The sequence below is a fragment of the Geotrypetes seraphini genome, chromosome 2 (assembly GCF_902459505.1).
Source record: "Geotrypetes seraphini chromosome 2, aGeoSer1.1, whole genome shotgun sequence".
NCBI classification, from domain to species: Eukaryota; Metazoa; Chordata; class Amphibia; order Gymnophiona; family Dermophiidae; genus Geotrypetes; species Geotrypetes seraphini.
This window is the reverse complement of record NC_047085.1, coordinates 370,071,399-370,359,756: the sequence shown is the minus strand read 5'-3', so window position 1 is coordinate 370,359,756 and position 288,358 is coordinate 370,071,399. Positions and strand designations below refer to the sequence as shown.

General features: G+C 41.6%; 1 protein-coding gene across 4 annotated transcripts; it reads right to left on the bottom strand.

The window, feature by feature from the left end:
* Positions 1-51,839: 51,839 nt before the first annotated feature.
* Positions 51,840-275,729, bottom strand: VSTM2A (V-set and transmembrane domain containing 2A). 4 transcript variants are annotated; one of them, XM_033934164.1, is made up of 6 exons: positions 275,619-275,729; positions 230,113-230,143; positions 110,067-110,233; positions 108,247-108,297; positions 76,861-77,197; positions 51,840-52,824 (listed from the first exon to the last, which is right to left on the bottom strand). In XM_033934164.1, exons 3-6 carry the CDS (start codon positions 110,175-110,177, stop codon positions 52,736-52,738), a joined length of 588 nt encoding a protein of 195 aa, XP_033790055.1. In that variant the 5' UTR covers positions 110,178-110,233; positions 230,113-230,143; positions 275,619-275,729; the 3' UTR covers positions 51,840-52,735. The 4 variants fall into 4 exon arrangements, with proteins under 4 accessions (XP_033790055.1, XP_033790053.1, XP_033790054.1 ...); XM_033934162.1 differs by lacking the exons at positions 230,113-230,143; positions 275,619-275,729 and adding an exon at positions 112,024-112,504 and having other exon boundaries at positions 51,840-52,946; XM_033934163.1 differs by lacking the exons at positions 230,113-230,143; positions 275,619-275,729 and adding an exon at positions 112,024-112,503 and having other exon boundaries at positions 51,840-53,086.
* Between the last annotated feature and the right edge of the window lie 12,629 nt (positions 275,730-288,358).

The following is a 288,358-nucleotide window of genomic DNA, read 5'->3' as shown; positions in this document are numbered from 1 at the left end:
TGCTTGTTTATATTTTATATTTGTTTTATGATTATATGAGGGATCTTCAAAAGGTTCCCATGCTTATTTTTTAAACACCATTTATTAAATATCTTAAAAGCAAATTACATCACTTTTCCCCATAATCACCCTGTTTTGCAATACATTTTCCCAGTGTCCTACTAACTAACGCTCCCTTACCACGTCTCCCACCCCAACCATTTTCCACAAAATTATGAAAGTGCGGAAACCTTTCGAAGAACCCTCATTTAGGCGGTTTTTTACTCGGCCTTGCATAAAAGTGGGTTATAAATAATAACCTATAAACTATAAAACTAGGCATCAAAGGAGCAGGTGAAATCCTGGTGGCAACACAAGCTTAATATGTCTTTTTTTGCCTAGAATCTGGAGGCTGCTGTAGATTGGGATCCTGGTGGCTGAACATTCCTAAAATTACCCAGAGAATTTAGATGGCTTACTGAAATAGGATTAAGAAAATAACCCAGAAGGAAGACAAGTCATCCCCAATCAAGATTTTCATTATTATGGGATTTTCTGTACTAGGTATCAAACAGTGGAAGGATAGACCAGCTTCTAGTACTTCAACCTTATCACCAACAAGTGCTTCAGTTGGCTCATAGCCATTTGCTAGATGGCCCTTTGCCAGAAGGAAAAGCCAGTGAGCAAATACTAACTTTGTTCTATTGACCAAGGTTATACAGACACATACAATTTCATTGCCAGTCTGTACCATCATGCCAACTAAGTAAGTTTGCTAAGGATCATCCTGCTCTTTTGGTGTCCATACCAGTCATGGAGGTGTCCTTGGAGAGTTGCTGTGGACTTGGTAGGGCCACTAGAAAGATTCAACCAAGGTAATAAATATATTCTGTGATTCTTGACTGTGCTGCTTAGCCCCCTGGAACAATAATACTATAAAATATGATGACTCCACAGTAACAGATGCCCAATAGAAGTCTTCTCATGAGTGGGACTACCATTTGTGTCATGAGTCATGAAGCAAGAGTATACCTTACTGCCTTACTGAATGTGGAAACCCTCCACATCTCAATATATCACCCCTAAAATTATGATTTTGTAAAATGTTTCAAAATAAGCACTCAAACAGATGCTGGGAGAGTTTGTCACTGATGATGGCAAAAACGGGGAAGCTTTACTGCTGTATGCTTTGTTCAGCAACTAAGAAGTACCACACAGCTCAATGGGGTTTTTCCCCACTCCTATTTGAACTGCTTTATGGAAGAAAGTGGAGGGGAATCCTGGATGCGCTCCAGAAAACCAGGGGAGAAGAGTCAAACCTAAATCAAAACCTGGTAGAATATGTTCTACAGATGCAAAATCAGCTGAAGAAAGTTGAACAGGCTACCAAGTTCTGTATAGAGAAGGCTCAAGCCAAAGAAAATCACTCTATGGTCTTGAGAGTCTTCCAACTTGGAGATAGAGTATTGGTGCTGTTACTAGTGTTAGAGGGTATGGTAGTATGCAAGCAGAAGAATCCTTATGAAATCATTGAGAAGATGGGGGTCTGTGGACTATAAAATAGTTCAAAGTGACAAATGGAAGAAATTTCATATTTCTCATGCATAGAATGCCCATGTGAATTTATTGAAAAAGTGGATCCCTTCAAACTCAGTCTAGGCCAGGTGGTTAACTTTGGGCTGGAGTTTCCCATTGAAGTCTAAGATACACTCATTCCATTCAAGAATCTACTCTTAGCAACCCAGAAGGCTACACTAGAGTCTTACAAAGGACTCATCTTGCTTGTTCAAATATCGCTACAGAACCAGAAGTTTTTATTTGGTAGTAACTACATACCCTATTAGGGGGCTTGAATGATAATCTGTGATTAGCTTTGCATAAAGCAGGGGTATCAAAGTCCCTCCTCAAGGGCCGCAATCCAGTCAGTTTTTCAGGATTTCCCCAATAAATATGCATGAGATCTATTAGCATACAATGAAATATCCCCTTAAGGGATATTAATCATTAAATATGGAAGGTGTGGTAATATCTGCTTTTATTTTCAACAGGGGTTGATATCTTGAAAAAGCCGTTCAGGCGAAACATGTCGATGTGACAAACCCCGATTTGATCCTATTAAGGAAAAGCTAAGTGAACTTTTTTACAAACATATATTTATTGAGAAACACTTTCAAAAAAAAGGTTAAAAAATATTTAAAATAACACAAAAATTATTTATAGAATATACGGGCAAATGAAGAAGCCACAGCCATAGCCAAATATTAAAAAATGTTTGGTTGTATCGCAAAAATAATAGCGAACAACGATTGGCATATCTGTTGCAAATAGATCTCATGCATATTCATTGGGGGAATCCTGAAAACCCAACTGGATTGCAGCCTTCGAGGAGGGATTTTGACACCCCTGATATAAAGGAAGGTAGACAACTACTTTACAGAGTATTTGTCAATCAGGTGCCTTCTTGGTGCCTATATAAAGACATACTTATAGAATCACCACTTATAGAATCACCACATATGTTATTAATAATAATAATAACAATTTATATTCCGCAGGACCATGAAGTTCTATGCGGTTTACAATGATTAAAGATATTACAGATTGAGTGGAATAAACAAAGTACAGACTTAGTGATTAACAGTTCTAGAGATCGTTTATTGAGGACTAAGATTGTATAGGTTGGTTTCCTAAGTATTTCAGGAACAGATGTGTTTTTAGGCGTTTCCTGAATTCCCTATAAGTAGTAGGCACGAGTCATTGTTCTACATCTTTACCCCATAGTGCTGCTTGATGTGAGAAAAGATGTTGCTGATGACTTTTAAATTTACAACCTCTAACCAGTGGAGAAACAAAGTTCGGGTGTAAGCTTCGCCTATGTCTGTTGGTTGTGAAAGAGAAAAGGTCTGTTATATATTTAGGGACTAAGCCAAAATCTGCATGTTAAAATCACATATGTGTGATGCACACGGGAATATGCCCCCAAATTTATTACCAGTTGTTTGCATGTACACCAGGTACCAATGCATTTGTTCAAATGCTATTTCTTGCCTCTATTCTATTGTACACTTTTGCCATTTTCCACTCCCTCCAATAATATATGCATTGTAAACTAGAACCTGCTGTTGCTATTAGTGATATATGCAGAGTGGTGAAAACAATTGGATGAGCCTGGGGGATTTGAATGAGAGGAAAGTGTTTGATTGATGAACAGTTTGGAAGTGCTGTCTTGCATTTATTGTTTATGTGACTGATTTCCTTCATTTTGGTTGTAGAGCGTTACAAGGTGACAAAAATCCCACCCGTCCCCACCAGAATCCTGCCCGTCCCCATCTAGCCCTGCCAGAATTCTGCTCATCCCTGTCAGAATCTCCTCTGTCCCCACTCTTCCCCACGAGGAATCCCCACCCCTGTAAAAATAACCTGTCCCCATAAAAAAATAGCAATTACTTCTGTCAGTTTTGATTTTAGTTTTAATTGAGTTTTACAGAAAATTTTAAAAAAGTCAGACATCTGCTAGAACAGGCATAGAACCAATTTCCCTTCTGCCTCCCTTTCCCCAGTCAGGTGGGATTGGCATATCAACAAAATGCTATCCCAAAGAAGTAGATTTAAGGCAGAATTTGATAAACAGAAAGAAGATGCCTGGTGCAGCAATTCGCTCCCCCTCTGCTCTTTTTTATTTTTTTTTTAAGTTACATATTTAATTGCGGTACCCACTGGGCTGAAGCAGTTTAATGCAGGGTAGTCTGACACCGGAGCTGCACAGTTTTGCTGCCCAGTCTCTCCCACACTCCTCTGCACAGCCACAATGTGAAGTGGCAGGCTTGAGCCAATGAGATTCTTGATGGGAGGTTTCACACCAAGGCTAATTACTGGGAGAGCTCTGCATATCCACCAATCTGGGAGAAAGAGCTGGAGCTTGATGGGCAATCAAGAGCACTTCTACAAGGAAATACAGAGCTCTCCTATGTGAGTGGCAATCAGCAACTGGTACACTGAAGGATCAAAGAAGTTCAGAGGGAACATTGGAACAAAGGTGTCAGCATAGCTATCGCTAGCAATCAGCATTTTCAGTTGGCATAACTTATGTCAGCAAAGGCCTATGGGAAATTATATCAATCTGACTTTGGCATGTGAATATAGATAGTCCCTGAGTGTAGGCAGACTGTTTCATATAACCCAAAAAGAGACTGTTTTAAGTAGCCCTGATTAAATCATGATTAGCTAAAAGGTGTTAATGTCTGATTAAAAGGGTACTTAGGACAATGGGTCCAGGTGCACAGATAACTAAAGTTAATCAGAAACTATTGTCAGAGACAGACTGGAAATATATATATGACTACAGCCTATTTTTCTCCTGTCTACGAAGGAGGGGGAAGATTTAACTTCTATTGAAGCTCAATAGATTCTGGTTTTTAGAATAAGTTTCCAAACTATAAAAGCCCCCTCGCAGCATCACCCCCCTCTCTTGGCTCTTGGCACTCTGGTCCTCTCTTGTTTCTCTTGAGCTCTCTCTTTCTCTGTCTATCCTTCTCTTTATCTATGGAACACGAAGCTTGGACCATCACCCCATCACCCTTTTCTCTCTCTCTCTGCCTTTCCCTGGAACTTCAGGCTTCTATGTCTCTCTTTTCCTCTGAACTCTGTAAGGCAGGGAAGCTGTGTTGCTCTCTCATTAATTGTAATGCTTAATTGTAATGCTTATAAATATTGCTTTTCTGTAAGCCTATTTCTATAATATATTCTTTATGCAATCACCTCTGGCTGTGCCTTTTTGATTCTACTTCCTGGTGAATCTTCAGTGAGGGAACTGAACCTGGGACCTGGCGTTTGTAAGGGCGCCTCTCAAGTGACCCCACCAATCATACATTGTGGGGGCCACTAACAATCCTTACAAAAGGTAGGATGGCATTTCTGTGGGAACCCCGAAGAACCAGCATCCATCCCCGTGGGAGTCTCGTGGATCTGGGGGGATGATCTCTGCTGGTGTTCCATGGACCTGGGGAATCCTTGCGGGAGTCTCATGGACCTGGGGTGGATCCTCATGGGAGTCCGCGGGACCCATTCCCATGATCCCCGTTCCCGTGCAGACCACTATTTGGTTATTGTTTTTTTGGGTGGGTTTCCTGTGTACTTGAGGGTGTGTCTATTGATTTCAGTTTGTCTCAAATTTTAATGGTTTATCTATTAGGCTTTGAAAAGTGCGGATCATGAAAGGAACAGCAAACACTTTGGATTGATTGGTGAAAATCTGTTCAAGAGTACAAATGGTGAGCAGAAGGTGACAAGAATGGGAGATGATTGCCTGGAAGATCAATTAAGTGAAGATGATAACAGGGAGAGAGAGATATGAGTGAAGGGGAGAATATCTAAATTGTGGATGTAGAGGAGAGAGGGAAAGACCACTTGTTAAAGCCAACTAGGCACAGGGAGGAAAAATAAAAGAAAGTGCAAGAGCAGAAAAGAAGGAAGGAGAGAAAGATTTGGAAAGTAAAGGGAAAGGAGAGGGTCTGACAGCATTAACCTGAAATACAAATAGAGCATAAGGAAGATAACAAGACAAGACTGAATGCCAATGGCACAAATCCAAGGGCATGCTTGCTGATGCTCAAATACAGCCAAGAGGAAAGCAAGATCCTGGAATACATTCAAGACAATTACAGCAGCATGTTTGGCAAAGGTTCAGCATGGGAGCTTGTGTCTTTGAAGCATTGAATTTAAAACAAAAACAAAAACACAAAAAATCCCTCTCCTGACACAAGTCAGCCATGACCATCAAACAAATTATACTGTATATCAATACAAATACAATAGGGAAAAGGCAGTAGGACCCAGAAACATTTAAACAAGTCATGATGCAATGTTGCTTATCATTACCTTTTGAATGTACTGGAGGGCAGGATCTTTGGCATCATGGAACTAGAACCCATCTCTTGCTTCTCAGAGCTGTTGGCTATTAGTATTGCAGTGGACAAGAAGACTATACTAAATCAAATTTCAGTGTTCAAATGAGATAGTTTATTGTTTTATGCTCATATTAAAAACAGATTTCATATGTTCCAAAGTAGGAAAGTATTTTCAACAGACAGATTTTGCATCAGCTTTCAAAGTAAAAGTATACAAATAATTTTTTTTTTTTTTTTTTTAATGACTAAGGGAAGATAGCTATGGACACTTTTCCAACTAAAACATCAATAGTATTGAAATACAGAAGTACACATATTGCAGTTCCTAACTTAATGCATTCCCCTTTAATGATTCCACTCAATGTTGGTAAAAATGCACATGGTGAACAATTTTCAAATAAACCATTTATACTTGTTGGAAGCTTGGGGGATTGGCCCTGGGTTAAGTTGAGTTGAATCCAGTACTCAAGAAAGGAGGCAATTTTGGAAGTAGGTGGTAAATGTGAATGGAATATTTGGGATGCATACGGTTTACCAACAACACTTCCCTGCTTCTTCTTGCTTTAATATATGTTACCACTGTGCAAAGCACATTCAATTCCATCCACACAAAATATTATGCAGTACAAATACACATTTTTCCTAAGGAATCAGAGGTGGACATCAAGTCTTTGATTCAGTACTCTTACCCATAAAGTCCGTATTCAGCTACACCTGGAGATTGCAGATAGCTTTTACATAACAGTTGTCAGAAGAATTCTTGCCATCAGACATAATCCACACTCAGCTCTCTTGATTAAGAATTATTTTAGGCAGATTCATACTACAGACATACTCACATCCTTTTCCCCTGCTGGTTACCCAGTGGCTCATAGATAGGAGCAATTGAACAACAAAGTTTGCAAAGGCTTTTAAGAAATAAGGATCTAATCTCCTACCTTTGAGAGTTATGCTCATAAATTGGCCGTTTTGAAAATTCACTAGTACTGAATGCATAAGTTTATACTCAAAAGGACTGATAATTCAAAGCGATTTAACTGGCCAGAAATGGCTCCTGGTCAGTTAAATTGCTTGTTTGGGGTTAACCATTAATTTTCAGTAGCACTTAACCAGTTAGGTTTGATTCTATGAAAGACACCTAAAGTTAGGCGCCTACCCTATCTTAATTTTTTCATTAGGTCAATCAGGGCTTCTGAATGAAAAGCATCATTAAAAAGTAATTAAAATTATTTAAAACATTAATTATCTGGTAGGTGCCTACCACTTTGAGGTAGGTGTCGACCCTGAGGCACATACCAGAAAGTAGGCATAGTTAGAGTTAGACATTGGGTGTTCTTTGAATTAGGCACACTCATTTAGGTCATGAAAACCCTGGACTAAATGGCAGTACACCTAAGGTTTCAATGCCTACTGGCACCTAAGAATACTTAGGCACTGCTAGGCATGATTCTTTAAAAGATGCCTAGAAGATGATCGACAATTGCACCCAATGGCGCCTACGAGTTGGGTGCCATTTTTAGAATCAGAGCCTTAGTGCCACTGAAAATAACCAACTGGGCCTCTTCTCCCTTGAACAGAGGAGATTGAGAGGGGACATGATCAAAACATTTAAGGTCCTGAAGGGGGTAGACTTAGTAGATAAAGACAGGTTGTTCACCCTCTCCAAGGTAGGGAGAACGAGAGGGCACTCTCTAAAGCTGAAAGGCGATAGATTCCGTACGAACATAAGGAAGTTCTTCTTCACCCAGAGAGTGGTAGAAAACTGGAATGCGCTTCCCGAGTCTGTCATAGGGGAAAACACCCTCCAGGGATTCAAGACAAAGTTAGGCAAGTTCCTGGTGAACAAGAGCATACGCAGGTAGGGCTAGTCTCAATTAGGGTGCTGGTCTTTGACCATAGGGCCACCGTGTGAGTGGACTGCTGGGCATGATGGACCACTGGTCTGACCCAGCAGCGGCAATTCTTATGTTCTTATGTAACAGGCTGTTTTGGGGATGTTCCAAGGATGGTTAAGTGCTGATATTCAGCACTTAACCAGACAAGTTAATTGCATAAATAGGTCTGCATAAAGTCAGTGTGTCTTTATGCTGCAACCCATAGCTGCTTAAGTGCTGGATATCACAATTAATTGGCGATGCATTAGCCGGCTCTGGAAACCGGGAAATTCAATGCTAAAGCTTGGACATGGCCCTTTATTGAACTTCTGGGTTCAACGCCGATGGCGGTCAGCAAAATGCTGATAGCCATCAGTGAATATTGGACCCAGTATTTTACTAAGATAAATTTAAGAGCACAATAAGTGGATGGCAACAGAAGATTTAGTGTGTGTGTGTGGGGGGGTGGGAGTTCAGATGCTTTTCAACATTAGATTAATAAATTAGGCTCATAAATCTATGCAAATGAATGGCTGCTCTTAATTTATAACCATAACCTTTAAACTTCTATATTACGCTCGATTTTCAGCTGAAATTGTATGCTTCTAAGTTTAGCTGAAAATAGGGCATACGTTTAGGTGTCTAATTTAGGAACTCAGCTTTTTTTTAAAAAATGTTGGTTTTTCAACATGTTTATGGATCATTTGGATGCACGTACTGAAGTCCACTGATAACACCAAAGATGGACTTAAATAATTAGTCTGATTGAAGGCATTGGTTCATGGAAAGAAGGACAACAGCCATCTTCAACTGCAGTGTCCTCCAGCTGATTTTGATAGTTTTCTAACAACAACCCCCCTTTTAATATTTCACTCAGCCCATCTTATCAGAAAGCAGCAAACCAGAGGAGGAAGGCCTGGAATTATCCATTCATTCTGTAAGAAAGAAAAGTTCCCAAATACACTCTTGTCCCTAAATGGTGAGTGGATCACAAGGCCATAGCGAGTTAAGTGTGGGAAGTGTGGCTGCACAGGATGCAGGGGAGGTGGGGGCTCCAAAATTGTGTCCTATCCATTGTCCCTGCTTGGCTGCAACTCAGTGGGCAGGATTGGAGCACTAACAGGGCCGGTGCTAGACATGATGGGGCCCACAGCACACACTAAGGAAGGAGCCCCAAAGATTGCTTGCAGGCTCTCTCTATTTCAACTTCAGGCAGGTTGGGGCCCTCTAACGGGAGGCTCAAGGCAATTGTCCTATTTGTCCACTCCTAATGCCGGCGCTGAGCACTAGAGGGTGTATCACACAGGATGTGTTTCTGGCTTGGGACAATGAGCATGAGAGTAGGTCATGATACATAACAGCTGGAGATTTACATCATTAACTTTTCCTAACTGGATTCTATAAAAGGTGCCTAGTGACTGTCAATCAACCAATATGCACTATTTATAGAATCATGCCTAGCGGCACTTAAGTGGACTTAGGCATCACTAGGCATCCTAGACATAGATGCTGCTTCATTAGACCAGCTTTTCATTTGCCTAATTTGGCGGCATCTATATTGGATAGCTAACAACGTCTAACTCAACCACGCCTATACTCTGCCCATAACCACACCTACTGTTTGAGATAGGTGTTAGGCATGGGAGGGTGCATCCATTTAGTTATCACCAGGCATCCTAAGAGTTTGGTGCCAAATTCTTAAAGTGTTTAGTCTTTTTTTAAATTTTTTGATTGGCTAAAAACTGGCGCGGTCAATTACCATGCCAATAAAGCCAATTAAAAATAAAACTTCAGTGTGAATCTCAAACTTAGGCTAGGTGGTCCCAGTTAGGGTGCCTAGCCATACCTAATGTAGGCATCCTTTATAGAATATGGCCCCACATGTCTACAACTTACAGGGACTACCAATATCCCAAATTCCATCTATACTGTATCATATTGCATATGAAAATGGTAATTATATTCTGTTACCATTTACATATTCTATTTCATCTTTTTACTGCTGCTTTTGTGCTTTCTATAATACATGCATTAGCATTCATCATCTTTTGCATATTTTGCTTTCCCGTCCTGTCTTCTCCCTAACCTTCCAATTTAGAAAAAAACAATGAGTAGAAAATGATTGTTTTGTTCTCCAGCTTATAATTAATCAAATACAGCCTGATAATCAATGTGAGTTATAAGTTTGTCAGGAGGTGGTGAGCACATTACTCACTTCAGGGGTATTATCAGCCTTTCTAGAGATAAAAAATGGGCCATGTAACTCGTTAAAGAGGCAAGTTTTATCCATATAAGAAAAGGCCAAGTCGGGGAGGGGAATGGTAGAGCCAGTGCTTATAATTTAGCAGCAATATTCAGACACTAACCTCATTCTATGACAGGGCATTTTAATTTAGGCACAAAGGGCCAGATTCTATAAATGGCGCCTAACTCAGTAGGTGCCTAGCTAAACAGCATCTACTGCTTGTCAATCAAAGTTAGGCACTGTTTGTAGAATTGTGTATACCGGTTTCTAAATTGACCTAAGCACCAGCAAGCATGTACAACTTAGGCAGCAGTAGCCAGGGTTTTCTTGGCCTAATATACCAGCGTCTAACTGAATACTCACCAGTGGTGTAGTAAGGGAGGTTTGTGGGGAGGGGGCAGTCTGCCCCGGGCACAGTCATGGTAGGGGGCGCTAGCACCCATCCTCCTCTCTGCCTCCACTGCTTTCTGAACCTCCCCCCCACCTCCCGCCGTGTGCGTGCGCACCTTCCCTCATAACTCTTTGATTTTCCCTACGTGAGCAGCATTACAAACTCGCTGCCCGCATGGGTGTTGCCTCTTTCTGACGTCACTTCTGGGCCCTGCACGACACAGGCAGAAGGTTCGTGAGGTTGCTTGAGCCTGGAAAGTTAAAAAGGTGCGGGGAAGGGAAGGGGGCACACGCTGCGAGGGGGGGAAGGAGCGGGCGGAGAAGGGAGAGGGGTGCCACCACCCCAGGTGCCCCTCACCCTCGCTACATCACTGATACCCAAACTCGATCCCAAATTATACCTATTTGCCAATAGGCACCTCGGTTACATACCTCGTACATCAAAGTGGTGGCACCTACCAGATAATTATTTTTAATCATTTTTGTTTGTTTTTTAATGGCGCTTTCAATTATTAGCGCAAATTAATTTTAAAAAGTTAAGTTAGGCACCTAGATCAGCTTTTATAGAATCAGGGCCCAATTGCACATGCAAATTATAGAAACCTAGCAGTTATGTGCATGAGTGTTACAATTATATGTATAAGTGTGGCTGAGTGAATATCAGTATTCTATCATTTTACCCTCAGATTCTATATACCAGAATTGAAGTTGTGCATGTAAATCTGTGTGGCATACCAATTTGTGTGCACAACTTAGTTAACAAGCCAATCCGTGCTGATAATTGCCAATTAACAAGCAATTATTGTCATAAATTAGAATTTACATGCACAACTTTCTAAACATATTCTATAAAGTGGTGTGCATAAATTCTACTGCGTGGATCTGAAAAAGGGGTGTGGTCAGGGGAGGGGCTTGAGATGGTTGTGGGCAGTCCTAAAGGTTAGAGGCACTGTTATAGAATATGCCTGATCTGTGCATAATTTAGCCTCAGGCATTTATGCCAGGTTGTCATTAGTGTAAATAGCCACAACTACATTTTAGCCACAGAGATGATGAGCATTATGCATGTTCTATAAACTACACCTATGTCTAGATGCGGTTTATAGGATAAGCATGGATTTTTCAGTGCCATTTTTTTAGGCAATGTAAATAGAATCTGGACCTCTGTACACAACTTGCTCAGTGTACAAATGCAAGAGGTGGGGGTGCTTACAGAGGGAAGTACATGGGCAGGGCATGGGTGTGCCCACTATTTGCATATGTAACATACAGGAAAGAAGGGAAAGGGACTTGATATAGCGCCTTCTGTGGTCTAACATTGCATGCCCAATACAAACCCCCCTAAAAACGACAGATCTAGATGTGTTAGAAAGTAATTTTTCACAAAGCACCTAATTATGTTTTTTCAGGTTTCAGATTTTGATTAGATTTGCTTATCTGCTTAAGGGACATAAAGTCCATACAAGCAGAGTACAATTCAAAAACAAAAATTAAAAAGGCAGAAAAGAATAGCACATTAGCAAATAGAAAAGACTAACAATTTGTGTCTCCTGAATGATTCCCAGGTCCCCAGATCACAGATACCCCTCCACACCAATTAATCAATTAACAACCAACTTGGAGAATGTTTTCCTAAATAGGTATGCCTTTAACTGAGCTTTAAAGGGAGATGGGGGGCTCTATTAAATGCCGCGGTTCTTTCTGCTTCTCTGGGACCCATATTTGCGCTCCTTGACTTATACTCAACACCCTTGCTTAATTGTTGGGTGTACCTTAGTTTGTTCTGCATCTTCATATCTCTCTGCTCTGGAGGGGGGGGGGGGTGATGGGGAAGAGGGGCTTGTCTTTTGGAAGGGGTGCCCAGAACTGATGAGTGCCCTAGGGTCATCAGAGTCCAGGCCCTGAGGGGAGCATGTTTCTTTTCCTTTTTTGTAGGACTGGCTTGTCTGGTTCTTCCTTGGGCTTTCTATGCTCAGGGGGTCCTCGGACTCCCGTGCGCTACAGAGAATCCATTGCAACCCCCTCCATGCTTGGAAGGTAAAAGGGAGTGGGGAAGGGGGGATTGGCAGGGATTTCTGGGATTCCTGTGATTAGTGGGTGGATATAAATGACACATAACTTTGTACTGTTATGCCTTGTTCTAGCGAATTTCCCTCCTCTGTTCACTGTCTTTTATATTTTGCTGATTTCTTATGGTTCCACCTTTTTTTCAGTCAATAAAAATAGTTTACAATCTGAGCTTTAAGCATAGACAAATTGGAATAAAAAAAAATTACTTTAAGAATACATAGTAATGAAGAGACAGGTAAATTTGTGTCACAAATAAAAAATCGATAATGGTCTGAAAACTGGCATATGTTGAGGAAAAAAAACAAAGTTTGGATTTTGTCAAATTTAGTTTTAAACGATTCACACATAGCCAATCTGGATATCAGCCGCATAAATAAACGGAATCATTACTGATAATGGTGCTAGGAAAATTCTAAACATGGTGGAGGATACACTGAAGAATAATTTACATCCCAAAACACTTGAATCCAAATAAGAAGCTAGCCAGGTCAGGACTTTATCTGTGACGTTTATCTGACATAATCTATTCAAAATAAGTCCATTACACATAGTAGCATAAAGACCACGAACAATCAAATAAAGCTGCCCAGAACTAGGAGCCTGAACAATAAGAATAATAGCACTTCTTTGAGTGATAAATAGCATGATTATAAGTATTTGCTTTTGAACGATATGCAACTTTTTACTCATTTGAGTTCCTTTTCCTTCATTTCTGCAACCGATGTTGCAATTGTGACTTCAGAAGATGTAAATGATCTGAATAGCATTACTCCCTCTGGGGCCCAGCACCAGTGGAACTTGGTAATTGTGTTAAAGGAGCTATGGTATCATAGATGCTCTGCATTGCCAAATTGCAAGAATCAGCATGATCAGTCAAATCAAGGGAAGCAAAATGCGGTGAAGAAATATCCAAGTTCTGAATGATGAATTGGGCTGTCAAATTAGCAAAAGGATGGGTGTATTTAATTACTTGAGAGGAGCAATAGAATCCCATGATTTTCATTGACATGGTTCAATCAATGAACTGAAACAATGTCAAAACAGAGCATTGCAATTCTGCAAATTGGCACTTTGCAAAATAAAATAACACTTTTCAGCTACAGTGGCAAAATAATGTTTAGCATTTAGGATTGGAGACATCAGATGTTTCTATTGCTTCTCCGGCAACACTTTTACTGATGGTAGCTCTTCTACCGGATAAAGAATGGATTTTGAAAATGTTCTTTAAAAATAGATCTAAGGAATTTTTGGGATTTAAAATCCAAATATTTCTGGATGTTTCGAGAAAAACACAAAAAAGGAGACACCAATTTCTTGATTTTGAGACCAGCAGTAACGGACATAGAAGGTGTTTTCTATTTGGGATTTCCTTGCAAGTGTGTGATAAGATATCAGTCCTTAAAGTATGTTTTCCTAGAACCTTCACAGTTGTCCAGTTTCGTATCTCTTAAATGTCTTGAGAAAGGAATGGAACATCGTGATATCTGAAAGTGTAAAGATCCCCTTACTCATTAGTTAACTGTAATTTCCTGATAAGTTTGATACTTTTTGTTTTCTTTTGTAATCACTCTGAAGTAATCTTGAATCTCCAATTTGAGGACTTGAGCTAGATAAGCATATTGTTTGTTTCCTGTATTTACTTTATGATGTAATTCAAGATACTTGTTTAATCTTTTTTTCTATACAAGTGTTTAATGCTTGAACATTATTTTGAAAAGTATAAATAAAAAGAATTTAAAAAAAAGAATTTAGGAAGTTGGCTGGGCTGAGAACTTTTCAGCAGACCCTCATAAGCTATTACAACTACGATCTACTTTTTTTGAATATGCCTGGTACTTAAAATCTCAATTGGCCACTGTTAGCCCAGGATACAGGGTGCAAAGAACCTTGTACTAATTTAGCAGGACTTTTCTTGTGTTCTTGCATTTCCAAATGCTTGCAGGACCATCTGAATATCAGATCATAGTATAACTGGGCGAAAAAAAAAAAAAAAGCAGGAAAGAAATCTAGGGCAAGCTGTACTTGTACTAGGTCCCTCATTAAGAGCAACTGTAACAGCAGCTGTGATCTCTAGTGAATTAAATATCACTGCTGTGTGAAGTGAGTCACTGTACATAAGTGAAAAACAAAGAATTGTGGAAGCTGAGGCCTTGAATGGAATGGAAGCTGAGCCTGATAATTAAACAAATTATCTTTACCTCACTTCCTTTAAGATTTATTTAAGAATATACGATTTGCAACACTGGATCAAACCAAAGGTCTCTTAAGCCCAGTATCCCCTGTCAAGCCAGGTCACAAGTATCTGGCAGAATCCCAAAAGGTAGCAAGATTCCAAGCTACCTACCTCCAGGGGGAAGCAGTGGCTTTCCACTGGTCTAAATGGTGCTTGGATTTTGCTTCCAGGTATTTGTCCAAAACTACTGTAAATCTAGCTGTGTTAACTGCTTTGCCCACATCTCTGACAATAAGTTCCAGATCTCAACTATGCATTGAGTGAAAAAAAAATCTCTTATTTATTTTAAGTGCATTACTATGTAACACAGGAAAAGTTATCAATGTGGGCTACTGCTAAGTCAGGTTAGTTTAGCACAGTCTCTCATTGCATAAAATTGTACCCTTTGCTAAACTAACCTAATATAACACTGGCCAATATTGATTAATTCCTGCTTCATGGAGTGTCCTCTAGTCTTTGTACAGTTTGAAAGATTAAACCATCGATTTATTCTATTCTACTCCACTCAGTATTTTATTAATAATAATAATAATAACTTTATTCTTCTATATCGCCATAGCCAGATGACTTCTAGGCGGTTCACATCGAAGAGGGCTGGACAATCAGTGAATTACAGAATGCAAGAAGTGAGGGTACAACTTATTACACAAGAAATAGACAGAGGGAAATTAAAACTTAGGAAGTTTAGTGAGGCAGTGGCGTACCTAGGGTATGTGGCACCCGGGGCCCATCATTTTTTGACACCCCCCCATGTAAAAAAATATTTTTTGTAATGACCATGAAACGGAATAAATGGTCAGAATAGAAACAGGCAGTGAAAATTTTCTTATATTCCAAACATAACATAACATAAATTATGTCTGAATTGTCGTGACATCAGAAGTACATATGGAGTAGTTGCAGGTGATGCTTGGGACAGTTCTGATTGTGTTAATTCAGTTTTATGTGTTTTTTGAATAGAAGGGTTTTTATTTCTTTTTGAAGGTTTTGCAGTCTGTGGTCGATGTCAATTGGTTGTAGAGTTGGGGGTCGAGTGTTGCAGCTCGAATGGCTAGGAGGTTGTCGAACAGTTTTTTTCTTTTGACGTTTTTGGTTCGAGGGTGTGTGAATGGTGCGTGAGTTCTCCTATGTCTGTTTGAAGTGGATTGAATTATTTAGCTGAAGAAATTAGTTACCCCCTCATCCCACACACATTAATTCTCTTCCATTTTTGTTCCCATTATAAAAAACACTGATAAGTTCCCAGAAAAAAAATACATTAAAATAAGAAGTGAAAACAAAGGCCCCTACATAACATAAGAATAGCCTAACTAGGTCAGACCAATGGTCCATCATGCCCAGTAGCCCATTCTCATGGTAGCCAATCCAGGACACTAATGCCTGGTCAAAACCCAAAGAGTAGCAACATTCCATGCTACCGATCCAGGGCAAGCAGATACTTACCCCATGTCTTAATAACAGATTATGGATTTTTCCTCCAGGAATTTGTCCAAATCTTTCTTAAAACCAGCTACACTATCTGCTTTTACCATAACTTCTAGTCACTTCATTTTTAAGTTTAGATCTTTCCTTTCAAACAGAGACCTTGCTAGTTGTCAAATATAGCACAAGGTAACTTCACATGGACTTAGCTGTGCAGGAAATGTGAATCTCCTCATATACCCACCATATAGTGCAAAAATGTGCAAAGGTCTGTTTTTTTCTTTCGATCACTACATAGCCTAATGCCACACAAGCAGCGCTGTTACAAACATATTCTGTAGGTCAATGCTAAGAATAACAAAGTTTCCTTCCTTGGACCAGAAGGAGATACTGATAAACCACTGGAAGAGATCCCAAAACAACACCCAAAGACCCACTCAGTGTGTGAACCAGTTGAGTAGAGTGGACTAACTGGGGGGTGGAAATGGGCCCGGAGTTTGCTCAGCAGAATTTCCCAGACCACCTCTTCCTCTCAACACATTGACACGCTGCCACTACCACTACTAGGAACACCTCACTGGGTAGGCCAGCTATGCTATAAACTTTATAAAACACATTATTATATTTTCTTATAAAGCACATATTTTAACTGAACTCTCTGACATCCTCAGCCTTTCCATTCACAAAAATAGAAGGAAGAAAAGTTCCCATTTCCTGCTGTCTCATGTCCCCGGCCTATACAATATTTTTTTTCTGCAGACCCTTCAAAAGTCTGACCAAATCCTCATTTCACTTGCATTATAAAGTACTGAGGATGCCATCTCTCCCCAATCCCAGGTCCTAAAGTCTAAGACAGCAGCGCAAACTAATGCTGCCAGATTCAGGAAAAAATATTTCTATTCGATTCAGCCTATTGAATTGGTTTTTCAATTCGATTTTCCTGCCCAGTTGGGTGATTTTTTTCAAAGCTCCTGGTGGGTTTTATAGCTTTTTCACCCCCTTTGGCTTCTCCTAACCACACTGGCGCTGTGGTGTAAATAAAATAAAGAAACAAAAAGGACTTTTCCTCTCTCTGTTAAATCCTAGCTCACGTTTGCAGTCCAACACCAGCTCTGGCAGGATACACATTTCAAATCTGACATATTATAATCACAAAACAGAAAATAAAATTAATTTTTCTACCTTTTGTTGTCTGGTTATATTTCAAATCTTGTTGGTCCAAGGCTCTGGTTTTCTTCTGATAACTTGCTTGCCAGGGTCTCCTTCTTTCTTCATGCTAACCATCCATCTGTCAACTCTGTCCTCCCTTTCCATTTCCCTCCCCTCCCCAGGAAGTCTGGTATCTTTCCTTTTTTTTCATCTCCCTCCACAGATCCACCTTTTCTTAACTACCCTTTCATCCGGCATCTCTCCCTCCTTCCCCACCACCCCAGAGTCCACCGTCTATCCCTTTCTTTTCCCAATTACCCTCCTATCCAGTATCTCTATCCCTCCTCCACACCATCCCTTGTGTCCAATTTCTCTCCCTTTCTGTTCCTTCCCTCCCTAAATCCCATGGTCCATCATCTCTCCCCCTCTCCTCTATTTTCAGACCCATTATTTCTTCCCCCCCCCCAAATTTCGCATGTGCACGTCTCTTTGAACACCCCTTCCTTCCGTGTACTTCTAAACCAGGGTCCCCCCCAAAGGCCTGTCCCCCCTTAAAGGTCTGCCTGTCCCCCCTTGAAGGCTTACACCCCCCTTGAAGGCCTGTCCCACTCCCTTGTAGGCCTGTCCCCCCTTGAAGGCCTGCCTGCCTGTCCCCCCCTTGAAGGCCTGTCCTCCCCCCTTGAAGGCCTGTCCCACCCCCTTGTAGGCCTGTCCCCCCCCTTTAAGGCCTGCCTGCCTGTCCCCCCCTTGAAGGCCTGTCCCTCCCCCTTAAAGGCCTGCACCCCTTGAAGATCTGCACACACCCCCAAAGGCCTGTCCCCCCCCCTTGAAGGCCTGCCTGTCCCCCCCTTGAAGGCCTGTCCCCCCTTGAAGGCCTGCCTGCCTGCCTGTCACCCCCCCTCCCCCTTGAAAGCCTGCCTGCCTGCCCGCCCGCCCCACCCTGAAGGCCTTATGCCCCGACCCACCCCGAAGGACCGCCCCACCCCTGGCCTCCCCGCACCACCTATGAAGCAGCCGCAGCAGGATCACGACGTCAGCGATCCCTGCGCTGCTTCCTGTGCCGCAGTCCCGCCCCTCCTCTGACATCAGAGGAGGGGCGGGACCGCGACGCAGGAAGCAGCGCCCAAGCAGCTCAGGGATCGCTGACGTCGCGATCCTGCTGCGGGCTGCTTCACAGGTGGTGCAGGAAGGTCAGTGGGGCGAGCGGTCCTTCGGGGGTGGGGGGGACTGAATGGCAAGGCCGGGAGCACCCCCTCAGGGCTGGCACCCGGGGCGGACCGCACCCCCCGCTCCCCCCCCTTGGTACGCCACTGTAGTGAGGCTTCTGTTTAGGAGATGAATCTGTCAAACAGTACAGTTTCAATTTCTCTCCGAAAGACACCGTAGGTAGATTTCTTTTATTCTCCTGCTCAGCTATCTCTTCTACAAGTTGAAGAACCCTAACTTCTTTAGCCTTTCCTTATATCATATTTGTTTTTTGCTTATATTATATGAGTTATTTTAGCCCCTTAACCATTTTGGTCAACTTTCTTTGTACCTTTTCCAATTCCGGTATAAATTTTCAGAGATATAGCAGCCAGAATTGTACACAATGTTCAAGGTATGGTTGTACCCTGGAGAAATATGAAGGCATTATAATATTTTATTTTATCCTCTATTATTTTCCTAATAATTCTCTAACATTGTTTGATTTTTTTTGGTGCCACCAAACACTATTGTCCACAATGACGCCTAGATCTTTTTCGTGTACAGTATCTATAATGGGCATCATTTGCACTTGTTCATATTGAATTTCATCTGTCATTTGGATACCCAATTTTCCAGTCTTGTAAAGTCCTCCTGCAATCTCTCACACTCTTCATGGAATTTAATAACTTTGAACAATTTTGTGTCACTTGACATTCCCATCACCAAATGTTAAAAATCACTGGTTCCAGTATAGATCCCTTTAGCACTACAGCATTCACCCTCCTCCACCCTACTTTTCCTAGCAAACAGTTCCCATTTCACAACAAAATACAGTGGTACCTCGGTTTACGAGTGCACCGGTTTGCGAGTGTTTTGCAAGACGAGCAAAACATTCCCAAAATCGGCGCCTCATAGAGAGCATGAACTCGCAGGCCTTGAGCATGCACAGATGCTCAAGGCCCAGCAAAGAAGAGGAGGCAGATCTTCGGGAACCGGCACCAATGCACAGGACATGCCGGTGCCGGTAGCCAGATGGAAGTAAGAAGCCTGTTCGGGTGGGTCTGGGCGATTTCAGATCGCGGCCGGGGGGGGGAGTGTGCCGGATTGTGGCAGGGGGGTGCCGGATCGTGGGGGGAGGGTGCCGGATCGTGGGGGGGAGGGTGCGGGATAACATGGGGGGGCCTTCGGGAGGAGCAATGTTGGTTCTCGGGGGGGGGGGTAGAGCAGCACCGCTGGCCTCGGGGGGTGGGGGTGGGTGGGAACGTATCAAACGAGTTTCCCTTAGTTCTTATGGGGAAACTCGCTTTGATATACGAGTATTTTAGTTTACGAGCATGCTTCTGGAACGAATTATGCTCGTAAACCAAGGTACCACTGTATTGCCTCCTATCCCTTGGCTTTTGAATTTCCTCAGGAGTCTCTCATAAGGGACTTTGTGAAAAGCTTTCTGAAAATCTAGATATGCTCAGGGCTTAATTTGTAGGGAAATGGCCTGGAAAATACATAGTTCAACCACTTTTTTTTCAGACTCAAGAGAAGCAAGCCCCTCCCAAACAGCCTGCAGAGAGGAGAAGGGTAGGTCGTGAGCCTGGAGCAGAGCAGAGAACAGTTACTATAATCCAGGTTTGGGAAACGAGGGCCACAATCCAGTCGGATTTTCAGGGTTTCCCCTATTAATATAGAGGCAGTGCATGCAAATAGATCTCATGCATATTTGTTGGTGAAATCCTGAAAACTCGACTAGATTGTAGCCCTCGTTCCCCACCACTGTTATAGCCCCAAATTCATCCCTTCTTCTCCTGTTACTCTTTCTCATGGTCCACCCAAGCCCTTCCAGGCTCCAGAGTTCCATTTCCTTTGTAGCAGCAAATTAAACCCATTTGGTATATGTTATACTTTTATTTTAAATTTGTTTCTCACCGAACTGTAATAAATTGTTAGGGTGAATCATTTTCTGATGAAAATATCTTGTAGTAACAAATTTCCTCTTGTTCTCTTAGTTGGGTAATTGACTATAAATTAAGAGATGTGCCTGGAATGGGTGGGAGGTGGGGATAATGGGTGAAGATATTGACTAAGACAGACCTGCTGCATATCTAATACCTCCTTCATACTGCTCTAGGCCTCTACCAATGAAATTTAGAATGTTTTTGTTGAAATTAGCAAACCGACAAATTCTCTTCTCTTCCAAACTGTACATCACCAGATCTTGCAGCAAAATAATATTTACTTACTCAGCAAGGCTTCCTCCGAAAATGAGGTTGTTAGGAGCTTTTGCAATTTTTCATCATGTGCTTTACAACTATACTGTACAGTGTTTTGTAATTCTGTAGTATTTTGAAAATAGATTGTATTTTAAGGTTACTATCATAGGTTAAAACAGTTTTACCAGTGGAAATGGGCTATTTTAAAATTATTTACCCAGGTCCAATATTGGTCGCCATACCTTAAGAAGGATATGGCGTTACTCGAGAGGGTTCAGAGGGGAGCGACACGTCTGATAAAAGGGATGGAAAACCTTTCATACGCTGAGAGATTGCAGAAACTGGGTCTCTTTTCCCTGGAGAAGAGGAGACTTAGAGGGGATATGATAGAGACTTATAAGATCATGAGGGGCATAGAGAGAGTAGAGAGGGACAGATTCTTCAAACTTTCAAAAAAAATATAAGAACAAGAGGGCATTCGGGAAAACTGAAAGGGGACAGATTCAAAACAAATGCTAAGAAGTTCTTCTTTACCTAGCGTGTGGTGGACACCTGGAATGTGCTTCCAGAGGACGTAATAGGGCAGAGTACGGTATTGGGGTTTAAGAAAGGACTGGACAATTTCCTGCTGGAAAAGGGGATCGAGGGGTATAGATAGAGGATTACTGTACAGATCCTGGACCTGTTGGGCCACTGCGTGAGCAGACTGCTGGGCACGATGGACCTCAGGTCTGACCCAGCAGAGGCATTGCTTATGTTCTTATGTATTCTATAAACAGGGTCTAACTCCTAGGCATCGTTCAGCGCAATTGTTAATAAACTGCTAGGTGCCACTTATAGAATCATGCCTAGCGCTGCCTAAGCATTCTTAAGCACCGCTAGGCATTGAATCCTTAAGTGTACTTCCATTTAAGTCAGGATTTTCTTGGCCTAAATGAGGGTACCTGAGTCATCAATAAAGCACAAACTGCTCTACTCTCATTCAAGGACATCAAAATCACTGCCTGACAAATCTTCAAAAAAAGTGGGGAAAAAGATCTCAGTTAACACAGCACTCCACTCAGTTCAAGTTATTGCCAAGTAGTCGAGCAAGCTCACACTAATCCAGTGGTCTCAAACTCAAACCCTTTTCAGGGCCACATTTTGGATTTGTAGGTACTTGGAGGGCCTCAGAAAAAAAATAGTTAATGTCTTATTACAGAAATGACAATTTTGCATGAGGTAAAACTCTTTATAGTTTATAAATCTTTCCTTTTGGCTAAGTCTTTATAATAATATTGTAATTTATAGCTAAAGAGACATATGATCAAGAAACTTTTATTTTACTTTTGAGATTATAATAAACATACTGAGAGCCTCAAAATAGTATCTGGTGGGCCACATGTGGCCCCTGGGCTGCGGTTTGAGACCACTGCACTAATCATAGGCCAAAAAACTCCACTCAAAAGTAATACACACAGTGATTTTAATGAACAGTGGGAAAAGTATATAAAGATTCATGTCTCTCAAAAAAATCCACAAAATGCGGGCAGAAATAAATATGCAAAACAAGCATAGACCCTTATTTATAGAACTCAGAACGCTCCAGAGAGCCACAAGTTTTCAGAATTTAAATGTGTGGTTTTGGAAGAGATCCCTATGAGTGAACGCAGGGGTGACATCGGAACTCTGTTCAGGAGAGAGCAGCACAGGATATCAGGTTACAAACATTAGTACCGAAAGGTCGGAATCTTTCGATTGAATGGAAGGCATTTCTTTAAGCACCGTGTCTGCGTCTCTGAACCACATTGGCTGGGAAGTACTGAATTCAGCTGACGTCATTGTTCAGGGTAATGAAAGAGCGGCGTCTAATTCACAAACCCTTGAAGACGCATTAAGCAAAACGGGGTATGCCTGTCGGGAGTCGTGGGCGGGAGAAGTTTTGGCTACTGTGTAAGAAGGAGTTCAATATAGACCAAGAAGACTGTGGTGGAGCATATTCTAAAAATTGCTGAAAGTACGGGACGCTGTGACAAGGAAGGACCTGTTGGAAATTCTTCAGTGGCTGGGTGTCTTGTGAAGAAAACTGAAGACACTTCTGAACTACATATTTTGGATTATTGGTGAACTGTTTTGGGGAGTATGTGTTTGCAAGATTCCTGGGACTTTGATAATGGAACTGTCTTATTATGAACAATAGTTGAATTGAGCATTGCGTATGCGTTTATTGTTTGCTCATAAAAAAGGAGTATATTTTTTGCTCACAAAGGAGTATACTTTCTGCTCAAAAAGAACAGTCTATCTGGAGCATTTAACCGAGTTATATAAATAAGTGTCTGCTTGTTTTGAAAATTTTTTTCTACCCATAAATTGTGGATTTTTTGAGAGATTTATAAATCTTTACACACTTTTCGTTAAAATTGCTGTGTGTATTAACTTTTGAGTGGAGTTTTTTGGCCTATGATTAGTGTGCCCCCCCCCCCCCCATTCCCTTCCCTCATAACTTTTTAATTTTCCAAGTGAGAGCAATAGCACAAATTTTCTGCCTGTGTTGTGTTGGTTAACCCTCTGATGTCACTTCCTAGGCTTGGTGCCTATAAGCTTGGTAGGGGGTTGGGAAGGAGAAGGGTTGGAGGGGAGGACAGGTACCTACACCCCTACAAAGACCGCACCTAGGGTGGATGCCCCCCCCCCACACATACACACACACCGCTTACTATGCCACTGCTCCTTGTCATCCCAGCTGTGTTTTCTCTTCCCTTTCTCCTTCTCTTTTCTGCTCTGTTGTCTTTGGTTCATCTTTTCTCCTTGCATTCTGATGCATTTCCTGGTGCATCAGCCTCTACACACTGCCTGCGGTAAACAGGTGGCTGTTATTGAATGTAAAAGCAGTGTCTGTATTGTACTTCAGAGTGGTCGATAAATATTGGACAATAGCATGTTCTTGCTAATTAATGTATGGTTTACTAAGTAGGTCAATATTTGTGTAAGCTCATTATGCTTCCATTTTACAATTCATTTAGTTCATTTGAATATGCTTTGTGATTTATTCTGTTTGCATGTGACTAACTCAAGCTTAATTGAGTACCTCTGTATGCATAATAAGTTTTGGTGTTGTTTTTTTTTTTAAAATGAATGCATTACTACTTACCATGCATACCCGATTTGGTTTTGTATGCGTTATGCTAGTGATCTCCACTTAATCATTACAGTATCGTGGAGCGGCATTTTAGGAAGGATATTTAACTTGGAGATCAGATGTTGAAATCGGCATGTCTAAAGTTCTATTTTAGAACAGGATCTGATGACATAGGGCCTGTTCTAAAATATATGGTGAAAGGAACGTCCATTTAAGAAAAAAAAAAAAACCCTCAAAATATGGACGGCCAACAATAAGGCATATAGATGTCCCTTTCACAACACATGAGCATCTACGTTGTGAAATACCAACACAGATGTTCATAATAGCACAAGCTGTCTCCCAACTATGCCTCCCCACCATCACTAAGAGTTCCTCCAACCAACACTTCTCATCGCCTTCTGAATCCCCCACCCCTCCTAGTTCTGATTACCCTTCTGATCCCTACAGTCCTGATTGTCCTCTTCCTCCCCATTCAGTCCTGATCCCCTACACAAAATCCTGGCATGGACAAAACAGGAGTGGCATCCTTGAGCACCACCTTCACTTACATTACATTCTTCCTTCCAGCTACCCCTATTATGTTCTTATTCAGAAATAACTCTGTATATATATACCAGCACACAATTAGTACATATGCAATCACTAAGGGCTCCTTTTACTAAGCTACGCTAGCGGTTTTAGCACGCGCGCTATACGTTAACCACCATTGAGCTGGTGTTAGTTTTTGGCACATAGCGCAGGGTTAGCACACGCAGCAATGTAGCGCGCGCTAAAAACACAAGCGTATCTTAGTAAAAGGAGCCCTAAGTAATTAGAAAATATGAATAATTATCACACAATATATAATTCCTTACAAAAATGATTTCTGATAAGTATAAGCAGCAAATCTTATGATTAGCTTGGCACTAACCAAGAGTCCCAAATGAACCTATCCAGTCAGAATAAGATTCTATCCTAACCCAGCAAGACTAAGGGCTAGATTCACTAACCTTCACTCCGTGTCCAATCTGTGGGCGATTGGAGGCAGGCCGACAAATTCACTAAAGGCCAGCATACAAATGGGGGCGATCAGAGGAATGCCCCCCACCGACCCACGGATCACAAGTAAGTAATCCTGAAGCATGCGCAGACTATCTTCTTTGTCTGTAGATGGTCTGTGCATACTTACAATAGCTACGAGCTGCTTTTTTTTCTGTTTTTTTACTTTTTTAATATTTTGTGAGCCCACTTTAAGCCCACGGGGTAAAACCACGTGTTCGCATTGCAGGGGAAGGGCAGGAGAGTCAGGGTGGCGAGTCGGGGAAGAGAGCAGGGTAGCGAGAGGAGAGTCGGGGGCTGAAAGGCAGGAGAAGTCGAGCGGCAAGGTAGGAGAAGTCGGGGCTGAAAGGCAGGAGAAGTCAGGCGGTAAGGCAGAAGAAGTTGGGCGGCAAGGCAGGAGAAGTCGGCAGAGAGCAGGAAAGGTTGTAAGCAACTGGTTTCCACCAGGCACTTCTTTTTGGATCGGCCAGCCCAGTCAGTGTTCCTGGAAAAGTTTAGTGAATCGCGTCCTTCCTACTTTGCACACCGTTTACCCTCATTTGCATGCACGGATCGGAATCGAATCGGGTCGAGGTCGCAAAGGGGTCACAAACTGATCGGTACACAATCGGTTTGCTTAGTGAATCTAGCCCTAAGAAATAATTCCTGCCTCACCTTTGGATGCAGTGGCAGTCAGCTGATCCCAATGATGGAATAATCTTCTTCAGGCTACAAGTGTGCAGCGAGTCTTAGGAAAGTCCTGCAGTTGGAGATTCTTCATACTGTCAGCACAAGGTTGCTTTCCTCCGGTACAGCCAAAGCAAATGATTGCCAGTCCTTGTGTGTTGCAAACCAGAGAAAGTTTAGTAATTCCCAAAAAGAACAGTTCTGCTGCTCTAGCTCTCAGCCGAGAGCAAGGGCATGCAAGGGAAATTCTTCTTATCAGTTCCTATTGTCCTCTGCAGTACAAAGCAGCTGCACAACTATAGGTCTGAGCTTCCCCAGAACCCCAAATTGTCTAACTCAGGATAGAACACAGATTCTTAAGTGACCTATAGAGGACCAATCAGACCCAGACCCAGGCTTTTTGGTCATGCAGAGGAATAATGAATAGTGTTCTTGTGAAAGGTCCTCGGTAGACAGCAAGATGTGCCAAGATGATAACAACATAAGGGCACTGTTCATAGCCAAAGATGAGAAACTTACTCTTCTCCACATTCACATGGCAATGAACATCCAGAAATGGTAAATGTCCTTGGCTGTACACACACAGATCTTGTAAATACATCCAGAATGCTTCAGGACAGCAAAGATGGTCCTTAGCCTAAGTTTCAGGTCTGCAGAGTACCAATAGGTAAAGCAGGAATCACCCCTACAGGCCAGTTCATTACAGGAATGGCCCCTCCCATGACCAAATGGTCTTGTTCTGGATGTCTGGAACTTGGATGAAATTTTGGTCAAAAATGTGTATAAAGATAGATGTCCTGGAGGTCTGGGCGTACCAATGGCCTGAACGTCCAGATAGAGTATTTTTCCCCAAAAATTATTTCTAGATATATGGTGGTTTGCTTTTCGAAATAGGCATTTTCTTACTGATGACTTTGGACATCTAGCACCATATGTCCAAATCAGACCCCTGTATATAGAAGACCCCTTCACACGAACAAAGGACCATTTTCTCTCAGGCATTTAGAGAGAAAAGGTGATTCATTGGCAGATGCTTTTAATACATTTTACATTTTGCTTTGTGAAAGTGCCAAAAGTATTAAAAATTGAAAATGAAATCATCCAAAGAACTTTCAGAAGCACAAAATGATTCTTAAAACTATTTTATGTCTGGTTGTAGGGCTCACTGTCTATGTCTTTCAAGCTGTCACTAGTGGTCAGTCAGACCGCAACAGTAATAGAGATATAAAGGAGTCTGTGACTCAGACAGTCTTATATACATCATTCTCAGCAACAGAGAGAAATGAATTGTATCAATATTTTACCTTGGTTCTACAGAAAAGAAAGCCAAAGAATAAAAACACACAGAAAACAGAGACAGAAACCCAGCTGCCACTTTGTTGTTTCCACTGGGTTGCCCTCCCCTGGATTATAATCACCCAGCGGCAGCTCTTCCATAATAAATAAAAAGGTTGCAGTTAGGGTTACTATAATTCTTCTGTTTAGTTATTGAATTGTCAGGTGAGGATTACTGGTTTGGGAGTTAATTGAAGGGACTATAATGCTGCAAGTTTGCCTAGAGTGATTAAGGTGCTCATTACCAAATGGCCAAAAAAATATCCATCTGCCAAAAACATCCACATTACTATTTTTTAAAGGCATAATATGAACATTATCTGCTGCAGTTTGTCAAGTTTCAAGTTTTTTTCAAGTTTTATTAGGATTTTATATACCGCCTATCAAGGTTATCTAAGCGGTTTTACAATCAGGTACTCAAGCATTTTCCCTATCTGTCCCGGTGTGCTCACAATCTATCTAACGTACCTGGGGCTATGGAGGATTAAGTGACTTGCCCAGGGTGACAAGGCGCAGCGTGGGGTTTGAACCCACAACCCCAGATAACAAGGTTGTGTGTGTGTGTTGGAGGTGTGTTTTGGGCAGGACTATAGTGCACTGTTTCTCAACTTGGTCCTGGAGTACCCCCTTGCCAGTCAGGTTTTCAGGATATGCACAATGAAAAAAAGAAAGAAGACATGAAGAGGCAATGATCTGCGAATACTCTCACAAGTAGAAACACAGAGCAGACTAGTGGTATCGAAAATGCTGCAATTTATTAAATAAACATTTTTGCATACCTCTTGTCGGCTCTGTGTTTCTGCTTGTGAGAGCATCCACAATGAATATGCATGAAGGAAATGTGCATATAATGGAAGCAATGCATGCAAATCATGTTTATGCATATTCATTGTGGATATCCTGAAAACCTGACTGTCAAGGGGGTACTCCAGGATCGAGTTGAGAAACACTGCTATAGTGGCCCCAAAATTGGGATATTTTTCAGTGATAATGGAAAAAATGTCCAGTGCAAAATAGATCATTTTTATATACCAAAAGATGTCCTAATTAAGCAAATGACTACTAGGGAGATGAAGGCATGAGCCTTTCTTTATTTCCCAGTGGTTATTGACCCCCGTCCCACCCCTCTAAGAAGTGAAAGTGACAGTTCTTACCAGGATCTATGGCAGCTTTCAGGTATGGCCATTCCAAACAGATCATCAAGTAAGTGTAAGGAGTAGCCTAGTGGTTAGTGCAGTGGACTTTAAATAACAGGACCCAGATGTAACTCCCACTTTAAACTCTTTTATTTGTGTACACATATGTGAGCTGACCTGGAACAGGATCCCAACAATTCATAGGAAGACAATTGGCAAAATAATAATTGGTAGGCTGACAATTTGTAGGGTGCAACAATTTGTAGAGTGACAATTTGTAGGATCGTCTTACCAATTGTCATCTACCAATTGCCTCCAAGACCAGACACTGGAAAAAACTGGTGCTTCAACTCCCCCACAATGACTCGACGAGATGCCCCCCAAAGTTCTCCAACCCGGGAACCTGATGCTGGAAAAAATTGGTGCTTTACCTCCCCCACAATGTCATTTCGGTCATGAATGTTCATCTCCCCCTCCTCCCCCCAATTCTATAAAAAGTGCCAAAAATTGTGCATGCAATTTTGGTTGCATTCCCAAATTGCATGCACTATTTAATCGAATAGCAAGCTAATTAGCACTAGCAATTGGAATTTTAACAAGCAATTATTGGCATTAGGTAATTAGAATCAATTAAGGGTTATGCACATAAATTTAGACACAGGATTCATGCCTAAATTTTAATGCTTGAGTCTTAAAAGGGGGGTTATGTAAATGGATGGGGAATGGCAGGATCGGGAGCATTCCTTTATATTATGCACGTACTTACAGTTTTAGGGCCTCCATGCCTAAATGTAGGCACAGGCATTTGCACCACGTTTTTGTTGGTGCAAATGGCTGCACCTAAATTTAGTCACATTTCCCAGCATAAGGACTATTCTATAAACCAAGCCTAACTTTAAGCATAGCTTTAGAATAGCACGCTTTTCAGTGCCAAATTTTTGGGTGCCATTTGCAGAATTTAGCCCTTTATGACTTACTGATATTCATACATCATCAAAGGTCAACATTATGGGCTCTGAGTGATAATAAGAATTAAATGGATGTTGATGGACTACACTCTATGGAGTGAATGATGATGCAAAGCGAGCCAAATTTAAGTGTCAGCAGGCTGGGTTTGAGCTGTGGGCCATGATATGCCCGCCAGTGCTTTAAAAATAAAAGTTTGGTTCTTCACTCTAAAAATGCCTTTAAAGAAAACAGTGTAATGATGTACAGTGTAAGACATTACATTACACTGTTCTCAAATATTTTGTAGGTTTTCTCTATGCTTAGAGAAAATTGTTTAAGCTGAGATTTTTTTGTGTGGGTTTTTTTTCGTATCCTTGAAGATGCAGTAAGAAGAACATAAGAATTGCCATACCGGGTCAGACAAAAGTTCTATCTAGCCAAGTATCCTGTTTGAACAGTGACCAGTCTAGGTTAAAAGTACCCTGTATTCTAGAGCTTAGTAATTTACATTGATGTGTATACTGAATAGGCCATCACTTTCTATATTTTTATGATTCTTTGAAAGTCAGGCCGTGTGTGTGTGTGTGTATGTGTGAGTATTTGGGGGGTAATTCTATAACCGTGCATCCATGAATATGTGCCCAGAGGGTGTCTGATAAGTGCATAGGGTTACATGCATTTATGAGTTAGCACTTATGCCTGTCATAGAGCTGTCATAACTACCGTATATGTTCCTGATTGCCAGTGATACATGTACTGTATATGGGTGTGTATACCTTGATAACTCTCCACTCCCATACACACTTCCCTGTAGTGTTTCTGCTGTCTTTATAATGCACAGAATGTAGTGAAAATTTGACCTTCTCCCTGAGCAGAGAACTGTGATTGCTGCACTAATCCACTTTGTTGTTGACTTTTATTTCCAATTTATTCAGAAGAAGTATTGAAAGTTTGAAATGGGCAGTTATAGCCTTTCTACTACCAGCATTCCTGATATTTCCTAACTTATTCTTTGTAGCCCTCCCTCAAGATTATCTAAGTGTGATAATTGGTCAAAAGTACATTGTAAAAAGAGCATCATAGCCTCATTGCACACAATCAAGCTTACAACTATTGTCACCCCTAGGCGCCTAACTCCCTTGGTCTGGGCGCTTTGACAAACAATACTCCCAGCGTGACCCTTGTATAAAGAAGACCCCTTCAGGAGTTGGACTGGGACTAGGCACTTGCCTAATGGTGTGAAAACCTAATTTGGCCAGTGGCCTTAATAAACCTTTATTTTTGTTCAGCCATTCTGATGTGTGGCGTGGTCATTGTTTGGGGAAACCCATACTTACCAGTAAATGCACTGTGTTAATGTTCCTGACACACAGCACTGATAATTCGCTTGAATCTTGCAAAAACAGTTCAACAGAAAGAAAACTTGACAAGCTGTCCCAGTTGGCTTCACTGGGCAATTCAGATATAAAAACAAAAACAAAAGAATAATAATCCAAAATAAAAGCTTTATCAAAATCAATGTGATCTGGTTTGTAAGTCCTAACCTGAGACTGTTGCTGAGCTGATTTACACCAAAACGTGATTCAGGCTGACTCTGCCAGCTCTTCTCATTAGCACCTCCCCCACACTCAGCACAGAGAAATAGGAGGGTTTAAGGCTTTAGTCACAGTTCTTATTTTCAGTAACATGCAGACAGTATGTTTCTCAGTAGTGCTATAGTATTCATACAGTTCTTAAGCAGTCCTAAACACCACATAGAACTTCAGTAGTTTGCAGGAAAGGGTACAGCTCACAGCTTGCAGATCTCAGTCTGCTCCTGGTCTCCATGATAACCTCACTGAGCAACCACAGCTGAATGGAGTACATTAATCAGCACAGACGGGAAAAGCAAACTGCTACAAACATGAGCCAAATTCAAAACTCCTTCCCTTCAGTTAATAGAAAAAGCACTATGCTGCCACAAAACACAAAATCACTTCTCAATGAGCAGGTAAGTAGAGAGAGAGAGAGAGAGAAAAAAAAAACACCTCACAGATTCAATTCACTTGCATAGCTTCAACAGCTTCAGGGATTAAAGGCATGGCTGCCCCAACTTCCATAAACTCAGTAACTGAGCTAGGAGGAATTTCACCCGCCTCCTGCATATCCCAGTCTAAAGGTTCAGCACTGGTAGTGTAACCAGGGTTAAAAGTTTAAAAGTTACTTGAGTGTGAAAAACAGGATTTAAAGAAGATTTTGAAGGGTTTAAAGAAGCAGAGAGGGTCTGGAAGGAAAGAATTGTGTTTTTTTCCTAATTTGAGAGATTTGGTTTGTGTATTGTTTGTATTGGTGCAGTTTTGGGGTTTTCTGTCGCTGATCTCTGGCACAAGTCTGCTGTCCTCATGCAGAGATCAGCATCAACTGGATGAACATTCTAACTGTTAGATTTGACAGTTGGGAGGGTGACTTGTTTCTGTGAGGAGGTGTTTTGGCTTATGTGGCTCTTGTGAAGGTAATTATAGTTGATTTTATTGAATTTTGAATAAGAATTGTAGGTTTTGGTTGAAGTTGAAGTTTGATTCATAGATTCTGGTATTTATCCACGGTTGAAACATTTCGTTCTGGAGGATGTGAGGAATTGTTTTATCTGTGAGACTATTAGAAATAGTCTGTGAGATTTCTATGTAATGTTGTGAGGGAATATTGATGAAGAAAAGTTGATAAACTGTTTTGGAAATTTTAAATTGGTAATATCTCCTGTAAAGTTTATTGAGAATTGGGTTTTATTTGTTCTGGGGAGGGAAAAAGTATAGGGAATATCAATTATCTGTTTTTTTTTCTAACTTAGGAAGTATTTTAGGGTTTGTCACATTATCTCAATATGCTTGAAAAATTTTGTTGCTCAGATATTGTATTACACACATATTATGATATCACATCTACTTTGTTTAAAACCATATTTGATTTGTTCATGTGGACTAAGCTCTCCAGCCTTGATCCCCACCTTTAAACCTCCTGATCTTGTTAGTTATCCACCTTCCAGGATCTAGTTTTGCTGGATCATCTTTATCTAATTAATATTTATGGAGGTAATGAATATTTTTTAACTACTAAGATTTTAGTTTACTGTTATTGCCTTGAACTTTTCTCTCAGAAACTGTGAGGGGCTGCTAAAATGTTCTCAGCCCAGCCAAGAAGAGAATGATGTGAATCCCTACAGTGGGCTCTGTCTCTGGTAGTATTTAAGTCCAAGTTTGAGACTTCTTTCAACTCCTAACTCCTCTTACCTTGGATTCAGCATCCCCAACCCTATATGTCATGTCTATCTGTCCAATTTAGACTGTAAGCTCTTCCTAGAAGGAACCATCTATTAAATGTCAAATGCACAGCGCTGCAAATGCCTCTCAGCGCTATAGAAGTGATAAATAGTGTCAAAAAAAGTGTGGAATAACTTGTAAGTGTCATGGTTCTACATCATTCTCTTCTTGGTTGTGGTAAGAGCGGATAGCGTAGCTGGTTTTAAGAAAGGTTTGGACAATTTCCTAAAGGAAAAGTCCATAGTCTGTTATTGAGAAAGACATGGGGGAAGCCACTGCTTGCTCTGGATCGGTAGCATGGAATATTGCTATTATATGGGTTTTGGCCAGGTATTAGTGACCTGAATTGGCGAACGTGAAAATGGCCAGCGTGAGAATGGGTTACTGGTCTGACCCAGTAAGGCTATTCTTATGTTATGTTCTTATAGTTGGGCCGAGAACTTTTCAGCACCCTTGCTGAAAGAGAATTTTAGAGTTAAAGCAGGTGATAATAGAAAGGGAATGTGAAATGGAGAGCATTTCTATTCTTTCTTTTCTGGCACATAAACCTTTCTCAGTGTGGGAGACATGTTTCAGTTTATCAGGCCTGTGGTCTAAATTTAGAATGAATGTTAAAAAGAAAATAAAATTCCTTAGAGTTGGATCTGCTCCAGGTGGTGATGGATTCACTGTGGAGTTTTATAAATCATTCCAAATTACATTATCAAGTTTCGAGTTTATTTAAAATTTCTTATACCGCCCAATCAGCCTTCTAGAAGGTGTACAAATTTGTAAAAACAAAGGACAAACTTTAAATAAAATAAAAGTTTGAAGTGACAATACGTCACCAAACTCTAACTATAAAAACTTTTAAAAACTATTGAAAACACAGACAAACAAGAACATAAGGTAAAAGGCAAGAACTACATAAGGCAAAGTAAAAGAAAACAATTAAGGAAAAAACAAGAGGGAGGGCTGCTGTAAGCTCAGTAGTATTTTCACTCAATTGCCCTTAAAAGGACAGTTAGGCTTCAAAGGCATCAAGGAAGAGAAATTTCTTTAGCTTCGTCTTAAAGTTATTAAGATTTGATTCTTCGTGTAAATAATTTGGAATACTATTCCAAAGAGAGGGGGCAGTGACAGAGAAGATGATAGATCTCATTGTGTATATAAACTTCAGTGACGGTATAGAGAAGAGGTTATTAGTTGTTGATCTTAGGGACCTAGAAGGAATATAAGGGGTAAGAAGATTATTTATAAATTCCGGTTGATTGTTTTGTCTAGTCTTAAATGTGAACAGAAGAATTTTGTAAGTGCGGATCACCGGACTTGATGGACCGAAGGTCTGATCCAGAGATCGCAGTTCTTATGTTCTTATGTTGTATTTTGGGTACTATGGCAGAATCTTTAACTATTGTTTTACCAAAGCCAAATAAAGATCCCATGTTGGTTTCAAATTACAGGCCTATTTCTTTGATTAATGTTGATGGAAAACTACTGGCTAAGTTATTGGCTTTACACTTAGCCAAGGCTCTCCCTTATATTATCGGTATGCACCAAACAGGTTTCATTGCTCTAAGACGTTCTTCAAATAACACCAGACTGGCTTTCCATATGTTAAATTTAACAAAAACCATGGAAGATCCGGCCTTCTCTGTGCTCCTGGTCCATGTGGAATGGACCTTTATGTATCAAGCAATGGATTGGTTTGGTGTAGGATCCGGATTTATTCAAACGATTCAAACCTTGTATAGTTCCCCTTCTGTCAGATTATATATTCATAATTCTTTTTCAGAATGTTTTAGTCTGGAGAGGGGAGTTAGGCAAGGGTGTCCATTATCCCCTTTGCTCTTTGACATTGTTCTGGAACCCTTGTTATTGGTTATTCAACAGGCAAAGGAGATACAGGGTATTCCTTATGCAGGTCGGGAATATAAGGTCTCTGCTTATGCAGATGATATTTTGCTTCATTTAAAGAATCCTGACTATACCATTCCGCATTTACTAAATTTGATTGACATATTTGGCAAATTTTCTGGGTACAAAATAAATTGGAGTAAATCAGAAGTTCTTCCATTAAATGTACATTGTGTAAAAGGATTATTTGACTCATACCCTTTTCTTTGGAAAGAAGAGGGTATAAAATATTTAGGTATTTGGATTCAAAAAATGCTGGAAGATACAATGCGAGTAAATGAAAAATCTTTATTGCTGAAGGTTACGGAAATGTGTGAGCAATGGAACCCATTACATCTTTCTTGGTGGGGGAGAGTCCAAACTGTCAAGATGATGATTTGACCTGTAATTTGTTACCAAATGAGTATGTTGCCAGTTTATTTGCAGGGGTCCTTTTATAAGAAATTGAATAGTATTTTTTTAATGTATTTGGATGGGTAAAACTGCTAGAATTGCTTTAGTATCTTTACAATTGCGGCGGGTGGTGTAAATTTCCCAAATTTTTATAGGTATCATCAGGCCTATACCGGTATACTGTGTCAGGGTATGTATTGGATCTTTCCTGAGCTCATGGAACATCTCCCTGATTGGCTTTACTTAGAATGGCAACTTATGTCCCCATTAAGATTATCAATCAGTAAGAGGCACTCAGGCCCTGATTCTCTAAAAGTGCGTCCCGATTTTAGGCAGCTGTAGACATCCTACAGCTGTCTAATCAGCCAATCGGGATGCACGTTTTAAAAAAAAAAAATGCTCCCCAGGCAGGCCTGAAGGCGCCTCCGGGAGCCTAGGGAGACCCGCAAGATGCCTAAGCTCGTCTAAGGGCCTTAGGCGGGCCTTAGGCTGAACCTAGGCGGCCCTACGCGTCTCCCTAGTAGATGAGAAGCTTAAAAATGTAGGCCAGCAAAATGCTGGTCTACATTGTAAGTAGACGCGGCCGCTATACTTATCGCGGCAAGGGATCTCTCTGCCGCCATAAGTATAGTGGGCCGTGGCCCCTGACCGATCACTGGCAGGAGGGTGCCCAAACCCTCCTGCCCGAAGACGCACCCCCCTCCCCGACACTACCGACCGCCCCCCCCGACACTACCGACCGCCCCCCCCGACATTACCGATCCCCCCCGACAATATCGTTCGCTGGCAGGAGGGTGCCCAATCCCTCCTGCCCGAAGACGCACCCCCCCCGGCGCTAACAACCCCCACTCCACCAAACCTGTTCTTACAGATGGGTCTTGCACGTCGAGCAAGCAGGCACGCCTCGTCGAAATGAGGTGGGCCCGCCCCTTCCCGGCCCATCCCGCCGAAGCCTAAGGCCTGATTGGCCCAGGCTCTAGAAGCCTGGACCAATCAGGCCTTAGGAATAGCAGGTCCGCCCATCCCCACTTAATCTAAGGCCTGATTGGCCAATCAGACCTTAGACTTAGTAGGGATGGGCGGACCCGCTATTCCTAAGGCCTGATTGGTCCAGGCTTCTAGAGCCTGGGCCAATCAGGCCTTAGGCTTCGGCGAGATGGGCTGGGAAGGGGCGGGCCCGCCTCATTTCGACGAGGCGTGCCTGCTTGCTCGATGTGCAAGACCCATCTGTAAGAACAGGTTTGGTGGAGTGGGGGTTGTTAGCGCCGGGGGGGGTGTCTTCGGGCAGGAAGGATTGGGCACCCTCCTGCCAGCGACCGATATTGTCGGGGGGGGGGGGGCGATCGGTAGTGGCGGGGGGGGGCGGTCGGTAGTGTCGTGGAGGGGGGTGCGTCTTCGGGCAGGAGGGTTTGGGCACCCTCCTGCCAGTGATCGGTCAGGGGGCCACGGCCCGCTATACTTATAGCGGCAGAGAGATCCCTTGCCGCAATAAATGTAGCGGGCTGTGTCTAATCTAACCCGATTCTCTAACCCGCGTCTGTAACATGGACGCCGGTTACAGAATCGGGGTTTAGTTTAGGCCGATTCTGAATAGGACGCCTCTCCCGGCGTCCTATACAGAATCAGGGCCTAGGTGTCTTGCGGGCCTCGCCTTCAATATAGGCGGCTTGCCTGGGGAGCATTTTTTTTAAAAAAACATGCATCCCGATTGGCTGATTAGACAGCTGTAGGACGCCTACAGCTGCCTAAAATCGGGACGCACTTTTAGAGAATCAGGGCCTCAGTGTTCATATAGTATTCAATTCCAATACATATAACAATGATAGATTCAGATCTACAAATCCACCTTACAGAAATACTATAATGATCCTCAGTTGCACCACTCCACATTCAAACTTTATCACCACGTTAAGCTTGATGTGCAAAATCTTCCCTGGTGGTCATATCTGATGGCATTGCTAAACTAGGGACCCAGCCTTGAAAAAGCGTTTCTAACGCGAAACATGTCGGCACAAGAAGTCCCTATGCTGACCACAAATTCAAGATAAGTCTACTTTAAATTATTCAATATATTTAAAAATATTTAACATTTAAAAATGGCATAATATAAAAGAAATAATTAAATAAGATTGATCCAGGGAAGATTTTGCACATCAAGCTTAACGTGGTGATAAAATTTGAACGTGGAGTGGTGCATCTGAGGATCATTATAGTATTTTTTTAAGGTGGATTTGTAGATCTGAATCTATCATTGTTATACCCATTAAGATTATGTCATATGGTAAGTATCAAGTTGTCCAGAATTTATAAGGACAATAGTATCTTATTTGCCACATGGAACACCTTAAAATTTCTTAATAACTTAACAGGTGTTCCAGTAGGAAAATCCACGTGTCAATCCTTATGGCTGAACTCCAAGATTCAAATCGGCGAGTCTAAGATCCTCTGGAAGCACTGGATGCAGGCGAGCATACGTACGCTAGATGATGTGTTATCCAATGAGAAAATGCTTGATTTTTCACAACTGCAATGATCATTTGGCATTGCAAAATCTCAAGCATATAAGTGGTTGCAGTTGAAGCAGGCCATTCAGAAGGGGTTCCCTGACTGGCAAGATTTAAATAATCAGTATAGCTTGCCGGCCCTATGCTTCCAGACAGATTTCCTAGGACATCAGGCTGCCAAGTGGTTTAAATTAATATTGGAATATTTTAATAAGAAACCCAAAATAGGCTTGAGAGATATTTGGAGCATTGAGATTAAGCAGCAGATTTCTGCAACTCAATGGCCACAGATTTGGACTTGGAGGATGAGATGTATAGCGTCAGCATCTATGAGGCAAACATGTTTTTTTTTGTTGCATAGAAGTTTTTTGACCCCTGTTAGATTACAAAAGTTAGATAGTTCAAAATCTAATAGATGCTGGCACTGTCATCTAGACGTAGGGACACTGGATCATTTGTTGTTCTATTGTCCTTTGATACTTAACTTCTGGAGATCTATATGGGTACATATTACTCTGATTCTGGAAACTGCGGATCCGCTATCATATGAAGCGGTAATATGTGGGATGTTATCTTTTACATCTCCAGTAGACAGACATAAAAACAGGTTATTGTGTATAATGACTGGGGTAGCCATCCAAATGATTACAAAAAATTGGAAGAATTGTGACCGATTAAATTTCACTTTTTGGTGGAATTTGTTATGCATGTGTTATAGATACGAGAAAATGATTTTAGAGCAAAGGGGTAATAAATTGTTTAATCTGACGTGGGGCCCATTGACCAATTTTATTGATTCTAATTAAATGATTTTTCCCTTTACTTCTGGTTATAATTTGCACATCCAGGGGAGGGGGGTGGGTGGGAGAAAGAAGGATAGTGTAAAGGGACTGGTTTATTAATGATTTGTAAATGCTATTGTATGGTTATCTTGAATACATTGAAATCAGGGGGGAGGGGGTGAAAATTATTGTTAAGTATTTTATTGTTGGATGTAAGTGCTGTTTTTCAAATAACTTGAAAATGAGTTCTTGCATGTACTGTTTTTAGTTTGAAAATGAATAAAGATATATATATATATATATATATATATAAGAAAATAAAATGAAGGTTAATAGTAAAGCAGCAGCTATTACAGAAAAGCATTTGTACTGCATTGCACAGAACACCCTTGCCAAGCTTCCTTTCCAGCACAGGTTATTTGTTCTGTATGCTCACAGCAGCATGTCTTTCTGAAGTCTTCATATCTTCATGTGCAGCCCCATTTTAGACAGGCCTAAGAAGTAGGAATTCAGAAGATATGTTTTCTTCGGCAGACTGGATGACCCAATTAAATCAGATAGGATTAAACACATTATATGGGCCAATTAAATCTTTTATCTGCTGTCATCTATATTCATAGCCCATTAAAGGCATAGACTTACAGAAAGCTTATCTGAATGGCAAGTGCAGGAAGTAAGAGCACTTGAAATGCTAATTGTTTTGGGGTGGTACTTGATAAGAAGGAAGAGCCAGTTAGTTGAAATGTTAAGGGATCCTGTGGTATTCTAGAAAGTGTTTTGGTGGTGATGGTGGTGCTGCAGATGACTGACATGAAGGAAAATAAGAGAGCACCAGAATGAATACATACATACTGAGTTCTTATAAAAGCTGTTTAGCAATCACTCTTGTGAAACTATTTCGGCTGGCAGGACACTGAAGCCACACCATGATCACCCAAATTTCTAATCTTGGTTTATATTGAAGTCAACCTCCCCCCCCCCCCCGCCCCCTCCTGTTTTTATTTGGATCGGTTTATGTTCAGATATATATGGTATTCCTTATTCTTAACTTTGCATTCAGTGGTGAGAATGGGAATGAATTACACAGCCATGGTAGCACTGGTAATATAATAGCAGGTGTTTACCCAAACTGCTCAGTTGCTTCCATTATCTATAATATTTTAGTTAAGAATGCCTCGTAATTGTTCTCTCTAAACCTCTAACTACCTACACTGCTCTAGCTATGAGTATTGCTCAGCTGTCCTGACTTGCTATAGGAGCATGACTTTCATTGGGGGTAATTTTCAAGCCATCCATACTTGAAGAAAGCTCATCAGAACTTCTAACCTTTGAACTTTGCACCAGTTTTCAATGTGAAGTGCGAAGGTATTGTCTTACCTCATTGTGCTGAGCCTCCACCAGATGAATAGAATCAGACTACTGGTTATTGCCAAATATTAACTATTGTTAATAGGGTTTATTTAGTGGTTTACCGTGGCCTATTTTGCAAAGTAATTCCCAATATTTTCTAAACCAAAAGAATCTATATATCTATCTATTGACTTTATTTTCTCTTCCTCCCATGATAAACCAGTGGATTCAGGATATGTGTCTTTTCTTTCAATTGATCATATTATATCAAGGAAATCATTACAGAGATGCAATATTACTCTTTTTTAAAATTATTTCTCACCATTTTAAAAAGGCACTGTCACATTAGCAGCATTGAAGCATTTTGATGTTGAAGAGTCATTCAAAGGTTACAGCTCTAATCCAGCACTTAAATTCTGCACCTTGGGGATGATAATTTAGAGCAGTAAATCTCAAACCCCTCCTGGAGAAGCAGCAACTAACCAGGTTTTCAAGATATCTGTAATGAATATGCACGACAGAGATTTGCATATAATGAAGGTAACAGGCATGCAAATCTCTCAGGCATATTCATTAGAGGTGTCTTGAAAACCCGACTAGCTGGTGGTCCCCTAAGACAGGTTTGAGAACTACTTCTTTAGAGTCCGTGAATTGATGAATTATTGTTTTGCTGATGCCATCTTCTGAAATAATCCTTTTTTTAATTTTTATTTCACACATGACAGACCTAAGCAGTTTACAGTCTAAAATTAATAAAACAAAAAAACAAAGGAACTAAGGTAATACTTTTTTTTTATTGGACTAACTAAATGCATTTTATGATGAGCTTTCAAAGTAAGCCTTCTTCTTTAGATCAGAAATAAACAAATGTTGACAAATATCAGTATATCTAAGGAAAACATGAAAGCATTTCAGGACTAGGAAGAGGGAGGGGTGGGTGGGTAGGCAGGAGACAGAGAGCTGACAGAGCAGTTTTAAATGTCTTTGTAGTGGGAAAAGAAGCCAAGATCTTTGTTATGTCCTGATCTGAAGAAGAAGGGTTACCTTCAAAAGCTTATCATAAAATGCATTTAGTCCAATAAAATAATATTACCTTGGAAAGTGGACTAACACAGCCACCACACCATTTCAGTCTAAAACTGAAAGAAGGAAAGGAACACCAGCACATAGATAGAAAAGCCGGTCACACAAAACACAGGATAAAGTACAAGAAAGAGGACAGAGGGCAATGTATCTACAAGAGTGACCTAATTGCACTCGGACTCCACACCTTCACAGTAAGCCAGTGGTTCTCAACTCTGTCCTAGGGGACCCCCAGCCAGTCGGGTTTTCAAGATATCCCTAATGAATATGCATAAGACATATTTGCATGCCTATCTCCTCCATTATATGCAAATCTCTCTCATGCATATTCATTAGAGATATCTTGAAAATATAATAATCTGTAGTTGCTTTGGTATGAATATAGATACACTCGAAGAAATGTTTGGATGATGATGGTGGGTAGGGTTTAATTTGTTAAATTGTAATTTCCTGTATAATATTTCCATTGCTTACTTCCCACTGATGTGAACTATGATTTCTTTATATTTCATTGTGTGTGAAATATGTACTGTATACTACAAATGCAAATAAAAAAATACCCAAACGAATCACAAACTTTTTAACTCTCTAACTGCCCTGATGGACTTTTTTTTTTTTTTAAAGAACACACCAATGCTCCCTATATTAGTATATGCTTGATACTGTGGAGATGAAGTATCCCTGGTCAGTGCTGGGATCAATGAGTAGGCTCCAGAAAATGAGTAGGTTGGAGTATGGCTCCAGAAAAAGGAATCAGCCAGAAAAATATATAATCTTTTTCTTGTTTCTAGAATAGAGGAACAACAGAAGAGCCCAACGTGGTGCACCAAATTAAACCAAAGAACATTACATTTTTGTGTATAAAGGGAGGGTCCTCAGTCTTCAAAACTCTTAGTCGGGAGAACCAAGTAAACATCCCTCCAATTAAAAAAAGTTGTTACTTTATCAAACCTATGTGAATGAATGGGTGACTAATAGAATGGATGACTAATAATAAGTTGTTGCTAGATGTAACTAAATCACAAAAACCCAAATAAGAAAGAATAGAAAAATCTCTGGAATGAAAGAATTCTTCCTACGTTATATAGTATATTAGGAGATTTATATTCATTATTTTGCCATTTCAAATATAGCTCCAGTGATCTCCTAATATACTATATAACGTAGGAAGAATTCTTTCATTCCAGCTAAATGTAACTAGGCATGTGGCAATACCAATGGAATTATCCTTGGGAATACCTTTTGGACTGTTAATGGTTAAGTCTGCCATAAGAAATTTGGGATGTATGATTGATGCTCGTTGTCCTTCCAGATGCAAATTGATAAAGTAGTTTGGTCTTGTTTTATTATCTAAGATTGATAATGAAATTGAAGTCAGTGCAAAAAATATCTGATTTCAGAACTGTTGTCCTATGTTTTGTCCTAATAAAGCTTGATTTTTGTAATTTTAGAATCTCATACACTAGACTACCCTACAACTAGTACAAAATGCAGTAGCAAGAGTTGTATAAAGTATTAAGTGTGATAAGAGTTTGTTCTGTGATATGCCGAAATAGTTCAAAAGTATTGTGTGATTCTATGCTTCACAGAGAGCATTGTGGGTTAATACTAAAAAACATGTACTAGAGCCAGACATGCATCCAATATCTCATGCTATAACCATTCCAGTTCATTTTCAATTGTTGGACCACGACTGTGGCATGCCCTGCCTAGTACATTGCAATCTTGTACTTCAACAGTTTAAAAAAAAACATCTGAACAACTATCTTTTTATGAAAGCCTTCTTGATTACTTAAGAGAAACTTTCTGAATTTGTTGCAGTAGAACCCTCAGTGAAGGATCCTGATGCGATGCTCTATGAAAATATTTTATTGCTAAGGATGTTTGTTTTATAATATTGTGTATGTAAATTATGTAAGCTGCTTTGTTTCAGGCAGGGTATAAATGAATAAAATAAATAAAATAATTTGAGGGTTACCATATTGAATCCAGACCAAAAGTCCATAGAGCCCAGTGTTATTCTTCTAACAGTGGCCAATTCAGGATATAAGTACCTGCAGAATTCTAAAAAAAAAGTAGCAACATTCCATGCTACTTACTGCCAGAGATAAGTAGTGTCTGTCTTCTGGTCTACCTTGATAATAGTTTATGGACGTTACCTCCAGGAACTTGTCCAAATCCTTTTGAAACCCAGCTACACTAAGAGCTCCTTTTACAAAGGTGCGCTAAAATGCCACGCGCGCTAGCCGCTACCGCCTCCTCTTGAGCAGGCGGTAGTTTTTCGGGTAGCGCGCGCTATAACACACACTAATCCGGTGCACGCGCTAAAAACACTGGCGCACCTTTGGCAAAGGAGCCCTAAATGCTATCACCACATATTTTTGGCAATGAGTTTCAGAGTTTAACTAAGGGCTCCTTTGACTAAGGTGCGCTAGCATTTTTAGCGCGCGCAGGATTTTAGCGCATGCTAAACCCGCACTACGCAGCTAGAACTAACGCCAGCTCAATGCTGGCGTTAGCATCTAGCGCATGAGGCATTGTAGCGCGCGCTATTCCGCGCGTTAGTGCCCTAACACAGCTTAGTAAAAGGAGCCCTAAGTGTTTTGAGTGAAAAAAAATATATTTTCCTTTTTGTTTATAAAGTACTAATATATAACATCATGCCATGTTCTCTAGTATTTGTACTTTTTGAAAGAATAATCAATCAATTTGTGTATATCTTGTATTCTACTCCGTTCAAGATTTTATAAACCTCTAACATATCTCCCCTCAGGCAAATCTCCAAAATGAAGATCCCTACCTTCTGTAGCCTTTGCTCTTATGACCACCAGTTAATGACTTTGGTTACTCTTCTTTGTACATTTTCAATTCCTGCTAGATCTTTTGCAGTGACTAGAATCGCACACGATACTAAAGCTTCAATCTAATATTTGGTTCACTCTTTTGGCCGAAGAAGCATACTGAGCAGATTGCAGCAGATTGTCCACAGTGGCACCTACATCCTTTTCCTGGATCGTGACTTCTATATGGAAATTAGCATCATATAGCAATGATTTGTGCTATTCTTCCCAATATGCCTCACTTGAACCTGTCTACATTAAATCTCATCTACCATTTGGATGGCCATTTTTCCAATCTTGTAAGATCCTCCTGCAATTTTTCATAATTCTCATGAGATTGTAATCTTTTCTGGGTTTCTGAATAGAAGTGATGTATAAACTGGCATAAATTAAATATAACATGAGTACAACAATATTTCATGTCATCCAGTTAGTAATGCCTAGTTAAGCCTGGTTTGAGTGAGTACCTGTCCTTTAGTCACTTCTTTTTCTTTAAACTGACAGAGCTCTGGAACAACTTGCCACTCTCACTTAGAAGTTTAGGTCCCTTCTTATCTTTTAGAAAAGCCCTGAAGACTGATCTATTCACCAAACATTTTTTAAATTAACTTTTCCTACTTCTCCCAAACCAGTGTCTTCTCTGTTTTATTCCTCTGTATTGTTATTTGATCTTAATGTTAACTGAGTCGAGCTCCATATTGGTTGATGACCCGGATTATAACACTAAATTTTTAGTTTAGTTTAAGTTAACTGAATAACTTGATCTTGAATAATTTTTACTAAGGCTTGGATTCTCAAACCAATGCCAAATTTCTAGGCACCGGCAGGAGCCCATACCTCCATTAAAAATGTTGTCCAAGGGGGTGCACAGCCGGCCGGATCCAGAACCTCCCGCGCTGCTTCAACCGGCACTTCAGCGCGGCTGCCGTACTTAGAGCAGAGCCGTCAGCTGCGCTGAAGTGAAGAAGGTCCCGCGATGACTGCGCCATTTCCCTCCTCTGTTTCGGAAGAGGTAAGTGACGTCGGGGGGGGGGGGACCTGCAGCCGCAGTCATCGCGGGATCTTGCCGCAACTAACTGCGGCTGCTGGCCCAGCCCCCTCCGACGTCATTTACCTCTTCCATCGGAGCAGAAGCAGTCATCGTGGGATGGAGACAGAAAGGAGGTCAGGGTGGCATGAAAGGGTGTGGAGGGTGACAAAGGGGGCTCAGGGTGCTATGGAGTCAAGCTGAAGGATGACAAAGGGGGGTCAGGGTGCTATGGAATCATGCTGAAGGGTGACAAAGGAGGGTCAGGGTGGTAGGGAATCATGCTGAAGAGTGACAAAGGGGGTCAGGGTGGTATGAAATAATGGTGAAGGGTGAGAAAGGGGGGTCAGGGTGGTATGGAATCATGGTGAAGGGTGAGAAAGGGGGGTCAGGGTGGTATGGAATTATGGTGGGTGAAGGGTGAGAAAGGGGGTCATGGTGGTATGGAAGCATGGTGGAAGGAGAGAAAGGAGCAGATGCTGATGGAATTGCAGGGAAAGAGACATAAGGGGGAACGATACTGCTTGGAATTGGGTTGTAGGGAGAGAAAGGGGGAAGATGCTGATGGAAGTGGTGGGAAAGAGAGAGAAGGGGCAGATGATGGAAGTGAGGAGACAGAAGAGGGCAGATGATGGAAGGAGGGGGAAGAGAGAAGGGGCAGATGATGGAAGTGGAGAGAAGGGGGAGAGAGAGAGGGCAGATGATGGAAGTGGGGGAAAGAGAGAGAAGGGGAAGATGATGGAAGTGGGGAGAAGGGGCAATGATGGAAGTGGGGAGAGTGAAGAGGGCAGATGATGGAAGTGGGGAGAGAGAAGAGGGCAGATGATGGAAGGAGGGGATAAATAAAAGGAGGGCACAGAATGGGGGAAAGTATTGAGTTAGGGAAATACTGGAGGGGGTGAGAGAAAGAGATGGGGAGCTGTAGGTAGACAGTAAAAAAGGAAATTGATGAGAGGGTATTAAGAACATAATCTAGATGAATGCAGAAAATAAATTGAAAAAGGAAAATGAGGGAAGAAAGGGACTGCAGAAGAGAGGTGTGGGAGAGGGAAGGAGAAGAGAAAGATGCCAGACCAATGGGGGTGAAAGGAGAGATGGAAGGGGGAGACATACAGTTTCTGGAAGGGGCATCGAAGGAGAGAAGATGCCATATAGGAGCAGAGAGATGGCAGACAGTGGATGGAAGGAAGAGAGTAACAAGAAGATGAGGAAAGCAGAAACCAGAAAAGACAAAGGTAGAAAAAATTTTCTATTTATTTATTGTTTTAGGAGACATGTGTCACTGTTCCTGTGATGTTGCATTGTATGCAGAGTCCAGCTTCTTGCTGGTTCAATTTAATCTTTGTCTATGTATTTCTATTTTATCCCCCCTTTTACAAAACTGTGGAGCGTTTTTGGCGCCAGCCGGTGTGGTAGCAGCTCTTATGCTCAGAATTCTATGAGCGTCAGAGCTGTTACCACCCTGGCTAAAATCCACACTACAGTTTTGTAAAAGGGGGAGGGGTTAGTTTGTGATGACATATTCAAATTAGGCAAAGGTGTTTTCTGTGTTCTGTGTGTTCGAAAGACATGGTTTTCTGTTAGGATTGACAGTGTAGGATTGATCTGTACTAGTCTGGCTTGTTTAGTTTTACAATGGGTGTATTGATGTACTGCTCACTGCTGTATGTAAGATGCTGCCTTTTCCTAGGTACTCATGTGTGACTTGTGGCTTGTTACTAAAAATCATGTTTTTCGTACAGATTGGGGGCGGTGCCAAAAAATGATGGGCCCCGGGTGTTACATATGCTAGGTACGCCACTGCCCCCAATCATATTGCTGCTTATGCTCCCTCCCTCCCTCCTCCTGTGGGTTCAGTATCTCCTTACACTCCCCCACCCCGAATCCAGTCTCTTTTCCTCTGCTCTGTCCCCTTCCCGTGGATCTAGAATTGATCCTTCATTTTTCTTGCTTCCTTTAAAGTTTGTTGGTCGCCAGTGGTAGCAGCATGACAGGCTGCCTTTGACCCATCCCCGGCTTTTCTCTCCATTTCATCCCACCCACAGGAAATTGCAGCAGAGGAGACAGGACATGGCAGAGAGAAGAGCCAGGTACTGGCCAAAGGTATCCTCTCATGCTACTGCTGCCTGCCTCCTGCAACCAATATAAATTTCACAGGACTTTGGGGGACTGAGAAAGATAAGGGAGCAGTGCCAGACCTTCAGGGAGCGAGAAGATAAAAGGGGGAGAGACTAGATCTGGAAAGGGTGGGAGAAGGAAAGTCTTAACTTCTAGACTAGGTGAGGTCAGATGCTGGTTATTTTGGCACTCTTAATCACTAGTACTCTGGGTCAGAGCCTCACTTGGTCCAGTGGTTAAGCTGGCCCTGCTGCTGCATATCAATATTTAACTGGCAAGGTATCAACTTTACCCCTGGAGCACCCCCAAAATAGGCAGCTTTCATTTAGGCGCTAACCGCTCATTTCTAGCAGCACTAACTAGTTAAGTGTTACTGAAAATCAGCGGATAGCCCCAAACAAGTGATTTAACTGGTCAGCAGCCATTTCTGACCAGTTAAATTGTTTTGACTATCAGCTAGATGATGAATAAAAATGCCAACTCTGCCCATTGACTAGAGCAAGCATTATAATTGGGGAGATCTACTGTTTAGTAATGTGAAAGTTAAAAATGGAGATTCTTACCCCAAAACAGAATTAAAACTGTCATTGATTTCAGGAGCTAGGAAAATTCTGGTTTTATATGTTACCAAATAGGGCATAAGAAGCATAGGGCAGCCATATCTGTATTGTCTGTGATAAATAAAGTGATCCATACTGTGTTTATGATGATTTGCCTTTACTCAAGAAGAGTGTATAGAAATGGCATATTGCAGTAGTTCTTAAATCTTGTCCTGGAGGACCTCCAGCCAGTCGGGTTTTCAATATATCCCTATTGAATATGCATGAGGCAGATTTGCATATAATAGAGGTGACAGGTATGTAAATCTGCCTCATGCATATTCATTGTTATATCGTATACATGCAAAAAAAAAGGTACTTATTAATTCATTCACTTTATCATAAATACTTTAACAATTAATAGATAATTCTCACATTCCTCACACAATAATTTCTCATATACATACAAAGCCACCCCACTCCAGAGGCTGTTATAGGGGGAAACACCCTCCAGGGATTCAAGACAAAGTTAGACAAGTTCCTGCTGAACCAGAACGTACGCAGGTAAGGCTAGACTCGGTTAGGGCACTGGTCTTTGACCTAAGGGCCGCCACATGAGCGAACTACTGGCATGATGGACCACTGGTCTGACCCGGCAGTGGCAATTCTTATGTTATTATATAAATGCTAAAATAGTTCATCTTTAAAATTTCACCCAACGTCCGGGTATAGCAGCAACCAAATACTATAATTAACAAATGCCAGCCCTAAATATGCTTGGACTTAATGCTCTCATAGAAAAAAGTTCATGAATCACTTCATTTGCATACGTGCAGTTGATCTCTCAATGGTAAATAGTGTCCACTTCACATACAAATAGCATGCTCATCCAGCTCGACACAAAGCGGACACTATTTACCATTGAGATATCAACTGCACGTATGCAAATGGAGTGATTCATGAACTTTTTTATAGGAGAGCATTAAGGGCTCCTTTTACAAAGGTGTGATAGCGGTTTTAGCATGCGCTAGCCTCTACCACCTCCTTTTAAGCAGGCGGTAATTTTTCGGCTAGAGTGTGCTATAGCACGCGCTAATCTTGTGCAAAACGCTAGCGCACCTTAGTAAAAGGAGCCCTAAGTCCAAGCATATTTAAGGCTGGCTTTTGCTATTTATAGTATTTGGTTGCTGCTATACCCGGATGTTGGATGAAATTTTAAAGATGAACTACTGTATTTTAGCATTTATATGAACTAGGGTGGCTTTGTATGTACAGTGGTTCCTTGGTTTACGAGTGCACTGGTTTGCGAGTGTTTTGCAAGACGAGCAAAACATTTGCAAAATCGGTGCCTCGGAAACTGAGCATGGCTCGATTTACGATCGCCCCCCGCAATCCGGCACCCTCCCCCTGTGATCCGGTACCCCCCTCCCCGATGTGATCCAGCACCCCCCCGACGTGATTGGGCAGCCCCCCGCCACGATCCGGCACCCCCCCCCCCCCCCCCCGCAGCTTCTTACCCTCATTTGGGCACCGGCACCGGCATGTCCTGTGCTTGGTGCCGGTTCCCGAAGATCGGCCTCCTCTTCTGCTAGGTCTTGAGCATCTGAAGGGGGCCTTCGGGGGGAGCAATGCCGGTTCTCGGGGGGGAGGGGGAACGCATCAAAGCGAGTTTCCATTATTTCCTATGGGGAAACTCGCTTTGATAAACGAGCATTTTGGATTACGAGCATGCTCCTGGAACGGATTATGCTCGTAATCCAAGGTACCACTGTATATGAGAAATTATTGTGTGAGGGATGTGAGAATTATATATGAATTGTTAAATAAAGTATTTAATTGGTATGATCATATTTATGATATAGTGAATGAATTAATAAGTATCTAGCTTTTTTGTGTGTATACGATATAAGAAGGATAAGCTATTTAAAGTTTATGATAAGCTCTGTTGGTATTTTTTATGCATATTCATTGGGGATAGCTTGAAAACCTGAATGGCTGGGGGTCCCCAGGACAGGCTTAAGAACCACAGGCATATTGCAGTCTGGTGTTATAAAATCTCAGTAGCTGAGAAATGATAGACATAAACTTCTGTTCCACTTTGATGGGCGTGCAGGAAATAGTACTGTTTTAACAAGGGAAATTCCAGAGAGAGGCACCTAAAGACAATTGTGTAATTGGGTTTGTGAAGTTAAATATGCCTTGTTTGAATAAGTTCACAGAAAAATGCCACTTACATACAAAAGTGCACTGTTCTATAAGACAGTGTGTACGAGTAAGCGCTATAGTGCATACAAGTGGGCAGAAAATGGGATGGAGCACGAGCAGTTCTCTAACTTATCTGCACAACTTATAAAATACTATTGTATAAGTTAGGTGAGGTCCATAGTGCACTTAGGTGCACCCATTGACACCTGCTATTGACCTGTCATAAACGGTCAGGCCTAAATTTAGGCACAATGAAATAGATCTCCACTAGTATTCTATAATAGAATGAATAAACCCAGATGCCATTATAAAATAGGAGCTAAGGCAGCTAAATAGAGGCATTGTGTTATAGAATTACTCCTAAGAGGGCGCCTATGTGTACTCTATAAGGCAAAACAGGTGCCTACATTTCTTTATAGAATACTAACGTAACTGGGTATATCCATAAGTGGTCAGGCACGAGCACTTATACCAATGTCTAGATTACAGAGATACACACAAAACATATATACTGTACTATTCTTGAAGTAATGCATCTCCCATCTGCTCATCCTCAGTCTAGACCCTGCCTATGTGAAAGCGCACCTGCAAACTGTGTGCTATCCAAAATAAGCATATCTTCGCAGACCCCTCAATTCGACATGTAGCTCCCAAACAACTGGCATCAACTAGAACGGCGCTTAGCGTGATTCTACAAGATGCAGATACCTTTCATAGAATTGCGCTCAGCGCCTGTGTGTGTGTCACATAGCTTAGGTGCACCCATTTAGGCAAATTAAAACCAGGCCTAAATGCTTGCACCTAAGTTGGACACAGATCAGGAATATTCCATACCAATCTGCATATCTTTTAGGAATGACCACGATCCACCCCGGCCATGCCTCATTTTCAAATTTGTACACTGCAACTGGCACATACTTTTTATAGAATCGTACTTTCCCAGTTGTATATGTAACTTTACCCCCCTCCTTTTACAAAACCATAGAACAGATTTTAGTGCCAACCATGGCGGTAACAACTCTGACACTCAGAATTCCTATGAGTGTCGGAGCTGTTACTGCTGTGGCCAGTGCTAAAAAAACACACTACTTTTTTGTTAAAGGGGGGGGGGGGTTAATTAGTGCCAATTAGTGTCAATTATGAGGTGTTAATTGCCAATTATCTGTGTCAATTAGGCCAATTAAGCAATTAAATTGTGCACACCAGTTTGAATGCATGACTTAAGGCACCACATATAGAATTTGGGGGAGAATGCATGCACTTCAGTGGTATCAAACCAAAATATTTTTAATTGTAGGGTAAAAATTTCAAATTCAACTCACACAACACCCCGAATTACCAAATTTTTTTTCAAAATGGATCATCAGATAAAAAGCTCAGTATCAAAGACAAGCTGGATTTCGGAACATGCATAGTACTGAGACAATGTTAGCAGGTTTCCTAAGTGAGGTACATTCTATCTTAGATAGTAGAAATTTTGCTATGGTGGTATCATTAGATTTAAATTCTACCTTTGATTTGGTTGACCATAAATTTTATTGAATATTTTACAAGAAATTGGCTTAAAAGGAATTGTTCTGGATTGGTTTTCATCTTTTTTTCAAGGATGTACTTTTTAGGTAGTTTCTGGTGGATTAACATCCCGGAAAAGATCATTAGAGTGTGGGGTACCACAAAGTTCAGCCTTATCACCGATTTTGTTCAACATATTTCTAAGTCTTCTTGCAAGATTAATTCAGGAAATGGGAATTAGCCTGTATATTTATGCAGACAACATTTTATTGGTCTATAGCAGGGGTAGGAAACTCCGTATTCCAGTCGGGTTTTCAGGATTTCCCCAATGAATATGCATTAGATCTATTTGCATGCACTGCTTTCAATGCATATTTATAGGGGAAATCCTGAAAACCCTACTGCCCTGATTTACTCTGGCACATCCCTGATGACATCATCAGAGACGCGGCAGAGCAAATCAGGGCAGTAGAAGGCCCCGAAGCAGCGTGTGTAGAGTGCTGCATATGCTGCTGGAATCAACAGGTTTGTAGTCAGGACTGGGGAAGGGAAGGGGGGGGGGCAGTAAGGGAGCCATGTCTGTCTCGCAGCGGGCTTGCCGGCTCCGGCCAGCCAAAGTTCATTTTTTAGTTCAAAGCCGACACTGCGTCTCCTTTCTCGATCCCCGCCAGAGTCAGAAGTCTTCTCCGACTCTGGTGAGGTTCGATAGAGGAGCCGCGGCGGGGGCTTTGAACAAAAAAATGAACTTTGTCTGGCCAGAGCCGGCAAGTCCGCTGCGAGACAGAGAGATGCGTGGTAAGCACGCATGTGCACTCTGCCGGCCACGGAACTACAAATCAGGCAACACGGCGTTAAGAGTGCGCATGAGCGCTTAGCGTTTTATTATTATAGATTATATTAAGTATTTTGTATTACAGATGTATAGTATTCAGTTTATTTTTGTTTTGTCTTTCCTATTTTTAAATGGAGTTCTTTTCATTACTTTGATTGAATTATGTTGTTTACTGCTTTGATCCTTGGTAATTAATATCTTTGTGCTATGTACAAAATAATTCATTTTAATCTAGTCAGTGCAACATGTGAATATCTACTGTAATTTTTTACTTTGAAAACAATTCTTTGATTAGGAATAGTGAAACAAAAAAAAAATTATACTAGCCAAAAGAAAACCCATTCTTCTATGAGCCAGGTACAGGGGGAAAAAAATCATTTTCAGTCCACTGTCATGCCTCTGATTGAAGGTCCTGTATGAGCCAAACCAGCATATTCCCATAACATTTTGTTGGCACAGTAATGCTCTGCAGAATTGAAATATACGTGTTTGAAGTTGCTCCCATAAACTGATGTCAACTTTAATCAACACAAGCTTTACACCTAAAAGAATTCATTCTTCAGAGACCATAACAAATTTTAATGTGCATCCTAAAGAGTAAACAGAAGGCTGCAATGCAAACCACAGGGGTCAAACTGGGTGATGTGAACATCAATACGAATCAGAAAGTAAAAACTAAAGCTTGGTCAGAACACAAATCAAAAGAGAGAGAGTTGGTAGTACAATACATATATACTGTAATATTAAAAAACTGGCTTGCATGAGGACCACGTTATGTCTACTTTGAAGGTATATCACACATAAGCAATTTACAGGATTTCAAATTGCATATACAGGAGTTGCAAACTTAGATAAAACACAGTGAAATAGAGAATATACACAAAAATGTATTTATAAGCCTCCACACAGGTGATTGGAGATTGGCCTGAATCGATGCATGCCATCTCGGGACAAGAAACAAAGCTAAACACCAACAAAATAATAGTCATAAAAAATAAAAAGAACAAGGTTTTCTTGCTGCTTCCAAAAATGCTGCAGTGATATACTGTCCCATCTGTTCTCCAAAAATGTTGAAATGTATATTTCCATCAGAGGAAAAAAAAAAAAAAAAGAGGACTTTTGGTAGAAGTTTGTATTTGTTCTTTTACCTCTGTTTGCCACCACTATTAAAATACATTTTCCAAGCAGAAGATCATCACCCACTCGCGCTAAAGGCTTATTAAACGTGACTTGTTGGCCAACCCCTGAGCCAACAATGATATGGAACTTCTGCTTGTGGAGAGAAAAACAAAATGGATCCTGTTTATGAAACATCCCAGGTCGTCACATTGATCTTCTTGAACTCAAAGCTCAGTGGTATATCAAAGAAATTAGCATCAATAAAACCTGTGGCATCCTTTCCTCATCTTTTTAAAGTTTGTACTTCCCAAAGAAGGTGCTCCTTGTGTTGAGAATTACAGTGCACTGGGTGCAGAGTGGAGGTTGGAGGTTAGGGTCAACTTTGCTGTCCGCTCCGTGAGTTTTACAGGCGATTTGCTCTTGGCTTTAAGAAGAGAAAGTGATATTGGAAAAAAGTCAACACTTTAGATCAAAGCAAAGCACCCTTCACAAAGCCACAAACAAGAAGCAGGACAGATAGTCCATGGCTTGTAGCTATCCTCGCACCTGCGGAAGAAGTTATAAAATATTCGCTCATCTTGCAGATTTCCAATGCTCCTTTATAAGGCTGTTTTTACACACATACATTTATATATTTAATTAGTTCGCCAGCTTGGCTCTGGTGCCCATGAATGTCTTGGCATGCACTGCAAATAACAACACATACAAAGTATTTCAGTCCCTTGGTGGGTTTCTTTTTTCCTTGTTTGTTTGTAAACAGTAGAATCCAATACCAAGAGGGGGAAAAAAAATTGCAAGATATTCACTGCCAACTACACTTCACACTAATATATCATTTTTGATTACAGCATAGGATGTTTTTTTTAAAAAATGGTGTTTTAGCTGGCAAAAACACATTACTAATTGACCTTGAAGAAAGCAGAGCCTTGAATGGATAACTGCACAACATGCAAAGAAGAAATTTTAATGAATAAATACTTGTCAATGTACTATATTTAACATGTTAATAAATAAAAATTATTGGTTAGTGAATGTGAATTTGGTGCTGGAAGATACCTTGTGGTATAGTAACATTTCCCTTTTCTACAAATATCTATCTATCTATTTTAGTATAGTTTTTAGAACAGGGGTAGGGAACTCCGATCCTCGAGAGCCATATTCCAGTCGGGTTTTAGGATTTCCCCAATGAATATGCATGAGATCTATGTGCATGCACTGTTTTCAATGCATATTCATTGGGGAAATCCTGAAAACCCGACTGGAATATGGCTCTCGAGGACCGGAGTTCCCTACCCCTGTTTTAGAATAAGAAACATAATTGCTCTAATAGCCTGCAAGAACATCTATATGTCAAACATGATTTGAAGAAAACCCAGCAGCTCCACAGTGAATGGAGGAACCCAAACAAAGGAAACTGTGGAAAGGATGTTCGTGATGCAGGCGTTTTTATTGAGTCTGTGTTAAAAATACAGAAATAACCCACACATGCAAAAAGGTGAACTGGTCCCAACACGGTCCGTGTTTCAATGAGCACGTCTTCCTCGGGGCCCCAATGTTTGCTCATGGATCAGAAAAGGCAAATGTGGTTGTCGAGAAATCAACATGAACCAAATATATAGAATGTACTGCACAATTTGTGCTCCGATAAAACGTGTTCGTCGAAACACAGACCGTGTTGGGTCCAGTTCACCTTTCGCATATGTGGATTGTTTCCGTATTTTTAACACAGACTGAATAAAAAGGCCTGCATCAAGAACGTCCTTTCCACAGTTTCTTTCGTTTTTGAAATATGTTTTGAAATCACATACTCTTGTGGAGGAGTAGCTCAGTGGCTTGAATGCTAGGTTTGATGACAAGAGGTACCTCGTTCAAATCCTTCTGTTGATCTTTGTTGGGCAAATCATATAAGCCTCCAGTGCCTCAGGAACTACATGAGATCTTGAGCCCCCAGGAATAGAGAAATACCTAGGGCTCCTTTTACTAAGGTGCGCTAGCGTTTTTAGCGCACACAGGAAATTACCACGCGCTACGCTTCTAGAACTAACACCAGCTCAATGCTGGTGTTAAGGTCTAGGGCGCGGAGCAATGTAGCGTGCACTATTTTGTATGTTAAAGCCCTAATGCGGCTTAGTAAAAGGAGTCCCTAGTGTACCTGAAAGTAATTCACCACAGAGCCCTATTTCAGTTACAGCCTTCTTATCTCTCTAACTTGGTGCTATTTTACGCTCCAAGGCGTTTATTATGATCTTTGAACGACAATAGGGTAGTCATTCCTCACATCTCGAAGGCACATCTTGCGTCAACTAGAGATTGTGCTTTCTTTTATTTAGTTTCGCGGTTATGGAATAACTTGCCCATAGACTTGAGAAATGAAGAATCATATATACATTTTAAAAGACATTTAAAAGCACTTTATTTTTTTTTTTCAATTGGCTTTCTCAAATTAGAATAGAGCTTGGGATTGTGATCTGTGTCTATGTAATGATTAATTTTGTAATGAATTTTTTTTAGCTGTATGTATTAATTATGGTTCATTGAGGTTTGATTGTTTTATTGTTTTATCATTAGAATTGTTATTATTGAGATGTTGCTTGTTATATAATATTTTCTAAAAAAATATTAACTTTTGTTCTTAATCTTTCCTTTTCTACTTTTAAATGGAGTTCTTTTCTTGATGAATGTGAACTATACGTTGTAAACTGCTTGGATCCTTAATAAACATAAACATACTGAAAAAGTGTAGGAAAAATCCAAACAAAATATCGCATTAGCCATGCCCATAGTGGCGTTAGTTTCCTCTGGAGGTGCGATTTTGGCACCTTTAGTTTAGGCACCAGCATGTACTTTAAATTTATTGTTAATTGCTGTTTCAAACAGCATTTCTCAATTAAATTAAGCACTGGTAGGAACTGCTTATGGAAATTCCCTCTAAGTATAAAGCCCTCGATGGAGACTGCCCCAACTTTGTTGGTTGGGCTCAGAACTTCTCAGTGGCCCCTCATATCAGAGGTGTATAAGTCATTCCTTGATAGCTTAAGAGTAATAAGTTCCAATGTTACCTGAACAGGAGCATTAGAAATATGTGAATGGAAATTTAATTCAATTCAATTGAATTCAGTTTGGATTAAACACTCCTATTTAGGAGGCACTAAGGCCTAGATTCGATAAATGACGCCTGAAGTAAGGTGGCTTGATTGTGGGGATAGAAAAAAGTTATTATATACAATATTGATTGATTGTTAATCATTGATACATACAATATTGATACTCACTATTTTAGAAGCTATAGAAACATGGATGAAGGATTTCAGGCTAAAACCTAATCCCGACAAAAGAAACTTTTCCCTGACTTCTCCTTCAAATAATATCAAGGAGGATTCCATAAATTAAATGGGACAACATATTCCATTCAACCAGTTATTAAAATTTGGCAATCTACTTTGATCATAATTTATCATTTGATATTCACATTAACACTCTTGTTAGAAAATGTTATTTTCTGTAATGGAAGCTTCAAACAATTAGGCCATATTATGATGAAGTTTTGGCCAGTTACTGGGTGACCTGGATTGGCTACCATGAGAAGGAGTTACTAGACTTATTAGACCGTTGGGTCTGACCTAGTAAGGCTATTCTTATATTCTTATGTTCTTAACAATTACAAAGAGACTAAGGAACACTCAATGGAAGTTACAGGAAAATACTTTTAAAACCAATAGGAGGAAATATTTTTCACTCAGAATAGTTAGAGCTCTGGAAAGAACTGCCAGAGGTTGTGGTTAACATAGCTGGTTTTAAGAAGGTTTGAACAATTTCCTGGAAGAAAAGTCCATAGTCTGCTATTGAGACAGACATGGGGGAAGCCACATGCTTGCCCAGGATCAGTAGCATGGAATTTTGCTACCATTTGGTTTTTTTCCAGATACTAGTGACCCTGGATTGGCCACCATGAGGGAATGTACTACTGGGGTCGGTAGAATAGAAATGTTGCTACTTTTTGGGGTTTATGCCAAGTACTAATGACCTGGAGTGGTCACCTTGAGAATGGGCTACTGGGCTAGATGGACCACTGGTCTGACCCAGTAAGGCTTTTATTATGTTCTTATGACTGGCGCAGACAGAGTGGTAATTCATTCCAAAATTTGGGACCTTGGAATTCAAAGGTGGATCAAAATTTTTTTACAGAGAACTTGTTGGGGAGATGAAAAGACCAGTTTGTAGTGTAAAAGAACATATATTCTTTATATCATGCACAATTTTAAACATGGAGTAATTTTATAAATGGCATTTGAATCATGAAATGTCTTTGCAAAATGACCCCCACTAGGCATCTCAGAAACCTGGTGGAATATGGTAAACCCAATCTGAGACAGAGATACAAGAGTTACAAAAATACAGAAATGACTTAGACAATAGATGTGCTGCACGGCATGTTGAAGATTTATATAATTGTATTACCAGCTCAAAATACTTTGTATAATTTTATCCAGCAGAATTTTAGAATTTACTTAATTTTACAATTATAGCTATTTCTATACTGTCTATACATTTATGTGTCATAATCATTTAATAAGTGTCTCAATTTTTGCTCCAACTCTAAATCTTTTTGCTTATTTTTCACAATTCAGTGATGAACCAAGGTGTGCTTTTGTCTAATGGAAATCATCTCTTTTGTTCCGAGGCAATCATGTTAATTGCCTGGCTTCTAATAGCATACCAATTATCCATTCATTAGCTAAAAGTAGCTACATAGAATGCACCCTGATCTTGTGCTTCCAAAAAGCATGGAACAAAAAAATCATGTCACCCTACATTTGGATCAACTAATCCAGTGTATCTCAAATTGTGTACCAAGGCACACTAGTGTGCCTTCTGAGGATTTCAGGTGTGCCACCATGGTACACTGGGGAGGAGGAGAGCGCCAGCTGACTGCCTACAAGACGTGCCTCTCATGGCAAGAAGCACATCCCGTAGACAATCAGTGGGCGCCAGCACCTTTCCTTCTCTCTGGCCCTCTTCCCTTCTGGCACCCCCCACTGGCATCTCAGGGCCCGCCTGGAGGGCCTTCAAATACACGTGGACATCGACATGATGATGTCATGCATGTGCGTGATGTCATCACAGCAGTATCCACACACTTCCAGGTGCCTTGGCCAAGGCCACTAACTTTAGTGATGCCGCGGCTCGGAGAAAATTTGCAGGGCACTGAACTAATTCTAAAGTCAATTACAACCTTATCTGACCGATGATGCAGTCACAGAGACTAAACAGGGGAATGAGAGACAAAAACTCTGGAAGCATGCAGTGTCACAACAATAATTGAAAAGGGGGAGAGTGTGTTTTATGCATAATGTGTCACTGGGGGGGGGAATGGTAGGACTATACTGAGCTATAGTTGCATACACCAGCACTCTTCCTCACCCATTTCACCACTGCTAATCAGATGAGATGCTGGGTCATTCCTGTTCTTGCCAGTGCTGGGTTCAACCTAACCCCAGAGATGCCTAGTTGTAGTCTTGCAGTCCTATCTCTAGGAGTCAAGCTGCTGTACAAGGGGCAATGACAGCTTGACTTCTAGTGGTGGTACCATAAAACTACCATTATGAGTGACCTAGTACTGTTTTTGAATACCAAATAGGTAGTTTGTCATATTCATAGAACATGATAGTAACATAGTAAAATGACGGGCAGATAAAGACCCAAATTGTCCATCCAGCCTGCCCATCCACAGTAACCATTATCGTCTTCCTCTCTCTAAGAGATCCCACGTGCCTATTCCAGGCTTTCTTGAATTCAGACACACTCTCTGTCTCTACAACCTCTTCCGGGAGACTGTTCCATACATCTACTACCCTTTCACCTCTTAATTTCATCCTATGCCCTCTCATTCCAGAGCTTCCTTTCAAATGAAAGAGGATCAACTCATGAACATTTACATAATGTAGGTATATAAACATCTCTTACATATCTCCCCTCTCCTGCCTTTCCTCTAAAGTACACAGATTGAGATCTTTATGTCTGTTCCCATACACCTTATAATGAAGACCACACACCATTTTAGTAGCATTCCTCTGGATCGACTCCATCCTTTTTATATCTTTTGAAGGTTGCGGCCTCCAGAATTGAACACAATGTTCTAAATGAGGTTTCACCAAAGTCTTATACAGGGGCATCAATACCTCTTTTTTCCTACTAACCATACCTCTCCTACGCAACCTAGCATCCTTGCTTTTGCCATCACCTTTTCAACCTGTTTGACCACCTTAAGATCATCACAAACAATCACACCCAAGTCCCGTTCTTCTGCTGTGCACATAAGTTCTTCACCCCCTAAACTGTACCGTTTCCTCAAATGCATGACATTGTATTTCTTAGCATTAAATTTTAGCTGCCAAATTTCAGACTGTTCTTCAAGATTCACCAGGTCTTTCTTCATGTTATTCACACCATCCTGAGTATCTACTCTATTGCAGATTTTTGTATCATCCGCAAAGGAAATTCATACTGACAGCCCTTCAGTAATATCATTTATAAAAATGTTAAAACCTTGAGGCACACCATTGGTAACATCCCTTTCCTCAGAGTGATCTCCATTGATCACTAACCTCTGTTGCCTTCCACTCAACCAGTTCTTGACCCAGCCCGTCACTTTGGGACCCATCCCGAGGGCACTCAATTTATTTATTAGACGTCTGTGTGGAACACTGTCAAAGGCTTTGCTAAAATCGAAATATACTACTTCTAGCACACTCTCTCTATCAAATTCTCTGGTCACCCAGTCAAAGAAATTGCTCAGATTTATCTGACAAGATCTACTCTAGTGAATCCATGTTGCCACCAGTCCTGTAATTCATTGGATTCCAGAAACTTCACCATTCTCTGTTTTAAAAGCGTTTCCATTAATTTGCTTACCACAGAAGTAAGACTTTTGGCCTGTAATTCCCTACTTCTTTACTTCCACTTTGTGAAGAGGGACCACATCCACCCTTCTCCAGTCCTCCAGTACCACTGCCGACTCTAGAGACTCATTGAAAAGGTCAGTCAGTGGAACCAACAGAACTTCCTAAGTTCCTTCAGCACCCTCGGGATGTACAACCATCTGGCCCCATTGCTTTGTCTACCTTTATTTTCGCTAGCTCCTCACAAATGCAACCCATCTGAAAATAGATCAGGGGGTCTACCACTATTCCATCCCTATTCATATTTGTCTTCTGCGGTCCCACTCCTTACGCTTCAGCCGTGAACACAGAACAGAAATATTTGGTTTAAGCAATTCAGGCCTTTTCTTTATTAGCTTCTACATATTTCTCCCCCTTCACCTTTGAGTCAAACAATGCCACTTTTGCACTTCTTCCTATCACTAATATATCTAAAAAATGTCTTGTCTTCCCATTTTACTGTGTCAGTTATTTTTTCTTCCATTTGCATTTTTGCTTCCCTGACTACATGACCAGCTTCTCTTAACTTTTCCAGATATTTTTGCCTGTGTTTCCTCTTCTTCTGCGATCTTTTGTAGTTTATGAAAAGCTAACCTCTTATTCCTTACTTTCTCAGCTACTACTTTTGAGAACCAAAGCAGCTTTCTTTTTCTCTTACTTGTACTCCCTCACTAAAAGGTTTGTCGCTCTTACAATTACTCCTTTCAGTTTTGCCTACTGCATTTCCACTCCTTCCAGATATTCCCATCCAGACAACAATTTCTTAAGGTAATCCCGCATCCAAAGTTAGTTTTTTTTTAAAGTCTAGAACCTTTGCTTTTGAAGAGCCCTCTCTATACCCATCTTAATATTAAACCATATCATGCAGTGATCACTGGATGCCAGATGATCACCCACGGTAACATTAGAAACACTTTCCTATTTGTAAGTGCTAAATCCCATATGACCCCATCCCAGGTGGATTCCCATTACCAGCTGCTGTAGGAGAATCCAGTATCTCCCTACTTCTAGAAGACCCTGCAATAGGGATACCCCAATCAACATCCGGCATGTTAAAATCACCTATTAGTAAAACTTCCCCTTTTTTAGATATACATTCTGAATGTTTACTATTAAATCTCTGTTCACTTCTTCCATCTGTGAAGGAAGCCTGTATATTATACCAATGTAAATATATTCACCATTCCCTCTTTCCAAATTGATCCACAGTGCCTTTTCCTTGCCCTGCAGATCCTGCAATTGTGTGGCGTTAATATGATCTTTAACATATAATGTTACTTCCCCCTCCTTTTCTTTCTACCCTGTCTTTCTTGAACAGATTATAGCCTGGTATAACTACAATCCCAGTCAAGGCTTTGAGGAATCAACCTATTGTTCCTGACATCGTAACTCTGGGCAAGTCCATGGGTTTGGAAGTCAGTGAAGAGGATGTCAAATGAGTTAGTGGACGATCACATAGGACAGAGCTGACAATGAAAGAGCTTCAGCACCTCAACCAGCAGCAGAAAGAAGTAGTAGAATAAATTTTTTCAGGGGAGGAAGAGGGAGACGCTGGTAACCATTCTCACTGCTGAAATCAAGGAGCTGCTCAGCATTTGGTCAAAAACACAGGCAGTCGTTGTGAAGTGGCACCCCAATAAAGCCCTTAACAGGTGTGTTAACTTGTTCAGTGATAACATCATTGAACATTTTAGAAAAGTTCAAAAACGTCGCCATCATCAGGACCACTTTGTAATGTTGGTTCTCAAAAGACACCATGAGCAGAAATGCAGACATCTGAACCACCTGATGCTAACAGGGAAGTGACCCCAAAGCCATCTACAAGTGGTACCTTGGCAAAGAGCATAAAAAGTGGAAAGAATACAGACACCTGAACCACCTGATGCTAATATGGAAAGTGACTTGCCTTCCAAACAATAATCTCCCTCCTCCTACTCCAGCTTCCACATCATCATTCATTATCAAAGGTTACTTTGAGAGTGTTATGAATAAAGAATTTTTAAAAATCCAGTGTATTTACTGTTAAAATTATTTGAAAAATCTGGGTTTGTGGGACCAAGGAATGGATTTATCCAGTTTCTATTATTTTAAAGGGGAACAATTGTCTTAGAACTCAAATGTTTTGGAACTGAACGGGATTCTGGAATGGATTATGTTCGGATTCCAAGATATCACTGTACTCCCGCCTCTCCTTCCCAGCCCTCAGGGCATTTAACCCCACATCTCCATCTTATTTCCGCTCCCCAGACAATACTCCCCTCTCATACACATACCCCTCCCCCATACACATATATCTAGCTTGTTTCAGAGATCCCCACCACTCCAGTTTTTTCAAACAACCCCCAGTGTGCTCAAGCAACCCCACACCCCATGACGCACACCCTTTCCTTGCTCCAGCAACCCCTACCCCATACACACACAATCCATGCTTGCTTCAGTGATCAACCCTTTCTTCTTGCCCCTTGCCGTCATGCTCTAGCCATTTCTAATCTTGTGGCATATTTCTCCTTGTTTGTTCAAGCTACCTTCCCCCTAATTGCTCCCTACCTACATCTGCAGCTCCTTCCCACTCCAATCAAAGCAGCAAAGACAAATATGGCTGTGAATTGGGCTGCACTCTGTTGCCCTATCCTCCTAGGTCTCACTTTTCATGTGGGCTCTATAGTGTGGCCTAGTCTAGGCTGTTACAATTTCTGGGGAGAGGGGGAATGAGGAAAGGAACTCTGCACAAATTCTGTATTGTGCTATTGTGTAGAATTTTCTCAGCACTAACAGAATCTATGCTTATAAATTTGGGTTTATATATATATATTGGATAATTTTATGAGGCCATTTTTGCACATAAAACATTATTTTTTCCATCAGGAATGACATTTCAAATTTAGTCTTTTGCAAGCAATTTTTTTTTTTCCTAACTTCATTTTGTATTTGAAATCTTTATGTAATTTCCATTCACTATTATTTTGTTCCAAAGCACTCATGATTTTATAAACTCTTATTATATCCATTCAGTCATCTTTCCTCTAGGATGACAATCTCTGAGCCTGTATAAATTTCTTCAAAAGGGAGGTGTCTATTATCTATTATTGCTGCCTCCTTTGTACCTTTTCTATTTCTAAGCCTTCACATTTCTTTAGAAATGGAACAAATACACTACAAATTCTCAGAATACATATATTGCAGTCGCACCCATAGATCTCTACAGAAGCATTATGATGTCCAAATGTCTCCTCAGATTGTATTTGCCCGTTTTGATTGTTGCAGTACATTGAGTTCAAGATGTTAATATACTGTGAAGAACACCTCTACATGGTTGATGCTTTTTTTTTCCTGAGTGGTAATGTGTAATGTGAACAGTAGCATTGTGATCATATACTCAAATAATACTCAGATTTTGGGGGCCCAAATATGGGGGTCTCTCCGTTTATACAGTATTTGAATCCACCCAATGGCCAATGCTTTTGTCCTCCCCTTCCAATGACCAGCTCTCCTTCACTATACTCCTCCCCCCTATAAGAACTAGTGCTGGCTCTCCTGCACTCTCATCACCCCCTGATAACTATTACTATTCTCCTGCAACTGCTCCAGTGACCATCGCTTTCCCCACCCCTGATGACCGTTGCTACATCCTCATACCCCCCAACATTGATCCTTACTGTTCTGGGACTCAAATAAGCTGATGCTGATACTCTGTTCTAAGTCAGTACAGGGTCTTGAGCATCTGCACATGCTCAAGGCTTGCCAGCTCCGAGAACCCTACAGAAGGTGGGAGCCGGAAAGATTTGAGTATGCGCGGATGCTCTAGGCCCCTCATCAGCCCAGAATCATTGTCATCAACTTATTTGAGTACCAGAATGGTAGGGATTATACCAAGGTGGAGGGGGATGGAGGATTGTACCGTGAAGCATGGAGTAACTTTCTCCAGTTTGGAATAACATGTCCAAAAGGTTAAGCTGGGTCTTGAGCAGCACATTAAGGTTAAAAGTAATACATGGCCTGTATCCAAGCAAGAGCATGTTAGCAGGTTTACTGTCTCTGCTTTATATATTTGTCATTCATATATCTGTCTGTACACGTCTCTATCCAGCATCTGATTGGTTCTCTGTCTACCAGTGCATTCAGAGCCTTGTTTGGAGCAGCTGGATGTGTTTAGAAATATTTATATTCCACTTACGTGTATCTCTCTACTGATCCTTGGGTGGATTCCATAAAATTAAAAAAAAATTACATGACATTACATATGTTGCCCAATCTATGTAAAATCTATGTAAAACTCAAGAAGATGGAGTGGATGGAGGATAGTAGCAGACAGTAAGGCAGTTTCTTTGCTCTGTCCTGGCGGTTTCTTTCTATTAAAAATTTCCATTGAAATGTATAATTTTTCCATGTTCCAAATACGTATTTTGGGGCCCTTCTCATTTATATTCCTTTTTTGACTATCAGAAGAATCTTCGGGATGGCTTTACTTGGGACACAAATGGGGTTGATTAGTTAAATTTCTCTCCTTAATCAGTCTGTGTCTTGTTTTTCATTTTGTTGTTGTATTTACTGTTTCCTTGTCTCCCCTACAATATTGCACCTCCTGAATATTTGGAACTTAAACAAGGTTGATATATGTATGAATACTTTCTTATCTGGCGTTTTCTTATACAGTCAAAACCCTGAGCCCTGAGCCCTGAGGTATGCCAACCTTCTAACCTTTCCTCACATGGAAGTTGTTCCATCGCATTTATCATTTTGATCACCCTTCTCTCTGTATTTTCTAATTCTGGTGATAAAAGTTTTGACCCACACACAAATTTATAACATTTTTGAGACATCATGATAATACTCAATGTGTGATCACACCATGGATCAAAACAGATATATTATGATTCTCTCTGTCCAATTTTCCATGTTTTGCCACATCAGGTCAGGTAGAACTAACATTTCAGCCATCATGCTGTGGCTTTCTTCAGGGTATGCTCTGAGTTTGTCCTCAAAACCCAATTGTTTGGGGCTTGAGGTGAATGAAGCAGTAAAGTCTATTAGTCACCAATTTGAATTTTAGTGGAGAAATCAGTTGATCTCTTTTCCCATGGAATGGAAAGTTTTCTGGTGAGTTTAAAGATGTTCTCCCCATTAAGTTGGGTTATATGCTCTCTTAAGCTTCTGTGGCTGGCATCATGCTTGTTGCAGTTTTCCAGATTTTGCTGCATCTGGTCAGGTAGAATTAATGTTTCAGCCATCATGCTGAATAGATGCTGTGAAACCCGGAAAACTGCAAGAAGCATGATGCCAGCTATAGAAGCCTCAAAGAGCAACAAAGTGAGCAAGTTATGGTCAGTAGATGGAACATACCCTTAGCTATGTGTGCCTCGGCACTGAAAATCAGCTGGGAACTACATAACTATTTAAAAGATACTGTATATGGAGCTCTGAGAACCTCTTCCTGGCCCCTCAAAAAGCTACCTGCCTTCCCTTCCCCCTCCCCCAGCCTGCATCATTCAGAACCCTCTTCCCTCAGAATATCCTCTCAACCCCCAACCTCGCCCCGGTCTAGCTAGGCCCTCCTCAGATCTACTTTAGCTCTCTGGTGGTCCAGTTGGGGCAATGGGTTTAGGAGTAAAGTCCACTCACTCCTGTCCTTTTCAGCTGCATGAAGAAAATGGATGCAGAAAATGCATTCACCCCTGCCCATTGTGGCTGCCTGAAGAAAATGGATATAGTAAATGGCCTATCCAGACCCCGGTGGGGAAAGTGGTAGGGAGGGCCGTTCCATGGGAAGAAGGGTTTCCAAATGGTGCTAATTGGAAGGAGGGGGAAGGGAAGGAGAGGAACTTTTGGTAGGCTAGGAGGTGGCTCACAGGCTCCATATATGTTAAGAGTAGAGGAGTGGGCCTAGTGATTAGAGCAGTTGCCTCAGCCCTGAGGTTATGAGTTCGATTCTCATTGCAGTTCTGGTCAAGTCACTTAACAGTTCATTGCCCAAGGTACAAAATAAATACCTGTCTAAAATCTATAAATCACTTTGTGTAACCAGACAGAAAAAGCCATATATCAAGTCCCATCACCTTTGCCCTTTAAAATAGTTATGTGGGCCCCAGTCAACATTAGTTGGGGGCCTGCATAACTGTATTTTGAGGGCCTTGATTGACATATTGATTTAAATACCATTTATTGAATCATGCCCAAGATGTCTGTTATATTTCTAAAATTGGTTTAAAATAGGTACCTTCTTACCTTAGTAAGCTAGGCACCCTGTTATAATTACTCATATTAGGAGTAATTTTATATCTGCACCTCTTTAAATTCTATTAACACCTTTATTTTATGCCTGTTTTATAAAGGAAATATAGGATCCTTTAATAGTCTCCAGTAGCACATAAAAATTTTACACCTCCTCTGAGGTAAGTTTGGTTATAAAGTAAGTAAAACAATAGTCTCTATCGAGGCTATACACGTGGAGGGGCATAATCAAAAGAAACGTCTAAGTCTGTTTTGGGACTAAGTCGCAAGTCGCCAAAGTCGGACAAAAGTCAAACATGGGAAAAGGTCCATTTCGAAAAATACATCCAAGCATTTTTTTTTGAAATTGTCTAACTCTACGTCCAGCTGTCTGATCATCCAGACTGCTAAGGTCGTACATCTTTATACCCCATTTTCATCCATAAATTCATCCAAGTCAAAAACGCCTAGAAAAAGACCTTTTGGGCACAGGAGGGGCCAGAAAAATGATGGACTGGCCACCTAGACATGGCACCAGAGTAGTGGGGTACCTTACAGGGCACTGCTGAAGAACTTCACAAAAAAGGGGTCCCACATAAACATCTCACTACAGCTCCTTATAGGTCATGATGAGCTCTCCAAAACACCCCCAGAATCTACTAAGGATCCACTTATCTACCACTGACCAATAGCCCTTATAGCTGCAGGAGCAGTTATATGACTTTTTTTTTTTTTTTGGGGGGGTGCACAATCACCATGAATGCAGTGATTAGAGGTGGCTTATGGGCCTGGATCCTCCTCTCCATGCTCACTAACCCACCCCCAAGACCACTTAAAGCCACCTCTATGCAGCTTACTAGGCTTTCCTATGCCAGCTAACCAGGTGCTGATGTTCTGGAGGCAGATATGTAAAGTTTTTATTATGATTTTAAGGGGGGGGGCAGTGGTTGGGGGTCTGTACTTTGTGTCTGCAGTGCTTCTCATGATCACTTTGGATAACTTCTTGTGACTTAGAACCTGGTTTAGATGGCCTAAGTCACAACATCCAGGTTCCTTCTAGGCAGTGTTGTAAAACTTTCGGTTATACATGTAGTACAACTAGGTCTAGGACGGACCCATGTCCTGCCCAAATCCCACCCTTGACAACCCCTCCTGACACGCCCTTTTTAGCTCCTGATCGTTCAGCAGTACTGTGAAGGCCTAGGTCGTTTTTAAAATATGTCTAAAACCCGATTCGATTATGGCACTTGATTGACTTGTCTTTTAGATCATCCAAGTGCCGATTTAGGCCGGTTTTTAGACGTTTTTCTGTTTCGATTATGAGCCCCTTAGTCCAGCAAATTTCTATTTTTAGCTTAGAAAAAAACTGGAAACTCACTGGACTAAGTGTATAGCCCTCGATGGAGACTATGTTGTTTTACTTGCTTTTTAACCAAACTTTTCTAACCACCCTAGTATGTGTATGGACTCTCTGGAGGTGAATTTATAACATAGTTCCATAGTGGAACCGATATTCAGTCAGCGGTAGGTAGTGTTTTTGCTTTTCACCACCAGCATTAAACCTGGATATTCAGTCATGGGCTATATCCAGGCGCAAGCATTGAATATCCAGATTATTTTTAGATACTAAAAAGTTAACCGGTTAAGCCAATATTCAACTCTGCCCAGTTTCGTTGTTAGCTGTTAAAAATAAGACTGCTATTTTTCTGGTCAGACTTAAGCACTGATATTCATGCCTAACTGGATGCCATGTGACATAGCCAGTTTAACAGTAGGCACTAATGACAAATATTCAGCGGGAAACAATTGGATATCTCTCGCAGAATATTTGTGGTTAGCCACATAAATGTTAACCAGTTAGTGGCCATTTCTGACTGGTTAACTAGTGCTACTTAATGGGGGATGGGATGTTTTTAGATATATTAACAGGTGTGGTTATAAAATTACTCTTAATATGAGAAATTACAATTATTGTGTCCTTCACCATCTTATAAGGTCTTTTATTTGCAGATTTTTCAAGTTCTCTTTCAATGTTAAGAGTCCAAAGATATGGCCCCTTATTCTATATATAGTGTTAAACATTATGCACACAAATTTGGTCATGTGCCCAATTTGCATGTGCAATTTAATTGCACATTGAGCCAATTAGCACTGTTAATTTTGGGCACTAACAATCAATTATCATCATTAATTGACAATAATTATAATTTATACATGCTCTTTTAGTTACTATTTTATAAAGATGTACACATAAATTATTTCGTGCTGATCCAAAAAAGGGGACGAGGTCATTGGAGTGACATGGGTGCATCAGGGGCATTCCTGGAATTTGTGTGAAGTGTTACAAAATTAGGCAGATCTGTGCCAAATTTAGGTATGAGGATTTACACCAGGTATTAGTTGATGTAAATCTTCACACCCAAAATTTGTAAAAGTAACTGCCTGCATTCCAGATCCCAACATCAAATATATTCTATGAACAGCGCCCAACTCAGAGTGCCATTTATAAAACAGTGCTTATTCTTTTTTTTTTTTCAGTGCCGATTTTTCGATGCCATATATAGAATTTAGTCTTAGTTCTAAATCTAGAAATCAATGTGGAGTCTTTACAGATGACATATTTAGATACATTACTTGTTATCTTCCCAAAGAAAGGCAATTAATTAAATTTTAATAAACCATAATAAACTAGGGCTGTAAGCTAATTGCAGTTAACTCTGTGTTTAATGCATTATTAATCGCAATTTAAAAAAATTAATCATGATTAAGAAAATCAATCATGTTGCTGCATCTCCTGTCTCTTCCAGACATCTCTTTTGATCTCATCCATTCCTAACCCCTCTGCTTGGTATGATCCATCAACGTTCCTCTCAGCTGCCATTCAATGTTGCCAACCCCTTATGCCAGTCTACCATAAAGATGGTCTTCTGTTGCTCCATGGCTGTAGCAGCAGAGATAATAGGAGGGGCCAGAGGGAAAGCTTTGGAGCAGGCCACAGGCATCATATGTGCAACACTGCCACTGTTGGGGATCAGAAGATCACCTTTAAGATAGACCATGGGTAGAGAAAGGGCAGTGACTGTAGACTTATTAGCAGACCTGGAAGGGCCACACAGTAAAATCTAGTGACATAGCCAGGGGGCCTTGGGAACCTGGGCCCCTTCAGATTGGGCTCAAGCCCCCTTCAAAGTTGTAGCAACCATTGCAGGGGCTGACTGCTGCCCTTTCCTATCCATTCTCCCATTATTTACCCTGTTCAATATCACTTTCCCTTTCTTCCTTCTTTCCTTTCTCCCTTCCTACCACATGGATCCGATGTACCTTTCTGACACCCCTCCCCCTGTGGTTCTCCAGAGTTCTGGCAGGTGACCAGCACAGGCAGTATAACAGACTTCTTTGACTGGTCTGCTGAGGCTTTTCCTCTGTCACATCTGTCCACAGGAGATTACATAACAGGAGGTACAGTGCGACAGAGGAAAGGCTCTAACAGGACCGCCGGCAAAAGTCTATTTCATTGCCTATGCCGGTTGTCTGTTAGGACTTTGAAAGATCGCTGGGGGGGGGGAGGGTAGAGAGATATGCTGGACCTGCACAGGTCAAAGGAGAGAAAACTGCAGATGATTTATAATGCAGCAACAGGGGTGGAGGGAAAAGAAGAAATTAATGGGTCCCTTCTAAAAAAAAAACCCTGACTGTTGGCTATGTCCCTAGTAGAATCTGTGGCTGAGGGGGTGATCTGAAGGTGGGAGGGAGGGAAATTATCAGCATTTTATGGAAAGGAAGGAGGATTGGATTTGATATATCACTTTTCTGTGACTACAGTCAAAGCAGTTTATACAGTATATTACTGTACTAGTCTTTAAGCCCGTTACATTAACGGGTGCTAGAATATATGTCTGTCTGTCTTTCTTTCTACCTGCCCCTGTCTTTCTTTCTGTCCTTTGTCTATCTGTCTCTCTCCCTGCCCCTTTTCCACTTCCCTGTGCAGCAGCATTTCCCTCCCCCCCCCCAACTTTCCTGTGCAGCAACAGTAGCGGTATTTTGCTTTTCCTCCAAATCCCTGTGCAGCAGCAGGATCATTTCCCCCTACCCACCCTTTCCCTTCCCACGGTCTGGCCAGCTCCCTGCCGCCCCCCCCCCTTCCCTTGCCGCGATATAGCATGTAGGATTAGTTTTAGTCTCTAGCCTCCCTGCTCTCCACCTCGATCGTATGAAAAATGGCCCTACCGGCCGAAGTTTATTTTTAAGTTTAAATGTGCCATGGCGGCCCCTCTCATGATCGTCGCCTGTGTCGGAAGACTTCTCCGACTAAGTTGCGGCTCATGAGAGGAGCCGCCACAGCGGCTTTTAACTTATAAGTAAACTTCGGCCAGTAGGGTCATTTTGGTGATGGAAGGCTGGGAAAACCACCGGGGCCACCATTGCTGCTGCTGCCGCCGAGATAAGGGGAATTGGGGGAGCGGTACCACTTACAAAGGCCGAGAAGAGTCCATTGGAGGAAGGCGGACCTCAGTGGAAAGAAGACGGCACGTAAGGTGGGCGGCTACACGGATCGATCATCGGGGACTGCTAGAGCTGGAGCTGCCGGAGGGGGTGGCGGCGGGTGTGCTGTGGCGCTGTTGTCGGTGTCAGAGCTCGCAGCCTTCTTCGACCGTTACCGGGCCCTTTCAAAGCAGCGCTAGGTGGAGAGCAGGGAGGCTGTTGTGAGGTAATACTCGCGCATGCGCAGTCGTGCGGCCACATCCCGACAGAAAAGGGATCAGGGAACACGTTTTGCTACTGCGCATGCGCGGGCTAGCATTTTATTATTTAAGATATACAGGTACTTATTTTGTACCTAGGGCACTGGAGGGTTAAGTTACTTGTTCAGTCACAAGGGACTGCAGTGGGAAATAAATAAAATACCTGCACTTGTACAATTCAATGAAATGCAGCTCTATAATAAGCCACATGTCAGTTTTACATAATTTAGTTAAAATGATCTTGTATTGCTGACCTTGCTTAATCAAATCAATGCAAATATTATATTTATATAATGCAAAGCCTTTGTTAAGCAGAGTTGCATTATGGCCTCCCAGTCTAGGTGTTGTGATTACTTTTCCCCAATCACACTTGGCTAGAATAAAACCCAATTTGAATGCATCGCATTACAGAAGACATTTCCCATATTGTTCTCAGGTTTGTTTTTCAAATGCTAACAAGATGATTCCCTTTTAATGGTACAAAAGACGCACACAGGCTTTTTTATACCAGCTAAAATTCCTCAACTTAATAGAATCTGCCAGGTTGTGATACACATGGGGATTGTTTATTCTCACTGTAGAGGGATTAAATGCTGCTTCATCACAGCCTACTGTACTTATGTTGCTGCCAAGTCTGATTCTCTAATTTACTGCTTCCATATTTTTTCAAGTCAGCACAAACTGGTTATTAGCCTGACAGAGAGCAATGCAGCTGCTCCTAACTATACATTAAGACAAAAAAAAAAACAACAACACGGAGATTATCCTCCAACCCACACCATTCCAAGGCAAAGTTCTGACATCGCTAGCCTTTACATGTATATAAAAATGCATTTGCAAGAAAAAATCTTCATGGAATAGAGCTGAGGATCACCTGTCTTAAACACTATTCCCAAATCTTCCAAAAAGACTTCCATTGAGTGAAGCATAATCTACAGTATATATTGCTTCAAAATAAAACTTGGGAATCTGGAGTATGGGGATCTTTCAGTTAATGTGAATTATGTAAAAGCCCCCATATCAATAATGCATCTAATTAACAATATATGAGGGGATGCTGAAAAGTTCTCAGCCCAATCAACTTCTTAAGGCCCCCCCTTATATGAAGTGTTAGAGCTTTTACCATCGTGGCCAGCGATAAAATAGCCTAACGCGGCTTCATTATAAAGGGGTGGGGTAAATTCTGATCATTATTTTGCCACTGTAGCCGGAAACAGTGTTATTTTATTTTGCAAAGTTCCAATTTGTAGAATTGTAATGCTATGTTTTGACATTGTTTCAGATCATTGATTGAGCCATGTCAACGAAAAGTATGGAATTTTTAATTGTGTTACTCCAAGCCATCATATGAAGATCCTATTCCTGCAGAAGAAAACTCTAAAGGAAAGCCATTAATGTATGATGCAAACGGTTCATAGACAACCCCGCGAAAGACAAAGGCGCGCGCCGACAACTGAGCGCAAGACGGAGGCACGTGCCAAAGAAAATTACAGTTTTTAGGGGATCCGACGGGGGGTTTTGTTGGGGAGCACCCCCCCCCCCAGTTTACTTAATAGAGATCGCGCCAGCGTTATGGGGGGTTGTAACCGTCCACATTTTACTGTAAACTTAACTTTTTCCCTAAAAACAGGGAAAAAGTGAAGTTTTCAGTAAAATGTGGGGGGTTACAACCTCCCAAACCCCCCACAACGCCCCCACAATGCGGCGCAATCTCTTTTAAGTAAAGTGGGGGGGTTCCCCCCCACGCCCCCCCCCGTCGGAGCCCTAAAAACAGTAATTTTGTGCGGCACGCACCCCAGCGCTGCGCTCAATTGTCTGGGCGCGCCTTTGTCCCGGCGCGCTTTTGACCTGACACCGATGCAAACATTGCCCATCATACTCCACAGTGAAGAAGTGATGTGCAAACTTTCAATGTGGAAATTATGAGACCAAAGATGCAGCCAGGTCTGGCAGGACTCAGGGTCAACTCCTGAAATTGTTGACCATGTCCATGACCTGATTTTGGCAGATCAGCAAATATCAGCTAAAATAATTGCTGAGATACTACAGATATCCAGGGAATGTGTTGGGTATATAATCCATGAGCAGTTGGGTATGCGGAAGCTGTCAGCTAAGTGGGTGCCCAAATGTTTGAATGCTGATGAGAAATGACACTGAGTGGACACTTCCAAGTTGATTTTGCAGCATTTTCAGTGAGCTAGTGCCAACATTGTGGAACGGCTAGTTACTGTTGATGAAACATGGTTACACCACTATGATCCTGAGACAGAACAGCAGTCCATGCAATGGCAGCACTCAAGTTCTCCAAGGCCAAGGAATTTCAAGACACAAAAGTCAGCAGGAAAGGCTGCTTCCTTTTATGAAACTGCGATAGCAGTTTCAAGCGCGGATAGCCGCGCTGAAAGGTCTGTGCTGCTCCCATTGCAATGATTGACTATCTTCCAAGGGGCCAAACAATTAATGCAGAATGCTACTATAACTTGCTGTGCCGATTACCCCCCCCCCCCCCCGCTTTTTTATAAAACTGTGCAAGAGTTATTTTAGTGCCAGCTGGCATGCAACAGCGCACAGCATTCAATACATTGGCCGGCACTAAAAAACACTTGTGTGGTTTTGCAAAAGGGGGAATAAAGGAGGCATTGAAAGAACAAAAATAGAGGGAAGCAGCGGAAATGATGTGCTCCATGCAACTGCTCACAAGGCTGGCAAAACGATGGATGTTTTTGACGCAGTTGTGGTTTCAGTGCAATAGACCAATCACCCTACTCAGCAGACAGATCTTGCTCCATCTATTTTCTGTTTTCAAACCTTAGAAAGAATTTGAAAGGATGACAATTTTTGAGTGATTCAGAGGCAATTGCAGCAGCGGAACTATATTTCAGTGACCAGACATCAGAGTATTTTTGGGAAGGGTTACAGAAACCGCAGACACGATGTGCCAAGTGTGTTGAACTTAGGGAATAACATGTAAATTTCATGGTTCCACATCATTCCCTACTTGGTTTCGCTAAGAACTTTTCAGCACCCCATTGTAACAAAAGAGGAACTCCAACAAAGCTTCACTGTAGAATGTTTTTGTTTAGTCTGCAAGTTTTATGGCTTTTTACAAATGGTTCCGCACAATTACAGTACCTAGATATGGGATGGAATTGGATATACTGCCGCCTGTGGTTACCATGAAAGCAGTTTACATCCTATATAATAAAACGCTAGCCGCGCATGCGCACTCTTGCCAGCGTGTTCCATGATCTGTATGTCCGTGGCCAGCAAGAGTGCACATGCAAGCTTACAACGCCCGCACTCACGGTCTGGTTGGCTCCCTAAAGTTTTTTGCGGTGACGGCTCATCTGCCCCGCCTTCCTCTTCCTGCCAGTCTCACTCCTCCCCTCTTTCCTCCCCCCTGGCAGCCCTGAACCTGTTCTCCGTTCCCCGCCAGTCTCCTCCTCCAGCGGCTAATCCACCATCGCCTCCGTCAGTGCTTGGCACTCCCAAGATGGCGGGATTGCTGGTGGAGAGCGACGGGCCGGTGAGTGGCGTAGCGGGGGCAATGCAGGTGGAGACTGTCGGCCGCAGCGGCTCTTGGTGGCTCTTGGCAGCTGTCGGCGGCGGGGGCAATGCAGGTCGAGACTGTCACTCTTGGCGGCTCTTGGCAGCTGCAGGCTGCGGCGGCTGTCCAGAGGACAGATGCGAGGTAAAGGGTGCTGCTGGACAGTGGAACAGACGGGGGGGGGGGGAAGAAAAAGGAAGAGAGGCCTACTGCTGGACAGGGGGACAGGAAAGAGGTGCTGATGGACAGGGGGGAGATAAAAAAGGGAGAAGGGCTGCTGCTGGATAAGGGGAGCAGTGAAGGGGTAGTGGTGGACACAGGGAAGGTAAAAGGAAGGGAGAATGGGTGGACAGCCGAGGAAAAAGAAAGACAGAAAGAAAGACAGAAATACAGAAAGCGGCTAAGGACAGAGAGAGAGAAATAAATAAACAGACACACAAACAAATATTCTAGCACCCGTTAATGTAACGGGCTATAAGATTAGTATTATATATAGGCACTTATTAAACCTAGGTCAATAGAGGGTTAAGTGACTTAGCCACAATCACAAGGAGCTGCTGTGGGAATCAAATCTTTTCTCTTGGCTCTTAGGCTACTGAATTAATCATTAGGCTACTCCTATGGGAAAACCCACTCTCCACCCATAACACATTTCACAAAATCAGGTGATGCACAGGTTTATAGGCACAAATAGGCAAATTATCTAAGAGTTAGTGCAGTGGCCTGATTGCTATTTGTGATAAGGCACATTATTTAGAGCAGCATATGTGAAAAATGTGTCTTTTACCAATGGTGTGTGCCCTTTAAAGAATCGGGCTCAGTGCTGCTTTTTTACCAGAGCCCTTTTCTGAGGGTGATTTATGGAATCCAGCCAAGTTTATTCTATAAAGAAAACTAGGTGTCTAGTTTTCTTCATAGAATACTAGTGCAACAGGTCAAATACAAGTACGTGCTTACTTATTTTTTTCACTTTTACTATACTGCTCTAACTGTATAGGGCAGACCTAAGCAGTTTACAGTCTAAAACAGAAAGTAAAGGAACCGATAGGAAAGAAAAGTACCAGGTGCACACACACAGAAGGGATCATACAGGGAAGTGAAGGTACAGTATCTTTCCATGAGTAGACCTACCACATCAAAGCAATAAATTATATGGAGGAGAAAGCTTGGGAAAACAGCCGTGTCATAACAGCTACTTTGAATTCTGTGAGCAAGGATATACTATGGATGGTGAGAAGAAGAGAGTAAAACAAGGAGAAAAGGGTGGTCCCAACCTAAACTGCAGTAGAAAACCAACCGAAAGCAAACAAAACAAAACTGCAGATCTGTGCAAGACGTAGGCAAAATTTATTGTGACAAAATAATTATATGCAAACCCTTTTACCAATCAAGGGACCCGACATGGTCCGTGTTTCGGACAAACCTTCGTCAGGGGTCCATGGTAAAAATGGGATAACAGAAAAAAGGCACAAAAAATTGTGGAGTAGCAGCAAAGGATTGGCCACGTCGATATTCACCAACTGCAATGAACCATCGGGTCCCTTGATTGGTAAAAGGGTTTGCATATAATTATTTGGTCACAATAAATTTTGCCTACGTCTTGTACAGATCTGCAGTTTTGTTTTGTTTGCTTTCGAGAAGAAGGGAGATCCAGGTAAAAGGTGCTATGAAGTAGAAAGCTCAATGCCTTGTAAACTATAGCTGAGCTTGACGGAGCCCCAGCAGAACATGGTGGGAATTGTTCAGGGAATAGGCTGGACAATGGGAGATTGTTAATGAATCTAAGTAAGCTGGTAGCCCAAAATAGTAAGTTTTGAAGGTCAAAAGTAGTGTTTTGTAAATAATTCTTTGACTGGAAGCTAGTGATGGGATTTTATCTTATATTTTAGGCATGACCTCTTTCCCCAGCCATAGAGCTACTGTAATCATACTCAGATTGCTAACAACTGTGCATAAATTATTGTATTTTATATGTGCATAATTATGTGTCCTGTCTGGACTCAACTTGTGTAGGTTCAACGTCAAACTGCACACCATCACTTTTAGGATCCAAAATATAGATTAGCATGTGGCAAGAATATGCACATATATGATGGTATTAAGGTCATTTATGTGCATTCTTGGCACCTATGCAACATGTGCACTCTTAAAGAATTAACTCCCTTAATGTATACGTCAGAAATTTTTGGTGGATACCGAATCACAATACGCTGGAATTGCGGTAGCTGATTCTTCTCTTAATGCTTCAATTGAGCCATTAAGTTATCATTTTAGGTTTTGGATTTTTTAGTGCGCCATTTCATCACATCATTTATCCTGCTCAGCCACCTTTCAGACTCCTGATGCAGTTCCAATAGCCGAAACACATCATGTTGAGTCAAGGGAAGATTTATAATAAAGATTGTTGAGCTTTGTCAACTCCACTATTTTTTTGCCTTTGGGACATATTGTGGAGTTCCTTTCTTCTGTGTCATCTTTGGAGTAAGAGGAAACACCTAAATGTTATGCACATTGATACAGAATTACACTAGTATTCTTTGAGTCCTAAGTATCTAAATACCATTGTAAAATAGGGTCCACAAACAGCCTCAGGGAACCTAAATCACCCCCTAAGTGCATCCACATTATGTTCAGAGGGCCTCTACTCCATCCTCATCCTCCTTGATCTATCCACGGCATTTAACACTGTAGCTCACTGCCTACTCATAGATACACTGTCCTCACTGGGATTTCAGGGCTCTGGTATCACTCATGGTGTTCTTCAAATCTTTCCCATCACACTTTTAAGTGGAAAATCATGCACAAAATGTTAGTAGTGTCTACAGTTGCAAACTTTATAATAGCTCTTCTGTAGCCTATAAGATTTCTTGGCTAACTTTTACAATAGATTAAATATTTTCAACAAGTAGAATCCACCAGCACCAATATTTCACTAACCACATCTGATGAGCATCCCTATATTTGAGACTTTTAGAAAACAGTGGAAACAAAATAATAACGAAAAAAAAACAAAAACATGCCCATACCTGATTGTGGACTTTGTTTTGGAATTTTGGCTTCTGTTTGAGGGCTGGAGGTGGAACGTATACGTTGATTGGCAGAGCTGTGGATATTACTGAGAACGGCTGCTGAGACATTTTTGCGAGGTTTCGAATCTTGCAGCCACATAGGAGATGCCTCAAAAGCCTGCATTCTTCGAGAGTGGCTATTGCCATTGACTTTCAGAAATGCCTGGGCCTTATATTCTTGAAGGTCACCATAATTAGCATCTGTTACCCGGCACTCATATAGTCCTTCATCTTTTTTCCTCACTTTTGAAATTTGTAGCTTGTGAGAGATGTCATTCCCTTGAACTTTGACTGTCTGTAATGTCATGAAAAAAATGTTGTATCAGATACTAATGTACAATTGTTTCCTTTCAGAGTACAATATGCTGGGACATTGAAAAATGGCTCTGAAAATAAACTTGTTGCATGAAGGACTTTACATTTTATTCATTAGCCTTCAATAGCCTTTTATTTATACCAGTTACTTCTATTTCTATTCTTTTTATTCATTTTTAGGATGTTAAGAGGCTCATTTTCAAAAACATAGATGTCTCAAAGACGGCATAGTCACTTGATCCATCTTACTAGTCAAAACAACCAAGTGGGCATTTTTGAAATTGGCATTTTAGACATCTTCTGGTTGTTTTGGGACAGATTCTGTAATTGGCGCCTAAAGAAGATAGGCACCTAAAGTTAAGTACATATTGCATTTCAGTCATACTTAGGTGCTCATTACAGAATCACACTTAGCAGCATCAAACTTAAAACTTAGGCGCCTGTAATGTAGGCCGGTATTTTAAAAGCCTACATTATAGGTATCTAAGTCTTTTAGAGAATTGCGCCTAAGTCTCTTGCTACCCATAAACACGCCTACTTTGGTGTCAGACACCGAAAAGCACCATGCAATAGGTGCCTAGATTTTGTAGAATTGTGTCTAAGAAGATAGGCACCTCTCTCCCAATTACATTTTTTTTCCAATTACCGTATTTTTCGCTCTATAAAACCCACTTTTTCCACCCAAATAAGTGGGTGGAAAAAAGGGTGCGTCTTATGGAGTGAATCCCCCAATCCCCCACCCTTTACCTTATTTAGGCTGCTGCCACTGCTCGCCCCTCACCCGCCGCCGCTGCTGCTGGTTGCTCACTGCAGCCGAAAGTAGAGGAAGGGAAAGGCCAGGCAGATGCAGCAATTGCACGCTACCAGTCCAAAAGCCTTACTCCCAATATCAATTCTGACGTTGGCGAGAAGGTCTGGCCCGGACCTTCTCGCTGACGTCAGAATTGACATCGGAAGTACGGCTTCTGGGTAGGCGGCGTGCAATCACTGCACCTGCCTGGCCCTTCCTAGCAACTGCTTCCGTTCTGGGTGCCACGCTGAGCCAGAAGTCCCACCCCACCCGCTGCTGCTGCTTCTTCATCGACGTCGGGGGTAAGGCTTCTGGGTTGGCGGTGTGCAATCACTGCACCCGCCTGGCCCTTTCCAGCAATTTTTCATCCCTTGCTCTCGGGCCGCTCTCAGTGCTTTAGACAGGAGTTCCGTCCCCGTCCCCCCCCCCCCCCCCGCTGCTGCTTCGTGGACATGTTCTCACAGCGGCAGCAGCGGGAGGCAATTAAAACCAGCGCGTGGGCAGGCGGGCAGACTTGGAGGGGCGGAAGAGAGAAGGCTGGAAGGCAGTGAGGGGAATATAGGAGGGAGGGAGGGACAATTGTGGGCCTGAGTTGGGGGGGGGGGAAGATGACCAAGGCAATGAGGGGAACATAGGAGGGAGGGAAAAAGGGACAACTGATGGGCCTGAGGAAGAAAGAAAGAAAGACAAAGGTACGAAAATGATTTTATTTTCAATTTAGTGATCAAAATGTGTCACTTTGGAGAATTTATTTATGCTGTCTATATTTTGCCCTATATTTGTCTATTTTTCTATAGTTATTACTGAGGTGACAGTGCATATTTTAAAAATTCATCTGCCTTGACATCTGTGCCCTGTCCTTGCCCCAGCCTACCACTAGACCACCAGAGGGGGGACAGGGTACAGAGCTAAGCAGGGAGGGGAGATAGGGTGTAGAGCCTGGCAATGAGTCTGGGGTTGGGTGCAGAGCCTGGCAGGAAGAATTTGGTTCAGAATGTTTTTTTTCTTGTTTTCCTCCTCTAAATTTAGGGTGCGTCTTATAGTCAGGTGCATCTTATGGAGCGAAAAATATGGTATGAACTTGTTAGGGCTTATTATTGAAGCCAATTTATTAATTAACCCCCTCCTTTACAAAGCTACACTAGCATTTTTAGCGCCATCCGTGGTGGTAACAGCTCGGATGCTCATAGGAATTCTATGAGCATCGGAGCTGTTACCACGGCGGTTGGCGCTAAAAACACTAATGAGGCTTTGTAATGGAGGTGGTAAATTAAGTGCCTTTTATATAATTTTTCTCTTTGTCTCCAGTGTGTCTAAATCTTAAGGGTGTGTGTTAGGTGTGTTTTGGGCAGGATTAGGGTGAACTTAGCACTTGAATGTTTTACAGCGATAATCAAACATGTTACAAAACTTCCAGGGCATAATTTGCACGTCTTGGGTTAGACCTGTTTTCAGAATGAATAAGGACCAAAAAGGTACCCAAACTGACCAGTGTCACCACCTGTACTCTGACCGAGCGGTTTTTGGTAGCCAGGTAGTGACTCACAACTGACACTCTGGCATGAGCCCCTTTGAAGTAGGGTTACCTTGCAAGCTGGATATCCCTGGAACAACTGAAGTGTGCTTTAGTACAAACAGTCCAGTAGTCAGAATGGTTTAAATGAAAAGCTGAGAACTTTATTTAGGCACACAGCCTCAGCAACACACAATAACACTGCTTCAGTGGTGGCAAAAAGGTTGCACAAAACAAAGATTCTTCATAAATCAAAATATAATGTTCCCTGCTCTGAGTTTTATTCAAATGCCACATAGTCCCCAGCATTTCTCTTCACCAGAGCTTGTTCTTAAAACAGGCATTCTGCCCTCAAAGTCCAAGACACTTTCAATGCAAATAGTGTTGCTAAAGATAGTTATAGGTCGTAATTCTTTAGGTTAGCAGTGCAGGTAACCAGCATAGCAAACAGCACAGTCCTTAAGCTAACTTTACCCAGCTCCTAAGGCACACAGAGATAATGGGGCTTCACAGTTTGCTTAAGGAGATTAATCAATAGTTGCAAGCAGGTATGGAGGTTTGTAATAGGACACCAGAGTCTTCCAGCTGTCTCCTCACTCAGAGCTTGAATGAGCCGAGCTACGGCTGGAGCCACATACATAAACTGTTATGCTATACACAGGCATACAATCAGGAATTAACTTCTGTCCTACCAATTCACAGTTCCTAACATAAGGTAGAACAGGTAAGTTGGAAAGATACCTTCTTATCACACTTTCCAAGGCTAGGAAATCTCCATTCCTTCAGGTTGGAATTCAGTGAGATTATCACTGTCCTCTATCACCATAGGTTCAGGCATACACAGATCTATTGGAAGGTTCCTAGCCTGGTCCTCTTCCATGATCCAGTCATTTCCTGCCAGTGGTTCTGACTGCTCTCCAGTCAGCACAGACTCCCACAGGGCTGCTTCCTCCGTCCTGGGGCTCCTCCCCGATCTGGTTTCCGTTCCTCTGCTGCCTCTCCTCCTCTCTTAGCTCATTACAGAGTCTCCGTTTAAGCTGAGGGAAGAAACCACTCCCCTTTTGCTGCGGGGGAGGAAGTTTTCTTCCCTTGGCTTGAACTGTTCTCAATGCACCCTGCTGTGCTGCCATCTGTTTCACAGAATCTGCAAACCAATAAGGCCAATCTTTACTGTTTGACCTCAGGACATTATCAGAGCAGTCCCAGCTTTCTGGACCTGCTTCCCTTTCTCCCTCTGAGTCCACCGAATAGTCAGCTGACTTAATCCCCCGGGCTCTGACTTGGTTTGCCCTCCTGCATCTGGGCTTGTAACTCTTACCAAATCTCTCTGTGACAAGCCTCAGGGTTGCAGGATTGTCACACCAGATGACCACTGGAGGGATGAAAATATGATCCCCACACTCTCCCCCAGTGTGTTATAGAATACAGTAGTGTTATAGAATACTGGGGTACCATGCCATAATGTAACCATGGGTTACAAAAATATGTTTGAAATATGTTATAGTTTATAGGGCAGAAGATCTGATAGAAGTTTTTATTTTGAAGTGAAAAGTTTTGTTTGTTAGCTGGGTAATTTAATGCTGTATTTGCCTGCCTGAGAGTGAGAATTCTGGAATGTGTTATGTCTGCATCAGGTCTGATGAGATCACGTAGCAGTGAGCAGGGCAGGTCAGGATTCTATAACGGCCAGAGAGAGAGAGAAATAAAAAAAAAGAGTTCAGTTTTGAAAGACAGGTTGGTCTGGGGTTTGTTTGAGAATAGTTTACAATACATCAGGGTTGGAAAAGTTAGGGAATTTAAATTATATTTTTCTTTCCTATGGGTAGTTAGAGAAAATTAAAGCAACAAACATATTTTTCAGGGCGTTAGGGTTTTGCTCCTTTTGATTTCTTTAAGTTAGGAAGTAGGTTTGCTGTTGATCAAAACTGAATCTCAAAAGAAGAAAAAAAGAAGCGCTGGTACCCTACGGCTGTGTGAAATAAACAACAGAATCCTGTGAGAAAATTTACATTTGAAATCTGTGAGAAAAATCTTTTGAAAGGACTAAATTCTATGAGGAAAAGTTTATTTGGATATATATATCTTTTAGAATTGTAATAATAAAATAACAAAAACTCTTATTTCTTGTAAATTCTTTTTAAAAAGGTAATTTTAGATTTTATGTTTAGCTTTTCCCTCTTAAGAGACTGAAAATAGGGAGTTTTAAAAGAGGGAGGGGTTACAATAATTTTACACTTGATACTACCAATCACAGTTTTTAGTTAAATAAATACTTATTTTTAATATAGTGAAAACTCAGACCCTGAACCCATAAATTAGTGATCACACCAACAAAGGTTCAACAATAATTTTACCATAAGTCCTTGTGCCCAAAGCTGGGCTTGTGATATGGTGTTAAGTGCAATTCTTGACTTGGAAAGCCATTTGTAGAATAGTATGGCTCTAGTATGGCTTTAATATGACTCGTTCCAGGGCCTAAATTTGGGAACAATTTACTAAATCTAGTCCATAGATTCATGCTTTGGAAATGATTTCCTACATAGAACAATTAAAGAAAAACAACGACAACAGAGATAAAAAAAAAAAAAAAGATGGTACAATTTTTATTGGACTAGCAGTACATTTTTGGTTTAGCTTTCAAAACCAATGCCATCTTCTTCAGGTCAGAAATGAGTACATGAAGTAATAATAATAATAGCTTTATTTATATCCCTTCATACCTTTTCAGTTCAAGACGGTTTACAACAAGAGAGGCTATAAGGTAAACAGCAAGGTTACATCAATTAGTTTTGGGAGGGGTGTATAGGCAGTTATGTAGAGGGATAATAAAGGGGGTAGGAGGAAGGAACGTGTAAGAAGAGGTAAGTGTTGGATAGGTTTGGTATTTTAACTTCCATAATGCTCACCATGTAACCAAAAATGCACAGAACCTTTTTGTTAGAAAGACCACAAATAGGGTCACGCTCCTAAATGTGCCTCTCTTGGTCATACACAGCACTCAAAGTAGAAGATATTGCCTTTGAAAGGTAATCAAGAAATATATTATTAGCTCAATACAAATGGTAGCATCTTAGTTTTTTTGTTTTACCGTATTTTTCGCTCCATAAGACACACTTTTTCCCCCCAAAAAGTGGGTGTAAATAAGGGTGCGTCTTATGGAGCGAATACCCAACTTTATTTTAATTCCTTCAGTGGTCCAGCGCTCCTGCAGACAGGCAGGGCCCCCATACCCCCTCCATGTCCCCTTTTCTCTTCTCCTTTCGCCCGTTCTTGATTTTGCTGTGGAGCACTAAGGTGAAAGACGGATCTCTTTCTTCCTCACTGAGCCAGGGCAAGTGCTCACTGTTCCCTTTCAATGCTTCTGGAGAAGACAGCGTCAGTGCAAATATGCAAATATGAATTGTCACCGCAGTGATGCAGAGGCAGCGGCGGGAGAGCGCAGGGAGTATCAAGCTCAAAATCCTGTTCTTTTTAGTACGGCGCCACCAGAGCTGAAACTTTTTAGGCTGTCAGCTGTGGCGGTTTGACGCTACCCTCCCCTAAAAGTGCCAAAACAGAGCCCTGAGAGGAGGGAGCTGCAGAAAAATGCTTTTCCACTATCTTCTTCATGCTGGCTTGATGAACTGTCGAGGGTAAGGTTTGAGACATAGCTGATATCTTCACGGTCCTAACGGTCGCTGTGGAAAAAAGCTGGTTTGACGCTGTCCAGAAATTGGCAAGGAAAACTAACAGCCAAGTTCTGTTTTGAACTTCTGTTTTTTTGTCTTTTTTTTATTTTTTTAAATACTTGCATTTTGAAGTAGCGGTTCTAAGCTAAGCTCCAGCTTGTCAATTAATAACCTAATGGTACTATCTTTAATGCCGGGGAGGGTGGGGGCAGGGAAAGATCGGGTGCTGACTAGTATCTGGAGAGATAGCAGGGGTAGAGAATAATGAGCCTTGGGTTGTTCCGGAAGGATAAAGCTTATACCTGCAAGCAAAATCCGATCAACAATAGAGACATACGCTGATTCTTGAAGGTACTGTGTAAACTTTACTGTATCAGGACAGAGGCTTTTATTGTTTGATGTCTGGTTCTGTGGCATGTCATGTGAGAACTCCCAGTGTTGATTGGCAGATTGTATTGAGAAACTTGATGTAAAAAAAGGGATATGATTTAACCTCACCTTAACAACATGGAAATGGAGGAGTAGAGCACACAAATTTATATGCATTTTCGAATGAGGAAAGCCTGTTCTGTAAATATCAGTGAAGACAGCGAACATTTTAATCGAAACACCTAGAAAATCATAGGTTGCACTCAACCTAGTCTAGGGGTAGGCAATTCCGGTCCTCGAGAGCTGGAGCCAGGTCAGGTTTTCAGGATCTCCACCATGAATATGTATGAGGTGGATTTGCAAATTTCATACATATTTATGGTGGATATCCTGAAAACCTGACCTGGCTCCAGCTCTTGAGGACTGGAATTGCCTACCCCTGACCTAATCCATCTCTGTCTCCTTCCAAAAGGACAATCAATCTATATCAGGAAGGAAGGAACCTCCCCCTTATGAAAGTGAAACTTCCCAAATTCATTATAGCGCCCTTCTCCAACCTGCTTGCCTTGGGGTGGGGGGCCCTGCCTGCCTGCCTTGAGCTCTGTCCCTTCCTTCCCTGTCCTGGCCTACCACTAGACCACCAGAGGGGGGACAGGGTACAGAGCCTGGCAGGGAGGGGAGACAGAGTGCAGAGTGTGGGGTTGGGTGCAGAGCCTGGCAGGGAGAATTTGGTTCAGAATGGTTTCTTTCTTGTTTTCCTCCTCTAAATCTAGGGTGTGTCTTATGGTCAGGTGCGTCTTATGGAGCGAAAAATATGATATTTTATTTCATTGTAAAAGTGGACTTACATGACTACCACACCCCTTTATTCTATGCAGAATAGAATAGAACAATGATTATGGTTGTTGCTAGTGTAAATGACCAAATAGATAAGAGTAGGTATAAATTTTAATTGCAGATGTTCTTTGATCTCTGGTAAGCTTTCATAATGTGTTTTACTTTTATTTCTTCCCTTAACTATATAAAGTAAGGTCTATTATTTTGTCTATTGTTTTATTTTCGCTCATTTATAATTAGCCCATTCATCTTATCTTTTCAGTTTGTTTTTGTTGAGGTATGTAGTGAGAGCTTTCAAATTAGGGTGTGTTGAATTCTATTTCTCCATTTGCATCCCATGCATTTGCATCTCTCTTTTTTTCTGTGCCCACAGTTCACTGCTTTAATTTCCTGCTTGTGTAAAATACACTACCATCACCATATGTAACACTTGCACTACACTTAGTTGTATATTATTCATTATATCACTCATGGTTGTCATACTCTGGTCTGCAGTTTTTTCTTTGTTTGTTTTGACTATTATTTTTGGCAGCACCTAACACCACTGTAGGCATGGCTAATGCCGGAAGTGGCATTAGGAGCCATAAAGTGCCTATGGAGGCGTGATTCACGTCAAAGGTAGGTGCCAGAAAATGTAGGCTTTGAAAATACTGGCTTATATTTCCGTAGCCTTCTTTTGCCAGAGGCACAATTCTCTAAATGGTGCCATTGTGTGATTGACATGCGATCAGCGGCTCCTGACAATGGCTCTTTTTAGAGAATCTGGGCCTAAGGCCTTGATTCTATAAAGTCTGTCTAAAGTTAGGTGACAATATCAGTGCCTGCTTTGAGCAATAGGCTTAATTAATGCCTATATTGGCACTCAACACTTCACAATCAGCTTTAATTAGACGTAATTGAAAGTTAGGCATCTAACTCAAAAAATTCAATAAAAAGTAGCCAGTGCCTGGTTAGGGGGCATGGTTAGGGGGCAGATTATGGACTTGTTTTCAAGTTAGGAACCTGTTTGTGAATCAAGTGGCCTTTGATATTGGTACCTAACTTTAGGCATACAAAACCCTGGTATAAATTGGGAAAGCCTAAATGTTAGGATGCTGAGCACCATCTAAGCATGTTTAGGCAGCACTGAATGTGATTCTATAATTTTTTATAGAATCAGTGCCCATATGAACGTCTAACCATAGACAGACTTTATAGAATCAGGGCTTAATTTTTCAAAAGCAATTGCATGCAAACATCATTATAGAATAGAGTGCAAGTTGGTAGGCACATGCTTCTAGCTTTAGTTGTGAGCACATACACTATGCCAAAGACTGGTGTAAATGGTTTGGCCTAAATTGGCAATCGCCTACATAAATAATATTCTATAACTTATGCATGCAAATGCAAGATACTTCCATGATCAAGTTCAAGTTCAATTTCAGTTTATTTAATATACCACAAATATAAAACCAGAAGGCAAATCTAAGCGGTTTACAATAAAAAGTTAAAATGGAAAAAAAAAACCCCACCAAAAAACAAATTAAATAGGGTAAGAACAAAAGGAAGACAAAACATAAAGAAAACCAATTGAGAATATGGGGAAAGAGGGAATCAGGGATTACAATAAAAATAAAAAGGTCGGGGAAAAGGATGAACAATGTGGTAAGGGAAAAAACGAAGTATTTATTTCTGCCCACACAAAAGAAAAGTAGACATCAGGAAGAAGTAAATTAACAGCTAAAGGCCAAAGAGAAGTAGTATGCCTTTAATTGTACTTTGAAGGTTACAAATGATTTCTCTGAATGAAGGTAAAAAGGCAAAGAATTCCAGAGAGTAGGAGCCATAACACAGAATGAAGAATTCCTATGGAAATCCAGGAAAAGTTGTCTAAATGAGGGAATGACTAATAACTGCTGTTGTGAGGAGTGTAAGGTTCTTTGAGGCAAGTATGGGGCCAGAAGACTATATAAAAACGAGGGAAGACCACTCGATAGAATCTTGCAAGAAAGGGTATTATATGCCCCCTTTGTAGTTGTGTGGTATAGATTTTAGGCATTATGGGGCAAATTCTAAAAATGGTACCACGATTTTAGGTGGTTTACTGCTAAAATCTAACCACCAACAGGGACACGTGTTTAAAAAAAAAATCATCCAGGGCAGGACGCAGATGGATCTTGAGAAACTGAAATACTAGGCATCCAGATGGCAGATGAAATTTAATGTGAACAAGTCTAAAATCATGCACACTAGGCTGAATTGCTTAAATTAAAGCTATAAAACTAGTTTCCACATTAGGAATCACTACCCAGGAACAGAAACTAGTGTCATCATGGACAATTCACTGACATCTTTTCAACATGTGGTAGCAGCCAGAATATTAGGAATTATTAGGAAAAGTATAGAGACTAAAGCATAAAACACCATAATGTCTCTAAGTGTGTGCAATTTTGTTCACTGAATCTCAAAAATGATATAGTGAAATTAGAAATGCTACAAGATGAGCAAGCAAAATCATAAATCTGATGAGGAAGCACTAAAGAGGTTCAGGCTCTTCATAAATTGATGATGATTGTTATTGATTATGACTCCTTATACTAGGAGGCATGCCATTAGAATTATATTTAAAACACATGGGAAAATATTTTTTTACTCAAACACATGATGGTTTGGACAAATTTCCAGAAGTAAAATCCATAAACCAATAATATGGTAAACATGGGGAAAGCCATTGCTTCTATCTGGGTTCAAATAACATGGAATCTTGCTAATTTTTTGGATTCTACCAGATATGTGTGACCCGGATTGGACAATATTAGAAATATTGTAGAAGTCTATGTTTCTTTAAAGAGCACAAATATTTTTTTTATTTATTTATCAATTTTTCTATACCGTTCTCCCAGGAGAGCTCAGAACGGTTTACATGAATTTATCCAGGTACTCAAGCATTTTTCCCTGTCTGTCCCGGTGGGCTCACAATCTGTCGAATGTACCTGGGGCAATGGGGGGATTAAGTGACTTGCCCAGGGTCACAAGGAGCAGCGTGGGTTTGAACCCACAACCCCAGGGTGCTGAGGCTATAGCTTTAACCATTGCGCCACACTCTCCTCCACTCTTCTCCAAATATAATCATGTACCTAATGTTTAGGCACTCACACTGACTCCAGCCATAGAGTGTCACAGCCGGGCACATCTGGGTAACGTGACAGGTTTTGCTGTGCACCAGGTTTCAGGAGACTAGGAAGTTCAAAGTTTTAAAACACCCACACGCCAACAATGTTTCTGGAGCTTTACTAGGACCACACTTTATTATGGCTTGATTCCAAGTAGCCAGAAAGAGTTCATCACAAAAATATAGTTCAAACATTACAAAGACTAGGGGACACTTGACTCGATGAAGTTACAGGGAAATATTTTTAAAACCAATAGGAGGAAATTTTTTTTCACTCAGAGAATAGTTAAGCTCTGGAATGCATTGCCAGAGGTTGTGGTAAGAGCGGATAGCGTAGCTGGTTTCAAGAAGGGTTTGGACAATTTTCTGGAGGAAAAGTCCATAGTCTGTTATTGAGAAAGACATGGATCAGTAGCATGGAATGTTACTACTCTCTAGGTTTTGGTCAGGTACTAGTGACCTGGATTGGCCATAGTGAGAATGGGCTATTGGGCTTGATGGACCTTTGGTCTGACCCAATAAGGCTAGTCTTACGTTCTTAATAATCAAACAGTTTTTAATGTCAGAATGCTCCTTACACTGGTTCTCAGTAATAGTCCTTTCACATTAAAAATAAAACAAAACAGTATCTGTGGGCTTCTCAAAGCCCCAAAGGATTGTTGCCATGCTTTGCTCAGCTTTTGTGCACAGCAAATGCAAATCAGGGGGAAAAACCCCCACAAAACAGGTAAGTTCCTTAATGAAAAATCTTGGTTTCAGAGTCTCTCTTGAACAGTACCAAAAACAGTTCAACAGAAACAAAATCTTTTTCAAACATGCTCAGGTTTTGTGTGCTTCATGCCACAGCTTGTACCAGTGCAAAGCCCTGGTTCACCAACTTGTCTTACTACTGGTTGAAGAGTCATGCTTTGTGTGTTGAAAATTTGCTTTACAGAAAAACCCACTTTCCCACTTTTGTAGACACCTCCCCCAAATGCCCAACAAGGAGAAAACCAAAAGTCAGTAGAAAGGGGGGGGGGGGGGGGAACCCTTCAATAGCTTCAAAATAAAATTCTGGCAGCAATTCAGCCTTTAGTTGCAAAACAGTTCCTTGTGACAAACAGTTTCATGCACAGGTTATCAGCAGCAAACAAAAAAGAAAAAGTTTCTTCAACTTCAACCCAAAACTTTAACTGTGTTCTCAGGTAAGGTAGTAACTTTCAGTTGCCTTAGTACAGGGGTGACAAATGTCGGTCCTCGAGGGCCATAATCCAGTCAGGTTTTCTGGATTTCCCCAATGAATATGCATGACATCTATTTTCATGCACTGCTTTCATTGTATGCTATTAGATCTCATGCATATTTATTGGGGAAATCCAGAAAACCTGACTGGATTGCGGCCCTCAAGGACTGACATTTGACACCCCTGTCTTAGTGTATTAGCAAACATCCATTTCCTGCTGCAGGTCTGAGAGAAGCTCAGTATCCATTGGCTGACTTGGCAGGCTTTCTAGGTGTGTGGCCTTGGGCCCAGCCTCCTCCAGCTCCATAGGAGTAGGTTGCTCAGTGCCAGCCTGACCTCCCAGCCCTGAGAGCTCCCTGTTCTGCTATAACTCTCATGCTTGTAGCTGACCTCCTTTCCTTTCTAATGCTTCAGCTTTAGCATTTAAGAGTCTGCAGCCATGCCCCCAAGTTCCAGGTGTGGGAGCTTTTCTGAGAACCCTGCAGCTCCCTGCCAGGTTATTAAAGGCATAGGCCCTAGGTGACCATGTGTTTTGAGCTACATGCAGACATGTATTCTTGCTCCCTCTAGTGTTTTTGGAGGGAACGGCATAATATCCGTTTTTAAGGGAGGGAAAAGATTCCTGTCAGCTTCCAGTGGCTCTGCTACTACTGGTATACTACTAGCAGACATAGGCTGCTCTCTACAAGAGCTGGTATGAGTACCTAAGTGCAGCAAATACAGGTATAACTAGTGTTCCATAAATCACATATGCAAATGGGAAACCTACCTGTGCCCCACCTTGTTCCACTGGTGTATACTCCCTCTTGCAAATACACACAATATAAGTTAATTATTTGCAAAACAGCATGTAGGCACCACACTAATACTTATTAGCAGAGGCGGTCCACCCCAGGCACCATCTTGGTGGGGGCGCCGGCACTCATCCTCCTCTCCGCTCTTTCCCCACCCCAGCACTACTGAACATGTGGGCCTCTTCCCTTTCCCTTTCCCTCAACGTACCCGGCGCAAGCAGCAACCCCATCCTGCTGCTCACACCAGCATCAGCTCTTCCTCTGACATCACTTCTGGGACCCATGCCTAGGACGAGGAAGAAAGAGCCGAAGCTGGCGTGAGTGGCAGACTGAGGTTGTTGCTCATGCTGGGAGTGTTAAATAGTGGGGGGAAGGGAGGGGGGCGTACATATGCATGTGACAGGAGGGGGCAAGAAAGGAGTGGATGGGGATGGGGGGCAGGGTGGGGGAGGGGTTCCACCATCCTGGGTGTCTCTCACCCTCGCTACACCACTGCTTATTAGTGTATGTGCCCACATGCATATGTAAATGATTTCATTCTAATTATTTAAATATGCATGTAACTCGCATGTATATGCAAGCTCCTAGGTCAGGGCTGCCCAAGTCCGGTCTTCGAGATCTACAGGCAGGCCAGGTTTTCAGGATATCCTCAATGAATATGCTTGAGAGATTTGCCTGCACTGCCTTCTTGGTATGCAAATCGCTCTCATGCATGTTCATTGTGGATATCCTGAAAACCTGGCCAGCCAGGAGATCTTGAGGACCGGACTTGGGCAGCCCATTCCTAGGTTATAGCATTGCCCCTTTGTGTGCTTTTGAGTGATTTGAGACATCAGGCTTTACCTTGAACTACAACTAAAAACTTACTATTTTTACCCATTTCGCTTTATTCAAAATTGCTTAGGCCTCTGTCATGCTTAGGCCTCTGCAGATGCTTGTTTTCCAAGATGAAGAGCCTGAATCTTTTTAATGTTTCCTCATTAGAGAAGAGTTAAATCCCAAAATCCCTTCCCTTCCCCTTTTCAAGGTACCGATGCTAGGCGTGAGATCATCTACAGTGGGCTGACATCATATTCTGCTAATCTGTTTCTATCTTGCATCCATTTATGCTCACTAAACTTACCTAGCACAATCTTCTTCTTATCCTTTTCACCCTTGTATCCTTCAGAGCTTATGCACTTCTGCGTCTGGACTCTTCTGCTGAATGTCTGAGATGAAATGGGACTGGTATGGAAGTGCCATTAATCAGCCTGTCTGCTCCTTTCTTTGGTTGTTTTTGTTCCTTTCCTTGCTTGTTCTCATAAACCTGACCCTGACCTGTTTTATCTATGTTGTTATGGCCATATGCTTATGGTTCATTCCTTTTATTTCATATTTCAATGCAAATTGTTTAGAAGTACTATGGTGGTATAAACAAATAAAGCTGAAACCTTGCAATCTTGGAGGCATTTGGGGGTCGAGGGGGTCCCAGAAGGAGTGACTGAGTATCCCTCCTGCCGGTAGTCCTCACGGGGGAGGGGGGTGTCCCTGCTGCAGCCGCTAAACTCATCGCGGCAAGGAGGTTCCCTTGCCAATCAGTTCAGCGGCTGTGTTTACTTCAAGGCGCCACATATGTAGGCCAGCATTTTGCTGACCTACATTTCTGGCGCATTCCACTGGCCTAGGGAGGTGCCTAGACTCACCTAAGGCCACTTCCAGGTGAAACCATGCCCATGCCTAGCCTTAGACATGGTTAGGCGGCCCTTCGCAATCACTAGGTTCCTGGAGGCGCCTACAATGCAGGTGGCCTGCCTTGGGAGTTTGTTTTCAAAAACGTGCAACCCGATCGGACTTTAGGCCACCTAAAATCAGGACGCCATTTATAGAATTTGCTCCTCAGAACCTTCTCAGAAAAACCTGCTAATCAAAAACAAACTCTTGAATATAAGCAACACAGTTTTAATGAATAAATAAATCTGTTTCCATACTCAAAGTCCTCTTCCTGACATTTAACTTAAATGTACTTGCATCCCATAGAGACTGTCCACTATTCATTCTGGCTCAACTTCCAAGTCCCCTTCCTGACCAGAGTGGATTACAAATGTTTGTACTTGGAAGTTGAGCCAGAACAAACAGTAGACAATCTCTGTTAGGATGCAACTACCTTTAAAATAAGTATATTTATGATAAGCATGTTGGATATGTGTCTGACAATCCACATGATTAAGCAAGCTAGCATTAAATCTCCATAGAAGTATTTTTTGAGATATTAAATCGTCTTGCAATGTTAGTGAAATTGTGGCATGGTCAGACAGAGATATGTGCCTTATGTCAGATGCTAAAACTTTAGGAATTAACATATTGCTCATAAGAAAGTAATCAATGTGCAAATATGACATATGTGGGGCAGAAAAGAGAGTAAAATCCTTTTTAGAAAGATGCATAGTTCTCCAAATGTCACAGTTTTAATTGAGTAATAATATCCTGTAAAGTCTTCCAAGCCTTGTTTTTTTTAGAATGGGAAGGTGAATTTTCTATCAAGTTTTAATGATAATTTGATATATCGCCTATTGTAATACTAAGTGAGATTACAAATGTTATAAAATTAAGAGAAAATTCATGGTGGATTCTATGATGGTGAGCTGGCCAGGTCCTGCTGCAGCAAATCATCCCCAAACCATGATACTTCCACCTCCATGCTTCACAGTTCATAAGAGGTTCTTTACCTGGATGCTGTACGCCAAACATGTCCTCTTTCCTGGTGTCCAAATAATTAAATTTTAGACTCATCTGTCCATAGAACACTATTCCAGAATTCCTGGTGTTTGTCAACGTTCTCCCTGGCAAACTTCAGTCTGGCCTTGAGGTTTCTCTTAGAGAGCAAAGGTTTCCTCCTTGCACACCTCTCAAGCAAATTTAATTTGTGCAGTCTCTTTCTGATTGTAGAGGCATGCACTTTCACATCAACAGTAGCAGGAACCTGCTGTAGGTCCCGTGATGATATTTTAGGGTTTTGGGAGACTTCTTTTAGCACCTTGTGGTCAACTTGCTTGGACAGCCAGACCTGAGCATGTTGGTAGTTGTTTGGAAAGTCCTCCACTTGTATACTATTTTCTGGACCGTGGAATGGCTAATATCAAATTCTTTCAAGATCTTTTAAAATCTCATACCAGACTTATAAACTGCAGTCATGACTACACCAAACTAAATGAGGTTTAAGTAGGGCAAATCTCCTTCAAAATGCTGAGTAACAATGTTCTAATCATGTGCACCTGATGTGATACACCTGTGTGTGATTTGAACCACTTTAAGTGGGAGGATATGTGGGGATGTCCTAATTTATTCCTACATTAGAATACACATTTTTGTGGACAACTTTTGTTTCATGAGTAAATCGAGGAAAATATTTGTTGTTTACCTGCAATTGCATCACTTTCTTTTCCAGGGATATATAAAAAAAGATTTGACATCGATAGGTGAACATTTCTTAAGAAAGAACAGAATATTTCATGGGGTGTCCTAATTTTTTCACATACCTAAGAATTACAATCAAAGGAATACTCTTGATTAACAATAATACTATGCTGATAAAACAATAAGCATAATGTAAAATCCATGGGTTGCTGAGCACTGAAAAGCAGCAGCTACAGATCTAACTCCTATGGTTAATGACTACAATATTCTTATAACACCAACAACTCTACAAGTAAATTAGTCCAATGCCAACAAATAAATTAGTTGATTCTTCCTAATTATGACATATATCTCATGAACTCATCAAGAAAAAGCATTCAACAATAAACACTCATCGCTCATTTGAGAATGGCTAGATAGTGGGCTGAAGGAGAGTAGAAAACCATGGAAAGGATTTCAACTTACTCAATCACAGAAACTTTCATTCCTTCTCAAGATTAACCAACTTTATCAATTGTGCTGGGAGCGATTTCCTCAAGATAGACAGCAAGATTATTTGGGTCTAAAAAATCTCTGGTGCTGTTAAAGGTAACATGCAGGGTATAACAAACCAAATCTAGCATTAATTTCTTTCCATTTCAGTCAGTAGGCTTGCAAATTTTTATAATATTTTTATTTAAATCAGGCAAGAATTGGAGCGTGTTATCTTCATTTTTGATCAGTGCTCAAAATTATGCTTTACCCATGATTTCTATCACTTGATTATATCAAGCACTTTTAATACAATAGGCCTTGGTCATTTAGAGTGTGCCATATGATATGAAGGTGCATGGTGTGCTCTCTCAATTTTAAAGTCTTTTTCAAAGTTCGAATCCAATAATTTCAGTATGAACCCTTCCAGTTTGCCCATCAATGCCTTCTGACAAGGAAGCTATTCTAATATTGTTCAGTCTTTCAACTTCAGTTCCAACTTATTTCCATTTTTACTTCCAAACTTCATAAATTATTCTTTTAGACACAGATTATCCAATACTCCTCAAAGAACAAGGGGGTCCTTTTACAAAGCCGCTCTAGCGGGGTTATGTGCGCGACTTTTCATCACGCGCTAACCCCTGCTCAAGAGGAGGTGGTAGCGGCTAGTGCGTCCGGTGGTTTAGCGTGTGCTATTATGCGCGTTAAACCGCTAGCGTGGTGAGTAGTGGCTCGTGGCTGGTTATGGGACGGAAATGGGAATGGATGTCAGACCATGATAGTGCAGTATTTTTTTGTGAAGTTTTTCTACAAAAGGCCAGTTTTTCGTATGATTCTGGGTAATTCTAGTTAGACAAACATCTGTGTTAGTTAAGGACCGCGCCCAAATAGAAGCGTACGGAAAAACAGGTGATTAAAAATCTGAATATAGATGTAGCCAAGGCCAGAAAAACACACTATAGATAAATATTAAGAAAAAGAATAATAATATTCTCTTTATGTACTTTGCTATTAAGCCAGATCATAGAGGAAATTAGGTAAAGCGTAACATACATGCATAGAGATATTAAGAACTCCATCTTGGTTCCCTGCTGTTCTTTGTCCTCTCTGGTTCTTTGTTCAGCTTCCCGCCTTTATCCTCGTGATTCTAATTGATAACAGATGTGCTTAGGCCAGTTAGGAAGAGCATATTAGACTCCATATTCCAAACTGAGATATAACGTGTATTAAGTATGAATGTAATATATTGTGTTGTGTGTGAAAGGGGCCCCGAACGAATGAATGATGTATGAAAGATACGTGAAAGAATGGTGTGTACTTAATTTCCAATATTTTATATAGTTTAAACCTGAAGAAACACTAAGGAAAATCCTGAGGCAACATCTGGGAGTAATTAGAGTCAGAGACTGTTGCTTCAGTCTCCAGAATAGGAAGGGGGGCATTGGAAGCCCATGCTTATCACTGTGTGTAACATGAAGCTGTCAGCTTTCCTCTTCCAGACTAAAGTTACTGTCAATTTAAGGAGAGGTTGAGAATTTCTCAGCACCCTGTTAATAATTGTAGAATTCTTTTGAATATGTTAATGTTAATTCAGAAATCAAAAGTAATTTTCTGAAAACTTTGTATAACTTTTAAACATGGAAGAATGTTTCTTTGTCTAAACTTTAAGACCACCCATAGAAATGTTATTGGTCGTCAACCTTGATGATGTCACTAAACCAAAAGTTATATAATAGAATGAAATGAGATATGAAAACGAGACCGTTAGGAGAAGGCCAGCCTTTGGCACCTCTAATGATCTCCCATTAGCGCAACGTTAAGCAATGATGCTGTTCTTTTGATCTAATAATGGAAAAATAGAATCAATAATTCAATAAATATTGGTTATAATTTTCAAAACCTTGCGCTGGTGTCATTTTGCATGTATTATTGTTTTCAAACCTGAAGCTTTCACAAAGACGTTGATGTCCCTTGCTCAGTGGCTTTGTAAAAAGAGCACAAAGAGTTTTCATCAACATAACACATGACATAACATAACAATGTGCTTATTAACCGCGTAATCATAAGTTCAACGCGGTGTACAAAAGATTATTAACAGTGAACATAAAATCTAGGAAATTGAATAGATTAGTTAACCCAGATATTAGAAAAGAGAGAAGTCTTCAACTGTGTTCTAAAATGTGAATAAAATGGGCTGTAAAATGATCAAAATTATTATTTTTAAAATTTTGTTTATCTTTCAGCCATTTAGAATTTTTTTCCTAATCATTCTCTATTCAAATTAGTTTGTCTCTCCTGGTTCAATAGAATGCCTTTGTTTCCTATTATTGTAATCATATTTCCTTCATTTATTCCATTTTCCTATAATCTTTCTTTCCTTGTATTTTAGCAAAATCTCATTCCTTTCAGTTCTCAATTTTTTCCCCTATTCCTTCCTCTCTTCTTCCCTTTCAGTTTCCTTGCCAGATTCTCTTACTATGTATTAAACAAATAAACATCATGTTCTGGTAAAATATTAGCTGTTGTAACTTCTTTTTCTTTTTCACCCTTTTATGGAAACAAGTCATATTTTAACCACTTTCTGGGAATCTGTGATGATACAGTTAAATGACTGTTAAACTAAACTAAACTAAACCTTAAGTTTATATACCACATCATCTCCACAATCGTAGAGCTTGGCACGGTTTACAGGAACTCAGTAGGAAGAAGGAACTCCATAGTAAGGGTTACAGGAGCTTACTATAAAGAAGGTTTAAAGGAACTTAGTATAAAGAGGGAACACCGTAGTAAGGGTTAGAGGAGGAATTTAGAGGGAAGAAAGTGTTATATTTTGAGAATAGTCAAGTTTTCAGATGTTTTCAGAATAGTTGGAAGGAGCCCAGATTCCGAAGTGGGGTAGTAAGATTATTTCAAAGCTCTGTGGGGTGGGAGGGGTCGGTTACCACTGGGGTAGTGTGTGTGTGGGGGGGGGGTCTGTTGTATGTGTTTTCAGTGCATGTCTGGTGAGTTTAGGTGGCTTTTTGTGACTTAGACCATGTTTCAAATGGTCTAAGTCACAACGTCCAAGTTCCGTCGATCGTGGGCTGTATCACTTTTGGTTATACATGCTGTACAACTAAGTCTAAGCCGGCCCACGTCCCGCCCAACTCCCGCCCTCGACACGCCTTCCAAAACGCCCCGTTTTGCTTTGGACGTTGAGCAGCACTATGAGGGCCTAAGTCGTTTAGAAATACGTTCAAAACCCAGTTTGATTATCAGCGCTTGGACGATTTTGAGAAATGTTCGTCCAAGTGCTGACTTAGGCCGGTTTTTGGATGTTTTTCTCTTTCGATTATGAGCCCCTTAAGGTTTAGTTTAGATGCAATAGTTAATTAATGGTTCCTACATACTGTATAGTCTGAGGATGGTGTATTGCGCTTGAAATGTGACACCATTGGAAATCTGGAGCAAAATCCAGAGCAAAGACTGCTTGTAAAAGGTATCATTGATTTCTTCCAAGACAGACTATGCTCTGAAATTATATTTGAAATTTTGATGACCTTTTCTAGCAGGAACTATAAATCTGTTGTTTTTACTGGAAATGTTTGTCCAAGGCAATATAGAAACAGGTTTACAACGTAATATACTTAATATACAGATGGAATAGTAAACTTGGAGATAACCTAATCAAATTATAGCAAAAGCAATAATATCATACCATGTCAGTATTATAGTCTTTCTATAATACATAGAAGAACATTGGATTATGATAGATAGATAGATAGATAGATAGATAGATAGATAGATAGATAGATAGATAGAAGCATGAAGGCACATAAGGCAATAGATAATAGATAAATTAGTTTTGGATAAAGTTTATTAATAGCTTATTATGGACAATGATTTTTAATTATTATGGGAAGATTACTTTATAGAAAGTTGATATTATTGAATTTCATATTCTGGGTGTAGTAAGCCATAATAAATGCAACTCAGACACTGCAAATTGGTAAATGGTTTATACGTTAAACAATGGAGTTTTTCACATTCTGATCCACCTTCTTTTGAAAATAATGCCTGTGTTTTCAGTTTAATTGGCAATGATTTACCTCTGTAAAACCAACTCACATAATGAAGAATATAAGTAGGCCAGGTTAACTAAACAACTAGACACCTGCTTAAGGCAGCATATCTTGGGGTGTGACAAACAGATGCTACAGCCATAGCTAAACAACTGGTTCTGAGAACCACAGAAACCATAGAAACTTAACTTTAAAAAACAAAGCAAAACAAAAAAACAACAATGTTTAAAGTTAACTGAGGGAGATTGCAGGCAAAAATCCTGTCTGGGGCAGAGTTTCTCAACTTCTTCAAGCCAAGTACCCCCTAAGTCTAACAAAAATCAATCGATTATCCCTGCCCAAGCTCCACCCCAGATCGACCCAAGCTCCGCCACAATCCCACCCCAGACCCCACCCCCATAATAATAGTACTAATTGTAATGCAATTTCTTCTATTCATTTTTCATATACCCACAATATAATCTTATTAAATACATAATGGTAACCACAAAATTATTAAAAAAACACAAATCATACTGTATGCAGAGAAAATGTTAATTATCATTTATATTCAGGTTTTTGTGTTTTTTTTAAAAAAGAGGTCAAATCAGAAGACTTTAAAATATCCAATGTCACCACAGTAACAACTATAGAAATATAGCAGAAATAAATTCTCAAAACTGACACATTTCAGTCATTAAATTGAAAATAAAATCATTTTTCCTACCTTTGTTGTCTGGTGATTTCATGAGTTTCTGGTTGCACTTCCTTCTGACTGTGCATCCAATATTTCTTTCTTTCTGCCTCCTGCACACTTTCTCTCCTCCATACCTCATTCCTTTCCCCAACCAATAACTCTCTCTGTCCCTCCATGAGTCCAACTTTTCTTCCTCTCTCCTCCACCCCTATTGGTAACACTTTTTCCTCTCTCTCACTATTCATCTGTTTTTCACTCAAAGGGAGTGGGAAGAGAGAGAAAAAGAGAGAGATCCAGGGTGCATCTGTCCCACCTCCTCTACTGCCACTTCCAACATTTCTCTCTCTCTCATCCCCTGGATCATGTGCAGCATTTTTCACCACTGCCCACCAGCCCCATGCCCATTTCTCCTTCTATCATCCCTCTCCAGTACAATGCCACATCTCTCCCTCCATCATTATGTTCAACATTTGTCCTCCTTGCATCCCATTCAATCTGTCCCTCTGTTACCTCTCCACCACCATATCCAACATTTCTCCCTCTCATCCTTCTATTCCCCATGCATCTCCACCTCCCTCCCTCCTTCTCTCTCTCTCTCTCTCTCTCTCTCTATATATATATATATATATATACACACACTCAATATTCCTCTTTCTTCCTTTCCTCATGTGCACCATCTCTTTCCCTCTCATTTATACACTTATGACCAATTCTCCCTTTCTATTCCCTCCCTCCTATGTCACAAGTTAGTGCCCCTTTCCTCCTCTATTGTGTCCTAAATTCATGCCCCCTCCCTTCCTTTTGTGTCTCAAGTTTGTGCCCCCCTCACTGCCTTCCAGCCTTTGTCCCAAATTCATGCCCCTCCCATGTCTCAATTCGCTCCTTCCCCCTTTTGTCCCACTATCATGTCTCCTCTCTCCCTTACTTGCTCGCTCCAGGACCACACTTGCTTCCTTCAGGGCTGTCCAGCTGGGCTGCTCCTTCTGGCCTTCAGATGCTCAAGGACTTGGGCAGTGGCTCTTACACGCTGCACATGGCTGACCTACAAGCCTTCCCTATGACGTCAGCTCTGATAGTGGAGAAGGCTTCTGGGTCAGCCACATGCAGTGGGTAAGAGCCCCTGTCCGTGTCCCTGTGCAGCTGAAGACCGGAAGGAGCAGCTCAGCTGGACGGCCCTGAAGGAGGTAACTAGGATCCCCCTGCTGACCCGGAAGGCTTCCCTCCGATGTCAGCTCTGACATCGGAGGGAAGTCTTCCGGGTCGGATTCGGCGGTGGGGGGAATGAAGGAAGGAGGGCATGGGATCCCCTGTGGTAGTGGTGGCCATTAAGAAGGAAGGGGGCGTGAGACCCACACAGTGCCATGTACCCCCAACAAGCAGCTCACGTACCATATGTTGAGAAACTATGGTCTAGGGTACTGAATACTATTGCACTGTCCTTAGTGAATGTGGCTAAAACTGCAGGTATATGGAAAACCACAGATATCAGAGAACACATTCACATATAGGGCAAATCTCTCATCAATTCCTCATTTGTCTGTGATGAAAAATAGAATGTACTGAAACCCCATAATGACCAGTACAATAGCACTAAGGTGAACAGGAGACACAATCATAAGACTGTAATTCATAGTTACTAGAGACACAGAGACAATGTTTGTCCTCATCCCCACCCCATCCCAGCAAGCTCTGTCCCCGTACCCTCCCGCGAGCTTTGTCTGATCCCATCCGCACAAACCTCAAAATAGTTATGATTTTATATTGAAATTATTTTATTAAAGTATAAAAAGAAGGAATATTCTGTACATCTGTCACTTGATAAATCACAAATACAGAACAAGAATCAACAAAACTCCCATCTCCCCTCCCCTCACAAATCTGAACAAGCCAAATTACTACAAAATGCTGCATAGAAAATTCAAGCTAACAGAATACTTTGGTCACACACACAGAACACAAATGCCAAATCCATAATAGCTGATCAAAAATGAAAAACATAAATTAAACCAAAATCCCAAGAAGCCACACCTTACATGCTGTACATAACCAAAGAAATTGAAATAGGTATTTCCTCCTATATTGTGCAAAGCATAAATATCACACATGACAGGGATAGTGTTCAGGAAGTGCAACTAGAGCTCTAAACCTGCTGGAAGCTGAAGAAGGCAGGGTCTGGTAGTGGGTTTTGTAGTCCCCAGCTATATCTAACACCAGCTCTGGCAGGGCACACATTTCAAATCTGATATATTCTAATCACAAAATATAAAATAAAAGGGTTTTTTTTTAGGGGGGTCACCTTTTGTCTGGTCATTTTATTTTTCAAATTATGTTGGTCTCAGACTCTGGTTTCTATTTCCTTCTGTCTTAACTTACTCGCTAGAGTCTCCTGTCCCTTCTCTCCCTATATTTCCTTTTCTAGTATTTCCCCTATGGCCATCTCCCTGCCTTCATCATCATCATCACCAACATTCTATGTTCCCAACCCATCCCCCCTGTTCCAGCATCACTGCCTCCCCAGCCCCCCAGGTCCAGCATTTTCCTTCTGTGTTCCTACTCTTCTCATATCTACCCATCTTCCCTGTGTGTCCATATACCCTCCCATGTCTAGCATTGCCCCTCTGTGTCCATTTACTACCCACATGCAGTATTCCCCTTTGTGTCCCTATGTTGAGGGCAGGATTAATCTTTGAGGGCCCCTAGGCACACAAGTACACTAAGACCCCTTGGCCCTGCCCCTCCCATGCCCCACACATGCCCTGCTCCCATTTATCTGTTTTCTTATTTACTTCTTTATTTCCACTTATATTTCTTTCTTTTTTAAAATTCAAAACAAAGATTAGCATGCCAGTGCACAGTTTTTCTTCTATGCAACCCCAATACATCTCTGAACAATCCTTCCTTCCTTTCCCACCTACTTACCCAGGACTTTAACTCTGAACCCTTTCCATACATATATAAAAGTGTTCAAATATATTGTAAAGCAGTAATACTATCCGAAATAATGTATAAGTTTCAAGTTTATTCGTTATTTGATTAATCGCCTATCACAGTTACTAAGCGATGTACATAAACTATAAATATAAGGTAAACAATAACAAGAATATATAAAAAATATAAAAATCTTTTAAAAATAGACCAATTACAGCAGGAAACACTAGGATAGAAGGGAGCGAAATACATTTTATGATAGGTAAGGAAGAACATTTAAGGGTAATATACAAAGGGAAAGGGAAAACAAAATAGTTTATTGGGAGTAAAATACACAATTGAACAAAATGAACGGCAGTTATAAAGAGCAATTGGCATTTCAATTAGATATTGAAAGCGAAAAGAAAGCTCTTAAGTTGGCTTTTAAATTTATCAAAATTTTTCTCCTGTCTTAAGTAAAGTGGGAGAGAGTTCCAAGTTTGTGGTGCTGTAACGGTAAAAATATATTGCCTTCGTGTATTAATCATTTTAAGGGTAGGAATAACCAATAAAAGTTGTTCATTCGATCTTAAAGTTTTTTGAGAAGAATATGGAATTAAAACTTTGTAAATAAATGATGGAGTTTTGTATAGCAATGATTTAAAGGTGAGTAAAGATAATTTATAAAGAATGCGGGGTGCCACAGGGAGCCAATGTGCCTTTTGAAGTAACGGGGTGACATGATCAAACTTTTTGGCCCCCATAATTAATTTGATGGAAGTGTTTTGGATAATTTGTAATCTTCTAATTTCTTTTTGGGCCATTCCTTTGAATAAAGCATTACAGTAGTCAATTTTTGAAATAATCAATGAATGAATTAATGTATTTAAAGATTTGGGACAGAGGAATTTTGAAATAGAGCGGATTTGACGTAACCTGTAGAAAGTATTCTTGACCACGTAGCTAATGTGGTCATGATAAGTAAGATTTTCATCTAAAATGATACCTAGTATCCGGATTTTATTTACTTGTTTGAGCATAACTCCTTGTATATTAATAGAAACCGCTATTTTATGATTTTCTTTTCAGGGAAAGAGTAAAGTGTTGGTTTTATTAATGTTTAAGGACAATCTGTTTTGGTCCAGCCATAGATGAATCTGTTGATTCATAGATGAATAAGTCTATATTAATAACCAAGTTTACAATGCCTCTCAACTGCCTCACTCTATGTCAACCAATTGTAACCCATATGTACGGATAAACAACCAAATTTGTAACTCCTCTAGTATGTTACACCCCATGTATGTTAACTTGTAACGAAACAACAAAGCAAGCAGTCCATCAAAGAATCCAACATGAAACAAAATAAGATTGGCCGAAAATAAGGAGATTCAAATCAGGTTTATTCAAGGTGCTCCTAAGAACCATGCTTGATGCATTTTGCCAAACAAGGCTAGTCAACACTAACAGAAAACCATGTCTTTCATAAACACAGAAACAGATACATCCTCACCCAGTATGGAATAAGTAATCACAAACTAAAAATTGAAATATATAGATAAAGGTTAAACTGAACCGCCAAGAAGTCAAACTGCATACAGTGAAACACCACAGAAACAATGGCATATAGCCCCCCTAATACTCTGCAAAATATAAATATAGCAGATGTAAATTTGAAGAAACTGACAAACAATCACCACTTTACAAATTAACAAATAGAAATAACACAAAAATTGAAAATAAGAATATACCATTTTATTTGACTAATCCATTTTTCAATTAACTTTCAGAGGCCATAGCCTCCTTCAGGTCAATATAGTATACTGCTCTTACATTTTACTGTCCTGACCTGAGAATGGGGGTTTTGGTCTCTAAAAGTTAGTAAAAAAAATTTATTAAAATTAGTCCAATAAAAATATTACCTTATTTTCTATTATAAAAGTTTTATCAATACAACTTCAATACTATTTTATACTAAAGCAACAAAAAATCTTTTTTCTACCTTTTGTCGTTTCTGCTTTAATCATCTTGTCTTCACTCTCTTCTTTCTAGCCAGCTCTGTCCTCTCCCTGTCTTCCATGCAGCATCAGCTCCTTTCATCCACTGTCTACCCTCTCTCTCTGCCCCTTCTATCCACTGTCCACCCTCTCCCCATTCCATATGGAATCTTCCCTCTTTCTATGCTCCTTCCATAAACTGTCTTATTGTGTGCCCTTCTCTCCTTTATGCATGATTCATTTTAGCTTCACACTCTCTCCATTTTTCTGTCTCCACCCCCTCCCTTATGCTGTTGGTATCTATCTCTTCTCCTTTCCTTCCTTCCCACTCCACCCCATGGTCTGGCATCTCTATCTCCTTCCCTTCCCTCCCCCATGCCCTGGCATCTCTCTCCTCTCCTTCTAACTCCCCCTCCATTATCTGGCATTTCCTCTCCTTCCTTTCTCTCCCTCACTCCTTCCTTCCTTTCTCCTGGTCTAGCATCTGTCTCCTTCCCTTCCCCTTGCCCTGACATCTCTCCCTCCCCATCCATGGTCTGGTATCTCCTTTTTTCCCTCCCTCCCATGGACTTGGCATCTCTCATTCCTCTCCCTTTTCCTTCTCCCTCCTTCCCTCTCTCTCCCAGTTGGGTGCAGCAGCATTTCTCTCCCCCTTCCCTGTGCAGCAGCAGCATTTCTCCCCCTACCTGTGCAGCAGCAGCATTTCTCCCCCTTCCCCCTTCCCTGTGTAGCAGCATTAGTATTTCTTCTGCACCTCCCTCCAGTGCGTGCTTCGTTTCTGGCTGGCTCTCTTGCTGCCTGTTCAAAGCCACGGGCATCAACTCCTCTTGCGATCCACGGCTGCGTCGGAATCCTTCTCTCTGATGCCATGACATCAGAGGGAATGCTTCCGACGCAGCCGCAGATCACAAGAGGAGCCAACACCCGCGGGTTTGAACAGGCAGCAAAGGAGCCAGCCAGAAACGAAGCATGCGCCGGAGGGAGGCACAGAAGAAAGGAAGGGATAAGGCCGTGTTTCAGGAAGCACAAGCTGGGCTGCAGGTTGGACACTTGATTTAAAGGTTTGCTGCCGCTGCTGCTGGTTAAGAAAAGTAGCAGTGGCAGAATAGGGAGGGTGGTTCTGGTGGCAGGCCCCCCTGACCATTTCAGGCCCTAGGCTCGTGCCTACTTGGCCTACACTTTAATATGGCCCTGCCCATGTTCCCATCCATGCCCACCATTTCTCCTTTTTTTCATATATTTCCCTATGTCCAGCTTCTCCCCTCTCTTACTCCCTTACACCAATGCGTCTCTCACACTCTTTCTTTCCTCCAACCCTTTGATATGTTCAGTTAAGTATTTCACTTCCTCTTCCTTCATTCCCTTGGTTCAGCAATGTATCTCTCTGTCCCTTCCCTTCTCTCTCCTCCTCCTTGCAGGTCCAATATTTCTCTCCCTTTCCTCTAGCCCCCCCTCCCCCATGGGTCCAGCACCTCTCCCCTAGAAAATGACACAGAGTCAAAGTTTGTCCCTGTCCCTGCCCCATCTATTTTGATAAAAAGGATATGGGGATATGTACAAAGAGCAAACATTTTTAGTTCATTTGGGCTTCATTTCATCCTTTTTGCAGTTCATTTCACACATTCGCTTGAATTAAAATCATGTTTAATCTGCCTTTAATCATATATATTTTCACCTTCATGCGATTTTCTGCTTGACTCGCCTTTAGCCATTACTTTGGTGTTTAAAAGAGATCTTACAGTAAAATTTGGACAAATGGATTCATACACCTATGGTTTTATCAATTAACATCAAGACTCCTGAGGCAGGCCTTTTGAGGCCGAAACACGATTGTGTCGAGTCTGGTTTATTAATAAATGGATTGAGCACCATCTGGTCTCCTTCATTGTTTTCATGTCTCTCACTCTTGTGAAGGCAGTTTATCCTGGTTGTCTCTTGAAGGCATGCTAAAACTGAATTCATCTAACAAATGTGTGTCCCTATCAGGCTCTTTTACAAGTTTCATCAGGTGATTTTAATGCATTTTAGGGGCCAATAAGCACTTTCCAAACATTATGAACTTGTTTGACTCATTGTAACCAGGAAAAGGAAGTGGTCTTATTCCTGCCTTATCCAAAAGCAGATGCTGACAGTGTGTCAAAGCAGGTTCTCTGAATAAGGGGGAAAAATCCCTACAGAAAAACAAGTTAAATAAACAAGTAATAATAATTTAATCAGATAACTTTCTTTGACAAGCTTTCAAGAGGTATTACCTTATTTTCTTTAACTCATTATCTATTAAAATTTCATCTGGTAGGGGCATGCATTTAAAGCAAGTACTAGAAAGGTTTATTTTTAAGTATCTGGCTGCTTATATTTGGAAGAATTTCCCTTTGAATATCAAACAGCAACCATCTTATCCTTCTTTCTGTAATTAAGGCCCTCCTTTACAAAGCTGCACAGCGATGCGCATAGAATTCCTATGAGCATCCGAGCTGTTACCGCCATGACTGGCGCTAAAAACGCTAGTACGGCTTTCTAAAGGAGGGGGTAAAACATTTATTTAATACGTGGTTCAGAAACATTCTTAAACTGTAAACTCAGTTTGTTAATTAATGTATTATTTTGTCTTAGTTATATTTACTCACTTCTATCCATCTTGCACCTACTCTGGGAGTGAGCAAACTAGAAATGTCTGAAATTAAATTATATTAGCTTGTTAACTGTGCATTTGAGTCGAGTAACGTGGCAATCATATTATTTTATCCTAGAAAAAAAAAGATAACATAAAACCCCCTGGATCAGAGCTTGGATACATGCCTCTCTTTGTGTAGGACGGGTTGTACCAGAAGTATGCAGTTTCAGAGTTTTCTGGCAGCATTACTAGCCTGCCGGCTGTGTGGCCATAATGTGAGTTTGATGGTGATCACCCCAGGGACGGGCAGTTCTGTCACACTCAAGAATCAGCAGCACAGAATCCACCACTCGCAAGTCCAACAGGCCCCTCCTCCCCTGCGAGTCCAGCAGCCACTCCCGCAGTTACACATCAGCAGCGGTGGTAACTCCCCCCACATGCATCTCTATGCCTTCTTCCCAACTCCCCTCACGCTTATTTTACCTACAGGAGCAGGAGCCTCAGTCACACCATGAAGAAGAATCTTCACAGGCCTACACCGAAACCCTCCTTCTGCCAACAAGGCCCTCCATCATGTAATTTCCAGTTCCGCAAAAACTGCTTGCCCTGGATCAGTAGCATGGAATGCTGCTACTATTTGGGTTTTTGCTGGGTACTTGCGACTTGGATTGGCCTCCCTGAAGACAGAATAGTGGGCTAGATGGACCAATGGTCTGACCCAATAAGGCTATTCTTATGTTCTAATGTTCTTATCAAGGAGGGACTCGTCAGCAGAAGGAAAGCTTTGCTACAGGCCTCTGAATATTCTTCTTCATGGCGTGGCTGAGGTTCCAGCTCCTAAAGATAAAATAGATGTGAGGGAAATTGGGGAAGAGATGCCCACCCAGGTGCAATTTTTTTTTTTTTTTTACTACGGGAGCAAGGCATTGCTCCCGTTCCCATGGTAAACCAGCTACAAGTTTTCCTGTTCCCATGGATTTCCTGTGGTTTGCCTCAGGAACCCATTCCCAAGCTCTAATTATTATCCTCATGCTTTATTCACTTCTAAGAGGATAAATGCACCTAAACGTTAATAAATCTCATCTTGTTTACCCAGTCCTATTGTGTCCTGAATATAGGCACCAAAGGCCCGATTTTATATACAGTATGGCACCCAAAAGATTAGCCCTGACTAGAACGGCACTTAGTACAAATCTACTAGGTGCATGCACCTTTTATAGAATCACATTAAGCACCGTTGCATCATATAACATTTAAGTGCACTCATTTAGGCCAGCTAAAACCAAGCCAAATTCCTTTGCCTAAGCTATACACAGATCAGGCCTATAACAATTTGTATAACTTTTAGGAATGCCCCCAATTCACCCATGCCCTTCTTGGCCACGCCCCCTTTTTAAATTCACCTACTAGAACAGGCGCAATTTTTTTTTTTTAATAGAATCACGCTTTCCAAGTTGTACACGTAGCTTTTAATTTGTACCAATTAGCGTCAATTATGAGTTAATTGCTAAATTATTGGTGTCAATTAGGCTTTTTAAACAATTAAGTTACGTGTGTAAATCAGCTGGAATTGCCTTATGAATGACTGTGTTAGGTCTTTCCTGTTTATATGCATGGAGTTCCTTTCTTTTATACCATCTGTCTATTGTACATCATTGAAAACTGTCATAAGCTTTGGCGGCATATCAGATTTTATTAAACAAAGATATACAGAATTTGGAGGCAATGGTACACACTAATTTCTGGAAAGGTGCACTTATGAACGTGAATAATATCACAAATTAGCATTCACGCATGAATATACGAGGCATTATTCTATAAAACCAGCATGTTACTCATGCGACACATAAAAGCAAATGGGCTGTATCAGTGGACGAAGCAAGGGCATGTCATGGGCGTTTCACCCAGTACCGTGCACACCTTAAAAAAAAGCATCAAATGTGGCATTTAAAGGCTCGTGTAAGCACAACGCCTTAGGCCTGCCACCAAGCTGGTGCAAGCTGCTGCCCCATAAATTCCAGCACGCCAAATCAGCTTCGCACTATTATTCTGTACTAGCTTAGTCGTGCCTTTAATGCCCTTTCGAATTGGCGCCACGCATGCCTCATTGTCGTGCCTACATTTAGGTGCCGCTGTTATACTGCCCCTATACCCAAGAAAAAGCAATCAAAAAATGATCTCGGGGAAATAGGTTTACAACACATGCAAAGTAGTTATAGCAAGAAATCAATGTGTTTTTTTTCATCTGGTAGTGATATAGAAATAATAAGTAGTAGTAGTAGTATTAGAAGCCAATTTAAAAATGCGCAGTATTAAAAAATGTAAAACAATAGGACAAATTTAGAGCACTGGTCTTTGACCTGGGGGCCACCGTGTGAGCGGACTGCTGGGCACGGTGGACCACTGGTCCTACCCAGCAACGGCAATTCTTATGTTCTTAAAATAGAGAGGGAGGGAGAGAGAGAGATGGAGGAATAAATCAAGAACAGGCAAGATGATACTTTGAAGGAATATAGCTAAGACATCTGCTTTAATATTTGTATGTATGTGTATATACTTTACTTACACTTATCTTTGTCCCATCATTGTCTACGTCTCTCTCTGGTAATAGCTCCACCTGTTGAAACAATAGTATTCACTAAAAGATTCATCTGGCATTGGGTTACCAAGTTTGTGTCAACCTTAGGGAGGGAGGGAGGGGGGCGGAGCCATTTGCCACAGGCACAACATGAGAATATATGAGAATAATATCCTGAATAATATAATCCCTTAAAATCATCATCTTAGAAAGAATGATATTTTCCAGTTGGTGGGTTTTTTCATATACAGACATGTAGGAAAAGTGTGCTCAGTGTGCCATCTATAGGCAGCAAAAAAAAAAAAAAATTTCACCAGCTGTGAAAATCTTTTCACTGCCAACAATCAAAACACTGCACCAATTTGTTTAAAAATATGTGTAATGAATTTTAATACACCTAAAATAATACGTCTACATTTCTCAGTGAAAATAAAAATGCCCAGCATGTTTTCTTTATTTTAAAATATAGATTATCCCATACTGCAAACTGACCCAGCACTGTCTAACATTTTCTTATCTTAAAATATGTTTCTGTAACTATGTTAAATGTGTACAATTTCATACATTTTTTGATGTAATGCTGTGGAAATGTTAATGTTTGCAACATATTTTTAAATAGAATTTTGGTGCAAAGGTTAGGAAGTTTTCATTATGCAAATTTCGAATATAAATTTGATTTTAAACAGTATCAGAAAACATATATTGCAAAAGAGGTTAATATGAAATGCTCCTCCTGGAGTTGATTTGTGAACTGATCACATTTGTAGAATTTTACAGATCTATTTTTGTTAATAAGATCATAGGGTTTTAATGTATGCACAGCTCTCTTATCAGTACCAAAAGTGGAACAGTCAGATGTTCTATTGCAGTGTTTCTCATCTCAGTCCTGGAGTACCCACTTACCAGTTAGGTTTTCAGGATATCCACAATGAATATGCATGAAAGAAATTTGCATATAATGGAGGAAGTGTATGCAAATCAAGTTTATGAATATTCACTGTGGATATCCTGAAAAACCTGACCGGCAAGGGGGTACTCCAGTCTGAGTTGAAAAACAATGCTCTGTTTCACCTGATCTGAAACTAATGGTCACTGGCATCTGATTTACTATGACTGGCTCTTCTTTCCATCCTTGGGAAACTTCTTGGTTTCAATACACTTCTCCCTCCATATCCACGGGGGTTAGGGGCAGAGCCGGCCTGTGAATATTAAAAAAAACGTGAATAATATTCGGACCGGTTCTGCCCGCTTCCCCCCGGCTACTGTAAGCCCTGTAAGCCCCCTCCCCCCTTAAGCCATACCTGGTGGTCTAGTGGGTTTTCGGGGCAGGAGCGATCTTCTCACGCTCCTGCCCCGTGCAGATCGCTCATAGGAAATGGCTACCTTGAGCTCCCGTTGTAGTCTCTCGAGACTACAATGGGAGCTCATGGCAGCTATTTCCTATGAGCGATCTACAAGGGGCAGGAGCGTGGGAAGATCGCTCCTGCCCTGAAAACCCACTAGACCACCAGGTAAGGCTTAAGGGGGGGCTTACAGGGCTTAAAATAACCCAAAAAATTAAATTGTTTTTTTTTGTTTAAAAATCGCGAATAACCGAATCCGCGGATGCTAAAACTGCGGATTCGGAGGGAGAAGTGTAGTGAAGAAAGGGCAAACAACAGAGACCAGTATAAAATGGGCATGGAAGATTAACCTAGACCAACTGCCCCACAATAGAATCTGCTTTTTTTTTTAACCCTTAATTTCCCTGAAGGGTTTGGAAGAACAGCAAAGGTTTTGGGACAGATTGGATGGGCATCACGCAGTACCTGAGTGCCAGTGATCTCGGCTACACTTTCTTGATCCTCGGCTGCCCTCAGAAACCACCACTGAATCTCCAGGTACACCGAGGCTGAACCACTCTGGAAAGCACATGACATTTCCACATTTTGCCCTTCTGTAGCTGTGATGTTTCGGGGTAGCTCGGTAAATTTTGCTGGAAAATAAATGTACAGTTCATTGGTATTCTCTTGCACTTTTTTTTCTCTCATTCCTTATATTATATATATATATATTATCTACCTCACTCATCACTCCCAATAGGTCCTGCACTGTTCTAGTGATGTTCCTTTTGGATTGTTTATAATTCTCCATTATTCTTCCACCATAAGTTCTTAATAAAGGTTGTATTGATGTTGATTTTTTTTTCTCTCTCTCTTTGTTTCAGATACAGTATTGGAACAGGATGATGACCTCTTTGGACTCAATCCCTGGATTTCTTCAAGCTGCTTACCTTTTAAATTCATGACAAACTTAAGGCAAAAAACATTTAAAAATTTGCCTCACATATTTATTCTCTTCTTCTGATTGATGAATGCTTTTCACATTTGGAAATATCACATTGACTAATAAAAATGAGATTTCCTATATCTCAATTATGGTAAGAGTTGGATTGCCTATGATGATGCTTATGATGAGAGTAAAGTCGTGTTTGAGCAGTGGTCCGGGAAGCCTGTTGGGCTCATATTCTTTAAAAGAGAAAAAAGTTGTGCCTCGAAATGCTAAAATGCTATGACGGCAATTTATGATATTGTTGTGTCTCGGGTTACGTCATCAGATTGGGTATGAATTTATATTCTTCCGAGGGGCTGCCTCAGTGTTTTGTAGACAGCCAAGCAGATGGCCAGGTTAACTCTATTCTGTAATCAATGTTTGTACAATCCAACAACATTTGTGACCGATTTGAAAACAGCATTATACAGTAAATGCTTTATATAATTATAATGCTATTATAATCTATATATAAGCAAACCAACTGATCATAACCTGTATTTCTTTGCAATGGTGCCTTAACCACATTCGAGGATACCTTCAAGGGTAAAAACACTGAACCCAGTTAGATTTTCAAATTGTTCTCTATGCTGTTGAAAGTTGACTATCAAATAATACAAATGGACATGAGCTAATTAAACTTGAGTGAAGTATGTCAAGCTTCTCACAGTTTTAGAATGCCTTAACAGAAAACGCAGAGACTATAAATCTGTAAATTTGAGGGGAAAGTTTTTCTTTACCTTTCTTTGCAAATAATGACAATTATAATGCAACACACCGATCAGATATTCCTAATCACATGCTCATAGTAACAAGAATGCGTGAACGCAGTGCTTTCTTAATCTAAACGGCTTGCTAACTGCAGTCTTTAAATGCAGCACTCAGCAGGTCTCGTCTGGTGAGATTTGTCCATCGTGCTGAAATGATCACTGCAGACTTTAAAGTCCTAAACAACTGGATTCTGCAGCGCTGCTGCTGCTTGTAATTCAAGTCTCGCCTTTAATCGGGTCTTCAAAGAAGCAAATTTCTTTAACAAAATACTAAATCATGTAGACAACAGTGGGGGAAAATGCTATTACAAAAGACAACCAAAGCGATCCAAGCAACAGTGCTAGAATATTCATTAATGCATGCATATCTGCACTCCTATGTATAGCTGCATTTACGGAGACTGTTTATTTCTCACGTGTGTTTATATAAAACACCTGAATGTGAAATAATGGTAATATTAAAGTCTGTTTGATGGATTAATAGGTGACTATTATGCCTGCGTGTACAGTGATTTATCTTCTTCTACCTAAGATTACCCTTTATTTTTCGCATTCAGGAACTTCTTACATTTAGCCAATGCTTTCTAAATCTATGCAGCGATTGCTAGCAATCTTTGACCATTTATTGTCTCTTTAGCCTTACTTCCAACATGCACGACGGTATTTCCCACACAGCAAATCTTACCTTGAGAAGAAAGTCCTTGCTGAATACAAAAAATCGTAAAGAAAAAGACTCCAAAATGAGCAAAACAGGTTCCCATCATTCCAGAGAGAGACAGTAGTCACATCAGTGTAACAAAACAACAACAAAAATAATTGCCCTGTAAGAAGCAAATATAATTTATAAAATTGCTTTGTGGTGTAGCCTGGGATGCGACACTGCAATCATACTGATACTCTGCAGATTTTCTTTTCTTTTTTTTTTTTTTTTGGAAGAGGGTTTAACACCGCACCAGCGCTCCAGTGAGCTGACTTGGGTGCTCTGACACCAGATCCAGACGGAAAATGTTAAAAAAGCAGATTTCTCGGCAGCCTTCTCTCCTTCTTCCAAGATATCTGACAGGCAACTCGCCCAACCTCAGCCTGCTGCTCAGAATTGCATGATTACTGCCCTCCCTACACAGTGAACCAGCACAGCAAGTGGGGAAAGGGGGGAGGGGTTCTGCTCTGCCATCCTAGAATTGCATCAACTTGTCTTCCTAATGGCTGCTATGATGCCTTTAACTCTTCAGGCACTGCTTGCCCCACGCGGCTACTTTTGACTGGGGACATTAACATTTTAAAAGAAATGTGCACAGACTGTACAGAAAAAAAACATATTTTGGGGAGAGTTCATCATTTTACTTAAAGTTTTGCTGCTCTTAGTTTGGGCTACTGCATAATTTGGGTTCTATTTCAATACCTGTTGCTTTTGTCCTGATGTTAGGGTTATCATTAGTAGAAAAGAAAACAATCAAATGCTAGACAAAACGGGAGGGGGGGGGGGGAGCATTTAAAGGGTATCATGGTTTCCCTACCCTGTTGTTCAGTTTTAACTGGTGTGCTCTAATCGGCGTTTCGCAACACATCATGCATAATAAATCCAAGGGAACCTGAACTTTCAGATTCCATTCTATCAAATACTATGCCCATTTTCCTAGGAGAGAGTCTTATCATCTGTAGCAGTTTTATCAAACACTTTAATTGCTTGTAATGAATGCATGATTCAAAGACAGTTCTTACCTCTGGCTATAAATGTTTACATTTTTTTTTTCTTTAGTTTTGACTCATCGTTCAAGAAAACCAGAAAATTGGTGGTTGTGCTTTACTGGTATGTCTGTTTTCAATATGCTACATTCTAATATGTAAACATTTTTGTTTTTACAGTGTCTCTAGAGGTCAGCAGAAATGGATTACTTGGTCCACTCAGGCTCTTCATTTGTGCCTGTCTACTTACTGTTGAATCACTATTGAATCACTCCATCCCAGGAACAGCTGTTAGGTGATATGGGTTGCTTCCCATCACACCCCCAGGATTGCCTAATCAAATGGTTAGGGACCAGGAGAAAACAAAAAAAAAGTGTCAAGGATCCCGCAGTCTTAGACATCTAAAGACCTGGAGAAACACGATATGAAAAATATGCTGTCTGGGATTTCCAGATGCCGATAGCTGACTAATGATAGGAGTGATGGAATTCCATGCTGTGTGACTAGCTGAGGTTGCTTTGTGCACTGAAGTCTACCTGAAGTACTAACTGCTCTGCCTGCTGTGGATGTAGAAAGGAGATAGAAATTGGGGGTAAATATGGACCCTAGGGTTCATGGAGGAGTGAGTAGTGGAGTGTGTGAAAGGAAAGAAAATATGATGTGAATGAGTATACAAAGAAGATGGAGGAGCATGTGGAAGTTTCTAGGGTGAGAGCCCTGTCTGAAGCCCCAACCTTAACGGGGGCAGTGCCATTCAATTGGCTAAATGCCTGGTGCTACTAGTGTGGGAAGGGGGGGGGGAGGCTGAGCTAAGGGGCTGCTCTGTTGTTCATTGGGTTACATTGCAGCATGCAGGTTTTGACAACTTGATGCATCACCTGAACAAATTTCTATTCATGGGGCCTATGGACAGCAATGCTTGTGCAAATCTGCATTCCTTCATGGCAATGGCTGATGTCTTTGGTATTCCATTAGCTAAGGAAAAGACTGGATCCTGTCCAAACCCTGACTTTCTTGGGCATAGAGATCAACTCCATGGCTATAGTCACTGGTTTACCTGCAGATAAAGTCATCCAGCTCCATGCCTTAGTTGCTCAGGTACATTGTGTGCCTAAATGCACCCTAAAACCTATTCAGACTTTGGAAGATTAAACCTTGTGTGTAGGGTGATACGTATGGGCAGGGCCTTCACTAAGTGTTTGGTTGTTTCCACAGCCAACATCAAGAAGACCGCATCACTTCAGCAGGTTGTCAGCAAGGATCTGGATGGATCTCAACATTCAGTCAGCTTTTCTTGAGTGTTTCAATGATATACACCCACTACAAAGTAAAGATATTTCTAATGTAGACTTGCAGCTCTACTCGGATGCTGCAGAGAGAATTGGTTTTGCTCTTTACCGTCAGGGGTCCTGGAGTGCAGCTGGATGGTTTTCTGATTGTATAGAATCTGGAGTGACCAATAACATCATCTTCTTGGAACTGTTCCTGCTGCCTGTTGCTTGAAAAATTTGTCCTGAGCGGCTTCGTGATACAAGGGTTATATTTTGGTGTGAAATCCATGGTGTTAAGATGGTGAACAAGTAGGCAGCCAGATGCTTACTAGTTAACTCATTGGAGAGAAATTGGTTTTAGTTTGCCTCAGATTGAATATCTACTTTAGGGTATGTCATGTTCCTGGTACAGTCACTCTTGTCCCATTATAAGCTCCAGGAGTTACATTTTTGGAATTTACAACTGTTAATAATAAAAAAAATATATAAATCCTTATAGAATCAACAACAGTACTTAAAATTACATGTTACAGAAAATCTTTTGATAGCCCTTGAAGCTTTCTCATGTCCATTTTGCAGCCCTTTACAAAAGGCTGGAGAACGCATGTTTAGGGTAAACCCACCAATGGCTTTCTTGTCAAGCAATTCCATTTGAACCAATCAATTGTCCTGCCAACATTCTTTTCTCAAATCTTATGCATATCCTGGCAAAAGAACACTGTATACCTTGGACTGCAAGTGAGCATCGGTCTTTTACAATGAGCGGTTGAGGCTCTACAGACAGTCCACTCAGCTTCTTTTTTCTTTTGACCACAACAGGATGGGGGTTGCTATCAATAAATGCACAACTTCCAATTGGCTGGTAGATAATATCTCTGGAGGGTCATGTTAAGGCTTATAATTAGAGAATGACACAGTGACAAAATTCATCACCGTTCCTGTCCCCGCGGATAACCGCGGGAAACTATCTTCATGTCATTCTTTAAAGAGAGAGGGAAGAATCAGAGTATGAATAGCCACAACCACTGACCCACAAGCTTTGCTTTGAAGAATGCTGGTGCAGAAGGACCGAGGTTGAAAGAGACACTAGAAAATGACATGGGATTATTTCCCACGGTTATCCACGGGGACGGGAACGGTGATGAATTTTGTCACCGTGTCATTCTCTACTTATAATGTCACAGCCATGGCTGCGTTAGCAGCCCACCTCAAGTCAACTTTATTTGAAGAGATATGCAAGGCTGCAAAGTCCACTCATTCACATTTCACTATTGTCCTGAACAAGACATCTGACGCAACAGCTGGTTTGGTCAAACAGTCCTGCAGTTTATTCGAAGTCTAGAATCTAACTCTATCCCCTAGTCCAATTTTAATCTGTACCAGGCTGCACTTCCATAAGTGTATATATGTTTAAGGTTACTTGATCTTTGAATTAAAGAGCTATATGGGAACGGGGCTGTCAGGAATCCTGCAGAGTCTGAGGATATCCTGGGGGAATCCCCTCTAGCCTTGTGGGGATCCTGTGGAGATCCCCTCCAGACTCATGGAGATCCTGCGGAGATGGAAGAAGTTCCACTGGGGCTCCCATGGGATCCTTCTTATCCGCCTGTCTCCTCCTGAGCTCTTCTCTCCAGCCTTCAACAGGCCGCTGACAGCAGCTCCTCCTATATGCTGCCATTAGATGTCCTGGAAGGCTTCCCTCTGATGTATTTTGCATCAGAAGGAAGCCTTCCCTGTCAGCTCCATCAGCGTGTAGGAGGAACCAATGCCAGTGGGAAACAGAGTTGCTACAGCTGGCTTGGGGTGGGTGGGAAGGAGGGAAACAGAGATCCCGCAACAGACTTGGGGGTAGGAGGGAGGAAATCAGAGATTCTGCAGTGGGCTTAGGGGGGTGGGAGGAAAGGAAACAGAGATGCTGCAACAGGTGTGGGGGACGGGAGAGAGAAAAACAGAGATGCAACAGACATGGTGGTTGAGTGGGTGGGAGAGATGGAAAAAGAGATGATGCACAGGCTGGGGGGTAGGAGGGAAACAGAGATGCTGCACGGGCTGGGTTGGGCGTGTGCCCAATGGAGAGATGCTACACAGGATGGAAAGGTGGGAAGGGAAGGAAAGAGAGGTACTGTATGGGCTGGAGGGTAGGGAAAGAGATGCTGCTGGTGGGGGAGGGAATAATGGTTGGGCATGGGTACATGGAGCAGGAGGGAAAAAGATGGTGGGGAGGAAAGGACAAAAAGAGAGAGAATTGTTGGACATGGTGGTGGAGAGGAGGGAAGGAGAAATATTGGATGCTGTAATGGAGAGAGAAGGGTAGGACAGATAGAAAGGGATGCAAGAGGGAGGAATGCTGGATATGGTGGTGGAAGAATAGAGGGAGAGATGTGGCATGGTGCTGGAGAGGGGTGATAAAGGGAGAAATGTTGGGCATGGCAGTAAAGGGGTGTGAGAGAGGTACCCTGGATCTCTCTCTCTCTCTCTCTCTTTACCCATTCCATTTGCAGCAAGGGAGGGAATGAGAGAGATAGTGGACAGATGGTGGACAGAGAGAGAGATGGTGGACAGTAAGAGATGGAGACATGTTGCATATGAAGGTGGAGAAAAGAGGAAGAAATGTTGTGCAGGGGTCAGGAGGGGGGGAAGAGGGAGGTGGTTCCGGGACAGAAGGGAGTGAGGATGCTGTACAATGGGAGGGAGGGAAGAGAGAGGGAGACATGTTGGACCATGGTAGGAGGGACCAATGGACAGCACCCACTTGAAGAAGAATTTGCAGAAGACAGTAGGAAAACAGAAAAAAGAGAAACCAAAACCAACTTGATGGAAAAATAAATTTCTAGACAACAAAAAGGAATTTATTGACTTAAATATGTTAGTTTAGGGAAATGTATATAGCAGATGTCTTTGTATTAGGTTGAACAGAAAAGGAAATGCATATCTTTTCCAGTGCTGAAGTACATATTTGCTGACCCTTGCTGTAGCTGGTGGGGATCCCCAAGCACTGCCAACTGAAGACTTCCTCCAAAGGTGGCCAAAACTCCCTTCTACCAAGTGTAGCAGTCACTGGAGGCATCCTTGAACCACATCTGTGGCGTAGGGATGCTGCTGCTGCCTGTCAATTGTGGTAAAAGGGATTTTGGCCACCTTCAGAGGAAGTCTTTGCTTGACATAACATGAGGGTCCTCATTACCTGGAACATTTACATTTTATATTTACATTAGAGGCTTTGGCAGAGACCCATTTACAAAGTATGTATTCTTTCCAATTAATATTTCTGAATTAATTGTCTTTGATTATTTGTAAATGGGTCTCTACCAAAGCTTCTAATTCAGTAGAATAATTAAATGAAATAACTACTTTATTTTTCGCTCCATAAGACACATTTTTTTCACCAAAAAAGTGAGTGGCAATAAGGATGCATCTTATGGTGTGAATACACAACATCTCCCCCACCCCCACCCCGGTTACCTTATTTTAATTCTGGTGCCCTCCATCACTGGAAGCGTCTGCCTCTCTAGTGGTAGATTGGTGCACAAGGCTGCCTGCCTGGTTGGCTGACGCGGCTGCCTCCTCTTCTCTTCTCTAGTGGCAGAGCGGCGTAGAAGGCTGCCTGCCTGGTCCCATGCTGCTTCCCGTGAGAACTGAGTTCTCATGGGAAGTGGCATAGGACCAGACAGGCAGCCTTGTATGCCACTCTGCTGCTCTTGCCGCAAGAAAAGAGAAGAGGAGGCAGCCGCATCAGCTGATCAGGCTGACAGCCTTGTGCGCCGCTCTGCCACTAGAGAGGCAGCTGCATCCAGAGAGGGAGAGTACCAGAATTAAAATAAGGTAATGGAGGGGCTGGGGCCTGGGCTGGCCAAATTAAAAATAGGTATGGGGGAGAAAGGCCGGGGGCGAGAGGCCAGGGCCCGTCTGCCTGCCCTGCCAAATTAAAAATAGGGAGGGAGGAGAGAAAGGCTGGGGCCTGCCTGCCTGCCTAGGGGGAGGCCTGGGGGAGGCGGAAGCCTGCCTTCCTTCCCTTACACCTGTCTACTGTCCCTACCTTGGAGGAGGCTTGGGGGGAGGCCTTCCTGCCCACCTGCCTGCCCTGACCCTACCTTCCTGCCAGCCACTAGGCCTGCCTGCCCTGTGCCATGTCCCTGCCTGCTCTGTGCCCTGTCCTTACCTGCCTGCCAGCCACTAGACCACCAGAGGGGAACAGGGTGCAGAGCTTGGAAAGGAGTGTGGGGTTGAGTGCAGAGCCTGGAAGGGAGAATTCGGTTCAGAATGTTTTTTTGTTCTTGTTTCCCTTCTCTAAATCTAGGGTGCATCTTATGGCCAGGTGCGTCTTATGGAGTGAAAAATACTGTACTTCTGAAGTTTATGGGAAGGGGCATGGATGGAAGAGATTACTTGAGGAGATGGATTTGATTCCAGCGGGGATGGGCAGGGATAGATTCAATTCAAGCAGGGCCAGGCGGGGATGGGTTTGGTTCCTGTGGGGACGGGTGGGGATAAGTTTGATTTCTGTCCCCATGCAACTCTCTAATTCAGTGAACACAGAAATTCCCTTCCTCACACTCTCCCTCTGCCACAATTGAATGGGTCCGCAGTCCAGTGTTCCCTCTAAGCGGGCGGGTGTTGTGAGCAAACTTTTTTCACTGTGAGCTAAAAATATCGGGCGCCAGCAAGTTATGAGCCAAATAAATATGTTGCTTTCTACCACAGAACTTCCTTACGTTTGTATGGAATCTATCCCCTTTCAACTTTAGAGAGTGCCCTCTCGTTCTCCCTGCCTTAGCTACTAAGTCTATTCCCTTCAGTACCTTGAATGTTTCTATCATGTCCCCTCTCAATCTCCTCTGCTCAAGGGAGAAGAGGCCCAGTCTCTCTAATCTTTCGCTGTACGGCAACTCCTCCAGCCCCTTAACCATTTTAGTTGCTCTTCTCTGGATCCTTTCGAGTAGTACCGTGTCCTTCTTAAAGTACCAGTGCTGGACGCAGTACTCCAGGTGAGGGCGTACCATGGCCCGGTACAGCAGCATGATAACCTTCTCTGTCTCTTCAGTCCAGCATCTGCCCCTTCCATTCACTGTCTGTCTTTCCCTGCCATCTCTCCTCCTGCCCCCCCCCACCCCCCAATTTGGTCTAGCATCCATCATCTTCCTTCTGTTCCCCTCATGGTCTGGCATCTCTATCCTTCCCTCCCCCCTGTGGTTTTTAGCATATCTCTCTTCTCATTTCCTCCACTCAGATCTGATCATTCTCTGCTCTCTCTTCCCTTTTCTTCTCTGGTCTTCCTTCTCTATTTTCTGCCTCCATCTAAATTAAATTCTTTCTTACTATTTAGTCCCGTTTCCCTCTTTTCACTGTGTCTACACACAGCTTGTCACCCCTTTCCCTCACCCCTCCATTATCTTACTATTTTCTTCCCCCTTTATTTATCTCCTCCTTCCATCCAGTATGTGTTCTTTCCCCACTTCCATTCAGCATCTGCTCTCCCTTCTCAACTGACATCCATCTGCCTTCTGCTCTCTCTCCCTTCTTCTCACTTCCATCATCTGTCCCCTTCTCTCTCTCTCTCATCTCCTCCATTCCATCATCTGCCCCTTCTCTCTCTCTCTCTCTCTCCCCCCCCCAACTTCCATCATCTGCCCCCCTTCCCCTCACCTTTGTGGGTCACTTTCTTTCCCCTGAGGGTGGCTCATGTCACAGGGGAAGCTTTGGCCGAGCAGAACCGCTTGATTGACAGTGGAACTTACTTGATTGATGTCGATGCTGGGGCCCGTTGCCGTTTGAAGGAAAAAAAAAGGTGGAAAAAAGGAACCTGTAAAGGCGAGAGGAAGGGAAACCTCCAGGACAGCTGCTTTTTGCCCTCCTTCAGCGGCCCAAGAGTTCAGACCAGCAGCGGCAGCTCTGTATGCTTTTAACTTCGGCACAGAGCTGCCCCTAATCAATAGTTTAGCGCGGTTTCATGAGGCAGCCTCGGGGCCTTTGATAGCCGGCCCGCTTCGATGATGCGATGTGGGCCGGCCTAGCAAAGGCCCCGAGGCTGCCTTATGAAACCGCGCTAAACTATTGATTAGGGGCAGCTCTGTGCCGAAGTTAAAAGCATACACAGCTGCCGCTGCTGGTCTGGAGGTGCGGAGACAAGGCAGGAGGCAAACGCGGTGGAAGGCAGGAGTCCCGGCGAAGGCAGGAGTCCCGGCACAGCGACTGCAACAGGAAGTTGCAAGTCAGCTGACGCCGGCCTTTCGTTGCGGCGGGGACCGAATCCTTCGCGGACCGGCAAGATTTTGTTTGCGGAGCGGCGGTTGAAGAACTGTGCTCTACACTGTGTGCGCTGTGACGAGAAACTTGTGCGCTGCGAGGTAATATTTTGAGCGCCAGCGCACCCCAGCGCAGCTTAGCGGGAACACTGGCTCCACATCCACCTGTAAGGCAAGTGTGGTTAGCACAATTGCTATCTAATACAATGGAGTAATCCTGATTAGCTAGTTGAACATATTTACTCAGGTATTAAAGACCTGTCAACCAGCAATAACAGTCTTTGCAGAGATTTATATTAGAGAGTTGTGAGGGGACAGAAATCCCACCTGTCCCCACGCGTCCCCGCCAAAATCACACCCGTCCTCACCCATCCCTATGAGGAATCCCTCCGTCCCCATCCGTTCCCGCGAGGAATCCCTCTGTCCCCGCCCATCCCCACGAGGAATCCCTCCATCCCCGCCCTTCCCTATAAACTTCAGAAACAATTATTTCATTTAATCATGCTACTGAATTAAAGGCTCTGTTAGAGACCCATTTACAAATAAGCAAAGACACTTTATTTGGAAATATTAATTGGGAAGAATACATACTTTGTAAATGGGTTTCTACCAGAGCCTCTAACGTATATATAAAATAGAAATACTCAGCTGATGAGGACCCCCAAGCTTTCAGTTGAGGACTTCCTCTGCAGTAGGCCAGGGGTCCCTTTTATCAAGCTTGGCAGGCAGCAGTAGCGTCTCTGAGTCACAGATGCTGGCACTTCAGTGGCTCATGGATGCTGCCAGTGACTGCTGCGCTTAGTGGAGGGGAGTTCTTGCTATCTCTGGAGGTGGTCCTCTGCTGGTGGTGCTTGGGGATCCCTACCAGCCACATCAAGGGTCAGCAAGTACAACACTGTAGAAATAAAACCAGAAATGCATTTCCTTTTCTTTTGAACACAATACAAAGACATCTGCTATATACATTTCCCAAAGCTGACATATTTTAGTCAATAAATTCAGTTTTTCTGTTCTATCACCCCTCTACAGCACCATGCCACATCTCTCCCTCCATTTCCTTCACCACTATGTCCAACATTCCTCCCTCTCACATCCCTTTCAATCTGTCCCACTATTCCTTTTCTACCACATTTCTCACTCTCATCTTTCTCTTCCCTATCATCTGTACCTCCCTCCCTACCTATGACCAAAAATTATCCTCTTTTTTCCATTCCTCGTGTGTACACAACCATCTCTCTTTCCCGCTCACTGGCACACCCACACCCAATTCTCCCTTTCTATTCCCTCCTCTACCTCAGCATCTCTTCCCCTCCCTTCCTCTCTCCCCAGTTCATGCCTTCTGTGTCCAAAAATGCATTCCCTCCCTAATTCAGCATCTTTTTCCCTCCCTTCCTCCATCCTCTCTTCTAAGTTCATGCCTTCTGTGTCCAAAAATGCACTCCCTCCCACCCCTAAATTCGAGTCCAGCAGGGGTTGGAGGCAGCCTGCAGCACGCCGTATGTAACCGTCCCAGAAGTCTTCCCCCGAAGTCAGAGTTGACGTCGAAGGAAAGGCTTCACATCAGTCTGGCGGCGGCTGAGGTGTCAGGTGGGAGGGAGTAGATACTGGATGTAGGATGTGAGAGGAGACAGACTGTAGATAGAAATGGGGAGGGATCAGACACTGGATGAAAGGGGAAAGATAACAGACAAGCTGGAATGCCTGGGGAGAGAAAAAAAGACAGATAATGGATGTAAAGAAAAGGCGAGGGGAGGAAGACATTGAATGAAAGGGAGGAAGAGAAAGATGGGGAGAGAAAGAGAAATGAAGCAGATGCTGGGCTGAAAGGGGGGAGAGAAAGATGAGCAGATGATGGATGGAAGGGGAAAAGAGAAGGGTGAATGATGGATGGGGTGACAAAGGGTGCAGAAAGGAGGAATAGAGGAGACAGATCAGATGCTGGGCAGAATCAGGAAAGAGAGGGGCAGATGCTGGATGGAAAGAGGGGGAGGGGCAGATGCTGGATGGAAAGGAGAAAGAGAGAGAGCGAGAGGGCTGATGCTGGATGGAAATGCAGGAGAGGGAAGATGCTGGCGAGAAAAGAGAGAGAAAGGACAAATGCTGGATAGAAGGGGAGCAGAGAGAGAGGGGGAAATGCTGAATGATGGGAGAGAAAGATGATAGAATTAGTGACAGGCTAGGAAATAAGAAGAAGTGGAATAAGAGAGCCAGAGTGAAGGAAAGAAATGGCAAGTTTTGGTTGTCAGAGCAAACCATCCAAGGTCATGGGGCTTCAGAAAAGTGGATCATTCTGGTAGCGGCAGTGCAGTTTTCATCCTCACTTGCTGTAAAGATCCCGGGTCGCAGCTCTTCGCTGGGTTTTTGAACTTTGGCTCAACAGCCCTCGGCGTCCACTGACAGATCCCCACTCAGCTGTGAGCCACAGATTGCGGCTCGTGCAGCAGAACTGGCCCGGGCGAAGTTAGCGCATTTTTGGTTTGTTCTTGGGGGGGAGGAGGATGACTCTGTCCACCAGCTCTAGCCTGCACGTGACACCTCCCCACGAATCAGCAACAGTCTCTGTCACATAGGCATGGAGCTCAGCACATAGGCACACAGAGTCTGTGTGCCTATGTGCTGAGATCACTGCCTACGTGACAGAGACTGTTGCTGCTGATTCGTCGGGACTCGGGAACTCAGCTCGGCGCCAGACCAGAAATTAGGTAGGTCTCAAGATAGGAACTCTGGGTCCACCCCCGTGGGAGTCCCGTCAGCCTTGGAGGGGTCCCTGTGGGAGTCCCGTGGGCCTGGGAGGGGAACCCGTGGAAGTCCTGTCGACTTAGAGGGATCCCCACGGGATTCCCATGGGACCCGTGGGATTCCCAAGATCCCCGTTCCCATGCAGACTTCTAATTTATATAGACTGTTTAAAAGGGGTATCCTATTCATCATAAACAAGTTTTGTGGCAGGCCTATGAGTCCTGTCTGACCTGTGTACCACTACAGTATCATCAGCATGCTTACCAGATGCAGGCATAGTTTCATTATCAGCTGTATTTTCCTCAGTTACTCCAATTAATGTCTGCCAATGTTCCCTTGTAAGGACTGTGGAAGGGCTTTTGACTTTGAGGATCATGAAAGACTGTGGAGAACTCTTGTGCAAATGGGAATACCCAATTACATAGCTCAGCTGATAGGGAACCGCTATGAAGGTCAGGAAGCTGCAGTGAGAGTAGAATGTGGTGACACTGATGGGTTTCCAATGAAACGTGATGGCAGACAAGGATATATCTTGTCACCTTAGTTGTTCAGCCTTTGAGGCAAAGCCATCTTCAGAAAAGCAAATTTGGAAGAGGAGAGTATTTGTTTTGAAGTTGGTAGCCGAAATATAAACAGCCTATGCATTGCAAATGATACAAAGATAATTGTCAGTGGCAAAGAGGACATGCTGTATCTGCTAGAAAGGGTTGGGGTTGAGGGTCATGATATGGGATTGGAACTGAGCATGGACAGAACGAAGATCATGAACACAGAAAATGATGAATATTTTGAGCTTGAAGGTGATGGAATAGAAGTTGAAAAGTATTTCAATCTCCTGGGCTCTTTTGTAAACAAAGCAGTAACTGGCAGGGAAGAAATGCTCTACAAAATAGCACTTGGTTGCTCTTCAATGAAAGCTCATGATAAATTATTCAAAGGCAAGAAAATAACGCTCCAAACAAAGATCAAACTTGTCCATGCACTCATTTTCTCAGTGGTCAATTGCAGATGTGAGGGCTGGACACTGCGGAAATGAGACAGAAAGATTGACTCAATTGAGTTTCGGGGCTCGAGAAGGATTTTATGCATGCCATGGACCACCAGAAGAACTAGCAAATCGATTCTGGAAGAGATCAAACTGGCTATGTCACTCGAAGCCCAAATGATGAAGTTACGACTGTCTTATTTTGGTCATGCTGTCAAAAGAGAAGGATCATTGTAGAAGGACATCATGTTGGGAGGATCAGGGGAGTCAGGCGAAGAGGGTGACCTGCAATTGGATGGATGAATGCATTGAAAACAACCGTGGGGATGATGTTGGAGGACCTTACAGGACTAACACTCAATCAATTTCCTTTTAGATCCATAGTCTCATCAGTTTGCCTACATTTATTCCTCTTTTTCATTTATTACATTAAAAAAGTAAAAAAACAAAATCAAGAATCAGACTTGGAAAAGAAAAGGCCCACAGCCATCAGGAACATTACATCAATTAAACTGAAGCAAGAATAACTAATCAACCCCCACACTGTAAGAAAGAAAAACGTATAGACTTGTGTATAACTTCCCTTCTCTATCAAAGATCATTGAATACATAGTGACATCTCAGTCTAGAGAAATATAATAGCTTTTACTAATGAGAATTGGGCTTTAGAGCAGGTTTCAATAGAGATCCTATTAGTGTCAGGAAGTGCAGTCATTGTTAAAGATGTTAATTCTGTTAAATCTTTTCTCTATTTTGGGCTAGTACATTAAACCAAATGGAAACTGTAATGATAAAGGGAGCTATTAAGAAGTGGCTACACCCTTTCCTAATGGACAGGACATATCAAATAAAAATAGGAGAAAATTAATCCAAGGCATACAATAGGGGTTGTCTATAATCTCTTACAGGGTGGCTTTCTTAGACCCTATGTAATCTTATGCAGCAATACAGACTCTCTTTTTATGTTTATAAGGATTATATTAAATCACTATCCCCCCTCCCCTTTTACTCAGCCGTGGTAGAAGCTTCTACCACAGCCCGGAGCGCTAAATGCTCCAATGCTCGTAGAATTCCTATGAACATCAGAGCATGTCGGAGCATTTAGCACTCTGGACCACAGTAGAAACCTCTAGTAAAACAGTAGAAACAGCTTAGTAAAAGAGGACCTAGAAAATAATCACACCAGTACTGTAGTGGCTCCAAATAATTGTTTTTCAATTTTAATATTTTACTGAAATTTTTTTTAAAACTGGTACTGCCTTTACCGAGATAACAAAATGGATGACAAAAAGCTAAGTCCAACTAGGACTAAGGTTCTTTGGTTAAGAACTCATCAATAATTTGGTGCCTCCTTCATTGGGTGGATGGACACTAAGGAAACTACTTTGATTCATTTTCAGATTTTTCTGGTGTTTTTATGATTTTTTGGATGGTTTTTCAGTTCATGTCATCTGTTTATTTTAACAAAAATTTATTAATGTGAATTAAGACATTTTAATGTGTGCAGATTAATTTTGCATGTATTAATTAATAAATTAAGGTGCATCAGCTCACTCCCTCTTTTGTGCGCTAAATCCGTGCTAAAACACTTAGCGCGCCTTTGTAAAAAAGGGTCTCAATTTGGGCATACTCTCAGCTAGTTACTTATTTGTGCTGCTGCATTAGTGCAGGATACTGAAGTTAATGCACGTTGGGGTCCTTTTACTAAGGTGCACTAGCCAATTTAGCACACGCTAAATGCTAACGCGTCCATTATATTCTATGTATGTGTTAGCATTTAGAGCGTGCTAAATTAGCTAGCACGCCTTAGTAAAAGAGGGGGGTTAATTTGTAACTAGGTCCATTGCATAAAATGGGACATGAGGAGCTGGATTTTAAAAAGGATGTATTAATGGGACTTGAGATGTCCAAGTCAGGACAGTTCCACTAGAACCTTAAAACAGGATCTGCTGATGTAGAGCCTGTTCTAATATACAAGGGAAATGAACATTTATGCACTGCTTACCTGCAGCATGAGTATCCATTTAAAAATAAAAGGAACGGGGGGAGGGGGGAGCGCTAGTGATCTTCAAGAGAAATGGCAGCTTGAATTTGAGCTCCGGCAAAGCACTACATTAAAATTGAGAATACGCTTCCTCAAAATAGACATCTCTTCCTCCAAGGTAATAGCAGCGTGTGCTGGACACACTTCCTTTTGTTGGATAAAAGATGTCAGTGTCCAAGGGCGGTAAACGAACAAAAATCGATCCTACCTCAAAACCACAGGCCTCGAAATCGGAGGACGTTCTGATGACTACACTGATAGAGGAGATTCGTGCTTTAAATGACATGATTTCCGAAACCAACACTAACATCGAGGATATCAAACAAGATGTGTCTATCATGAAAATAGATCTCCTCCATTTTCGCACCTGTGTGGAATCGCTTGAGACTAAACAGCGCGCCATGGATGAGAAAGTTAAGGATTTGCAGCGCCATCTTAAACGCATGGTGCAACTTGAAAAAGACCTGGATGAAGCAAATAACAGGGCCCGCAAGAGGAATGTCTGCATTCTTGGTCTACCGGAGGGATGCGAAGGCCAAAATTTAATTAAATTTTTACAAGATATCATCCCTACCTTGCTCAACATTACATTCGCTCAACCCTTTGAGATTGAATCCGCTCACCACATCAACTCCCAGCGTACGCCTCGTGAGAATTTCCCGAGACCGATCATATTGAGCCTTCGTTTTAATCAAACTATCGAGATTATGCAGAAAGCTAAACTAAAGGCACCATTAAAGTTTGAAGGACGGAATCTGATGTTTGTTCCTGATTTAAGTAAGACATCTGCATGCCTGCGGAAACAATTGCTGGAATATAGACCTCGACTGAAAGCTCTTAATGCTCGCTTCAGGATGTTTTACCCAGCTCACTTGAGGGTCACCATACAGAACCGCACTAAGGACTTTACAGACCCAAACCTGCTCTATGATTAGCTGGAATCCATCTCTTCTAGCACTATTGATGCTACTTGAATGTCGCTGTGCTGTTTCTAGACCTCGTTTACCTAGCTGTTAGTGAGCCTACTCAGTTCTGATATTTTCTCCTTTATATCTTATCCTTGCTGAATCTCTTTTTATCCTCTTTATATCCTATAGTTTCTGTCAATATTGGTAAGGCAGTATCTCCCCTCTTTTCTTAACTGTAATCTTTCTTGACTCTGCTCACCTCCACTCATTAAGGACTACTTTCCATATATTTCTTCCCTTTCAAATACTGCCTTTTCTAACCTCGATCCTTTCTTACAATATATATTACTTCATCAATGCTTTCCTGCTCTTTGACATGCCAAATCTGACCTTTCCCTTTTTTTTCACTCGTAGACACTACTATTTGTACCCTTTTCTATCATTTATTTCCTCCCTTTAGGGATTTTCTTTTCATTGCTCATGTATACCATTACTGCCTTATGTATTCTTACCTAGATGTGTATTCATTATAACTGCACTGTTATTTGCCATGCTTTGCTGGTGTTCTTTCATGCTTGTTATTTTTCTTCACTCACTGACCAGTTGGTCTACTCTTTATGCCACATGGTTGTAATTTTGCATAAAGAGTTCACATTATATGGAAGTGCTGCTTTTGTATTGATCGTGTGTACAGTATATGCTTTTAATATGTTTTTCTGTTATAATGCCTCTCAAATGTATCTCACTTAATGTAAAAGGCTTGAATAACCCACTGAAAAAGGTTAAAATATCTCAGTATATATCCCAGTTCCACCCGGACGTTGTCCTTCTGCAAGAAACGCATCTTGATGCACCGGAAGCTTCCAAATTTACTTGTAACTGGGCTCTACCCCCCTTTTTTTTCTTGCTTATCAGGAAACATCCTGACCTTATAGTCACTGATCAAGCTTGTGACACTTAGGGCAGATGGGTGAGAGTCACTCTCTCCTTTCAACACTCTTCTTTTGCCATATTTAACATATATGCTCCTAATAAAGAAAGCCCAGACTTTTTCCACGACCTGGCAAACTCTATTACTGCTATGGGTGCAGTTCCATCAATTATTGGAAGAGACTTTAATCTTGCTCTGGATCCTGTGTCAGATAGGAAATCATCTGCTCCCCACAAGTCTACTAAGGCTTGGATGGCTTTATTAGATATAACTCATCCGACTACAAACAAATTCACTTTTGTTTCTTCACTACATTCTTCCTTCTCAAAAATCAACTTCTTTCTGATATCTGCATCCTTACTGCCCTGGGTTTCAAAAACAGATATCCATCCCATCGCTGTGTCCGACCATGCCCTGATCAGCATGGACTTTACTAACTTTGGTCCATCACCGCTGAAACCTTGTTGAAGATTTGACTCCACCCTTCTAGATGATCCTGAATTTGTGGATCTCGTCAATTATAGCATTGAAGAATTTTTTCTATTCAACATTGTAGATCAAACTAACTGGACTACCTTATGGGACATGCTCAAGGCTTACTTGTGAGGCATAATTATATCCTATAAATCCAGGAAAAACAAAATTGCTGCACAACTTGAGTCAGCAGTAGTTAACATCTCTCAAGCATGGTCCTGACCCCTGCTCAGATTCAGGTTCTGGACATGGGGCTTTCTTTTGTCCCTACCACCGCCTTTGATCATTTTACCACCTGCAGGGATATTGCTAGGCTTACAAGAGCCTTACAAATTAAGGTGTTTTTTTGCTGACAAGGAACCCATTAGGGATGATTCTTTTTTTCACTCCAAATCCCATTGGGTTCCCCCTGGGTTATTGGATCCCCATGTCAGGGTGTTCCGGGATTTGGTGCTAAGGATCATTGCCCAACTTAACATGTCCTGTAATACCAATAACTATTCTAACTTGACCCGGGCCCAACATACTGCTCTGAATTCCTTACGGGGTGATTCTAATCTCGTCATTAACATTAAACCGGCTGATAAGGGCAGAGCGGTAGTGGTTCAATCCAAAGCTCAGTATCTTGCACAAATTCAGTCTCATATCTCCAATACTGCCTGGTATACTAAACTTGATCATGACCCTTCTCCCCAACTATAAGCCACCATCGTGCAGGTTGTTAAATCTGCTTGTGAGGACAACATTATTACTAAAGGAGAGGCAAAATTTTTGACCCAAACCCCCAGTCATACTCCGTCATTTTACACTGTTCCCAAAATACACAAAACTCTCTCCAATCCCCCGGGAAGACTCATTGTTTCCCTTAGGGGCATCATCTTGGAACCTTTGTCTAAAATGCAGGACCACTTTTTGAAACCTCAGGTTGCTAAGGCCAAGTCTTTTGTTTTGGACACCACTCATTTTCTCAATCTTATTGAACCTTTAGTGGTCTCTCAAACTGATTTATTGATCACCATGGATCTTGAGGCTTTGTACAGTAACATCCCGCAATTGGAAGCTTTGAGGATTGTAGATGCCACTCTATCAACATTAACTGATGACATCCGTATAACTAAATTTTTTTTAATGGTATTATCTGCTTTGGTTTTGCAACAAAACTTTTTTGAAGTTCAAGGTGATTTTTATCTTCAAACATACGAGGTTGCAATGGGTACAGCAATGGCACCCAGTGTTGCTAATTTATATGTGACTGACTTTGAGGAGAAGCATCTCTATCCTTCGGCCTGGATGGCGAGTATTGTGATCTGGTTACGCTATAAAGATGACGTTTTCCTTATTTGGACTGATTCTTTTGGAAGCTTTCATGAGTTTTTACAGTAGCTCAACTCTTTGGATATCCATTTAAAGTTCTTGGCTACAGCGGATGTTTCAACCGTCACTTACCTTGACACCGTGGTAACAAAATCCTCCTGTAAGCTGGTGACCACAGTCTTCAGAAAATCCACTGATCGCAATACTTAATTGCATTATTCTAGTTGTCATCCTGCCCTGCTCAAGCAATCTCTCCCCATAGGTCACATACGACGCATATGTTCCACAGTCGCTGAATTTAAAATTCAAGCCAAAACTCTTATGCAGCGATTCAAGACTAGGGGTTATCCTGAGTAGACCATCAGATGTGCTTACCTCAGAGCCTGCTATGCTAATCCCCAGCTGCTTCGCACTACGACATCTAATAAAACTTCAAATCAAGCCCATTAAGTCACCAAGATCATCAATAAACACTGGCATATTCTGGATTGTCATACCTCACTTAAGGAGCCTCCCCGTATTGCTTTCTCCCATCCCAAGAACTTGAGCAATCTACTAACCTCTGTGACTCCCCATCCTAGTACCGGTTTGGGTAGCCACAGGGCATGTGGACACTGCAATATGTGTCAGAATACGCTCTCCATCACCAGCTGGCAACATCCTCAAATGCAGCGAGTTTATAATTTGAGATATCATACCACTTGTGACTCGCAATGTGTCATTTATGTCATCATCTGCCCATGTAATCTTATTTACGTGGGGCGCACCAGTAGGAAAATCAGGACTAGATTGACAGAACATAAAAGAAGACTTAACACTAACACCCTGTCTGCTCCCCTAGTCCCTCATTGCCTGGATAAGTGCCTTGAATTTGATGACCTTACCTGGTTCGTTCTTGTGGGAAGCAGAAACCCAAGATACAACTATACGATGGGAGGGATGTTATTAAATGAGAGTACCCAAGAAAGGGACTTGGGAATAATGGTGGACATGACAATGAAGCCGATGGCACAGTGCGCAGCGGCCGCTAAGAAAGCAAATAGAATGCTAGGTATAATCAAGAAGGGTATTACAACCAGGACAAAAGAAGTTACCCTGCCGTTGTATCGGGCGATGGTGTGCCCGCATCTGGAATACTGCGTCCAATATTGGTCGCCGTACCTCAAGAAGGATATGGCGTTACTCGAGATGGTTCAGAGGAGAGCGACACGTCTGATAAAAGGGATGGAAAACTTTTCATACGCTGAGAGATTGGAGAAACTGGGTCTCTTTTCCCTGGAGAAGAGGAGACTTAGAGGGGATATGATAGAGACTTATAAGATCATGAAGGGCATAGAGAGAGTAGAGAGGGACAGATTCTTCAAACTTTCTAAAAATAAAAGAACAAGAGGGCACTCGGAAAAGTTGAAAGGGGACAGATTCAAAACGAATGCTAGGAAATTCTTCTTTACCCAACGAGTGGTGGATAACTGGAATGCGCTTCCAGAGGGCATAATAGGGCAGAGTACAGTACTGGGGTTTAAGAAAGGATTGGACAATTTCCTGCTGGAAAAGGGGATAGAAGGGTATAAATAGAGGATTACTGCACAGGTCCTGGACCTGTTGGACCGCCGCGTGAGCGGACTTCTGGGCATGATGGACCTCAGGTCTGACCCAGGAGAGGCATTGCTTATGTTCTTATGTTCTTATGAACAAGTTTTTGCCAGTTATAAGGGTGACAAAATGTCTCGCATTCAACTGAGAGAACAATTTTGGATTTTCCACTTACGATCTGTACAACCCGATGGATTGAATGACAGTATCAAGTGGAACACTATTCTGTAGGGTGTTTTTCTCTTTTTTTCTGCATTTTCATTGGCTCTCCCCTGTTTTATGTATTTCCTGTTTAGCTTTTAAGCTCTGTGTGCGTTCCCCTCCTGTAGCTCTGCCCTCCTTCCAGCCAGCTTGGATTGTTCTTCATGTTTTTGATGCTTTCAGCTCTTCAATTCTAATGGGTTCCTGACGAAGGGACACCTTGCCACCGAATCCGGGCTTGGTTGAACCCTGCCTGAAGAATAATTTTTTGAATCAGTCATTCCTTGGATTTTCCGCTATTGGGAGGATTTTGTCCACTCTTCAATCCAAGCTAAATTGAGTTTCTTTACTTTGGGAGTTGGTTGGGGGGTTTTCAGAGTGGTATTTTAGCTTTAATTGACTTATTTGTGTGATTTATTAATTGCTTACTGCACTATTTTTCACCAGTTTTGGTTAGGCACACATGAGATATCCAATGATGGTGTGCAGGTAGGGGCTTTCTGCCTCTGCCCTAGTGTGTTAAGTGCTGGAGGTTTCCCTCCCCTCGCTAATCCTTCACACTGAGGATATCCCATTTTACAATTATAATATTTGATTTATATATATATATTCATTGAGGGTTTGTTACCTTGTTCACACATAGCAAATAGAATGCTAGGCATAATCAAGAAGGGTATTACAACAAGGACAAAAGAAGTTATCCTGCCATTGTATCGGGCGATGGTGCGCCCGCATCTGGAATACTGCATCCAATATTGGTCTCCGTACCTTAGGAAGGATATGGCGTTACTCGAGAGGGTTCAGAGGAGAGCGACACGCTTGATAAAAGGGATGGAAAACCTCTCATACGCTGAGAGATTGGAGAAACTGGGTCTCTTTTCCCTGGAGAAGAGGAGACTTAGAGGGGATATGATAGAGACTTATAAGATCATGAAGGGCATAGAGAGAGTAGAGAAGGACAGATTCTTCAAACTTTCGAAAAATAAAAGAACAAGAGGACACTTGGAAAAGTTGAAAGGGGACAGATTTAAAACGAATGCTAGGAAGTTCTTCTTTACCCAACGAGTGGTGGACACCTGGAATGCGCTTCCAGAGGGAGTAATAGGGCAGAGTACAGTACAGGGGTTTAAGAAAGGATTGGACAATTTCCTGCTGGAAAAGGGGATAGAGGGGTATAAATAGAGGATTACTGCACAGGTCCTGGACCTGTTGGGCCGCCGCGTGAGCGGACTGCTGGGCATGATGGACCTCAGGTCTGACCCAGCAGAGGCATTGCTTATGTTCTTATGTTCTTATGTACATCTCTTTACCAGAATACCACTCTCAGAACTTGTTGACTTGACTGCCTTTAGTTTGTCTCTTTTGCAAGTTCCTCTGGCAGTTCTTTTTTTGGAGTTTTATTCTGTTCTTAGTGTCGAATAAACAAATGCCACTTCTACAGCAGCCACATACTTTAATCTAGACATAGGCAGGACTGTAATTTATGTAGTCCTATTTGTCTAATTAACTTTCGTGGATAAGTGCTGGATAGTGCTGCCCGATTCACGATTCAAATTGATTCACCAATTCATTTCGGGTGAATTGGTTCGAATCGATTCAAAAACTAAAAAAATTGGCCTCCCAATTCGGTGATTGACCCTTTCACCTCACCCCCTAAACCAGGATCTTGCTGGCCGGCTGCTGCCGCTCCTGTTTTAGAGGGCGAGTGGGGAGTGTCAGTCGGGAAGTGCTTCTTTCCTGAATCGAACAGCACTAGTGCTGGATATCAGCACATAACTGTGTAAGTGCTGACTGCTCCCAGACTGCCCATAATATCGCTGCTGTTGGTTAAGTGACGCTGAGTATCTGCAGATTTGAAGCCATATGCACCTTCAATTTCATTGAAAAACAGTTTAACGGCACTTAGCTTTAGCGTTTCTAAAGTTAAGTAGATATTTCTAGTTTAGTGCATTGCTGCTGTATTAATACAGCACACATACCTTCATAAAAGCTAATATTCCCTAAATATTTACACATGGGATTGGTGCATAAATGCAGGAACCTAGATTTTAGAATTGTTCTTATAATGACTTTATAAATAGGACACTGCAAGAACTTCAAAACAAACCAAAATTATGGCGACTATCTATTTTAGATCAAGCCCAAGGGACCTGCTAAGATTTTTTTTTTTAAATGTGTCACTCATTTTCCTGTGTAACTATATATTCTTCTCTGCTCCCTTCAATTTTCTTGTCTTTAAGTGATCTCATTATTACCCTCATCCTTTCATTTCTCAATTCTTTATGAGAGGTCATGTGATGGACTGAGCAAAGAAGACTGCACTTTTACCCATGCTCTCAAAATCACCTCAATACTGTGACCCCATCCATCTTTTATACAGCTCAGATCACTCCAGATAATCATCCATCAGGTGTCTAGGTGGTACATGGACAGATATTTAACTAAATGATCCTGATATATTACATCAAAGCTGAGTAAGAAAAAAAAAAAGATTGAATATGGCCAGGTTAGAACAAAATAGTGAACTATCCAGGAGACAAAAGCTTCTAGTAAGTGACTTCCATTACACAATTTACAGCCTAAAAAAAAATATCTGTGGGCAGCTAACCTCAGTTTCACAAACTGTCATAGATTATGTGAACAATCAACTCAAAGAAAAATCTCACTCTATCTTATGAATATCAATAATCTTTATAAAATTAGTGTGAAGTGCTCAGTACAAAATACACTAGTAAGGCCAGAAAAGGTGTAAAGGAATATCATCACACTTATAACCCTCCTGGCCAACACCTAAGAAGAACCAGCAATGAACAAATATGGCAAAAGTACTTATCTCAGCCAGCTGAAGACGATAAGTTCTTCCTTGAGTAGTTCAAAATTGATAACGCCATAGTTAGACTTAACTGCAATCCCCAAGTGAACAAATGAAAAAAATGTGAAAAAATCTCCCACGATGAAACAAAAAATCCATGTGATCAGTGACAAATAACTCTAGAACTTCAGAACTGTTCCTCTTCCTCTACACAATTTCGTGTTTCACTAATGGCTTCTTCAGGAGGAAGAAAATTTCTCGCTTAGAGGGGATCCACAGCCGACTTCTCTCCAACCAACGAGCTGAATGTGAAGTCATGCCAAAATGGTAGAGCAGTGCATAGAATAAGGTCAAGGAAATGCAAAGGCAGCATTCATACAGCAAAATGAATTGTAAATCAAAGTAGTGACCTATGAAGAAAAAGCATAAAGATTTTTTTAGAGCTTCTGGAATCACTGTTATACACAGAGCTTGGCTTTCTCAAGCACCAGCTCACAGATATGCTACTAATAGAGAATGACACGGGGAAAAAATCTGTCCCCGTCACTGCCCCGTCACCGGCCCACCATCCTCTGCACCGCCCCGTCACCGCCGATCCCTTCACCGCCCCGTCACCGTCACCGCCATCCCTTTCACCGCCCCGTCACCGCCACTGCCATCCCATTCACCGCCCCGTCACCGTCCCCACTGCATCCATATAAGCCTTTTTCCTTTCACTCCCTCCTTCCAATTTGAGCCGGGAACACTAGCGATCGCACGGTCCCCGCGGCCACTACCTGCCTGCCCGGTCGATCCTGGTGTTTGGCCGGCTCTCTCCCTTCTCCTCACCTTGGTTTGTGGGTTTTCTTTTTCGGCAACCTGCGCGCTTTCCCAGGGAGCCGCACACGCGCGGCTGCTCAGTGTTCGATCTTCTACTCTGCTGCAACTTCCTGTTTCCGGTTGCGTCAGAGCAGAAGATCGAGGCTGAGCAGCGGCGGGTGTGCGCGGCTCTCTGGTAGCGTGCGGGTCGCCGAGGAGGAGGATCTGCGGACTGGGGTGAGGAGAGGGGAGAGAGCTGGCTGGACACTGGAATCGATTGGGCGGGCGGGTGTGAGCTGCGGGGACCGCGCGATCCTTCATGCCTCACTGCGGGGTACAAGACCATTCACCGCCCCGCGGGCGGTGAATGGCCTTGTCCCCGTCGCCGCAGCGACTGCTAGTTTTCTTCCCCGTTTTCGGCGGGTGACCCGCGGCTAAAATGCGGTGGCCGCGGGTAAACCGCCACCGTGTCATTCTCTAGCTACTAACTGACCAGAAATGGGGAGAAACGAGGATAGAAAAAGACCAAGGAGGGTGATAGCAAAATTCCACTGTCATATTGGTTGCTTTGAGAAAAAGGGCAGAGAAATCAGAATTATGTGGTACATTATCCAATTAGAACTAGGGGCTAGGTTCACTAAAAATAGTGACTCAATTTCTGTTGGCCAATTGTCCAACAGCGATTGAGTCACTATTAAGTTTGCATGCAAACGATTTGCACGGAGGTGCAAATCATTTGAATGCAAATCCAACCGATTTACTCGCTCAGTAAGTGAGTGAGACATGCGCCCAGCCTTAACAGCAGTGATAAGGAAAGCAGCCTCCTGCCACTGCTATAAGGGTTTCTGTGTCATGCCATGACATGCCCCACCTGTACTGGCACCACTGAGCCACTGCCACCCTCCCTGAACCAAAAAAAAATATGGCAGGAGGGATGCCCACTCCCTCCTACCACCAGAGACCCCCCTCCCCCTCCAGGCTCCTGTATCTTGACGGGAGTAGGAGGTAATGAAAACACCTCCTGCTCCTGTTCCTCCGTGATGACACTGGGCTTTAGGCCCTTCCCTGGTGCATCATGTGATTTACGGGAGGGGCCTAAGACCCTGATTGGCTCGGATGCCTTGGGCTCCTCCCTTGGGTACATGATCAGTTTGCTTTGTGAATCTAGCCCATTGTTAGCATGTACTAAGCTTTAGATAAAAGGGCCCTTAAGAAAAGAAGTGAAAACATTGGTTGATAACTATTTGGATCCAAATAAGTTCATTTGTTGTCCTTTAAAATGAGTTGAATACTCACCCTTTTAAACAAATTCATAACTTAATATGCAACATGGACAGATTATGGTTTAAAAAACTGATGTAGAAAAAAGATTCAATGCACTGGAAGAATTGTTTAAGGCAAAAATACTGTTCTGTATATGTTAGCAAAGTTGCCCTATTTTGCATTGACTAGTTTACTATCACAAGAAACTGACATTATCATGATGAGATAGATTAGCGCATATGTTATTCCTATTTTGAAATGCATCAGCAAAATTCTAGCATCAGTTAGGATTTTGCTTCATTGAAGATCTAATATCATAGTCTAATATCATTGTACTAAATAATGTATTAGAGCCAGAGACAACAGCTTGTATTTTACTATTAAAATATGCTTTTCTAGCAGAAACTCTTAAATCTTGATATCTATTCAAATTATTAAGATAGGCTGGCTTCAGAGTTGGGTTAGGAAATATACTCCATTGTCTATCAATCTCAAGTTCTGCTTCAACTTGCAAGATAACCATATTACACAAGACATCTTTCTAATTCTTTATAGGAATAATTAAATCAAATGATTTTTTTTCAATGCATTGTGGAAAAGATTAACTACACTAGACAGATCCAAGGAAAGCAACATCTGAAATTTAGGGTCCTGTTTACTAAAATACAGTAAGTTTTTGTACTTAAGTGCAAAACTTAAGATGCAGATAAGTGCAAAGCCTATAAAGAAGGTACCGATATTTAGACATTAAATTATGTATAAATGAGCAACATACAGTAATGTATGTGTGCACTGTAGTTCTCTGGGATTAGAGTTTGCATGTTGGTCCTGCTTAAGTGACTGCAATGTTAATCTAATCCTTCGTTTTATATACTGCATCATTCCTGCAAAAGAGGGCTCAATATGGTTTATATTAAGACTTTGCTCAGTATATTAAAAAAATTTGTGTGAATTATACTATTAAAAACTAATCAAAAATATTGGGAGTTTATTGAAGGCCATCTTCACCATTTTGCTTGAGGCCTATGAGAGAAGGCCTGTGTTAAGCCATAGACTAGATTTTGAGGACTGTGAAAATTGAAGCCTGCTTCAAGAGCAGGGGAATGGCAGTAGGATTAGAAACTGTGTAATTCCTGCCCAGAGAGACATAAGCTGTGGCATAGTAAAGCTATTTCCTAAAGAAGCTAATCACTTTGTTTTTTCTTCTATTTTGGTTCCCGGTTGAGTTGTTGGGGCAAGTGCCCAAAAAGAACTGGATGCTTGAAGCTGAAAATCAGAGGAACCAGGTCTAGTGGTGGGGAATTGAGAATAAAGCCCTCAAAAGAAGATAAAAAAAAGCTTTTCTAGTGAAAATAACTGCTGTTTCCTACAAACATATGATTTACAGTTCGCAATAAAAATAATTCTTTATTCTAAGCAGAAGTGGATAGAACTCTTTTTTTCTTTTCTTGTACACGCCAGGGTTACCCTCCCCTAGCCACTAAGACTAACCGTTCAGTCTGATTTACCTGTGGTCAAACTCTAGGTTGGGCAGTTGCTTGGCCTGTACCCAGGCACAATATATAACTGTACTTGGTTTATTACATGCCTGTGGCTCAATATTGTATGAGCATTTATTCTGCTGGATTAATTAATAAAGAATTTTTAAATATTTTCAATAACACTTTACATTTTTTAAAATTTGTCTTAGCCCAAATTTCTTTAGGTAATGCATTCCACGTAGTTGGGGCTAACCAACAGAATGCTTTTAAATGAGTTGACACCCATCCAGCTCTTGATACACATGGAAACACAAGTCTATTATACTGTAAGGATTTCAAAATACATATGGGAGTGCACAGAATCACTAAATCACCAACATCATAAAAAGACTTATGTACTAAAATCTGTACTAAAAATTGAATCCTATAAAATACAGGTAACCAATTAAATTTCAAATATAAAGAAGTAATATGATCAAACTTTTTCATGTTACCCAACAATCTCAAAACAGCCTTCTGCATTATCTGTAGTCACCTAATATTGCCCTTTAACAAACCTACATAGACAATATTACAGTAGTCAATTTGGGAGACAAACAGCGCATGTATTAAATAATGCCAAGTTTTTCCATCAAAATATTGCACAATTGATTTTACTTGCCTTAAATAATAAAATCCCTTCTTAATCAGAACAAAAATCCATTCTGCTTGTAGCAGTCCTCACAGTTTCTGCATCAGTTCCGCTTCCTATCACCTGGCCCAGACTCAACATTCAATTAGTCTTTATCTTCTTTACTTAAGGAATATTTCCTATTAGCATATATGAGCCACAAGCTGCACAACACATAATCAATAATAATCAAAAGAAGCTCTGGAAGCCTAAATTCCTCCCTACCTCCTATTGGTTGCAAAGATCAAGTCCTTAAAAATATGGTTGTAATCCAGCCACAGTCTCTACCGTCTGTGAATGTCTTAAAGCAATCGTTCAGAAGAGTGGTAAATCACTGCTTTACCTCGACCTGGTTTAAACCTTACAAGAAAGCATTCATGAACAGTCTCTTTGCAAAGTCACAAATCACTCTTATACCCACACAGGGGCATTTTCAACAGGATGTCTAAGTATGAGTTTGGGAAAGTCGTCCAGAAATCAAGTAGAGAAAATGTTCATTTCCCAAACTGAAAGATATATATCTTTTTTGATTGAAAATAAGTTATCTAGACGTTTGGGCCCTTAGTATGTCTATCTTTTTTGGCCATTCTTGAACTTAAAGACATTCACATGAAAAACGTACAATAGCAAGTTTTACTGATGTCCAAGCAGCCAGCATTCTTAGCAAATTGTCACAGACAGCTGAGCAATCCTGAGTACAGCAGAGAGTCCCGGGTACAGATGTCACAATAACTTGCTTATATTGTATGATGAGCCCTCCAAAACCCACCTAAAACTAACTGTACCCACCTTTACACCACAACAATAGCCCTTATACCTGCAAGTGTTATGTAGGTATAGTAGATTTTGGAGACCAGTGGCATCTATACCATTTTTGACAAAGATTATGGAAGGACTTGTTAATCAGTTAATAACATATTTAAATCAGTTTAAAAAATATATATATATATCATATTTAGATAAGTTCAAAATTTTACATTCTTCTCAATCTGGATTCCGAGTGAGTTATAGTACAGTCAGTCTTATGAAGTAGGTACAATGATGGATAATGTAAAATGTCAAGTATCAAGGGGGAATAGAATTCTGATTTTACAGTCTGATCTTTCTAGTCTATTTGATCTGGTTGATCATACATTACTATTAAGCTTGTTAGATTATATTGGAATTATGGGGGATGTTGAAGTAATTAAGATTTTGAGTGTTCAGTTTGATAGTAATCTATCATTGGAACCTTATGTTAATTTTTTTTTTTTTTTTTAATCTTTGGACTGTTCTGAAAGTTGAGGAGAGTTAGAAAGTATTTTGATCACTATAAGAAGATAAGAATAGCCTTACTGGGTCAGACCAATGGTCCTTCAAGCCCAGTGGCCCATTCTCACAGTGGCCAATCCAGGTCACTAGTACCTGGCCAAAACCCAAAGAGTAACAACATTCCATGCTACCAATCCAGGGCAAGAAATGGCTTGCCACATGTCTTTCTCAATAACACAATGTGGACTTTTCCTCAAGGAAATTGTCCAAACTCTTCTTAAAACCAGCTATGATATACACTCTTACCACAACCTCTGTCAATGCGTTCCAGAGCTTAACTATTCTCTGAGTGAAAAAATATTTCTTCCTATTGTCCCCTAGTCTTTGTAATTTTTGACGGAGTGAAAAATTGATCCATTTTATACCTGTTCTACTCCACTCATGATTTTGTAGACTTCAATCATATCTCCCCTCAGCCATCTCTTTTTGAAGCTGAAGAGCCCTAACCTTATTTAGTATTTCCTCAATCTTCAGGTACTACAGACGATTTTAGCGACAGGTTACAGATTACTAACAGCAGGTTAGCAATTTCATGTTTGAGTTCTTTTAGTACCCTGGGATATATACCATCCAGTCCAGATGATTTATCACTTTTTAACTTGTCAATTTGGTTTAGTACTTCTTCCAGATTCATCGAGATTTCTTTCAGTTCCTCTGCATCATCACCCTTAAAAACCATTTCCAGTTCAGGTAGATCTCTTACATCTTCTTCCATAAAGTCCAAAGCAAAGAATTCATTCAGTCTCTCCATTATGGCCTTATCTTCCCTGAGCACTCTTTATGCTTCTTGATCATCCAACGGTCCCATGGATTCCCTCACCAGTTTTCTGTTATGAGTTTTTGTAAGTTTCTCTTCATATTCTTTCTTAACTTTCTTTATCAATACTTTGCATCTAACTTGCTAGTGCTTGTGTCTCTTCTGCTAAATGCTTCTGCCAGTGCTTGTGTCTTTCTTCATTCAAATCCTTTTTCCATGTTTTAGAGGATATTTTCTTGGCTCTAATAGCTTCTTTCATTTCACCTTTTAACCATGCCGGCTCTTGTTTCCTCTTATTTCCACCTTTACTGATACATGGAATACATCTGGTCTAGGTTTCCACAATGGTATTTTTAAATAACATCCATGCCTGGTTTACAGTCCTAAACTTTGTAACTGATCCTTTAAGCTTCTTTTTAACCATTTTCCTCATTTTATCATAGTCATCCTTTTGAAAATTAAATGACTACAGTAGATTTCTTTTGCAATGTCACTCCTGGTATCAGTTACAATTTGATCACATTATGATCACTGTTTCCCAGCGTACCCAACACAGTTAACTCCTGTACTATGCCTTGCATTCTACTAAAGACCAAATTTAAAATGGCTCCCCCTTTTGTCAGTTCCCGGACCAGTTGCTCCAAGAAGCAGTCATTTATGACATCTAGGAATTTTTCCTCCCTAGCACTCTCCAATGTAACATTTAACCAGTTGGGGTGATTGAACTTACTAACTTATTACTAATCTCTTACTGAAAATAACAAACAGAAGTCTGTATAGCCAACCAGAGTGTACTGCTATATCTTTGAAGTATTAGAAGAAAAATCCACTGGGTGGATTGGTGGTTGAAACTTACTCTTTCTCCTAAGTATAAGGGAGTAATTGAAATCACACACTCACTAAAGAAAAGGACATATATAATCACTCCTACTAATAACTATGTCCCAAATGGAAACACAGAGGACCTCAAAGACACAGCAAGGATGCACACCCCATTCCTACACACACAGGCTCATGCATACACAACCCGAGCACTCAAAAACAGAAAAAAAAAGTGAAGAAAAAGCCTCAGTTCAGCTTCATTTGGCAAAAAAGCTCCACTTTCTAGAAAACACCCAAAGGTGGAAATACTTGCACACATGTGATGGTAATTATAGGTGGAAAAGCCAGTACTATAGCAGCCCTCAGAGGAACCACCCACATAGAAAGGCATGCCAAAATCAAAAAACAAACTGTGTGACCAAGATCTGTACAATAACAAAAAATCACCAACTTCAGAAAAAGACAGAGAAACTTAGCTGCAAAAAAGGTCTGAGTAGTCCACAGAGCCCATGAGTGAGTAGTTCACTCGGTACTCCACCCTTCAGACACTGCAGTCAATAAACCCGATGGGGAAATCTCTGTTTCGCACTGCTGCTTCAGGGGTTAAAGTCTTTCTGCCATCCAGATAAGGAGTCGGGACCGTCTGTTCAGACCACACAACAAACACAGAAGAATTCTGGTACACAGAGAATACTGACAATTGCAGCCATTAAGCTCTAAGAGACTCCTTCCCTTCAGGACAGAGCAGCCAATCAGCCATCTTCTTCAGCCAGTAGGGAAGCCAATAGTCAACCACAGCAGCCATCTTCTTCAGCCACAGAATGCTGCCCACTCAGTCTGCCCATTCAGACCAGCTGGGTGAACAAAACCTAAAGTAAAAATCCAGCGCTGTTCATGTTGTCTCAGCTGACCCACAGAGCCCCAAAGTCATGCTTCACTTCCACACAATGTGCCACTAAAGGCTATTCCATGTGTAAAGTATTCAGAAAGGACTTATGTTCCAATAGCCTTGTCTTGAGACGGCGCAAAGTCTGCCCCACATAGAGCAAAGAGCAGGGACACTTCACAATGTATATAACCCCCTCTGACACACAGGAGGTGGAACTCCACAGGTTAAAGATCTGTTCAGTCACAGAGGGGTTATCCACCATCTGTTATGTCAAGAGCAGCTAAGAAGAAGGTTTTCTATAATCATAGGGAGTCTCTACTGGAATACCGGGACAGTCAGATGTCTTGGAAAGTGCAGAAAATTGTAAGAAGACATGCTAACATCTTGCAGATCTATCCCTGCTTTCAAGAAATGCGGGTGCTGTTCTCCTATGGCTGAAATCGGGACTCAGCTGACATATTGAGCACCAGTGTTTTGGCACCAGTGCACACTTGAAAAGATCTTCTTGGTTAGGCTGAGAACTTTTCAGCGGCCCCTCGTACAACTCTCCCTGACATCCAACATGGAATAATGATATCTATAAAATGTTCTTCATACACATGCAGACTACTGTAAACACAGTGTCCCACATGTGTTGAAATAAACAGCTCTGCTGCTAGGTACATGCTTCAGCGAGTCTCCCTGTTAAGCAGCACGGCATTTGTTCCTAACACTGTACAAGTGCTCAAAGTACTCCTTATACACACTCACATGTACAGTATACTGTGATTCACTTGTATTCACTCTAGCATACTGCCTTTTATAATATAGCTTTTTCTTTTCCGTATTAAAATCTGGCCAGACCCCAGTCTGCCTGTGTCCTGTAGTATCTCCAGCAGCTCTCATCAGTTTCAGCTGCTTCACATGGCCAAATTTGGGCTCCTCAGCCCTCCTCCCCAGATGTTGCTCAGCAACAAACACAGTTGCCCTGAGCCTCTTTCTTCTCCCTTATATCGTGCCAGAGCCTCAGTTTGGCCAAGTCTAGCAGGAACCCTCCAGCAGAGCTTCATAGCGCCACTTCATGTCAGCTGTAGCTCTTACCCTGTCACATGGCACTAAAGGGTGTTATGAGCTCCAGATCTCCAGGCCCTCTCCCAAGCAGTACATGAAGCTTCCCATCAGAGTCTCACATAGCCATGTGTATATCTGGGTTACAGGTGTGTGACTCCATTTCCTTCTAGCCAGGACTCCAGGCTTACCCAAAGGCTCCTTCTCAGGTGCCCTGAACACCCTGGATCCCTCAGCACTGAATTATCATGTCACCGGTGCCCCTAACCATGACCCCAGCATTGAAGCCACCTACAGGGTAGCATTGGCTGACCTCGAGACCGGAATCTCCATACCAGGTGAGGATTTTTTTTTTTTTTTTTACTATAGTCTACATAGGGAACCCATATTTCTTCTCATGATATTCAGCAGAAGAAAGGAGTCTATAAAATTGGTTTGGTCTTTGAGAGGATTTTCTGTCATTTTGTGTAGCTTTATTTTAAAAAAGGAAGAATTTGTTTTGGTGAGACTGGCAAATAATTTGAGCATGTTAAATGAAGCAGATTTCTAGCAGAACTTCTTTGAAAAATTAAAATGAAATAATGAGTTTCCTTTGGCAGTACAATGAGTTGTTTACAGCCAAGGTCTCTAGCTTGAGGGGCATTACATTATTGAAAGGTGATCATCACTGCCAAATGCATATGTGTCACTCAAATGTCTACCAGCCTCCAGGGTAGCATTTAGTAAATTACAAGTTGAGCAATTCTCCATCAATGGCTGCTTTTCTGCAATTCATTTTGTTTCTTTAGGTTAATTCCACTCAACATGGGAAGGACAACTTTACCCAGAATCCCTTACTTTAGTCATATACTGTATGCCTAGCATGGGCAGACCTTTTGTGTAATATACTGTACACTGAGAGCTCACAAACTAGAAACAGAAATATTGGGAAAAAATCTGCCAACAATTGAATATAAGACCTCCACAAGATGACAAACTCACAAACACAGTAGAGATGACTACCAGGTGCAGAGAAAATCTTTAATAGGACAATCTCAAAAAGACTCGACAGGGCCTCTTGACCTACATCAGGAGTCTACTTAAAAAAAAAAAAAAAGAAATATATAAGACAAATAATAAAGCACAAACATATACAATATATAATATTAAAAATATATCCCTAAACATTAAAAAAATCTGAAAATGAAAATTCTGAGAAGTCTGACTATCAACTGAGCAGTGAAACCAAAACAATAGACAAAACTGCAGATCAATGTACAAGACGCAGGCAATGTTTATTTTAATAAACAATTTGTTGCGCACAAATGAACCACCTTAAATGTGTAACGGGACCCGACACGGTCCGTGTTTCGATCAACACGCCTTCATCAGGGGGTCCCATTGATGGTGGTCAAAACTATAAACGCAACAATTTTTCCTTGATCGATGAGCTGCGATATTTAACGAGGCGTGTCACTGCTGAAAAAGCTGCACATCACAGCTCATCGATTAGGCAAAAACTGTTGCGTTTATATTTTTTTACCAACCATCAATGGGGCCCCCTGATGAAGACGTGTTGACCGAAACACGGACCGTGTCGGCTCCTGTTACACATTTAAGGTGGTTCATTTGTGCGCAACAAATTGTTTATTAAAATAAACATTGCCTGCGTCTTGTACATTGATCTGCAGTTTCATCTTTTCTTTTGGTTTCACTGTTTCATTACTGCAGACTTGTTGGATATTGGGGGGGGGGGGGGGGTTGTCAGAGATATGAACCGAACAGTGCAGCACTGGAGAATAAAGAAGTGCATTTTTACCCACACTAAACAATATACAAAAGTGTAAGAAAGAAGAAGAAGAAAGGGACTGGTATGCTGCCTTTTTGTAGTTTTACAACCACACTTAAAGCGATTTACATACAGGTACTTCAAGCATTTTCCCTATCTGTCATGGTGGGCTCCCAATCTATCTAATGTACCTGGGGCAGTGGAGGATTAAGTGACTTGCCCAGGGTCACAGCATGCGGTTTAAACCCACAACCTCAGGGTGCTGAGACTGTAGTTCTAACCACTGCGCCACACTCTAAAAGCTGAAAATACATTCATTTCTTTTCATTGCCTGTTGTCTCAATATTTTATGTATTTTTTTAAAAATTAAGGTGGTCCTTGTCATTTTCAGTCTTCTACTAAGTTCAAAGGATTTCCTTTCCACTTTACATGTCTTCTCTCTCCTCCTATATTCCTTTCTGTTTCTTACTCTCTACCCTTGGGGTTCTTAACCTTTTTTGTTCCCACATCCCTTTAACCCTTTCAGGACCATAAGGATCGTAGGCCAATTTTTGTGGTTTTGACGACATTTTTATGGTAAAAAGGGCTTGCAGATGCCAAAAAATTGATTTTTTTTGTGAAATATCATTATTTTTATTTAAAAAAATCACACTTCTGGCTTATGGACAGTGTGGCAAGTGAATCTTCTCGTCAATCTAGCAACGACGCTAATGAATGAATGTCGGAACCAGTTTGTTTACATAAAGGCAGTATCATATGGAATCCGTACATATCAAATTTAGAACTGTAGACTATCCCAATCAAAATTTATAGGATTTTAAAGTTATGGGACAAATATGTCCCTTGGTCCTGAAAGGGTTAAGTGATCAATGAGACCTTGCACCCCTTTTTAAAATCACGTCCACTAGTGAGACAGCTACACATGCCATTAACTGTTAAGCCCCTAATGTTTCACTAAAATGAGTAGTACAGGTCCAAGATCCTTTAGCTGAAATCCTTGGGACCAAGCAAATTTTTGTTTTTGGAAGGTTTCAGTTTTCAGAAAAGTAACATTAAGTCAGAAAAGACAGACCATAAGACCATAAAATTGCCATCAAATCTTTCTTTTTTCTTTTTTTTCCCAAAATACGGTAAAGCAAATATTAAACATTTCAAACACTTGAAACACAAACTTGTTCACTAAAGAGCCTTCAGTCTGTCATATGCCTGCACTAGCTGACATGTCCCCTGCCTCAATTTTTCATGCACATCCCAACAATTTTCATAGTCTTTTATTTTCCACGTTGTTTATGAAAAGAGTGTACACTGAGAAAAGAATCACTCTATGGAAAGGAAAGAGTCACCCTATCCTTAAAGGATCCCTTTTACAAAGTCGTTACCACTTTGGGAAGAGTCTCAAACATTAAACACTTGAAGCACTTCAAACACAAACTTGTTCCAAATAGAGGGCTCTTTTTACAAAGCTGCGGCACAGGTTTCTACCGTGGGCCGGCGAGGTAAATGCTCCAACGCTCATAAGAATTCTATGAGCATTGGAGCATTTACCTCACCGGTCCTTGGTAGAAACCTCTACTATGTCTTTGTAAACATGAGTATTATTGTTAGCCTTTGGCACTAGTTTAACAAACTTAGATGAAGAACTATCAAATAGCTATCAGTCAAAAATTGTCAGAACTAATCTAACATTTGTGTAGCACTTCATTCATCATAATACAAGCTGTCTTATTGATCCTCAGCGGGCCACCAGGCACTCACATTTCTTTCATAGTGCCGGGCTTTATGCTCCCAATCGACATTGGATCATCGGGTTCTATTAAATTATTTAAATACTTGCTGCACAAATCTTAGATTAGTTCTGACATTTTTTGACTGTTTGTAAACATGAGAACATAAGAATTGCCGCTGCTGGGTCAGACCAGTGGTCCGTCGTGTCCAGCAGTCCGCTCGTGCGGCGGCCCTTAGTCTGATGTGGAGGGCCATTTTCAATAGGACATCTAAGTCTGAATTTGGATGTTTACCACAAGGCATTCAGAATCAGAAGCTGAGAAACATCCATTTTCAAATGAGATGTCTAAATCATTTTTCAAAATTGCCTATTTGGGTGTCTTGGCTGTCAAAACGTCTAGACCGCAAAGATGTCTAATTTTGTTCGCCATTTTCGATCACAACACAAGTTTCAAGTTTTATTAAAAATTTGATAAAACGCTAGTATGAAATTTTTAAGCGATTTAACAGTAAAAAAAATTAATATATTGTTACATTCGGATAATAAATATAGACAATGGCCAAACTTGAGAGGAAGAATAGAAGGGTAGAATAAAAGTTTCAATTCTTTTCTTATGGGCACAGATACTTGACTGAGTCAATCAGGGCCTTAGCTTCCTCCCTTTGTATCTTGGGATACAGAGGGAGGAGCCTAAGGCCCTGATTGGAGAGATTTAAAGGAGCCCTTAAGAGCTTTTTGTATAGTGACGCTTTTGACTAATAAAAGGTTCAATTCTGACAGACTGATCCAATCTCTGCAACATCTGCCCTGCCTCCTCCAAACTCAATGGTAACGTAGGCAGCATTAATCCCTCTCTAACATTTAAGCCCTTTTCTTGAAGCTCTTAAGGGCTCCTTTAAATCTCTCCAATCAGGGCCTTAGGCTCCTCCCTCTGTATCCCAGGATACAAAGGGAGGAAGCTAAGGCCCTGATTGACTCAGTCTATGCCCATATAAAAAATAAAAATAAAAAGGATTCCTGCCCTGAAAAGCTGAGTGGCAGGAGGTTGCTTTGGGGCTTCCCCTACCTCTCAGCTGTTCAGGCTTCCCCTGCCGGCTCTGCACATGTGTGAGAATCGCTCTCACAGCGATCAATTGGATGAGAGAGACGGTGATTGCAACGAACCTCCACGCAAATTACGTACATGCAACATTTTTAGTGCATCAATAGCTCTTTTAGAATCAGCCAAAAATCGGAGCGGACCCATGCGGTCATACCAATCCTGTTTAGCGCATCTGGCTTTAGGGCAGCACGCTTTGTTTGCGTAAGACAGGCTTCCCTGCGGGCTCCAGAGCCAAAGAAGCAAGCCAATGCTAATTACACATTGTAAAGAACAGTGGGCAATAAGCAGCTACCTGCTGTGTTCATGCTGAGACAGGGAAAGGACTGCTATAGAAGAAAAAACAAGCTCTCTTTAATTTTGTTGCCCAGGCAGGAAAGTGTTTATTGAATGCTGAAGCACAGGAGTGAGCGTCTTTCACTCTGTCCTTGAGGAAGGACTGAAATAAAATGTTTTGTCAGACAGAGAGTTTGGCTCACACAATCTGGAGATAAGTTCTTTGCTTTCACAAAACATCTCTTTATATCATCATTAACTTTGTACTCGGCCCTGAAGAAATGTGAATTTTATTGAATTCTTCTGTGAACATTTGTTCCACACTTATGGCTGCTCTTGGATATATTTAGTTTAAAATATTTGGGAAGTGGCTACATAATTATACAGTATATATTGATTTAGATCACAGTTTAATATATTATATAGGGGAAGTGTTAAATGATGTAACAGGTGGTCCGGTGGCGCATGTTAACTTTAATTAGCCACTTACAACACTGTTGGGAATTTATTTTCGCAGCTTGGCGGAGGCCTGTGACTGACTCCACTTCCCCTACATTCACATATTTAGATTTATTTATATACACTTCTACTTATTATATCATTGTGTGCCACTTCCCAATTTACCTCCTGAGGATTCTTTTTGGTATATAATTTATACTAACAGTATTTTCTTCTCATTTTCTATGAGAATTTGTAAAAGGGCTAGTTTTGTTTTGGGTTTTGTTTTTTTTAAAATGAGGCTGCCTTTACTCTCAAAATTACTGTGTTTGAGGTGTCTTACGAGTCAACAGTGGCATATCCTAAGTGGAAATTTTGTAAAAAGTAAGACAGGTGAGCTCCTGAGAATTTGAAGCTTGCATTAAGAAAACAGAAATTTTCTGGCAGTGTCTTGATAATATCCTGGCTCCTGTTCTCATGGCAGACAAGGATGCTGGGAGAATGTGTACACTCAGGGCTGCCATTAGAAATTTCTGGGCCACTTACTGAGCAATCCTATTGGGCCCCCCACGCACCCCTTCCCCCCCCCCCCCCGACGCCCCCCCTTCTTCCATGGGCCGAATACACACATACTTTTCTGCTAATGCTCCACTTAAGCCAGTCCCGTAAAATCTTCTCACGTCCATTGGGTGATTTGGCATAGAGGAGATATTCATAAAAAGAACGTCCGTCAAGATCTTTACTCATAGACTGTGCCATTTGCTTTAAATCATCTTCCATCATTAATCCAAACTGTACAATTCTTTCTCTGTCTTTGTCCTGAATGGCATCTGGCCACATTGCTGGATCCTTCCAGTCGACAAATTTATGAGCAGGCGCGGAGAACGCATTTTTAAACAAATGTAGTTTATCCTTGTACTCCTTATGTAATTTTAATCATCTATGGATATGTTTGTATGTTTATTGTTCAAATGGTTTTATTTATTTCCCCAAATTTATTTTTGTTATACGCATTGAAAATATTTGATATTGCGTTTAAATCAAAATCTCAATAAACTTGAAACTTGAAACGAGTGCCCATGAGATTGTGGGAGGGTTAAATACTCAAAACTTAGAAGAATAACAATTTACTTAAAGTTTTTGCTACGCCAGCTTTCTGGTATCTTTACATACAGTGGCGTACGTAGCATATGTAACACCCGGGGCCCATCATTTTTTGGCACCCCCCCCATCTGTAAGAAAAACATGATTTTTAGTAACAAACCACACGTCACACATGAGTACCTAGGAAAAGGCAGCATCTTACATATTGCAGTGAGCAGTACATCAATACACCCATTGTAAAACTAAACAAGTCAGACCAGCACAGATCAATCCTACACCGTCAATCCTAACAGAAAACCATGTCTTTCGAACACACAGAACACAGAAAACACCTTCGCCTAGTATGGAATATGTCATCACAAACTAACCCCTCACTCTTTTACAAAACTGTAGTGTGGATTTTAGCCACAGTGGTAACAGCCCTGACGCTCATAGAATTCTGAGCATCAGATCTGCCACTACCACGGCTGGCGCTAAAAAACGCTCCACAGTTTTGTAAAAGGGGGGATAAAATAGAAATACACAACGCTCTAGCTCAGAGGTGCCCAAACTTTTTGAGCTTGTGAGCTACTTTAAAATGACCAAGTCAAAATGATCTACCAACAATAAAATTTAAAAACACAAAGCACACTATACGCTGAGAAAATGTTAATTATCATTCCTATTCTGGGTTTTTTTCAAAGAGGTCTATGCATTGTCACCTCAGTAACAACCATACAAAAATAGACAAATATACCTTCCATCCTTTTTATTAAACCACAATAGCAGTTTTTAGCGCAGGGAGCTGCGCTGAATGCTGCTCTTGACGCTTATAGGCTCCCTGCGCTAAAAAACACTATTGCGGTTTAGTAAAAGGGGACCATATTGTAAAATATAGACAGCAGATATAAATTCAGAACTGTGCATAGTAAGTGAAGGGAAGTTTTCATCTCTGGGAATTTACCCAGTTAACTATTAAGTTATTTGGGCAAATTCCTTTGAAAACTGTGGTAATACTGCCTCCACTTTGCTAAATTTAAAATAAAATCATTTTTCCTACCTTGTCTGGTGATTTCATGAGTCTCTGGTTGCACTTTCTTCTTCTGACTGTGCATCCAATCTTTCTTCCCTTCTATCAGCCTGTATACTTTCTCTCCTCAACACCTCATTCCCTCCCCCAACTTTTTCTTCCTCTCTCCCTGACCTTTCTTTCTTTTTTTCTGTTTCTCTTCTTTCCTTCTGTTTCCCTGCCTGCCCCCTTTCTTTCTTTCTTTCTCCCTGACGTTCCCCAAGCCACTGCCGCTGCCATCAGGGAACAGGACCCACCAATGGATAACAGGCCCCAAAGCCGACGCTGACGCCGACGCATGCTCTCCCTGCTTCGGGCCGATCAGTCTTCCTCTCCCCGACGTCAATTCTGCCGTCGGAGAGGAAGTTCCGCCCAGCCAGGCAGCGATTGGCTGGCCCGAACTTTCTCTCCGACTGCAGAATTGACGTCGGGGAGAGGAAGACTGATCGGCCCGATAGATTAGATCACCAAGACAAAGTGAGTCCTGGGTGATCGACTCACTTTGCCTTGGCGAGCTACTGGCGCCCCTGTCTTAGAACACTGCCTAGGACCCTGGGGGAGCCCGGGCCCCCTGTCAGCTCCGGGCCCCTGAATGCAGGACTGGTAGTACTGCCCTGATGGCGGCCTTGTGTACACTGGATGGCATCATTACAAGGAAAAGCAACTTTTGTAGTTCATCTAAAGATCTTTAGGAAAGAGGAAATGAGCAATGCAGTCATCTAGATTAGAATGTGATAGAACTAGGACAAAGGAAAAAAAAAAGAGCAGTAAAAAAGAAATAAGTCCCCTGTTGTTATACAAACCCTCACATTTATCAGTACAATTCATTCAAAAATACCTTTACCCTTAAAGTGTTCCTCTGGATTAGAAAAACATAGCTCATGAAATGTAAAATTACTGGTTGCAAGTTGTGAGAAATATAATCTTTGAAAGAAATTTGTAATGGCAGCAATTTGCTAGTCACAATTCCAGATGATACTGCAAACATCATTAGAAAAGGGGGGAAAAAAACCCTATTCATATGCACCCAGATTTTACTGCTCTCGCCTGTGACCACAGGTTGCTGACTACTGACTTTCTGCGATGGTGCACTACACTCATCCAGAAAGGAAAATTAAAGTTCATCTGAACTAAATTTCAAATGCAAAAAGCAAATAGAGCTGAGCATATTATAACAACTCATTTTCTTCTTTTATTGAACACTCACTTTAGAATACAGAGTTTTGGAACACAGATATGAATTTCCCTCATCCTTCTCCCCTGGGGTCTTTGAGCTAGAGATTTTTCCTCAAACTTTAATACCATTTCTTATTAACCTAACTTGCAGCAGTGGTGTAGCGAGGGTAAATGGTGCTGGGGTTGGTGGTGCCCCTCACCCACTCTCTTCTCTTCCCTCCCGCTCCTTCCTGATCCCCCCCCCCCCGCCATGCGCACACCCCCTTCCCTTCCACCGTATCTTTTTAATTTTCCAGGTGAGAGCAACAGCATGAACTATGTGCCCGTGTTGTGTCGGCTATCCCTCTGACATCACTTCCTAGGTACAGGACCCGGAAGTGACATCAGAGAGAGGCGACACCAACGCATGAATTGGTGAGGGAGATAATGGTACTGGGGCCACTTCATAACAGTGATCATAACATGTTCAGATTTAATATAATCCCTGGAATAAGTTTACGCAGTAAATCCAATACAACAGCACTTAACTAAAAAAGGAGACTATGATAACATGAGGAGAATGGTAAAAACAAACAAACTTAAAATAATAATAATAACTTTATTTTTGTATACCACCATACCCAGGGAGTTCTAGGCGGTTCACATCAATTAATCAGATTTACAAGCAACGAAGTCGTTAAGTTGAGCATGAAAGGAATGTACAAGTCCTTGGAGTTAACAGGTTGGGAATGAATAATAAGAAGAAGTAAGAGGAGAGGTTAGATCATTGATGGAAGGGGTGAGAGAAGTGGAAGAAAGGGATTAGGGGCTCTGTCTGTGGAATAAATGAGTTTTGAGTAGTTTTCTGAAGTCGAGGTAGGTGGGGGCCTTGAGCACAATTTGGGCTAGCCATGGATTCTGTTTGGCCGCCTGGAAGGCGAAGGTTTTGTCGAGGAAACTTTTGAGGTGGCATAGTTTTAGGGAGGGGTAGGCGAATAGATGGATTCTGCGGGAGATCTTATTGTAGCAATTCAGGTTGAAGTGAGGGTCGAGGTAGCTCGGAGATAAACCAAATACAATTTTGTAGCAGAAGCATGCAAATTTGAATAGGACTCTGTGTGTGTGAATTCCTTGCCTGCTTTCACTGTGGTTATTTTGCTTGCTGTTTTCACCCTAGGGTGATGCCTAGGGCGCCTGAAGGATTCCCTAGTTGGAGGGAACGTGCTAGGAATAGTATCAGTCGCTGTGACCCAGGCTCACTGCACGTTTCAGGAGCTCATGGGTTGCGACAGCGCACTAAGTGCACGCTAAAACCACTAGCACACCTTAGTAAAAGGAGCCCTAAGAGTTTGAACTATTGCAACACCCTGTATCTGGGCCTAAAAAAGTTCACTATTAAGGCATTTCAGATTGTTCAAAATATAGTGATACAGTTTTTATATCTGACGGTTCTCACATTCAGCACATCAGTCCAGTGTTTTTTTTTTTTTTTTGTTTTTTTTTTTGAAGTTTAAAATTTTTATTAAACAAAATGAAAACAGTACACAGGCAGTATGCCAACAGCAAAAATACATTGCCCATATGATACAACAGAACCCCCCCCCCCCCCCCTACCGAGTGATACATTGTAAGCCTAAAACAAAGGAAGATGCAGAAGAAAATTAAGAAAAGTTTCAAAGTAGACCTCGCCAGGAGCTATAACGAGACCACTGTCGATGAAACGTTCCACAGGAATCATTATTTAAAGCAGTCAATTTGGACATCAAGTAAATTTGGTCAATCTTATGTAACAGTTCAGTACGAGAAGGCAAAGAGTCCCGCTTCCAATATGTAGCCACTAAAAGTCTGGCTGCCGTAGCAACCAGGGCCACAAAATGATTCTGATCTACATCCAAACTTCCCAAAGGATAGTTAAGTAAAAATGTTTCCATACGCAATAGGACGGGTAAGCGTAACACATCAATCAGCAGTCGTTGAACCATCTTCCAAAAAGGTACAATCCTAATACAATCCCACCACACATGCCCAAAGGAGCCCAGAGACCCACAATTGCGCCAACAGTGCCCGTTCCCACAGTGATAGAAACGATGCACCTTTTCTGGCGTGAGGTACCACTGGAATAGCATTTTATACCCCTGCTCCACTAAGGGAGACGCCAAGGAGACTCTCAGCAGTGTACCATAAAGACAGTCCCATTGTCGATAATCCAAAGCCCTCCCCAGCAAGAGTTCCCAACGATGTTCATATGTGTGGGCCTGTGGTCGAGTGTATAAAAGGGCCCTATAAAGACGGGAAATAAGGCCCACCCCAGATCCCATCCTAAAAACTTGTAAGAAAGCAGAGTCTGCCCCTTCCCACTCTGGGATCACCCTCTTCACCATAAAATCTCGAAGTTGGACATAGGCGAAAAAATCAGTCGGGGGGAGATCATACATAGATTGTAAGGCAGCAAAGGGCACCAGTTGTCCACCCACTACCAGCTGACCTAGGACCCTAAGACCCTCCATTTCCCAACGCCGAAAAATCCCAGTATCTTTAGCAGGCAGAAAATCAGGGGCAAATCTAATGGGAGTAGCATAAAAATAGCGCTGACGTGGGAACCAAGCTCGTCGGACCCGGCTCCACGCATTCAAAGTACATTCCATCCCATAAGATGTCTCAGTCTGCAGATCCCGAAGGATATCAAAAGACAGCCAGGGCACTGCTGCCAAAGGGTAAGTAGGTTGTAAGGCCTGTTCTAGTGAGACCCAGCGCTGGGAGGGATATGCCCAATGAAACAGTCCCTGTAGTTGGGATGCATAGTAATATGTAGAAAAATCAGGAACACCCATTCCCCCATGTAATCTGTCCCAATACATACGTTCCCTCCGCACCCTAGGGGGCTTACGTGTCCAGATATAAGCAAAGGCCCGCCTTTGTAGCCTAAGCAAGAACCGTTTAGGAATTGAGAGAGGTAGGCAGGAGAACAAATACAAAAAGCGAGGCAACACATTCATACGCAAAGCACTAATCCTACCCATCCAAGACAATCTCAATCCCTCCCATCGGTCCAGATCAGCAAATACAGTTCTTAGCAACGGAGGGTAATTTAGTTCAAAAAGGTCAGTAAGTCTTCGAGATATACGCACACCAAGGTATTTAATGGATTTAGCCGCCCAACGAAACGAAAACCTAGCACGTAAGTCCGTCACCAACAAGTCCGGAAGGGAAACATTAAGCAATTCAGATTTTTCGATGTTAATTTTAAAGCCAGCCACCACACCAAATGTAGTCAAAACACGAAGCGCCTCCGTCAGAGAACGAAGGGGGTGGGTCAAGGTAAACAAAATATCATCAGCATACAATAAAATTTTATGCTCTTCACCACCCACCTCAATTCCCTGAATGTCAGCATTCGCACGTATAGAGGCTGCTAGAGGTTCCATGACCAGCGCGAAAATCAGTGGTGATAAAGGGCACCCTTGCCTAGTTCCTCTACGAATCATAAAATTAGCAGTATATCTTCCATTAACTCTTAAACAAGCCTCCGGGGCCGCATATAATAAAGTCACCCAGTGTAGAAAAGCACCCGAAATGCCCATTTTCTTTAAGGCCGCTAACATAAACGGCCAATAAACCCTATCAAAGGCTTTTTCAGCGTCAACTGATAACAGGACTGCCTGAACAGAATTTTGATGGGCCACTCCAATGAGATCTAACACTCTTCGGATATTATCACCAGGTTGCCTCCCTGAAATAAAGCCACATTGATCTCCATGAACTAGGTAAGGCAGAAAACGTTGCAACCGGACTGCCAAAATACGGGTAAACAGCTTATAGTCAACTCCTAACAATGAGATAGGGCGGTAAGACCCACAAAGGAGGGGATCCTTCCCAGGTTTAAGCAGAAGGGAGACCGCTGCCTGACGAAACGAATACGGCAGACAATCCCCCTCCAGAAAAGAATTAAACAATCTAGTCAGAGGATTGACTATATGGGCCTCCATTTTCTTATAAAACAGGGGGGAAAAGCCATCAACACCCGGTGCCTTGGAAGCAGCCAGATGACGTATAGCCGCTACCACCTCAGCGGGTTGAATAGGGGAAGATAGCCACTCCGCATCAACTTCCGCCAAACAAGGCAAGGTGACATTAGATAGAAAAGCATCTATCTCCCCCTCCGTGGCTTCAATTTCCGGAGTGTACAGAGTCTGATAAAAGGATAAAAAAGCCTGATGGATGTCCCCATCATCCGCACAAAGCTGACCCGAATCATTACGAATTCGAGTTATGGAATGTTGTGCTTGAGTTTGCTTGATCTGTGCAGCTAACAAGCGACCTGCCCTACCACCCCATTCAAAAAACCGTTGTTTCCGCCTCTGCAGGGCCCAGGCCATGCCCTCTAAATCAAGTTCTTGTAAATCTCTCCGGCACTCCGTCAACGCAACCCCCCCAGCCACCGACGGGGCTATCTTATGAGCATTCTCAAGGCGTCGAAGGCGAGACACTAATTCTAATCTGCGTGCCACTCGACACTGATTTCTGTACGACCCCCTCGAGATACAACAACCCCTAAGGGTAGCTTTAAAGCTTTCCCAAAGAATCGCAACATTAATGCCAGCTATGTCATTGAATGCAAAAAATTCCTCGACGTCAGTCTCTAATAGAGTCAAGGTATTGGGATCTTTTAACAAAGAGTCATTCATACGCCACAAGCGACGGCCGCCTCTAACCTGTCCTATCTGTAACTCCAGAGTCAAAGGAGCATGATCTGACCACACCCGGGGCTCAATACTGGAGGCCAGGACTCGAGGCAAAGCAATGCGAGGTAGCATCCACATATCAATTCTAGTATATGAATTATGTTTCGATGAATAAAATGTGTAGTCTCGCGTGCCTGGATGTAAATAACGCCATACATCTATCAAATCATGCCTACGCAGGAAGCGCAGCAAAGCTCTTCTGTCGCTTCTAGCGTAGCGGATGGAAGAATTTGAATTATCCTCCTGAGGATAGCAAGTAAGGTTAAAATCTCCACCCACTAGGAGAGTACCTTCTACATGATCCAACAGTACACGTTCTAGCAGGGTAAAGAAGGCCCCCTGACCAGCGTTTGGGGCATAGACATTCAGCAAACTATACAAGGTTCCATCCAGCTCAGCCTTGACCAATATGTAGCGGCCCTCAACATCCCGCACCACCTCTCTCAATACCACCTGGACACGTTTATGTATTAAGATGCCCACCCCCTGGGTCTTTTTCCGGACCTTATTAGAAGAAAGGAAAACGTGTGGGTAGTTGTGGTGTGTAAGCAATTTCTCATAATGAGATTGAAAATGGGTCTCCTGAATAAATCCAACCGCACTATTCAGGCGGCTCATTTCTTTAAACAACAAGCGTCTTTTTTGCGGAGAATTCAGTCCATGTACATTATAAGATAGCAAAGTGAGTTTATCCATTTGTACCAGAAAAGAAAAAGCATAACATTACCAAATCAACCATTAGTTCCAAAGCAGCCAAATCAACCAACCCCTGCAATCGTAACCTTAAGAGAAGCAGTATACAAACACTCTTCCCTACAATCATACAAGAAAGCACTCGGTCACTAGTTCCCCCGGCACCAACACCCCCCCCTCCCCCCAACCCCCCAACAATACCCCACATGGTCCAGCCACCAAAGCACCTGGTAACCATGGTACAGGAAGTGTAGAGAAACAGTTCACAAAGGGACCCCCAGAACAAGCCCTATAAACAATCTTCGCAACAGATGCCGCTCAGCAAAGAGAAGAAAAAACAGTCACAGCACAAAATTTCTTAATCACAGTGCACAAATACAAATGTTCAAGTGGGTGAGGTTGTAGCCGCCTCCAAAGGGCGACGAGCTGCAGCCGATCTAGCCACTCTCTGCCATCCCAGCCCTCTTCCTGATTTGGGCACAGGGGACCTCTGAGGAAGTGGAGCCATTTCTGAAGCTGTCATCAAACCTGCTTCCACCATTCGAGCCTGAACATCCGCCACAGTTATTGCAGTGTAGGTCTTGCCTGCATGTGTAAAAGCCAGTCCGATGGGATAAATCCATCTATATCGAACACTGCGCTCCTGCAGTATACGGGTGCAGTCTCTATACGTGCGACGGCGGGCCAGGGTTGCTGGAGCTATATCAGGATAGACATCAATGTCCGCTTCTTCCCATTTAACGGTTCCCCCCGAGCGCCTCACCGCCTTAAGCACATGCTCCTTATCCATATAGCGATGGAAACAAGCCACAACATCACGAGGACGATTCACATCACGAGGGCCAGGGATGTGGTGTGCCCTATCCAGCAATGGTTTACCCACTTCCACAGGCAGGCCAGCAGTCTCTAGTGCCTGTATACATATATGATCAATCACCTCCATAAAGCGAGGGTCAGAAACAGTGTCTGGCACACCCCGAAAGCGAAGGTTGCACCGTCTGGAGCGATTCTCCAGGTCCTCCAGCTTAAGGGTGCTCACATCAGCCTTTTCTTCCAGCGCTGCAATCCTGCCTCTCAGCTGTGTTATTTCAGAGCCATGTGCTTCCACTGCAACCTCCGTCTCTCCCACCCGATTCCCGATGTCACCCACCTCTCGTTTTAGCTCAGCAACAACAGCATGGATATCAGCTCGAACTGCAGAGATTTCAGATTTCAGTTCCTGGAACCATCCACGCATCTCCAGCTGCAGAGTCGGCAGCGTTGCATCAGCAGATGGGCCCTCCGCAGCCGCGGCCGGATCGGGCGCCATTTTAGAGCCAGGTTTAAGAGGCCCATTCGGGATCGGTGAGGAGAACGCTTTAATATCCGTTTGTTTTTTTCGCGTCGCCATCGAGACGCAGCAATGCAGCTTCACAAACAAGCTGAGGGAGGCAGACAGCGCAGGCACGCGAAATCGCGCGAAGATCGCCAAAAACAGCACGGGGGTCCGCGGAGCTATCGCTCTAGGCTGCCATCAGCCACGATGACGTCCCACATCAGTCCAGTGTTGAAGGAATCTCATTGGTTGCCTGTAGAGAATAGAATTCATTTTAAAATATTGCTTTTAATTCATAAGGCATTGAAACAAGATTCTGATTTTTATTTGGGAACAGTTTAAAAAAATTATCAGCCTAACAAGAGATTTTGGGTCAGAAGAACTTTGCTGCTTATTTATTCCAGGATTGATAAAAATTTGTTATGAAGAGATTAGGCAAGAACACTTTCACGTAGGACAATGAATGAGACCAGTTATTTATTTATTTATCTAAAAAATTTGTATATCGCCTTATTTCTAAGCGGTTTCCAAGCAGTAAACATTCATAAAATTAAATAACTTTCAACAATCTTATCCACATACACCATACAGGATTTTCTGCAACTTATACAGTATACAAGCAATAACAAACAGCTTATGTAATAAAGTTTCCAAGAACTAAAACCTGTGAAACTTAATGCAATCTCTACATATAGGTATCAAAGAACAACTGAGTTTTTAATAATTTCTTAAACTTAGGGCAGTCTGTGCATAGCCTTAATTGTCCAATCAGAGTGTTCCGTAAATTCACTCCAGCTACCGAAAACATGGCCACATAGCATTCTCCTCTTCCATGGTAGCTATTAATTTCATGGTTCCCACTGATCTCGAAGCTCTTCCAAGTTTGTAAACCTCCCACAGTAATAGAAACCAAACAGGGGCAATCCCATATAACACCTGGTGAACTAATGATAACACCTTGTATTGCATTCATTGTTTTATGGGTAGCCAATGTAATTGTTTTAGAATTGGAGTAATGTGAGCTGTTCTTGGGGTACCACTGATTAATCTAGCTGCTGAATTCATCAGCAGTTGTAATGACTTAATCTTTCAGTTTGTCATGCCCAAATAGAGGGAATTACAGTAGTCTAATTTGAACAAAATAAGGCTCTGCACAGTTTATATAGAATGCACAATTGTGCATATTCCCCTGGATGGTTTTCAGGATCTGTTTTCCCATTGTAAGGGCTGAGTCAAGGCAAATTTATACTGTAAAACTGCTAAAAACTCATCTATTTTGTGAATCATTTTAAAGAATTAAGGCTTTGACCTATGAAAGCTATTTCCAGTTTGCTATTTTCTGCTCGAGTTGTTTATTGTTCTAGTCTTGTAACTCTGGCTGGATTCATGATTATGTATTTACTAAACTTGGTAAACACTAGTGCATGCTTACTGCACAATAAAAAGAACATAACATAAGAACATCAGCATTGCCTCTGCCGGGTCAGACCAGGGGTCCATCGTGCCCAGCAGTCTGCTCCCACGGCGGCCCCCCAGGTCCATGACCTGTAAATTCTCCACCACCTAAATTGTTTATACCCTAATCCTGAAGTACCCTGTATATTAACCCTCTGTCTATACCCTGTAATCCCTTTCTCCTTCAGGAAGTCATCCAATCCCTTTTTGAAACCCAATATTGTACTCTGTCCTATCACCTCTCCTGGAAGCGCATTCCAGATGTCCACCACCCTCTGAGTAAAGAAGAACTTCCTAGCATTCGTCTTGAATCTGTCTCCTTTCAGTTTTACTGAATGCCTTCTTGTTTTTGATGTCCCCGCTAGTCTGAAGAATCTGTCCCTCTCCACCATCTCTATGCCTTTCATGATTTTATAAGTCTCTATCATGTCCCCTCTAAGTCTCCGCTTTTCCAGGGTAAAGAGCCTCTGCTTCTCTAGCCTTTCAGTATATGAAAGGTTTTCCATGCCCTTTATCATCTTTGTTGCTCTTCTCTGGACCCTCTCAAGTATCGCCATATCCTTCTTAAGGTGTGGCGACCAGTATTGGATGCAGTACTCCAGATGCGGGCACACCATCGCTCGATACAGCGACAGGATAACTTCCTTCGTTCTGGTAGTGATATCTTTTTTGATAATGCCCAACATTCTGTTCGCCTTCTTTGAGGCCGCTGCACATTGTGCCACTGGCTTCATCGTTGTATCCACCAATACCCCCAAGTCTTTTTCTAGGTTGCCTTCCCCCAGTACCCTCTCTCCCATCATATAGCTATACATCGGGTTCCCTTTCCCTATGTGCAAGACTTTACATTTCTCTACATTGAAGCTCATCTGCCATCTTTTTGCCCACTCACCCAGCTTGTTCAGGTCACTTTGTAGTTCTTTGAATTCTCAACAGTTCTGACTCTACTGGAGAGTTTTGTTTCGTCTGCGAATTTTATAACTTTGCACTTCATCCTTGTTTCCAGGTCATTAATGAATATATTGATAAGCAATGGTCCTAGCACTGACCCCTGTGGGACACCCACTCGTGACCCCTTTCCAGTCAGAGTAGTGTTCCTTTCTCCTACCCTCTGCTTCCAGTTCGCCAGCCAATTTTGACCCATCTGTGCACGTCCCCTTCCACCCTGTGACTCCACAGCTTCTTTAGTAGGCACTCGTGGGGTACCTTGTCGAAGGCTTTTTGGAAATCCAGATATACGATGTCTATAGGGTCACCTTTGTCCAGTTGTTCACTTATCCCCTCAAGAAATGCAGTAGGTTCGTTTGGCATGATCTTCCTTTACAGAAACCATGCTGGCTTGTTCTCAACAGATTATTTTTTTCTATGTGCTCACTGATACTTTCCTTGATCAATGATTCGGCCATCTTCCCCGGAACTGAGGTTAAGTTCACCAGTCTGTAGTTCCCTGGGTCGCCTCTCAATCCTTTTTTGAAGATAGGTGTAACATTTGCTATCCTCCAGTCCTCCAGGATTACCCCTGTTCTCAAGGATAGATTACAAATCTGACGCAGTAATTCCGCTGTTTCGTCTCTGAGCTCTTTCAGTATTCTCGGGTGGATTCCGTCTGGGCCCGGAGATTTGTCAGTTTTTAATCTATTTATCTGCTTGAGCACATCTTCGAGGCTTACCTCCATGTATGATAATTTTCCCTCTTGATCCCCCTTGAAGATTTTTTCTGGTTCAGGCACGTTGGATGTGTCTTCTCTTGTAAAGACCGACGAGAACAACGTGTTTAGTCTGTCAGCCACCTCTTTTTCCTCCTTCACCACTCCCTTCCTGTCTCCCTCGTCCAAAGGTCCCACTTCCTCCCTCGCTGGCTGCTTTCCTTTCACATATCGGAAGAATGGTTTAAAATTTCGTGCTTCTTTGGCTAGTGTCTCTTCGTATTCTTTCTTTGCTTTTCTGACCACTCGGCGACATTCTTTTTGCTGCTTCCTGTGTTCCTTCCAATTTTCATCAGTTTTGTCCTTTTTCCACTTCCAAAATGATTTTTTCTTGTCTCCTTCCTTTACTTCATTGGTTATCCATGCTGGGTTTTTTGTATGATTCCTAAATCTGGGTATATACAGGTTTTGTGCCTCGTTTACCGTGTCTTTGAATAAAGACCAGGCTTGCTCCACAGTCTGTGCTTTCTTGGTGCTGTTTCTGAGTTTCTTCCTCACCATTTGTCTCATGGAATCATAGTTCCCTTTCTTGAAGTTAAACGCTGTTGCATTGATTCTCATCCCCTTTGGAAATACCATATCTACTTTGAACTGGATCATGTTATGGTCACTGGTTCCTAGTGGTACCACAACCTCCACTCCCTTTGCGGGTCCTTTCAGCCCGTTGAGGATTAGATCCAGAATTGCTGACCCTCTCGTTGGTTCCTTGACAAGTTGTTCCATGAAGCAGTCCGGTACAGCCTCCAGGAATTTCGTTTCCTTTGTACATTTTGAATTTCCAAGACTCTAGCCTATCCCAGGATAGTTGAAATCTCCCATAACTATGGTGTTAGCATTCCTGCATTCCCGCCTCAACTCAGCTTCCATTTCTGCATCATTTGCTTCAGTTTGCCCAGGTAGACGGTAGTACAGCCCCATCTTTATCTTGGATTCATTTCTACCTGGTATTTTAACCCATAGTGACTCCAGTTGGACATTTGTCGCTGCTGCGTCCACTCTGGTCAAGTGAATGGTGTTCTTTATGTATAGTGCTATTCCTCCTCCTTTCTGATATGTCCTGTCTCTTCGGTAGAGCTTGTACCCTGGCAGTACTATGTCCCACAGTGAAAACGACCAGGAAGTGACTTCAGATAAAGAACTGAGGCCAACGCGAACAGCAGGTTGGAGGTGCTGCTCGTACCAGTGAAGAGTTAGAGGTACGGTGGGGAAGGAAAGGCGCAAATGCAGTGAAGGGAGGGACGGGGCAGAGAGGAGCAGAGATTCCAGTGCCCCTACCATCAAGGCACCCCCTTACTATGTCACTGCATCTGACTGCCTCCAATTAAGTGTGAGCAGTTATGTCAACCATTGACAAGTTCAAGGAAAATCTGAAAACATATCTTTTTTTTCTGACTCTTATTCTCAGGTTTAATGGGTAGCGCTGCTGGTATCATAGAAAACAGAAGAGAGTCCCCATATGTTATTTTCCCCCCTCACTTTGCTATAGTTTTTGTATTTCTATCCCCTGAACCCTAACTTTATGTATTATGTTGGTCTCTTATTTATTTTTACAATGTATTGTTATTATAATTTATTTTAGATTGTAAGCCACTCTGAATGTTCCCCCAAGGTGGGATAGAAAATCTTAAATAAACCTGGAAACTTGGAAGTAAGTGCTCACACCTAAATTTATGTGTATAAATGCACACTTACACTAGTATTCTGTATCAGCAGTTGCGCACACAACTGATGTTATAGGATTTGCAGTTAGGCCCTGATTCTATAAAAATCTAGGTGCCTATAGTTAGGCACCTAGATTAGCTTGGCCTAGTCCAGGAATAGGCTATTCCGGTTCTCAAGAGCCAGAGCCAGGTCAGGTTTTCAGGATATTCACAATGAATATGTATGAGAAGGATTTGCATGCACTGCCTCCTTGAGATGCAAATCTATCTCATGCATATTTATTGTGGATATTCTGAAAACCTGACCTGGTTCCGGCTCTCGAGGACCGGAATTGCCTACCCCTGGCCTAGTCGATCTAGACGCCTAACTTAATTATTTAACAAGCTTAATTGTCACCAATATCAAGCAATTAGCCTAACTTGGTAGGCACCTAGCACTTTCGGGTAGGGTGCCTACCAGAAAGTGAACATGGCTAGAGGCAGATCATGGGCAGAACTTGAGCATGTTTTGCATGTAGGCCCTTAAAATGGACTTACACGCCAGTATTTAGGCCAAGAAAACCCTAGCATAAATAGGGGGGAGCCTATGGTTCAGGCGCCTATCAGTGCAAAAGTCCACTTTAGGCACCACTAGGTGTGATTCTATAGACGGTGCCTAACTGAAGATTGGCAGGCGCTGTGCTCCCTGTTTCGTGGCGCTCTTAGGTGCCGTTTATAGAATCAGGGCCTAAGTGCTCATCATCCCAGTGCTTCCATTTCAGAATTTATGCCATAGAATGTTTATGACTTTAAACATCTTTCTGGCTGGATGGAATAGTCCATTTTGGTCTTTATCTACTATCATGTACTGAAACAAAAAAGGGCCTAAGTACTAATTATTTTCCTATTTTATATTAGTGGGGAAAACACTTAGCACATTGTACCAATGAAATAAGAGAGGACAGATGACCTTTCCTTTGCCTTTTAGATCTTTTTCACTGACAAGCTAATTTATATTTTTAGATTCTAGCTGCTTGCAGCTTACTCTCAGGAACAACAGATGATACGCTTCTCGCCTAAGGCTATACAGCCCTTGAGTCAATGGGTTTTGTTAGTCATCTGTCAAAAACTATTTTTACAGGTGTATGTTATATTAATGTATATGTTTTCTCTTAGAATGTTTTCATAACTCTTTCTGTACACTTCTTGATGCTCACAGATCAAGTATATTTAAAAAGCAAAATTAAATCATTTATTTTCACAAGAATTTCACATGCCTCTAATGATCATATTGCAGAGTTCTTGAAAAGAAAACCAAAAAGCTCCAAAAGATGCCTTAGAAATGTTCCTAAACTCTCAAATCCTCCTAACACAGGATTACATTTACAAACAGCTACCAACATGTTGGATTAGCTGGAAAATATTATTAGAGCACAGTATAAGGAGGGACTCATAATTAAAGGCATCAGTGCCGACAAACTCCTTTAAAAAGGATGTCCAACTCGGAATATGAATATCCATGTCCATATTTCACATCTGTAAGCGCCAACGTGACCAGTGTTTCATGGCTCCTCTGTCACTGCATCAGGGACTTTTTCCAAAATGCTGCTCAGATCATTCCCGTTCAGCAGAGAAGTAGTAGTTGCTTGAACTGGAAAGATCTGAGCAGCATCCCCGTACAGATTGAATGTGGAACTAGAGTGGCAGTCATTGGTATAGCTGGAAACTGAGAGGGGGAGGAGTTTATTAATGAGAATGAAGAGAAATACTGGTCCTTGGAATCTCAGATGCTGGAAATGTGTAAGTGATGTAAGCTCTAGCTGGGGGGGTGGGGGGTGTTTCCCGGAGTATTTAAAGCTCTGAAAGTGACGACAACGCCATCTTACTTGATGATTTGGTCAACAGAGCTTGCAGAAAGTTTATTAGGTAGGTAGAGATCTAATAATTTGAATCTAAGGAGTTTAGTTATCCTGAGCTTTTAGCAATGTAACATTGTGCTGAGGTATGATGCGAACTAAGGGCTCCTTTTACTAAGCCGCGCTAGCGGTTTAACGTGCATAATAGCGCACGCTAAACCGCCAGCCGCGAGCAGGCGGTAGTTTTTGGCCAGCGCCGGGGATAGCGCGTGATGAAAAGTCGCACGCGTTAACCCCGCTAGCGCGGCTTAGTAAGAGGAGCCCTAAGAGTGAGTTGGGTTTTTTTCTTTTATATAGGGGTTAAGCATTGACAAAGCATTGGGCGAAACATGTTGGTGAAAATATATGTATACCTATTCAGAGACCACAAAGCTAAGTACTTGCTTTAAAGTTAATAAGCTATAAAATAGATATTATTGAAATAAGATAGGAAGGTAAATATCCAGTGATGATAAGACATATAAAGCTTTGGGCAATGAAATGTTTTGAACCTAAAGTGTTGCCGCTGAGGATCAGGGTGGTTATAAAACAATTGAATGAGGTAATGAATGTGATACTACTACCTATATATTGTAAGTTCACATTAAGAAAATTTTGATTGGCTAATACGAGGGTCATTTCATAAATAATGTACACTATTTTTTAAAATTTACATGTTTTGGTTTTTTTTTTTCAAGCATTTCTTTACAATCCTTCAATATAGTCTCCCTGCTTTGTAATGACCAAGTCCCAACATCCGGGGAGCTTCATTATTCCATCCAAGACACCGTTTTTGTTCAGTTGTCGAATGGCTTGGGTACCGGCGGAAAAAAGCTCTTCCAGAGATGCAAAACAATATCCACGCATAGGTTGTTTCAACTTTGAAAAAAGGCCGAAGTCTGGTGGACTCATGTCTGGACTGTAGGGAGCATGAGGTAACGCCTCCCAGCCATATTCGTGCAGTTTTTCAATGATGACATTGGGCGAGCATTGTCATGAAGAATGAGTGGCCAAGCCATGAGCAACTGAGGTCGAGTTTTGTGCATTTTTCGCAAAAAAATCATGATAATATACTGCTGTGACACTTCTTTCACATGGAACTGTGTCTGTGATGATGATACCTTCAAAATTTTTTGGTCATGGGGAACATGGAGCTCTCCACTCATCATTGAAAAACTACACAAATACGGCTGGGAGGTGTTACCTCATGCTCCTTACAGTCTAGACATGAGTCTACCAGACTTCAACCTTTTTCCAAAGTTGAAACAGCCTATGTGAGGACATTGTTTTGTATCTCTGGAAGAACTTTCTTTCGCTAGTACCCAAGCCATTCGGCAACTGAACAAAAACGGGGTCTTGGATGGAATAATGAAGCTTCCTGGACGTTGGGACTTGGTCAAAGCAGGGAGACTATATTGAAGGATTGTAAAGAAATACTTGGGAAAAAAAAAATAAAACATGTAAATTTAAAAAAATAGTGTGCATTATTTATGAAATGACCCTAGTACCTCAGTTGAACAATAGTTGTGCAGTTGATTGGTTCATGATATTTTGGGCATGCACAAGCATGATTTTTGTGTTGAACATAACTCTAAATAGTTTTGGTCTCATTCAGTGATACTATGGGGCTCATAAAAAAAACAAAAAACAACATCTAAAAAGTGGCCTAAATGGCTACTTGGACGATAAAAAAGCCTGATCGTCCAAGTACCCATAATCAAAGCTGATTTTAGACGTATCTAAAACCAGCTTAGGCCTTTCCCCTGCCTCTAAATGCACAGAGAGAAAAAAGGCGTCTTTAGAAGCGGGGAAAGGGCAGGCGGTGGGCGGGAGGTGGGCCGACCTACACCTAGGCGTACATCATTTGACAGGTTGCCTAGTCGGCACTTATACGTTTTGACTTAGACCAAATCAAAACAGGTATAAGTGCCAAAAAAGGGGCCGCTGAGCTGATGGCGGCTGGCGCGATCAGTTCAGCGGCCCGGCAACTTACCCACCCCCTAAGCAACCATCGTGGCAGGAGATGCCTCATCTCCCCTACCGCGATGTGATCACCCCTCTATCCGCATTGCTGTGACCCGCGGCAGGAGAAATGCCCAATCTCTCCTGCCACGGGTTGTGGCAGTTCGTGTAGAGGAGTGATCACATCGCAGCAGGGGAGATAGCCAATCTCTCCTGCTGCGATACATCACCCCCCCTGACATCGGGGCAAGAGGAAGCACAAGCCCTCTTGCCCCGCAGTATCCCCGACCTCCCCGACACTATCGGGGCAGGAGGGAGCCCAAGCCCTCCTGCCCCGTGATCCCCAACCCCCCCTCCCCCCCGCTGAATCCGATTCAGCCAGGAGGGAGCCCAAGCCCTACTGGCCACTCAACTCCCACCCCCTACAAGATCAGGCAGGAGGGAGCCCAACCCTTCCTGCACAGGCGGACCCCCTACACCCCACCCCCACTAAAATAGGGGCAGGAGGGATCCTCACGACCGCCCCCGAACTCCTGATCGGCCCCCCTGCCAACCCCACGACACTCCCACCCCCAGTCCCACCCCCCGTACCTGGACATCGTTGGCTGGACAGATGGGTGCCAAGCCCGCCCGTCCCGCAGGCCAGCCAGTGCAGGAATGAGGCTGGATTAGGCCAGGCGGATCAAACCCTGCCCACAGGTGGGGCTGAGGTGCCTGGGCCAACCAGAATAGGCTCTTCCTGTGGGCGGGGCCTTAAGCACATGGGCCAGTATGGAACGTAATCGGGGGTTCGGGAGTGCCGCGGGGTAGGAGGGCTTGGGCTTCCTCATGCCTCGATAGTGTCTGGGAGGTTGGGGGTGCGACGGGGCAAGAGGGCTTGGGCTCCCTCTTGCCCCGATGTCGTGGGGGGGTGGATTCTGTAACCGGTGTTGTTTTTGACAGACACCGGTTACAGAATCCAGCTTTTAGGCGAAGGACTGGCTCCTCCTTTGCCTAAAAGCCCTTGTTTTGAACGTTTGGGGCTTAGGCTTTTTTTAGGTTGATTATATGGTATAAGTTTAGATGTAGTGGTGGTCTTGGCGTTTAAACAGCTGAACGTAGAGGCAGGCCATTATTTTTTTTTTAAACTCCTTTTGGACGTTTTTTTAAATAATGGACATTTTCCCTGCTTCTACTTTCAATGTTTAAGGCCTTAGGCCAAAAGGGGACTTAGATTTTTTTTTTGATTATGCTCCTCCACTTGTCCTGCCCTAAAGACCAATAATTTTGATGTAATGCTATTTTTAAATTTAAAAGCATGATTTGGTATGGGGACACATAGTACAATGTTAGAGGTGGGTGTTGGTCTACATATCATTAAATGGGTTTTAATATTCTTATTTCAATGTGCCCAAGTCTTAGTGGGCATTGACTAATCTGCCTGGGGTGCATTACAGCAGTGTGTAAAAGTCTGGACTAAGCAACACTTAATGTTTGAAAGCTCAGTATCAAATTTTTCACATGACTGTAGATGTTGTATTGGAGCATCATGTATTATTCACTTCTCTGTTTGCTCCTCTTTCAAATGCAGCAAATTTTTTACATTAGATATGCTGTTTACTGCTAAGCAGAGTAAAATTAGGCAGAATTGGATCCTGTAGGTTATCCTGAAAGTCATATCTGAGGCAGGATCACATTCCTCAAAGTATACCTTTTGCCAACCATAAGCTCACCACACCTCAGCTACTCAGGCCGTGGTCTGATACGCGAGGAGTAGCATATTCTTCATCTACAGTGCACAGAGGTCTGGAATTTTGGTTATAGGGATGCATAGTAAGAAGAAAGCTATTGTTGATAGAGGCACAGAAGTATTTTCTGTTTATTGTAAGCTTCTATATGACTACTAATGACTTGGGAGTCAATTCAGAGCAGTTTACATGAGCTTCTGTAAAGGTGTTACAATACAGAGTTAGCGCTTTCTGAGATGGTTTTCATACAGACATTTATAAAATAATCAATCATCCTACTTACCTGTACAAAATCTAATAAAAATATAAATACATCAAAGAGTGTAAGAGATAGTGGAGAACCCTGAGGGACCCCACATGATAAACTCCAACTATCTGAGATTACAGAATGCATTCTAACCTTATATGCCACACATCCTGAGGTATAAAATAATAATAATAAAAAAGATGTACACCTACCTTTGGCTAGAGAATGGATTCCAAGTTTCACATGGGAGAAGTGGAGAGTTGAGTGGACATAGAAATACTGCAAATGACATAAGAATTGCTGTACAGGATCAGAATAAAGGTTCATCTAGCATAGTTTTCTGCTTCTAAAAGTGGACAAGCCAGGTTGCAAGTATCTAGAAAAATCCCCCAAACTAGCAAATTTCACAGTACTTTCCAAAGTCTGCCTTAATATTTTATGGACTTTACCTTGAGAAAATATGCCAAACCTTTTTTTTTTTTTAAACTCAGCTATGCTAACTGCTTTTAACACATCCTCTGGCAATGAGTTCCAGAACTTTAAAGTATGTTGAGTGAAAAGAATTCTATTTGTTTCAAAAGCATTACTGTATGACATCATGATATGTCTCTTAGGGCCAAATTCAGTGAATAACAAGCAACCTTTATAAAATAGCATTTAGCAAGGATTCCTGCATCCAACATTGGGTGTGAGGACTGATGCTCTGTCAAAAGTTATTGTAAATTCTGGTGTCCAACTGATGGCAGTTGGGTGCAGAAAGCCAAGTATTCTATAATATTGCATCAAATTTCTGGGAATGTCCCTAATCTACCCTTGTAGTGCAAAGGGCAAAGGATTCTGGATGATAGGTGATTTACCCTGGTCAAGAATTGATTGCAGAAGGATGACATCTACATTTTTCAACTCCATCTCCTTCCCCAGTGAGTTGTATTGCCACCTTCAGTTTTTCCATCTTGCTGGTAAATTGAGAAGTTATCTTTTTGATCTGCTCTGCTTAATTTTATTAATTTTGAAGGGTTTTTTTTCCATTTTTTCCTCATTGAGGCTTCGGTGCTGAGAGAACCGCTTTGGGGCAGCTCTGCTTGGGAGAAGATGCAGGCTCCCTGAGAAAAGTCTGCTGCTAGCAGGGCAACCCTCTGGTGTACCTGTTTAGTCAGCCTTCACTAACGGATTTAGAGCTCGAGGTCCGTTCCCCTGAAGCTAGCTCACCTTCTGATTTATCAGGGACTTGAGCTCAGGCTGTTTTTTCCCCGCTGTAAGTCCTTTTGGGTTTTAAGGGTGTTGGTTGTGTTCCCCCTCCAACTGTCGCAGCTCACATTTTTTGTGGGGGTTTGAGGTCTCAGTATGGCTTGGTCCGACTGGCAGCCCAAAGGTGAAGACTTTGGATATGTCCTGAGTTTTAAAGTCTTCTCTAGACTTTTCAACTGCAGTGAGAGCTGACACATACAGGCACCAGCAAGGCACAATGAGTACAGGCTATTATAGCCTATGGGGAAAATGGGGGGAGGGAGTTCTGAATTTGACACATTTGAGAGTTTCCAGAGCCACAGGCAGGGTAATCTACCTCCCAAAAACTCTTCCCTGAATTTTTTGAAGTTCAGGGTAGCTTCCCCAAGCCTTTTTGATGCAAAATAACTGCTGTGGCAGCCATCTTGGATTTTTTTCAATTTTCTTTAAAAGCTTCTATCTGCCTCAAAACCCCTCAATTTTGGTAAGCATTGATAGAGATGGACTCTTCTAGCTGTTCTAGCCAGGTTTCCTATGTATGGTCAGCGGATCAGCGTCTGTGTATTGCATATCATGAGGCATGTGAGGGAAAAGCGGGAGCCATATTCTTAATCTCCTGTGAGACCTCTAGAACCACAGAGGGTTTAGGATTGGAGAAAAATCTCTCCAAGAGCCTCTAAATAGTTAAGATGCCAAACACAAGTGTGTGGAAAATGCAGAGCCCTAGAGGAACCAATCTGAGTCCCTACAGGGGTCTTCCTGTACAGGGTGTTATGCCGGACTTTGTTAATTTATTATGGAAAGTATACTTAACTTGCTGGGGCCTCCCTATGCAGCCTGTAGGCACGCCAAAGTTGGAAAAAGGGGCAATTCCCCTTTAGAGGACTCCCACACCACAGAGGAGCCTGCCTCTGAGCCAGTAGGACCAGTTGGAGATGGACTGGGATGAATGGAGTTCAGACTCCATGACTTTATTATCCTAGGGTAAGGGTTCGCTCTTAGAGGATTTGGGTTCCCTTTCAGGAAAGTCAAGAAGAAGTAGTAGCCCTTGACCAAGGGGGAGGACCTCTCAGTATGTCATCTTTTTAATTCGACAACTGAGCTACACATTACAGGCTTTCTGTGGGAGTTGAAACTGGAACAGCAGCCATCAACCTCACAGTGTATGCTCATGAGCAGCACACATTCTCAGACCACCTTTTTTTTTTCCCCTGCGCATTCAGACATCACTACATTGGTCAGAGAGCAATGGGAGGGTTCCTTAAAGGTGTTGAAGATCATGTTTGGACTTGCATAGGAGCAAATGGTGATTACGTAGTGTCAATGACATAGTGAATGCCTAGAAACACATCAAGGTATTTTAGAAGTGTATAATTCCATTAGCAGAGACACTTTGTCCAGGCAATTACATATTCCAGGATGACAATGTCCCACTTCTTTGAGCAAAAGGAAGAAATCAAAGATCTTTACCCTGGAGTATTCATCCCAGTCACCAGACTTGAATCCAGTTGTAAACAAGTGGCATAAAATAGCACTGCAAATATCCAAGTGGCATCCTGCCTTGAAGAAAAGCTGAGAGAGGCACTCATTGCAGCCTACAGTTGAGTAGTCACCTGAGACCATCTGCCACAATAACTGAGGCCGTACAACAGGGACGATATAAGAAATTTATGGATGCTTGGGAACCGTTGACTAAGTTCTGTAAGGAATGATAACTGATTTTATTTTATTGACCCTTAAGCATACACATCCAGGGTAGGTGGTAGGGGGGATAGTTTTGCATTGGAATTTCATTCAGGGAATATATGGATGGTTTCCTATATGTACTTTTTCTGATTATTTGGGGGGGAGGGGGGAAATAGTTGTGCATTAATGTATATAAGTTTAATGTGCATTTCGTGTAATATTATGTATATTGAAGTTGTTTGTTTGCACAATGGTAGTTTGAAAATTTAATGATTTAAAAAAAAACAAAAAAACTGAGGATGCCAACAGTATTATAAGTATGTACAGCAAAGGCAAGTAAAGGCATAGAATGAAACACCATATTAAACCATACTGCACTATACAGATGAGCCACCACGTATTCCCGCACTTCATGGCCAGTGGAACCCATCTCCAGCTGGCAGAGTGAAGTCTGCCCGGAGGATCCTAGCACCTACTCGGTCCAAGGTGAATCCCAGTGAAATTCAATTCCTTGTATGTTTTATATTTGTGAAAACAGCTGTGCCCTCTGCTTGCTGGGCCCCGAGCCATATTGCTCCTCCTTTATACATCAGACGTGTTCAAGGCTGCATGCCAAACTGTGCATAGTCCTCTCTAGAGCAAAGTATTTTCATTTTTATACTAAGTTTTCACACAAGCTAATCAGTAAATACCTAATGTAAGAAAAAGGACCTTATATTTTATTCCATACACCATCTTTTCAAATTGGTCCATCCAATGCCAGGACAGCGCAAGGCCATCTGCAAGAATAAAGCAGGGACTACCAAACACTATCAATAACACACAACCAATGGCAATTTTCAAGGCCACATTAAAAAAACAAACAAAAACATTTTAATTGTATAATGTTATGGACACAATATCTGAATAACAGCTGAGCCATAGTGAAATTTGAATGTGTAGCTCAGTAGCTGTATTTTACACTATTTCACATATCTAAAATGCATATACTGTATTACTGAACTAACATTAGAGAATCACTGAGCAGGAAGCCTCAGTGAATAATAGCATTAAATATACATGCATTTTAAAATGGAAATGAATAGAACTCAATGATACTGAAATTCCACATTACGAAATCCTATTTCAGACTGCTGTAAAGCAAAGTCTTATGCAAAGTCCTCCATTATCATCAGTTATATTTAATTTAGATCTTCTATAAACTGATATTACACTTGGAAATAGATTTCAGATTTAATGCTGATGATATTATTTTATTGTTTCCATTTAGGTCTCACTAAGATTTATATGATACATTTATTAACACAGCTCCAGTGCTGTTTTTGATAGACTGTGTATGTGAGAATATCGACTTCTTTGTGAAAATGGGCATAGTGTATGTGCCAAGTAAACTGACATAGTTCCACCCACTGGCAAAGATGTATTAAACATTATTTAAATATAAAGGACTGTGATTCCCAAACCTGATACTGAAGGCACCTCAGCTGGTCAGGTTTTCAACATGTCCACAATGAACATTCATGAGAGAGATTTGCATACGCTGCCTCCACTACAGTACATGCAAATCTCCCTCATGAATATTCACTATGGATATCCTGAAAACCTGGATGGCTGGTGTGCCTCCAGGACCAGGTTTGGGAACCAATGATATAAGAGATAAGCATGGATTTTACTAAATATTGCTACAGTACACATGTAAATCCAGATGGGCCATACAGGGGTCTAACAAGCAAAAAGTGGATCTAAATAGGCAAACACAAGCATGCCTGGCCCATACATATGCAGCATTCAGTGGCTACGGCTACGAGGACCCCTGGCAGTGGAAGCTGGATGTGTAGCACCTGAGGTAAAATGTATATTTGGGATCTGGCGGCAGTAATACATATGTACCACTATCTGTATAGTGACAATAAAATTGCAGTGCTTGCCTTATAGCATTTTCCATCCAGACTCCCACAGCAGCGGTATACATAAAAATCTGTCATCAAACGGTCATGATGGAAGGCATGTAGGTAACTTCTCCCGGCAATGTCCAAGGCGGCCATAAGGTGGCTGACATAGCAACATGAACATGGGCCAAGTCCCACAATATATAGAGTGCCCACTATCCATTATTGGGACTAGCAAGCCACATGCATGTGCAAGACAGTTGCTAGGAGGAAACACAATTTCTGAGAAAAGGAAAGTGACCTTCAGACTTTCTCAGTGCTACAAAATGAAAAGTGTCTCTTCAGAGAAGACAGACACAGGGTTCTTCTTGTTGTTGTAGCCTATATAAGAACTTAAGAGTTGCCATACAGAGATGGAAGGAACTTCGGGGTTAGTATCCTGTTTCCAAAAATGGCCAGCCCAGGTCACAAGTACCTGGCAAGATCCCATACAGTAAAACAGATTTTATGCGCCTTATCCTAGGAATCCATCTTAATATTACCTTATGGACATTTCTTTAAGGAAGTTAACAAAACCTTTTATAAACCCTGCTAAGTTAACTGCTTTTACCATATTCTCTGACAATGAATTCTAGAGTTTAATTACACATTGAATGAAAAAATCTTTTCTCCAGTTTGTTTTAAATCTACTACTTAGTTGCTTTATCGCATGCCTCCTCGACCTAGTATTTTTAGAAAGAGTAAGCATGTGTCTCACATCATATCTCCCCTGAGCCATCTCTTCTCAGGTTGAAGAGCCTTAGCCGCTTTAGCATTTCCTCATAGAGAAGTCTTCCCATCCCTTTTATCATTTTTGTTGCCCTTCTCTGTACTTTTTCTAACTCCACCATATCTTTTTTGAGATACAGTGACCAGAATTGCACACAGTATTCGAGGTACAGTCACAACACAGAGCGATATAAAAGCATTATAACATTTTTATCTTTGTTTTCCATTCCTTTCCTGATAATTCCTATCATTCTATTTGCTTTCTTAGCTGCCTTCACACTGAGTAAAGGGTTTCAACGTATCCTCAACAATGACACCTAGCTCTTTTTCCCAGGCGGTAATTCAAATTGTGGAACCCTTTATCACATAGCTATGGTTTATTTTTCTCTTTCCCATATGCATCACTTTGCACTTGTTCAGATTAAACATATTCTGCCATATTGATGCCCAGTCTTGCAAGGTCCTCTTGGCAGTTTTTCACAATCCTCTTGCAATTTAACAACTTTGTGTCATCAGCAAATTTAAATATCCAACTAGTTATTCCTATTAGAGAATGACGCGGGGAAAAATTTATCACCGTTCCTGCTCCGTCCCCATGAGCTCGTCCCTGTCCCATCCCCACGAGCTCAGTCCCTGTCCCTGCGAGCTCAGTCCCCATCTTTGCCCCATCCCCACCAGCTCACTCCCCGTCTCTGCCCTGTCCCCACCCTGCAAACTGTCAGATCCCAACCACACAAGCCTCGAGTAGTTATGATTTTATACTGAACTTATTTTATTAAAGTATAAAAAAAGGCAATATTCTGTGCAATTGTCATTTTATAAACACAAATAATACAGAGCAAGGATCAACAAAACCCTTGTCTCCCCTCCCTTTCACAAGTCAGCTAGAAGCTAAAGAAGCACAGCCTGGGCTTTGCGGTCCCCAGTTATGTCTAATACTAACTCTAGCAGGATACATATTTCAAATCTGAAATATTCTAATCACAAAATATAAAATAAATTAATTTTTTTCTACTTTTTGTTTGGTAATTTTATTCTTCAAATCACATTGATCTCAGGCTTTGATTTTGGGTTCCTTCTGTCTTCATCGTGGCATGGCTGACTCCTGAAGGTAAAATAGGCCCAAGAGGAGCTGGGGAGGAGATGCTGAGTCTGACACAGGCACATTTTTTTTACCACAGGACCAAGACTTTTCACCGTTCTCACGGCGGTGAAAGGTCTTTTCCCCATTCCTGCGGTAAACCAGTTACAAATGTCTCCATTCCTGCGGATTTACTGCGGTAACCACAGTTTACCACGGTAAACAGTCCCCATGTCATTCTCTAATTCCTATCTCTAGATCATTGATAAATATCTTGAAAAGCAGTGGTCCCAGCACAGACCCCTGTGGAACCCCACTATTTACTCTCCTCTATTGAGAATGTTGACCATTTAACCCTACTCTCTGTCTTCAATCTTTTAACCAGTTCTTAATCCATAATAGGTCATTTTTCCTATACTATAAGTTTCTGATTTCCTCAGGAGCCTTCCATGAGGTTCTTTTTCAAATGCCTTTTGAAAATCCAGATACACAATATCAGCTAGCTCACCTTTATCCACATGTTTATTCATTCCTTTGAACAAATGTAATAGATTGGTGAGGCAAAATTACACTTGACTATATCCACGTTGGCTTTCAGGGGCATTTTCAAAAAAACTAAGACATCCCCATCCCTGTCCTATCCCTACCCAATGGGCTCGATCCCCATACCTGCCCCATGGTTAACCGTAGGTACCCATCCCTGTGTCAGTCTCTATTTAGTATTTAGTTTGTGCCTAGACTATTCTGTGCTACTTTTATCTTGCTACTATACCATAACATATCGTTTTCCTCTCCTTCTTTTAAATCTAAAATGATGTCCTTTAACTTTATCCTCTTTCTCATCATTGGTATTTCCTCATTATTTTCCTCAGCAAAGCTCTCCTGCTCACACCGGAATTCATTTTATTTGTGGTAAATATATGTTAGAGTTATAAAATGAAAATATAAATGTATTGCTTTGTGCAGTAGAGAATATGCCCTCTAGATAAATACAAAATTATAATGGAAGTTTCTAGAAAGCACAAAAGAATATAAAAATAATATAGAAAGGAGAAGAATGTATATATATTTTTCTAAACAAGGTCTAAATACAACCAATAATTTTGCAGCAACAGAGAATTGAAAGTTACCTTCCTTTTTGGGGAGATGCTGTTGTGGATGTTGCTTCTACATATTTTAATTCTTACAGACAATTGAGGCCTTTTGTTCCAACTGACTACAGAGTATCATTCAGCAATGTGCTGTTTCAGCAGTAATTTGTATTTTAAGTACCAGAAAAATACTTCTTTCACCTGCCTGTTTTTTGTACTATTAAAAAACAGCATTTACTAAAATTATTTTTGGTGTTAAGAGAGTGAATAACCTATGGACTAGGGGATGCTCTGGACCAGGGTGCCAGTGCAAAAGAATGCCAAATACCTGGGGTCATAAGCTAAGCTATAGGATGTGGCTTGAATACTCACCTTCCTCCTCCCTTTTTTGACGCTGCTGCCCAGTCCCAACAGGATGCGGCTTCATAGGCTAGTTGCCGCAATGGGGAAGGACTAGCATCAGCTGAACTATGAAGCTGCATCCTATGGCAGTAGCATCAGAGGAGGGAGAAGGTAACTGGCCTGGGGAGCAGAGCATGGGTGTGCCAAAACAGCAGTTTGTCTGAGTCCAGGACACAGGGCGGACACCAAAACAGAAGTGGGGCTGGGGCACCATATTGTCTTGAGCCAGCCCTGTATGAAACTGTTGTAAAGGCAGATGTTTAGCAATCATTTTGGCAACAACAACAAAAAAGATTTGCCAGACCATGTCCAGGCTTCAACATTGAATTTCTGGGTTTGTGAAGCCAGTAAAATATAGCTGCTTAAGTGCGATAATCAGCACTTATCTGGCTATGGAGCATTGTATAAAGATAAGACTGACTATGTGTGCATTGACCCTGGCCGGATAAGTTCTGAATATCGGCACTTAACCAGCCACATGCTGACTCTGCCTTGGAACACTCCTAAAATAGTTGGTTTTCATTTCAGCACTAACCTGTTATTTCTAGCAGCACTAACTGGATAAGTGCCAATGAATGACCGGTTAGCCCAAACAAGCGATTTAACCAGCCAGGAACCATTTATGGCTGGTTATATTGCTTTGAATATTGACCCATTTATACATATATTTCCCCCTCCCCCCACAAGGCAAGATTATGGAGTAAGCAAACTAGGTTAAACCAGGGCAGGATTAACCAATAGGCCAAGTAGGCACGTGCCTAGGGCCCGAAATGGTCAGGGGGGCCCGATGAAGGAGGGCATCAACATTGTTTTTTCCAAACGGCGATGGGCCCCTCCAGCATCAATCATCAACGCGGGCCCCCCCCCCCCCAATTGGCAATGCACCCCCACCCCGATCGACGGAAAGTAAGACAAGCAAGCAATGCAGGTAAGAAAGGCAACGGCAACTGTAATTGTGCAAGTGGTGCTGCTTGCCCAAAGCTTCCCTCTTACGCAGCTTCCTGTTTCCGCCTGGGCATATGGTGGGGTGGGGTGGGGCAGGACAGGGGGCTCTGTGTACTTGTGTGCCTAGGGGCCCTCAACGAATTAATCCTGCCCTTGGTTAAACTAGATACCTGCCTAGGTTCCTATATTAGGAAAAGGCCCATAAGCTTGTCAAGTCATTTGGTGGAGAATGATAAACTTCTGTTTGATATGGAATGCTTGTTCTAGGGTAGAACTGCTAAGCGGCAGCTTTAATTAAAGGAGACTAATAGCTGCCAAAAACTATAAACTAACAACATGCAGTGATTTTAAGTAATCAGCCAGTGGTTTGCATCCCTTGCAGCAGACATGAATTACTCTTCTCTCCCTCAATATGGTTTCAGTAACGCCACAGACCCCCTGAATCTACATCTTCCCTTGTTGTCCACCTGCCTTTACTCCATCTACCTCCCTACCACCTCCCCCCCAACTGATCTCTCTATAGCCGAGTATAGCAACTGAGCCTTAATGAGCAGAATGTCTTCCTTGGGAAAAGCTTGGGTCTAGTGGAGAATGGAAATGAGGAGAGAAGAACGAGAGGCAGTTAAGTTAAAATCTGGGTGAGAATGGGCAACTATGGAGGGAGGTGGAGTTTTGGGATCATAGATTACCCAATTGGGATGTGTGGGAGCAATTAGAAGAAGCCAATAGGTTGGTGGGATATCAGCTTCTGCTCGAGGACCATGCATTATGGGGTTAGAAATAAGATGGTCAATAGCAAGGGGGTTGTTTTCTTAGCCTGGGTGGTAGATAAGGAGAGTGGAGCTTGCATATTCATGTGGGAGTACCTAAGAATGGAAGGAGAGAATGGGAAAATGAGGCCAGGTTTAAAGACCCAGGCATTCGGCAGCATCGCTGCTGTGCAGATGTTGGAGTGATTTTGGAATGCTAGGAAGGACAGTTTAAGGATACCTTGCAGCCTGGTACTATTGCAGACTGGGGATGGGAAGGGTTTGTTATGGGATATGGTTAGTCATCACAGTGAAGACTGATCTGGATACTATGGTTGCAAGGTTCAGCATTGTTTATATGGGGGGGGGGAGTTAAATTTTAAATATATTTCCATCACATAGAAATACTCTTCTCATACAAAGGGAAACAAAGTAAACACAAAAATGAAAATCCAATTTAAAAAAAAAATCCTACAAGACCACATAAGAATAGGACATAATAGTCTTAATTGGTCAGACCAATGGTCCATCTAGCACAGTATCCCATATTTACAGAAGTCAATCCAAGTCACAGGTACCTGGAAAAAATCCAAATAGTATAAAAACTCAGATATGGTGAAAAAATAAAAAAATCAATCAAAATAACACATTCACTAGGATATTGCAGTAAGTATAGGCTCAAACTTATCTTAAAAGCTCAATTGATACGTTTGAGTTTATTCTATTTAAACCATTGATCATTTTTATGTGCATTACACTGCAAAGAGCTTTTGATGCTCATGGGAGGTTTTTTATGCCTATGAGGTTCCCTGCCTGAACACCTTAAGTCACATGTGCGGCAGTGGGGGGGCCCTTGTCTGAGTCTTTTTCCTCCCATAAAGGGTTTGTCCTTGCTCTTGCTGTGTTAGATATATACTATCCTTACTGCAAAATCCTACTGAATGTGTTATTTTGATTGAAAAATCCAAATAGTAACGGCATTCCATGCCACCAATCCAGGGCAAGCAGTGGCTTCCTCCATGTCTTTCTCAACAGCAGATTACTGACTTTTTTTCCAGGAACTTGTCCAAACCTTTTTTTAAACCAGCTACATTAACCGCTCTCACCACATCCTCTGGCAATGCATTCCAGACCTCAACTATTCTCTGAATGAAAATATATTTCCTCCTTTTAAAAGTATTACTCTGTAACTTCATCGAGTGTCCCCTAGTCTTTGTAAATCTTGATGTACTAAAAAATCGATCCACTTATACCTGTTCTACACCACTCAAAATTCTGTAGACTTCAATCATATCTCCCCTCAGCCGTCTCTTTTCCAAGCTAAAGATCCCCAGACCTCTGCGGGAGGGAAGGGAAACGGAAGGGGAGGACAGAGATGGCAGATGGATGGTTAGCACAGAGAAAGAAGAAAGAAGGAGACCCTGGCAAGCAAGACAACCAGAGCCTGGGACCAACAAGATCTGAATACTGACCAGACATCAAAAGGTAGAAAAAATAATTTTATTTTCTGTTTTGTGATTACAATATGTCAGATTTGAAAAGTGTATCCTGCCAGAGCTGGTGTTAGACCACACACGTGAGCTAGGATTTAACAGAGAGAGGAAAAGTCCTTTTTTTCCTTTATTTTGTTTATACCACAGCGCCAGTGTGGTTAGGAGAAGCCAAAGGGGGTTAAAAAGCTATAAAATAAACCCACCAGGATGTTTGAAAAAAACACCCAATTGGGCAGGAAACTCGAATCGAATTGAAATTTTTTTTCCCTGAATTGGGCAGCACTAGTTTGCGCTACTGTCTTAGACTTTAGGACCTGGAAATGGGGAGAGATGACATCCCCAGTACTTTATAATGCAAGTGAAACAAGGATTTGGTCAAACTTTTGAAGGGTCTGCAGAAGAAAAATATTGTATAGGCCGGGGACAGCAGGAAATGGGAACTTTTCTTCCTTCTATTTTTGTGAATGGCAAGGCTGAGGATGTCAGAGAGTTCAGTTAAAATATGTGTTTTATAAGAAAATATAATAATGTGTTTTATAATGTTTATAAGCATTGCTGGCCTACCCGGTGAGGTGTTCCTAGTGGTGGTAGTGGTGGCGGCAGCGTGTCAATGTGTTGAGAGGAAGAGGTGGTCTGGGAAATTCTGCTGAGCAAACTCCGGGTCTATTTCCACCCCCAGTTAGTCCACTCCACTCAACTGGTTCACACACTGACTGGGTCTTTGGGTGTTGTGCCTGGGTAGTTGTTTTTGGATCTCTTCCAGTGGTTTGTCAGTATCTCCTTGTGGTCCAAGGAAGGAAACTTTGTTAATCTTAGCATTGATCTTCAGAATATGTTTCTAACAGCGCTACTTCTGTGGCATTAGGCTATGTAGTGATCGAAAGAAAAAAAACAGACTTTTGCACTATATGGTGGGTGTATGAGGAGATTCACATTTCCTGCACAGCGGAGTTACCTTGTGCTTTATTTGACATCTAGCAAGGTCTCTGTTTGAAAGGAAAGATCTAAGCTTAAAAATGAAGTGGCCAGAAGTTATGGTAAAAGCAGATAGCGAAGTTGGTTTTAAGAAAGGTTTGGACAAATTCCTGGAAGAAAAGTCCATAGTCTGTTATTAAGACATGGGGGAAGCATCTGCTTGCCCTGGATCGGTAGCATGGAATGTTGCTACTCTTTGGGTTTTGACCAGGTACTAGTGACCTGGATAGACTACCATGAGAATGGGCTACTGGGCATGATGGACCATTGGTCTAACCCAGTTAGGCTATTCTTATGTTATGTTCTCATCTGTAGGGGCCTTTGTTTTCACTTCTTATTTTAATGTATTTTTTTTCTGGGAACTTATCAGTGTTTTTTATAATGGGAACAAAAATGGAAGAGAATTAATGTGTGTGGAATGGGGGGGTAACTAATTTCTTCAGCTAAATAATTCAATCCACCTCAACCAGACATAGGAGAACTCACACACCATTCACACACCTTCCAACCAAAAGCGTCAAAAGAAAAAAAACTGTTCGACAATCTCCTAGCCATTCGACTGCAACACTCGACCCCAACTCTACAACCTATTGACCTCGACCACAGACTACAAAACCTTCAAAAAAGAAATAAAAACCCTTCTATTCAAAAAACACATAAAACCGAACTAACACAATCAGAACTGTCCCAAGCATCACCTGCAACTACCGGTACTCCATATGTACTTCTAATGTCATGACAATTCAGACATAATTTATGTTATGTTATGTTATGTTATGTTATATTTGGAATAATGGTTACATATATGAGGTTCAATAAAATAAAATTTTCACTGTCTGTTTCTATTCTGACCATTTATTCTGTTTCATGGTTATTACAAAAAATATTTTTTTACATTGGGGGAGATGTCAAAAAATGATGGGCCCCGGGTGCCAAATACCCTAGGTATGCCACTGGTCACAAGTACCTGGCAGAAACACAAGTGGCAGCAACATTCCATGCTAAAAACTGTGATGGGACTTGAACCCCCTTTCCCCCAATGACAAGGCACAACCTCTAACCACCAGCCTAGCTACCTCCTCTCCTGAAGTAGGTGACTCATTTTATAAAATTCCCCTTAATATAGATAATACCAGGATATCTGTTAAGAATCTATCTGTGCCGAAAGGAAAGGATTGTGATCTCTGCAAAACCAACAGCAAAGGAGATCCAAGGAAAGAGGAGCAACTGATGATATGCAAATTAATTTATTGAAGAAAGACTCAACTTGGCCAGATATTGACAACTACCTGCACTTGGGGTCATCAGATCCCTCAATAAAAAGTAAATAATCAGCTAGTTCAGTAGGAAGTTTTAAATTCTGTATTGAATGAATTGTTAAAATAGGCGTGACTGGAGGGAATTCAAGAGAAATGTGCAATCTGAAAATCATTTCCCTGCTTCTAAGGTAAAGTACATTGTGTACCACTTTTAAAGATTTGCAACTTTTTGAGTTCATTAGATTATTAATTATAATTAGTAAAGTTTGTGTAGCCCCCCAAAAGGGTCTCAGATAAAACTGGCAAACACAATGTAAGAACATAAGAAGTTGCCTCCGCTGAGGCAGACCAGAGATCCATCTCGCCCAGCAGTCTTCTCTCGCGGCGGCCCATCAGGCCCATTACCTGAGCAGTGGTCCCTGACTATCCCTGTGACCTACCTCTACTCCTATCTGTACCCCTCAATTCCTTTATCCTCTAGGAATCTATCCAAACCTTCTTTGAAGCCTTGTAAGGTGCTCCGGCCTATCACAGCCTCCAGAAGCGTGTTCCATGTATCCACCACCCTCTGGGTGAAAAAGAACTTCCTGGCGTTTTTTCTAAACCTGTCCCCTTTTAATTTTTCCGAGTGCCCCCTTGTACTTGTGGTTCCCCATAATCTGAAAAATCTGTCCCTGTCTACCTTTTCTATACCCTTCAGGATCTTGAAGGTTTCTATCATGTCTCCTCTAAGTCGCTGCTTTTTCAGGGAGAACAGCCCCAGCTTTTTCAGTCTGTCAGTATATGAGAGGTTTTCCATACCCTTTATCAGTTTAGTTGCTCTTCTCTGGACTCCCTCAAGTACTGCCATGTCCTTCTTGAGGTACGGCGACCAGTACTGGACACAGTATTCCAGATGCGGGTGCACCATTGCACGATACAGCGGCAGATGACTTCCTTCGTCCTGGTCGTGATACCCTTCTTAATGATACCCAACATTTTGTTTGCTTTCCTTGAGGCTGTGGCGCACTGTGCCGACGCCTTCAATGTTGTGTCTATCATCATTCCCAGGTCTCTTTCAAGGTTACTTACCCCTAGCAGTGATGCCCCCCATTTTGTAGCTGTATTTCGGGTTGAGCCCGAAAAAATATTTCTACATTCCTGCTCTCAGTCATTGCACATGATCAGATACTGCCCCAATTCACTCATTTCAAACGTTTTTCTTTAATATGTTCACTTATCTGCTAAAACTGCAACAGTTTTAGAACAAGACCATTAGTTAAACGGAGAGACATTTCACACTTTGGCTTTCTGAAGCAGCACTTGCGAAATGCATCACAACCCAGAGGCACTTCAAAAGAACATGGAGCGGATAAGTGAACATATTATAGAAAAAGTTTGAAATGAGTGGACTGTGGCAGTATTTAAACATTTTCAATGATTGAGAGCTGAAATACAGATACATCTTTTCAGGCTTGACCTGTTGTCCGGTTTGATATTTACACCTCTGAGCACAGTTCAAAGACACTTCCAGTATCTGTGAACTACACAGTGTTTGCCAGTTTTATTTGAGATTCTTTATTGGCATTGTTTGGCTGCATATTTAGAACCCAAAAGATTAATCGGGAATAATCCTTCCTTGAACCCAGGTTTATTGAGCTGCAAGCAGATTCCACTTAAACACATGTATTCAAAGACATCATTGTTATTCTAATACTTCATTGTATTTAAGGACTTCATTGTTATTTCTTCGCTAACTGTCCATCTCATCTTATTGTAAACTGACTCAAACTACTTTGGCTTTGGCGATATATACAAAATAAAATTATTATTATTATTATCTATAATGGTTGCTAATTAGTGCTCATAGAACCATTGTTGCTCAGAGACTGTTGGGTGAGCAAAATTTGCCCACTACTAAAACGGCTTTCTCAATAACTGCAAAGAGCGCCTACATTTGGACGTAATTTGGATGTCCTCGTTAGACACACTTTGCAGAATCACGCTTAAGAACGCTGAGCGGTGTTCAGAGTCAGGTGGACATCCACTTTTCAGACGTCTTTTACAGAATTGGGGATTTTTTATCTGCGGGAGTTAGACATCCAACCAATGTCCTTAATGTTATAATTTTTTACAGAAAGCTTTATTTTGATCTTATGTATTTGTACTGCTTCCTGTATTCTCTAAAATACTCAATAAAAAATTATTGAACTAAAAAAAATAGAATGGCAAATTTATGCTATTTTTTATTATAATTGTAAAATTTTGATACCATACCATTAAAAAAAAGCCAGTTTAATGTTTTCATTTATTTATTTTCTATCACAGGTACTGAGTTGGATTTTAACTAGGAACATCAGTGTGCTACAGAGAAAGCTAGCAAGCTTATAACAATTGTAAAATTAGGGGCCTGTTTTACAAAGCCACTCTAGCGGCTGCCATGCGGCAACAGTCCCAAAGCCAATAGAGATTTTTACAGGGCTTCGGGGCTGTTGCCGCGCAGCTTTGTAAAACAGGCCCTAGGTCTTATAGGCACTGTAAGGAAGTATACTTATGAGCATGGTTTGGGCTTCAGATAGATGTGAGTTTGATAGACTTGAGTTCTATGGACGGGACTTAGGCTTGCTTTGGACATTTCCAATGCAATCTTGTAAATAGAGTTTAGGGATTTTATTTTTACTTTATTTAGCTCAAAATACATTTAATAAGCCATCACATAAACAGGGCACATCAAGACAAACATATTGCATGCCAAACCTACTAGTTTTCTGGCCAAACAGCAATGTTATTTGCTAATTAGAGCACAAGAAAAACACAGCTTTAGGTTTCTTGCTAAAAAAACAGAGCAACCCTTTTTTTCTTACTAAACAATGCTCCAATGAGCTCATTCTTCAAAGAGTGCCACCACATGACATAAATATATATATTGAACAGATGACTTCATTTACAAAAGGGTAAAAACAGATACAGACCTTAGCATGGCTTCTAGTACATTGCAAATGGAGGTGTGCAGTTGCACAATGGTGACCTCATTGTGAGATCATCAAGGTGCACCTGCAAGGTAGAATGCCACAATTAAAATAGGTGTAATATATTTAGATGGGTCTTGTTTGCATAACTCAATTTCAATATAGCAATAGATCAGTCATTCAGTCTTCCAAATCAAATCAATTGTGATGATATAAATAGAGGTATAACATAACACCTTCTTTATTCAATCAGAATTTCTTATCATGAAAAAGCCATCAGAAGCGGTACTCTGTTGTGTAACAAACACAAGATATTATAGAGTTTTCCTTGCCGCTGCACTTCCTCATTGGCTATTTGTTCATATTTCAATCAAACTTTTATTATATCAAAAAAACTTTATCATATTTTCACTATTGCTTGTTTAAATATATTTATATTATTAATATTGTGGGGGTAAAGGGAGATTATAATTAAGCAAAGATAGAAAGTTTCTAAAGTCTTTCGCATCTGGATTGTCCTCTTCATCTAAGTATAAGTTTATGTCTCTTGCAATAATGTTGTGTGATGAAGTAATTGAATTATGTAGAACAAATTCGCAGAAGTCCTCTCTAGCTTTTGGCCAACTTTTCGGCGAGACATAAAATAATATGCAAGAAAGGGATTCTTCTAGTTCCTTATTGCTAATTTTACAGGCTAATATTTCTAATTGATTGGTCATTTTGGAATCTAATAGTTCAACTTCAAATCCTTCCTTAAAAACAATTGCTAATCCTCCCCCTCTTCTTCCATCACGATTTAGCATGTGAATTTTTAAATTATCTGGTAGAAGATCATTTATTATTGGATCATCTTCAGACAATAGCCATGTTTCCGTTAGAAAAAGGCAGGCTATTTGCTTGCTGATGATCCAATCTTTAATTAAAAAAGCTTTATTCCTGACAGATCTGGTGTTAAGATATGCACAGGGAACAGAAGTGGATGTGATAGGTTTGGTAGATGTAGTGGTTCTGATAGGTTTTACTTCCCTAATCCTTTTTTTAAGGGTACGTTGATGTCTTCCATTACTTGAGATTACATTAATATGATTTACTCTATCTATTTACTCTATCTAATGGTGTGAAGGAGGTATAAACTGTAAAAGATTGTAATGGGGCAGTGGTATTGCAATGAGTATTGCAAATGTTAGTCATATCATCAATATACAGATTAAATTGACTGGAAATATAAAAGAAAATGGAATTATGCTAGAAGGATCAATCGCACTACGATGCCTAACAAACAAAAAACCTGTCTGTGTTGGAAGAAGTGTTCAAATATTATAAGAAAACAGTCCTACCAAGAAAGACAATATAGAGAAATTTAAAAGGGCAACGGGAAAAGTTTTCAGTGATGTATAAAAGGGATGGAGTTTGGAGTGGCGGCATCTTAATAGCAACAGAAGTATAACAGGAACAGATACTGTCACCAGAGTATGCTATCAATTTTGTCTTGAGTAGCTTTGTTGCAAAATGTTATGATTGTGTACTTTATTGGTATTTGTTCTATGTTTTAGACAAGGTGTGAGCAAAAAATGCCTATTGTAATGTGGGTTCTCTGAAGCAGCAACTAGCGAAACATGCCAGGACCCCTGAATTTACAATGCAATGTTCGTCTTCACCAAAAGCTAAGTCTGTTTTCACTTTTTTTATGTTATAAAGCAAATTCTGCATATAAGAACAAAGACCTGTTTTTGAACATCTTCAAAGACACATTTAGGGCCTGATTCTATAAAGGATGCCTAACGGCACCTAAGTTCTGCTTAAAGTTAAGCGGGAGTTAGGTGTCCAAACTAAGTGGTTAATGAGCGATTTAAGGGTCTTAACAAGCGATAATTGGCAGATGGGCGTCTTGAGGATGTGGACGTGAGTTTCGAGATGCGTCCACAATTCAGTAGGCACCCTTCAGGAAAACTGCGCCTAACCATTTAGGCATGGGAGTGGCATAGAAGAGGCTTTGATTTGGATGTCTCTTTACTCATTAACATATATTTGGGTGCTATAGTGCATCCATCTAACGCGGAAATTGTAGGTGAATGAAAACCAGGTCTACTTTTCAGTGTGGTTTGGGCTTTAGATAGACATGAATTCTATGGATAGAATTTAGGCGGGATTTGGACGGTCTCAATGCAATCTTCTAAATAGGGTTTAGGTATTTATTTTTGCTTTATTAAGCTCAAAATACATTTAATAAGCCATCACATAAACAGGGATACATCAATACAAACATATTGCATGCCAAACCTACTAGTTTTCTGGCCAAACAGCAATGTTATTTGCTAATTAGAGCACATGAAAACACAGCTTTAGGTTTCTTGCTAAAAAACAACCCTTTTTTTTCTCACTAAACAGTGCTCCAATGAGCTCATTCTTCAAAGAGATGCAACCACATGATATATTTGCAAAATGGTAAAAACAGAAAAAGCAGATACAGACCTTAGCATGGCTTATAGTTCATTACAAAAACAGATACAGACCTTATATGGCTTATAGTTCATTGCAAATGGAGGTTTGCAGCTGCACAATGCTGACCTCATTATGAGATCATCAAGGGCCTTTTTGGAAATGAAGAAAATTGCTTAAGTTGCTGCTGAGAATGAAAGAAGATAATGTTAAAGCCTATGCATTGTATTTCTATTTTCCTTATCATTATTGAAAATTATTAAGTTCCTCATATTATTGTTTGATCTTTCAAAGCAAATTTTGTGGTCTAAGAAAGTATTTAATTGTTCCTAATTTATGTTTATACCGAAATGTTATTTTTACTGATTTGTATTAGCAAGAAGTTTTTTTCTTGTAAAAATTGTTATAAAATTATAAATAAAATAATAATAATAATAATAATAAAAGAGATTAGTTAGACGACACTAACTTACAATTTTTAATAATGTGGAGATATAATACCTAGTGAATATTTATTTTGTAGTTTACTGCACACTGAAGCAATTTGTTATATACATGCAAACGAAACATGCATGATGGCGGCAGAGTTTACTAAATAGTAACAGCTGGTACAAGTTTGGCAACATGCCCTACCAGAGTTGCAGATAAGTCTATATCTAAGTCTATATCACTGGATGAAAACTAGCACATCCATTTTAGATAAAATTGCCCCTAAACGAAATAGTAAAAGCTGCTCAAATAAATACAACAAATGATTTGACACCAATCTCCTAAAAACGAAACAATCAGTAAGATGATTGAAATAATCTGGAAAAAAATGGGAAAACTGTCAGACCGGAACAACTGGAGATCCAACATAAAACATTACAAACAACTGATAAAAGAAAAACGTAAAGCTTTTTACTCATCCAAAATTAACTCATCTAATACTAGCTCAAAAGGAATTAATACAAAAGAACTGTTCAGCTTGGTTACAAATTTATTTGACACCACACGTTACACTCAGCTCATGCATAATATTAAGCTACCTTCAGCAAATGATTTAGTACAGCATTTTGATTCAAAAATTAAAAACCTAAGAAATAACTGTTCGACAATTGACATATACGAACATCAATTAACTAACATACAAGGAAATGAAATACCAGCGGACATGATTTGGAGTTCTTTTCAAGACTTAGAATGGAATAATTATATCAAATTATATAACAGGTACTGTAAATCATACTGTGTTCTGGAATATTGTCCCCCAGAAATTATGAAAGCAGCTCCATTAAACTTTAAACTATCTTTGCTGAATTATTTAACCAATAACTTAAAAAATTGAAAATTCCTCACTAATAATGGTCATATTATAATAACCCCAATTCCAAAAAATCATAAAAAATCATCATCATCAGTAACCAACTATAGACTAGTAGCATCCATTCCATTTATTGTAAAAATCATGGAAGGATTGGTACATACCCAATTGATGGAATATCTTGACCAGTTCTCTCTTTTGCATTACACTCAATCTGGTTTTAGGCCTTTGTTTGAGACAGTAATTGCTGCTATCTTGGATAATTTGCGTTTCTTGTTTAGTAAAGGCCTTAATGCCCTGATCATGCAATTTGACATGAGTTCTGCCTTTGACTTGGTGGAACATGGAAAACTGTTACAATGCTTAGATGCAATTGGAATTAGAGGAGAGGTGTTAAACTGGTTTTGAGGTTTCCTTATATCCCGCACCTATCAAGTACGTTTTAATCACGACCTCTCTGATACATGGAGTAATCCATATGGCGTTCCGCAGGGGTCACCATTATCCCCATTGCTTTTCAATGTTTACATGTCTTCATTAGGGGTGCAATTGTCCCAGCTGGGGATAAAATTATTTAGCTATGCAGATGACTTTACGATCATTATCCTATTCATTACCTCTCTCTCGGAAGCTACCCCTAAAGCAACAGAAGTACTAAATTTGATGGAGCAATGGATGATTGAATTCAGACTAAAGCTTAATTCAGAAAAAAACAAAATTTTTTGTAGCTTCGCCTCACCCGCTTGACACTAAAACATCAATGTGCATCAATAATCTTAGCTATCCTATTCAATCTACTATGAAGGTATTGGGTGTAACATTGGACCAGAGCCTGACCATGAAAGACCAGGTGGACTCCTTGGTTAGAAAGAGTTTTCTCACCCTCTGGAAGCTTCAGTCCATTAGAGCATATTTTGATGTTTCATTATTTAGAATTCTGGTACAATCCCTTATACTGAACCAACTTGATTACTGTAACATCGCCTATTTGGCAATTTCCCAGAAGAATATGTGGCGATTGCAACTGGTACAAAATGCGGCAGTCAGGCTACTTTGTGGGTTGAAGAAGTTTGATCATGTAACACCATCCTATCAACTTCTACGCTGGCTGCCGATGGAGGCACGTGTGAAGTTCAAGTTTGGACGTTTTTGCTTTCAGGTACTATTCGGTTTAGCCCCTAAATATACAACTGACCTTTTCTCTTTCACATCCAACAGACATAAGAGAAGCTCACAACTGAATTTTGTTTCTCCACCGGTTAGAGGATGTAAATTTAAAAGACATCATCAACATCTTTTCTCACATCAAGCAGCATTATAGGGTAAAGTTCTGTAACAACTGCTTATACCTACTACTTATGGGGAATTTAGAAAACACCTAAAAACATATCTGTTCCTGAAGTATTTAGGTAACTGACCTAAACAATCCTATTCCACAACAATAGATCTCTAGAGCTGTTAATCACTAACCCTTAACTTTGTTAATTCTACTCAATCTGTAGCATCTTATAATCATTTTAAACTGCATAGAACTTCACGGTCCTGCGGTATATAAACTGTTATTATTATTGATATCACAAGGCTGGGGATTTCTTTGGTAGCAGACCAGAAAGGCAAAAAGATTGGAGGTGTGACTACCCCTCTGAGAACTTACTGTAGAGTAATGAATGTTGCTGTCGTTATCGTCAAGCTGTGGAAAAAAATGTCAAAAGGACTTATTATAGTTCTTTGATCATCTCAGCTGCTAATCGCCTTAAGTAACTGTTTTTGATAACTTCCTGATTGCAGGGCACATTTAAAATTTAATCATCACACCAAATATAGAAGTTTTTGCTAACTTTTTTTACTGAAAGGTCTCTTCTTGAAGTCAGCATTAACCTTTAGGTCTACTGTATCAATTCTTTCGCCTTCTTCACAAATTATGTGAGCACCAGCCAGCTTCCTTTTTTGTTATCTCTTTATCTTCTTTTGACATAGCAATTTTCACCTCAATATCAAAGGGTATAGCAAGTTCAAGAACCGCCATGTGTACTTTGGTCACCTTTTCTTCAACATGAATCAGAGCTTGGCTTGATCCCATTTCTCTTTTTACTGCAAGCTTCTCCTCTAATGTTTTTCGACTTGTGTGGAAACAATCTTATGTCTGGCCACAAGCTTCAGAAGCCATAAACGTGATGGAGCACTGGATTACAACCTTTAGGCTCAAACTTAATTCAGAAAAGACAACTTTCTTCGTTGCTTCGCCACATCCGCTTGACACCAAATCACCACTATGTATCAATAATCTTAATTACCCTATCCAACCTACCATAAAGATACTAGGTGTAACTTTGGATCAGTGCCTAACCATAAGAGACCAGGTGGACTCCTTGATCAGAAAGGGATTTTTCACTCTCTGGAAACTCAGATCCATTAAAGCTTATTTCGATACAGCGGCATTCAGAACCCTAGTCCAATCCCTCGTACTGAGTCTACTTGACTACAGTAACATCGCCTATTTAGCAATTTCCCAAAAGAACATGCAGCGTTTACAATTGATGCAAAATGCAGTGGTCAAACTGATCTTTGGGCTGAGGAAGTTTGACCACGTGACACCCTACTACTGGCAGCTGCATTGACTGCCAATGGAGGTGCGCGTAAAGTTTAAATTTGCCTGCTTCTGCTTCAAAGCACTACACGGACTTGCCCCTAAATATATAACTGACCTTTTCGTCTTCTCAGCCAACAGACATAAAGAAGCTCACATTCCAACTTCATTTCCCCCCCAGTGAGAGGTTGTAAACTGAAAAAACACCATGAACATCTTCTCTCGCACCAAGCAGCATCATGGGGTAAAGACCTAGAACAATTGCTTTCGCCCACTACTTATGAGGAATTTAGGAAACATCTGAAAACACACCTGTTCCTAAAGTATCTAGACAACTGATCCTCTCTTCTCTCTCCCCACATAGCGATTAACTTGTTCTATTGATCACTCTCTCCTCAAAAATGGATTTCCTATCCTATTAACCCTCTTTCTTCCTCCCCTCTTAAAGTCAATCAATTTGTACCTTTGCTTAATCTTTGCAAACCGCATAGAACTTCACGGTTTTGCGGTATATAAGCTGTTATTATTATTATTAAGTACAACTGTCCTATTTCTAATTTGGCATTTCTCTCAAAAGATGTAAAAAAAAAAAAAAGAAAGAAAAATGTGGTGTATCTACAGCGTTCCCCAATTTTTTTGAAGGAAAATTAGTTAAATTCCTTTGTTACTGAGACTGTTTTCTAGATAAATCCCAAAGACAGATTTTATTCTGTATTTAAAAAATAATAATTCAGCCACTCATTATTTACATTTCTTTGTTTTCTTTTGTTCGCCATTACGTTCTTCTAGGACTCTTTGTTGGTGGCCATTGGTCAACTCCTACTCTTTTTTAAATAAGCTATCTCATTATCTTCACTCTTCTAAAGAAATTATTCTACTATTACCTTCACTATTACCGCCTTGTGCATGACAAGATTCAGCCCATAATTTGGTATGTTTTTTTCTCCCTTGCACCAGTGTTATATAATTCTTTCCCAGTGATGTATGCACTGAAGTTCCTTGTATTAGATTTAGGACTTCTCTTAAGATTTATTTCTGTAATCTTACATTCTTGTCATCATGCTAAATGTCATACAGACTGGTCCAGCAATGCTGACAAAAGAAGGTAACTTTCTAATATGTCTCTGGCCCCCAGTTTTACTCTGATGTGGAGGGGTAATTTTGATATGATGTCTAAATTTGAGTTTAAACACTCTTTCAGTTTTCTCCAAGTATATACAATAGTTACTTCATATATTGTACTGAAACTTCACTGAACCTCAGTGACACCACTTAGGGCTCAAACTCTTTCATTGCCTTAAGACAGGGGTGTCCAATGTCGGTCCTCGAGGGCCGCAATCCAGTCGGGTTTTCTGGATTTCCCCAATGAATATTCATTGAAAGCAGTGCATGCAAATAGATCTCATGCATATTCATTGGGGAAATCCTGAAAACCCGACTGGATTGCGGCCCTCGAGGACCGACATTGGACACCCCTGCCTTAAGAGTTGGTGGAGGAGTGGAAGAGTTGATAGAGGGTAAAACAATAGGCCGTTTTTTTAGACTGACTAAGTAGTATCAGGCCCCAGTAGCATCAGACTGGAGGAGTGGCATAGCAGTTAAGGCTGCAGGTTCAAGCCCAAAGCCGTTCCTTGTGACCCTGGGCAAGTCACCAATACTCCATTGCCCCAGATATATTAGTCAGATTGTGAGCCAGGACATATAGGGAGAAATACTTAAGTACCTGAATATAAACCACAAAGGCTATAAGTGATCTATAAATACTAAAATAAAATAAATCTGTCTACCCTTGTTCTTTATATGATAACATTTTCATCTTCTCTCAAACAAGTATAAATGTCAAGACATCAACCTGATCCCTATTTCTATAGAATTTGTGCTAGTATTTATAAAGCCTCATAGGCACATACCTGTGTTTTTTTTATAAAACAAGCTGCAATAGGAGTTGGGGGGGTCCACAAATTAGGCAAATTCTTATAAAATTACCCTCCACTTGTCGAATGATGGATCAGGAGTTCCAGGATATTAGCATCTGAAGGCATGTGAATCTTGGAGTTGAAAATCTGGAAAGCAGTAACCATTAAGGGGAAGCTATTTTTAAGTTTTGTTCAATTGTTTGTGATGAAAGTACAGAAAGCACCGCAGCACTGACACTGTTCAGCTTCTTCATTTTGTACTTGACGTGGTGATGACTTCTGTGTCACAGCGGAGCTCCTTGATATAAGCAGCCTTGGTAGAACATCAAAGGGATTTTATTCTTTTTGAAGCAGTATCTGATGCTATTCAAAGGTTTGATTTGTTATGGTAGAAGTTATGCACTATAAGGACAGATGGTGCCCCAGCCATGACAGAAACACGACGTGCAGTCTGGCATTGGTTTATTTATTTTATTTTTAATATTTATATACCGTTCAGATAGCAAAGAGCCAGAACATGGTGCTGAGGCTGTTTAATTGCATTGTGTGATTCACTGAGAAGTACTGTGAGCAAAATAAATCAAACATAAGAATAGCCATACTGGGTCAGACCAATGGTCCACCTAGCCCAGTTTCCTGTTTCCAATAGTGGCCAATTCAGGTCACAGTACCAGGCAGAAACCCTAGGGCCTGATTTTCTAAATGGCGCCTAGCTAGGAACTGGTCTATAATTGGCATTTTAATTGAAAATACCATGAACAGCTAATTAAAAATGATAACAAAATTAAAGTTGCATGCAGAATTCAGTGCAGTACCTAACAACACCTAAGCGGAGGTACCTGCCAGTGCCTAACTGCACTTACCTATAAAGTGGGTGTGGTTAGGGGTGGAGAATAGGCATGGCTTGACTTAGGCATTGGTAGGTGTCTGTATTAAATACCAGTAAATTAGGCCAGGAAGACCCTGGCCTAATATATTGGCACCTAATATTATGATGCCTACCGGTAGCTAAATTGTGTTAGGCACCACTAAGCGCAATTCTATAAACAACGCCTAACGATTGATTGACAACCACATCAAATGGTTGTCAATCGTTTGATGTGGTTTGTCAATCAATTGTTTGATGTGGTTGTCAATCAATCGTTAGGCGTTGTTTATAGAATTGTGCTTAGTGGTGCCTAACACAATTTAGCTACCAGTAGGCATCATAATATTAGGTGCCAATATATTAGGCCAGAGTCTTCCTGGCCTAATTTACTGGTATTTAATACAGACACCTACCAATGCCTAAGTTAGGAGTTAGGTGCTTCTAGTCGCCATTTATAGAAACAAGCCCAAATAGTAGCAACAAATAGAGCAAGCAGTGACTTCTTCCATGACTGTTTCAATAGCACTCAATGGACTTTTCCTCCAGGAACTTGTCCAAACCTTTCTTAAATCCATCTCAACTAACCGCTGTAAACACATCCTTTGGCAACAAGTTCCAGAGCTTAACTATTCTTTGAGTAAAAATACATTTCTTCCTAATTGTCTTAAAAGTATCCACTTTAATAAAACCCTTAGGCCCTGATTCTCTAAAAGTGCGTCCCGATTTTAGGCAGCTGTAGACGTCCTACAGCTGTCTAATCAGCCAATCGGGATGCACGTTTTTTTAAAAAAAATGCTCCCCAGGCAGGCCTGAAGGCGCCTCCGGGAGCCTAGGGAGACCCGCAAGATGCCTAAGCTCGTCTAAGGGTCTTAGGCGGGCCTTAGGCTGAACCTAGGCGGCCCTACGCGTCTCCCTAGTAGATGAGAAGCTTAAAAATGTAGGCCAGCAAAATGCTGGTCTACATTGTAAGTAGACGCGGCCGCTATACTTATCGCGGCAAGGGATCTCTCTGCCGCTATAAGTATAGCGGGCCGTGGCCCCTGACCAATCACTGGCAGGAGGGTGCCCAAATCCTCCTGCCCGAAGACGCACCCCCCTCCCCAACACTACCGACCGCCCCCCCGACACTACCGACCGCCCCCCCCCGACATTACCGATCCCCCCCCCAACAATATCGGTCACTGGCAGGAGGGTGCCCAAACCCTCCTGCCCGAAGACGCACCCCCCTCCCCGACACTACCGACCGCCCCCCTCCCGACACTACCGATCGCCCCCCCCGACAATATCGGTCGCTGGCAGGAGGGTGCCCAATCCCTCCTGCCCGAAGACGCACACCCCCCGGCGCTAACAACCCCCACTCCACCAAACCTGTTCTTACAGATGGGTCTTGCACGTCGAGCAAGCAGGCATGCCTCGTCGAAATGAGGCGGGCCCGCCCCTTCTCGGCCCATCCCGCCGAAGCCTAAGGCCTGATTGGCCCAGGCTCTAGAAGCCTGGACCAATCAGGCCTTAGGCATAGCGGGTCCGCCCATCCCCACTTAATCTAAGGCCTGATTGGCCAATCAGACCTTAGACTTAGTAGGGATGGGCGGACCCGCTATTCCTAAGGCCTGATTGGTCCAGGCTTCTAGAGCCTGGGCCAATCAGGCCTTAGGCTTCGGCGGGATGGGCCGGGAAGAGGCGGGCCCGCCTCATTTCGACGAGGCGTGCCTGCTTGCTCGACGTGCAAGACCCATCTGTAAGAACAGGTTTGGTGGAGTGGGGGTTGTTAGCGCCAGGGGGGTGCGTCTTCGGGCAGGAGGCATTGGGCACCCTCCTGCCAGCGACCGATATTGTCGGGGGGGGGGGGGCGGCAAAATTTGTATCAGTTATAAAGCTCAGGGAGTGAGTTGAAGACATTTCAGTGACTAACTAGGACAGTCACATAGGTTCAGGCTCCTTACTAATGAGTATTGATGCTACACCTGAAAACTTTTGAAGTAACAGAATTGATGCCTGATAACACAATTCAAGGCCACTACCAACAGCTCACTTTGCTATAGTTTTACAAATGCTTGGACAAGATCTAAAATCATCCTGTCAAGATAATATGCAAATAGGGAGCTGTTTGTCTGAACTTTCATACATTTTTTTCTATAATGACTTTAAACAAGAACTGCTAGAGTTCAAATATGACTAACCAGCATCCCGTCAACATACTATAACTTGCATACACAAATCTAAAATTAGACTATGAAAATAGCAAAGTCCAAATCTCAACTGCTCAGTTCACATTAAGGCATCACACCTACTGCATAATCTTTGACTTCCCACACCTACTGCATAATCTTTGACTTCCCACACCTACTGCATAATCTTTGACTTCCCACACCTACTGCATAATCTTTGACTTCCATTGAGGGCATGAATCTCTGCTCCTCAGGTGATGCTCTACTAACCCTCCAAACTAGTCATGAATCCTAGTATAATCCTCAGTTAAAAATGTTTGCCCTGTTTGTAGCAAACTTGCCATAACAAGACAGAAACTAACTGCTAGGACTCAAACAGCAATAACCCAACCAATGAAACATTGCAATAGATCCTAGAACATTAATACATCTCCTACTGGAAAAAAAGAACCCATGTGAACAGCTGCAAATCCCTATACAGAAAAAATACGCCAAAAGATTACTAATACAGAATAAAAGGTCATGTGCAGACAACATGTGTATTCATGCAGACAACCTCAAGAGAAACCCCATGCAAGCACAAAGTTCAGTGAAATGCCCCCCAAACATACTCTATAGCACAATATTGGAAAATAAAAAGAGAAATGCATTTCCTCCTGTATATTGCAAAATACAGAAACAAGAATAGATATATATTTTCCAAAGTTGATAAAATCCAACCCATAGAAATAGATTTTTTTTTCTTTCCTACCTTTATTGTTGGGGCATTTTGGGGTCCTTTTACTAAGGCGTGCTAGCCGTTTTAGCGTGTGCTAAACGCTGACGCGTCCATAGACTATAATAGACACGTTAGCATTTAGCATGCGCCTTAGTAAAAGGACCCCTTTATTTTTCATATTGGTACTTTCCTCGTGTCAATCTTTTCCAAAGTTATTTTCCAAAGTATCATTTTGTCTGCTCTTCCTTCCCATATCTGTGTCTCACATGAATAATTCCTTTTCATCTGTTTGCACCTCCCTCACCTTCTTCTCTGCCCATTCATATCTTGATTTGTATTGATAAGGTCAGCCAGTGGAGCCACCAGAACTTCCCAGGAAAGAAAGTATTCCTTAGCTAAAATATTGACATACGAAGTAAGCACCTATATTTACATACAGTGCTTTGGTTTGATTTTCCAGTTTCACTGCATATTTTTTGAGATGTGGGGACCAAAACTACACATACTTAAGCTGAGGTCATACCACGGAGTGATATTTTATTTTTTTAATTTCTATACCTTTTCTAATAATAATACTAACATCTTGCAGCACACTGAATATAACATTTTAATGCATTGTCAAACATGACAAATAAAGATCTTTTCTTGGATGCTGACTCCTAATATGGATCCTAGCATCATATAGCTATGATTTGGATTATTCTTACCAAACTGCATCCTTTGCATTTGTCTAATGTACCTGGGGAAATGGGGATTAAGTGACTTGCCCAGGGTCACAAGGAGCAGTGTGGGATTTGAATTCACAACCCCAGGGTGCTGGGACTGTAACTCTAACCACTGCACCATACACAGGGAACTTGCTGGCTAATAAAAAGATTAAGATCTGCTGCCTAAGAGATGTTACAAATTATTCTGGTGACTGAACATGGTTCATAAAGTTGATGGGTCCAAATTTTTGCCTAAGGCGCTATGTGGCACTGGGGCTGCTCACAGATGTGGGCTCAACTGACCTTGGATATTCAATGCTGGACCAAGCACAGTTTCTGGTATTGTATATTCGGGCATCAGAGATCACCTGGAAGATAACCAGGCACCAGACGATATTCAGACTGGTGCTCGGTTAAATTTAGCACATATACCGTATTTTCCGGCGTATAAGACAACTGGGCGTATAAGACGACCCCCCAACTTTTACAGTTAAAATATAGAGTTTGTTATATACTCGCCATATAAGACTACCCCTTCTTCCGCACACCTTCTGCACAACAAATAAAACTTAAAAGAACATCAGAATTTATTTCAACAATTTTAATTAATTCACTAAAGCTGAATAGAACAATAAACCCATGGGAGCTGCCATGCTATTTGTTTTCTAAACTGTTAACCAAACTGAAACGGTCAATGATAGAAGGAAGATAACACATAGAGGGAGAGAGCAAGTGCCGGGCAAGTCCCTAGCAAGTTTGCTGGCATGACAGTTTCCCTTTAAAAGCCTTCAAAAGCCTCCTGTTCGCCCCCCGCAACTTCCTTAAGGGTTAGACTCCACACACGGCCACATGTGCGAGAGACGTAGTAAAGAGAAAAGGGGTGGGGCCAGAGCGCCGCTGCTTCCCGCTGCGCAGGATGAAGGAGCTGGCACCCTTGTCACACTGATGTCCCGCCATGGCCCCGCTGATGTCCCGGCAGGTTTACTAGTACCGTAAGCACCGTAAGGAGGTAAGGAAGGAGATGTTAGGGCATGTAAAGTAAGGGCATGTAAACAGTACCCGGCGTATAAGACGACCCCCGACTTTGGGGAGGATTTTAAGGTACTGAAAAGTCGTCTTATACGCCGGCAAATACGGTAATTAGGAAAGCCTTATTGCTGTCCTAACTTTATGCAGTCACTCAACTTGCTAGTGGACTAAAAATCACAGCTAATTGACTAAGTAGGTGCTCCGCCCCAGTCTACCCCTAATCTAACCAGTTAGGAGCTATCTTGTTAGCAACTATAGCCAACAACACTAAGCGGTAAAGTGCCACTAAATACGATTGGGGGGTGCTCTAAGTTCTCAGCCCAAACAACCAACTTCTTAAATTCAGAGTATTATTTTACCACTGTAGCTGAAAAGAGTGTTATTTTGTTAAGTGCCAATTTGCAGAAACAAAATTCTGTGTTTTGACATTGTTTCAGATCATTGATTGAAACATATTCGCATTATTCTCTTCTTGGTTGGGCTGAGAACTTTTCAGCAACCCCTTGTATCGTGTGCTAGGTCGCCAAGCAGGTTTTAACCAGGCAGGGACCGCTTCTTCCAAAAGAGACCCTTTTGAAAATTGGTCAAGACATTTTCACTGTATAAATATTAGATAAGGTATATTGTTGAAACCTTGCAATGTTTTAGCCAGCCTTGTTCACAGATCATTTTGTTTAAGCACATGAAACAAAATGATTCTGCCACTGCTGGGTCAGACCAGTGGTTCATTGTTGCCCAGCAGTCCACTCCCGCAGCAGCTCTTAGGTCAAAGATCAGTGCCCTGAGTCTAGCCTTACCTGCGTACATTCTGGTTCAGCAGGAACTTGTCTAACTTTGTCTTGAATCCCTGGAGGGTATTTTCCCCTATAATAGCCTCCGGAAGAGCGTTCCAGTTTTCTACCACTCTCTGGGTGAAGAAGAACTTCCTTATGTTTGTATGGAATCTATCCCCTTTTAACTTTAGAGAGTGCCCTCTTGTTCTCTCTATCTTTGAGAGGGTGAACAATCTGTCTTTATCTACTAAGTCTATTCCCTTCATTATCTTGAATGTTTCCATTATGTCCCCTCTCAGTCTCCTCTTTTTAAGGGAGAAGAGGCCCAGTTTCTCTAATCTCTCACTGTACGACAACTCCTCCAGCCCCTTAACCATTTTAGTCGCTCTTCTCTGGACCCTTTCGTGTAGTACTGTGTCCTTCATGTACGGCGACCAGTGCTGGACGCAGTATTCCAGGTGGGGGCGTACCATGACCCGGTACAGCAGCATGATAACCTTCTCCAATCTGTTTGTGATCCCCTTCTTAATAATTCCTAGCATTTTGTTCACCCTTTTCGCCGCTGCCGCACATTGTGCGGATGGCTTCATTGACTTGTTGACCAGTACTCCCAAGTCTCTTTCCTGGGGGGTCTCTCCGAGTACCGCACCAGACATCCTGTATTCGTGTATAAGATTTTGTTTAGATTTTTTTTTAAAAAGAAAGGAAGGAAGTCCCACTCTTCAACACCTTTCTTCCCACAGTGGAGGCACCAAACACTAGGGAGACTCTTGCCAGGTTGACCTCAGACTCAGGGACACTTGCCAATAAACCAAATCACAGAGCAAAATAATGTTCACGTATCCAGAGAGATATATTCTTCTCTCAGCAAAAACATTACCAACAGCCCCAGGCCCAGTCTGATTTCTGAAATTGGAGTGGTACTGGTTTTACATTATGCAGAGACTAAGGCAGCTATACCTTTGCCCATGGATAAAAGCAACCTTGCTTGGCTCTAGCATTTAACTTAATGTTTTAAATTACACTACTGTATTGCTCAAAGTGCTGACATCACAAGTATTCAGAGATGGCCTTTACTGAAATAGGTAGAACATTATATACATTAAGGAAAATTTATTTCAAACTTTGTTGATGTCGGCACATTGATCAAAAGGGCATGCTCAGCTATAAAACATAGAAGATAAAAGGAAAAAATTAAAGGCTAAGTCAGAGGTCATTGTGACATAATCAGTCATCTGACAGAGGAAATTCTATCATAGGTTAGTGGCCATCTTTACAGGTGCAGTGCATCTCCAATTCAATCATTTGTTAACAGTCAAACTTATCTTACTGGTTGACTGCTGGGGATGTAAGGTGAGTGATACAGTCATGGAGCCTTTGTACATGAGAAAAGAAGCATTATTGTCAAGTACTCCTACAGTATTACTGGGCTGTGTGAGTATATAGGGTTCTGATGATCTCGTGTGAATGTTCTTCATGTGCAGGATATGTTAAGGGGAAGAAAAACTCCATTGGAATATCTTACCTGCTGACATTCAAACTTGGGAAAAGGTAAAACTTGGCTTCAGCAGGCTATTTCCTTGTCCTCTTTTACTTTTTTTTAGTCCAGTACTCTGCTTTTCAGAAAAGTCAGTTTAAGCAATAGTGTAGCCTTTAGAGTCTCTGTTAGAGTTTTTATATACAAAAGTGTTTTAGTCTAGATTAGTATTTTATTTTATTTAAGTTCTTGCTCACTTAGCAAATGAATTTTGTGGATAGTTGGGTTTTTTTTCTTCTTAGCATAGCAAATCTCTGTTAGTGTACATAGTGTAAATTTCACGGGGCTCTTTTAAAATAGCTATAATATGGGAATGAGGATTTTTTTTTTTTTTGGACAAGGTTTATTAAGCGGTTTACAATCAGGTAATAAGCAGTTTTCCCTATCTGTCTGAGTGGGCTCACAGTCTATCTAATGTACCTGGGGCAGTGGAGGATTAGGTGACTTGCCCAATCACAAGGAGCAGTGTGGGATTTGAACCCACAATCTCAGGGTGCTGAAGCTATAGCTCTAACCACTATGCACAGCTAAAAGGCATAGGCAGCTTCAGTTTAGACTTTAATCCCCTTCCTCCCCTGGTCTGATCTCTGATTTATAGTCTTTTGAACCAATTAAAAGGCTAAAACCGAAATTAGCTAATCTCTATTAGCTATTAATTAGCTCTTAAGAAATAGTCTAAGACAGGGGTGCCCACATTTTTTTTGCTTGTGAGCTACTTTTAAAATGACCAAGTCAAAATGATCTACCAACAATAAAATTTTAAAAAATACAAAGCACACTGTATGCAGAGAAAATATTCATTATCATTTATTTTCGGGGGGTTTATTTTTTTCAAAAGAGGTCAAGGCAGATGACTTTAAAATATGCAAAGCCACCTCAGTAACAACTATACAAAAATAGACAAATATACCCCCTCCCATTTTACTAAACCGCGATAGCAGTTTCTAGAGCAGGGAGCTACGCTGAATGCCCCGCACTGCTCTCGACGCTCATAGGCTCCCTGTGCTAAAATCCGCTACTGTGGTTTAGTAAAAGGGGGTCATAGTGCAAAATATAGACAGCAGATATAAATTATCAAATGGACACATTTTGATCACTAAATTTAAAATAAAATCATTTTTCCTACCTTTGTTGTCGGGTGATATCATGAGTCTCTGGTTACACTTTCTTCTTCTGACTGTGCATACAATATTTCTTCCCTCCTTTCTGCCTCCTGCATGCTTCGTCTGCTCTAGACCTCATTCCATTCTTCAACCAACATCTCTGTCCTTCCATGAGTCCAACTTTTTCTTCCTCTCTCCCTGCCTGCCCCCTGCCACCCTCACACTCCATTCCCTCCCCCTTTTCTTTCCTCTCTCCCTGCCCCCTCCCCTTTCTTTCTATCTGTCTCCCTGCCTCCTTTTCTTTCTTTCTGTCTCCATGCCCCCCTTTCATTCTTTCTGTCTCCATAACCCCCCTTTCATTCTGTCTCCATGTCTTTCTGTCTCCCCTTTCTTTCTCCCCAAGCCACCACCGGGGCTGTCATCTGGAAACAGGTCCTCAAACCACCGATGCCGAGTTCTCCTGTTTCCCGATGCCGCAACAGGCCAGCAGCTTTCCCCCCAATGTCAATTTTGACGTTGGAGAGGAAGTTCTGAGCCAACCGGAACTTCCTCTCTGATGTCAGAATTGATGTGGGGGGGGGGGTGTGTGGAGGCTGGCTTGCCCGGTGGTTCGGAAGTCGCTGCTGGCCTGTTGTGGCAACAGAGAACAGGGAGAATGCAAAGGCAACGTGAGTCGTGATCGACTCGCATTGCCTTTACGATCGACTGGTCAATCGCGATCGACCTTTTGGGCACCCTTGATCTAAGACATACTTAGAGGGTAACCTACCAATTACAACATTACAGTAATAACAAGTAAACATTTCCATAGCCTAACATATAACTAACAATCTTAGGGGACCTTAATGTACTTAGTCAAACTCCCTTAGTAACTTAACAAAGAAATCACCAATATTAAGATGCAGGCAGCAGTCCAGCAGCAAGATGGGAGTTATCTAGTCTTTTGCACTGAGTGTCACATATTTGATTATCTCCCAGTTGGTGAGAGTTCACATACGTATGCTTGGTATAAAGAGCTCCTAGTTCAGGGAACAAGTCTGAGGCTAAAGTAGCAGACTTGAATTTATTGAAAGAGACAGAGGTACATAGAGGAGACATACAGGGACATTGTAGAGAAGTCCCACCACCAGTCTGACAGCCTCTGTGCTGTCTCAGAGGAAGGAGGTTTTCTTAAAGGACATCACGCTGGTGAAGTAGGAGGCAAACCTGTAGCCAGGACCTGCCTACCAGGGGATGCAAAGCCCTCTCACACTGAGGATATGTCGCCAGGGGCTTCTACCCAGGAGGAAAGAGTTAGGATGGCTATTGTAGTGGGAAATTCAATCATTAGGCATATAGATAGCTAGGTGGCTAGTGGTCATGAGGATTGCTTGGTCACTTGCCTGCCTGGTGCAAAGATGGCAGACCTCATATATCACCTAGATAAGATTTCAGACAATATTAGGGAGGAGCCTGCTGTCATGTGGGTACCAATGACATAGGGAAATGCTGTAGGGAGGTTCTGGAAGCCAAATTTAGGCTCTTAGGTAGGAAGTTAAAATCCAGAACCTCCAGGGTAGCCTTTTCAGAAGTGCTCTCTGTTCTGCACACTGAATCCAAGAGACAGGCAGCGCTCCAGATTCTCAATGCATGGATGAGGCGATGGTGCAGGGAGGAGAGTTTTAGATTTGTTAGGGACTGGATGACATACTGGGGAAGGGGGAGCCAATTTTGCAAAGATGGGCTCCACCTTAATCAGGGTGAAATCAGGCTGCAGGTGTCAACATTTACAAAGGAGACAGAACTGCTTTTAAACTAGAAACTGGGGGAAGGCCAACAGGCACTCAAAAGAGCATAGTTCAGAGCAAGGTTTCTTTATAATATATCATCATAAATGGGAAGACAGAGCATCCCAATAGAATTGCAATACAGGCCATAGAACAGCGGGGTTTCCTTAAATATAGAGCAGGTTCATTTTAAAGATTACAAATTATCCATGCCAACTGCAGAGTAAATTGTAAATAGATAAGACAAATATTGTTTGACATGGCTGTATGCAAATGCCAGAAGCCTAAGAAACAAGATGGGAGAATTAGAATATCTTGCACTAAATGAAAAGATAGATATAATGGGCATCTCTGAAACCTGGTAGAAGGAAGATAATTGATGGGATTCTGTGATACCAGAGTACAAATTATATCACAGTGATAGGGTGGATCGAATTGGTGGAGGCGTAGTGTTATATGTTAAGGAGGACCTTGAATTGAATGGACTGAAAATTCTATAGAAGCAGAAACACGCCTTGGAATCCCTGTGGATAGAAATTCCATGTATAAAGTGAAAAAGGATAGTGATGGGAGTGTACTATTGTCTACCTGAGCAGGATGAACAGACAGATGCTAAAATGTTATCAGAAATTAGGAAGGCTAACAAACTGCGTAAACAATAATAATGGATGATTTCAACTACCCCAATATTGACTGTGTAAATGTAACAACAGGGCATGATAGGGAGATAAAATTCCTTGATGAAATCAAGCTTTATGGAACAGCTCAGGGGTGGCTCAAAGCAATCTGCTCTCTGAGGCGAGGGATGAGCTGGTGCCCCCCTCCCCCCAGAACATCCAAAATAGGGGTGGGGCAAGGGCTGTCCCAACTATTAGGCAAGACTGGCCAGCTGCCTAAAGCAGCAGCTTCTTAGAGGGTAGTAGCTTCAGTTACACAGTAAATGACAGCAGACCCTCGCATAACATTTCTTTTAGTCCTAGGTCAGCCGTGTTTAAAGCAAAATAATTGATCCTGCCAGACAAACTCAAAGAACCATGTTTTTCGCCATGCATACTTTAACCTGCTTTTCAGCAAAAACACAAACAACAAGGTCAAAAATGAGAAAGAAAGCAAAAGAAAAGCTCAGTTCAACACATCATAATAAAATTGGTTATATAGGAGCTGATATTCTACCTCCCCACAATGTGCAGATCAGAACTAGAACATTTCTCTTTGGAAGTCACCATGCAAAAAACAAATTTAAAAAAATCCTGCTTTTCATATTATTTGAGTAATAGCAACACCAAGCTCTCCACTACAAGGCACATTGTGAAATACAAAACCTGAAAAGTGGCTCCATATTTTGTACTGAATACAGTTCAAAGACATCTGCAATTAATAGTTTCCAAAGTAAACATATTTCAATTAATAAATTCCAAATAAAACACTTTATCCAACCCTAATATTGTGCAAAATATAAAGATAGCAGATATAAATTTGAAAAAACTGAAGAATAGCAATCATCACTTTACAAATTAACAAGCAAATAAAACAAATAATGGGAAATAAGAAAATACCATTTTTATTGGACTAATCCATTTTTCACTTAGCTTTCAGAGGCCAAATCCTCCTTCTTCAGGTCAGTACAGTTTGTAAGCTTTTATCAATACAGCTACAATACTACTTTATTCTAAAGTAACAACAAAAAAAATCTTTTGTTGTATCTGCTTTAATCATCTTCTCTTCGCTTTCTTCTTTTCAAACAGCATCTGTGTTCTTTCTGCCCCTTCCATCCACTGTCCACCCTCTCTCTCTGCCCTTTCCATCCACTGTCTGCCCTCCCTTTCTCTCTTTAATATGGCATCTTCCCTCTTTCTGTGCCCCTTCTATCCTTTGTACATGATTCATTTCAGTTTTACCCCATCTCCATTTTTCTCTGTCTCTACCCCCTCCCCTATGCTCTGGCATCACTATCTTCCTTCTTTCTTCCCCACAGTCTGGCATCTCTATCTCCTTTTCTTCCCTTCTCCAATGCCCTGGCATTTCTCTCCTCCCCTTCCCTTCCATCTCTCCCTTACCGTCCATGATCTGGCATCTCCTCTCCTTCCTTACCCTTGGTCTGACATCTCTGTCTCCTTCCTCCCTTCATCCCATGCCCTGGCATCTCTCATCCCCCCTCCATGGTCTGGTATCTCATTTCTTTCTTTCCTTCCTTCCTTTCCTTCCCTCCCTTCCCCATTGTCTGGCATCTCTTTTTCCTCTTCTCTTCCTTCCCTGGTCTTCCTTCTGCTTCCCTCCCTCCCTCTCTCTCCCTAATTGGGTGCAGCATTTCTCTACCCTCTCCTCTATTTCCCTCTTTTTCTCTTTGACCCCCCCCCCACACACACATATCCGTCAGCAGTGCAGCCTTCACAACTCATGGCTTTTGATGGCAAAAATTCAAAAAAAGCTGGACAGCACCATTTTTCAAACTCGCCCTACTACAATTTGCTGTGACATCTTTCCAGTGAGTGAGCAGAGACAGCAGTGCCAGTTCCTGAGGAAGGGGTTTTTAGAACCTTTGAAATGGTGCCCCGTCGAACAATATGAGCATGCAGTTTTTCTGAACTTACTCCGGATTTGACTTGGAGAGATAAGTACTACGCTCTTTTTGCACAATTTTTTTTGCCTATCCAGCTTTTTTAAATTTTTGTTTGGTTTGGATGAATTCTGGTTGCTGTGCACCCTCAGGTCAGGGGGCAGACATGGCACTTTATTCACATTATAATATATTATTATTTATTCTCTCACCATTTAGCACATGTGTTTAGTGCACTTGAAAATTTATATTAAAAATTGGGGGCTGTCCTAGGATGTTTCACACGTAATACCCCATTGGGTGTATGATTGTGGCAGCTGAGCATGTGGGGCGGTGTTTCGCCATTGTGGGCTGTGGAATTGAGGACTTTCCCACCCACATAAAAATTTTCTTGCAATTTATGTCAGGACTGTCTCTGCCCCCCCACCCCACCCATGAGGGTTAGGGGAGACTCTCTTCTTTTGTTGATATCACAGGTTAACATATCATTTTCATCAGGGTTATTGTTGGGTGGGTTTTGTAGTATTTTTCATGCTTATTTCAAACCTGTATTTAGTTTTTCACTAGCACATCACATTTTTGTGATGAGGCTCATTATATGTAATTATAAACATTATTTGGGCGATATATCATGCGTTTATAGGATACACGTATAAGGAGGGTTAATGACAGTTGTCTTTGTTTTATTATGCTACAGACATTAATGATTAATATCAGTCTTTATCATGCCAAGACATTGTACTAATCATCCAGATAGTTTCTGTTATGTTTGTGGTTCATTCATGACGAAAGCACATTGCCCAATTACCGTAGATCTGAAGAAGGTATACAAATTGGGCTTTGGCTGTCCACTGGGTGACCAGGATAAGTCTTGGGCTCCACATATCATCTGTACTAGTTGTTCCAATGCACTTCATGACTAGCTCAATCGACGAAAGGCAGCGATATCATTTGCAATCCCAATGATATGGAGGGAACCACGAGACCATATTAAAGATTACTACTTTTGCCTTGTGAACACAAGTGTATTCTTAGCTAAAACTAAAGCACAAAATTATATCTAATCTAATCTAGTATTTGTCAGTCGCACATACCTAAACAAGCTCTAGGTGACTTGAGGGAAGGAAGGGGAAAGGAGCGGAGGGGGACAGGAAGCATAAAACTTAAACAAATTTAAAAGGTCAGATGCTTAGGATGGTCTTAGAAGAATTAACTGTCAAAGAGTGAAGTTTTCAATTTCTTTTGGAATAGGGTATGGCTAGTTTCTGTTCTTATAGTCTCTGTGAGATCATTCAAAATTTTGACTCTGCGGAAGGTGAACATGGACTGGAAGATTCTTCTGTATTTGAGATTTTTTGTCAAGGGGAGGTTCAGTTAGATCCTGTTGAGAATTCTGCATGAGCTGGACCATGCGTCAGTTAAAAGTTTGATGAGTGGGATCACTGATTTGCTGTAGATAATTTGATGCATGATACTGGTTGTTTTGAATTTTATATGAACTGTGATGGGTAGCCAGTGGAGTTGTTTGCAGTGGGTTGAGATGGAGTCGTATTTTCTCAGACCGAAGATGAGTATCACCGCAGTGTTTTAAATAAGTTGCATTTTGTGGGTGAGGGTGGTATTGATTCCCAGATAGGCGGAGTTGCAGTAATCCATTCGGGATAGAATCATCATCTGGACAATGGTGGCAAAGTGGTGCTGGTAGAAGTATGGCCTGATGAGTCTTAGTTGTTTCATGGTGAAGAGCGCTTTCTTTCGAAGATGGGATACTTGAGGTTGCATGAATAATGTGGAGTCTAGTGTGCAGCCTAGAATTTTAGAGGTTTTTTCCTACAGTAAGTATGCTGCCCAATTGGAGCGTGATGTTTGTTGGGCATTGTGGAAATAGAGGATCTTGGTTTTGGTGGAGTTTAGTTTTAGCTTTTGAGCGGTTGCCCTTGCTTGGATTTTTTCTATATTATCAGATATTTTCTTGGGGGTATTAGCTTGATTTACTTCCACTAGTATGAGGAGTAAGATGTCATCTGCGTATGACATTATTCTCTCGTCTTCAAGTTGGATGTCTCCGAGTGACACTTCACTTATGAACAGGTTGAAAAGAATAGGTGAGAGTGGTGATCCCTGCGGAACTCCACAGAAGGCCCTCCAGGTGTTGGAGTAAGCTCTGCCTTTTTTGACGGTGTATTCTCTGTTCATGAGGAAATCTGTGAACCAGTGCAGTACCGTATCTGTTGCACCTATCTCTGAAAGTTTTGTGAGGAGTAATTGATGATCAACTGAGTCAAATGTTGCGAATATGTCAAATTGAAGGAGTATGGCTTGACAGCCTGTACTTAGCAGTTGTTTGATTTTGGTCAGTAAGGTCAGTATGAGAAGTTTCGTGCTGTGCTGTTGTCTGAAACCGAACTGTGTGAAGGTATGAATGTTACTCAAGAAGTTTGGTGAGAATGGGAATGCCAGCGATGGACCTGTAATTTGAGGGGGTGGTGAGATCAGTGTTAGATGATTTAGGAATAGGGGGGTTAAAGCTATTTTTCCCATTTCTTCCAGAAGGCACCCTTGGTTTAGGGAATTGTTCAGTAAGGAGTTGATCCATGTGATAATCTCCTTGGTCACTGATGTGAGGAGGTGGGGGGGGGGAGCAGTTATCTAAGGGGCTGCATCGGGTGACCAGTTTACCTAATAGTTTTTGTGTGTCAGAGATGGACAGGGTAGTGAAGGTGGACCAGATGAGATCAGCCTTGCTGGTTTCTGAAGATTGTTCAGGAGCCAGTCTGGGATGTGTTTGTGCATGTGGCTTGCTGGCTACTTCTGTTTGCACAGTTTTGATCTTGTTTAGGAAGTAATCTGCTAGCTCTTGGGCTGTGGGTGTGTTGAGGTAATCTGTAGGGGGGGGGTCTAACTGTTTTACCTGAAGGAATAGTTTTTTTTTGGTGGTGGTCTCCGATCCTATTATATTGGTGTAGTAGTGTTTCCTGGCTTCTGATATGTTGAACTTATATTTATTGATTTCTGCTCACCATAACTCTCTGTGGTGCGGCGTTTTGTTTTTTAGCCATCTCCTTTCTAGTCGTCTGCATAGTTGTTTTTCTGCTCTTAGAGATTCTGTGTACCAGGAGAGGTCCGGCTTTGTATTTGCTCCCAGGTATCGACATGGCAACAAGGTCTCTTGCAGCAATGTCACTGTGTTAAAGCTAAGGGTCAGGCTTCCAACAAGTAAATTTGGTCTGACCATTTTGTTTGCTGATTAAGATTTAGCAATAAATTATCTTAAGACTAAAATGATGATTGCGTCTGTGAAGACAGATTATATGTCTCAACAAAAAATATATTTAGGAAATGTCATTATCATAATCTGTGATGAAATGAGGTAGCTGAATATAATACGTAAACTCAATTGATTGTACCACAGAAACAATAATATCAAATGTATATCCCTTACTCTGGATTACTAATAGATTCAAAATTCTTTGTGTCTGCAGGCAAGAACTATTTTGAAAAGAATCTTTTAAAAACTGTCTAAGCAGGTGATTGAGAGTTTATTTCGATTTTTTTCAAAACATTCCTATAGCAATAGAATCTTTGGGTCTTTTTTGTACAATTTTAGTATTTTATATGCATGTCTTCCTGGCCCCTCCAACATCTCAATAGCTTTTTTTGTGTGTTTCATTTAGACTTTTTTTTTTCAAAAAATGGTTCAAAAAGATACACACATCTGAAAAATGACCATTTTTTATTTAAAAAAAAATAGACATTTTGCAGTTTTGAAATTTTACAGATGTTTTCAGTTATATTATTGTTTAAAAAAATTGGAATGGCCTTTAAAGTCTAAAAATCCTTTAGTTTCTAAGTTTTTGGAATTTTATCAAATAGGTGCTACTCAGGGTCATACGACCTCCCTGTATTACAAGATTTTTATCTCGTCATCTTTATCCCAAAATAAATATATGAAACGTATATGGAATTCTGAATCCACCTGGTCTGGCTCTGAAGAGCAATGGTTTCATTTTTTCAAGTTTTCACAGTGTCCCACACTTTCTACTAGTTTAATGCAATCACTATATTTTCTATTTAATAAAGTATATTGGACCCCAATAAATTACATAGAGCTAATTTAACAGACTCTAACAAAAATTGGCATTGTATGGTTAATTTAGGTGACCTAAAACATATGATCTATGATTGCCCAATTATTCAGCCATTCTGGGGATCAGTTTAGAAAAATATTTGTTCTGTGTTACCAATTTCTTCTCAGTTATCTTTTAACATTGTTTTCTTCCGATCTCTTGCTTTGTCTGATGATTTGAATAAATGGTAGTCCAAATTATTTGATATATTAAAAGCTGTTACTATACAAATGATTCTTTCTCATTGGAAGTCAGCTCAGCAATTAAATTCATCTTTTTGGTGGGCCACAATTATGATGACTCATAAATATGAGTGCAAAGCCAACACCCTTAACAAAAGCTTCAAATCTAATAAAATTTGGTCACCAATAAATAAAATATTCTTTTTAATCTAATATTTTCCAACTGATTTTATTATGAACATTATATTATATAAATAAATAAACTTAGTAGGTTTTTGTAATCAAAATCTGATCTGATAGCTGGCCTATATGGAGTTTTTATAACTTGTCTGTGACTAAATGACTTTATACGAACTTTGGATTGACAACATAGATGCCTTAGTCCCCGTTGCATCTATGATTTGATTGGAAGAAACAGTGTAATTGTATGATATCCTTGTTTCTGATTTATTTGTGATTGTGATACCTTTAACTGTAAAATATTCTTGATTTATTTGATTTATACATTTATTGTGTTAAAATCCAATAAAAATATTTTAAAAATGAAATTGAAAATGGGCACGTTTGATACTAGATTTTTGTGCAAAACTTCTAAACTCTGATTTACATGTCAGAAGAAAGCCCTTCCATCTCTAATATATTTCATGGAAAATTAGGGTGTTTTTTTAAATACAGTTGGAGTTTCTCCTTAATTTCAAACCCTGCAATATTTCTTCCTTTTTTTTTTGTATAAGAAGAAAAGACCAATTCTGTGCACAGAGTTCTAAAGCAAGGTGACAAACATAATTAGTATTTGTAATAGTGCCTAGCAACAGACAACAAAAGGGAAAGCGAAAGAAGAACGCTACTATTAGATACACAGGGCTCATTATATTCAGGCAACCTTCTTCCAGAAGGACAAAATCAAATTGTTATTTGGAGTAGGATTATGCAATGCATATAACAGGGAGACAAATTTGTTCCTGAGTGACTACTTCATTCAATTCTATCTACTTTTATTATGTTGGGCCATTTCATAACAGGATGCCTAATTTACTTCGACGTGGCTGTCTAAATCTACATTTTCTTCTTAAGAAGACACACTCAGAGATCAAATTCTAACTCTCACCTAGATATTTTTTGCACTGTTGAAATTTGGTTATGGGATTCAGACATTGCCTAGTTACCCGAGTCCTAATTGATCAGGCTGGAATGGGGGGGGGGCTGGACAGTGGCATACTAGGGGGGGGGCAAGGGGGTGGTTTACCCCAGGCACCCTGTAGGTAGAGGCACCAGCACCCCTGTTCCTCCTCTCCACCCCACCCCACCTCTTCCTATTCCTCCCCTTGCCTGTATGTGCCCCTTCCCTCTTCCCTGTTGTTGAAACTGTTGCTCACGGCAGTCAACCACGTGCTCCTTGGGGGCCCCCTTCAGTTCTCCCACTGACGTCCTCTCCAGGTGCTGCGCCTAGAAAATACAACATCAGTGGGAGAGCTGATGGGATCGCGAGGAGCACGTGGTTGACCGCTGCGAGCACTAACTTCAACTAGAGGTATTGGGGAAGGGAAGGGGGCATGGGGAACAGGGAGGAGTGGGGAAGGAACAGGGGGTGGAGATGAGAGTGAGGGAGGGGCATCACCACCCTGGACGTCTCTCACCCTCGTTACACCACTGCGGCTGGCTGTAATATACTCTGAGCACCTCAGTATTGCATATGACAACATTGACCATCATCCAAACCATGAATTGCGATCCGTACAAATATCTAACCCATCCCTCAAAGTGCTGAAATGTAATTCTTAAATTTATCAGATAAGAACATAATAGCCTTACTGAATCAGACTAATGGTCCATCTAGCCCAGTAGCCTGTCCTCACAGTGGCCAATCCAGGTCACTAGTACCTGGCAATAAACAAATAGTAGCAATATTCCATGCTATCATTCCACGGCAAGCAGTGATTTCCTCCATGTCTGTCTCAATAACAGACTATGAGCTTTTCCTCCAGGAACAAGTCCAAACCTTTTTTAAAACCAACTATGTTAACCACATCCTCTGGCAATGCGTTCCAGAGCTTAACTATTCCAGAGTGGAAAAAAAAGTTCCTCCTATTGATTTTAAAAGTATTTCCCTTTAACATTAGACTGTAAGCTCTTCCAAACAGGGATTATCTATAAATGTCAAAATGTACAGTGCTATGTACGCCTTTCAGCACTATATAAGTGATGATTATTATTAGTAATAGTCTTTGTAATTTTTGACAGAGTATAAAATTGATCCTCTTGTACCCATTCTATACCACTCATTCCAACCTCACCACACCACTCAATAAATCTGAAACCTACCATTCATATACAAATCCCCAAATTCCAAAACTCAGTACCTATAAACTCCTCAATCCCCCTCTAATCCCAAATCAAACTTACACAAACTACTTCAAACCACTGAAAACAAGAACTGTCTCTTTAACAATACACTATCTTCCACTGGCCTTGTTTTCTCTCTGTTAAAACAACATCTGCACAATAACTACGTCAGATACACCAACTCCTTGTATCAAGCCATTCATACGTCCCAAGAGCTCCAGATCCTTGACAAATTCAAAATTAATACTAGGAAGTTCTTTTTTACCCAACATGTGGTGGCCACCTGGAATGCGCTTCCAGAAGACTTGATAGGGCAGAGTACGGTACTGGGGTTCAAGAAAGGATTGGACAATTTCCTGCTGGAAAAGGGGATAGAGGGGTATAGATAGAGGATTACTGCACAGGTCCTGGACCTGTTGGGCCACCACGTGAGCAGACTGCTGGGCACGATGGACCTCGGGTCTGACCCAGCAGAGGCATTTCTTATGTTCTTATCTTCTTATGTAAACTAATCGGATGACACACCACTGTGACACAAAACAAAGAAACATAGAAACATGATGGCAGATAAAGGCCAAATGGCCCATCTAGTCTGCCCATCCGCAGTAACCATTATCTCTTGCTCTCTCTGAGATATCCCACTGCCTATCCCAGGCCCTCTTTAATTCAGACACAGTTTCTGTTTCCACCACCTCTTCCAGGAGACTGTTCCATGCATCTACCACTCTTTCTGTAAAGAACTATTTCTTCACTTTCTGCCAGAAGTGAATGGCTGGCTAGTGTGTAAACTCACCTAGGCTCCATGCCCCTGAGAAGTAACATTAAACACTACTTACACTGAAGTCCAGGAGAGCTGTCTCTGTGGTGCTTTAACCTTAACCAAACGAGCAGAGAGGGGGTGAGCAAGAGACATCGACACCTCTTGAAAGCTCCAGGTTTGAAAAATAATAAACATGCAAAATGACACCAGCGCAAGGTTTTAAAAATTAATTAAGATTTATTGAATTGTTGTTTCTATTTTTCCATTATGAGATCAAAAGAATCAAGCATAATTGCTTAACAGTTGCGCTAATGGGAGATCTTTATAGTTGCCAAATGCTGGCCTTCTGATAACGAGCTCATCTTACTATCTCATTTCATTCTATTATATACTTTTGGCTTATTGTGACATCATCAGGTTGACAACCAATAAAGTAATATGGGTGGTTAAGTTGGACAAAGAAAAATTCCTCCACGTTTCAAAGTTAGACAGTTTTAGAAAATTACTTTTGATTTCTGAATTAACATTATAACATTATAACATATTCAAGAGAATCTACAATTATTAACAGGGTGCTGAGAAGTTCTCAACCTTGGAGGAAAAAAGCTGACAGGCTATGGATTCTGCACACAAACCCTAGCCTGGAGGAGGAGGGGCTGATCCCCCTCTCCTCCTAAGCTGACAGTCTCACACACAAAGAGCAGGAGTCTCTGACTTAATTACTTCCAGATGTTGCTGTAGGATTTCTTTAGGTTGCAAATATATATAATATTCTTTTGTTCAAATACACAGTCATACACACACTCCAGTCATATTTATTCATTTATACTTTGCTTGGCCAAGCCTTCCATATATCCATTCATTCAAAACTATATTTAATTCTTGTATCTTAGTTTGGGACACGTTATCTTTCTTTACCAGTCTAAATCAAGCACATGTGGTATTAATTAACACCACGATGCTGAGAACAAAGACCTGGACACACAAAATGGATTCCTCAAAATGAGCAGATATAGCAAAGACAGAGAACTCAAAATGGATTCCTTTGGTTTCCTTTCTGATCTGACCCAACAGCAAAATACATTTTTAAAAAAACACAATTCTTTCCCTTATATTAATCTGTAGTATGTTTTTCTGGCTTTAGTTACATATTTAGATTTTTATTCACCAGTTTTTCGTACGCTTCTATTTGGGCGTGGCCCTGACTGACACATATGCTTGTATCTAACTAGAATTACCCAGAATCATACAAAAAACAGGCGCTTTTGTAGAAAACCTCCACAAAAATACTGCACTTATTATGTTCTGACATCCATTCCATTACCATCCCATAAACATCATCCCCTGCTGGCCATGAGCCACTACTCCTCAGGAGAGAGTACAAGCCGTAGAAGAGGACGCCCAGTATATGGTGGACTGTCATAGGCTCTGCCGAGGGTTGAGAGAAACGTGAGAGCGAGAAGTGGAGGAGGGTATTTTCCCTCAGACGGACTCTGCCTAGCTGAATGCAGAGGAGCATAGGAGTGGAGAGCATCCTGTAAATGGCATCTCTGCATTAAGAGCAAGCAGTGAAAGAAGATATCTCCTTCCAGATGGATTCTGCCGGGCCCTATTGAGGGTGGAGAGGAGCAAGGGAGTGGAGGGTGCTCTGTATTTGGTGGATTATAATGAGCCCTGCCAAGGGCAGAAATGAGTGGATATTCCACGTTTTTTGGTTGTTGTTTTTTTTGCTGCATGTGAGAGCTGCAGAGGACAGCACCCTCCCCCAAAAGGACTCACCTGGGCCTCAACGGGAGCTGAGAGGAACATAAGAGTGGAGGTGAGATTTGACTCCTGGGAGTCCGCTATGGAGAGAGAGACTTTGGTATGAATCAAAGGCCTTACTTTTTGAGACAGTGAGTATTTCTGTTGGTGGGGGATTGAGGCCGCAATTTTCAGGCAGTGCTAGGGAAGGTGTTATGATACACCCAGTGAATGGAACTTGATGATAATCAAAAGCTCTGCTCCTATTCTGGGGAAAACACTTTGGGGGTGAAGATCTAAATACTTACATCAAGTCAAGCATAAAAATAGTAAATAATAAAAGTAGGATTAAGCCAGGGATCTCAAAGTCCCTCCTTGAGGGCCACAATCCAATCAGGTTTTCAGGATTTCCCCAATGAATATGTATTGAAAGCAGTGCATGCATATAGATCTCATGCATATTCATTGGAAAAATCATGTAAACCTGACTGGATTGCGGCCCTCAAGGAGGGACTTTGAGACCCCTGGATTAAGCCAACCTAAAACGGTGAGAGAATTAACTAGCAAATCTTTGGAATATTTAATATCTGAAAGTTAAATAATTCTTGAAATATGGCTAATAAAAAAACTAGACCTGATCTTAAAGCATTTGCTTATCATGCAGAAGAACCAGGGGAAATGTTAACTCCTAAACAGACTCTCATCCAAGAAGAAGTTGAACCAAATATATGTGGTAAAGAAACAACTGAGACATTAGAACCTCCATTGGTTGATCCAGTACTAGCCAGTAAAGGAGATTTACAACATTGGATGACTAATATTAAACTCTCATTAGCAGTATTTACCTCAGATATTACAGTTAATATTGATGGTCTACATAAAAAAATGGATGATATGAGTCAGAATCTCCAAGAATTTGAAGAATGTGTTATCTCACATGATCAGAAGATAACTGAAATATAAAAACATTGTAAACAAATGGATTTATCAATGGAGGAATTATCCCTTAAAGTTGAAGATGGAGAAAATAGAGCAAGGCAAAATAATTTACAATTTCGTGGAATTCCCGAATCCGAAGAACTTATAGATCCAACTACTTTTATACAATCCTTATGTCATAAGTTCTTACAAATGGAAAACCCAGAAGCAGACTTGCCAATTATAGAATTTGAACGGACACATCGGGCATTGGGGGCCACGTAAAGCTAAGAGGCCAAGAGACATAATAGCTTGTTTTTTAAGATATCCATAAAAAGAGAGAGTGCTACAGGCAGCATGGAAAATTGGCCACTTATTGTGGAATAATGCAAAAGTGAAAATATTTGCAGATATTTCTTCAGCCACTTTGAAACGGCGACGAGATTGCCGAGAAGTTACTAGATGCTTGCAACAAAATAATATTCGCAATAAATGGCATTATACATTTGGGATCTCTTTAATGTTGGATAACAAGCAATATAAACTAACATCAGCTTCAGAGACCCAACAGCTACTTTTACAGGCCAAACTTTGGACTAATGAGGGAGAAAATCAATATCTGAAACAAACATAACCCTCATCCATGGGACCGCAAAACCAGAGATGACATAGAACGGACCAAAAGAAGCGACTACAGAGACAAGCAGAATAAGATTGATTGTATAAATAATGAGAGGAATTAATAATAAATTAAATAATCAATATTTGAAATGGGGTAGATAACTGATAAGGTGTGGAGTAACTGGGATAGGGTTAACCTTCAACCCTGGTACCTGGAAGTGGAACTGACTCCTGGTCTTCTCGACTGGTGATCAGGTCTGGGTCTAGAGGCTGGGGACGGGTAGGATTTGGATGGGTTGGGCTGAGGGGTTCGGGAGGTAAATGGGTGGGAGGATGTGTGCAGAGGGAGGTATTGGTGTATGAGTGTATGGTGTATGAGGGAGGTATTGGTGTATTGGTGTATGAGATATGAGTGGTGGAAAGAAATGTGTAAGCTAGAAGAATGATTGGGAAAATGTATTTATGGAATGTATTTATGGTAGTTTTTTGTTTAGTATATGGCTGAAGGAGTATTTATGTCCCTGAATGTTCAGGGACTAAATTCTCAGCGTAAGTGACAACTTTACTTTCAAGAGGCTGGTAGAGCTAAGATGGCAATTGGTTTTTTACAAGAAACCCATTTAGTACCAGCCCATGAAAGGTTTTTTTGCACATGCTCACTATACAGAAATCTATTTTGCTTCCAATAAACTGAAATCTAAAACTAATGGAGTAGCTATTGTATTTGCTAACTATATGTCTGTGAACATTAAAGAGGTGGTTCGCAATAAGGAAGGTTGATGTTTGCTTTTAAAAGTACTCATAGGGGGTCAACTGTACACTTTGTTAAATCTTTATGCTCCCAATGTGCATCAAGGTGCTTTTTTAAATAATAAAGTAGGATATAAGAACATAAGCAATGCCTCTGCTGGGTCAGACCTGAGGTCCATCGTGCCCAGCAGCCCGCTCACGCGACGGCCCAACAGGTCCAGGACCTGTGCAGTGATCCTCTATTTATACCCTTCTATCCCCCTTTCCAGCAGGAAATTGTCCAATCCTTTCTTAAACCCCAAATTCGTACTCTGCCCTATTACATCCTCTGGAAGCGCATTCCAGGTGTCCACCATACGCTGGGTAAAGAAGAACTTCCTAGCATTTGTTTTGAATCTGTCCCCTTTCAACTTTTCCGAATGTCCTCTTGTTCTTATATTTTTTGAAAGTTTGAAGAATCTGTCCCTCTCTACTCTCTCTATGCCCCTCATGATCTTATAAGTCTCTATCATATCCCCTCTAAGTCTCCTCTTCTCCAGGGAAAAGAGACCCAGTTTCTCCAATCTCTCAGCGTATGAAAGGTTTTCCATCCCTTTTATCAGACGTGTCGCTCTCCTCTGAACCCTCTCGAGTAACACCATATCCTTCTTAAGGTACGGCGACCAATATTGGACGCAGTATTCTAGATGCGGGCGCACCACCGACCGATACAGCGGCAGGATAACTTCTTTCGTCCTGGTTGTAATACCTTTCTTGATTATACCTAGCATTCTATTCGCTCTCTTAGCGGCCGCTGCGCACTGTGCCGTCGGCTTCATTGTCATGTCCACCATTACCCCCAAGTCCCTTTCTTGGGTACTCTCGTTCACTAACATCCCTCCCATTGTATAGTTGTACCTCAGGTTTCTGCTTCCCAGATGCAATACTTTACATTTCTCAACGTTGAACTTCATCTGCCATCTCGTTGCCCATTCCCCTAGTTTGCTCAAGTCCCTTTGCAATTCTTCGCAGTCCTAAATAGTTTGGTGTCGTCCGCAAATTTTATTATCTCACACTTCGTCCCTGTTTCTAGATCATTTATGAATATATTAAATAGCAGCAGCCCAAGCACCGAGCCCTGCAGAACACCACTCGTGACCCTCCTCCAGTCCGAGTAGTGGCCCTTCACCCCTACCCTCTGTTTCCTACCCGCCAACCAGTTTCTGATCCATCTATGTACATCTCCGTCCACCCCATGGTTCTTCAGTTTCCTGAGTAGACACTCGTGAGGCACCTTGTCAAAGGCTTTTTGGAAATCCAGGTATATGATGTCTATGGGGGTCTCCTCTGTCCATCTGTTTGTTAATTCCTTCAAAGAAGTGCAATAAGTTAGTTAGGCACGATCTACCCCTGCAGAAACCATGTTGGCTTGTTTTCAGAAGTTCGTTTCTTTCCAAATGTTCGTCGATGTTTTCTTTTATCAGTGCTTCCGCCATTTTCCCCCGAACTGAGATGAGACTCACCGGTCTGTAGTTTCCCGGGTCACCTCTTGATCCCTTTTTAAAGATGGGCGTGACGTTGGCTATCTTCCAATCCTCCGGAATCACTCCTGTTTTCAGGGATAGGTTGCAAATTTGCTGCAGTAGTTCCGCTATCTCCTCCTTTAATTCTTTCAGAACCCTTGGATGGATTCCGTCCGGACCCAGGGATTTGTCAGTTTTTAGTTTTTCTATCTGCCTGCACACATCTTCAAGGCTCACTTCCATGGATGTTAATTTTTCTGCTTGATTTCCATTGAAGAATTGCTCAGGTTCCGGTATGTTGGTTGTGTCTTCATTCGTAAATACAGACGAAAAGAACATGTTAAGTCTTTCCGCAACTTTTTTCTCCTCCTTCACTACTCCCTTCCTGTCTCCGTCATCCAGCGGTCCCACCTCCTCCCTAGCCAGCTGTTTCCCTTTAACATATCTGAAGAACATATTTAAATTTTGTGCCTCCCTGGCTAGCCTCTCTTCATACTCTCTTTTGGCTTTACGAACCACATGGTGACATTCTTTTTGATACTTCCTGTACTATTTCCAGTTCTCCTCAGTTTTGTCCTTTTTCCATTTCCTGAATGAATTTTTCTTAATGCCTATCGCTTCCTTCACTATTTTAGTGATCCATACCGGATCTTTTGTTCGACTCTTTTTGCACTCCTTTCTGAATCTGGGGATGTACTGATTTTGAGCCTCGCTCACCGTGTCCTTGAAAAAAGACCAGATATGTTCTACCATTTGGCATTTCTTGGAAGGCGATTTCAACCTTACTTTAAATGTTAAGCTGGATAATTCTAACACTCGCGTAAACTATGGTAAAGCTGAGCGGCACCAACTATGTTTATTTATGGAGACATGGGAACTCATTGATTTATGGAGATATCAACACCTGACAGAGATTGACTATACTTTTTATTCTGATGTCCATTCCTCTTATTCTAGAATCGATCTCTGGCTGGTGGGGAAAGATCTGATGGAGGCAGTCAGCTCCTCTACCATAGAACCAGGATATGGTCTGATCATGCTCCAATTTGCTTCAACCTGGTGATGCAATGTGCCCAATCAGGCAGGAAATATTGGCGACTAGATGATAGCTTTTATTAGACCCTATACATATGCTACAATTGGGTAAAGATCTGGGGGAATATTTGCAATTTAATGATACTGGAGATGTTTCTCCAGAAACCCTTTGGGAATGTCTAAAATCGGTTATGCATGGTAAAATCATTGGTTTGGGGACCCATGTTCGGAGGGTACATATGCTTAAGACTGGGAATTTGTGAGATCAGATTTATGTATTAGAATGGGAACGTACTATACAAACATAAATTATTCCACCATGTGCTATATTCTAATTTAGAAAAATCTTTCCAGTTAATTAAAATTGTTTTAATAGTAATCATTATTAAGTTATTCAATAATTTTGTCTCAGAGGAACTCAACGTAGACTGTAAACCCAAACCTCCCAGAATAATTATTGAATAAGTTAACGGCTTTGAGATAGAAAACAAAGCTGAGATTGTCAACCAGATCTTATTCCAATAAGCAGTCATATAAGGACATTCAAATAACATAAGTGCGGCTTTGTAATGGAGGGGGTAAATAAAAGGTAAAAAATGTCAGCATTCCATAGTAACTCAAATCCCACCCAACTCCTCCTACACTGACACCCTCCGTCGCCTTAGCATTTTCAAGCTCCAACTCTTCCCACATCCTATGCTTTAAACATATTCCTTGTGTGACCCCCCTCCCCCATTTAAAATAAGCTACAAGTGAATAGTGTTGGGTTCAGCAAAGTTTTGAGTCCCTTGCTATCTTGCTATGGGTTTCAATGCTATTCTAATTTTCCATTGTTTTAGCTACAAATTAGATTGTAAGGCCTCTAGAAACATGCAAATATGTTACCTTAATCCTGGAGGACCTTACCGGACTTGCACAAAACCAATCTCTTTTTAGATCTAATTTATCAAGTCACTAGGACTCGAGCATGAGTCGGTGGTGCCTAAATATCTAACTAAAACCCTCTTTTACGAACGCATAGCACAGGTTTTAGGTCTCACAATGCACTCTAATTCCTTTTTTCCTGGGGGCTTGTTTTTAATTATGAGACATATTGGGGGGGAGGGTGCTAGTGAGTCAAGACAAGATGGCAGCATAGAGCTGGCAGGAAAATTTTGTGAGTTGGCTTGAGGGATGTTTTGGTTTTAGGATGATAGGCAATAAGAGGAGACATGGTAAATTGGAAGTGGAGAGGGTATTTTTATTTAGTTCAATTTTGCCCACCGTTCCCTTCCTCTTTTTCTGGTTAGTCTTGGGGGAAGGGTTTGTGAATATTGGCGTGGATGTATTTGAAATTAGTTCCTAGGGAGTGTAGTTCTCTGGATGGGATATCTATGTGTCACTTTGATGGGTTGGGGAGGGGGATTGGTGGTGGCAGCTGTGCAGAAATGAGGAGGGGATCCTTCCAGGCAGCCACTGATTATGGAAAAAAGAGATATTATAATGTTGTATACTGTGTGTGGCACTGCCACAGACAGATGTGAGGCTGGGCAACACCGCAAGTCTTGCAAATGAGATACTTGGAAGGAAATATAATGTACTGGGATGCTGGGGCAGAGAAGCTAGGGAAAAACATCCAAAAATTCTATAGAGAAAATGGCCATTTTCAAACCGGAAAAATGTCCAACTTTTTGTTTCAAAAATGGCTATTTGCTAATTGTTTTTGAGCTCAGAGCATCTATCTTTTTTAACCATGTCTTTTTTGGGAAACCTCCCCCCCCCCCCCATCTAAATGAAAAATGCACAAAATCCAGCCATTGGGAGGCAGGAGAGGCCAGACATCCCAGCAGAGCATTGGTGCACCCTAGGGGGCTTTGGAGTGAACTTTACATAAAAGGTACACATTCCAGTATTCTGTTATTTAGGAATCTTATTTTATAATAAACTTTCCTTCAAACAGGACAACTATTAAAAAAAGGTTATTACTGGCTTAGATTGTATTGTATTGTATTTATTGCAATTGATATACTGCTTGCACATAGATATTAAGCGGTTTACAATACTAAATATAGGCATTGAGCTACTCTCTCTGTCCCAAGCGGACTCACAATCTAATTAAGCATACAAGAGAAGACATCACTAAACATTACAGAGATAAATAATAAGAGGGAGGGGAAAAAAAGTACCCCATGGAAAGTAAAGAACATTGAAGGTAAAGAAAATAAGCATTATAGTTACATTATAAGGAAAGATAGAATAGTTAAACTAACAATCTAAATGTATAAATTTCAATAACAGGAAATGTATTTGTTTAGTCAGTAAGACCTTAGACTGACTCCATTCATATATTAATTCATGCCTTTGTAATATTTAAGGCTAAAGTATATGATCATGTCACCCAGCTGCAACACTGGACCACCAAATCTGCAATCTATTGACCACGACCACAGACTACAAAACCTTCAAAAAATAAATAAAACCAATCTAACACAGGCGGAACTGTTCCAAACAACACCTGCTACACTCTCTAATCATTAGCAACTTAAAAAAATGTTAAAACTACTCCTTATGTACATCTAGGGCTCCTTTTATCAAGGCGCACTACGGGGATTAGCACGTCAGACATTTCATCACGCGCTAACCCTCGCGGCAGCCTAAAATCCTAATGCCTTGTCAATGGAGGCGTTAGGTACTAGTGCGGCAGGCGATTTAACGCATGGTATTCCGCGCGTTAAACTGCTACTGCGCCTTTGTAAAAAGACCCCCTAATGTCTGAATGTACTTCTAATGTACCTCTGTACTTCTAACAACTGTATGTACTTTTAATGTCCTGAAATTTTATATGTAATCCACCTTGAACCACAAGGTAATGGCGGAATAGAAATCACTAATGTAATGTAATATAATATACTATAGATTTAAATTAAAAATTATTTTACTTTTAAAGCTTTATATTTTGCATCTCCACCATACTTGGCTGCTGTAACCATTCCATATACTCCAATACGTACATTATGATCAGCTGACTCTCAGAGACTGGTACTTCCTTCTCCGAAAATGGCTCACTATGAATCAACTTGTAATTCTGCTTTTTTTCTTTCTATCCTCATTTTTATGGAATGACCTCCCACAAAGTTATTCAAAATGAACTTTAATTTCCTAATTTAAGTCTATTTTTAAAACCCAATTTTTTAATTTGGCCTTTTATTTGACGTAATTTTTAGATTGTTGGCTCATGAGAAGACTGCGTTCAAGAGACCACATCAAAGAGAGTTTATTTTCTCTTTCTTTAAATGTTTAAGTTAGGTATTTTCTATTGATAATAGTGTTCTTTTCTTCCTTTTAATTGTGTTTTGTAAGCTGCATTGATCTGTTGTAAATTGCAGGATATCAGACTTTAATAAACATAATTCCCTTACACTGTATGGGGAGCCTCCAAAACTCATCTGTTGCTTTGTGCTGTTTTTTGGAAGTTTTTCTGTTTCGAAAATGAGCCTTCGGCACAATGATGTTTTAGCTTCTTCCTTTCAAGCTGTTATTTCTGCTGATTGAGAAGTTACAACCTAGAATGAAACCTGTGACTATTAATATTCAGTCAATAATTTTCCAAATCTTCTTCAAAACTGCTTTCTCAATAGCCTCTGACAGAATAGAATTACATTAACATACTTGTTCATCCAATGATAAGGGATTGAAATCAATCAAATTTGAACTGACTGACAGGCTTAATCAAAGCTCCCCATCAATAGAATTCCAGTCTCAGTAGACATCTTGGCTCCTTCTCTTTATACATGAGGTAGACTCTAAAATAATCAATTACCGATTGGCCAATGAAACAAGAACTCACATCAGTACTCCTGAGAGTGCTATCTAAACTGTGAAGATTTGCAGATCCAAAACATGACTAATTTGATGTGTAGGAAGAAGAAATAACTTAGATGAGGATCATAGATCCAAGATGGGGATTGAGGCAGAAGCGTGACGCGCAGCTCCATGCTTTACCACCTGTATTATTTTACCAGCCTGTTCTTTGGGACACAGTTCTCATTTGGGGAAGATTTGCTGATGCTCCTTCCCTGTTCCGCGATGGGGAAAAGGAAGGGAGCCTCACGGCCGGGACCTCCGGCGGTCAGCGGCTCCAGACCCACGATACAGATGGAATTGCGCATCAGAATCCAGGGACGACCCAGGATTTGGGAGGAATGCCGATTACGTCAGCAAACCATAGCTTTGATCAGGCTTCTTTGAGCCCGATCCCAAGTCAGCCTCCTCCCCAACCTGAAGGTGATATTACGGCGGTGGAACCAGCAACTCAGTGGTCATGTGAAGGTTGACAGCTGATGAGCCCCGGAGGAGAGGTGGGAGAAATGTCTTTGGAGAGACAATCCCCCACTGAAGACAGTGTAACATCGATGTCTTCCACTCCACAAGTTGGTGAGAATAGTTTGTCTTTACCGGTTCAGTTTGGGGAGTTAATTAAACCTGCCCAAGTCAACTTAAACGACCTGTGGAAGGCAATAGTGACCATGGACACTAACCTTAAAAAGGCTTTAACTGTAGTTCGTGCTGATTGTGCTACCATCACTGGTGTATCAAGGGGGGGGGGGGGGCGGTCCGCCCCAGGTGCAAGCCCTGAGGGGGTGCTCCCGGCCATTGGTGTCCGGTTCCCCCCCCCGATGTCCAGTTCTCTCCCCTGGCGTCAGAGGTGTGGCGGGACTGCGGCGGAGGAAACAGCGTCGAAGCAGCGCAAAGATCACTGGCATCACAATCTTGCTGCAGGCTGCTTCTCTTCAGCAAATGGTGCGGGGAGGTCAGGGGGATGAGCGGTCCTTCGGGGTGGGGGGTGAGCGGTCTTTCAGGGTGGGGCGGGCAGCAGGCCTTCGGGGTGGGGGGCGAACGGTCAGGGGGGATGCAGGCCTTCAAGGGGGGGGACAAGCCTTCATGGGGGGGAGACAGGCCTTCAGGAGGGACATGCCTTCAAGGGGGGGAGGGACAGGCCTTCTATGGGGGGACAGGCCTTCAAGGGGGGACCGGCCTTCAAGGGGAACAGGCAGGCAGGCCGTCAAGGGGGGGACAGGCCTTCAAGGGGGACAGGCAGGCAGGCCTTCAAGGGGGTGAAAGGCCTTCAAGGGGGGATAGGCCTTCAAGGGGGGACAGGCCTTCAGGGGGGTGCAGGCCTTCAAGGGGGGGACAGGTCTTCAGGGGTGGGATGAAGACTTTTAAGGGGGGACAGGCCTTCAGGGGAGGGGGGCCCTGGTGTAGAAGTACACAGGGAAGGGGGGGTTCAAAGAGACGTGCATATGCTGAACTTTGGGTGTGAAGAAATAATGGGTCTGAAAATAGAAGAGAGGGAGAGAGATGATTGACAATGGGTTTTAGGGAGGGAAGGAACAGAAAGGGAGATAAGTTGGACACAAGGGATGGTGTGGAGGGGGGATAGAGATACTGGATAGGAGGGTAGTTGGGAAAAGAAAGGGAGAGATGGTGGACCCTAGGGTGGTGGGGAAGGAGGGAGAGATGCTGGATGAAAGGGTAGTTAAGAAAAGATGGATCTGTAACAGCGCTGCTTGTGTGGCATTAGGCTATGTAGTGATCGAAAGAAAAAAACCACCCCTTTGCACATTTTTGCACTATATGGTGGGTGTATGAGGAGATTCACATTTCCTGCACAGCTAAGTCTGTGTGAAATTACCTTGTGCTGTATTTGACATCTAGCAAGGTCTCTGTTTGGAAGGAAAGATCTAAGCTTAAAAATGAAGTGGCCAGAAGTTATGGTAAAAGCAAATAGCGTAGCTGGTTTTAAGAAAAATTTGGACAAATTCCTGGAGGAAATGTCCATAGTCTGTTATTAAGACATGGGGGAAGTGTCTGCTTGCCCTGGATCAGTAGCATGGAATGTTGCTACTCTTTGGGTTTTGACAAGGTACTAGTGACCTGGATTGGCTACCATGAGAATGGGCTACTGGGTGCCAAACCAGCACCCAACCTTCATGGTTTCCACCGCACACAAAACAATGCCTTATCAATGTGGCTTAACTGCTCCTAAGTATTGTCCAAACAGTCCGACAGCCAACACCCAAAAATAAAAAATAAAAAACAACTTTGTAAGGCAAACACACAGTCAGATCAGCTCACTTCCATGGCTTCTGGTAGAGGACTCCATTCCATGTCTTCCAATACCTGGTTCTCTTGTATTTGCTCCTCTGCCTCTGGGTCAATCATTTCCACATCCGTGGATTCCTGGGCTGGTGGAGGTTCCTTCCACCTGGGAACTTCCCTGGACTTACTCTCTCTCCGGGACAGCCAGCTTTCCAACTGTTCCAAAGCTGCTGTGCCCCGCCCAGCCCTACTCGGGGGCAGGGCTATCTTCTGCTGAGTCTGCCTTCTGCCCTGTTTGGCCAGCCCTTTACATAATGGTGGATTTAAAGGGGCAATACCTGTTTTCACAGGGCTATGGTCTAAGCTCTGTTCAAACACAGTCTGCGCTTCCTGCTCCATTTTCTGTCTTGCAGGCACATAGTGATCAGCCTTGACTAATTTTACTGAGCAATTTTTAAGGTTCTTCACTGGCACAAGGCCATCACTGAGATCGGGCTTGTGACAAACTGCACCTTTCATAAAACTTAGGCGCTGGGAATGCAGACCAGGGTTTTACTGGCCTACATTGTAGATGCCTAAGATCTTTTGAGAATCGCGCCTAACGGCGCCTAAGGTCACCTCTGCCCCCTAACCTCGCCTACTTTGATCTTGAACGCTGTTGGGTGCCTCACTGTTGACACGATTACAATGCCAAGCCTAGTAGGCACCTCCTAGCACCTATTTTTGTAAACAAGTTTTTGATTGGTTTTTAACGGTACGGTCAATTAATGCCCCAATTAAAGCTAATTAAAACAAGTTAGGCGACGATAGGAGAGGTGCAAACAAAACGTGAGGTCAGAAGGGAACCGAGGCTAGCATGAACAGCACATGGAAGATGCTGCTCATGCCAGTAACTATTTAAAGAGGTACGCGGGGGAGGTGCACGGTCGGGCAGGGAAGAGCAGGGGAGCACATGGTGTGGTGATGCCAGGCACCACCCTCCCCAACTACACCACTGAATAGGTCCCAAAATCTACTTCTGTGATTCCTTTTCAAAGCGTATGGTTGCTCAGGAAGATAATCCTGTGAAATTAGAGAATGAAGTTTGACCTATATTACTATCACGTACATTAAGTGAAATATTTAAGCAAATCACAGCAAAGTGTATCCAGGATTTAGCAAGACAATGTACGGTAATGAAGGTCATTTTGTCTCACAGAACGCATCTTCAACATTGCAGGCATAATTTAGATTTATTGACTCATTATAAAGTAAATGATGAAGGTGAAGCAGTAGGAGCAGTGCTGATTGATTATAAAAGGCAGCTTTTGCTAATTTATCATTATACTCTCCTTAGAAAATGGGATAATTGGAGATTCCCTACTTTGCATACTTGGGTCAGAAATAAAATATGCAGATTGCCAGTTGAGAATTTCTTTATTGTACTATGGAAAGTGATTATTGTACCATGGAAAGTGAAGTTAGAATAGTTTTATAGAAAAACTTATAGTAGCAAAAACTTATAGTAGCAAAAGTAAAAATAAGTGGGGAATAGAGTTTAATAAGGATGGAGTAAATATTCAGCGGCGGTCAGCATTTTGCTGATTGCCACCAACATTATTCCTGGATGTTCACTGTCGGCAAATTCAAAATTCACGAATGAAAAACATGTTGTGAATAAGTATTGGAAGGAACCACAGCCATTCAAATAAACTTAGACAAAAAATCATAAATACATAAATAGTGGAGAAAAACAGACCTCAATACTATGACTGTTGGATCGCAAGGTACCCAAAACAGTCTGTATCATCAAGGGTCTGTAAAAAGCTCCACACATAAAGATTTAAATCTTGCATCCCTCTGGCCAGCCATCTAAGTAAGCTAAGGGGAGAGGGCGGGGATCTTCAGAGACATGGGGGGGGGGGGGGTTGTGTGGTGGTAGGAGACTGGGCATCTCTCCTGCCAAGGAGGTGTTGGGGGTATGTGCTGCTTGGCAGCAAGAGAGCGTGGGCTTATCTTCCACTGTCAGGTGAAGGGTTGCTTGACTTTGGCGGCTTAATTTGTTGGGTGATTTTTAAATATTTTTTGTGTTTATTCTGTGCATGTGCCCGTCGCTATCACCAGCGAAGGGCATGTGCAAATTTAGCAAATCTTCACTACTCTCTACCAACCTCATTTGCATGAGCATTTTTTGGAGAATGACTTGCTTTTTAAAAAATCGCTACTATAATGGCTGTGACAGTGGCCCATCGTTTTTTAACCCAAAGTTTTGAGAATCTAGGCCTTAGTCAGAGACTTGGATTTAGCAAGTTAAGTTTTTATCATTTTGAGTTATTTAAAGATTAGGAAGTAGGTTTTAAAGAGTGAAGAACACAGAAGAAAATTTGAGCTCTAACATTAAAGATAGGAGAAGACTGAAAAACGAAGAAAACCCGGTAAGACAGAGAATTTTGGACATTACATAAGACTGAGACTTGAAGGAGGAAGGAGAGAGAGGGAGAGGAAAAAATATACTTACCTGCGCTTTGTGTTTCCTTGATCTGCTGGACCTGCAATGAGAGAACGAACCACAAAGTATCAGTCCTTTAATAGAGTTTAAAAATGGAAAAGATAGGAAAATAGAATTCAAGTTTCAAGTTTCAAGTTTTATTTACATTTGATGTATCGCTTATTACAAATATCTAAGCGATGTACAATTTAAAAACCAGCAGATTGTGGTAATACATATAATTTAATTGTTATTGTAAGTGTGGACAGCTGTTATAATATGTATCTGATGTTGTTCTTGTCAATTAGTTCTCTAAACTGGATCCAGTGAGGGTTGCTTGAAAAATAAAATTATAAGAAAAATTTTAGAATCTAAATAAATTGTCCTTACTGTTTATTTGTGATTATTTATTCCATATATAGATATAGATAACAATTTACATCTCACCTGTACTGCAAAAATAGCTTGTTGTTTTCCTCTCTCCCCTTCCCTATTTTTATGTGCCACATCCTCCAGAGGAAAGTGTTGTCTGATGTATCAGTCAAGAAGATGACTATATAACTGAGGCAATGGTAGGACAGGACTCACCCTGGGGTATGAGGTTACATTATATGGCAAGCACAGCCGAAAATATAGAATGTAATATGGAATGAGCGGAGTTCAATATTTTGCTAAATTTTGACTGCCATTGTCTGAATTGGGCTCAGAATGCAATGCTGGCAACTCTCTGGGTAAAGCATTGAATATCCAGGAAATAAGCTGTTTCACTGTTAACTGGATTGTTATCCATGCATTGTCACTGAATACTAGCTGTGCCCAGGTATCTCCCAGCTCCACAAGTACTCTGCGCCTGGAGTGCCCTGGCACAAATTAGACAGTGCCGTGGAGGTCTGCCTGGAATGATTTTCAATAGCACAGTTACATGCTTAGGAGGAGCCTTTCCTACCTGATTAAGTAGCACTAAATATCGTACCCTTAATAAAATGATTATTGGAAAAGGTACCCTCTTATTCACACCAGTGGCATGCAGTTAGGGCCTTTACCCCATCCCCTAAAGGCTCTGAGGGCACTGCTCTGAATTTAATTGGTTGAGCTGGCAACATGTATAAGCTGCTCGCCCAATCAAATTTAGATCAGTACTGTCAGGGCCTTCAGGGACTTTGGAGAATCCCCAGCCCAAGATCCCTACTTTTTTTTTTTTTCTTTTTGTTTGATAATAATTTGACTGGTTGAGCAGGCTGCCTGCTCAGCAAATCAAACTACATCAAGCAAAAAGTAAACAGCAACATAAAAAAAACAGGGTTATAGAGCTGGAGATTCACTGAATCTCATGAAAGCTCTCACCACACACCACTGCTTCAAACGGAGGCTGCACCAGTAAATATTGATCTCTTAGTCTATGAATGTGATACATTTTGAAGATTTTGATATTTCTAGCTCAGACCCATTTGGGGTAAATTTTAAACCATTGCATATCACAACACAACTGATTTCCTTTTTTGTTCTTTGAAAGAGAACATGCTTTGTAATGTAAAGTACACGCTAATGGACAACAAAAGCTGATTATACAGTATGTTGAAAGAGCCACTCACTAGCACTGTCTTTGTATCATGAGAAAGAGAAACAAAAGTGCTTAAAGGCTATTCCGCTTGACATTATAAGTGTAAATGGAGGAGAAAAAAACCCTTACATGAATAATAATAATAATAATAATAACTTTATTTTTATATACCGCCAGCTATCTTGCGACTTCTAGGCGGTTTACAATAAAGAATCTGTGAATACAATGAAAGAAAATGTAAATACAATAAAGAGAAACTTTACGTACAATGAATTAAAGAGTATAGCAGTGTATATCTCAATACAGTGAAGTAATATCATAGAAAGGATAGCAAAAAGGGTGAAGGACACTCTTAACAATAAATTAGAGATTTTTAAGGACAAGAACAAGGAAAATACATCAGGGAAAGAAAGAAAAAAAAAAAAAGATGAGAACTCTGGACAAAGTATAACATCTTACATTACCCCCCCCCTTTTTTTTTACAATACCGTAGTGTGGTTTTAGTGCCGGCCACGGTGGTAACAGCTTTGACGCTCATAAAATTCCTATGAGCATCGGAGCTGTTACCCCCGTGGCTGGTACAAAAAAACTGCGCTACAGTTTTGTAAAAAGTGGGAATCATTAATTACAACTTAATAATTAAAGAAAATAGTTTAAATAAACAATTATCATGCTTTATTTCAGCGGTCTCAAACACGCGGCCCGCGGGCCGCATGTGGCTCTCCAGGTTTTATTTGCGGCCCGCGGTCTGGAGGCCATCATTCTCTTCCTTTTGGAGCAGCAGCCGGCTCGTTCGCTCAAAGCCGCGGGTTGGCGGCTCCTTGCGCTATCTACTCCTGCATCGGAAGCCTCTCTGATGTCACATCAGAGAGGCTTCAGACGCAGGTGCGGATCTCGCAAGGAGCCGCCACCTGCAGCTTTGAACGAACGAGCCGCCAGACACGCTTCTGCTCCAGTGGTGTACCAAGGGGGGGGGGGGCGGTCCACTGTTCTCTTCCCTGCAGGGCCGACCAACTCTGGCTGCCCGACATCAATTCTGACATCGAGAGGACGTTCTGGCTAGCCAATCGCTTCCTGGCTGCCCGGAATGTCCTTTCCAACGTTAGAATTGACATCGGGCAGCGAGAGTTGGTTGGCCCCGTGCAGAAGAGAAGCAGGGAGATGGCCTGTTCCCGATAGCGGCAGCAGCAGCAGCCTATTCGGCGGCGGTGGCATGGGGGAGGGCAGGAAGGAAGGAAGAAAGAAAGAAAGAAAGAAAGAAGGTGGGATGGGGACAGGGAGCCAGAAAAAAAAGCAAAAAATGGGGCACGGAGGAAGGAGGAAAGAAGGAGGGGGGACAGGGAACCAGAAACAAAGCAAAAAATGGGGCACGGAATCAGAGAAAGACAGACAGAGAAAGAAAGAAAAAGTTGGGGGAGGGTATGAGGTCTGGAGGAGAGGAAACACACAGGAGGCTGAACTGTTAAAGGAAAGTTTTATAAACTATAAAGAGTTTTACCTCATGCAAAATTGTCATTTCTTTAATAAGGCATTAACTATTTTTTCTGCGGCCCTCCAAGTACCTACAAATCCAAAATGTGGCCCCGCAAAGGGTTTGAGTTTGAGACCACTGCTTTCTATTTAGACATATCTGTCTACATCTCTAAAAGAGAAATACAATAGTAATGTGTTTTTCATTCTTCTTCATTGCAGTAGAAACTATGACAGGAAAAAAATTAAGGGCCCCTTTTACAAAACCACGGTAGCAATTCCCACATGGCAAATGCAATGCAGCCCATTAAGTTCTTATTGGCTGCATCACATTTGCTGCACAGGGTCTCACTGCTGTTGCTTTGTAAAAGGGACCCTAGGTCTGTTCTGTACGCATGATAGATTATAGGGAGAAACTTGCAGTAATTTGAAAATAGAACATTTTAATTTTTTATGTTTCAGTAAATAATGAGACGGGGAGGGCTGTGTCCTGCCCAGTGATTATAACTTATGCTGGGTCAAGAATGGAAAGGAGTGGTCGGCTGAATAATGAAAGTGATGAGAGGGGACACTTAGCAGGGTTGTCTAGTGCAGTGTTTCTCATCTCGGTCCTGGAGTACCCCCTTGCCAGTCAGGTTTTCAGGGTATCCACAATGAATATGCATGAAATAAATTTGCATATAATGGAGGCAGTGTATGCAAATCAAGCTGGGACAGATAGAAAGCTTGATCGTCTCGCCTTGATCCACTCCTAATTTGAACTGTGACTCAGCTCTTCTCCTGGTTGTTGTCACTCAGCTCTCCTCGTGTTTTGCTGACTCACTCAAGGCAAGCTAAAGATGCAAAGCTGTCTTGTTTCCATTTCACCAGCTGTTCTTTCCAGTGCGGCGCAGGTTGCTGCACAACCCATTGGCTAGATGAGTGCTGGTTGTCACAGTCGTATCTACTGGGTTCGCTGTAGTGAGCATGGGGTAGGGAATGGAAAAAAAGAGTGGATGGCAGGCATGATGGCAAGAGTGAAGAAGGACAGAAGTATTTATTTATTTATTAGTACCTGATATACTGCTAAAGGTAGCAGTATAAAAAAGATAGCATAGTGATTTACAATAAAAATAACAAATTCAAAACTGAGTTACATATTACAAAACCTATCTTAAAATGTATAAATCATAACACAACAATAAAATAAGAAACCTGTTAAACATAACTAGTCTTATGGTCCACGTTCCGACAAGATAGTCTTCTTTAGGGGTCCCTGAAAGTCCTATGATCTTGTTGAAATGCGGACCGTGTTGGCTCCTATGCTTTCAGCGTACTGGGTCTTTTAGGTTTTTATGTGGATCATTTTATTTACATTTGGATTGCTTTATTGTAGTTTTGAAACTTTTATATTTTTAATAAAGTCCATTTCAGGAACATCGTCACTCCACAGTGGGTTTTTTTTTTTTTGTTTTACTGAAAGGGAAAACTTTCAAGTAAATTTGGTTGACAAGTGAGAGGGAGGAAGCAATTAAAGTTAAAAGAAAATCCTTCAGAAAGTGGAAGAAGAATCTGACTGAAAATAATCTGACACAGCATAAGGCATGGCAAGTCAAATGCAAGGTGCTGATAAAGAAAGCAGAGACCATGAAAAGAAGATTGTGTTGAAGGCAAAAACACATAGTAAAATTTTCATCAGGTATATTAAAAGCAAGAAGCCAGGAAAAGAATCACTTAGACTGCTAGATGACCGAGGGGTAAAGCATGAATTAATGAGATAAAAGCAAGTCAGGGGAAATTTTGCCTCACCAATCTACTACATTTCTTCGAAGGGGTGAATAAACTTGTGAATAAAAGTGAGCCAGTTGATATTGTGTATTTAGATTTTCAAAAGGCATCTGAGAAAGTACCTCATGAAAGACTTCTGAGCAAATTTGAAACTCATAGGATAAGAGATAATCTCCTATTTCACTATTAGGGACATTTTCAAAACACTATGGAGCTCATAATCGAAAGTGAAAAATGTCCAAAAAATGGTCTAAGTCATCACTTGGGTTTACATTGTCAAAATACATCCAAGTGCCGATAATAAAAACGGGTTTTGGATGTATTTATAAATGACCTAGGCCTTCACAGTGCCGCTGAACGACCAGAGCTAAACGGGGCATTTCAGGAGGAGTGTCGAGGGCAGGAATTGGGTGGGCCGTGGGCCGGCTTAGACTTAGTCGTACTGTATGTATAACCGAATATTTTACAAAACAACATAGATGAAACTTGGACATTGTGACTTAGACCATTTAAAACATGGTCTAAGTCACAAAAACCAACCTAAAATGACCAGATAAGCACTGCAAACACATAGTACAGACCCAAACAAACTACCCCAGTGATCACTGACCCCCCTTCCCCATAAAAACGTAATTACAACTTTTAAATTTTGCATCCAGAACATCAACACCTGGCAGCCTGGCATAGGAAAGCCTAGTTGCGCTGCACAGAGGCGTTGTAAGTGGTCTTGGGGTGGGTTAGGGACCCATGGAGAGGAGGACCCATGCCCATAAGCCACTGTAATGACTGCATTGGTGGCGAAACATGTGCACTCCCTTAAAAAATACCCAAACCCTTTTGTACTGCCCTATAAGGGCTATTGGGGTGGTAGATAGGTGGGTCTAGGAGATTCTGGAGGTGATTTGGGGGGGCTCACCATTACCTATAAGGGAGATGTAGTTAGATGATTACGTGGCACCATTTTTGTGAAGTTCACAGCAGTGTCCTGTAAGATAGCCCACTGTTTAGGTGCCCTGTGTGGGTGTCCTGTCCATCACTTTGCAGACCCCTCCCACATCCAAAGGGTCTGTTTCTAGGCGTTTTGGACTTGGATGAAAATTTTGACAAAAATGTGGTATAAAGATGGAAGATTTAGTGATCTGGATGATCATGCAGCTGGACGTATAGATAGATGATTTTCGAAAACAAATATTTTTTGGATGTATTTTTCAAAAATGTGTCCTACACTGTTTTTTTTAACTTTGGATGACTTGCGACTTAGACAAAAACGGACTTAGATGTTCCTTTCGATTATGCCCCTCCACTTCATTATCTTTTTTAAAAATAGTTTATCTTTCTATCTATAAATTTAATATGGTTCATTCTACTTATATCTATATACATTTTGGGAATATGATTTTAAAATTTCATCTTGATTATTGTCACTGTCTTCATTGTAAACATATGTGTTACATTTAGGTTTGGATTATTTGGCATATATATATGGGATATATATTTGTGTGTGTATATATATATATATATGGGATATATATTTGTATGTTATATTTGTGTTTCATGAATTATTAATATTCTTATTATCATTCAAAAATTGTCACAAATATGTTCATATGTTTCTGTTAGTTTTTTCATGTTTGCAATTTTTGATCTGCTGCATTATGTTATTAACTTATTTATGTGTTTTTATATATATATATATATATATATATATAATAATAATAACTTATAACTTTTTATAACTTTTATAACTTTTTATAACTTTTATATATATATATATATAATAATAATAACTTTATTTTTGTATACCGCAGTACCAGAATAGTTCAAAGCGGTTTACATGACAAGAGACTGTACATCTACAGCGAAATTTACAAATAAGTCAATCAATCAATATAACTTAGCGAGTCGGTAGCAGGCAAGAAGGAGATAGAGAGGTTATAAACAAGTCATATATATATATATTTGTAGTCTCCTGAGGCAGGCCTGTTTGGCCAGAACATGTACATGTCAAGTCATTGAGTCATTGGACGAATAAAGACATTTGAACCATCAGATGAATTGAAGGACATTTGTATTTTTGTGTATATCACTCTAATTAGTACAATTCCACTCCATTTTTTGCATAGATGGGGGACTATACAAGGTTTGAATCATTTAAATAAATCCAGAACCTATCCCAAACCAATCCATTGCTTAATACATAAGTCCATTCTACTCGATCAAAGGCCTTCTCTGCATCCAAAGAGACAGAGAAGGCCGGTCATCTATTGTTTTTGCTAAATTTAGCATATGAAGTGCCAATCTGGTATTATTTGCAGAATGTCTTTGAGCAACAAACCCCGTTTGGTGCATTCCAATCATATAAGGGAGAGCCTTAGCTAATCTCAGCGCCAATAATTTAGCCAGAATTTTACCATCCACATTAATTAAAGAAATAGGCCTGTAGTTTAAAAGCAACATGGGATCTCTGTTTGGCTTTGGCAAAACAATTGTTAAAGCTTCTGCCATAGTACCTGATATCTCACCCTTCGTCAATTGTGACTGATATAATTTAAAAAGATGAGGTAACAGTATACATAGTTTTAAAAGATTTGAAAAACTCCACTGTAAATCCATCACTACCCGGATCGTACCCAGGTTTGAGAGACTTCAATGCTAACTGAAGCTCTGTTAAAGATATAGGCGCCTCAAGTTTTTCTTTTCACATGCTCTGGAATTTTTGGCCCATTAATTGAATTTAAAAAAAAACTCTTCCTTCATTTTCTTTATTTGAATATAGCTCAGAAGAATATAAAGCTTTATAATAATCCAGAAATTGATTTAAAACATCTGCAATGTGGGTATAAATTTTATCTTTTTCATCCTTAATGGCCGCAATCTTTACTCTTCTCTTTTTAGCTGTAAGATAATTAGCCAATACTCTTCCTGCTTCATTCGAGTTTCCATAATACACAGCTTGCTGACAAAATCTCATTATATTTATATTTAGCTTTCAACAGGACAAAGTATCTTGTTCCCATTTCAAAGCCAACTGTGACTCTAAGGTCAAAATAATTTGTTCCAAATTGGAAAATTCTAATCTAAGTAATTTCCTAATGTGCACCGAATATGAAATAATCTGCCCTCTTACAGTAGCCTTGAAAGCATCCCCTAGAGTTTCCAAAGAGATATCCTCTGAGGTATTGAATTGAAAATACTCATTCATTTTTATTTGAATGTCCTCAAAAAAGTTTGAGTCTACAAGCAGTGTATTATTAAACCTCCATACAGGTCTACTAGAATCTTCTTTAGTGAATTGATATTCTATCTAAATTCCAGCATGATCTGACAAAATGATCGGATCTATGTTGGCTTTTGTAACCTGTTCAATTAAATGATCTGAAACAAAAAAATAATCAATTCTTGAAAATGATTTATGAACTTGGGAACAAAAGGTAAATTCTGGAGCATTAAAATGAAAAATCCACATGTATGCATAAGATTATCCAGACCTAATGATTTTAATTGTCTACTTGGTTGTTTATCTATTATTGGATCTATTACAGCAGTGTTTTTCAACCTTTTTACATCTATGGACCAGCAGAAATAAATGAATTATTCTGTGGACTGGCATTGGACCGTGGACACTGGGCTAAGTCGTGGGCTAGACCCTGCCCATCTCTACCCAATCTCCACCCCAGACCCCGCCCCCATAATAGTACTAATTGTAACACTGTTTTTTCCATTCATTTTTCTCACAGATACACAATATAATCTTATTAACAACACATAATGGTTAAACACAAAATTAAACTACACAAAGCACACTGACAGCAGATGTAAATTCTCAAAATTGACATAATTCAATCACTAAATTCAAAAATTAAATCATTCCCTCCTACCTTTGTTGTCTCCCTCTCTCCATGCTATGCCTTACCTTCTGGCCTGCTCCCACCTGGCCATTTTATGCCGACCCCAGTATTATTTTCAGGCCGGCTCCCTCTTCCTCACTGATGCAGTGCACAAAGCTGCAGGCAGCAGCTCCTTGCCCGTCCCGTGCTTCATCTGGAAGCCTTTCCTCCGATGTTGCAACGTCAGAGAGAAGGCTTCCGGTTCAGACACAGGATGCGTGTAGGAGCCACTGCCCATGGCTTTGTGCACTAAATCAGTGAGGAAGAGAGAGCTGGCTCGAAGATAATGCCGCATCGATCGAACGATTGAAGAATACTGTTTTGGGCCTGATGCATGTGCTGGCCATGTGGACCGGCAGGAAATTTCTGTGGACCGGCACCGGTCAACAGACCGGTGGTTGAAGAGCAATGTATTAAAGCATTGAAGTCTCAAGCTACAATTAAATTAGATGTAGCCAGTGACATAATTGTTTGTTGGAGCTTTTTAAAGAATTCCGCCTGATTTAAATTAGGTGCATAAATATTAAAAAGTGTCAGAGTATCATTTCCTGAAGTCATATTAACATGGAGCCATCTACCCATTGGATCAGCCCGGACGTTATCAAATTTAGCACAAATCTTCTTATTAATCACATAAGATTTAGAAGTGAGTAGTTTTTTGAGATTTGTAATTATATTGTAAGTCACTTTCACGAATCAGCCCCCAGATATAGTCTCACATCATGTTCTCATTATATTGTGCTTGGTAGCAGCATTCAAAGTAGAGGTCTGCACGGGAACAGAGATTGCAGGAATCCCTCAGATCCTGTGGGATTCCCATAGGAATCCTTCCTAGGTCTACAGGACTCCCCCGGGGATCCCCCCAGGCTCACGGGACTCCCACGGGGATGGAACCAGGGTTCCCGAGGCCTGGAAAGAGAATTAGTAGAAGATAAGACATAAGCAGAAACTGGAACCAAGATGATGGAAAAACAAAAATGTCCCACCAGCTACAGCAAGGGGGATGTTCATTTTGAGGGGAGCTAAGCTCAAAGTCAAAGGCCCAGTTCCCTCTCATGGTTATGCCACCAACCATGTTTAGTACAAAATGAAGTACTTGCTGAGTTTGTTTTGGGGTTTCCAATTCAGTTTTGGCACATTTTTCTTATGCAACCATTGTCCTGAAAAGTGCATCTCTCAATTCTGCTTTAAATGATTTTGATGCTGTATTGTTTGTTTCTTTACTCATTGCTGCATTAAAAACCATTTGTAGATCTTGGAAGGACCTTTCACAAGTTACCTATGCCAGATGGTGGAACCAGATTTGTTTGCTCAACAGATATACTCTTGGAGCTTTATATTGCAAAAAAATCCAACTCTTTTATTTCTTTTAACAAGAAATGGTCAACCCTACAGTCACATGACCTAATGTCTATTCTAATTCTTTCCGGTGATGTATGCATCTCTTATTTCTGTTCAGTTATTTGTTTATATTGTATTTTATCATTGGTTTAAATAAACTAAGAGGTATGAAAAAAATCAGAACTGTCAGAAGTAATTGCTGCTTTTTATAGGGACAGGTAACTTTTACGGGCAGGAACAGAGGAGATTCCTCACAGGGATGGGCAGGGACGGAGAGGATTCTGGTGGGGACAGGCAGGATTTCTGTCTCCGCGCAACTCTAATTCGAAGTCCAGGTTATCCTGGTGGCAACTCCTCTGAGTATGCTCCAATGTTCTTCTTGAATGTCTCCAGAAGAGCTTCAAGGACATGGACTTTGAGAGATATCCTAAAGCCTATTTTACTGTAATTCTTCACCAGATTCTCATCCAATTCCATGTCATTTTTGGCCTTGTGATTGCCCAGGAAGCCTCAAAGCACTGCATTAAAGCTGTTCCAAGCTGCTTTCTCCTTCCTAGTTAGCTTCTTGGGAAATTCCTTGCACTCCAGGATCTTCTTTATCTGTGGTCCGAAGAAGACACCAGCTTTCACCTTTGCCTCAGATTAAGGAAGAAGTCTTGAAGGTACTTGAAGGCTACCAAATCCTTATCTAGAGTTCTGACAAATTGTTTCATTAGGCCCAATTTGATGTGAAGTGGTGACATCTGCACCTTCCGGGGCTCAACCAGTGGCTCCTGTTTAATGTTATGGAGCAGCACGACTTTGATGTATCTGGATGAGCTGTCAATAATAAGACACCACTCCTTTGGGTTACAGTTGATTCCGATTGCCTCAGACTGGTCACATTGAGGCAGAAGCAGAACCCATCTTGATTTGTAGAGAAGGTGAAAAAACTTGGTGATGCTGTGACTTACATACTTTCATCCAACAAGTTCCACTGCATGAGCATAGACATCATAAGCTCTGCACTAGACTTGGTGAGACCAAGATCTCTGATCAAGTCATTGAGGTCTTTTTGGTTTGGATAATATGGGTTTCTCTCATCATCTGCACCACCGACATTGTAAACAGGATCTACAATGTCTCCCTCACTCTCTGACCTGCTGCTCTCTTCCAAAGACAACTGCTTTCTCTCTGGGGTTGAGGGTATGGGGAGCTCAGGCAATATGGAATGTCTAGATATGTAATTGCAGATTCATGCTTGCTCTTTCAGTGTTTAGAAGGATCCACCATACAGAAGTAGCAGTTGCTTGAGTAGTCAGTGGGTACCTGCCAAATTCTTGAGATAGCAAACTTCATGGCTCCCTTTTCCCCTCTGTACCATCCTATAGAAAACAAAATGAAATCGTGATAATGAAAACAGTAAATTTATTTCACCTTTGATAATGTGTATGAGATTCTCGCAGAAAATGCAGGGGATGCAACCTTCACAGACACTTTCATTTGCAGTCACACTGAGAGCAGGGTACACTGTAAGCAGCCACAGAGGAGTATTATTTGTTGCTGTCTGTTATCTTCAAAGATTCAGTATATATATGGAAACACAGTTTACCAATTGAAGTCTGAGTATCTATATATATATCATCTCATCACACATTCAGATTGCTGAGGCAGGCCCAGTTAGGGCCGAAACACAATCATGTCGCATTTTGAGATTTAATAAACAATATTGAACACCATTCTCTCAATATATTTCATATATAGAACAAACTGCCTGAGTCTGTACGTCAAGCTCCGTCACTGGAAATATTCAAATCCAGAGTAAAAGCACACCTCTGAGAGAATGCATTTAACTCATAACCCTCTCACCCTAAGAACTCTGAGAAACTCCTTAAGCACTACTTTCCCTGTTATCTGTTAATTTAGATTGTAAGCTCTACTGAGCAGGGACTATCTCTTAAATATGTTGCTGTACAGTGCTGTGTATGCCAGTCAGCACTATAGAAAAGCTAAGTTGTAGTAGTAAAATGATCTGCAAAAAAGGTAAATTTTAAAATATCTATGTCCTAGTCACAAAAGCAAAGTTAGAGGGGAATTATAGCTATTGTCTATACTTTTGTGGCATAGGCAATAAGAAAGAACACTTATTACCCAGGAGCAAAAAAAAAAAATTATTACATAGTGTTATGGATTTATTTATTTATTTATTTATTTAAAAAACCTTTGTATAGTGCCTGGAGTGGTTTCCATATAAACATACCAAAGGTAAAAACAAATAACTGATTAAGATAGAAAACAGAGAGTAGGATTAAATGGTCAACAATCTAAATGGAAAAAGGAGATAATTAACCCCCTCTTTTACAAAGCCTGATAGCACAACTGTCCTGAAGCCCATAGGGATTTAAAGGGCTTTGGGGATTTTGCCACGTGGCAGCCACTAGTGTGTCTGTGTAAAAGGGGTGTACATTTCCTGATGGCACAAATGCTGGCTTTTGCAAAGCTGCAGTAGCGGTTTCTACCACGGGCTGGTAAGGTAAATACTCTGATGCCCATAGAATTCCTATGAGCGTTTGGAGCAGTTACATTGCCTCTCTAGGGTAGAAGCCTCGACTTTGTAAAAGGAACCCAAAGTTGTTAAATTGCAAGAGGATTGTGAAATCCATTGTTTATTCCTAGGATAACCATCATAAAATCTGTTTTGCTCCTTGGGATCTTGCCAGGTACTTGCGACCTAGGTTGATCACTGTTGGAAACAGGATACTGGGATTGATGGACCTTCAGTCTATCCGATGAAATGGAAATGGCTGATGAAGAAGCTACCAACTGCAAACAAATTCCAATTGTAAAGGGGATATGTGTCAAGTGGCCATATAGCATGTGCTGGTAATTACATCTGTACCTTTTTATTGATATTATACAGGCCTGTCATCTTGCATATTCTAGTTTGGCCCTTTATTATGGAGATCCCAGGATTTTAGAGTACTGACAGTGGCTGTGACAGTGTAGTGGTCTCACTGGAGGCAGCTGGTCCAGGAGACATGGCATTTAAGGAAGTGTCGTGGTAGACTTTTATATCTATTGGGGAGGTCGTCTTTGGGCTTTTCAATACCTGTATATGATGGGGGAGATGGCTGTTATTGAAATGATATTTATATGTTGTTATATACTGTATATTCATAAGAACCTAAGAATTGCCATACTGGGACAGACCAAAGGTGTGCATTAAGCCCAGTTTCCTGTTTCCAACAGTTGCCAACCTAGGTCCCAAGTACCTAGCTATCCCCAGGACTGTTCATAACTCATTCTTTTAGAGTGCCATCAGATATTCCTATGCTGTAATTTTACATTGTACTTGTAACATCAAACACCCTGACAAACCATGTAGGCATATACAGGGCAGGCCATATGGGAGTCTAATAACTTTGTAGGTATTCAAATGAGATCGAGCTATGTGATGGCTTCAGTCTAATTTTCTATTATCATAAACCCAGTATGACCTTCAAAGTTATGTTTTGCTAACCATTTGTTCTGATTGAATGTCTTTGCATGGGACACCAGAAGTGGCTGCATTAATCTGAGAGCTCAAATCACTTACTGAGAAAGAAATTTAATTGACAGGCAGCAATATAATATTTAGTGTTCTTTTATCTTTCATTCTGTATTTCAATTTACACTAAAAATTATTTTTTTAAAACCTCCAGTATCCTGTTCATAAACACCAATGCAACTCACAGTACTTTGATCTTGGTTTAATATGCTGTCCTTGAATATATGGTAATCATATTCCCATTACATAGCTTCTGTATATTATTTTCATTCTTCCTACAGAGTATTGCTTTTAGCCTTTAACAGTAGAAATAACTACAGTTATGATCTTTTCAGTTTGCATTAAACTTGTAAGCAACTAAGTTCAGTGTTCAGTAAAGTTCAGTTCAAGACAACTAGAATAAATTACTGTAATTTGCACTTGCTCTGCTTTGCAATCTTAAAAAAAAAAGAAAAGAAAGAAAGAACAAATTATACGTGCCAAGGCAGTTCTGTCTCACATCCTAAGCAGAAAGTACTCAGTACTTCCATATCTTTTATAGTTCCCAGAGGGAAAGGAGTAAGAAATGAAAACAACTGCAAAGAGGGGCAGTTCTGAAATGAATTTCCTAAGAAAAATACGAGAGGCCATTGGAAAGTCCTCAGCCCAACCAAGAAGAGAATAATGTGGAGCCATGAAACTTATGAGCTATTCCACAATTTTCATGACACTGTTTGTTTTAATGAGAAAAATATATTTAGTAAAGGGGCACAAGTATAGGGAAACCATTGTGACATCACCGATAAGGCTGGCTCATAGGTACTGGTGGAATGAAGCATTATGACATCACAATACGAGGGGCCACTTAAAAGTCCTCAGCCCAATCAAGAAGAGAATGATGTGGAGCCATAAATTTACGAGTTATTCCACACTTTTCTTGACACTTTTCATTTCATTTCATATCATTGAAACAGTGTCAAGAAAAACGGTTCAGATGAAGGCGACGAAAATGGTAAGAGGTTTGAACCAAAAGAAGTATGAGAAGAGACTGGAGTAAGTATGAGGATCATTTCATATATAATGCACACTATTTTTTTTTTTTTTATTTACATGTTTTATTTTTTTTTTTTCAAGTATTTCTTTACAATCCTTCAATATAGTCTCCCTGCTTTGCAATGACCGAGTTCCAACATCCGGAAAGTTTCATTATTCCATCCAAGACACTGTTTTTGTTCAGTTGCCGAATGGCTCGGGTACCGGTGGAATAAAGCTCTTCCAGAGATGCAAAATGATATACACGCATAGGTTGTTTCAACTTTGGAAAAAGGTCAGTCTAATGGACTCATATCTGGACTGTAGGGAGCATGAGGTAACACCTCCCAGCCGTGGTTTTTCAATGACGAGTGGAGAGCTCCATCTTCCCCATGGCCAAAAAAATTTCGACAAGCTCAATCAAAAGTCAAACAAATGATGATTTTTGCTTATGATCATGATGGCATCATCATTACAGACAAAGTTCCATGTGGAAGAAGTGTCATAGCAGTATATTATCATGATTTTTTGCAAAAAATGCGCAGAAAAATGCACAAAACCTGAACTCAGTTGTTCTTGGCGGGGCCACTCATTCTTCATGACAACGCTCGTCCGCACAGAGGGAATGTCATCATTGAAAAACTACGCAAATAAGGCTGGGAAGTGTTACCTCATCCTCATGTTCTAACATCTACCTGTGACCTTTTTATGGTCCATTTTTTGGTTTTTGAGCTTGTTGCTTGATTACAGTTATCGACTTGATACTCATACTTACAATGTTTGCCCATTTGATATGATCTGTATATTTCTTGCAACTATAATTGTAGTTGTTTTTTAAGCTGTATATTTGAAATTTGTATTGCAATTGACAAGTCAGTATGTATTATGTATTCTTTATACTACAATAAAAATTATTTGAAATAAAAGAAATAAAAGAAAATATTTTTAAAAGATATAGCAGAATTAGAAAAGGTATAGAGAAGGGTGACGAAAAAGATAGAAGAAATGGGACGACTTTCCTTATGAGGAAAGGCTAAAGTGGCTAGGGCTCTTCAGCTTAGAGAAGAGATGGCTCAGGTGTGAAGAAGACTTTTTGTCGAAACGCGGACCGTGTTGGGTCCTGTATCCCTAGCGGACTAGGTCCTTTAAGGCTTTTATGTGGATGATTTACTTTAATGTGGATGGAATTATTTTATGTGGATGATTTTAGTGTACCTTTGGAACTTTGATACTTTCAAATAAAGTCCATTTAGGAACATCGTCACTCCACAGAGTTTTTTTGGTTTTCTCAGGTGTGATATGACAGAGGTCTATAAAATACTGAGTAGAGTGGAAAGGGTAGGCATGAATCACTTGTTTACTCTTTCTAAAAATACTAGGCCTGGGGGGCCTTTGATGAAGCCACTAAGTAGTAGATTTAAAACAAACTGGAGAAAATATTTCTTCACACAATATGTAATTAAACTCTGGAATTTGTTGCGTGAGAATATGGTGAAATCACTTAGCTTAGCAGGGTTTAAAAAAGGTTTGGATAATTTCCTGAAAGAGAAGTCCATAGGTCATTATTAAGATGGCTTGGGGAAATCCACTGTTTATTCCTTGGATAAGCAGTATAAAATGTGCTTTACTACTTGGGATCTAGCTAGGTACTCGGAACCTGGGTTGGCCATTGTTGGAAACAGGATACTAGACTTGATGGACCTTTGATCAGTCCCAGTATGGCAATTCTTATGTTCTTATGATCAAATCATTTAGGCTTGATAGACAATTAAGTTGTGCATGGAAATTGGCTGAGAGAATGGATTTGCACATACAACTAGGGTTACCATATGGCTTTAAACTTGAAACTTGAAACTTTAGAAAAAGGAGGCACACCCAAACAGGAGATACTACCATCTTAAGGTAGAACAAAGAAAAACAAAGGGGAGGGGGGGATCTGTGGTGCTCAATAATTTTATTCACTCAAGACCTGACATGTACATGTTTCAGCCATGAAGCCTGCCTCAGGGGTCTTTTGATCAAGTGGAGAGAAATAATTGTCCCTGCACACAGTGGCTTGGATTTTGAAGTCATCTTATTGAATCACTCATCATTAAATCAGATATTGTTTGTACTGTATATTATAAGAGGACAATTACAACAGCATTTTACATTAAGGAAAATACCCCTGAGACAGGCTTCATGGCTGAAACACATACGTGTTGGGTCTTGAGTGAATAAAAAGATTGAGCACCACAGAAAAAGGAGGACAGATTGAGACTTCTAGGTTTCACTTCCATTGAAAGCAATGGAAGTAAACCCAGATGTCTCAATCTGTCTTCCTTTTTTTCATAGTAACATAGTAGATAATGCAGATAAAGACCCAAATGATCCATCTAGTCTGCCCAAACTGATTCAATCTAAACATTTGTTGGGGTTTTCTTTTTTTCTTCTTCTTCTTCTTCTCCTTAGCTATTTCTGGGCAAGGATCTAAAGTTCTGCCCGGTACTGTTCTTAGGTTTCAGCTACTGAAGTCGCCGTCAAAGCTCACTCCAGTCCATCTATACCCTCCCAGCCATCAAAGCCCTCCTCAGCCCATCCTCCCCAAAACGACCATATACAGACACAGACCGTGCAAGTCTGCCCAGTACTGGCCTTAGTTCTTCAATATTTACTATTATTTTCTGATTCTAGATCCTCTGTGTTCATTCCACGCTTTTTTGAATTCCGTCACCGTTTTCCTCTCCACCACCTCTCTCAGAAGCACATTCCAGGCATCCGTAAAGAAGAATTTCCCTACATTGCTCTTGAGTCTCCCACCCCTCAACCTCAAATTATGTCTTCCTGGTTTTACCATTTTCCTTTCTCTGGAAAAGATTTGTTCTATGTTAATACCTTTCAAGTATTTGAACGTATGAATCATATCTCCCCTGTCCCTCCTTTCCTCTAAGGTATACATATTCAGGGCTTCCTGTCTCTCCTCATATATCTTTTGTTGCAAACCTCCTATCATTTTCGTTGCCTTCCTCTGGACCGCTTCAAGCCTTTTTGTGTCCTTCGCCAGATACAGTCTCCAAAACTGAACACAATACTCCAAGTGGGGCCTCACCAACGACCTGTACAGGGGCATCAACACCTTCGTTCTTCTACTTGTAACCCTACATGCAATGAAAGGTATCTTGTACAGAATTTGGGTGTCAGTTCATGGGAAAGTCCCATCTTAGAATGTGTTGAGTCCAGATTTCAGTGAACTTTGGATAACTTTAAAGAATCCCAATTACTAAACTGGAAATCTCTCTTCGATTTAAGACTGCAACACAAAGGATCTTGGATAAGAAGATATGTATAAATATCTAGAAGGAGAGGACAAATATCCAGGGGTAGAGAACAGGTGTCAATATGCTACAAGTATTTTAATAGCTGAATGGAGAAAAATGTGACAATACTGTAAAGTCAAAAGAGCTAGTATTAAGTAAGTTCCTTCCTTTACTTTCAGGACAATGTTCAAAGCAATTTAACCAGGCAGAATAGACTCTGGCCCAGGGCTGTTTCTCTCTGCCACCTATAATTTTGTAATTTCCAATATATAGAGTTGCCAAAGCAACAAAATTGGCACTCGGCACTTGTTGCCTCCCACCCAACTCTTAATACCTTGCAAGTACTACACAGACACAATATTCTTTGACAATATGTGAATTTATTAATGGCCGCAGCTGAAAATGTCCTACTACAACATCATCTACAAACAGCAAATACCAACATACCAAAACTTTAACCATGCACAATTTAGATGCCAATGTATATTGTCATATTCATTTGGCTGAATATTTTATATACATACCATAGGCACATCATATTGCTGCATCTCAGTCCTTACACCCATCAACTGATCCGTGTCCTGCCCAGCATCTCTGGTTGGACCACCATTGTTCTTGTGGGAGAGCCGTTCAAGCTGCCCCACCATCTCCCCCTCCCATTCAAGGAGGGGCCATCCACCTGTCGGTTGTAGAAGTTATGTCACATAGCCTCCCCAACGGCAAAGCCGAGAGACAAGCAAGCCTCTGAGTGCTTACCTCACTTACTTCTGCAAGGCTATATGTCGCCACATCTTTTGCTATCAACAACTGTAACGCAGTGTTCTTTCTTATCTGTATGCTGTGCCTATGACCCCACTATAATTATTTCCACCACAAGCCGGGTGCTGCTCGCAGGCCATTACGCCTCCCCTAACACAACACCGTGTTCCAAGGCCGCTAACTCAGTAGCTCACTCCACTTTGTGGCAGGCAGCCAGAAGGAAAACTCTGATGGCACCTGACCACATCCTGAACCATTACGACCACCACGCTGCGCTCCACTGCCGCTGGCCACAGAGAGAAGCAGGAAATGGCCAGATACCATTCACCCCACCATTCAGAACTTCTCCCATCCGGACCTACCTGAAAGCAGCACCAGCGGAAAACGGCCTGCCCAACAGGGCTGAGATCCCTGCTTGCAAGCTCCGAAGGGATCGGCCGAAGATAGCGACACAGGAGACCGCGCAGAAGCCCCCTCCACTGTCTACCTGCCTCGAGCTACCTCCCAATGGTCATACTCAAACCAGCCAGCCCTGCACAAGGTAAGGCAAGCAGGCAGTGGTGTGTCATCACCGCGACGCTCCCATGGCGAGGGCCGAACTGCAGCTTCTGCTACAGTTCGGGTTGCCTCACCCTCATTCCCCCGCCCCTCGTACCTACGTTCCTGACCCTCATTGGTCCCCCTCCTAATCCTATTTCCTCTACCCCGAGTTTCCCCTCCTCCTCCCTACTTCCCTTTCCGTTCACCCCCCCCCCCACCACCACCACCAGGCAAAGGCCTAGGCCCTTTTGGCGTCGCTGCCCCCTATGGGGTGAGGCGCTTGTCCTTTACATTACATTACATTAGATATTTCTATTCCACCATTACCTTGCGATTCAAGGCGGATTACAAAAGAGTTATAGAAGGTTGGTTACAAAAGAAGATCACTGGTCATTTCTATTGAAGGTAAAGAGTAGATCAGGAAGTATCGGTGAGTCGGGAAGAAGATGGGAAGAAGGAAAGTATTCGTAGTAAGACTTTTTCAGGGATTTTTGGAAGAGTATGGTCTTTATTTTCTGAACATCTTGTAGTCTGGGATTGTTATCAGTAGATTGGAGATATGGTTATTTAGTTTTGCTGCAATTGCTATGTCATTTGCAGTTATTGCAGCTCACAATTGGTAAAGTCATCATGAATGGTAAAAGGAGTCAGCAAAACCTCTTCTAGTGATGCTGCACTGGCTTCTTGCTGATCTGTAAATTTTGTTTAAACTCCTTACCTTTTTCTTTGGACTTCTTTACAGCATTAGACCCAGATATATACAACCTCGTGGTAGCATCTTCCCTCTTGTATTTCCACTTTGCTTTCAATTAAATGGAGGAGTTGTTTTTTTTTTTTTCCTGTTATTAATTTGATTGTAACCCACTTTGATATAGTAACTGAAGGATGGTAAAGCAAACATGTAATCATCATAAATGTAAACCTAACATCTTACAATATCTGGAAGTACCCTGTATCTGTGGAAGAGCATGCCTTGTTAATTGAAAATTGCAACCTGTACATTTTCCCCTCTTTTACAAAGGCGCACTAAGAGGTTTAGCATGCGCTAAATACTAATGCGTCCATAGACTTATAATGGGCGCATTAGCATTTAGCACACGTGGAGGGGCATAATCGAAAGGAATGTCTAGGTCCATTTTCGGCTAAGTAGTAAGTCATCCAAAGTAAAAAAAAATACAGCTTAGGACACATTTTCGAAATATACGTCTAAATTTTTTTTTGTTTTGAAAATCGTCTAAGTATACGTCCTGCCGATCTGATCATCCAAGCCGTTAAATCATCCATCTGTATACCACATTTTCGTCAAACTTTTCGTCCAAGTCATAAACGTCTAGAACAAGCCCTGTTGGATGTGGGAGGGGTCTGCAAAGTGATGGACTGAACACCCAGACATGGTACCTAAATAGTGGGGTACCTTACAGGGCACTGCTGTGAACTTCACAATAAGTGTGCCATGACTTCATCTCACTACAGCTCCCATATAGGTCACGGTGAGCCCCCCAAACCACCTTCAGAATCTCCTAGACCAACTTATCTACCACCCCAGTAGCCCTTATGGCTGCAGGAGCCACTTATATGCCAGTACAAAAGGGTTTTGGGGGTGTATAGGGGAGTGCACATGTTTCAATATCAATGCAGTGATTACAGGGGCTTATTGGCAAAGGTCCGCCTCTCCCTGGGTACCTAACTCACCCCCAAGATGACTTAAGACGCCTCTGTACTGCACGACTAGGCTTTGCTATGCCAGGCTGCCAGGTGATGATGTTCTGGAGGCACAATTTTCAAGTTGTGATTAATATTTTTATGGGGGAGGGGGGTCGGTGATCACTGGGATAGTGTGTGGGGGTCTGAATTATTTGTTTGCAGTGCTTATCTGGTCATTTTAGGTGGGTTTCTGTGACTTAGACCATGTTTTAAATGGTCTAAGTCACAACGTCCAAGTTCCATCGATCCTATGCTGTATAACTTTCGGTTATACATGCAGTACGACTAAGTCTAAGCTGGCCTACATCCCGCCCAATTCCCGCCCTCGACACTCCTCCTGTTTAGCGCTGGTCATTCAGCAACACTATGAAGGCCTAGGTCATTTTGTAATACGTCCAAACCCCATTTTTATTATCGGCACTTGGACGTATTTGGACTATGTTTGTCCAAGTGTCGACTTAGACCGGTTTTTGGATCTTTTTGCTCTTTCGATTATGAGCCCCATAGCACATCTTAGTAAAAGGAGCCTTTTATTTTCAGAAACAGATTTTTTTTTTAAGGAGATAAATATAGGGATTTTATAAAAGTCTTCGCATATAATTGGGGTGGGCCTATATTTTTTATGAATGAAGATGACAATTTATGTAACACTTACTTGAAGCTAGTATTTTTGAATCTTTGCAATTATCTGTAGTAAGAACTGACATGGAAAATTATTTATGATTATTTTTATCTCTTAAGCATTTTTTTTATGGCATCCAGATCCATGAAAAAGTCTGCAGAATATAAATGTTGTTTTAAATTAAATTAAACAATCTTGCACAAATTAAAGCGAGGGATCAGCATATTACAGGGGATTGAAAAATATATTGAAAACTGCTTTAATAACATGCAGTAAGATTTAAGTTATCAATCATATTGTTATTTCCTTACTTCCATATAGTTTTAGAATTGAAAACTTGTCCTCTAAATATCTTTTTTTTTTCTTAATAATCTTTATTAAATTTTCCAACTACAATTGTGCATACAAATAATTCATGTACATATAATATTACAAGAAAAGCACAATAAACTTACATATAGTAATAAGCAATTATTTTCCCCCACCCTCCCACCTATTAATCAAGAAAATAAATACCCACAAGAAACTATCTAAAAATTCCCCCAAACAATTCCAGTACAAACCCCTCTCCCCTCCTTCCCACCTGGATGTGTATGTTTAAGGTCAGTAAAATAAAGTCCTCTAAATATCTAACAAAGTTAGAAGTAAACAAAATAAAATTTATCCATGCTCATAAAATAATCTATATGAATCTGCACATAAGAAGACCTATACATTCAAGAGCTGAAGGAGACATTTTGCTTATATAAATATCAGGCCTGCAAATTTAGACCTCCTTTTAGAAAACCATGGTAACGATGTCTTAAGCCCATAGGAATTGAATGGGTTTTGGTGAATTTACTGTGGCAGCATCACTATCACAGCTTTGTAAAAGGGGTCCTTAATGTGTTAACACTTCAGCTCATGTTTAAAAAAATTAATAAGAATAACCTTACTGGATAAAAAAAAAATGGTCCATCTAGTCCAGTATCCTGTCTTCACAGAGGCCAATCCAGGTCACTAAAGCAGCAATGAAGGAGAAGATGGGACATGAGGTAAAAGATAATATCACATCACAAACAAGTCCTCATTCGTCAAGGATAAATCTTTCAAAACTTCTATTGAAAATTTTCTTCTTGTTCAGAAATCCAGACAGACAACTTGGGTAATTCTTAATCTGTATCTTTATTGCTTGCCCCAATGAGTAGCCACTCCTGCCCTGGGATTGAGAGGATTTCTAAAGAGTACCCCCCTTGGAACCCTTGAAAAAGCCTTTCCAGGCGAAACGAGTCTCGTTGGGCATTTATATTGGGGCAAGCAATAAAGATACAGATTAAGAATTACCCAAGTTGTCTGTCTGGATTTCTGAACAAGAAGAAATTTTTCAATAGAAGTTTTGAAAGATTTATCCTTGACGAATGAGGACTTGTTTGTGAGGCCAATCCAGGTCCCCAGTACCCCAGTGAGGATTTGGCGTCCCCTTTTTGAAAGAAGTCTGATCGGTCGGGATACACCCTGAGGCAGCATGTATTTGTGAAACGCTAGCCACCGTTGGTGTACCGATCAGTGAAGATAAATTGAAAATTTTCCTCTATCATTTAACTTTCATTAGCGAAGCACAGCACAGCATAAGGCTTTAACACATATTGAAGGTTTTTTTGCCAGTGAGGTGACCGCTCGACCACTTCTTTAAAGCCATTTTGGTGAGGTGGGAGGGCCCTTTCTGAGGCTTTTTCCTTCATTCTTTGATTGAGTTTATAGCCTATGTTGTTCTTATTTTATATCATTGGACATTATCATAATGAATATTGAAAGTGTTTATCCTTTTACATATTATGTTTTCATCATATCTGGGTCATTAGCATCTATATGGCAGTATACCATCTCTCTTTCCCTCTCACTCCATACACTTATATACAATTTTCTTTTTCTCTTCCTTCCCCCACTGGCAGCATATCTCTTTCCTCTCCTTTCCAGCACCCCATCCATGCAGCATCTGTCCTTTCCAATTCCTCAGCCCGTGCAGAATCTGTAATTCCCAACCCCCTCCCAGCCCAAGCAACATCTGTTCTTCCCTGCCTTCCCATCCACCCCCAGCCCGTAACTCTGAGGTCTTTTCATCCCCTGACCTGAAACGGATTTCAGTGAGCAAAACATTGCCTGCTGTTTTACATAGTAGATGATGGCAGATAAAGACCTGAATGGTCCATTCAGTCTACCCAACCTGAATCAATTTAGATTTTTTAAAATTTTTCTTCTTAGCTATTTCTGGGCAAGAATCCAAAGCTCTACCCGGTACTGTACTTGGGTTCCAACAGCCAAAATCTCAGTCAAAACCTATTGCAGCCTATCTATACCCTCTCAGCCATTGAAGCCCTCTCCAGCCCATCCTCCCCAAAATGGCCATATACAGATACAGATCATGCAAGTCTGCCCAGTACTGGTCTTAGTTCAATATTTAATATTTTTTTCTGATTCTAGATCCTCTGTGTTCATCCCACGCTTCTTTGAACTCAGTCACCGTTTTCCTATCCACCACCTCTCTCGGGAGCACATTCCAGGTATCCACCACCCTCTCCGTAAAGTAGAATTTCCTAACATTGCTCTTGAATCTACCACCCCTCAACCTCAAATTATGTCCTCTGGTTTTACCATTTTCCTTTCTCTGGAAAAGATTTTGTTCTACGTTAATACCTTTCAAGTATTTTAACATCTGAATCATATCTCCCCTGCCCCTCCTTTCCTCTAGGGTATACATATTTAGGGCTTCCAGTCTCTCCTCATACGTCTTCTGGCGCAAGCCTCCTATCATTTTTGTCATCCTCCTCTGTACCGCTTCAAGTCTTCTTACGTCCTTTGCCAGATATGGTCTCCAAAACTGAACACAGTACTCCAAATGGGGCCTCACCAATGACCTGTACAGGGGCATCAACACCTTCTTCCTTCTACTGGCTATGCCTCTCTTTATACAGCCTAGCATCCTTCTGGCAGCAGCCACTGCCTTGTCACACTGTTTTTTCGCCTTTAGATCTTTGGACACTATTACCCCAAGGTCCCTCTCCCCGTCCGTGCATATCAGCTTCTCACCTCCCAGCATATACAGTTCCTTCTGATTATTAATCCCCAAATGCATTACTCTGCATTTCTTTGCATTGAATTTTAGTTGCCAGGCATTAGACCATTCCTCTAACTTTTGCAGATCCTTTTTCATATTTTCTACTCTCTCTTTGGCGTCTACTCTGTTACAAATCTTGGTATCATCTGCAAAAAGGCACACTTTTCCTGCTAACCCTTCAGCAATGTCACTCACAAACATATTGAACAGGATCGGCCCCAGCACCGAACCCTGAGGGACTCCACTACTCACCTTTTCTTCCTCCGAACGACTTCCATTAACCACCACCCTCTGGCATCTGTCCGACAATCAGTTTCTAACCCAGTTCACCACTTTGGGTCCTAACTTCAGCCTTAAAGTTTGTTCAACAGCCTCCAATGAGGAACCATATCAAAGGCTTTGCTGAAATCTAAGTAAATTACATCAAGCATATGTCCTCGATCCAGCTCTCTGGTCACCGAATCAAAAAATTCAATCAGGTTCGTTTGGCACGATTTACCTTTTGTAAAGCCATGTTGCCTTGAATCATGTAACCCATTAGATTCAAGGAAGTACACTATTCTTTCTTTCAGCAACACTTCCATTATTTTTCCAACAACCGAAGTGAGGCTCACTGGCCTGTAGTTTTCCGCTTCATCCCTGTGACCACTTTTGTGAATAGGGACCACATCCGCTCTCCTCCAATCCCAGGGAGCCACTCCTGTCTCCAGAGATTTGTTGAACAAGTCTTTAATAGGACCTGCCAGAACCTCTCTGAGCTCCTTCAGTATCCTGGGTTGGATACCATCTGGTCCCATTGCTTTGTCCACCTTCAGTTTTTCAAGTTGCTCATAAACACTCTCCTCTGTGAACGGCGCAGAATCTACTCCATTTTCTAATTTTATTTGAATTGTTACCCTTTTTTAATTCAGCAGGCTTTTTCCCACCTTCATCATGTTTCTACCATTTAGAAGGGAAGTAATCAGTATGGTCTACCATTAAGTCAGGTTATTTTATCACAACTTTTGCTATTTTAGCACAGATCCCATTTGATGCAATAGGTTTAATAATAACCTAGGTTATTAAACCCATTTTAAAGTTAGCCCACTTTAATAACTTCCCCCCTTAGATTTTAGTTTAGGAATTTCCAAATCCTTTCTAGGAATTCTGATTTTGTTTTATCTTTTAACTGCTTCATGTAAGATGTTATTTGATTCTAAAATTCCTAGATACTTGTCACTGTTGTCAATGGGTAACCATGTTGGCAACTTATTTATTAAGATTTATTTGCCACCTTTTGAAATAATTTACTCAAGGTAGTGTACAGGAAGAATAAGTCATGCATAAACAATAGACTTAGGGGCTGATTCTCTAAACAGCACCTAGAAAAATGGTGCCAGCCTCATGTCAATTACATTTAGGCACCTTTTACAGAATAGCAGCTAGTTGTGCATATGTAAAAACTTAACGCCTGAAATGCAGGCCATGTTTTTGGAGAATCAGGCTTAGTTTCTTTTGGTCTCATAAGAGAGTATGGGTTGTGGATTTTGTCATTTACATTTGCACTCTGTCATTTCCAGGATAAGAGCGGGAAACTTATTTTTTCCCTGATATGGCTATGTTCTCCTAAGTATCATCTCACAATACAGGAACCTTTCTCTAAAAGAAATCTCCTATGGCTCAGTAGTTAAAGGCACTTCTTCCATATTCCCAAGGTAGTAGATTCAAATCCCTAGCATGGTCAAGAACTCTAGCACATATTCCTATTATTTTTTAGAGACATTCTGCCATCTAGGTGCATATTGATGATGTCACAATTGTGCATCAGACATATCCACTTGCTCTGAACCACAGCCAATGTGAGTATGGATTCTCTTCTTATTTTTTTAGCATTTGGGAATGAGGTTTAGTATGCTATATAGATTTCAAGTGCTTTGTTTGAATAATGCATTATTGAACATCTTTTACTTTTATTATCAAAGAAGAATCCTCTATAACCCACAAAATAGAAGGTATACTATGAAAGAAATATATATATATATATATATATATATATATATCTATATATATATATATATATATATATATATATATATATATATGGGCTCCTTTTACGAAGGTGCACTAGCGTTATAGCACACACACCGGATTAGTGCGCGCGCTAGCTAAAAAACTACCGCCTGCTCAAGAGGAGGTGGTAGCGGCTAGTTCGTGCGGAATTTTAGCACGCGCTATTCTGCGCGTTAAGGCACTAGCGTGCTTTCGTAAAAGGAGCCCTAAGTGTGTCTATATTGTTAAATATCCTTTGCAGAATCGCCTTTTAGGCGTTACATAGACGTCCTATTAACATCTATAACATTATCATGTGTTAGCGTTATGATATCATTAGAATGGCGATTTTATGCTGTTTTTTACAGCATATAGAGGTCGGGGTTTCACCTTCTGGGGAGGGATTTAAAATAAGCGGTTGGCATTTCAAAGCTCGCTCTTAGCCCGGTCTGGATGTTCTCTGGGTTTGTACTAGCCGTGAGAAGGTAGGTTAATATAATGAAATTATAAGTTAGAGAGTAGTTTGCTTCAGTGTAGATGTATACACGAAGTAGTGTTAGATTGTATTACAATAAAGGGTAGGAGATTTAATGTTGTTTACATTTTCTTTTATTATTTTATCATATTTATTAGAGACCCCTCCTGATGAAGGACACAAAACTCGAATCAAGGGCTTGGTTTCCTGCCATGGCATTTCTTTGCATTTGAAATGGTATTGAAAATGTCAGCAATATTCCCCATATTGTTTTGTTCCATTTTAACCTGACATAACAGGAAAATCCTGATATTCTGTTTATTTTCTGACATCTAATATTACTCTCTACTTTCTCAATAGTGCATATTACTGAAAAATCTAGTAATGCACTAATTTATACAAGTTTTTCAAGGGAAGTGTGACTATATAAACATACTCAAAGATAGCTGTGACTTTTCAGCTACCTTATATCAACCCTTGTAAGATCCTCATCGACACCACTTAGGGCTCAACATTTCTCTTTGCCCTATGCTTTATGTATCTAATCGTCACTGGATCTACTCTTTTAGTCTTATTTCAAGAGCTTGGAGGGGCATAATCAAAAAAACCGTCTAAGTCCCTTTTTGGCCTAAGGCCTTAAACGTTGAAAGCAGAAGCAGGGAAAAAGTGTCCATAACCAAAACAAACCTCCTTGTTTTGATAATGGCTTGCCTCTACATTCAGCTGTTTAAACGCCCAGACCACCACTATGTCTACACTTGTACCCAAATGACGTCTACACTTATACCCCATAATGAACCAAAAAAATGCCTAAGCCCCAATCGTCCAACACAAGGGCTTTTAGGCGAAGGAGGAGCCAGTCCTTCGCCTAAAAGTAGGCGGAGCTTTGGGACGGATGGGCCAATCCGGCCTCATTCCGTCGTTGGCTGCCTGCCGGACAGGTGGGTTTGGCTCCCGTCTGTCCGGCCAACTACCAAAGGTACGGGGAAGGGGGGTGGGGGTGTCGTGGGGGTCGGCCAGGGGGGTCGCGGGTCGGCTGGGGGGGCGGTCGCAGGTTCTTGGGGGGGGGCGGTCGTTGGAGGGAGGGGGGTTTGCGTCGAGGGCAGGAGGGCCTGGGATCCCTCCTGCCCGTAATGTAGTGCGGGGTGGGGGTAGGGGGTCGCCGTGGCCAGGAGGGTTTGGGCTCCCTCCTGGCCCGATATTGTCAGGGAGTTGGGGAGTCGGCCGGGGAAGAGGGCTTGGGCTCCCTCTTGCTCCGATCGTGGATGCGGGTGCGGGTGGGAGCGCGTGCGAGCGGTCGTTCGGGGTGGGGGTGCGAGCGGTCCTGCTGGGGGGGGTGAATCGGGCGTCGGGCAGGGTGGGAACTAAATACAAAAACTTTTGTATACCGCGCTCACGCGTATGATGCGTGAGGGGTATGCGCGGTAGGTAAAAATGCGTATAACGCACGCGTTATATGCGTGAAAATACGGTACCTCAAAATGTGCCCTAAATAGAACACTCAGGGGTCTTATGGGATACTGCAAGACCACCCACACATACACCCACAGTATGAATAAAATAAGATGCAATGTTTGTAAGTGAGATTTTGGTTGTGAGGTGTTTGGGGGGGGGGCTGCTACTGTGCCTCAATTTTTCACCACTGTTTTTGATATAATGAAGACACATAAGTGGAGTTTTTTTAGCCATATGAAGCTTAACTGAGGATTTTTCCCCACTTTCTTTTTGTGTCTTATACTGTGGGTGTATGTGTGATGTGTGGATGGCCTTGCAGTGTCCCATAAGACCCTTGAGTTATCTATTTAGGGTGCATTTTGAGGTAAATGATGATTGTTTGTGTCCCTATCCTTTAAGTAGTGTTACAACATTATACACTCCAGAAATCACAGCACAGAGATGGAACATACTAGAACATCCAACAGAGCACCCCCTATACACTGACATATCCCTGCATCAATATGTCTGCAAGGAAAGAGCCCAGCTTCAGCATGAAGAGCAAACCCTTCACGATGCTTTGTGTCCTTCATGGCAGAACTCAATTCCACAGTGGCAGGAGACTGTCTCTCCATGCTAATACCACTGAGATAGGCAGAAAGTCTGCAGGACTCTGCAAAGGTAATAAGACAGCTATGTGTCCCAGCCCAGCATAACAAACTATACACGAATGATACTATTTTCAAATAAAGTCTCTATAATGCTAAATCCAATATCTATAAGACCTTTCACTGACCATACCTTCATTTAGCAGGGGGTCAGCCTAACCTTCAACTACGCTAGCCTAATACAGAGTTTCAGGGGAACATAACACTTTGGTAAATGTGGGACAAAACCAGACCCAGAACCCTGGCTTTTGACCTGTCTCAAAAATATTGCAGAATAACAATACACCAATAGTCCCCACAAACCCAATGCACACCATGCTGCCATCAGAACTATTTACCATTACTATCTTAATTTGGGTCCTTTGAGAATATACATCCAGGGTGGGTGGGATTACATTACTACATATTTGAATCATTGAGAGGATGGGTGGAGGGGGAATGGTTGTTCATATATATTTGTAAGACAAATATGCTTTTCTTGATTTATTATATGTTATATTTGTATTTTGCACTGTTACTATGTAGGCAATCAATAAATACTGTAATTAAAAAAAAATTATTACCATGAAATATGGCACTATCATGGAAGAGAATAGACTACTGAACATATCACTCAGATGCAAGCAGTGTGCCACAGGATGGCAATCAGGGCCTACCTCTCCAAAACATCTCATTATGATTCACCTCACACACGAAGCAAACCTGGTTTGAGATCCAGTAAAGTAACTCTCAGCAAAGCAGCACTATCTGAAAGTGCGGTCTGGTAGACTATTGTGGCCGGTGCCATAAACATGTTTTCTGTAGCATATGTGCTCCAGGCATAACCATGTCTAGCAGGGTTGAAGCCCTGAAGACCTGATATAGACGAATATGCTGGGATCACTTGCGCCTGATCCAATGCATCAAACAGCATTTTTGGGAAGAGGGTAGGAAGTCTGTTATTCCAGCATTGATCCAAGTCACTTTTGATTCCATCTCACATATCACATCCATCTGATATGTCACTGCTGGTGGTAACATGCAGACTCTCCCTCTCCAACTGGTGACTGCAATCTGCAGAACAAGCAGCAACCTAGCAATATCATTGTGCATGCAGATGCTCATATCTGTGCCACTTCATCTCTCCCTAGTATGTACCCCTAGAAATTACAAATTAATAAAAATGGTGGAAGTGGGTAAATAAATAATCATAAATAGAAATTTTCCACTTATTGAGCTGAGAGTACTATCTCAATGGAAGAAAAAGCCTCAGATTTGTTCTGGCAGAGCATAAATGCTCAAACCTCCTCCACCCACATCATTGGCAAAAAACTTCCAAGGAGAATGTACTGCTACCACTATGTAAATCTTAAGGTGGGACTGAGATGTTAATCTGCAACACTGACAACTGCGTTATAAATTTGTGAGTGATGTCTTCAAGTTTCAAGTTTCAAGTTTAATCAAAATTTGTTGAATCGCTTATTTAAATTTACTAAGCGATTTACAAAAACAAGAAAAATAATACAAATACAAGGTTAGTTAAACTTTAATACAATGTTAAAAAAAGAAAATAAAATAGAATAAAATTAAATTAAATTAAAATTATACAGACTAACGGACACATAAGGAAAGAAGGGTAAAATTACATATGTATAAAAAAAATAAAAGGTATGAGGTAAAAAAACATGAGGTAAGGGAAGGAAATAAGGAAAAAGATAGGATTAGGAAGGATTAGGGAAATTGTTTTCATACATTATATGCGTCCTTAAAAAGGAAACTTTTTAAGCTACTTTTAAACTGCTTTAAATCCTTTTCAGTTCTAAGATACAGGGGCAAGTTATTCCATAATTGTGGGGCTATGACAGAAAAAATATCAGTACGACGAGTTCCAATTATTTTTAGTGAAGGAACTGTTAAAAGATTTTGATTGGTTGATCTTAATGTGCGAGAGGTACAGTATGGGATAAGTAGTCTGTTAATAAATTGAGGTTCGTTTGTGCTCAAAGTTAATTAGTAGCCACCCAATGTTTCACGGTAATAAACCGTTTCTTCAGGGCTCACAGACTTTCACTCTCTTCACAAAGTTTGAAATGTTTGCTTACACGATCTCACCACCCCTAGAAATTACATCATCCTGATCATCTGGGGTTTTGCAGGTCACAACAGGTCCAGTTTCCCCACATGGAAATACAAACCATCATCATAAGGCCCCTCCAATAATACATTGTCTGCTATCACTGGGCCACATAGAAAGGTAGTGGGGAGGGGGAACAAGTGGATACTATTGGCTCATACCACATAATTCGGGTACTGGCTGGCCCCACATCTACCACCAATCTGCAACAAAGTTGACATCAGTGATTTTGAATAACATAATTCTGAGACTGCAAAGCACATATAAATCCATGTCATGTCCACTGGATGTGCCAATTTCAGCTAAAACACACAATAGTAGGCCTCGGTTTTAAGCCTTGGGACCTGTTTGATAGCACACATTGTAGCACATACAATGATATCACATCACCTGTTTGATAAATATGTGACTTAATTGCCATTTGTATTCTCTGAGAAATATTTGATATGCTCATGTATGTAATTCACTGCACAGTGTCTTCTTGTTGTGAACCGCCTTGAACTGATAGTTTGGCAGTATACAAAATCCTGAGTGGACTAGAACGGGTACAAGTGGATCGATTTTTCACTCCGTCAAAAATTACAAAGACTAGGGGACACTCGATGAAGTTACATGGAAATACTTTTAAAACCAATAGGAGGAATTTTTTTTTCACTCAGAGAATAGTTAAGCTCTGGAAAGTGTTGCCAGAGGATGTGGTAAGAGTGGAGAGCGTAGATGGTTTTAAGAAAGGTTTGGACAAGTTCCTGGAGGAAAAATCCATAGTCTGTTATTGAGAAAGACATGGGGGAAACCACTGCTTGCCCTGTATCGGTAGCATGGAATTTTGCTACACCTTGGATTTTAGCCAGGTACTAGTGACCTGGATTGGCCATCGTGAGAACGGACTACTGGGCTTGATGGACCATTGGTCTTACCCAGTAAGGCTATTCTTATGTTATTATTATTATTATTATTATAGCAATGTCCCCATCCCTGTATGCTCCCATTGTATCACAATGACAATTGCATGGTACTCTTTAGGGAGCATTCCATCCCTTATCAGAACTGATGCAGTCTGACAGCATGTGATCAGGACTGGCCACCTGCGAGACCTGTAAAAAAGCGGGGAAGGAACTGTACACCTCAATATACTTCATTTGCAAGCTCATACACTTATACACATAACTAAGGGTTCCTTTTATTGCACACACCTTTTTAGCGCATGCTAAAACCCGCGCTAGCCGAAAAACTACCGCCTGCTCATGAGGCGGTAGCGGCTAGCGCGGCTGACAAATTAGCGTGCGCTATTACGTGCATTAAACCACTAACGCGGCTTTGTAAAAGGAGTCCTAAATATCAATCATACCTTTTTGGGTGCAATATACCTTGTCATAGATACATATATGCTATCTTTTACTACACATCTGACTTATTTTCACTTATACAAATGGCAAAAGACTTGAAATATCATCATCTTTTTTAATTTATATAACACACATGCTGATATATTTGCATATGTCTATATTATCATTGGTTCTTTTATTAACATACTAGCTGATAACCCGGCGTTGCCCGGATATTTATTTATCCCAAAATGTCCAACCCCCTACATGTCCCACCCCCCTATGTCCCACATGTCCCACCCCCCACGTTACCCCCCCCACATGTCCCAACCCCCTACCCTCCACATGTCCCAAAGGAATGTCCCTCTCTATGGGGCTGAACTTAGACTTAAACGGCATCGGGAGTGTTGGTATTCATCTCTGCGAGCCCGAAAACTATGGGTTGGACATTAATATCTGTCGCTTTTGATAATTTTAACATATCACCCTCTTCCCACCCACACAGTATTTTACCCCGTCCCACCTGCACAATATTTTCCCCCAGATAGTAAGTCATATGTGTACCAAGTTTGGTTGAAATCTCTCCATGCATTTCAGAGTTATGCTGAGTATTCATCTGTGAGCCCGAAAACACTATGGGGTAGATACTAAAATCTGTCATTTTCAATCATTTTTACATATCCCCCCTTCCCACCCCCACAGTGTTTGTCCTCAGATAGTAAGTAATGTGTATGTCAAGTTTGGTTGAAATCTGTCCATGCATTGAAGAGTTATGCTGGAACATACATACATACACACACACACATATATTCAAATTATAATGTGAAATATTTGACAAAATGAATACAATACAACTAACGCAAAACTTGATTATAAACAACATTTTTAGTTTCACCTCCAGGAGCAAGAACATATAAAATCTTGGGTGAACCCACCCTTGAGCAAGCAATATAGAGTTGTGGGCCGCGAGACCCCCAGAACATATCACGCCAGGTAGTGAGGGATCTGCATACCAAGTTTCGTTCAAATCGGTCAAGCCGTTTTTGAATTACTGTGAGAATGGCAGCTTTTTACATTTTTTCCATTGACATGAATGGGTGAAATCTGATTTTCTGTTTGTAGCTCCGCCCACGTGTGCAGGTGGGCCGCGAGACCCCCAGAACATATCACCCCAGGTAGTGAGGGATCTGCATACCAAGTTTCGTTCAAATCGGTCAAGCCGTTTTTGAATTACTGTGAGAATGGCAGCTTTTTACATTTTTTCCATTGACATGAATGGGTGAAATCTGATTTTCTGTTTGTAGCTCCGCCCACGTGTGCAGGTGGGCCGCGAGACCCCCAGAACATATCACCCCAGGTAGTGAGGGATCTGCATACCAAGTTTCGTTCAAATTGGTCAAGCCGTTTTTGAATTACTGTGAGTATGGCAGCTTTTTACATTTTTTCCATTGACATGAATGGGTGAAATCTGATTTTCTGTTTGTAGCTCCGCCCACGTGTGCAGGTGGGCCGCGAGACCCCCAGAACATATCACCCCAGGTAGTGAGGGATCTGCATACCAAGTTTCGTTCAAATTGGTCAAGCCGTTTTTGAATTACTGTGAGTATGGCAGCTTTTTACATTTTTTCCATTGACATGAATGGGTGAAATCTGATTTTCTCTTTGTAGCTCCGCCCACGTGTGCAGGTGGGCCGCGAGACCCCCAGAACATATCACCCCAGGTAGTGAGGGATCTGCATACCAAGTTTCGTTCAAATCGGTCAAGTCGTTTTTGAATTACTGTGAGAATGGCAGCTTTTTACATTTTTTCCATTGACATGAATGGGTGAAATCTGATTTTATGTTTTTAGCTTCGCCCACGTGTGCAGGTGGGCTGCGAGACCCCCAGAACATATCATCCCAGGTAGTGAGGGATCTGCATACCAAGTTTCGTTCAAATCGGTCAAGCCGTTTTTGCGTGATCGCGGCACATACACACACACACACATACATACATACCTCCGATTTTATATATATAGATTAGTATTGGCTAAACTTCACATTGCATATGTTTTTTATTTTGTTGTATTTTTATGTTTTTATTTAATCGTGATGCCAATATCTATTATGTTTGTTCTTTAGATGTCAGTTGTAACCCCTGAGGCAGGCTTTTAAGCCGAAACACAGACCATGTCGGGTCTGCTACATAGATTGGTCTCAACATTTTAATTTGCATAGACTGTTTTATTTGTTGGAATAAACCTCACTTGTTTTATCTCTGGTTGACATGCACAGTTCCTTTCCCACTTTTTTTCCATAACAATATGTGAGTTTGGAGGATAAGTAAGGGCTCCTTTTACAAAGTCGCGGTACTGGTTTCTACCGTGGGTCGGTGAGGTAAATGCTCTGACATTCACAGGAATTCTTTAAGAACCGGAGCCTTTACCTTGCTGGCCTGCAGTAGAAACCTCTACCGCAGCTTTGTAAATTTGCTGAAGATACTGACCCTTCTGATTTTTACAGGATTTCATTCCCAAGATTGCTATATATCAATTGTCTCGATCCCTCTGAAATCAAGCACATTCATTATATTCTAATTAAATAATATAGGGACAGAAAATATTCACAGCATCCACAAATGTTTTAAAGGGCGACATTATCCCACAGCACTGGAAGGGACTGCAGCAGCAAGGCTACTATTTCTCACTAGGAAAGAAAAGAAATCATTTTGCTGTTCCAGATTTGGCCATGGGCATGGTGAAGAAGGGAAGGTAGTTTTTACATTAAGGCTGAAACTGAAAGCTCTCAAAACATAGTACAGATTGCCTGAGAGTAACTGAAAAAAAAACTACAGAGGATTATACTGAGCCAGGGGATTTACAACATTTGATTGATGGTCCTCATGAGAACATAATGGTTACTCAGAGAAGGGGTTTTACAGTTGAAATCATATATTCTGCTCAAAGACAGAGTAATAATTATTTTTACCTCTGTGGATATGGATCATGATTTAGTAAATCTATTAGGATCCTTAGTTTAGGTTTCATTTCTACTATTTTATTAATGTCAATTGCTGACATTTGTTAGATATGTATGTGTAAGTGTATGTACACTTCTTCCTCCGTATTCGCAGTTTAAGCAATTGCGGTTTCGATTATTCACGGTTTTTAGCTTGCTGGATCCTCCCCCCAAATTACATCAGCTTGCATAGAGAAATCACTGATTCCAAGCGTTTACAGAGAAAATCGCTGATTCCCAGCACTTTCTTCACTGTGTTTTGCCTCTCCTTCAAGAACAGACCAGGTCTCACCATATTCACGATGGTTTTTAATTGACAACAGCAAATAACATATGAAAATAACATATTCACGTTTTTTCTGCATTTGCGGTTCTGTTAATCCCCTATCACAGCGAATACGGAGGGAGAAGTGTATGTATATATATGTGCGTGCTCTTCAACATCTTTATAAATGATCTGGATATTGGTATGACGAGTGAGGTGATTAAATTTGCGGACGATACAAGGGCAATTGTGAAGATCTGCAACGTGACATAATCAAGCTCGAGAAATGGGCATCGACATGGCAAATGAGGTTCAAATTGGATAAGTGTAAAGTGATGCATCTCGGTAACAAAAATCTCATGCATGAATACAGGATGTCCAGGGCGGTACTTGGAGAGACCTCCCAGGAAAGAGACTTGGGAGTTCTGATCAACAAGTCGATGAAACCGTCCATGCAATTCGCTGCGCAACGAAAAGGGCGAACAGAATGCTAGGAATGATAAAGAAGGGGATCACGAATAGATCGGAGAAGGTTTTCATGCCATTGTAACGGGCCATGGTGCACCCTCACCTGGAATACTGCATCCAGAACTGGTCGCCATACATGAAGAAGGACATGATTCTACTCGAATGGGTTCAGAGAAGAGCAACTAAAATGATTAAGGGGTTGGAGGAGTTGCTGTACAGTGAGAGATTGGAGAAACTGGGCCTCTTCTCCCTTGAGAGGGGACATGATCGAAACATTCAAAATACTGAAGGGAATAGACTTAGCAGATTGTTCACCCTCTCCAAGGTAGGGAGAACGAGAGGGCACTCTCTAAAGTTGAAAGGGGATAGATTCCGTACAAACGTAAGGAAGTTCTTCTTCACCCAGAGGGTGGTAGAAAACTGGAATGCTCTTCCAGAGTCTGTTATAGGGGAAAACACCCTCCAGGGATTCAAGACAAAGTTGGACAAGTTCCTGCTAAACTGGAACGTATGCAGGTGAGGCTGGACTCATTTAGAGCACTGGTCTTTGACCTGGGTGCTGCCGCGTGAGCGGACTGCTGGGCATGATGGACCACTGGTCTGACCCAGCAGTGGCAATTCTTATGTTTATATATATATATATATATATATATATATATATATATATATATATATATATATATATATATATACATACACTAGTCATTAAGCCCGTTATATTAACAAGTGCTAGAATATATGTCTGTCTTTCTTTATTTCTGTCTCTCTCTCCCTCCCGCTGACTTTCTTTCTGTTGATCTCTCTCCCTGGCCCCCTTTGTCTGTCTGTCTTTCTGTCTCTCCCTGCCCCTGTGTCTTTCTTCTTTTCTTTCTGTCTCCCTTCCTCCCGCTGTCTGTCTTTCTTTCTATATATCTGTCTGTCTCTCTCCCTGCCTCCTATGCAGCAGCATTTTTCTCCCCTCCACTTCCCTGTGCAGCAGCCACAACAGCATTCACTCCCCCTCCATTTCCCTCCCCCCACACCACTTCCCTGTGCAACAGCAGCGTTTCCCCTACCCCCCCTTTCCCTTATCGCGGTTTAGCCAGCTTCTTTAGTCCGTTTCCGCCGCCCCCATCCTTCCCTTCCTGTCCCGTGGTCCCGACAAACCTGCCGACTCCAGCAGCCTGCAGCACTCTGCACATGCTGCTTCGGGGCCTTCTACTGCCCTGATTTACTCTGCTGCGTCTCTTGAAACCCCGTGAGTCCTGGTGCCGTGAGGTGTGCCTCCGTGCCGAATTCGATTTTCGAACATGGAGGCAGGCCAGAACACGGAGCAAATCCCCCCTCGCCGTCACTCACCGCCAGAGTGCCGCCTCACTGCTGCTGCTGATTTGGAGGGGGGGCACAGGCGCACCTGCCAGCATCTTCCCTCTTGCCTTCTCACCCGCCCGCCGCGGCTCCTCTCTCGAACGGGACCATGGGCGGGTGGCCCGCAGACAGGAGGTTTCCGAAATGCACCAGGCTTCCCTGGTGGGGGGGGGGGGGGGATGGCAAGCGACAGCGAGGAGGGAGTTGGAGCAGGCCGCAGAGGCTGTCAGTGCCAGCAGGCTGCGGCGGCTTCAGGTGGATGTTGGTGGTGCTGATGGACCGGGGGGGGGGCAAAAAAAGGAAGGGAGGCCTACTGCTAGACAGGGGGAACAGAAAAGAGGTACTGCTAGACAGGGGAAGAGGTGCTGATGGACGGGGGAGGAGCAAAAAAAGGAAGGGAGGCCTACTGCTGGACAGGGGGAACAGAAAAGAGGTACTGCTGGACAGGGGAAGAGTTGCTGATGGACAGGGGGTGCAAAAAAAAAAAAAAAAGGAAGGGAGGCCTACTGCTGGACAGGGGGAGTAGAGAAGAGGTGCTGATGGACAGGGGTGGCAGAAAAAGGAAGGGAGGCCTACTGCTGAACAGGGGGGAGCAGGAAAGAGGTGCTGCTGGACAGTGGGGAGTTAAAACAAAGGGAGAAGGGCTGCTGCTGGATAAGCGGAACAGTGAAAGGGTGGTGGTGGACACAGGGGAAGAAAAAGGAAGAGAGAATGGACAGGGGGAGCAGGCAAGGGGTGGTGGTGGACAGCCGAGGATAAAGAAAGACAGAAAGAAAGAAATACAGAAATAAGCTAAGGAGAGAGAAAGAAAGAAATACAGACACACACACACATATTCTAGCACCCATTAATGTAACAGGCTTAAAGACTAGTATATAAATAAAATGTCTGTATGTGTGTATGTATTTCATCTATATTATTTAGACTTTGGCAGTAATAGAGATGAATCACAATTATTTTTTGATAGCTTGACATTCATTATAAAATATCATTGGGGTCTGCAAACTAAAGACATGTGGAATGGCATTTTAGAAAAAAAGTCTTAAAACAAATATAAACAACCAACAAGATATATTGATACAATGAACATCAGGCACAAAGATGAGTGGATATCAATCAAATGTGTAGATTAGTTCTTTAAAGTCAAAATTTAAAAAAGTCTTAATAAATATATGATGTGGGCCACATTTCATCCTGACAAAGGCTCCATCAGGGATAATATGCTAAAAACCAACATATGAAATAATAAACATACAAATAAATTTTAACAAGCATAATAACAATTAAAAGAAAAGATTCAAAGATTCAAAGAAAATTCTATGTGTGGGAATGGTGAAATTGGAGTATCCATATATAAAGCAAAAAGATTTATCCTACGCTCTGTCCCTCCCATCCTTATGCCTTTGAGGTATTTGAACTGTTTGATTTTTATGTCTAGAGATTCTATAACAGGAGTAAAAGGGGTGGTGATAGAAGACAGCCTTGACAGTATTAACCATTAATTGGGCCTGTGGTTGTACCTGCGAAGGGGCATTTTTGATAGGACATCTAAGTCTGAGTTTGGCCGTTTTGAGAAAGATGCCCAGAAATCCAGCAATGTCCATTTTTGAAACCACAAGACGTTTATCTTATTTATTTATTTTTATGAAAATGATCTATCTAGATGTTTGGGCCCTTAGTGCGCCTATCTCTTTTGGCCATTTTCAAATGAAAAAAAGCACAAAAAGAAGTCAATGGGCTATCTAAGCAGGTTCTTTGTAAACTGGAAAATAGAAACTCGATGGTACAAATGCAAACTATCATATGTACATTAACAGTAACAATTGCACTGAATTATGCCTTATGCTTCATCCAAATAAAGATAGAGGGGAAAAAAGAGACTTCAGGACCACTCAGGATATCAGACTTCAATGTTAGCATATTATCTAACTTTTTTGGTCATATTTCTAATCATTAATCTCTTTTAAAAAAAAAACCAAAACCAAAAACAAAACACCTCTCTTATTGTTTATGCAAGGTATTGAAAAGATGACCTGTACTTAGGCACAGAACTTTAAATGCACTTAGTTCTTTTGAATCCCTATGGGGACTGCCTCCATTTCGCCTAATTGAATGCAGTCATTAATCTTTGAAAATTGGCCACACAGACAGCTGAGCAGAGCAGAGCAGAAGGGCGCCCTAGGGGCACTGCAGTGAATGTCAAATTAAAAAGTCACAGGTACACGTCACTATAACCTGCTTATATGGTATGGTGAATCTTCCAAAACTTACTGTACCCAACTGTCCTGTAAATCACAACAGTAGCCCTTATGCCTGCAGGTGTAATCTTTATGTAGGTACACTAGATTTGGGGTAGATTTTGGAGGGCTTATAAGTAGTTATAGTGACATATGTACCGGAGACTTTTTAATGTGACATTCTCTGCAATACCCCTTTGAGTGCCTCTCTGAGCTATGTCTGTGTGGTCATTTGAGGCTGTAATACTAGGGTCACCAAATGTCCTGGAAAACCCAGACATGTCCTCTTTTTAGAGGACGTCTGGGTGCCCAGACGGATTTCCAAAACCCAGCAGTTTGGCCAGGTTTTGGAAAGCCTGAGCTCGGGACCACATCTGGGGAGTCATCTGAGCATGCGCGCATGTGACGTAATAACATTGCACACATATGTATGATGTCATTGTGCCACCTCTGTGCATGTTTGAGGTCCATCCAGATGTGGGCCCAAGCTCAAGGAAGCTGACAAAGGCATGGCCAGGTCGAGACAAGGCATGGCTGGGGGTAGAATGGAGCGAGGCCACGTGTCCTATTTTTTAACATTCAAATTCTGGTAACCTTATATAATACAAGCTGGAATTTACTGTTTTTTTCACATCTTTGGGTGATGGGAAGGGGTTGGTTACCACATAGGGAGTAAAGGGGGGGGCAGTTTATGCCTTAATCCCTCCAGTAGGGAGGGATTAAGGCATAAACTCAATTTTAAAACAGTCCTAGTCCCTTTCTTTCCTCCCATCCCACGTGCAGTAGAACCCTTGAGCACCCCCCCTCCACACACACAGCCGAACCACTGCTGACCCTCCATCCTTCCCTCCCCACCAATCGCGAGCGAGCCCTACCTTCATCCAAAGCAATGTCAGGCCGGCAGCACTCTAAACAGGCTGCTTAGGCAGTGAGATCCCCGACGGACAAGGCCAAAGCAGCCTGTTTAGAGTGCTGCCGGCCTGACATTGCTTTGGATGAAGGTTAGGCTCGCTCGCGGTCAGTGGAGAGGGAAGGATGGAGGGTCAGCAGGGGTTTGGCTGAACGGTGGGGGCTGCAGCAGTGGTGGCAGGGGGCAGGTTGAAGAGTTTCTGGAGAATCCCAAGACTAGGGCTTATTTTGGGGGTAGGTCTTATTTTCAGGGAAACACGGTATTTGTGATAGATGCAGTAAACTGATTGTGATTAATTTTAGAATGGAAGCATTGAAACATGAAGGCAGATAAAGGCCAAATGACCTATCCAGGCTGCCCATCTGCAACATCCACTATCTGCTCCTTTTCCTAAGAGATCCTAGGTGCCTGTCCCATGCTTTCTTGAATTCAGATGCAGTCATTTTCGCCACCACCTCTACTGGGAGACTAGTCCATGCATCTAGCATCCTTTCTGTAAAAATATATTTCCTTAGAATAGAAACATGAAAACCAGTTTATAAAGTTTAATAAACCAGAGTTGTATATCCTAGTATTCTTTCAGCTTTCGCCGCTTCCTTGTCACTATATCATTCTCAGATCTTTCTCTTAATTGAGGTACATCAGTACCACATTTATGTAACACTGGGACTCATATATCAGCCATTCAAAATACATTTCCCATTTCAATAATAACCATGACAGCGTTCATTTGGGCAAATATTGGCTGCAGTTTTATTTCCTATTATTTTCAAACATTAATTTTCATAACTTTTATAAACATAACCAAACTCCACATTTAACCATTTTGGATTTACCTCCAAGAGCTAATCGGTATCGACACTAGCTCCCTTATCCCAAACTTTCCCTTAACTCCCGGTGACTTACGGTGTCGTCAAGCTACCTCAACTCGTGGTGGTGTCGCCCATGAGGACATATTTACCATCACCATCATAGGTCTTCCAATTCAATCTGCCTCTAATAAAGGCTCTGCCCTTAGGCCACAAGCAGTGACAGAATTTCTTGTCACTGCTCCCCCACAACTTCAGCCAACTAGCCCACTAAACAATGCTGTAACAAATCCTGAATCTCACTGAGAAAAATATTGACCCCAATTAAAAATAAATGCACCCCGTCCGGGCGAATTAAGCCCGGGCAATCCACCGAAATGAGGTCATGGCCCAATACCAGACCCCCATCACAGCTACAAATTTAGAGACTTCTGCATTTACTCGCCTGCGAAGACACTCAATAGCAGCAGGCTTCCATGTTCCCTTCCAACAACGGGGAGGAAGAATGTGCGACCATACAATGCACGCTGCTGGGAAGGAGCAGGCCATGGACAGTAAATCTTGTTTGATTTGATGAATTAATGCAACTCCTGTTAACGAGCACAAGTCATTTATCCCCAAATGCACTAGTATAAGTACTGGAGACAAGAAATGATAAGCGTGATAGGTAGGCAACAGCTGCTCCCAAATCATTCCTTGAATTGCAAGCCAGCAAATCCGGATCCCAGCCTCAGCCAAGCCCAGATTGTGGCAAATGAGAAAGGGAATCAGCAATGTAATTGAACACCCCTGGCACATGCCGTGCCGTCAATCACGCATTCAGATGCAGACAAGCCAGCACAATGAGTCTCAATAATTCTACCAATATGGGGCATTTGGCTGACTGGAGATTAAGAGCCGAAACCACAGCCATATTGTCAGAAAAGATGACTACTTTTTTGTTGGAAAACAACGAACAGACTGCAGACAATGTACAAGATGCAGGCGTTGTTTATTAGTAAATGCAGTAACATATACAGCCTTATAGCCAACCAAGGGACCCGACACGGTCCGTGTTTCGGATAACACGCCATCCTCAGGGGTCCTAATGAATTTAAGCATAAATACTTAAGATAATGTGTAAACATAAAAAGGTAAAGCAAGCAAATGGTAATGTGACAAAGGTGATAATGTCATACAAGAACATATTAAAGTATCTGATATCAAGACTGTAAACAATTGAAGCAATGCAATATTGTCACACAATCCAAATGAGCACCACCAAAGCGGATGAGCACACCAAGCCCCACCAAAAAACACGCCAAATCCCATCTCCCCGGAAGCATCTGTAAACAATTGAAGATCAGAACTAGAAACCTCAGGAGATTGCCAAAGACACACCCCATTGAATGACAATAGAAAGGACTGCCATATTCTCAAATCCTCAAACGATAACGCAGAGAAAATACTCTTCCCATCGGAATTACCCTGGCCACAAAGTTGAAATGGCCCACCAATGTTTGTATTTCACGAGAATTAATGGCAGCCAATCAGAAAGGGCATGAGGCGAGGCTTGAGATCACAAACATCACTCCCCTGCACAAAATCTATGTATAGGCCGCGACCTATATATGGGGAAATATAGTAAGCCTATTGTTCAAATTAAAGTAGGCGCCAATATTGATGCCTAACTTTAGGTGGACTTTATAGAATCAGGGCCTAAGTGCACAGCATGTTGGGCGGAGGCAGCCAGCGTGGAGGAGGTATTTGGGGGGGAAGAGATGATGTCTCGGTCTTGCGCTCTTGCACTGGGTGGGGAGGAGAGGAGATGATGCCCCGGGCAGGCTGGGCTGGGCTCCGAGAACGCACAGGCTGCTCGTACTCCTGCACTAGGCAGTTCCCGCTTTCCACGTCACGTTTCTCTTCTACCAAGGGATGACCTGCTGCTGAAGCCGTCCCCGTGTCCCGCTCCATTTCTGCCTGGCGACATGACATTGCCTTATGTAACGGTATAGGCCGCCCCATTGTATAGGCCAATTTAGGTTTTTAAAGCTCTTAGATAAGCCGCGACTAGTAACATGGGGCGGCTTATCTAAGAGTTTTTAAAACCCAAATCGGCATTTCCTGCGGCCCATACATGGGGGCGGCCTATATGTGGTGAAATATGGTAATCAGTGCTATGGACACTCAGCATCTCACAATTGGCCATAATTGGACTTAATTGAAATATAGGTGCCTAGTTTCAAAATCTTAATTCTATAAAAAGTAGGCGCCTAGCCCATTGCACCTACACTAAAAGTGGGTGTAGTTAGGGCCAGATCATGGGCATGTTTTTGAGTTAGGCACCCCTATGTGAATCAGGTGTCATTAGACTCTGATATTAGCGCCTAACTTTAGGTATAGAAAACCCAGGCATACATTGAGGACACTAGGGAATGCCTAAATGTTAGGATGCTGAGCATCGCCTAAGCACACTAAGGCGATGCTGAACAGACTGGACTTCTGTAATTCTTTAATGATGGGTACTGCAAAAAATAAAATCAAAGCACTGCAGGTAGTGCAAAATGCAGCGGCGAGAATAATCACAGGGGTAACCTGGAGCAATCATATCACACCAGTATTAAAAGACCTACATCGGTTGCCAATCCGATCAAGGATTGAGTATAAAACTTTAATGATTATACACCAAGCACTTTACGGGGTGACACCATGGCATTTAAGTCAGACGTTGAAACAATATATACCTCTTTGATCGTTACGGTCAGAGTCTGTCATGAGGTTATCAATTGAAGTGCTTGGTGAGACTCATTATAAAAAGACTCAAACAGCAGCCATTTCTGTGGCAAGCCCTCAGAAGTGGAATGCATTACCGAGATATTTGAGATTATGAAAAGATAAGTTAAATTTTAGAAAGCAACTAAAAACATATTTGTTTGTGAAAGCTTTTTACTAGCTATTGGTATTTTATCTATTTTGAGGTCTGCTTTATCCACATTTTATTAGCTATTGTCGCGCAGCCAGTGCCGGGCCCTGATGTCCTATGTATGACCTTGGCACGCTTCCAAAAGGTGAAGGCCCTGCTGGGAAAATAATATTCTGGGAAGATAATAGTCAGAATGGCAAAAAGCTCCCAAAAACACAATAAGGCCACAGTCCAGCCACTGTTCAAATAAAGTAGGCTTTATTTTATGTACTCAGCCAATGTTCAAAACATGTAACAAAAATTAGCATTAATCCAGTGGCCTGGCTACTTCAATTCCCTATAAATCAGGGTCTCGCAGTCTCTTCTTACAGGTGACTACAAAACTATCAAAGTAAAGACAAAAATCAAACAGTTCACCTGTTCCTACAATTTGCACTGCAGCCCCTCTGGCTGCGGGGTCAGCGCATGGCTGGCAACACTCTTGCTTCAGGGTAAGTCCAGGAATTTAACTTGCTGGCTTTTTCCAAGTAAAAAACAAACAAACAAACAAACAAACAAAAACCCCATCAAAATACAAAACAGGTAAGTATTTCACAGTTAATTGAATCACAAACTTTTCCCTTCAAAACTCACTGTGCCTGCCTAAATGTAATCAGGTTGCCCCTACCAACTATAGTAAGTTAGCGGGGTGGGGAATTGCTGAATCCACTTAAAGTAACAGCCTGTTAGACCCCACAATCCCAATCCTTTGGATCTCATGTGGATTCTGCCCCACAATCATCACTGTAGCAATCAGTGGCTTGTAACTTTCAAAACAGAAAAAAAAAATCAAAGTCCTGCAGACAGCACAGACAAGTGCTCTCAAAGTACAGCAGTGTTTCAAGTCAGCAGTCTCCATTACCTCTTCTGGTCCCAGGCATGGCAGCTGATTAGCAGGTGAGGATTCCTCCCAATCCAACATTTCTATTTCATTTCCTTACCTAACCAAGGGTCTGACTCCTCTTCTGGTTCAGCTCTGGCTCTGCTTGGCTTGCACTGCTCAAACTACCTTTCTCTGTGAGAGCCAAGCCCAAGCCTTCGTGGGGGATGGGCAGGCTTCAGCTTTCCCTGGGCTTTCTCCTGCTCTGAAATTAACCTAAGCAGGTGTGTGCCTTAAAGAGGCAGTGCCTGTTTCTTAGACTGTCCTAATAATGCAAGGCTTAGGTTTAAAGGTGTTTTTACCCTCATAGTGTCCTAAATCCTCCCAGGGCTCCTGCTCTTGGGAAATCTCTTCAGAATCTAAGTCATGGTCTATGCTAGTAGTAGAGCTGCTGCACTGATCATCTCTCCTCAGCTTCAGGGCTGTGTTTCTAGGCTTTTTACCTGGAACAAGGTTAGCTGTAGTGCTGGCCTTGTGACACTATGTGCTATTTTAGCAGGCATGCTATGGGTTGAGGGAATTTGATAGGAAAATATTGTTCTTAGACTATGTCTGTGTCAGTGGCGTACCTAGGGTATGTGGCACCCGGGGCCCATCATTTTTTGACACCCCCCCCCCCATGTAAAAATTTTTTTTTTTTTTTTTTTTGCAATAACCATGAAATGGAATAAATGGTCAGAATAGAAACAGGCAGTGAAAATTTTCTTTTATTGAACCTCATATATGTAACCATTATTCCCAACATAACATAACATAAATTATGTCTAAATTGTCATGACATTAGAAGTACATATGGAGTAGTTGCAGGTGATGCTTGGGACAGTTCTGATTGTGTTAGTTCGGTTTTATGTGTTTTTTGAATAGAAGGGTTTTTATTTCTTTTTGAAGGTTTTGCAGTCTGTGGTTGATATCAATTGGTTGTAGAGTTGGGGGTCGAGTGTTGCAGCTCGAATGGCTAGGAGGTTGTCGAACAGTTTTTTTCTTTTGACGTTTTTGGTACCCTCCAACCAAAAACGTCAAAAGAAAAAAACTGTTCGACAACCTCCTAGCCATTCGAGCTGCAACACTGCAACACTGATAAGTTCCCAGAAAAAAAATACATTAAAATAAGAAGTACTGAGGATGCCATCTCTCCCCAATCCCAGGTCCTAAAGTCTAAGACAGTAGCGCAAACTAATGCTGCCAGATACAGGAAAAAAAAATTTTGATTCGATTCAGCCCTATTGAATTGGTTTTTCAATTCGATTTTCCTGCCCAGTTGGGTGATTTTTTTCAAAACTCCTGGTGGGTTTTATAGCTTTTTCACCCCCTTTGGCTTCTCCTAACCACACTGGCGCTGTGGTGTAAATAAAATAAAGAAACAAAAAGGACTTTTCCTCTTTCTGTTAAATCCTAGCTCACGTTTGCAGTCCAACACCAGCTCTGGCAGGATACACATTTCAAATCTGACATGTTATAATCACAAAACAGAAAATAAAATTAATTTTTCTACCTTTTGTTGTCTGGTTATATTTCAAATCTTGTTGGTCCAAGGCTCTGGTTTTCTTCTGATAACTTGCTTGCCAGGGTCTCCTTCTTTCTGCATGCTAACCATCCATCTGCCAACTCTGTCCTCCCTTTCCATTTCCCTTCCCTTCCCAGGAAGTCTGGTATCTTTCCTTTTTTTCATCTCCCTCCACAGATCCACCTTTTCTTAAATACCCTTTCATCCGGCATCTCTCCCTCCTTCCCCACCATCCCAGAGTCCACCATCTCTCCGTTTCTTTTCCTAATTACCCTCCTATCCAGTGTCTCTATCCCTCCTCCACACCATCCCTTGTGTCCAATTTCTCTCCCTTTCTGTTCCTTCCCTCCCTAAATCCCATGGTCCATCATCTCTCTCCCTCTCCTCTATTTTCAGACCCATTATTTCTTCGCCCCCCCAAAGTTTGGCATATGCATGTCTCTTTGAACACCCCCTTCCCTCCGTGTACTTCTAAATCATGGTCCCCCCCCCAAAGGCCTGTCCCCCCTTAAAGGTCTGCCTGTCCCACCTTGAAGGCCTGCACCCCCCTTGAAGGCCTGTCCCTTCCCCTTGTAGGCCTGTCCCCCCTTGAAGGCCTGCCTGCCTGTCCCCCCCCTTGAAGGTCTGCACCCCCGAAGGCCTGCACCCCCCCGAAGGCCTGTCCCCCACTTGAAGGCCTGTCCCCCCTTTAAGGCCTGCCTGCCTGCCTTTCCCCCCCTTGAAGGCCTGTCTCCCCCTTGAAGGCCTGCACCCCCCTTGAAGGCCTCCCCCCCCCCTTGAAGGCCTGTCCCCCCCCCCTTGTAGGCCTGTCCCCCCCCCCTTGTAGGCCTGTCCCCCCCCTTGTAGGCCTGTCCCCCCCTTGAAGGCCTGCCTGCCTTTCCCCCCTTGAAGGCCTGCACCCCCTTGAAGGTCTGCACCCCCCCAAAGGCCTACACCCCCCCCCGAAGGCCTGCACCCCCCTGAAGGCCTGCCTGCCCCCCTTGAAGGCCTGCACCCCTTGAAGGTCTGCACCCCCCCCCCCCGAAGGCCTGTCCCCCCTTGAAGGCCTGCCTGCCTGCCTGTCACCCCCCTCCCCCTTGAAAGCCTGCTTGCCTGCCCGCCCGCCCCACCCTGAAGGCCTGATGCCCCGACCCACCCCGAAGGACCGCTCGCCCCCCTGGCCTCCCCGCACCACCTATGAACAGCCGCAGCAGGATCGCGAAGTCAGCGTCAGCGATCCCTGCGCTGCTTCCTGCGCCACGGTCCCGCCCCTCCTCTGACGTCAGAGGAGGGGCGGGATCGCGGCGCAGGAAGCAGCGAAGGGATGCTGACGCTGACTTCGCGATCCTGCTGCGGCTGTTCATAGGTGGTGCGGGGAGGCCAGGGGGGCGAGCGGTCCTTCGGGGGTGGCGGGGGACTGAACGGCAAGGCCGGGAACACCCCCTTAGGGCTGGTACCCGGGGCGGCCCGCCCCCCACGCCCCCCCCTAGGTACGCCACTGGTCTGTGTATATTTGATTAAGGAAGTTTAGATTGTAATTTGCTTAAATACTAAGCAGAGAAGAAATTTTTAAAATAAATAAATGATTCTTTAATGGACACCTAAGTTTTGTAGAATTGGTGCTCAATATTGGTGCCTAATTTTAAGCAGACTTTATAGAATCAAGACCTTAGCTTTAATTTGATTTGGTTTTTTTTTTGTGTGTGTGCCAATTTTTGAGCACCATTTATAGAATTCTCCCCTAGATGTCTGAAAAGGATTAGGTCCCAATTACTGCCCCACACTCTCTCTCTGTCATTTGCAAGACAGATGCATCTGGGGACAATATCTTAGAGACAAGAAATTATCTCCCAAACACGTCCAGTTTATTGTCAGCTTTACAACCCTTTTATATCATTTTACATGAGTCAATGTCGTCAGCATGTGACGTAAATACAAACCATATATGGACACAGATCACATGAAACTTTAAAGAAATAACAAGCATCTTTCTATCTAAAGGCCAAAGTTTAAAGGTGCTTTGGTCAGCAAAGCCTTTTTCTTTATCTAAAGCTTCTTGCAAATACGATTATGAAAACAATTGAATTCACTTCACAACAAGATAAGAACACACATCTTCTCAAACATAAAATGGCCTTGCAGTATTTCAGAGAAGGAAAAACAAACAGGGTCTGGTTTTCTTACAGCTTCAAACACAGCCTAAGGAAAACTACGAGATACGTGTCCCTTCAATGTCAATATGCAAGCACTTCTTCACTGTAAATCAACTTTTAAGTTGTAACATAGAATAACACAGTGGTATAATAAGGGAGACGAGGAGGGCAGACTGCCTTAGATGCCGCCTTCACAGGGATGCACCAGTGCCTCGTCTTCTCTTCACTCCCCCCACATACTCCATGCTCGCCTGTGCGAGCAGCATCTTCCACCTGCCGCTTGCATCGGCTCCCTTCTGACGTCACATCCTGGTCGTGGGACCAGGACGTGATGTCAAAGGGGAGCAGACGATGGCATGAGCAGCGGGTAAAAGAGGCTTCTCATGCTGGCAAACATTTTAAAAGGTACGTGGGGTTGGGGTGGGGAGGTACCTAAGCAGCAGGGAAGAGTGGAGGGGGAGAGCTCATGGCAAGGCAATCCAGGGTACCACCAGCCTGGGTGCCAATCTCCCTCATTACGCCACTGAAATAACAATTCAGTATTAACAAAAGTTTGGGCAGGTAGATCATAGGGTAAAGAACCTTTTAAGAAATTAAGTAATCTGGATAACAATCTGGTGCCATAATAAATTTGAGAATGCTATTACTTAATTCACTATATTCTTGAACAAGATCATATTTAGGTGCATTGTGTTAAGAAGTTTAACCATTTCCAAAATGAATAATGGTTGCATGTACTCTAAAAGTACATAATATGCTTTAATTAAAGTAGGCATATAAATTATGAATACAGATATAACAGTGTAGAGCAATCACAGTAAACTTGATACTTCAGCATTTTACAAAAATGCTTGAATCCTTTTCTTTCAGACATTTAAGCTTTCTGGTCTTAAATATTAAACCTAAGAGACAGTAAAGCCATGACATTCTTATTCAATAGTCCTATATCTGTACTCATCAATCAAAGGATAGACTAGGTCAACATCTCAGGATGCACTTCTATAACTGTGTAGAAATGAGAAGACAAGATAAAGAAGAAACATTAGAATCTGGATGAAGTTAACATTTGAAAATGTCAGAAAGAGAAACCAAGAGGGAGTGTGGAAATATCCCATAGGTTAATAATCAAAATGTATTTGTTTCACTGTCATGTTTTTCTTTCCTTTTTGTGAGGCTGAGATCAGAGTGATCCGTATAGTTGAAATTTTCAAAGAGCGAAAAGAAAAAAATAGGTTAAAATAAACGATGATAGGCAAAGGGAAAAGTAAATAAAACGTGCAGGCTTTTTGTTATCCTTTGTGATCAGCAATGATTGTTCCTTGATGTAATTTCGCTCAGCCAAGAGCTGAAAGATTTAAGTCAAAACTGAAATCTCACACAGCGAGACTCTCTTAGGAAAGCTTAACTAAGTTAACATATTTCACATCTTAATGATGAGCTCTATAGAATTCAACATTCCTATAATGCTTGTACTATAAATTCATAAATGATTTGGAACTTCTAGCAGATGGTCAATGTACTGTAATTGAATACTCTTGAATGCTGGAGGCAGAAGGATGCCTTCGGCCAGCAAACATTTTAATGTGGGGAGATTCGAGGGGGGGCAGGGCGGTCCTGGGAGGGGGGCTGATGGGGTCTGGGGTTGAAAAGGGGGTCTGGCGGGGGGATGCCCACAATGTTCGGGGAGGGGGTTTCTGGCAGGAGGGACTGGGCATCCCTCCTGCCACGTGATGTTCAAGGGGGTGGGGTTACAGCAGGAGGGACTGGGCATCCCTCCCGCCATGTGATGTTCAGGGGGGTGGAGGTGTTCCAGTAGAAGGGACTGGGCATCCTTCCTGCCGGTGATCTTCGGGTGGGGGGGATGGGTAGCTGCGGCCACTAAACTTATCACAGCAGGGAGATACCTTGTCGCAATAAGCTTAGTGGCTGCGGCTGTTTACATTGTAGGCCAGCATTTTGCTGCCCTACATTGTATGTATCTACGCAGGCCTAGAGAGGCACGTAGGGCTGCCTAGGTCCGCTTAACATAGAAACATAGAATATGACGGCAGAAAAGGGCCGATGGCCCAACAAGTCTGCCCACTCGAGAACCCTCCCTCCAACTAGTCTGCCTACTCAAGGACCCTTTTTCCCTGGAGTATCTATCGATTGAGCATAACTCCGTAGTACTCCCACCTGTTTGTCCCATCGACTCTTGAAGTCGAGCATGCTACTGGCCTCGACCACCTGGTGGGGAAGATCATTCCATCGATCAATCACCCGTTCGGTGAAGAAGTATTTCCTGGGGTCACCATGAAATCTTCCTCCCTTAAGTTTTAGTGGATGCCCTCTTGTTGCCGTGGGACCCTTTAGAAAAAAGATTTCCTCCTCCACTTTGATGTGGCCCATGATGTATTTAAATGTTTCTATCATGTCCCCCCTTTCTCTGCGTTCATCAAGAGAATATAAGGCTACTTCAAGAGAATATAAGGCTACTTCCAGGCCAAGGCACACCCACACCTAGCCTTAGGCAGGCCTATGCGCCTCCATAGGCTCTCGGAGTGCCTATAATATAGGTGACCTGCCTCGGAAGGTGTTTTTTTTTTTTTTAAGTGCATTCCAATTGGCTGGTTAGGCAGCAGTTGGCCGCCTACAATTGGAACACCGTTTACAGAATTTGGCCCTTTGTGCTTATCATGTCAAACAGTGGTACATTTGGATTTTTGATATGCAGCATGCCTCAAGGTTCATTTCTTGGGCCTTTTCTTTTTAAACATTTTTGTAAGTGATATTTATGAAAGGCTGTCTGTTAAGAGTTAGCTCTTTATGGATGATACCAAAATCTGCAATAGAGTAGACACTCCATATGGTATGGCCAACACAAGGAAGGAACTAGTGAACATTTAGGAATGGTCCGAAATTTGGCAGCTAAGATTTAATGTTAAGAAATGTAAAGTCATACATTTGGGCTGCAAAAACCCAAGGGAATAACAATAATAACTTTATTCTTTTATACTGCCATAACCAAAAGTTCTAGGCGGTTTACACCATAAAGAGCTGGACAATCGGTGAAATACAATAATACAGTAAACAATACAAATATTTGTAAAATAGAATTTCAAGAATAAAACTCACTAAGTAATAAACTTATCGAACAAAGTGGTCTTAATTTCCGAAAACTGCAATAGGATAACAGCTTGCTGAATACATTACAATTGTCATCCCCTTCTCCTCACTGTCACAAGCAACAGAACAGCACATCGCTTCAGTACTCACCATGGTCGAACACTGGACCACCAGGTTCAAATTAAAACTAAATCCAGAAAAGACTAATCTCTTCCTTGCAAGTCCCAATCACAAATTAACAACCACCACTCTACAACTCAACGGTCTCACTTACCCTATCAATCCCACCATCAAAATCCTTGGAGTCATCCTAGACCGCTGCCTGACCTTCGAAGACCACACCAATGCTCAGGTCAAAAAATGCTTTTACACCCTCTGGAAACTCCGTACCATCAAACATTACTTTGACTTCCCCTCCTTCAGACTGCTGGTCCAATCCCTAATCTTAAGCACCCTGGATTACTGTAACATCATGTATTTGGGCTCCTACAAGAAAACCATCAAACGTCTGAGACTCATTCAAAACACCACCGTCCGCCTAATCTATGGCCTCAAAAAGTCAGACCATATCAGCCCTTACTACAGAAAACTACACTGGCTGCCAATTGAAGCGAGAGTCATTTTCAAATTTGCCTGCCTCTGCTTCAAAACCTTATCTGGCTTGTCCCCGATATATCTCTCTCACCACTTTGCCTACCCAGGCACCACTCGCACACGCAATGCCTATCTTTTTACCTACCCATCCCCAAAGGGATGCACCTACAAAAGATTCCTCAATAGAACTCTCTCGCTCCAAGCTGGCAGATGGACAGACTGCCTGACCACCCTCATCTCATCTGCCCCATCTTACCCTTACTTCAGGAAATCCCTCAAATCTTACCTCTATGATAAATTTCTCGAACCCCTTCCCCCCCCGAATAACCAAACTCTACCAGAATAACCAGAATGTAACTATCCATTTCAACCGCATTATACAGTCTCTTGTATCTTATCCTGTTCTATAAGTCACTCGCACTGTATTTTCACTGTATAAATATCTCCACTGAATATGTACAGGCTCTTGCATGGTAAATCTGCATTGTATCTTCGCTATATAATCACCCATGCCGAATATGTACAGTCCCCTGCATTGTAAACTCAACTGCATAACACATTCCCTTGCACTGTATCTTCGCTTTGTATGTACAGTCTCTTACATTGTAAACCGCTCTGAACTGTTTGTGGTACTGCGGTATACAAAAATTAAGTTATTATTATTATTACTAGTCTTATAGCCCGTTACATTAACGGGTGCTAGAATATATGTGTGTCTGTCTTTATTTCTTTCTCTCTCTCTCCTTAGCTGCTTTCTGTATTTCTGTCTGTCTTTTTTTATCCTTGGCTGTCCACCACCACCCCTTGGCTGCTTCCCCTGTCCATTCTCCCTTCCTTTTACCTCCCCTGTGTCCACCACCACCCCTTCACTGCTCTCCTTATCCAGCAGCAGCCCTTCTCCCTTTGTTTTACCTACCCCCTGTCCAGCAGCACCTCTTTCCTTCGCCCCCTGTCCAGCAGTAGGCCTCCCTTCCTTTTTCTCCCCCCCCTGTCCATCAGCACCTCTTTCCTGCTCCCCCTCGGGTGCTATAATATGTCTGTCTGTCTGTCTTTCTTTCTTTGTTTCCGTGTCTCGCCCTGCCCCTGTCTCTTTCTTCCATTTCACATATTATACAGTCCAAAATAAGGTCAGATCACCTCTTGGCCACCTCTGTCCATCTTAATTATTTATTTAATTTCACTACCAAAATATTTAAACTGCTTTAAATCTGTCTCCCCCCCAAAGCAAACTCCCCTGCCCGCCAGCACACTCCTCCCCCCCAAGCAAAGCAAATTTGCTCCCTGACTCCTATCCCTCTCCCCCTTCCCTGTGCAGCAGCAGCATTCCCTCCCCCTCCACTTCCCTGTGCAGTACGCAGGGCCGGTTCTGAACGTTGGATGCCATGGGCGGTGCTCGGGGCTTTCCTCTTTGTTGGCTTGCTGGTCCTCGGAGCGGCGCAGGGCCATTTTTGCAGCGTCGGATCCAGTGCTTCGGTCAGCCGTCTAAGCCCTGTGTTCATCATCGGCCTGGTGGAGCCGATCGGGGTGGGGCTCCCGTGCACGATTCCAAGGTCGGCTGCATGGGAGTTTAGAGGTATGTGACTCAGCACAACCCTCCCACCAAAACGCTCCTATTCAAAGCGGCCTGCTTAGGTTTGTGGCCGGTTGTAGCGAACCTTGCAGGCCGCTCTCTGCATATGGTAGCATGTTCCCTCTGATGCGATCGCGTCAGACGGAACGTGCTCCATGTGGAGAGTGGCCTGCGAGGGTTGCTACAGCCGGCTGCGAACCTCAGCAGGCCGTTTTAAACAGGAGCGGCAGCGGTTAGAGCGGGAGGGGGGAGTCATCGATGTGTTCCCTACCGGACATTGCCGCCGCCAGTAATGCTCCACACCACCTTCATCCTGCTGTGGCAGCCGCCCCCTCCCCCAGAGCGACTCCGACCTCTACCGGGCCTTCCAGTAGCTCACACTCCCACTCCCAAAGCAGCGGCGCGAGGTGGAGAGCAGGGAGGCTTTGGTGACATAAAACACGCGCATGCGCACTCGTGTTTCCGCAACGGATCAGGGAACATGACTTTTGAGTGCGCATGCACGGCCTAGTATTTTATTATATTAGATTAACCAAGATTGTTGCCTACCAGCTTGAAATGCTTGAAATAATACAGTTTAGGGCAGGGATCTCAAAGTCCCTCCTTGAGGGCCGCAATCCAGTCGGGTTTTCAGGATTTCCCCAATGAATATGCATTGAAAGCAGTGCATGCACATAGATCTCATGCATATTCATTGGGGAAATCCTGAAAATCCGACTGGATTGCGGCCCTCAAGGAGGGACTTTGAGACCCCTGGTTTAGGGGGTGAAGAAATTTTGTGCACTAAAGAGGAATGGGACTTGGGTGTGGTAGTATGTGATGATCTTAAGGTAGTCAAACCTGTTGAAAAGGTAACTGTGAAAGCTAGAAGGATGCTTGGGTATATAGGGAGAGGCATGGCTAGTAGGAAAAAAAAAGAGGTACTGATGTCCTTGTATAAGACCCTGGTTAGACTTCATTTAGAATATTGTGTACAATTCTAGAGACCACACCTTCAAAAAGATACCAGAGGAAGGCTACTAAAATGGTCGGTGGTCTTCATCATAAAGCATATAAGAACAGACTTAAAGATCTCAATATGTTTACTTTGGAGAAAAGACGGGAAAGGGAAGATATGATAAAGGTGTCTAAATAACTAAGTGGCATAAATGTGCATGAGGCAAATCTCTTTCATTTTTAAAGGAAGCCTCAGAATGAGAGGGAATAGGATGAAATTAAGAGGTGATAGGCTTAGGAATAATATAAGGAAATACTTTTTTTATAGAAAGGATGGTAAAATCATGGAATAGTCTCCCAATAGAGGTGATGTAGACAAACACTGTGTCTAGATTCAAGAAAGCTTGGGAACTCTTAGGAAGAGGAAGAGATGCTGCAGATAGGCAGACTGGATGGGCCATTTGGCCTTTATCTGCCATCATGTTTCTATGTTTCTTCTTGAAAATACAGTTAATTAATCTCAATAAATAAATTATAACACATTACACCCGGGTTTTACCACACTTTAGTAAAAAGGGCCATAAATTAAAGGCATTATTCTTTGACTATTGGGCCCTGTATATTTTACAGTTGATTAGCATGTGTTTGAAAATCTATTCATCTAATTACAATAGGAATTCAATGTTCATATTCTGCTAATTTGGCCCCACTTGACCTTTCCTTCTGTGCTTGTGAGGATGCTAAATTAAGAACATAAGAATAGCCTTACTGAGTCAGACCAATGGTCCATCAAGCCCAGTAGCCCATTCTCATGGTGGCCAATCCAGGTCACTAGTACCTGGCCAAAATCCAAGAAGTAGCAATATTCCATGCTACCAATCCAGGGCAAGCAGTGGCTTCCCCCTTGTCCAACATCAACCCCCCCAAAAAAAAAACCCTAGAACTATATTTTCTTTAAATATATTCTGTTCTTTCTAACATGTTCTAGTGAGACAGATAAAATGCTGTTAATGAAACTTTACTTTAAAAATAGACTGACCAAGTTCTGTGGGGATTTGGTTAGTATGTTTCCTGATGTCTCAAGAGCCACACAGTTTAGAAGAAAATAATTTTTGAAATTGAGAACTAGAGTATTGGCACTTGAGGCATCATTTTATTTGAAGTTTCCTTGTAAATGTTTGGTTAAGATACAAGATACTGAGTTTGTCTTTTGGGACCCCATTCAATTGCAACAATTTCTGGTAGCTCGTGAACAGAAGTGAGTTGATTTTTCTTTTTCTTTTTTCTTTTTATTTTCATTTATTGACGAGAAAATAGGGTAGTAATGTCTAATGTCCTTATTCAAGTGGGAATGATTTGGGTTTATTGAAACTCATCCCATTTCCTTGTTTTTTCTTTAAAACTTAGTTGATATAAGCAATTTGTTTCCCCTTTTAGTGGGCTTGTAAAGGATTGTTTATTTGTATTATTTGTTGTATTGGAAATTTGTCTGGAAACCTTTTTTCCTTGATATCTTTATGATATTGTAAATATATTAAACTCAAATTTAAAAAAAAAAAAAAAATATATATATATATATATTCTGTTCTATCATGAAACTTTTGTAATTCTTACCCTATGTCTGTACGAGCTTGTTATGGAGACTGAACAGTAGTGAGTGGTGAAGGAATAGCATTAATAACTGAACCCCTTGACAATATCATAGCAATCACTTTATTCAAGACCTCATCTGTTTCATATTTTTCAGAACACATTAAATTATAAAGAATTTTCTGATTGAAAAGGAAGAAAGAGCTGATGGCAAAAGCAGTCTCTGCTGGTAAAAGAGCAGTGTTAAAGTTTCGAAAGTGCAGTCTTAAGAAAGAAAGACAAAAAATATCTGTGTGCGGGTTTTTTTTTTGGTTTTTTTTAAAAGCCAATAAAAGGGAATAAAAGTCTCTCTTTGAATCCTGAATCAGTATTGCTGTACCTAGGAGTTGTAGTTGGACCGAATTACCTCAGTTCTGAACACAAGTTTCAAATAAGTTGGGACAACTAAACTAACCTCAACCATTGACTTAGTCATTTAGGAGAAAAAGAAAGCTATTAGTATTAATTCAAACTCATTCTAAAGGTGTTACAAAAGTTAAAAAAAACTTAAAGGAATAAAACTATCTGAAAAACTGTATTCGATGAATTCCACTATAGCCCTCTGGGTCCCTATCTCCATGCTCCCTGTGTGTCCTTTTCCCTCCTTCTCATACCCCATCCTAGTGTTAGCATCTCTCCCTCTCTTCCCTGCTCCCCCCTGAAGTCTGACATCAATCCCTCTTTGAGTCCAGTGCATCTCCCCATCTCTTCTCCAAGATCCAATCTCTCTATATCTCTCTCATCTAGAATCTATCCCCCTCTTTTCCCCTCTTCTAATCTGGCACCTCTCTCTCCGCCTCCTCTCCCTCAGTCTAATAGAACTTCTCCTTTTCTTCCCTCCAGGTTCAGCAACACTGCTATTTAATAACCTCCCCCCTCCCAGATCCAGCAGCACCTTTCTCTGTCATTCTCCCCCCTCCCCTCCCATACACACACAGGTGGAGCAAAACCTCTCCCTTTCCATCTCCCTCCCCATGGTCCCTCTTCACTTGACTTATGCCAGTAGTGTCAGTGCAGCAATTCAAATAGGCAGCCTCAGGGCTTTTGTTAGGCCCTGCCCTGCCTCCTTTGATGTAACTTCCTGTTTCCTATTGGAGGTGGGACATGGCCTGGTGAAGGCCCCAGCAGTGAATGAGGCAAGGGACTGCAGGGAGGGTGATGGAAAGGGAGAGATGCTGTTGAATCTGGGATGGAGTGCGTGGGAGAGGTGCTGCTGGAGTCAGGTTGGGGGAGGGAGGGAGGAGAAAAGGTGCTGCTGGACTGGGGGAGAAGAGAGAAGGGAAAGAGAGATGCAGCACCTGGCTCTAGATAAAAGAGGACTTGATGCCAAC

Excerpts from the sequence above, each read along its gene's own strand:
- VSTM2A (XM_033934161.1), bottom strand. The coding sequence starts at position 112,102 with ATGATGGGAACCTGTTTTGCTCATTTTGGAGTCTTTTTCTTTACGATT. Across the intron at positions 110,234-112,023 it reads GCAAGGACTTTCTTCTCAAG|CAAAATTTACCGAGCTACCC; the intron begins GTAAGATTTGCT and ends TTTATTTTCCAG. Across the intron at positions 108,298-110,066 it reads CCGAGATCACTGGCACTCAG|GTGGAGCTATTACCAGAGAG; the intron begins GTACTGCGTGAT and ends TTGTTTCAACAG.